The sequence below is a fragment of the Ursus americanus genome, chromosome 24, assembly GCF_024610735.1.
Source record: "Ursus americanus isolate L20-20 chromosome 24, mUrsAme1.1.p, whole genome shotgun sequence".
Lineage (NCBI taxonomy): Eukaryota > Metazoa > Chordata > Mammalia > Carnivora > Ursidae > Ursus > Ursus americanus.
The window spans coordinates 3,264,217-3,552,574 of record NC_142150.1 but is presented as its reverse complement, the minus strand read 5'-3'; the positions used below and the strand labels follow the sequence as shown (position 1 = coordinate 3,552,574).

Sequence of the window (288,358 nt, the reverse complement as noted above, 5' to 3'; positions counted from 1 at the left end):
TTTTAATAATTTCTGTAGGAGATAGACAAGAAGCAGAACAGTACCGTCTTCCTCAGCAATATACCTGAGCTGTTTCGGTTGCCAGGGAGTGAGAATCACTCAAGTAACAGTTATGGGATACCTGGGGTAATGGTAGTCTCAGGAATAAAAAGACCCGAATCTCAGGCACGTGGGGTCTGTGGGAGCTCCTGAAAGGACAAAAGGCCATGTTGCTGGGCAGTGGACAGTTCTTGTTTTGGCATCCCAATATTCATCTTTTCACCTTCGTGCCCCAACTTCCTTTCCCCCCAATTGCCTCTTCCACCTAATTTGATAGAACAACTATGTGGGGCTTGGCTTGTGATGTAAGCTAGGAGGAAAGAGGGCAGGTGCTTGATGCAGCTAAGCTAGGGCATCGCATATTCCCCTCCATCCTGGAATTTGAATCTCTAGCACAGGGGAAAACAGACTGTTTTCCCTGACCAGACCTTTCCTGCCACTGAGACACTGTTGTCTCCAGAGCAGTCTAGGTTCCCACCACTTCTCAGGCATGACTCTGCCACCTCCTGTCAATTTGATGATATCCCTAATGCCTTTTGAATAAATTCCCTTCAGCCTAAGTTAGAGCCTTTTCTGCAGCTTGCTACAGAAAGATTCACTCATGACTGGCAGAAGCCACAGTAGAGCTGGGTTCCATGGGGCTAGGTGGTCATGCAGAATCCAAAAACAGCTCTAGGATCCTCAGCAATAGAAATTCAAGAATTACCTGTCCAATGTGACATGACTGACTACTCTGTGCCTCTGTTTCTCTCTCTACTACCCATTGACCTCCTCACCCTTTCTCTTTTTTCCAGCTTGCATTTTCTGTTTACTCGAACTTTCATTGTTCTCTTCGACATACTCGTGGCCCCCTACAAGGAAAGAAAATCCTTTTATCCACCCTCTTAGGCTCTGTATCTGGACCTAAGAATTAAACTGATATAAGATAGATTAACAGGAGAAAAGTGAAAAGAAATTATTTAGTATTTTTACATGCATTTCCTTTATAGGAAAACTGACGACCTAAAGAAGCAGTTTAGGGCCGAGAGCTTATATACATTTTTAATAACAAACAAAGAATGATGAATTTGTGAAGTGACAAGACAAAGGAGAGTTTAAGCTTTTAGGAGTGGTAAATTGTGAGGAAGTGACTGGGATATACGGGGGAACTAATAGAAGCTAAGGGTTATTTTGGTAGGTTTGTTTGTACAGATCCGTTTTGTCCTTGATCCCCTGTCTCTGATGATGAGACTCCTCTTCCCAGTAGAGTACCTTTCTAATGGGAAATTTTATAATCTGCTTTAGGTAGGAAGGGGGAGGTCGGAAAGCCCTTCCTGAATCTTCCATTTCTCAGGTGCCTTCAGCTCAAAATAATCAATATGCAAAAGTGGCATATTTTGGGTTGGCATGTTCTGATCCCCTCGGAGATCAGAATTCTGAGCATCTGCTCTCATCTTTAACTTGCTGAATCTTCCCATATTCCGCCATTAAACCCCTGTAACTATGAATCTGTTTGCCACAGCTCATTACCTAATAATCCAGAATGCCACATGGAGCCGGGACAAGGGTGAAGCAAGCAAAGTGCCAAGGACATAAAATTTCAAAAGGTACTCAACTCTGTGACATCAGCTACATACTTGCACAACCCTGAGAGGGAACGCCTCCCGAAATGTTGCTCCCTGGTTGCCTTGCTTGCTTCACCCTAGTGCTGGCCCTGGACTGCCTTGGCACAGTGTTTAGAAGCTATGCATTAACCTACCCCCACCTAAGGGCAGCCTAATTCTTGCTAGAGTACCCTTGAATAAATTTCTCCTCCCTAAGATTCCATTCCTCGCATTCCACCCCACCCCCGGCTCACGGAAGTGGGTTGCTTTTATATTTCCCAAAGAGTCCTCATTCTATGCCCCAGAATTTATTTTTTTCCAGAGTGATTGAAGGTAGATGCACAAATTCTCTTCATCCCTCACCTTTGGGGCTGTCTTCCCCTTACTTAGGCTCTCACCAGAAGGATCCTCTGAAGATAATGGGCAGTATACTTTCCAAAATATAACAATTCAGTTTTTAATAATATTACATATAGGCTTATGACCAAACATTAGAGTTCATTTTGATAATTGTGGTTTGTCTCTAGTTCTAATGTATTTTTAATTACTTGAACAAACTAGCATCTATTTCTTCCAAACAGTGATGTTTAGGTATAGGCTTTTCTAATTCCAGGTGAGGGAGAAAATGTCTTTAATATTGTTTTCAGGGACAGGGTTCTGCTAAAAAATGTACCAATTTACTTCTCTAAATAAGACACTCAGTTTTTCTTTTCTTTTTTTTTTAATTTTTCTTTTATTATATTATGTTAGTCACCATACAGTACATCCCTGGTTTCTGATGTTCGATGATTCATTAGTTGCATATAACACCCAGTGCACCATGCAATACGTGCCCTCCCCACTACCCATCACCAGCCTATCCATTCCATCTCCCTCCCCTCTGAAGCCCTCAGTTTGTTTCTCAGAGTCCATAGTGTCTCATGCTTCATTCCCCCTTCTGATTACCCCCCCTTTCTTTATCCCTTTCTTCCCCTACCGATCATCCTAGTTCTTATGTTCCATAGATGAGAGAAATCATATGATAATTGTCTTTCTCTGCTTGACTTATTTCACTTAACATTATCTCCTCCAGTGCCGTCCATGTTGCAGCAAATGTTGAGAACTCATTCTTTCTGATAGCTGAGTAATATTCCATTGTATATATGGACCACAGCTTCTTAATCCAGTCATCTGTTGAAGATCATCTTGGATTCTTCCACGGTTTAGCTATTGTGGACAATGCTGCTATGAACATTGGGGTGCATATGGCCCTTCTCTTCACTACATCTGTATCTTTGGGGTAAATACCCAGTAGTGCAATAGGGTAGCTCAATTTTTAACTTTTTAAGGGACCTCCACACTGTTTTCCAGAGTGGCTGTACCAACTTGCATTCCCACCAACAATGTAGGAGGGATCCCCTTTCTCCACATCCTCTCCAGCAATTGTTGTTTCTTGCCTTGTCGATTTTTGCCATTCTAACTGGCATAAGGTGGTATCTCAATGTGGTTTTGATGTGAATTTCCCTGATGGCTAATGATTTTGAACATTTTTTCATGTGTCTGTTAGCCATTTGTATGTCTTCGTGGGAAAAGTGTCTGTTCATATCTTCTGCCCGTTTTTTTATTTGTTTATTTGTTTCTCACGTATTGAGTTTGAGAAGTTCTTTGTAGATCTTGGATACCAGTCTTTTATCTGTAGCATCATTTGCAAATATATTCTCCCATTCCATGGGCTGCCTCTTAGTTTTTTTGACTGTTTCCTTGGCTGTGCAGAAGCTTTTTATCTTGATGAAGTCCCACAAGTTCATTTTATCTTTTGTTTCTCTTGCCTTTGGGGATGTGTCATGAAAATGTTGTTTTGGCCAATGTCGTAGAGGTTGCTGCCTATGTTCTCCTCTAGGATTTTGATGGATTCCTGTCTCACATCTAGCTCTTTCATCCATTTGGAGTTTATCTTTGTGTATGGTGTGAGAGAGTGATCAAGTTTCATCCTTTTGCATGTAGCTGTCCAATTTTCCCAGCACCATTTATTGAAGACACTGTCTTTTTTTCCACTAGATGTTTTTTCCTGCTTTATCAAAGATTAGTTGCCCAAAGAGCCGAGGGTCCATTTCTGGGCTCTCTATTCTGTTCCATTGGTCTATGTGTCTGTTTTTGTGCCAGTACCATGCTGTCTTTGTGATCACAGCTTTGTAGTACAGCTCGAAATCCGGCATTGTGATGCCCCTAGCTTTTGAATTTTTCTTTCTGGATAAAATCTAAGACACCAATCGATTTGCGAATGTTGAACCACCCTTGCATCCCAGGGATGAATCCCACTTGGTCACGATGGATAATCCTTTTAATGTACTGTTGGATTTTATTAGCCAGGATCTGGTTGAGGATTTTGGCTTCCATGTTCATTAGGGAAATCGGTCTGTAATTCTCCTTTTTGATGGGGTCTTTGCCTGGTTTGGGGATCAAGGTAATATTGGCCTCATAGAATGAGTTTGGTAGCTTTCCTCCTGTTTCTATTTTTTGAAATAGCTTTAGGAGAATAGGTATTATTTCTTCTTTGAATGTTTGGTAGAATTCCCCAGGAAAACCATCCGGGCCTGGAGTTTTGTTTTTTGGAAGGTTGTTTATCACTGACTCAATCTCTTCATAATTAATTGGCCTGTTTAAGAAATCAATTTCTTCCTGTTTCAGTCTTGGTAGTTTATAGGTTTCCAGGAAGGCCTCCATCTCTTCTAGATTGCTTAATTTATTGGCATAAAGCTGTTGATAAAAGTTTCTAATAATCCTTCCAATTTCATTGGTGTTGGTTGTGACCTCTCCTTTTTCATTCCTAATTTTATTAATTTGGGTCCTTTCTCTATTCTTTTGGATAAGTCTTGCCAGTGGTCTGTCAATTTTATTGATTCTCTCAGAGAACCAGCTTCTAGTTCTGTTGATCTGCTCTACTGTACTCCTGGTTTCTAATTCATTGATTTCTGCTCTAATCTTGGTCAACTGCTTCCTCGTGCATGGATTAGGTCTGTCCCTCTGTTGCTGTTCCAGCTTCTTGAGGTGAGAATATAAAAACTGCATTTTAGATTTTTCTATTCTTTTGAGTGAGGCTTGGATGGCTATGTATTTCCCCCTTAGGACTGCCTTTGCAGTATCCCATAGGTTTTGGGCTGTTGTGTTTTCATTCTTGTTGGTCTCCATAAATTGTTTAAATTGATTTTTGATTTCCTGGTTTATCGAATCATTCCTGAGCAGGATGGTTCTTAGTCTCCAAGTGTTTGAGTTTCTTCCAAATTTTTCCTTGTGGTTGAGTTCCAATTTCAGAGTGTTGTGGTCTGAGAATATGCAGGGAATAATTTTAGTCTTTTGATATCGGTTGAGACCTGTTTTGTATCCCAGAACATGGTCTATTCTTGAGAATGTTCCATGGGCATTAGAATAGAATGAGTATTCTTTGGTTCTGGGGTGTAGTGTTCTATATATATCTAAGAGGTCCAACTCGTCGAGTATGGCATTCAAAGCCTTTGATTCTTTGCTTAGTTTTTGCCAGGGTGTTCTGTCTATTTCTGAGAGTGGAGTGTTGAGGTCCCCTACTATTAATGTATTTTTATTTATATGTCTCTTTATTCTGGTTAAGAGTTGGCTTGTGTATCTTGCTGCTCCCCTGGTGGGGGCATATATATTTATAATTATCATATCCACTTGTTGAATACTTCCTTTAAGAATAATATAGTGCCCTTCTGCGTCTCTAACTATAGTCTGTAGTTTAAAATCCAGTTTATCTGATATGAGAATTGCTACCCCAGCTTTCTTTTGAGGTCCATTTGCGTGAAAGATGGTACTCCATCCCCTTACTCTCAGTCTGAATGTATCTTTGGGTTCGAAATGAGTCTCTTGTAGACAGCAAATGGATGGGTCATTTCTTTTTATCCAATCTGCAACCCTGTGGCGTTTTAAGCAAGAATTTAAACCATTAATGTTAAGACTGAGTACTGAGAGATATGCTTTTAATGCTGCCATGTTGTCAGTAAGGTCTTTGTTTGTATTGGCTGTGACTTTCTGTTCTGTATCACTCTTGGGGCCTTTTTACTTTTATAGAACCCCCCGTAATACCTCCTGTAGGGCTGGTTTCGTGGTTACAAAATTGGTTAGTGACTGTCGATTCTGAAATGTCTTTATTTCTCCATCAATTCTGAATGACAGCCTTGCTGGATAAAGGATCCTTGGCTGCATGTTTTTCTCTGAAAGAGCTTTAAAAATGCTCCCCCAACCCTTTCTCTCATTCCAGGTCTGTGTAGACAGGTCTGACGTAATTCTGATGCCTTTGCCTTGGTACGTGAGAAATTTCTTTGCCCTGGCCGCTTTCAATACTGTATCCTTGGATCTAATATTTGCGAAATGCACTATGACGTGACGTGGTGTAGGTTTGTTGTGGTTGAGCTTGGGACGGGTCCTCTCTGCCTCTTGGACACGAATGTTTGTTTCCCTTGCTAGATTAGGGAAGTTTTCAGCTACAATTTGTTCAAATATCTCTTCTAGACCTCTGTTTTCCTCCACCCCCTCGGGGATGTCGATGATTCTGACATTGGAACGTTTCATCGAGTCAGTAATCTCCCGTAACCTACATTCATGAGCGTGGATTTTTTTAAGTCCAGATTCTATTTTAGTTTTCTCTTCTACTAACCCATCCTCCAATTTGCTGATACATTCTTCTGCCTCATTCCCCTGGCCGTCAGAGCCTCTAGTTTTGACTGCATTTGGCTCATAGAATTTTTAATTTCTGCCAGATTCGCTCTCATTTCCACCCTTAGAGATTCTATATTCTCATTAACATTTTCGTTAATACTTTTTTCAAGTCTACACATCATCTTGGCCATTGTTACTCTGAATTCCATTTCTGATAATTTGGTTATATCCATATCCATTAGTTCTGTGGCAGAGGCCACAGACTCATTGTCTTTTCTTTGCTGGGGGGGATTTCTCCTTCTCGTCATTCTGATGAGGAGAGGTTGTGGGGTTGTCCAGAGCCCAAATTATTGACCGGGACCCAGGCAGTGTGCACTTGTTTTATAGGGATCTTAGGGATGTGGGCTTCTTGATTTTTCAGCCTGCCTTCTGGGGGAGGGGCCTGCCATGCTGATACTCAGGCAACCCTGTTTGGGTAGAGTCTCCGTGTCCCCTGCGAGGGGGGATGGGGGTGGGCACACTGTGAGCCGGTCTTTCCAGGCTTTTGTTCTCTGGTGGCTTTCCCTGGTGGTTTGCTGTGCCTCTTCTGAGAGTCAGAGCAGCAGTAGCCAAATCTCAGCCCCTGTCTCAGAACAGAGGGATCACAGACCGTTCTCCACTGATGTTCTGGCCACTTTAGCTCTGTTTCTTTTGGTGCTGCTCAACCCTGCAGCATCCCGGGATGTGCGCCCCACACCCGGCGTCCAAGCCCTCACTTCCAGGGCCCGCGCATCTCTGTCCTTTGTGTTTCCAACACCGCCAGCTGCCAGCCACCAGCCGCCCCCACGCGCTCCCGGAGCTCCTGGTCTCAGTCTGGTTCCAGTGAGCACACCCGAGCTCCGTTTCAGTCTGGTGGTGCCGTTCCCCGGCTCACAGTCTCAGTCTGCTCTCTCGCGGGTGCCGGTCCTCGAGTCCGCCCGCTCCCGGTGCAGGTGGCTACCGCTTCCCAGCGCCCGAACGCAGCGGCTCCCTCCCCCTTCCATTTATCTTCTGATATCTGTGCGCAGTTTCACGGCTCCCTGCTTTGTACCTCAATACTCAGCGCTGGAGATGTTCATTTGTAGAGATCCAGATGTATCTTCCTGCGTCTCAGGCTGATTCCATGGATGTTCAGACTGGTCTGGTACCTATTCAACTCCACTCAGGGGACCGGCTGAAACAGGGGTCCCCTACTCCTCTGCCATCTTAACTCCAACCGACACTCAGTTTTTCAACATACATCCTCCATAGTATTTTCATTGAATTTCCCAAGAAAAGTCAATAGATATTTGACTTCTATCCATAGAACTAAAAAATTATACAAAAATAATACTTCCCAGCACATCAGGGAGGGTCTGCTTCCTAAAGCAAGCTGTTTTCCCATCCTGGATGGCAGGAAATTCTTGCAATATACAAAATAAACATTTTCAGGAAAAAAATTTCCTGCACTTTTATTTTTTGTAAGATTCAGTCTTTAGTAAGCAAACCCTTACTTCAGTTAAGGCAAAGCATTTCATGCCATTTCACTGCACAGGACATGGGCCAGACTATGTGTTGGTTATTTGTCATTCAGGGGCCCAACTGGTCTCAATTAGCTGTGGCCATTAGAGGATAGGGGGAGGTGGACACAGGATACAAAACAGGGTTACTCCATCAGCATGACCCATTGATAGGGCTGGGAATATGGAAAATATCTCAAATACTCTTTCTTGGATTCAACATCATCTCAAGTAAGTCACAACCACGATAAGGAGCTTGGTGGAGCAGACACAGAGGATGACACGGTATTCCAAGAGTTGCTGTAGGACTCCACCCTGTCTCTCCATAAACAGTGGTGCAAGCAGCAATTCAAGTTCCTCTTTGGTGTTTCTACTTCTACAGTGTAGCACTATGTGTTTGCCATAGGCTGCACTGGAGAAGAGTGAGCGTCCGAAGAGCAGAACAGAAGAGGTGAAAGAAAGAGTTCACTAAATAGTGAGGGAGCTGTCAAAGTGTTTGGTCATTTGGTGGAAGTGAGGTGACTGATTTTCTAGCACTAGGAATACAGCCCTTTATTTGATTCTTTGAGTTTCCTTTGTGCAGGAAAAGAAGAAAGTGGGACAAATTGCTGTATGGACACCTCTGGCTTAGAACCACATTCAACAGGACATTATTTTACATTTCATTTTACTTTGCTTTGTTTTGTTTTTAAACTTGAACATATGACAATAGACAAGAGCCAGAGGCTGGATTTTGTAGTCCTTTCCTTTCACCTCTACCTTCAGCAGATTTTTTTTTTTTTTTTGGTTTGGGGGCTTGTTTTTTTCTCTTTCCTCTCTCTGAAATAGTGTCTTCCTTATCTGTCTCCAACTGTGCTGTGGGGGAAAATTCTCACTTTTTAAAAAGACCTTTATAAATTTTCTAATTTTACCTGGAGGGTAGGGAGGAGGGGGCTTGTGCCTTATATTGCCAGAGATATTGTGAGGCCTTGTGAAGACTGTAGTTTTACTAAATCTGGGGATCTCCTCTCCAACTCACTTCACTTCTTTGTATAGAACTTGGTAAACCTGATACTTCTGCTCAACATGTAAGTTCAAAACCAGATCTCCAAGTCGAATGTTATCAAGTTGTCTATAGTCAAGCCCTGCATTCCCATGGGAGCATAGAATGGGAAAACCTACCATTTATTGAGTATATACTCAATATACTCAATTTAGGCAAGTATATGTAATACTTGTCATTCAATCCAAACAACAACTTATTGTTGTAAGTACCATTACTTCTACAGATGAGAAAAAATGAAATTCAGAGAAGTTGAGTAACCTATAGCCTAAGGTCACCTATGGATAGGAGGCAGAGGTAAAATTCAAATTCTGATCCGTTTTGTTCCTAACGATATTTTTCTTTTGCATCACTTCAGATGATGACTAGATAACAGTTATACATTGCTTATACAAAAATTTTTTTGCCTTTATGTTCATACTCTTTTGTTAAAAACTTGAAGAACTCCACTTTCGTGTTAAAGCTCTTTGTAATTCTGTCATTTCACAAATATTTGTCTTTCTTTCCTTAAGAAACGACTTTTTCTTGGATGATACCACTATGCCATTTTTGTACTCATTCAAAATTTGAGTGGCAGATTTAACTCAATATTTCCAGCATTACTATGCCTTTGCTTAGACATCTCACTACAAAAATTTCTGACTGTCTTCCAAGATAACTCATATGGAGTTAGGGCTCCATTGTTGATTCCTCTTTCTCACCATTTATTGAAGTCCACAAAGGCTTAATGCCCTCTTTTCTACCTTCCTTCCCTAGATTATCTCAGCCTCATTAGTTTCAATGGCATCTATATGCTGACGACCCCCCAAATTCTTATCTCTAGCCCTAACCTCTACCCCACTCCCAAGTCAATAACGTTTCCAACCCCTTCTTTGTAACTCCACTTGGAGAATATAATGGTTAATTTCCAATGCTGTCTTTCTTCCCCAAACCTGCTTCTCATACAGTTTTTCTTATTTTAATAAATGGAAACTCCAGGGGTTCCTGGTGTAGTCGGTTAAGCAACCAACTCCTGGTTTTGGCTCAGGTCATGATCTCAGGGTTGTGAAATCAAGCCCTGCATTGGGCTCTGCACTCAGGGTGAAGTCTGCTTAAGACTCTCTCTCTCTCCCAGTCCCTCTGTCCCTCCCCCCTCTAAAATAAATAAATAAAATCATTAAAAAATAAAATAAAATAGATGGAAACTCCATTCTATCAGTTGCTCAGACCAAAATTACTGTAATAGTTCCCTATTGCTGCTTAACAACTTACCACAAACAGTGGCTTAAAGGGGCGCCTGGGTGGCTCTGTCAGTTAAGCATCTGCCTTTGGCTCAGGTCATGATCCCAGCATCCTGGGATCGAGCCCCAGGTCAGGCTCCCCACTCAGCAGGGAGTCTGCTTCCTCCTCTGCCCCTCACCCTGTTTGTGCTCTCTCTCTCTCTAACTCTCTCTCTCAAATAAATAAAATCTTAAAAAAACAATAACAACAACTTAGTGGTTTAAAACAACACTTTAATGGGCAATGCTGTTGGGATCCCTCTCACTCCTGAGAGCTTTTTCTGTATCCTTGCTTAATAAACTTCTGCTGCTTTAATCACACACACACACACAAAAACCCAAAAAACAAAAACAAACAAACAAAAAACCCAACAATTTATTCTCTTATCCTTCTGGAAGTCAAAGAATTCTAAAATCAAAATATCAGCAAAGCTGTGTTCCTTCTGGAGTTTTCAGGGAAGAATTCTTGCTTTTGTAAGCCTCTGAACGCTGTGTACATTTCTTGCCTCATGGTCCATTTCTTGTAACACACTAACCTCCTGCTTCCACTGTCATATTTCCTCCTCCTACTTACTCTGATCTCCTGCCTCCTCCTTAGAAGGGTCTTGTGATTATATCAGACCCATCCAGATAATAACAGATAATCTCCCCATTTCAGATCTTTAATCACATTTGCTAAGTTCCTTTTGCCGTATAAGGTAACATTCACTGGTTTTGGGGGGACCATTATTCAACTGACTACAGTCTTTTTCTCACGTTGTTCACAGAAATAAATTTTGATGGATTACAGTCCCATGTGTTAAACACACACACACACACACACACACACACACACACATTATCTTTCAAAGAATAAAAGAAAATTTAGGAGAAGATATTTATAACTTTGGAAGTAGAAAGTCTTTAAATGAGTTTCCAAAATCAGAGTGAATCAGTAAAATAGAAAAGTACGGAGATCCAAAGTTCTGTCCCTCCAACAAAAGCAGTAAGTGAATTAGTAAAAATTATCAATACCAACTTTATCAGAACACCCAAAACTAATTAAAATTTCACAGCAACCACACAAATGCTTGCTCAAGAAAAAATAAAAAATAAAAAAAACAGCTAAATCTTAGTAAGAGAGCTTTGTGACATTTTAACTTACTTGCTCCCCATCCTCCATCCCCTACTACCTGGTTTAGCAGCACCCTGCGAGACAACAGCTTCCATTCTAGGGATGGGTTTCTAGTACAAGAGGGAGCAGAAGAAATTTTATTCTCAGAGAATTGTGGTGGTTTATTTTGACTTGTCTGATGGTTCCCAAAGGGCTTACCTTTATTTCACGTAACTCAGATCTCTCCTAAGTTTGAGGCTGTTACCTGGAGGGAAGTGTTTATCAAACATATTGAAAGGCAAATGTATTAACTACTGATGCCTGGGGTAAAAGATAACAGTTCTGGAAAGCAATAGAAAAATGAAAAGCCTAGGATGAAAGGATGAGAAATGAGTTGCTTTGGAGAATAAAGCCTTTGAAAAGCTTCCACATATTCCTGAGTCTCTAGAAGGCTGGGTACTTGTCCAGGGCTAGTGTATGCTTGGAAAAGACCTGAGAAGACCCTGACTTTCACCTCTAGCTGCCCTTCAGGTTCTGCTCAAGCAGGGAGGAAGACTAAGGCAGAGTTGTTCACTGAGTGTTGAAGGTGTGTCCCAACATACACGAAGAGAACCTTGGCAAATTGGAAGGTTTTCTGTTATTGTTGTTCCGGGCATTTAAGGAAATCTCTGTCAAATCGTTAGCTGACCACTAAACTAATGGAAAAGAGACTTCAGTGACCCTAAACAACAACAACACGAGTTTACAAAATTAGTTGAGAAAACTCAATAAACAAACAAACAACAACTACAACAAATCCTGGGGAGGGAAAAATACAGTTTCTGGAGTTGCTGCATTGTGATGTTCATGTTAGACGCTACAACATGGATGAACCATGAAGACATTATGCCGAGTACAATAAGCCAATCACAAAAGACAAATATTGCATGATTCCACTTACACAAGATATCTAATCAAATTCATAGAAACAAAGTAGTGTAGTGGCTGCCAGGGGCCAGGAGGAGCAGAAAATGGGGAGTTGGTGTTCAATGAGTATAGAGTTTTAGTCATGCAAGATGAAACAGTTCTAGAGAGCTGTTGTACGACAATGTGCATATAGTTAACAATACTATAATGTACACTTAAAAGTTGTTAAGATGGTAAATTTATGTTATGTGGAATTTTTTGTTTTTGTTTTTGTTTAAGATTTTATTTATTTATTTGAGAGAGGGAGAGACAGAGACAGAGAGCATGAGTGGGAAGGAGAGGGAAAAGCAGGTTCCCCACTGAGCAGGGAGCCCGACGGGGGCTCAATTCCAGGACCCTGGGATCACAACCTGAGCCGAAGGCAGATGCTTAACTGACTGAGCCACCTAGGGGTCCCTGTTAATGTGTTTTTTTACCATACAAAACAAACAAACAAACAAACAACACCAACACCCCCCCCCAAAAGGAGAAATCAAGACTTTCCCAGATAAAAACTGAAAGCTTGTTTCTAGTAGACCTCCCCCCATAAGAAATGCTAGCAGGAGTCCTTCAGGCCAAAATAAAAGGACATTAGACAGTAACTCAAATCCATACAAAGAAATCAAGAACACTGGTAAGGGTAACTACATAACTAAATATAAAAGTCCATCTTAATATATTTTTTATTGTAGCTTCTCTTTTTAGTCTATTTGATTTAAAAGGCAACTACATAAAACAGTAATTATAAATCTATGTTAATGGGCCCAAATGTATAAAAATGTAATTTGAGACAACAATGTAAGAGGTGGAGAAGCTATATAGAAAAAAAGTTTTTATACTATTGAAACTAACTTGATATTATCTGAACTATTTTGTTATAAATTAAGATGTTAATTGTAATCTCCAGGGCAACCACTAAGAAAATAACTTTAAAATATATGGTAAAACACTTGAGAAAGGGGAAAATGGTATTCTAGAAAATATCAATATAACACAAGAGAAGGCAGTAATGGAGTAACTGAGGAACAAAAAAGATATAACACATAGATAACAAATAGATAAATCACAAGAGTAAATCCTTCTCTATCAGTTACTACATTAAATATAAATGGATTAAACTCATATTTAAGGCAGAGATTGCAGAATGGATAAAAAACTTAATCTAAACATATGCTGTCTATAAGAGATTCACTTAATTTTTTAACATTTTTTATTTAAATTCAATTAATGAATATATAATGTATTATTGGTTTCAGAGGTACAGGTCTATGATCCATCAGTCTTATTTAATACCTAGTGCTCATTACATCATGTGCCCTCCTTAATGTCCATCACCCAGTTACCCCATCCCTCCACTCTTCTCCCCTCCAGGAACCCTCAGTTTGTTTCCTATGATTAAGAGTCTCTTATGGTCTTTTTCCCTCTCTGGTTTCATCTTGTTTTATTTTTTCCTCTCTTCCCCTATATTCCTCTGCTTTGTTTCTTAATTTCCACATATGAGTGAGATCATATGATAATTGTCTTTCTCTGATTGACTTATTTCGCTTAGCATAATACTTTGTAGTTCCATCCATGTCATTGCAAATGGCAAGATTTCATTTTTTGATGGCTGCATAATATTCCATTGTAGATATATATATACACCACCTCTTCTTTATCCATTCATCTGTTGATGGGCATCTGGGCTCTTTCCATAGTTTGGCTACTGTGGACATTGCTGCTATAGCATTGGGGTGCAGGTGTCCCTTTGAATCACTACATTTGTATCTTTGGGATAAATACCCAGTAGTGTAATTGCTGGGTTGTAGGGTAGTTCTATTTTCAACTTCTTGAGAAACCTCCATCCTGTTTTCCAGAGTGGCTGCACCAGCTTGCATTCCCACCAACAGTGTGGGAGGGCTCCCCTTTCTCCAAGTCCTTGCCCACATCTGTCATTTCCCAACTTGTTAATCTTAATGATTCTGACTGGTGGAGGTGGTATTGCATTGTGGTTTTGATTTGTATTTCCCTGATGGCAAGTGATAGGGAGCATTTTTTATGTGTCTGTTGGCCATTTGTATGTCTTCTTTGGAGAAATGTCTGTTCATGTCTTCTGCCCATTTCTTGATTGGATTATTTGTTCTTTGGGTGTTGAGTTTGATCAAAGTTCCTTACAGATTTTGGATACTGACCCTTTATCTGATATTTCATTTGCAAATATCTTCTCCCATTCTGTCAGTTGTCTTTCAGTTTTGTCGACTGTTTCCTTTGCTTTGCAAAAGCTTTTTATCTTGATGAAGTCCCAATAGTTCATTTTTGCCTTTGTTTCCCTTGCCTTTGGAGATGTATCTAGCAAGAAGTTGCTGTGGCTGAGGTCGAAGAGGTTGCTTCCTTTGTTCTTCTCTAGGATTTTAATGGATTCCTGTCTCACATTTAGGTCTTTCATCCATTTTGATTCTATTTTTGTGTATGATGTAAGAACATGATCCAGTTTCATTCTTCTGTATGTGGCTGTCCAATTTTCCCAGCACCATTTGTTGAAGATGTTTTCCATTGCGTATTCTTTCCTGCTTTGTTGAAGATTAGTTGACCATAGAGTTGAGGGTCCATTTTTGGGTTTTCTATTCTGTTCCATTGATCTATGTGTCTGTTTCTATGCCAGTGCCATACTCTCTTGATGATGACAGCTTTGTAATAGAGCTTGAAGGAGTCTTACTTTAGATCCAAATCACAAATAGATTGAGAATGAAAGAATGGAAAAAGATATTTCAATAATCAAAAGAGAAAAAAAAACAGTAACCAAAAGAGAACTGGAATGGCTATTCTAATATCAGATAAAATAGACTTTAAGACAAAAGTTGTTACATGAGACAGAGAGAGACATCACATGATGATAAAATGGTTAATTTATCAATAGGATACAAGCAATTACAAAACAATTAGAAATGCAACTAACAGAGCCCTAAAATGTATAAAGCAAAAACAGAATTGAAGGGAGAAATAGTTAAACAAAATGGATAGAACAACTAGACAAAAGATAAACAAGAAATATAAGGCTATGAAACAGCTAGACCAAACAGACATATATTAGAACACTTCAGCCAACAATGTCAGAACACACATTCTTTTCTTTTTTAATTTAAATTCCAGTTAGTTAACATACAATGTAATATTATTTTCAGATATACAATATAGTCATTCTACACTTCCATAAAATTCCCAGTGCTCCTCACAAGAAGTGCATTCGTTAATCCCCTCACTTATTTAACCCATCTCCCACCCACCTCCCCTCTGATAACCATCAGTTTAGAACACACATTATTTTCAAATGTGTATAGAGCATTCTTTAGTGTAGAACACATGTTAGACCACTAAACAAATCTTAATAAAGTTAAAAGTATTGAAATCATACAAACGATCTTCTCTGACAACAATGGAGTGGAATTAGAAATCAATAAAAGGAGAACATCTGGTGAATTCACAAATATGTGGAAATTAAAGAGCACACTCTAAAACAACCAATGGGTCAAAGAAGCAATTACAAGGGAAATTAGAGAATACTTTGAAATGAATTAAAACAAAAACACAACGTGCCAAAACTTATGAGATGCAACAAAAGTATGTTCTGAGGGAAACTTATAGATGTAAAAATTTACATTAAAAAATAGAAGATCTCAAATCAACAACCCAATATTCTGCCTTAAGGAACAGAGGGGGAAAAAAAAAAGCAAACTAAACCCAAAGCAACTAGAAGGAAGGAGACAATAAAGATTAGAGCAGAAATAGATAAAATAGAGAATGCAAAGAAATAGAAAAAATAACACCAAAAGCTGGTCCTTTGAGAAGATCAAGAAAACTCATAGTTAGATTCTGACTAAGCAAAAAAGAGAGAAGACTAAAAGTAATAAAATCAATATGAAAATGGGGACATTACTTTCAATCTTACGTAAATAAGGCTTATGACAGAATATTATGAACAACTGTATGCCAATAAATTAGATAACCCAGATGAAATGGACAAATTTCTAGAAATAGACAAACTACTAAAACTGACTAAAGTATAAATAGAAAATTTGAATAGATCTATAGCAAAGAAAGAAATTGAATCAGTTATCTGAAAACTTCCAACAAAGAAAAGTCCAGAACCAGATGATTCACTACTGAATAAATTAAATAAATTAAATAAAAATGCTCTATATACCAGTAACAGAAGGAAGCTTCCTCAACCTGTTAAAGGGATCTATGAAAAAAAAAAAAAACCCACAGCTAGTATACTTAAAGTTTTTCCGTTATAATTAGGACAGAACATGGATATCTGCTTTCGTGGTTCCTGTTCAACATTGCACAAGACATTCTAGGCTGGGCAATTAGGCAAGAAAAAATGAACAAAAATTATCCAAACTGGAAAGGAAGAAGTAAACCTATTTCTATTCACAGATGACATAATTTTATGTACAGAAAACACTGAAGAATCTATTAAAAACTATTAAAGCTAATAAAATGAATTCAATAAAGTTGCATGACACAAGATCACACAGAAAAATCAGTTGTATTTCTAATACTCTAGCAATGAACAATCTGAAAACAAAATTAAGAAAACAATTCTTTTTATAATATTAAAAATGATTAAATACTTAAGAATAAATTTAACTGAGAAAATGCAAGACTCATACACTGTCTATAAACTATAAAACTATAAACTATAAAACACTACTGAAGGAAATTAAAGAAAACCTGAATAAATGGAAAGCATTTTGTTTTCATGGATTGGAAGACTTAATATTAAGATGGCAATATTCCCCAGATTTACAGATTCATTGCCATCCTTACAAAAATTTCAATTGTCTGCTTTGCAGAAATGGACAGGCTGATTCTAAAATTCATATGGAATAGCAAGAGACCCAGAAGAGACAACACAATCTTGAAAAAGAACAAAGTTGGAGGATTTATCATTCTAAACTTCAGGACTTATTACAAAGCCACAGTAATCAAAATAATGTGGAATTGACAAAAGGATAGACATACAGATCAATGGAATAGAGTTGAGGATCCATAAAGAAACCCTCGCATTTATGGTCAATTGATGTTTAACAAGGGAGCCAACACCATTCAATAGGACAAGAACGGTCTTTTCAACAAATAGTGCTAGGACAACTGGTTATCCGTTTGCAAAAGAATGAAGTTGGGGCACCTGGGTGGCTCAGTTAGTTAGGCGTCTGCCTTCAGCTCAGGTCATGATCCCAGGATCCTGGGATTGAGCCCCACATGGGGCTCCCTGCTCAACGGCGAGCCTGCTTCTCCCTCTCCCTCTGCCTCTCCCCCTACTTGTGCTCTCTCTCTCTCTCTCAAATAAATAAATAAAATCTTTAAAAAAAAAAAGAATGAAGTTGGACCCTTACCTCATATCATATTAAAAAAATTAAAATAAATCAATATCCAAATGTAAGAGCTAAAGATATATAACTATTAGAGGAAAACATAAAAGCAAATTCCATTTCTTGGATTTGGCAATGATTCTTAGATATATCAAAACACAAGCAAAAAATATGTAAGAAATAGAAAAGAAAATAAGTGTTAGACTTCATTAAAATAAAGAACTCTTGTTCACTGAAGGACACTTCAAGAAATCAAGAAAGTTAAAGACAACCCACAAAATGGGAGAAAATGTTTATAATTCATATATCTGATAATGATCTAGTTCCAGAATAAAACAAACAAAAACAGAAACAAACAAAAAAACCTCTTATAACTCAACAACAACAAAAAAACAAACCATAATTTAAAAATGGCCGAAAGATTTGAATTGATATTTCTGCAAAGAAGATATACAAATGACCAATAAGCATATGAAAAGATATTCAACATTAATCATATAGGGAAATGCAATTCAGAACCACAATGAGAGACCACTTTACATTCGTAAGGGTGGGTATAATTTAAAAATAGGAAAATAACAAGTGTTGATAAGGGCATGGAACAATTTGAACGCTCTATAAGTTTCTGATGGGAATGTAAAATGGTACAAGCTGTTTTGGAAAACAGTTTTGCAGTTCCTTGAAATGGTAAAGATAGACTTAGCATAAGACTCGGCAACTTCTGGTATATACACAGAAGAATTGAAAATAGTTGATAAGGCAAAAACTTGTACAGGAATGTTCATAGCAGCATTATTCAGAATAGCCAAAAAATGAAAACAACCCGAAATGGACATTACTTATGAATGAATAAATAAAATGTGATATGGTCATATAATGAAATATTGTTTGGCAAAAAAAAGAAATGCAGTAATGACATATACTACAACACAGATGACTGGTGAAAACATTATGCTAAATGAAAGAAGCCAGATGCAAAAGGCCACATATTATATAATTCCATTTGTATGTAATGTCCAGCACAGGCAAGTCCATAGAGATATAAAGCTGATTAGTGTTTGCCAGGGGCTTGGTGGGGGGCGGGAGGGGGGGAATTGTGGAGTGAATCCCTAATGGGTACAGGGTTCTAGAATTGAAGAGTGGTGATGATTGTACCACATTGTGAGTGTACTAAAATCACTGAATTGTATCCTTTAAAATGGTTAAAATAGTGACTTTTCTGCTATGTGTATTTTACCTTAATTAAAAAAAAATCAGAAGTCACAAATTGACTTCATGAACATGCAAAACTTATTTTCACCGAAAATGATATTAGTGGTGAGAAAAAGACCACCTGTATAGAAAAAGCATAAAGGATATAAACAGACAACTCATAAAAGAAAGAAAAACAGCTATAAAGATATGAGAAGACACTGAACCTCACTAGAAAACAAACAAACAAAAAATGCAAATTTTAATGGTGAGCTAGCTTTTTCACTCAATAGATTTGCAAAATTGAAAGAGTTTGAAAATACCCAGGGTGGCTAAGAGTTGGAGAAAGAGATCATCTCATGCACTGATAAGAGTAGTTTAAATTGCAATTGTTTTGGAAGGCAATTTGGCAATAAGGTATTACAATTTTAAAACATACCCACCCTGTGACTCAGCAATTCTCCTTCTCCATATTTACCGCAAAGAAATATCAGTACAGGTGCACAAGGAAGCAAGGGTATTTGTTGCAGCATGGTTTGTAAATGCAAAAATAAGAAGCCAGTGAGTGTGGAGAAATAAAAAGTTTGGCAAGACAAAAACGAAAAGTGCTATCAGTGGTTACCTATAGTGGAAGGAGACAGATCTAGATTGTTGAAGGCAATAAAAAAAGGATATTTTTCCATGGAGGGATGATATTAATAATAAAACAAGAAAAAAAGTAGACTCGAAGTCCAAGATTTAAGTAGTGAATATATTTTACCTCTGAATAAATATATTTTGAACTCATCAATGTGACTTGGTTGAAAGAAAGCTTTGATTTTGTATCCTTGTCTTCCTAAGGTTAGGGGAGAATATAAGAGGGCAAGGAAAACCTTTAGATTAATTTCTGATTTTACTTTGCCAAAATGAAAGCCAGGTGAATCTTAGATTATATTTTTTAAATGCCTTGAATCAATTGTTTAGTCATACAAAGAAAAGCTTTTTCAAACATCTAAAGCCTGAGAATTCATCAGTAAGGAACCACATCTGCAAATAATCTCTCAAGAAACACTTGAATTGGGTCATCAAGATCTCTTGATAAGACTGACAGGGATACTGAAAAAGGCCTGTTGTTGCCACATGTATTCATTTTAGTGCATTGGACTGTGGGGGGAGGTGGGGGAAGACAGGTGAAAAAGCAAAAAGAAGTGGCAGAAAAAAGGATGGGGAGGTATTCTAGAACACCAATTGTGACCGAATGTAAAGAGCGGTGAATTGGAGACAATAACCTTGGCTAATTTGGACTCTGCCCACTATCTAGTGTGACCATAGGCAAACCACTTAACTGATTTGTAAAATGAGAGTAAGAATACCTACCTGCTTACCTCACTGGGCTGCTGAGAAAGGCATTGTAAAAGGAAAAGTACTAACAAGATCAAAAGCGTTCAAAAGACTTAGGAAGGAGAGACCAACTCAATAATGTGAAATCCTTGGAGAGAAGAGCTGCCGAAAGACTTGGGACAGACTGGCCAGAGAGATTCATTTTTCCCAAGTACATCTTTATTCTTTATCCTGTGCCTGGTAATACACATCTACTTCAGATTATGCCTCTCTTTCCCTCCCCATCATTTCAGGAAAACTACTCTTAAATCACCAGCTAAATAATTTCCATCATTTCTATATCACGGATTTGTTGACTTAACTAAAATATGTATTACTGTCACCTATCCATTCAACCTATGTGTTTTTGAAAATCATGCATTCAAGTGAGGCAGCATTGGAATAACTAAGATGAGGGTTCTGGGGTCGGATTGCCTTGTCTTAAAGCTGAACTCCACACCTTAACAAATACGTGGGCTTGGAAAAATTACTCTATTTCTCTATGTCTCATTAAAATGGATTATGAAAAATACCTAATACATAGAATTGTTACGCAGTAAAATGAAAAAAAAAAGTAAGTTTCTTAGAATAGTGTCTAGCACATGTTAAGCACTCAATATATGACAGGTTTTTACTATTTTTCAGTCTCTTTATCTTCCTGAGTCATGTGGAACATAAATGAGTCCTTCCTGGATCTAGACTAAGGAAATTCCTCATCCCAATTGGATGAAAACACCATACAGGTTTTCAACTCTCTTAAATAAAAGATAAAACCCAAACTCACCATTCTCCCACCCCAGGAGGTCTGATTTTTCAATTTCTATAAATTCACATATTCCATATTCTTAGACCTCCCTCCACCCCCTGCCCTCACTAAAAGTAAGTTGAAACCTAAACAGAATACCCATTTCATCAGCAAAACTACAATCCCAGCACTGATCACACATTCCCAGGCCGTAACTCTGTATTTCCATAAAAATGATGACCATGACTATGATGATAGCCAACATTTATTAAGCACAAATATGTACAGCATCTACTATGTACTGGGCCCAGTTCTCGTACTTTATGTGTATGATTTCATGTGGTCATAAAAACCATCCTATGGGGAAAGTGAGATTAAATAATTTATTCAAGACCACCCTGCTACTAAATGGTAGAGCCTAAACTACTATACCCCAACTCCTTTCCAAAAATCTAAGTTACTTTTGCAATAGTGTGGAGTTCTTTACAAATCAAATAAAAATCAGAAATCACAGAAAATACCAAGTCCTTTAACTAGAGCACTCCATTGCTGATGAGATTATAAATTAGTATAACTACCTTGGAAAACAACCTGACATTATCTACTAAATATAAACCATACTCTATATTAAATATAAATCATACCCTATTGCCAGAAATCCCATGCTATTTTTTTAAAGATTTTATTTATTTATTATAGAGAGAGAACACAAGCAGGAAAGAGGGGTAGAGGGTGAGGGAGAAGCAGACTCACAGCTGAGCAGGGAGCCAGATTCGGGGCTTGATCCCAGGACCCAGGGATCATGACCCGAGCCAAAGGCAGACACTTAACCAACTGACCCACCCACCTATTTCTAGATATGATCCTTAGCACAGTGCTTCTCAAATCTTTTGGTCTCAGGATCCTAGTATTGTCTTAAAAATTGTTAAGGACCCCAAAGAACTTTTGTTGATGAAGGTTGTATCTATTAACATTCCCCATGAAAAACCACTCAGAAAAATCACTTGGGGGTGGGGGTGCCTGGGTTAAGCATCTGCCTTCGGCTCAGGGCGTGATCCTGGCGTTATGGGATCGAGCCGCACATCAGGCTCTTCCACTGGGAGCCTGCTTCTTCCTCTTCTACTCCCCCTGCTTGTGTTCCCTCTCTCTCTGGCTGTCTCTCTCTCTGCCAAATAAATAAATAAAATCTTTAAAAAAAAATCACTTGGACACTTGTCCATATTTCCTATGGACATCTATTAAATGTGTTGAAGATGATAGATACTACTAGAAAGCCCAGGTAGAACTTGTCATAGATTCCATTTCAGGCAGCTGATCATTACCCACGGAGCATGTTTCCCATTTGTGTTTAGTTATATTCAGGGAAAAGTTCACTGAATTCTCAATGTTGGTCATGGAGGACTCTATTGTCCTGGGATTATGGCTGTATTCTTGGGGCCTAAATTCCTATAGGCAGCACAATGTAAAAAACAAAAACAAAAACGTGGTGGTCTTGTTCACTGTAATCTTCTCAAGCTCTGGCATGAAGTAGGTGCTTACAAAATGTTGGTTAACATATGAAAAAATGAATGTTAACATTTCTGCTTAAAGTCAGAGACTCATTCCCTCTGAAACATTATAGATATGAATTTATGCAGGAGCTTATCAGATTCGTAAACAATCCAACTAGGAGAGTTCTGTGCTCTTTAGAAAAATGAAATGTTGTAAGCAACAGTTCTTCCAAGATTGTCAGTCCTGATTGTGGTGATAAAATGACCCAAGGGCCCACTCCCACATATCCCTAAAGTAGCAAACTGACTCAGAGGGGTTCACGTTTTCACAAAGATGGAACTTTAAGGTTCAAAAGCAATATCCAAGTCTGAGAGATCACCAAGAGAAGATGATTTTGCAGACATATTTGGATCCTTCAGTCTATGCCACACCCTAGAAGTTTTCAACAATTCATGATAATTATCTTCTAAGGTGGGGATATAGAATGGATTAGTAGTAATTTAACTGCTAAATGACATCCTGATTTCCTTCCTGCACCTAGCCTCAAAGGAGCAACTGATGCTTGTGTTCCTGGGCTATCTACTGAGAGTCACCCCAGGCCAATTTATATTTTCTTTCTTTTTTTTTTTTTTAAGACTTATTTATTTGAGAGAGGAAGTGGAGAGGCAGGGGAGAAGAAGAGGGAATCTTAAGTGGACTCCACACTGAGCATGGAGTTGAACTCAGGGCTCCATCTCACGACCCTGAGGTTACAACCCTGGAATCATGACCTGAGCCGAAACCAAGAGTCGGAGGCTTAACCAACTGCACCACGAAAGTGCCCCCTGATTGTCTTTAAAAGAAACAAATTTATTGGTTGAGGGTAAGGAGAGGGAAGAGGATATTGGATATGTGAAGAGAGAAGAAAGTGGAAGAAAGATTTCTGGAGGGTGAAGGATGGCGATGACTTAGCATAAATACACAGGATAAAACTGAATGCTGGAAAGTCTTTGTATAACGTATACAATGCTTGAGGCTATCTAAGTTAGTAAAACCAGTCTGGAGTTTGGAAGATAAGAGTAATGAGAAGACAATGGTCTTTTTTTTGTTTTGTTTTTTTTGGACTCAATTTTACTTTGGGAAATTGGCCCAAGGCAGTAATTGAAAAAGAAAGTCATAATGCTTGTCAAATGTTGATGTTAAGTTTTAATAGTGTCATTAATAAAAGTTTTACTCTACATTTCATACAACCTAAGTAACCATTTATGTAGTAGCCTCTGGGGAATCAGTCTGAGGGTCCCATTCCTCAAGCATGAGAGGAGGAGAAATATTGGCTTTCTATCATATACTTGCATTTTTGCAAATCATATGAGCCATTCCTGGCCTGGTTCCTGTGGATCTCTCTAGTCTCATCTACTGGTGCCATCTTGTACTTTATGCCCTGAAAACATTGGATGTCTTGTCGTTTGCTGCATATAAGCATTCGGTTCATTCCTAGAATTGCTGCAGGGACTGTGTGCTTATGTATTCAGGACTGGTGTTGTATTCTTACCAAAAAACAGATCCAAAAGAAAGAGTATGGACTGTCATTTTTGTAGCATCTGAGTTTTACACAATTTTGACTAGTTTTTTTTTTTTTTCTCTATTCACCCCAAGTCAACCACCTAGGATCAGAACAGTGATGCTTTTCAGGCCCCAGATGTGTCTGTTCCTCATTCTGATAACTAATTTAAGGCACATTGTCAAACAAGAAAGGCAGCTTTTGCAGGAGGCTTACAGTAGTGAAGAGAATGCCAGGGATTTGTGTCTTGAGTACGTGGAACGCCCCAACTTCCTCAGGCAACATAATGCTAACATGAGGCTGCCTGGGTTGGGGTCCCAGCTCTGCCACTCACTTATATAATTTTAAGCAAGTTACTAACCCTGAAATTCTCCTTGTTAGAATGGGCATAATAGTAGTAAACACCTTACAGAACGTAAGATTAAATAAGCTTACCTATACAAAATACTTAGAATGGCTCCTATTTCAGTTATACTCATGGGATTTCAATTTATGGAGGTGAGTAAGTGAAGACGTGGAAAGGCTAATGCCATTGAAAGGTTTTTATTACTTATGTATTCCCCAGAGGAGAAGGCACAACACATCACACAGGGCCACATGGGAAACATCAGTGTTGATTAGGAAGCAGAAAGGAGTGAGGGGGAAGCCTGGCCCAGAGCCTTTATTGTTTTCCATGGGAAAGGCAAGGCAGGGCATGGGGAACTGCTTAGGATTGGCTGGTTTGAATAATTTGGTGGGCTCTGAGCTATCGGGGTGGCCACTAGTTGTCTGGTACCTGACCCTGGGTGATTTAGGGCAGGGAGAATATTGGCTTGATGTGGGGGGTTAGATAACTAGGAGATGGCTGGAGTATGGACTTGGGATTGGTTGGTTTGTACATGAAAAGCATGTTTTCAGGCAAGCTGCTTGTTTTTTAAATCTAAATTTTTATTGAAGACTCATTGACATACAATATTGTATTAGTTTCAGGTTACAACATAGTTGATATTTACATACATTATGAAATATATACATAGATTTGGTATTTGTGTACAGTACAAAATGGTCACCACCATAAGTAGTCACCATCTGTCACCATACAAAGTTGCTATAGTATTATTGACTACATTCCCTATGTTGTACATTGAATCCCTGTGTCTTATTTGTTCTATAACTGGAAGATTATGCTTCTTAATCCCTTTCACCTATTTTGACCATCCTCCCACGCTTCTCCCCTCCAGTAACCATCAATCTGTTCTCTATATGAGTCTGTTGCTGTTTTGTTTTTTTGTTCATTTGTTTTGTTTTTTAGATTCCAAATGTAAGTGAAGTCATATGGTATTTGTTTTATCTCTGGGAATTAGCTAGCCCTGGGCGGGGCAGTCTCTCCTCAGCCAGCTAATCCCCACAACATGTCAAAACACCATAAAATATTAAAAATGTGGTTAACAGGGGGCGCCTGGGTGGCACAGCAGTTAAGCGTCTGCCTTCGGCTCAGGGCGTGATCCCGGCGATCTGGGATCGAGCCCCACATCAGGCTCTTCTGCTATGAGCCTGCTTCTTCCTCTCCCACTCCCCCTGCTTGTGTTCCCTCTCTCGCTGGCTGTCTCTATCTCTGTCGAATAAATAAATAAAATCTTTAAAAAAAAAAAATGTGGTTAACACACTACACCATGGAAAGTGTTGTTTAAGTGTTAGCTACTCTTTGGCAAGAGACACTCATCCTTGTTGGAAGTCAAAGACAAGGAGAGTTCAGATAACACTCATTGTGAATATTTGAGTTGCTTTGATTCTACAGGTGGCAGAGAAGTTCAGGAAGCTTAAAAAACTTTTGCCCAGAATTTTTTGTTGGTTTGTGTTTCCCCTGGTTCTGGAAAGCTCCACTTCAATTCCAGTTCCTGACGCTATTCTGTTGACTTAGTGAACAATGTCTTGAGTTAAGGATTATACCTCTTTGTGTCTGCTCATCTTTTGGTTTTCATGGAAAACAACTTAAATATGTTCTTGATCACATTCTTGCTTTAACCATGGTACTAAAGCCTTTCTGACATACATCAGCAACCTTTAAGTGAGATAATACTAAGCTAGTACCACCAGCCCAGACTAGCCAAATAAATAAAAATATAGAGGTGTGTGTGAGCAAATTATGTAAGTAGCACAGAGTATCCAGGAGACATGGTAGGGAGTTATAGCAATACAATCTTAAGATAATAGTTATATCAGTCCTTCCTGATAACATCTGAAAATGACTCTCTATCTTGATCAATGGCTCATTTTATCTGGCCCAGGCCTTAGGGCCGAACTTGCTTTCTAGGTGGGTACAGGCCTTGCAGATTAAAGCTCCCACAGATTGCTCTTGACCTCATGAAGAAGTTTCGTAAATAATTGATCAAGTGGTAGAAAGAAGTAGAATGGAGATGAACCGATTGGTTTGAGAATTCTTTCAAAAAATACCCGTGGGACTCTATGGCAACTGATTAGATGTAAGGAATGAAGGGGTAGGGAACTGACCTTGAGTAATGGTTGTCACCACTAAGAAATGAAGTTGAAAGGAAGTTGATTTGGAGAGTAAAGTGAGTCCATATCCAGACTTACTGTATTTGAAATGACATGATACCTAATTAGATATGCTACATAGGTAAGAGGAAGCATGAACCTAGGTGAGAAGAAATGGTTATAAAATCAGTAAGCAAGGACTAGGGTAGCTGAGAGAATGTCTATTGGCTATAGTGAGAAGACAGGAGAGAATATTGAAAAAGAAAGAAACCAGATGTTCAGAAGTGGGAGATCCAGGATGGCATAATACCTAGACAGAATTCAAGAACAAAGTTCACGAAGCAGAGAGAAGGCAACTGTGTCTAGAGGTTACCTGAGAGGAAAACTGATCACCAAATGTGGCAACACAGGAGTCCTTGGCAGGAACAGTATGAGTGGTGAGGTAAGGAAGCCACCCTTCAACAATTGAACACTTTATCCATGTCAGATTAAAGGGACTGGTATAGGTCACAAAGAAGTTTCACAAGGAAGAGATGGGCTGAACCCACAGATATTACTCAGTATAATCTTTCTCCTTTAAAAGTGTTAGATTTGATTTGAGGTGATTCACAGATATTCTCTTTTGGGAAAGAAAGTCTGTCTACTGTGAGAGTTCTTTAACTGAACTTCAAGATTAATGTCAAAGTAGTTGAGAAATATAGTGAAGTTATTTTAGAGAATATCTTTATTGAACAATCTTACTCAGAACTCTGTGTTTAAGCAAAAAAAAAGAGAAGAATCTGTCTGCCGTGTTGCTAACATTTATCCTCTACAACAAAAATATCACATGAGAAGGATAAAAAGAATCTTATGTTGCATTACTCTTATATGTATATTATTATGCTTCATAGAGATAATATAAAAAATTAATAAGCTTTCACAAAGTTAGAAAGTTCTACTATGATTTTCAGCTGCCACCCTCTGGATGGCAACTTCATGGAACTTTATTGAGCAAACAAACGGTAATAATAAATATGTATATAATTCTCAATAGAGAATTTGTGTTATGAGCATTGGTGAGGTGCATTACAAGTAATCTGCTATTAAGAAAAGTTAAAGTGCCAATATTTAATCACAGCTGACTTCTTTGCAGAAATTGACAAGCTGACCCTAAAATTAATAAAGAAATTCAAGGGACTTAGAATAGCCAAACAATTCAAAACAATCTTGAAAAAGAAGAATAAATTTGGAGGATTCAAACTTCTGATTTTCAAAATTTACTACAAAGCTACATTAATCAAGACAGTGTGGTAGTGGGGCAAGGATAGACATATATATCAGTTGAATAGAAATTGAGACCCAGAAATAAACCCTCTCATTTTTTGGCCAGTTGATTTTCAACAAAGATGCCGAGACAATTCAATTGGAAAGAATAGTTTTTCAACAAGTAGTGCTGAGACAACTGGATATCCATATGCAAGAGTGAATTTGGACCCTATCTCACATCATATACAAAAATTAACTAGGGGCACCTGAGTGTCTCAGTCCGTTAAGCATCTGACTTTGGTTCAGGTCATGATCTCACGGTCCCGGGATCGAGCCCCGTGTCGGGCTCCCCACTCAGGGGGGAGTCTGCTTGTCCCTCTCTCTGCCCTCTCCCCCGCTCATGCTTTCTCTCTCTCAAATAAATAAAGTCTTTTAAAAAAGTTATTTAAAAAAATTAACTAAAAATGAATCAAAGGCTTAAATCAGCACTAAAACTATAAAACTCTTAGAAAAAAAACATAGGTGTAAACCTTGGATTAGGCAATTGTTTGGTATGCAGAAGCAACCAAATAAAATATAAATTAGATTTTCAAGAAATTGAAAATGTGCTTCAAAGGACACCACTGAGAGAGTGGTGGTCACCTAATGGGAGACAATATTTGTAAATCATATGTTGTATAAGAGACTAGAATCCAGAATATATAAAGAACACTTCCAACTCAAACATAAAAGGACCAATAACCCAACTAAAATATGGACAAAGATTCTGAATAGACATTTCTCCATTAGAAGATGAAAATTTCAGCAAAATTCGAGAAGATGGAAAGTGAACAAGTGTTACTAGGTGACATAACAAAGGAACCCACAGCCCAGAATAAGTTCCGAGGGGGCTACTCTGTAGCAAAGAGACAGATCTGCCCGGCAAACGCAGAAATGCTTTGGAGTCTGAATCCTATGACTGAGGGCAGGAATGAGAACTGCTACTAAGAACAGGGAATTTATTTGAGGTTTAAACACATGTGTAAAGGCAGAAGGTCAGGTAATACCCACCCTCGTCCCTGACAACCTGGGATGCAGGGTTTGGGAGAAAGATTCTTTTCTAAAAGGTTAAACATCTTCCATTCACTTTCCTGATACAGTATGTAGCATGTGCTTTTGGTTGCCTACGCCACATGCCCTCAGCCCAGCTTGGGCTATAGTAGCAGCTCCGGTGGACAGTTCCCAGGCACAAGCTCTCCCAGCCTAGGAGAGAGGGAGGTCTGCCACCCCTCCACACCAGTAGTCCAGAAACATTCCTAGAAGCAAGCCACAGTGGAGGATGGGAATCAGCAAGAAAATGCTCTAACCTCTCATTCTCAGAGGGACGGTTCTGAGGCCCATCTCGTATGGCTCTTTAGAGGGTCCTGAGAGGGACTGAACCCCAATTGCCCATGCAGAACTAGCTTAATGACACATCCATTATCAGCAATTACTCTTCACCTGTGTCAATCTCTTCATTCACTCACACCAGCTTTCTGATACTACCTCCTTCCCTGAAGTCCTTATTCCAGACTTTGCTTTGTGAGAAATTTAAACTTAAATAGTTGCTTAGAAGTATGTAAGTACACACACGCATATTCCTACTAAGAAGGAACAGAAGACAATATCACATATTCAGTTAACCAAATTAACTTTCACACATGTGATATAATGTAAAAATCTTTGCGGACCCTGGTAATAGGACTTGTGTTAGAAGGTTGACTCTGCCTTGAAGTACTAACGTAAGGATTCATCTAGGTTGATTCAAGGAAATGGACTCCTCCAGGCCTTCGTATCACCATAGCAGGCACCAGTAATGTGACTTTTTTGTTGGTTTTCTTTGTCAAATTAAATCTTATCCAAGGTGAGTGATATGTTCAATATCAGTCATTCTTCATGGCTCCCTTCTCTTTCTGTGTGTTTTACCAGGATTCCAGAGCTTATTCAGTTCTAGGATAAATAGCGGAGAAACCTCTGGCCTTCAGTCTGTTGTGATCACTACTGAAGATTTGCTCAAGGCCCAGGTTCATTTAGTCCATGAGTTTTGCCACAAGACCATAACTCATTAGACCACATTAGACAGAAGGTAGATGGTTCAGTTGTAACTACTAAGCCACAAGGGCCCTAGCTGCCCATCACTAAAGCATAGCACCCACTACTTTCCCATTTCTCTCCTTGTCTTCTCTCCCTTCTCTTACCAGGCTTTTCATTTCTCCAATCCTTGAAAAATACCCAGGTTTCCTTTCCTACTACTTCTTTAATAAATGGCTTAACAGCTAATTAAGAAGCTCTAGATATTTTAAGCAATGAGAACCCAACCTTAACATCATAAAAGAATACTTTCTGGGTCTTTAGACCCAGGCTTAGTTTAGCTACCAATCTTTAGAAAAGTAGCAGTCAGTCCCTCAGGGATATGCAGCATTCTGCTTCTAAGCAACAGAAAATAAATAATACTGTTAAGTGTTTATATCCAGTCTTGCCCCATTTAATTCTCAATAATTCATCCTGTTGTACACTTGTCTTCGTCGAAGTGGCAATGCTAATGTTTCCTGGTTAATCCAGAGGCTAATTGGCCCTTCTTAGCAGGAGAAAAACAGTACGAAGGGATAATGACCAAATTATCTGAGGATATTTGCATATGTTGTCCTTAGAAGCTTGGTAAGAGAAGCTTAGTGAGACAATCTAGGGAAATTCTCTCACATATATGATAAATGTTTTGGCAGGATAAAATGGCCCCTATTTAGTAGAATGCTTAAGGAAAGATATCATGAATCTGGGCCACACCCTCAGCTTACATGGTAAATTAAGGACAAGGAAAAATTGAACACATCTAGCTTATGGATGATGCTAGGTCGGTTACTCTGGTTAAGTCCCAGCAGAGAGGGTTAAAGTAAGACTACAGATTTATCATGGGACCACACCTCATTAGATGGTCCCCCTTAATAGACAACTGGGACATTGAAGAACTTCTTTACATAAGCTTCAGGAGCATTGCTTTTTTTTTTAAGATTTTATTTTTAAGTAATCTCTACACCCAACATGGGGCTCAAACTCACAACCCCAAGATCATGACCTGAGCTGAAATCAAGAGTCAAACGCTTAACGGACTGAGCCACTCAGGCACCTCAGGAAGATCTTTTCTATTTTCTTGACTTCATCCTGCTGAATCGTTTCATGGCTCTCTATTAATGTGTTCTATAATTAACTGTTTTATATTTTTATTTCATAAGTTTCATGTTCATTGTCAAAAAAAAGAGAAATTATAGATGAGAATATGTAAATACCTTTAACAGTTCCTTGGAGTTAACTACCATTGGTTATATATGCTATCTAAGGTTTTTTGTATGCAGACACAGACATTTTTGTTGGGTGGGGAGAAGGTGGGCTCAAATGGCGTATACTATTTGTGACTTGCTATCCTGAACAACTGGCTAAAAAAACCAAACAAATAAACAAAAATGGCTTACTGTGGTTACAGCAAAGACTCTGCAGCTGTTTGAAATATATCAGAGACCAATTTAGGCTGGATTCCTGAAAAGATCCCAAAGAATTGGGTGGGTCTGGAAATTTGTCAGGTCAGTTCTGAGACTGAAACAGGAGGAAGAGAAGCATCTCTTCTCTCTTTCCACAGTCCCCCTCACCTCCAAGATTTTAAGAGTGTCATAAAATTAAGCTCAGAACACAACTCTAGGGCACCTAGGTGGCTCAATCGGTTAAGTGTCCGCCTTCAGCTCAGGTCATGATTCCAGGGTCCTGAAATTGAGCCCCGCATCGGGCTCCCGGCTCAGCAGAGAGTCTGCTTCTCCTTCTGCCTCTTCCCCTGGCTTGTGCTCTTTCCCTCTCTCACTCACTCACTCTCTCTCACATAAATAAATAAGTAAATCTTAAAAAAAAAATGAACACAACTCTAGAATGACTGTGCCTCCCTCAGAGTCCCAAACTAGAGATTAAGAGAATGACAGAGAACAGAGGAGCCATCAGAAAGGCCAATTCCATTCTTTGGTTTCACCTAGAAAGCTTCCGTGTTGAACTATAGCTTCCTTTAGACTGTTTTGGTTTTGGTGAGTTAAACAGTGTGATTCCAATTTAATTCTTCTTTGCACAGTCCAGGATCGATGTGCTTGAGATTTTCTTTGAGGTGTGGTGGGAAAGCTCCAGAACAACAGTGCAGGGAAACCATATCATGTTCAAGGATTCCCAGGGCTGGCTCTGGATATATTCCACAGAAGGTAGTATAATAGAATAATTAAGGTCATGGCCTCTCGGGTCAAGACTGTCAAGCCTCCATTCTGGCTCTGCTGTTTACTAATTATGTGACACAACCAGGACAAGTTACTTATCCTCCCTGTACCCGTGTCATCATTTGAAAAATAACAGTGAAATCAAAGAGGGAGACAAACCATGAGAGACAGACTGTTAACTCTAGGAAACAAACTGAGGGTTGCTGGAAGGGAGATGGGTGGGGGGATGGGGTAATAGGGTGATGGGAATTAAGGAGGGCACATGATATAATGAGCACTGAGTGTTATATGCAACTGATGAATCACTAAACTCTCCCTCTGAAACTAATAATACACTATATTCTTGTTAATTGAATCTAAATTTTAGAAAAGAAAAACAACAGTGATTATGTCCTACTACCCAAAGCAATCTACACATGTAATGTAATCCCAGCATTACATTTTGTATGGAATCACAAAATTTATATGGAACCACAAAAGATCCCAAATAGCCAAAGCAATATTGAAATAGAAAAGCAATGCTGGAAGCATCACAATTCCAGACTTCAAGTTATGTTACAAAGCTGTAGTCATCAAGACAGTAAGTACTGGCACAAAAACAGACACATAGATCAATGGAACAGAATAGAAAATCCAGAAATGAACCCACGATTATATGGTCAACTAATCTTCAAACAAGGCAGGAAAGAATATCCAATGGAAAAATAGACAGTCTCTTCAACAAATGGTGTTGGGAAAACTGGACAGCAACATGCAAAGAAAGGAACTGAACTACTTTCTTACGCCTACACAAAATGGGTAAAAGACCTAAACATGAGACAGGAAACCATTAAAGTCCTAGAGGAAAGTACAGGCAGTAATTTCTCACACGTCGGCTATAGCAACATTTTTCTAGATATGTCTCCTGAGGCAAGGGAAACAAATGCAAGAATTGAGATTTCATCAAAATAAAAGCCTTCTGCAAAGCGAAGGAAACAATCAACAAAACCGAAAGGCAGACTACGGAATGGGAGAAGATATTTGCAAATGACATACCTGATAAAGGGTTAATACCAAAATATATAAAGAACTACAACTCAACACGCAAAAACAAATAATCCAGTTAAAAAAATGGGCAGAAGACATGAATAGACACTTTTCCAAAGAAGACATACCGATGGCCAACAGACACATGAAAAAATGCTCCACATCACTTGACATCAGGGAAATACAAATCAAAACCACAGATATCACCTCACACCAGTCAGAATTGCTAAGATTAACAGGTTGGGAAACAACAGCTGTTGGCGAGGATGAGGAGAAAAGGGAACCCTCCTACACTGTTGGTAGGAATGCAAACTGGTGCAGCCATGTTGGAAAACAGTATTAAGGTTTCTCAAAAAGTTAAAGATAGAATTACCCTATTCGGCAATTGCACTACTAGGCATTTACCCAAAAAACACAAAAATATTAATCCAAAGGGATACATGCACCCCTATGTTTATAGTGGCATTACTTACAATTGCCAAATTATGGCAACAGCCCAAGTGTCCATTGGCTGATGAATGGGTAAAGAAGATGTGGTGCATAAATATGAATATATTTATATTAGTAATATATTTATTTATAATTAATTATAATATAATTATATTTATTATATATTTATAATATTCTATATTATATAATTTTACAATGGAATATTGCATTGCAATGGAATATTACATTACAAATGGAATATTACACAGCCATCGAAAAGAATGAAATCTTGCCATCTAGAACGATATGGATGGAGCAAGAGAGTATTATGCTAAGCGAAATTAGAGAAAAACAAATAGAGTGAAAAACAAATGATTGCACTCATATGTGTAGTTTAAGAAACAAAACAAACAAGCCTGGAGGAAAAACAAATAGTGAGAAGCAAAACAAGAAACAGACTCTTAACTATAGAGAACAAACTGATGGTCACCAGAGGGGAGGTTGGGTTGGTGGATGGGTTAATAGATGATGGGGATTAAGGAGTATGCTTGTGATGAGCACTGGGTGTTGTAAGGAAGTATTGAATATCTAAATTCTACACCAGAAACTAATTTTACACTGTAGTTAACTAACTGGAATTTAAATAAAAACTTAAAAAAAATAGTGAAGGATTCTAAAGAATGAATAGCTAGTGGTTATGTATAGAGGACAAGGTAGGGATGTGGATTATAAAGAAGTATTAGGGCATATGTGAAATTAAGATTTCTCAATGTATAATTTTTTAAAACCTTTGAACCAAGTGAATGTAGCACTTACTAAAAAAATTACTAAATTGAATTTTTAAATATTTTGCCATCTGATCCAGGTAGCTGCTCCCAATGCTAACCTAGTTTCCTTTTCTCTCCTCATTCAAAAATGTCTAGACTTGTTTCATTGCTGTTTTTATTTTCTTACCTTTCACTCATTGGTCTGGTTTCTGCCCCTATTGTGCAAGCAAATTGCTCTTACCTATTGTCTCCAGTGACCCCCCCATATTGCTAAATCTGATAAACTTTGTTCAGTCTTTCTCTTACGTAACCTCTTGGCGACATTTGACAAACTACCTGACATATGCTTTTCCCTTGAATGTAATGTCTCCACGCAACCTGAGTTTTCCTCCTGTCTCTCTGGATCCCCTTCTCTTTCTTCTCCCCTTCTCCCTCCCCTTCTTTTTCCTCCTTTACCCAAACATTAACTATTGGATTTCCTCAAAACTCTCTTGGAAACCTCTGCTCTATCCCTAAGGGACTTCACTCAGAGCTACAGACTCAGTTGATAATCATGACCTCAGTATTCATATTTCCTGGCAGCTCCCTCTGGCCAAGGGCATTGTCTAGAGGCAGACTCACTTGTTGATCTAACTATTAAACTACTGGCAGCTGTGGAACAGAAGTCTGGAGGGAGCACCATAGTATCCATTGTGGATATATGTATTGTGAATATTTTCTCCCAGTATGTGATTTGTCTTTTCATTTTCTTTTCACTGTCTTAAGGAATGGCTGGTTCAACTTTTTATGAGGTATAATTAATTTCTTTTTTTATATTAAACTCTTTTTTCGATAAAGTTTTTTATTACAGTAAAAAAAACACATAACATGAAATTTACCATCTTAACCGTTTTAAAGTGTATAGCTCAATAGTGCTAAGTAATTCACATTGTTATGAAACAGATCTCCAGAACTTTTTCAAATTGCAAATCTAAAGCCCTATACCCATTAAACAATAACCCCCCATTCCTCTTCCACAGCCCCTGACAACCTCAATTCTACTTTTTATCTCTGTGATTTTGACTACTGTGTATACCTTATATAAGTGAAATCATACAATATTTGCCTTTGTTGACTGGCTTATCTCATTTAGTATAATGTCCCCAAGGTTCATCCATGTTCTAGCATGTGACAGAATTTCTTTCCTTTTTTCATTGTATGTATATACCACACTTTGTTTATCCATTCGTCCATCAATGGACATTTGAATTGCTTCTATCTCTTTTCTATTGTGAATAGTGTTGCTATGAACATGAATGTAGAACTATCTCTTTGAAACCCTGCTTCCAATTTTTATTTGGATATATACCCAGAGGTGGGATTGCTGGATCATTTGGTAGATCTATTTTACAATTTTTGAGGAACCTCCATATTGTTTTCCATAGTGGTTGAACTATTTTTACAATCTTACCAACTGTGTGTAAGGGTTCAAATTCCTCCATATCCTCTCCAACTCTGGATATTTTCTTTCTTTCTTTCTTTCTTTCTTTCTTTCTTTCTTTCTTTCTTTCTTTCTTTCTTTCTTTCCTTCTTTCTTTCCTTCTTTCTTTCTTTCTTTCTTTCTTTCTTTCTTTCTTTCTTTCTTTCTTTCTTTCTTTCTTTCTTTCTTTCTTTCTTTCTTTCTTTCTTTCTTTCTTTCTTTCTTTCTTGATTTTATTTATTTATTTGACAGAGAGACAGCCAGCGAGAGAGGAAACACAAGCAGGGGGAGCGGGAGAGGAAGAAGCAGGCTCCCAGCAGAGCAGGGAGCCCGATGCCACCCGGATCACGCCCTGAGCCGAAGGCAGATGCTTAACGACTGCGCCACCCAGGGGCCCCTCTGGTTATTTTCTGTTATTTTTTTTATAGCAGCCATCTTCGCAGATGTGAAGTTACTTAGTGCTTTTTGTGTCTTCTTTAAGAAATATTTACCTGTTCCAAGGTTAAAAATATATTCTTCCAAACTTAAAATTTTGGCTTTTACATTTAAGTCTATGATACATCTCAAATTAATTTTAGTGTATGGCATGAGGTATGGGTCAAGGTTCATTTTTTTCACTTTGGATATCCAATTGTTCTGACACTATTTGTTGAAAAAAACCTTTCCATTCTACTTTCTTGGCACCTTGACAAGTTTCTTTTGACATTGGTTTTAAGAAACATTCCAACTTCAGACATGTCAAGCTGTGGAGAAACAAGTACATCTTAGAGCTGAGAAAATAGGAGTTTCGTTTGGATTCCTGCAGCACCTTGCACAGTATATATGGGTCACACACAGCCAGTGGCATTGGAGCTTTGGATTCAGACAAATCTGGATTCAGACCCAATTCCTATTCAGGCTTGAATAATTTACCTAACGTCTTTTCGCCTCTGTTTCCGTATATATGAGGTGAGGATCCAACCTTGTGATGAGAAATTAAACTATGCAAAATGCCTGGTGTTGCTATTTGCTAAGTGTTCTTTTCCCCTATATTTTCATTTTTCCGATAAATATTTGTTATCTCCATTGGACTCAGTGGTTTGGAGTATGAAGAAAATTTCGGTCTAAATTCCTTTGTAGTTTTTCAAAAAGACTGATAAATTGATTTCAAGTCTCCTCACCTTTAGCAAGGTGCACCACCTAGTACTAATCTCATTTTTCGCTGATTCCCTTTAGGCAAATTCTTGAGAGAGTGGGTTGGATGTAATTATTTGGAAATTTCATCACGTTAAGGAGAAATTTAGTAATGATATTATGTGATCATCAGAAGTCAGGAATCCTTCCGTTTCAGCTAGACGAAAGCTGAGCCTCTCAACTGTAAGGGCTACACGACTCACCTGAGGATCTTGTTACATTCCAGATTCTGATTCAGGAGGGCTGAAGTGGAGTCTGATATCCCGCATTTCTAGCAGGCTCCAAGGAGATGCCAAAGCTTCTGGTGGAAGGACTACATTTTCAGTAGGTAGGGGCTAGAAGCTTCAATTCTCTAGGGGGGGGGAAGAAATGAAATCCTGAAGTTCATGAATAAATAATGTTTCCCTTGGCTGAGGGTGCTTTGGTTGCAGGGAGAGAGGGAACTGATCGTTGAATTTTTACCATACACCTGCAAGCATTTGTGTAAGGTGAAGCGTAGGTAGACTGAGCACAAGTATTTTCTGTTTTGGGAACTCTGGATTTAAAGTCAGACAGTGTCTAACACCCAGTGCTCATCACAACACTCATGAATTATTGAACACTGCATCAAAGCTAATGATGTTCTATGTGTTGGCTAATTGGACATAATAAATAAATAAATAAAATCAGACAACGTAGCTTCATGTCCCGGCTTCCCCCCACTTACGATCCATTGTGCCCTTTGGCAAGTTGCTAAACCTCTCCCAAGCCTCTCACAGGATAGCTCTCAACTGCATTTCAAGTTCAGTGTATTTTGCATGTACAAGGTTTTTGATGCTAAGTAAACAGAGATTAAAGACCTATGAACAAATTATACCACTGTAACCAAAAAATATATTTTATGTATATATGTCAGTGGGCTAAAATCTTAATATAGATCACCTCCTTTCAATGTAAAAACAATCGAGCCTTAGAAAAGTTAAACAATTTACCCAAAGATCACACAGTTAGCGGGCAGCTATTACTTGAACCAAGGTGGTCTAATTCCTGCTCCCCCTTTGCTAATCATTATACTACATTGCTGTACAGCTCTGTGGAGCTAACTGAGATTCATCCAGTTTCAAGGTCTTCAGTCCACATTATGCGGGGTTAAATTACTGAGAGAATATGAACTAGAGTCCAAGCTACCTGAACAGCTCAGTGTGAGGTCAGATTATGAGCCGGGCAAAGAAGTACTATCTTAACCTAGTAATGATAGCCTCATGCCCATGGGCATGACAAATCTCATTTAAACTTCAAACTACAGGCATATAGAGATTATTTTAGATGAAGAAACTGAGGCTCAAAGAGGATAAGTAATTTATCCACAGGAAGGATTCATAGCATTTGGGGCTACAAGGAATAGGGTACTTCACTTACATGGTCTTAAACAATAATGAAATATATTATCCCATTCATTTAGTCTAGAGGTAGGGTAGACTTTAGGGTCAGCATGTCAGCACGGATTGGGTGGGCGAACAATGATGGGGAGAACGAAGGCAAGAGCAATGTAGCTTAAATTAAATCTCCTTACAACTTGCAGCCCCGCTGATAAGTATCTGGGACATTCACAGCATGACATTTCTTAAGGAACTCATGGCTGCCCTAATGTTGATTTTTTATTAGAGACTAAAAGGAACTTTTTGACAATAACCAGACCACCAACATCCTGAAACCTCACTTTCAGCATAGAAAAATTCCTTAGAAACTTACCTTATCTTCCATCCCCCTTCCCTCCACAAATTTAAGGTATATAATCAGTCACTCCTCACGATCACAAGTGCAGCTCTGTCTGCCCACAGGTCCTGTCCCTGTGCTATAATAACAACACCTTTTTGCATTGAAAACATCTCAAGAATTCTTTCTCAACCATTCACTCTTGGACCTGAACTTCAGATCACATCATTTCACATGCAACATGGGGCTCTAGTCTTCTCATCTGGACTCCGCGCCTCCGTACAAACTTGGTGAGTACTTCCTCTTCTCTCTCTACTTTCATATCAGGGGCTCTTCAAGGAGTACGGTCTTACTGACTCACGTTCATGTCAACTGCTCAGGCTGCAATCCTCTAGCCCATGGCTACTTTATGGAGAGGAGAAAGCCTGCCTTTTGATGGAAGCTAGTACCCTGGCCAGAATGGTAATAAGACCCAGAAACTTGATGCTTTCTTTTGTTCCTGTTCTTATACAACGTAGTTGTCTTTTTGGGCGTGGGACAGCCACCTGTCACTAGGATGGCTGCCAATCTTAAGACTCCCATGTGAGGTTTCCTCCTCATTGGTCTAATGTGATCCTCTTCATATCTCTGGTCCAGCCGCTTCTGGCCATGAGACCTTCACCCAGAGCCAGCCGAAACCAGTACCCGATTGAATTAAAACCTAACCAGGGACTGTTTCCTAGGGAAGTCAGCTGTAAGGACTACAGGTGTTGGACTGTCGCTTAGATCATGGTGGATATCTATCTCTACTGTTTTCTGTCAGTGTTTCCTACTAACTACTTAAATTACAAAATTGGGTAATTTCCCCCTTGTAAAACTATTTTTAGTGTTTTCCATGGATTAAAAACAGTGGGTTATTCATGGCATGATACAGCACAGCCTTTTGGTCCATTCCCTAGCACCCATTTGTAGCCTAGGATGCAGTGGGGAAGGCGGCGGATGCTGGCATCCCTCTTACAAGGTGAGGCATTGTTTGTAGAGACTCCTTAAAGGGGCGCCTGTGGTCACTTTGACACCAAGAACCCCTGACATATACTGCATGGGATGCCACCTGGGAGTTAGGGGGGATTTTTGCTAATGGACCTTCTCTACTTTTCTAGGAACATGGAATCTTATTCTTCAGTTTCCAAGGATTCTTCCTTGGGATACATTTTTACAATAGTTCATTTTTGCCTTTGTTTCCCTTGCCTTTGGAGATGTATCTAGCAAGAAGTTGCTGCGGCTGAGGTCAAAGAGGTTGCTTCCTGTGTTCTTATCTAGGATTTCAATGGATTCCCGTGTCACATTTAGCTCTTTCATCCATTTTGAGCCTATTTTTGTATATGGTGTAGGGATATGGTCTAGTTCCATTCTTCTGCATGTAGCTGTCCAATTTTCCCAGCACCATTTGTTGAAGAAACTGTCTCTTTTCCATTGGGTATTCTTTTCAGCTTTGTTAAAGATTAGTTGATCCTGGAGTTAACGGTCCATTTCTGAGTTCTCTATTCTGTTCCATTGATTTATGTGTCTGTTTTTGTGCCACTACCATACTGTCTTGATGATTATGGCTTTGTAATAGAGCTTGAAGTCCAGAATTGTGATGCCACCAGCTTTGGTTTTCTTTTTCAGCATTCCTTTGGCTATTTGGGGTTTTTTCTGGTTCCATACAAATTTTAGGATTATTTGTTCCAGCTCTGTGAAAAAAAGCTGATGATATTTTGATAGGGATTGCATTGAATGTGTAGATTGCTTTAGGTAGCATAGACATTTTAACAATATTTGTTCTTCCAATCCATAAGCATGGAAACTTTTTCCATTTCTCTGTGTCTCCCTCAATTTCTTTCACGAGTGTTCTATAGTTTTCTGAGTACAGATCCTTTGCCTCTTTGGTTAGGTTTTCCTAGGTATCTTATGGTTTGGGGTGCAATTGTAAATGGGATCGACTCCTTAATTTCTCTTTCTTCTGTCTCATTGTTGGTATATAGAAATGGAACTGATTACTGTGCATTGATTTTATATCTTGCCACTCTGCTGAATTCCTGTATGAGTTCTGGAAATTTTGAGGTGGAGTTTTTTGGGGTTTTCCACATAAAGTATCATATCATCTACAAAGAGTGAGAGTTTGACTACTTCTTTGCTGATTCAGATGCCTTTTATTTCTTTTCGTTGTCTGATTGCTGAGGCTACACATGCATTTTATAAGTCAGTCAGCACCTTGACATCCACCAAAAACTGACTAAAATGGCTCTAGGTCCTCAAACCCCCACCCAGCACCTACTAGAGGTAGCTAGTGGAGTCGTAATAATAGAGATATGGCCTTAAGGTAGAAAAGGACCAAGAGCTAAATTGCAGGGTAAAATATAGGCTCAAATATCGACTGGCACTATTGTGGATTCCCCACAATACCAGACTAACCAGGCACTAAAGAAAATGCCAGTATCAAACAAAGAACCAGGGAAGACCCCATGCAATGGGTGTGGCCAAATTGGACATTGGAGCAAAGAATGTCCAAACAAATCCTCTCCACCACGGCTGTGTCCTGTCTGTAAGGAAAAAGGACATTGGAAGAGAGACTGTCCTCATCTCCAGAGAGAGAGGAAGACAGGAGCTCACTTCCCCACCTGAGAGCAGGAACCAGAGGATCTGACAGGACCCTGAGGCTGGTCCAGTTCCCTTTGACATCAAGATGTCTGAACCGGTTATCCTGAATGTGGAAGGTAGTTTTTTAAATTCTCTTACTGATACAGGAACCACTTACTTTGTTCTTACTTAGCACTCCAGCCCTACTTGTCTTTCTAACCATAAAAATGTTGGCATAGGAGGGGAAGCTAAATCATGTCCCCAGACAAAGCCTTTAACCTGTAAACATAGAAACCAATTGGTTACTCAAGGTTTTCTAGTCCTTCTATCTTGTCCCGCTCCATTACTTGGACAAGACTTAAGGTATAAACTAGGAAGCAATTTTGGTCTTACTAAAGAAGAGGATGGCTTGTTCTCTTTAACATCTGGAGAATTAAAACCTTATCCTGGTATCCTTTCTAATATCTGGAAATAAATCCACAGGTCTGGGATTGCAATGTCCCAGGCCGGACTCTTAAAGCCCAGCCAGTTAAAGTGACCTTAAAGGACCCAACCACTATTCCTCATAAAAAACAATATCCCTTAAAACCTGAGGCAAAAGCTGGGTTACAACCATTTATTGATAAGTTTCTCAAACATAGTTTTTTAAAGCCTTGTCCATCTCCTTATAACTCTCCCATTTTACCAGTAAAAAAGCCAAATGAGACTATCAGGTGGTATAAGATTTAAGAGCTGTAAATGAGGCATAGTGCCTAGTCATCTCATAGTGCCAAATCCATATACTATTCTCACTCAGGTCCCTGGTGATGCCAACTGGTTTAGAGTACTTGATTTAAAAGATGCCTCTTTGCATCCCCTAAGTGAAGGAAACACAGTCACTATTTGCTTTTGAATGAGCCTCACCTTCAAGCTCACAGGTTGCTCAATTAACCTGGACAGTCTTGCTGCAGAGATTTAGAGACCATCCTCACCTGTTCAAGGATGCACTTAGTCAAGACCTCGGTGATATCTCCTTGCCTCAAAGGACTATAATTCAACATGTGGATGATATTTTAATCTGTACTCCCACGAAAGAAACGTCTGATGGTAATTCTATAACTTAACTTCTTGGCAGGCAGAGGCTATGGTGTCTCCCCTACAAGGACATAAATATCTTAACAAAAAGTTCAATATTTGGGGTATGAACTAACACCAGGACACTATACCCTATCTACTGACAGAAAAAAAGCTCTATTAGATCTTGGACCCCCACCTACAACTTTCGTAGGTGTGGCAGGTTTTGCCACCTGTGGATTCCTGGATTTGGGGCTCTTAGCCAAACCACTGCATGATTCGATTAAAATCCCTGATGAAGAAACTTTATTCTGGACTAAAGCCCAACAGACAGCCTTTCAAACATTAAAACCTAAGCTTTCATCAGCCCTAGCTTTGGCTTTACCAAATCTAGGAAAACCTTTCACTTTATATGTAGTAGAGAAACAGGGACATGCTTCGGGTGTTCTTACCCAGAAATTAGGAAATGAAACAAGACCGATGGGCTATTTTTCAAAGTCACTTAATAATGTAGCACAGGGGTGGCCAGCTTGTCCTCGAGCAGTGCCTATAATAGCCCTCCTGGTAGAAAAAGCTTGAAAACTTACAATCCTTGACAGTGGTGACTCCACATGAGGTCCAAAGTGTCCCAGAGACCAAAGGCCACCAATGGATGATGGGAGGACGACTTACTAAATACCAGGCTGTGCTTTTAGACAACCTGAAATAATACTTAAAACCTGTCAAACTTTAAACCCAGCTATCCTCATGCTGTGCCTGACCATCGTACTTCTATGTTAGAACACGAATGCTCATGCTGAGAGATTATCGATCTTGTTTATTCTAGCAGACCAGATTTAAAAGATTCCCCTATTGAAAATGCCTATAGCAGTTGGTTCACTGATGGCACTAGCCTCATGGATTAGGGAGAAAGAAAAGCCGGATATGCTATAGTTAGTTTAACTAATACCACTGAGGCAAAAGCCTTCCAATAAATACTTCTGCTCAAAAGGCTGAATTAATAGCACTTACGCACGCTCTTCAATTGGCAAAAGGCCTAAAAATTAATTTGATACTGACTCCAAATATGCTTTTCTGGTGCTACATGCCTATGGGGCAATTTGGAAGGAAAGGGGATTATTACTGACCCCTACGTCCCCGATCAAATATGGGCCTGAAATAATTACTCCTCTTGAGGCTGTACACCTATCTAAGGAGGTAGATATTTCAACTTAGGGGACATCAAAAGGATATGACCTTAGAATATAAATGAAACAATTTGGCAGACCATGCAGCCAAGCAGGCAGTGCAAAATAAACAAATATTAAGTTTTATACCGGGCTTGACTCTAATCAAGTCTATAACTCCAGTCTATTCAGACCAAGAAATTCACATAGCCCAGGAATGAGGACATTCCAAAAATGCACAGGACAGTCTTGTTAATGAGGAGGGAAAAATCTCTGTTCCCAAAAACAACCAATGGAAGGTAATACTGGGTTTACATCAGGAAACTCATTTGGGCAAAGGTACTTTGGAACATTTAATTAAAAATATATTTAACGGAGTAAATTTAACAACTATAATAAAAACAGGTCTGCCTGTCCCGTATTGTTTGTGCACAAATAAATCCAGAAGGCGCAATCTGCACACCCGCCCCACCCCCCACTTTTAAAACGAGTCCAAAGGCACGGAACTTATCCAGGAAAGGACTGGCAGGTTGATTTCACAAATGCCTTTTTGCAAAAGCTCTAAGTTCCTACTAGTGTTTGTTGATACTTTCACTAGATGGCTGGAGGCCTTTCCCTGTAAGGCTGAAAGAGCCAGGGAAGTAACCAAAGCTTTGTGGCAAGAAACCGTTCCTAGATTTGGCCTTCCACGATTCCTTCTGAGCGACAATCGTCCTTCTTTTCCTGCACAAATAACTCAGAAAATAGCACAAGCTTTAAAAAGTAAAGATTTTCTACATTTCAGCATGGCATCCACAATCCTCTGGAAAAGTAGAAAAAGCTAATCATAGCTTTTTGGCACCTAACTAAACTTAGTTTAGAGACCCAGGAAAATTGGGTTACTCTCTTACCAATAGGACTTTTTTTTTTTTTTAGATTTTATTTATTCATTTAGGAGAGAGAGAGGGAGACAGAGAGAGCACAAGCAGGGGGAGAGGCAGAGGGAGAGGGAGAAGCAGGCTCCCTACTGAGCGGGGAACCCGACGAGCCCCAGCACCTGGAGATCGTGCCCCGAGGCGAAGGCAGACACCCAACCATCTGAGCCACCCCCCACCAATAGGACTTCTCAGACTGAGGACTGCTCCAAAACCACCTCGGGGACTCAGCCCTTTTGAGTTATTATACGGAAAACCGTTTCTTACAGTGGACCTGTTATTGGACGAAGATTATAATACTTTATTAAATTATTCATTCAAGGCAGGTTTAATTCAGAAGTCATTTTATAAATATACTGATCACATGCTCCCAAAACCTGACTTAACTATAACTGAAAGTCCACCCTACGTAAGCCCCAGAGACATGTTTTATTTAAAAGATTGGAAGTCAGGGGTGCCTGGGTGGCTCAGTTGGTTAAGTGTCTGCCTTCAACTCAGGTTATGATCTCAGGGTCCTGGGATCAAGCCCCATGTGGGGCTCTCCGATCAGTGGGGTGTCTGCTTCTCCTTCTCCCTCTGCCCTCCCTACCCCCAGGCGTACTCTCTCTCTCTCAAATGGATAAATAAAATCTTCAAAATAAATAAATAAATAAATAAATAAATAAATAAATAAATAAATAAATAAAATAAAAGATTGGAAATCAAATACAGCAGGGGACTTAAATCCAAAATGGAAAGGTCCATATCAGGTCATATAATGTACTCCCACTGCACTAAAGTCAGAGGGGTGCTCTTCTTGGACCCATATATCTAGAATAAAACCTGTACCTCCTTCACAGGAAACCAATGAACAAACTAGCGTGCCTTCTTACTCTTATGAACCTGCAGATCTCAAACTCTTCTTCAGACGGTGAAGGTTGTATATTTTCTCTTTGTTCTCTGTTCACCAATTATAGCAGACAATTCCTTTCTACAATGGGCACAACATTACGGTGAACTTCAAAATCAAACAGCTTGTCAGATATGTGAAATTTTGCCCGTGTCAAATACATCCCAGTTACCCCTGTGGGTTTCCCCTTTACGAGGCACTGATTGGCATTCTCTGTATACTTGTATTTCAGAAATAATATATAACCCTAAAGACACCATGTTTTGTGATGTATCTACCTATGATCAGTAGGACATGGAATTTACCAGGACATAACCAGATTTTTCATACCCTCAGACTATTAAAATATTAAATGACTTTGCAAGGCCACAAGCAATGCCCATCAATTAGTGCCTAAATCACAAAACCATAGTTATTGTTACACTAAAGATGGTATATATCAAATTTGAGATACATGTTTATGGCTCACGCCTACCACCAGACAGCTCAGTCCAAAGGCAGTTTTATGCTGGGAACAAAGAAATCATACATAAAACACCTTTGCAAATAACACCCAGCATTTCAGATGGCTATGATTAGAAACATGTTCTCAAACCATTATACTCTAGGCAACTGAGTGGTTTGCTCCTGGTTGGATAAGGCAACCTGGAATCAGATGGCTAGCGCCAGACAGAACCCACCGGTTATGCGGAACTAAGCTATGGCCCTGGCTCCCTCCAGGGTGGTAGGTCGTTGCACCTTATGTTTTGCCTGGATTCATGAGCTCATTGTCAAAAGCTTCGCTACCCCAGCTAATCTTCCTAATTGAAAACAAAGATGGACACGATCTGTTTTTCACTGGTATGACCATTTGGCATCCAGTTTTGTACCCACTGTAGGGTTGGAAAGTGTAATTTGGCATATGGAAGCCCTTAATAAATACACTGTAAAGGCACTCGGTGATTCACAAAACAGCATCTTCTCACTTAATGCTGAGGTCACACAAATGTGCAAAGTGGTTCTACATAATAGAATGGCTTTAGATGTCCCAACACAGCACGGAGAAATACATGTGCCATTATTAACACAGAATGCTGTGTATCTATCCCAGATTATCATAAAAATGTCACAGGACTACTAAATGAATATGATATGTGATATGAATACTCAAATCACAGCTCTACAAAATCCTTCCCACTCTTTCGACAATTGGCTAAATTCCTGGTTCAGGAGAAGACTGTGGTCAACTACTAAGGGTCTCTTTGTTGGACTTCTCATTCTTATGGCCATTTTAGTTCTAACATGTTGCTTTTTTCCATGATTTTCCCACTTGGTGCCGAGACTCTGTCACTGTAATAACTTCGCATCAACAGATGGTCCTTCCCACCCACAGAGATGCTTCTTTGCTGTCCAAGTGCCTCTGCCTTTTGTAGCTCCCCTATGCACCCCCTGACTTACATTTAATCCTTACAGGACCTCCATGAGGTAGTTACTAGTACTATCCTCATTTTACCATTGAAACACTAAGGCAGAGAGAGACCAAGATCTGTAACTTTCTTGAGTCATACAGCTAGAAGTGACAGAGTCAGGACACAAACTTAGGCAGTCAGTTTTTACCTTCTATGTATACTGTGTAAAGAATTTTTATTGGAGTAGGAAGAATAAACTAGTAAAAACCCAAAGAATGTAAATTATGTGCTCAGTAAATTAATTGTTAAATTGTGAGTTACCAAACTTTTGCTAATACATTACTACAGACCTGGGGCAAAGCTAAAAAATGATCACTAATCAGACACTGCTAAATGATAGATCTCCAGATCCTATTCTGTAACTTAAAGCAAGTTACAGTTCTATCGAGATCCACCCGTCTTTTAACTTGGAAAAGTTAAAAGAATGTGTATGAGGGGCGCCTGGGTGGCTCAGTCAGTTAAGTGTCTGCCTTCGGCTCAGGTCACGATCCCAGGGTCCTGGGATCAAGCCCCACGTGGGGCTCCCTCCTCAGTGGGAAGCCTGCTTCTCCCTCTCCCACTCCCCATGCTTGTGTTCCCTCTCTCGCTCTCTCTCTGTCAAATAAATAAAATCTTAAAAAAAAAAAGAATGTGAATGAGTGCATAGTCAATTATGTTTTAAAAGCAAATGTATAGGAGCAGAAAGGTGAAGTAAAAGTTTAGGTCGTGGTGGAGGGAACAAGCGTGGAGCCTGAAGGTGACTTGCAGGTTCTTGACTAGAAGGATCAGGTGTATTCTGATGCCATCAACCAGGATGGAAAACAGAGGAGTGGCAGATTGTGGGGAAAATAATGAACCTGATTTTAGGCATTGAGCTATGAGGCATGAGAAGGATGTCTAGGTGGGGCTGGCTGGCTGAGTGTTGGAGATACAGGTCTGGGACTTGCCGTATTTCGGCTGGAAGTGCCGGTGTGGGAGTGGTTAGCATATATACTTCGAGTTGCTGGACTCTGGACAAGTTACTCAGCCTCTCTGGGCCTTAGGGTCCTCATGGATGAGGTAAGGGTCATAATAGTTCCCTCGTGGAGCCATTAGGAGGATCGAAGCAGCACTGTATGTGGAGTGCCTGGTCTAGGGGCCTGCACCGTGCATGGAGTGAACAAGTGGCATTGAGAGGTGCACTACTGACAGATGGTGACGCGTCTAGTGGCCAGGGGACTTCGGTATCATCAGAATGAGCACATCGGAACTGGAGCAAGTCGACTTCTGTGCCATTACACTTACTATATTTAGACTAGATTGTATAGATGCAAGTTTTCTCTATAAGTTGCTTCTCTAGAAGTGGACGGAAACTTAGCAGAGAATTAGTGACAGAGAGGAAATAGCATAAATACATTAGGGCTTTAAAGGGATATATTCTTGAGAAAATATTTTATAACAGAAGAAGCTATACTAATAATTTGGCTATACTGTAGAATTTGTTTCTGTAAGAATTTTAAATTACTTTCATTTATATTTTTCAGCTACCATTGGCATCGCGAGCCTTTTAGACACTGTACGGTAGGTTACAGAAGGTTTGGAGGCAGAAGGCCTGGGATTGAATTCTGGACCCATCATCTACTGGCCCCAAGTTCTGTGTTCTCTGTGTAGATAATAGCAGCAATACCACCCACGCAGTACTTCAAACTTGGAGTAACCTTCCGCTTCTCCTTTTGCTTTAACTCCCCACGTCCAACTGGTCACCCAAGTGTAACTCCGGTATCTCTTCATTCTGCCTGTTTGTCGTCATTTTTGTTTGTCCTCATTGTCTGAGCCTTGGTTGACGGTGTCATCATCTCCTGTCTGACTCCTCGCACAGCCCCCAACTACTCCACCTCCTCCACTATAGCTTCCACGTTGGCTCTGGAGTTATCTTCTTAAAACATGGCTGATTCTGCAAGGAGTGGAAGGAAGCACAGAGACGTTAAAAATCCTAACTCTTTAGAATGGCATAGAGACCCTGTACAATGTAGTTGCAACTTTGTTTCCCAGATTCGACCTGGTGACTTCACCTGCTGCTCTCTCGAGTCGGTGGGATTTCCACCATCCTCTCCCCGCCTGGGTCTTCTCTACTCCTGTAGTTTTGCATATAACGTATTTTCCTTCCTGCAAACCTCGTCCGCCTCTATGTAGCAAATTGATACACACTTTTTGAGATTCGACTCATTGCTCTTAGGAAATATTTCCCAATGCTTTCTCTCACTTCCTCCTCTGGATTATAATTATTTTACATATTTACAATGAACACGGAGGTTCTTAAACTTATGTCTCCTTATATTCCTGGAACCTGGCCAAGGATATGGTACATAATAGAAGGTTTTCAACTTTAAAGTCCTTTCTAAAAAGTCATTGTGGGCAAATCTCTGCTTTTCTGAGCCTCCGTTTCCTCACCTTTGAAGTTAGAATAAAAATACCCACCTCATAGAGCTCTTAATAAATGAAACCCAAAAATTTGCATACAAGCACTTTGTAAGCCATACATCAATGTAACATTTAACTTTTGATTCTAAAGTGATCTGTTTCTGGGCACCTGGGTGGCTCAGTCGGTTCATCGTCTGACTTTTGGTCTCAGCTCAAGTCTTGATGTCAAGGTCATGAGTTCAAGCCCTCCTTGGGCTCCATGCTGGACATGGAGCCTACTTAAAAAAAAGTGATCTGTCTCCAAGTGTCATTCTTTTTGCATCAGTCTGACACCTGGAAAATAACAAACTCTTAATAATGCTTATTGATTTACATCCAATTCGAACACATTCTGCCTTAGCCAGGCTGCTCACTGTGGATGACTGATCACAAAGGATTAGGAGCATCTGAATGAACAAGATGTCAAACCAGGCCTGTTTTTAATTAATTAATTAATTTATTTATTTATTCTATTCTAAGTCCAGTAGAGTTAACATACAGTGTTTTGTTAGTTTCAGGTGTACAATATAGTGATTCAACACTTTTGTACATCACTGGGTGCTCAACGCAAGTGCACTCCTTAATCTCCATCACCTGTTTCACCCAGTCCTGTTCTTGTTTGAGTTACCCCCGCCAGGCAGTTCTTGTCTCTCCACTTGATGGCAGTATCACTCAAGTGCAGTAACGAGAAACTACAGCAGGGGGCTCCCCTGCATTTTCCAAATGAGGTCTGCAAAAACCTCCTTCATCAATACTTCTGAGTTCTCAACTGAAGTATTTGCTTTCTTTTGAAACAAAGCAATAGAGAAATACAAAACAAGTTACAAACCTGGAAATAATACCTTTATTTCTATTGAACTACTGTCTGAGACATTCTTAATTTTCCTTAGTCTGTTAAAAAGCTGACAGGGAATTATTAGTCCCCTTTTACTGACAGGATTTAGAAACTGAGAGACAACTTCTCAGTCAATTGAAGACTCCAATACTATTTATTATCAAAAGGTTTGATCCCAGGTTGAGCTAAATAGAAGACAAACCTGACAATACAAACATTTAATTACTCATTCCCAAGAAGATCCACCAAATAGTGTGGCGGGGCGGGGGCGGGGGGGGGGGGGACCTAAATAAATGAAAGTACATTTGATGCTTTTCTTTCTAAAAAGAAGCTACAAGTTAGAATGCATATGGCCCTAGATAAAGAGTCAATGACTCCTTCCAGTGCTGGATGGATTTCTAACTTCCCCTACTTCCTCATCACTTACCTGTAGAGCTCAACTTTTTCATCTTTAAATGAAGTTTTGGGGTGATGGTCTTTTTTAAAATCAGCTTTAGTGAGATATTATTTCCATATACAATTCACCATTTTTTTTAAAGATTTTATTTATTTATTTCACAGAGAGAGACAGCCAGCGAGAGAGGGAACACAAGCAGGGGGAGTGGGAGAGGAAGAAGCAGGCTCATAGCGCAGAAGCCTGATGTGGGGCTCGATCCCAGAACGCTGGGATCACGCCCTGAGCCAAAGGCAGACGCTAACGACTGCGCCACCCAGGCGCCCCCACAATTCACCATTTTTAAGTGTAATTTGATGAATTCTGAAAAACGTATGCTGCCCTGTATCATGATACCGAACACTTTATTTCCATCACCACAAGAGTTCCCTCCTGTCTCTTTGTAGGCAATCACCTTCCCTTATTCCTGGCCCTTGGAAAACACAGATCTGATTTGTATCACTACAGTTTTTGCCTTTTCAAAAATTTTATGTCTGGCTTCTTTCATTTAGCATAATGTTTTTGAAATTCACCAACATGTGTGTATCGGTAATTTATTTATTGCTGAACAGTATGTCATTGCATGAATATATGACAATTTTTTTCCTGTTAGTTGAACATTTGGGTTGTTCCCAGGTTTATTTTTAAAATGTTTAATTAATAAGTACTATTGTCAGCAAGGCCTCTTGCTCAGCCACTGACACCCACAGTTAAAACCAGAAATAGACAAGACAGCTTAACACATGCTCTAACTAAAACCCGTTGTGCTTATTTCTTATTACATTTTTTTGAGGCATTGATGAAGATGTTTTCAAATGACCAGAACATTCCAACCACTAGAGCAGAAAAGCCCTGATAGTAATGGAATGCTGAGAAGACATCCCACACATCCCCTTCCTTGCCCATGATCCTGGGCTGAACACCTCCTGACCTTCACCCACAATCACATGCTCTCTGCCTGCTCTCTTGCACACCCCACCCCCACTTCACCTGATAAAACTCGAAATGTCCGTCTTGTCCACAGAGAGGCTGGTTGTTAAGGTTTGAGCTTGCCACCTCTCCCCCGGCTGTTGGCACCTGAAATAAATGTCTCCCTTTTTCTTTTCCAAACCCTCCTTCCTTGAGTTATTGGCTTCCCTCGTAATGAATTTGTCTGAGTTTGTTTGGCAACAGTGTTGGCAAACCCAACCAGGAACTATGCTTTCAATTTGTCCTGCTCCCTTGGGATTTCCTGGGACGGAGCAGTTGGCTATGGCAGTGCCAAGGCTTGCTTACCATTGTTTCCTAAGTTAGTGGTTGTGATAGATGAATCAGTGATACTATGAATACTCATCTACAAGTCTTTGAGTGATCGTAGGTTTTCATTCCTCTTGGGTAAATACTTATAAGTGGGATTGTTGGGTTAGATACTAAGTGCATGTTTAATTCTATAAGGTACCACAAACTTCCCTAAAGTGGTGATCCCATTTCTCGCTCCAACTGGCAAAGTAGAGTCCCAATTGTTTCACTTACTTTACAACACCCAGTACTGTCAGTCTTTCATCTCAGCCATTCTAGGGGATATGCAGGAGTACCCGACAGTGCCTTTATCTGCATTTCCCTAACCAAAATGGTGTCGAGCATCTTTTCTTCTCCTTTCTTGCCCTCCGTATATCTTTTTTTAGTCAAAGAAGATATTTTTAAATTTTCACCCATTTCTAAAATTGAGCTGTTTTTCTTCTTGTTAATGAGTACTTGTATATTCTGGAGAAATGTCCCTATCGGATACATTTTTTCAAATAGTTTCTCCCAGCCTGTGGCTTGCTTTTGTAATTTCAAAATAGTGTCAATTGAAGAGGAAACCCCTGGTACATATGTAAACACTCAAATACTTCAGATCTCAATTTCATCCCATTTAAAATGAGATCTTTAGGTAAATGTTCTTTTCTTTTTAAAATGGTTTGATTGAGATCTATACCACATAACACAAAATTCACCCTTTTAAAGTATACAATTCAGTGGTTTTTAGTAGATTCAGAGTTGTGCAACTATCACCACTGTGTAATATTTTCCTCACCCCAAAAAGAAACCCTCTGCTCGCTGGCAGTCATTCCCCCCTTTCCCAGCACCTGGGAACCACTAATCTTAAAGTTCTGTCTCAGTGGATTTACCTATTCTGGACATTTCACATAAAAGGAACCATACAATATTTGGTATTTTATGTCTAGCTTCTTTCACTGAGCGTAATGTTTTCAAGGGTCATCATGTTACAGTATCTGTACTTTGTTCTTTTTTTATTACTGAGTAACATTCTGTTGTATGAATATACCACAGATTCTTTATCCATTCATCAGTTGATGAATATGCAGGTTATTTCCGGTTTTTAGTTTTTATGAATAACACTGCTATGAACATTTGCGTACAAGGTTTCGTGTGGACATAGCTTCAATTCCCGTAGATATATACCTAAAAGTGGAATTGCTCGGTCAGATGGTAACTCTATATTTAAAAATGGAGGAAATATAAAATGGTTTTCCAAAGTGGCTGCTTTCCTTTTACCATCAACAAGGTATGAGATTCCAGTTTCTCCACATCCTCGCTAACCTTTATTTTTTTCATTTTTGCATATATTTTATTAAATAATTTTCTGTATTATGTTATGCAGTCTTTTCCCCCCACTAACCTGTATTAACATCTGTATTTTTAAAACAGCTATCCTAATGAGTATTAAGTGGTATCTGTGGTTTTGATTTGCATTTCCCTGAGGACTAACGATGTTGAGCATATTTTCATGTGATTGTTGGCCATTCGTATATCTCCTTGGAGAAATGACGAATCCTTTGCCCATTTTAAAATTGGGTTGTTTGGGGGCGCCTGGGTGGTGCAGTCGTTAAGCGTCTGCCTTCGGCTCAGAGCGTGATCCCGGCGTTCTGGGATCGAGCCCCACATCAGGCTCTTCTGCTGGGAGCCTGCTTCTTCCTCTCCCACTCCCCCTGCTTGTGTTCCCTCTCTCACTGGCTGTCTCTCTGTCAAATAAATAAATAAATAAAATCTTTAAAAAATAAAAAAATAAAATTGGGTTGTTTGAGTTTTTTGTTACTGAGTTTTATTTAAGACTTCTTTAAATATTCTGGATAGAACCTCCTTATCGAGTATATAATTTGTAAATACTTTCTTCCATTCTCTAAGTTTCCTTTTCACTTTCTTGACTGTCATTTGGCACAAAAGTTTTTAGTTTTGGTGAAGCCCAGTTTATCTTTTCTTCTTTGGTTGCTTGTGCTTTTGGTGTCATATTTAAGAAATCATTGCCTAATACAAGGCCACAAAGATTTATACCTGTGTTGTTTTCTAAGAACCTTGTGGTTTTAGTTGTTACATTTAAGTCTTTGATCCATTTCGAGTTAAATTTTATACATGGTGTGTGTGGGAATGCAATGGCATTCTTTTGTATGTGGATATCCAATTGTCCCAACATCATTTGTCTAAAACATCACTGTCTCTCTACTGGATTGTCTTGGCACCCTCGTCAAAAATCAACTGACTGTAAACAGTGTGGTACTGGCATAAAGACAGACAATTAGACCAATGGAATAAAGCAGAGAGCCCAGAAATAAACTCTTGCTTGTATGGTCAATGATTTTGATAAGGGTACCAAGACAATTCAGTGGGGGAAAGGGCAGTCTTTTCAACAAATGGTGCTGGATAAACTAGATATTCACATGCAAAAGAATGAATGGCTCCTTAACTACCATCATATACAAAAATTAACTCAAAATAGAAAGAAGACTTAAATGTGAGATCTGAAAGTATAAAAGTCTTAGAGGAAAATATACAACAAACACTGCACAGTACTGGATCTGGCTGTGATTTCCTGGTTATGACACCAAAGGCACAGGCAGCAACATAAAAAATAGACAAAGTAGACTTCATGAAAAATTGTTAATGTTGTGCATCAGAGGACATTATCAACAGAGTGAAAAGGCAACCCACAGTATGGAAGAAAAATCTGCAAGTCATACATATGATAAGGGATTCATATCCACAAAATATAGAGAGCTCCTAAAATTCAGCAACAACAAAAGACAAACAACCTGATTAAAAATCAGACAAGACTTAAGCATTTCTCGAAGAAGATGTACAAATGATCAATAAGCAGATGAAAAGTTGCACAGTCTCACTAACCATTTAGGAAATACAAATCAAAACTACAATGAGACACCACCTCACATCTATTAGGATGGCTATTATAAAAAAAAAACCCATAAAATAGCAAGTGTCAGGACCCAGAGAAATTGAAATGCTTGCATAATGTTATTGGGAATGTAAACTGGTACGGCTCCTATGGAAAAGAGATGGTAGTTCCTCAAAAGATCCAGCATTCCACTTCTGGATATATACCCAAAAGAATTGGAAGCAGGGACTCACACATATTTTTACACCCATGTTCTTAGCAATGTTATTCATAATAATTAAAACATGGAAGCAACCCAAGTGTCCATCAGGGGATGAATGGAATAGCAAAATGGGGTATAAACATACAATGGAATATATTATTCAGCCTTAAAAAGAAAGGAGATTCTGATATATGCTACAATATGGATAGACCTTGAGGACATGAAGCCAAGTGAAATGAGTCAGTCACAAGACAAATACTGTATGTTTTTACTTATATGAGATAGGTATTTAGAGTAGTCAAAATTATAGAGACAGAGAGTCGACTTGTGTTTGCCATGAACTGAGGAGGGGGAATGGGGAGTTATTGTTTAATGAGTATAGGGTTTCAGTTTTACAAGATTAAAAGTTATGAAAGCGAATGGTGAGGATGGTTATACAACATTATGAATGCATTTAACATCACTGACTTCACACTGAAAAATTATTCAGATGATAAATTTTGTATTTTATCTCAATATAAAAAAAATCAACTGGCCGAATATGTAATGGTTTATTTCTGAACTCTCAATCCGGTTCTATTTATCTTATGTCTAGTCTTATGCCAGTATAGCAGTGCCCTGATTACTATAGCTTTTCAGCAAATTTTAAAATCATGAAGTGTGAGTCCTTAGATAATTACTATAATTAATAAAATAATTACAGCAAATAATTGCTGCAAAGAAAAGGAAAATGTGCCATAATTCAGAATATCAGAAATCACTACTATTGATAGGGATTTTATGAAAAACCTCCTCGAAAAGTTAAAGTGTGTTAAGTCGTGAAGAATAGGGAGAACTAGCTTCATCAAGAGCATTCCAAGCAGAAGAAGTGTAACAGCAAAGTCCCTGGGGCCGGAAAGAGCTGGGTGTACCTTAGAAAACGACAGAAAGCCAGTGTGACTAGCCTGTACCAAACAGCTACTGGAGAAGTAAGCAGGCAATATATGCACGGCATTGTAGGTTATCTGAGAACCGATTTATCCAAAGGGCAGTTGGAAGCCATTAAATAATTTTAAACCAAAGATTGTTGTTACCTGATTTACATTTTTAAAAGCTCACTCTTGCTGACGTGTGCAGAGTGGATTGAGCGTATAGATTAGAACCAGGAAGTCCAGGGAGGAGCCTACTGCCACTGTCAAAGTGAAAGGAACCTGCCGTAGACTAGGACGGTGCTAGTGGAGATCAACGATACTCGTCCCGTACTAGTGACGGCACGAGTGGATGCCTTAGACTAGGACGGTGCTAGTGGAGATCAACGATACTAGTCCCGTACTAGTGACGGCACGAGTGGATGCCTTAGACTAGGACGGTGCTAGTGGAGATCAACGATACTAGTCACGTACTAGTGACGGCACGAGTGGATGCCTTAGACTAGGACGGTGCTAGTGGAGATAAACAGAGAAGTAAAAAGATTCTAGGTGTAATTTGGAAGTGAAATTAACAGGTTGACACTCAAATTTCTGGCATTCATAACTCATTGGAGGGCTGACATGGGGAAGAGTGGGAGCCAACTGGAGTATATATAAGTTTCCAAAAAATCATCAAGAATTCTGTATTTTAAAAATCTTATTAAGTTTTTAAATTTTAATTCCAGTATCATTAACATACAGTGTTATATTAGTTTCAGCTGTACAAGAAATTCAGTTTTAGACAGGTTAAGTTGGAAATGCCTAGTTGATGTTCAAAAACCATGTAAGATAAGGTCAAGCTCTTCCAGCAACAAAAGCAGCTGAGGAAGAGGGTTTACCGCCCCCCCCCCCACTCCCGGCCCGGGGATGTCTGACTCCCTGGGTACTGGGGAGGTGTCAGACAAAGGCCATTATTCTGAGGAGCACAGAGAAAATCCAAGAACTAACTGTGCTATTTCAGCTCACCTTAGCAAATATTTATTGCGTATCCATAAGGAATCACCTTGAGGCTACTCTTAGGTATTAGAAAGAGGTGTAAACTTGAAGAGAGAAGGCATGGTTTAAAGTCTGGTGACTTTGGCAAAATTTAAACTGTGATCTTTGTTGGATGATTGTGCAGATAACATGGAATAATTCACGTTAAAGCATCTGGCTATATAAATGGAAGTTCATATTAGACGTTGTGAGAGCAGGCATTATTATGAGCAATCAATATGAAATACTACATACTTATTACTATTTATTGCTTTCTGAAAAAAAACCAACAACTTTGATGAGGGTTCAACATGATCAAAATAAATGTATTTATTCTGCTGTAGAGGCCAGCTTTTGCACCACCCAAGTGAAATAAACGAGGACAAAATAACACCAAGGAGACTGATGTGTGTATACTGAGCTCTCAGGTGGGTGAAGAACACACATCAGAATCAATGGGTCTCAGCAGATCTTTACCCTGATTGCACGTGACCATAACTAACAGCCACAGCTTGATTACATTGGCTGCAATCCCTTTGCTGTTACATCCCAAACATATCAGAGTGTTGTTTGTACACCTTGTACCTTCTTCTAGAGCCCACCTGTCAGCATTAGCCCACAGGCTTGGTAATACACACCAGTGATGACCTGCCTTCCCTCCATAGGATCTCATAGACTTGCTGCTTCAACAAAGTAAGCATTTTTTTTCATTCCTTTGCTCCACCCATGTAGGACAAATCTTTTCCCAAACACCCCTTACTTCCACATTGCTTTGTTCTTACAAAGGTTCCTTAGGCCTCGAATGTCTCCACTACTCACCTTCCTGCTGATTTACTATTTGTCTTTATAGGCTCAGATAAATGCAAATTCTCGAAACACTCAATGCAATTTATTGCATCTTTATCTATATTTCCATTTCATGCTATTTATAATTCAATATACTTATTCAACAAATATTTATAGAATGTCTGCTGAATGTCAGGACTTTTTAAAATGCAAATGGAAGAAACCTGATCCAAGTAGCTTAAACAAACTAGCTCACACTGTTTTCATCCTCACCTATACTTCCTATTTTACTCTATTTATAAGTCGATATACTGAGTCAACAAACATTTATAGAATGCTGCTAAATGTCAGGACTCTTTTTAGATGCAACTGACAGAAACTCAAATCCAAATAGCTTAAACGAATCAGCTCACCTAACTAAAAAGTACAAGGAAAAACACAGTAAGATCCAGGCATTCAAACACCATTATTAGTCTTCATCTTTCTTTTACACAGGCTGATTAGGTTGGGTTCCCTAGAAATAGAGTCTGAGATAGGATTCTTGTGAAAGGGAATGGTTTCAGGAAAAGGTACGTGATGGAAGCAGGGGAAGAAAGCTAAGCAAGAACGCAGTCTCAGCTGGAGACTAGCTTCAGCCTTTTCCCATGGGGAGATCTGAAGCTTAAATCACACCAGAGTTTATATCCCACCTTGAGGCAAGGCGGTCTGATTTGGCACCCCCTTGCCAGTCAGTCAAGGACTGTGGGATAAGGAAGGACTGTATGAGTCTCCCTGGTGAAGAGGATTTGAGTGAACCTCCAACAGCATCCTTGTGGCAGGCATGGTGGCTGCCAAGACTCATTTGCAGTTTGGCTAACCCCAGAAGAGAGTCTCCCCCTTGAATCTCATACTGAAAAGCTTCAGGGAGAACTCTGATGTGTGCAACTCTTTTGCAGTACAGATGGGGTCAGAGTCAAGTAAACCATATGGAATGGACGCTTCACAGGAAAGAAGGTTCCTTTATTAAAGAAGAGGGAAGACAATGGGTAGGCAAACACAGGCATCCACTCCAGTAGGTACCAGGCACTGGTAAGGGAGGCAATGGTGAAGAAAAAAATACACATGCCTCTGCTCTCATGGAGCACACGAGCCTTGCTTAGGAGAAGACAGACTAACAAAAAACAGCAATGCGGCGAGACACAGGCTTTGGTAGGGGGAGGATAGATTGCACTCACCCTCCGCGAGGGTCTGTATTTTACGCTACTTTGTATACCCAGTGCCCAGAGGGTACCCTAAGTCTTATTCTAAGTGCTCAAGGAGTGAGCACATGCAGCGTGGGGTGTGGATTCAGGGGTCAGAGGAGGAAGTAGATGCTCTCCGGGAGTTGTCGTTTCAGTTTATGAGCCATGCACGAAGATCACCGACACCTTTATGGCCACATCATGCCGTCAAGTAGAGCGATTCTTATATCTGACTCCTAATGACTTTTGCCTATTCCCAAATTCTGATACTGCTTTCAAAAGGTAAACCTGCTAACCTGAAGTATATTGAATTTTTCTGAGTTTAGTTCAACATATAATTCATTGATCATCAGCTCTGTGTTAGTAGTGTGCTAAGTGATGCAAAAGATACAGATATTCATGTATTCAAACTTCAGTGCCAGCAAACTAAGAACACAGAACCGCTGCCTGGTAGGATCAATGTAATGACCTGGAAGGGATGCAGATTTCACTTCGTGCGTTTTTTGGCTATCTGCCAGGGGAATTGCAGGTTTTTAAGTGTGCTCCTGGTCCTATTCAGTGTCACCGAAGATAAGGGCAAGGGCACACACGCTCAAAGACGGAAGACTTTATTTAAGGACCTCAACACGGGAGCAGCAAATAGTCATCCTTGATTTTTCTGTCTTTCCCACTCGACCACCTCTGTAGGGGACTGCACCTACAGCTCAAATCTCCACGCCACCACCAGTCCGAGTCCCCCTCGTCTCTCCCGGCAAGAGCTCCTCACTGGCCTCTCAGGTCCTGGCCGCTGCATGCTTCCCATCCATTCACCATACAGCAAGCTGAGTAATAGTTTGAAATTGTAAATTTAATCACATCTTCTGCCCAATCCCCATCCCAGCCCTGTTTAAAATCCTGTCTGGCTCCCTCAAGTGCATAAAATCCAGACTCCTTGCAGTGTCCTAATAAGACCTACATAAATTAACACAGCTTTCCCTCTCTCTCTCCCATTGTTAAACCACACCTGAGCCGAAGGCAGATGCTTAGCCAACTGAGCCACTCAGGCGCCCCGAAGTGTTCATTTGTTTATTGCCCGTCTTTTCCACTAGGCTGAAGTTCCAGGAAGGCAAGGCGCACCGTTTTATTTTCCAGTATTGTACTCGTTATCTAGCTAAGTGCTTGCATATAACAGGTTTTCAATAAACATTTAAGTTAGTTCAGTTTAATTCATCTATTTATTCCTTTACTCAAGAATATTTTGAGCCCTAAGACTTTCTAAAAACTCTGCTGAAAAGAAGTCAGTTATGCATAATTTTCAAGTTTTAAGCAGTTCCTTTTTTTTTGCAAAAGTCGAAGACTTGTTTTGCCCTATTTGCCCTTAAGGAAGACCTTATTTGATTTGAGGGAAAGCACTCGAAGTGTTCGATATATACATATATCCCAAATATTCATTCTTTTTTGAAAAAAATGGAAATGATATGAAATCAGATGTTTTGGGTGAAGGAGCCCAATTTTCTTTTTGATTACGTAACTTTGATGTGTGGCAGTGCCACTCGGCAGAATTTGTACTTATTTGGGGAAAATTATTCTTTTCTTTGAATGAATTGAAACAGCTTTATTGTTTCTTATTGTGGAAATAAGAGGTTTTTCCTCCAGGAGATCTGGAAATCCGAAAAAACGTACCAAAATGTGAGGTCCCAAACATTATCTGGAGCTGGAGAAAAGAATAGGAAGGAAGGAACTAGATTGTGCTGGATTGGACTGTGAGTGTCTACAGATAATTTGAAGACTTAACCCAACTGTGCCGATATTGACGTATCTTGATCTAACACGACTGGATTTTTGTGGGCCATGCTGTAGTACACCCCCTTGTGTATAGCAGAAGGGGTTCTTCTGAATTAGGTGGGAATTTCTACACCCACTCTTTCTGCTTCATGGTAGGTGGGACTTCAGCTTCATGGGAGGCAAGATGTTCACGGGCTTCTCTTTCGTGAGAGATAAGATGGCACTGGCCAGAAGGTGGTGGACCAGTAGCTAGGCATGCCACATTTTCAGCAACGGGTATGTGTTGTTTTCTCTGTTCTGCTTTCTGTCCATTATCTATGAAAGGAAGGGTTTGTTTCCTTCTCTTACGGCCCACGCCAGAAGAGTGATGGCAGCATGTGTTCAAGGGCAGATGATAATCCCAAACTGCAGCATGTGATGGGTGGGAAAATGAATGGCCATGCTTGAGGACAGAAAAGCGACGTTCTGAGACCATTAGCTTAACTAGGTAGCATACTCCACCAGGTTGGATTTGCGGAACATGTAGGCTTCTCTGATGTTAAAACCACCAAGGGAAGGGGGCCTTTTAAGTGAGAACACTTTCTTCAGTCAAGTGGGAAGGGGCCACAAAGTCTTCATCATTTCAATATTAAAGAAATCACTTTGTAGGCCCAATCTGGGGAGATGTAGACCTATTAAGTCTGCGACAGCTACTGTGAACAAAGTGAGAAAAGAACTTGGAGCGAGTTATTTCCCCTCTCAGAGCAGCAGTTCATTCGTTAGTATGTTAGTCTGTTTGGGCTGCAGTAACAAGCTACCATAGACTAGATGGCGCGTAAACAACAGAAATGTATTTCCAAACTGGCTTCTGGCTCATAGATGGCTGTCTTCTATGTCCCCACATGTCAGAAAGGGGTAAGAGATAGCTCTGGAGCTTCTTCTAGAAGCCCTAATCTAATTCATGAGGGCTCCACCTTCACGACCTAATTTACCTCCCAGAGGCCCCGCCTCCAAATGCCACCACACTGGGGATTAGGTTTCAATATATGAATTTGGAAGGGATGCAGACATTTAGTCTACAGCAGTACCATGAAGATATTGGTTTAAATAATCTCTAACGATCCTTTCAAATCTGAAACTATGATTCTTTCAGGCTACCTTCCGTGAATTGCTTTTGATCTAGCCGTAGTCACAAAATATACATGTAAAACACTCAAGTAATAATATAATTCCTTGCTCTAAGACCCTAAGAGAAAATTTTCTTTCCACCCTCTCCACCCCTACCCCTAGATGCTTTGGGTGTCATATTTAAGAAATCATTGCTAAATCCAATGTCCTGAAGATTTTCCCTATGTTTTCTTCTAAGAATTCTAGAAGTTTTAGCTTTAATGTTTAGATATTTGATCCATTTTGAGTTAATGTTTATATATGGTGTAAGGTAAGGATCTAGCTTCCAGTTTTTTGCATGTGGATGTCCAGTTTTCCCAACACCGTTTGTTGAAAAGGCTATCCTTTCCCCCACTGAATTGTCTTGGCACCCTTGTGAAAAGTCATTTGCCCATGTATGCAAGGATTTATTTCTGTGTTCTCTATTCCATTCCATTGATCTTCATATCTGTCATTACCCCAGTACCACACAGTGTTGATTACCATACCTCTGTAGTAAGTTTTGAAATCAGAAAGTGTTGTTTTCCAACTGCGTTCTTCTTTTTTTTAAATTATTTTGGCTATCCAAGATCCCTTGAGATTCCATATGAATTTTAGAAGGACTTTTCTTTTTCTGCAAAAAAACATCACTGACCTTTTGGTAGGGACTGCATCGAACCTGTAGATTGCTTTGTGTTGTATTGATATCTTAACAATATTAAGTTTTCCAATCCATGACCATGGGATGTCTTGCTATTTATTGGTGTGTTTAATTTCAGCATTGTTTTGTAGTTATCACCACATAAGTCTTTCACCTTCATGGCTAAGTTTATTCTTATGTATTTTATTCTTTTAATGTTACTGTAAATGAAATTGTTTTCTTGATTTCCTTTTCGGATTGTTCACTGTGAGTGTAAATGAGTGCGACTGTTTTTTGTGTGTTGTGTATCCTTCAGTGTTCATGAATTTATTAGTTCTAACTGTATATGGATGTTTTAGTGTGTGTGTGTGTGTAATCTTTAGGATTTTCTACAGACATGATTATGTTGTCTGTCTTAATTATGCTGCTTTTATTTCTGTTGCTTGCCTAATAATGGCTCTGACTAGGACTTCCAGTACTATGTTGAATAGAAGTGATGAAAGTCAACATCCTTATCTTTTTTCTGATCTTAGAGGAAAAGCTTTCAGTCTTTCATCATTGACTACGATGTCAGCTGTGTGTTTTCATATGTGGCTTTTATTATGTTGAGGTGGTTTCCTTTCTATTTTTTTTAAAGATTTTTATTTATTTGAGAGAGAGAGCATGAGCCAGAGGGGCAGAGGAAGAGGGAGAGAGAATCCCAAGCAGACTCCGCAACCAGCGTGGAGCTGGACACAGGGCTTGATCCCATGACCCCAAGACCACCACCTGAGCCAAAACCAAGAGTCGGATGCCCAATGGACTGCACCATCCAGGCCCCCTGAGGTAGTTTCCTTTCAATACTGGTTTGTTGAGTGTTTTTTATCATGAAAGGGCATCGAATTTTGTTACAAGCTTTTTCTGCACCACTTGAGATCATCATGTGTTTTTTTTTCTTTTTATTCTGTAAATGTGGTGGAGTACACTGATTTTTATATGTTGAACCAACTATGCATTCCAGAAATAAATCCCCCTTGCTGATGGTGCATAATTGAACTCATTTTTAAACTAAATGAAATTGAGAATTTTTATGCCTGTGCTAATTAGCTCTTGGGGAGCTTGGGAAGATCAAAATAAGTTTAGAAATTAGAGGAACTAAATTTCCTCACATATAAATTATGGTATAGTAAACACACTTTAATATACTGTTTCAGTGTGTGTGTGTCTGTGTGTTTCTGTGTGTGTTTGTGGGGTGCGTAGGTGAGTTATAATTATTATAAGATGGGTTATGGGGTCATATTCTTCTGTTCAAATTGTGTCTCTGTCACTATAGTTGGTTAACCCTGGACAAGTCTTAAACTTATTTATGTTTCAAATTTCTCAGTTGAAAAATACAGGTTAAAACAGCCCCACTTTAAGATTGTTGTGAAGATTAAAATAATGTGTATAAAGCCCTTAGAATAGTCCCTGCCATCTAGTAAGTGCTCTGTAGCTATTATTATATCACTGCAATCTAATTAATGAAAGACAGGAGTCTTTTGCTGAATCCAAGCTTAAAATCAGAATGTCAGCTAAACTATGTAGTGGCAAGGAAAGCATTCACAGCTGAAAAACTATAGGCAGAGACCTTTCTACTAGAGAGAAGATTGTCCTCTTTTATCATTTATGTGCATAATCTTATTTACACCCGAAAAGAAACCAAGATGCCTATCCTTCAATGCTCCCTCAGGTAAAAAGAAATAATCTGCTAATCTGCAGTGATTGCAAAGAAGTGTAGGAGTCTGACCTTGAGACTTCCTAGCACCAGCAGGAATAAGTTCGGGTACATGTTAAACAACCGCACCTGCCTCTCCTCTCCACTTCAGCGGACCAAGTATTATCGCAAATCCTATTTTTCTGTCTCCCCAACTAAAGCGTATATTCCTCAAAGTCGGGATCCATGACTGACCTTCTCTATAATCTCATACCTTCCAACACAGGACCTTGACCTCAGCAGATATGTTTTGGGTTGAATTTCCTGCTTTCATTCTTTTTTTTCCTTTTTAAGTTTTTGTTTAAATTCCAGTTAGTTAACATGCAGTGTAATACTAGTTTCAGGTGTACAATTTAGTGATTCATCACTTCTGTACAACACTCAGGGCTCATCACAACAAATGCACTCCTTATTCCCCATCACCTATCGAACCCATCCCCCCATCTCCCTGCTTTCATTCTTTTGACCTTGATTCTCTGTAGTATGACGTTGACGGAACAGCCATGGATGTAGGAGACACAGATGTAAATCTGGCTATGTCTCCTCATTAGCTAAGTAAACTTGAACCAGTAATTTCAAAGTCTAAGCTTCACTTAAAGACAGGAACAATATTTACCTCAAAGATACCGTGAGAACCAAATAAGACAATGTATAGTATAAAGTGCTGTGGAAAGTGACAATAGATGATTTTTAAAAATCTTTCACTCTGAATTTTGCTGCATTAAGTCACCTTTCTAATTCTCAATTCAATTTGTAAGTTGTTTTTTTTTTCCTGACTGTTACACTCATTTATTAATCTTGCCCATTATGTCTCCTGGAATTTTTTTTTAATTGATGGACTTTATTTTTTAGAAGAGTTTTAGATTTACAGAAAATTTAAGCAGATAGCACAGAGAGCTCCAATATTACCCCCCCCACACACACACAAACACACATGGTTCCCCCATTATTAATGTCTTACATTAGTATGGTAACTTGTTATAATTAATGAGCCAACATCAATACATTTTAATTAACTAAAGACCACAGTCTAGTATTATTTTCTTAGTTTTTACCTAATGTCCTTTTTTCTGATCCAGGATCCCATCCAGGACACCACATTACATTTAGTCATCATGTCTCCTTAGGCTATGACAGTTTCCTAGACTTTCCTTGTTTTGACAACTTGACAGTTTTGAGGAGTACTAGTCCGGTATATTGTAGGATGCCCCTCAATTAATTAGAATTTGCCTCATGTTTTTCTCATGATGAAACTGGGGATATGGGTCTTTGGGAACAAAATCACAGAGGTAAAATGCCATTTTCATCACATAATATCAAGGGTGAATTCTATCAACATGACTTACACTGTTGAGTTGACCTTGATCGCAGGTAGTGAGTGTTCTTCAGGTTTCTTTACTATGAAGCTACTCTTCCCACCCCCCTTTCTATACTGTATTCTTTGCAAGAAGTGACTCTACACTTAAGGAGTGGGGAGTTATGCTCCCTCTCCCAAACATTTTTTAAAGCAAATACTTGGATGCATGAGTTGATTCTATAAGATAGAGAAGCATGTTATTGACTGCCTTGCCCAGAGCTCCTTTTAAGGAAAGTTGCCTCTATCCACGCCTCTGCTAAACGGACAGCCAGACCCAGGACAATGACTGGGACAGAGATGACCATCTAACCTTCAGTATTTATTCTGTTCAAACTAAATGATTAAACTATTTTTTAATTCTTTTGGCATTCAGTATTATTTAATTCTCTCACATTTAAAAACCCATTGACTCTATTTAACAAAGAGAATCCTCAGTTAATTTGACGCATTGAAATTATACTTTCTGAAGAAAAGTTTCCCCAAATTCTTGACTTTTTAAATTGTCAATATTTCTTGAACAGTAATATAATGCAAATTGAAAAAAGAGCAAACAGTGTTATTAAAGTGCTCCGTTGTTAAAGGGGACTTATTGAATATATTAAAGAGTTGACGAGACTTATATCCCTTTAAGTACCTGTTCTTAAAAGGAACAAGGTTGTTTATGAACAGGAAAAGAAATTCCCACTCAAAGTGGACAATGATTATGGCACTTGTCATGGCTATTTTTCAAATGGACTCCCCCCTTGAGGAATGTGATTGTTTTACATGGATATTCCTAAATATTCATCCAGCGTGGGGACAAGTGAAATCAGTATATGTAGTGATGAGGAAGGGATTCACAATTGATGACAATGTGGGTTTTTTTTTTTGGTTTTTGCTGTTGTTGTTGTTGTTGTTGTTGTTGTTTTGGTCAGTGGACAACAATTTTAAAAGTCACTGATCAAGAGATGAAATGTAATCCTGAAGAGTGGAAAAGCAGGTCCTGCCAGGAAAGACAGATGGGATTTTATGCTTCAACAAGTCAAATTGAAGAGCAGTTCTCAGAGTTGTTGAGTTTATTTCAGTACATGTGAAGGATACCAGCTCATATGATAATGTTGAGTATGTTTTCTCATTACTGTATGTTCAATGCAGAAAAGAACAAAATAATTTGGATGTAGAAGCCATGTTATAATGTAATTGGAGCATAAACTGTAACTGCAAGAAACCTTATTTAAGAATTCTCCAAAACAGGAAATAGTAAGAAAAAGTCAATATTCAGGGAAATAAAAAGGTATGTACTTTAGATACTTATAATTTATCTTGGAGAAACACAAATAATTTTTTAGTATAAGCATGTCCCATACATTATTTTTCTTTTATCTCAGTGTACATATGCACAGGTAATTAGAAAAAAATTCAAATATAACAAACTAGATGTCCTGTGGCGTTTTTTAATTTTTTTTTAATTGTATAAAGAACATTTAACATGAGATCTATCCTTTTAATAAAACTTTAAGTATACAATATGTTATTATTGACTGGGGTCTTGTGTTTTTATTTGCTGAATCTGGTGACCCTAGTAATGCCAAGATCTGAACTCAGGTCTTTTGAATCCACATCTACTGCTCTTTCCACTGTGATCTTCCCTCTCATAGATTTCATAAACTAACCAACCACACGAGTATGTTTGGAATTAAGTTTCATAGTGATTTTTTAAATACTTTATTGGTGCCCTAGACATCTGGAGAATTTCCCTGCAGGCAAAATACAGAATCTCATCTTCATGCCTCTCTTTGCACCCATTAGAGCATTCTCCTGGAAAGTTTGTTACTGAAGATTCTCTTCATTGTTGGAAGATGAAGCCATTAGCATTCTAGGTGTAGCCTTTAGAGCAGCTCTGTGATGTTTGAAATGCCCTGTATTCAGCTTAGAAAGGACACAGAAAGCTCCAAACTGGAATTACATCACTTTAACAGGATTCACGAAAACAATGTTATTAGTGTTAATTATGGTTTTAATCAAGACTATGTATGCAGTTGACAAAGTTCATGGATATACACTATTCTATTTGATCCCCACAATAATTCTACAGGGAAAATTTATATTTATTTTTGTGTGGAAATTAAGGTTTTGTGATAAAATAACTTATCCTGGGTTGTGCAACTCATAAGTGCCAGAGCTCGGGTCTTTGCCCTCATCTTCCATACTCAGGTCCTGAGCATTTCCACCGCACGGTGCTGCTCAATGGGTGTGAGAAGAACCTACCTTCTGAGAACACCTGTCAGTTTGTTAACTTGAGTAGGAGTCCACTCTGCAATCACATTCAGCACACTTTGTTACCAATAATGCAAATATATGATTAGTCTTAACCTAAACTAATATTAAACTTAATCTTAATCTAAGGTAAATCAATCTTAAACTAAAAATGATTAGTTTAAATTTTACAATTCCTTGTGAAAATAGCAAATTCAGCATGGATTTTATGAACATCCTAGCTGCCCACTGACTCAGAATTCTTTGTACTTCAGGGGCTGCAGATCTTGGAGGCAGAGAGCAGATTGGGCCCAGCTGCTCAATACTCTCCATGTTTATTACTGGGGACTCCTGGAGTGAGGGAGACCCTCAGGGCAGGGAACACTTTCCCTTCAGATTTAGTTTCAATATGCATTTTTTAATGCCAATTATATGCAAAACACTTTTGCATATGACAGCTCATATCTGAAAGCTCATAACTCAAAGGAGGGAAGGTAGTATTCTACTTTGAGATGTGGACATTAGGATCTAAAAATTAAGATGCTGTAACTTAAAAAAAAAAAAAGGCCTAAATGTGAGATCTGAAGCCATAAAACTAAAAGAAAACATGGGTAGTGACCTTAGCAACATATTTCTGGATCTACCTTCTCAGGCAAGGAAAACAAAAGTAGAAATAAACTATTGGAACTGTACCAAAATAAAAAAACTTTTGCATAGCGAAGGAAACCATCAACAAAACAAAAAGGCAACCTACTGAATGGGAGAAGATATTTGCGAATGATATATCTGATAAGGAGTTAATATCCAAAATATATAAAGAACTTATACAGCTGAACACCAGAAAAACCCCCAAATAATCCAATTAAAAATGGGCAAGGGACCTGAATAGACATTTTTCCAAAGAAGACATCCGGATGACCAAGAGACACATGAAAAGATGCTCAACATCACTCAACATCATGCAAATCAAAACCACGACGAGATATCACCTCCCTCCAGTCAGAATGGCTAAAATCAAAACACGAATAGTAACAAGTGTTGGTGAGGATATGGAGAAAAGGGAACCCTCTTACACTGTTGGTGGGAGCGTAAATTGGTGCAACCATTGTGGAAAACAGTATGGCAGTTCCTCAAAAAATTAAAAACAGAATTACCACATGATCCTGTAATTCCACTACTGGGTATTTAAAGAAATGAAAACAGTAATTCAAAAAGATATTTGCACCCCTATGTTTACTGCAGCATTATTTACAACAGCCATGATATGGAAACAGCCTAATTGTCCATTGATAGATGAATGGATAAAGAAGATGTGGTGTACACACACACACACACACACACACACACACACACACACATGCCTACATATACACAATGGAATATTATTTGGCCATAAAAGAGAATGATATTTTGCTGTTTAGCACAAAATTAAGAGGACAGTATACTAATTGAAATAAGTCAGAGACAAATACCATATGATTTCACTTATGTATGGAATCTGAAAAACAGAACAAATGAATAAACAAACATAAATTGACTCATAAATACAGAGAACAAACTAGTTGTTGCCAGAGGAAATGGGTAAAATAGGTGAAATTGGATTAAGAAATACAAACTTCTGGGGCGCCTGGGTAGCACGGTCAGTTAAGCGTCCAGCTCTTGGTTTCAGCTCAGGGTCATGAGATTGAGCCCCGTGTCAGACTCAGTGCTCTGTGTGCAGTCTGCTTGAGATTGTCACCCCCCCTCTCCCTCTGCCCCTCCCCCCTGCACTCGCACTCTCTCTCTCTCAATAAATAAATCTTTAAGAAAAAATACAAACTTCCAATTCTAAAATGAATAGGTCATGTAGATGAAAAGTAAAGCATAGAGAATATAGTCAATAATATTCTAATAATGGTGTATGGTGGCTGTACTTACTGTGGTGAGCATTGCATAATGAATGGAATCATCAAATCTCTATTTTGGGCACCTGAAACTAATATAACCCTGTATGTCCACTTCAATAATAAAAAAATGTTAAAAAGAACTCAGTAGCTCAATATCCCTAGAGGAGCTTAAAGCAAAAGAGTAAGTCAACTGTTTAGATACCATCTAATCTGTCTGGAATCAGGAGAACTATAGCTGGATTTCCTAGCCCTGGAAGTTTCTTCTTGATACTAAGTCCCCCAAACCATACTAATTCCTATGGCACAAACCGAAGGAAAAGGTATCAGTCTAAAATTAAACCTCCCATAATGCAAGAGGAAACACATGGCCCTTTTATCTTTCCCAAATGTGAGGAATACAGTAGGTGGTCTGATCCTGGCTTCAGAGAACTTGAGAGCGCTAAGAAAGGCTGAGCTTTTCAAACCAAAAAGCTGTGTTCAGCTTTTCTGTCAATATGACATCAGCCTCCTGTGCCCACATAGCCCCTAGCCTTCTTATTTCTTAAATGATGTCCTTTTATCTAATGACTGCAGTCCCAGACCCTGATGGTTCAGATAAACAATGTGCCAAGTCTTGGCAGCTTTATCTCTTCTTGGTGGGAAGGTCAGAAAGTCCTTTAAGAAATCTGAGAGACACAAAGATATTACTAACATGCATGAATTTAGAAAGGAGTACAAGATAAAACTTGTCCTCATACACACGAATGCTTTCCACAGCTCGCACCGAAGGACCTTCTATGGGATCATCGCTCATCTCCCCTCTTCTTCTACTAGCGTAGTCTTCACTGCTGCCATGCCTCTGCGCATGCTGTTTCCTCTGCTCTTTTTCACCTCTGGTGGAAAACTCAATCATCCTGGAGAACATTTCAGCTTCTCAGTAAAATAGCTTCCAACGAGTCTGGAAATTTAGTCAGTTCCTCATCTGTGCTTGTAGAAGCCTTTCTTCATATTTCTATTATAAGATCTATCACATAGTGTAATTATGTGTTAAGCTTGAGAGCAGAGATCATGTCTCAATCATCTAGTGCTTAACGTAGCTCTTAGCTGATCGTAGATACTCAATGCATTTTTTTAACAAGTGAACATTGTTTGAATTGTTTGCTTTATTTGTCTGAAAAACTAGTATAATCCCGTGGTTGTATTTAATAGGACAATTATTCTTATTTACTTGCAGTAGGAGGAACACAGTAAAAGCACTAATTGCATTACTCCTGGAAGGCTGTCAATTATGTCAAACTTACTCAAAGAAGTGGGAAAAACCTACAAATTAAAATGTTAAACATGGCACTATAATAACAATGAAAATGTGTTTATAAAATCATTTGCATTTCCAATTCTTCTTCCTCTCAACGGTATATAACCAAAAAATGGTACACAAACATCACGTGTAGACTCTGCATCAGAAGAGGTCTTCAAAAAGACCAAAATAATAGGTTAGTTACAGTGGAAAGGGATCTCTTGGTTTCCTAGTTCAGCCCTGTGCTATGTATGAATCTCTATACTGGCAAATGCTCATGTAGCTTCTCCTTGAACCCTTGCAGTGCTGGGGAACTCACTACTTACGAAGGTGTTTGATTCTTTCTTTTCTTTTCTTTTCTTTTCTTTTCTTTTCTTTTCTTTTCTTTTCTTTTCTTAAGTAGGTGCCACACCCAGCGTGGAGCTCAATGCGGGGCTTGAACTCATGACCCTGAGATCAAGACCTGAACCGAGATCAAGAGTCAGATGCTTAACCGATTGAGCCAGCTAGGCACCCCTTGATTCCTTATTTTAATCATTAAAATGTCCGAGTTCACCTCAAATCTGCCTTCTTGTAATCTTTAACCATTAAACTCAGTCCTTCCTTCCTTAAACCTCAGTAAATACTCCTTCCTTGCGATAGCACCATCAAAAATTAAAAGCAGCTATCTATGGTCACCCCAAGTCTTCTCCAGTCTTTTCCAGTTTCATTCAACTGCTTCTCATATGCCAGGTCTTCCAACATTTTCAGCAACCTGGCACATCTCCTCTAGTCACGTTGCAGGTTGTCGGTAGCACTTCTAAAATGGAGTCTGGACATACGCTCCAGGTAAGGTTTGCCCAGCGAAGAGGATTAATACAGAACGCTCATTCTAGACTCTGTACAGGTACTGTCCAAACTTGGACTGGCTTGTGCTCGATGTAGAGTCGAACCTTGGCAATGGTTAGCAGGAAAGGGGATAACATGCAGCCTGGTAGGACTGGAACTAAGAAAACGAATCCAATTCTGGGACTTTAGTCGGAAGGCAAGGTGCCTAAATGAACCCTGGATACACCCAGGGGTGCATTCAAGGGGTTTTGAACTGACAGCTGGGGCTCCAGCTGTAGCAATATTGGAAGTCAGAAAGCTGACAGCACTATGCCTTCGTTAGATTTTGAAGCAGGTCTGTAATCATAACAGCAAAACCTGAGAGTCAAGACCCAATCCCTGGGCAAAGAGGCTGCAAAAGGCTAGGCCAATTAAAGACTGAAATGCAAAGAAGAGCTACGTTTCTAGGGGGAAACTGAGATAGTAAGAATCAGAATGGCTCTAGAGTCACAAAGACCTTTGTTGAATCCCATCTTCTCCACTTTCCAATCCTTAGTTTCCTCATGTGAAAGTTGGGCTAATAAGAGTATTTACTTTAAAGGATGGCTGTGAAGACTTCCCGGGGTAATACATATGAAGTCTGGCAGATAGTTAGTGCTTAGCAAGTGTTTTCCTTGCAACTTAAAATGCATAAATGAAATTTAAGTTAAGTGAATTTTAAAGTAATTTCACGTTTAAAGATTTAAAATTAATTACATACAAAGCATTTTCTCAAAATATTTTTAACGCTTCCTTTAAGAAAAGCACTAGGTCTATTTTTTTTTAATGATGCCCAGGAATAATCTGGATTGCTGAAAAATGGCTTATAAAGTAAGAATAACACAATGTGATTCTTTATAATCCTCACAATAATTATACCAATAGTGTGGTTATAACCAATACACTTATTTTCAGATTTTACTTGCAACCAATAACTTTACCATAAATCTTTGAAATTAGTCTTCCTTATAATATAAATTCATTAATTCAGTCAGAATTATAATTTGATATTTTTTAGAAATCTTTGCATAAACCCTTCTTCCAGGCCCACACTGTTTTCCTTGTAATACCCAGTTATTTAAAATTTAAGAGGAATAGGCACCGCCCAGTGGGGGGGGGGGGTGTGTGATTCTGAACCTATAGTTACAATCCAGAGAATCGGGAGTGACGTCATCTCTGACAATAAAAAAGCTTCTCTTGGTGAGAGGAAGACCTGTATATTAAAGTCACACCTGAGGGTCTATAGTTCAATTCATCAGCTTTCACAAGTTGATTCAACTTCGAGAAAGCCTCAGCTGCCGATACACCTGAAAGATTTGTCACAAGACATAGTGTGGTGAGTAATCTTTAGTTTCTCTTTTAAATTTCATTTGAGATTTTTTTCATAATTGAGCAATTATATAACGTGTACTGTTTTCTATAAATATGCTGTTTGTTCAAGGTAAATTCTTAAGGGAGAGTTTGAATTCTGTTCAATTTAAAGTACCACAACACAAAATAAATTTATGCTGCTAAAATGCTCTTAAATCAGTGATTTTTACAATTCAAGTCTTTCTAGATGCCTTGTTTTTTCTAAATCCATCTGATATCACACAAAAAATAATTAAAATCTGGCATGATATGCGCTAATGGTATCTTACTGAAATTTTGAAATAAAACAGCCTAGTGAGGAATGAGTAATTCTGATTCAAATAACCAATACAAATTTATTAAGTTGTGTTAAAATTCATTTTTCCTGCCAAATATCCTTATCTAGACTGTTTGTTATATGACTCATAGAAAGCTCAAATCTGTGTATTAGAGTTGGAGAAATTCAGTTTTACTGCTGGATAATCCCTTTACATAAAACCTTTCCAAATTTGCTATCTTGAAAACCGTACATGAATTTTAACGGTGTTTTACAACTGCTCTTTTCCTTTTAATGGCATTCTTATGCAAGGCTCTTCTCTCTATGAAGAACTAGGAAGCCAAGGAGAGATGTCTGAAGTTACTAGGTGAATGTGACAAAGGCAGGACTAGATACCAACGCTCCTTGCCTCTAGCTACCGCGCCTCTTCCTAGCATAAACCAACATTGAAGCATCTTCACTTGTTGCTCCGTCAGTAGCTTTCTCTGGCAGAGTGAAAATAAATGCAATAGATTACAATGTTTCTTATGCGACTTCTAAATGGTGCTCCGTCGCTTTAAAACGAGCACACAGACATCCCGTGTATGTTAAAATGGAGAACATTAAGCATTAAGAGAAAGCACTTCTGTAATAATAGGCTTCGCAATTACTGAAATGCGGATTAAGGTAAGATATTCTATTTTGAGATGAAAAGCTTTATGAGCAAAAGAGGAAAGTGCTAAAAATTATACCCCAACAAGACTGTTAATAAAATAAGCCGAATTAGATAGATGAGCATTCCATATGGAGCCAAGCCTCTAAATCCATAAACAAGTAATTAATTAGGTGATTTAAAAATACTTCGACACATTCTTTTTAATGATAGAAGTGTGCATTAATTCATTAAAAATCTCTACATCAGAGCCTATTAAGTTGGTATTTATGGTTATTACTGTAGTGCCTGAAATGAAGTTGATTTATGAAAAAGGAAATTTGCGAAATAAATTTGTAAATAAACAGTGTTAGCAATTTACCTGGTTAAGAGAATTAGACATTTTCATGAAGCCTGGGTGGCTCAGTCTGTTAAGTGTCTGCCTTCGGCTCAGGTCATGGTCTCAGGGTCCTGGGATCCAGCCCTGCGTCGGACTCTCTGCTCAGCCGGGAGCCTGCTTCTCCCTCTCCCTCTGCAGCTCCCCCTACTTGTACTCTTTCTGTGTCAAATAAATAAATAAATAAATAAATAAATAAATAAATAAATAAAATCTTCAAAAAAGAGAGAGAGCCATTTTCAAGCAGATTATAAGCACTTAATCATAACAACATAAAATGTGGGAGGAAATTCTAAAAAGGAAGATTTTTCATTCCTCATATGGCTTAAAATTCATATATTAAAACTTGCACAAAACTCTCAAAAAGATACTTAAGAAAGTAAAACTAATCTATTGAATTTCATGTATATTACATGAAATTACATGTATATATAATATATACTACATGTATCTGTAAAATAAAAGAGGCTGATTCTAAAGTCTTTCATGAAAACCAATCCAATTAGCTGTTGTAACACTCTCTGTGCAGTTGTGTGGTTGTAATGGTAACTACTATAAATTTAATTGTATAGTTTGGCATATTAAAAATATTTTTAAATACTTCCATTTTGCTTTTCCTTTTAGTGAAGATGATGTCTGCAAAAGACATGGTTAAAGTAATGATTGTCATGTTTGCAATTTGTTTTCTTGCAAAATCGGATGGGAAACCTGTTAAGTAAGTATTGTAACCTGTTCTGCACGGTGAGGGCATGGGAATTGGATTTCTAAGGCTGGCTTTATGATGGGGAAGAGGAAAACTAATGGAGTGGTCCTCCCTTTTTCTGTTCCCTCCAGGAAGAGATCTGTGAGCGAGATACAGTTTATGCATAACCTGGGCAAACATCTGAGCTCCATGGAGAGGGTGGAATGGCTGCGGAAGAAGCTGCAGGACGTGCACAACTTTGTTGCCCTTGGAGCTCCAACAGCGCACAGAGATGGTGGTTCCCAGAGGCCCCAGAAAAAGGAAGACAATGTGCTGGTTGAGAACCATCAAAAAAGTCTCGGAGAAGCAGACAAAGCTGATGTGGATGTATTAACTAAAGCTAAATCCCAGTGACGACAGAGATATCAGAGCGCTGCTCTGATACCAGCACAGGGCAACAATATTACATGCTGCTAACACTTTCAAGCTCTTAAGATTAATAAACACCAAAATTTACGTCTAATCCACTGCTAGCCATGATAGCTGAAATTTTAATTGATTATTTTGATTCTACTTTAATTCATTTAAGAGCTCTTTTAATCTATTTCTATTGTTTATTCTTTTTAAAGTATGTTTTTGCATAATTTATAAAAGAATAAAATTGCACTTTTTAACCTCTCTCCCATCTTATGATGCAAAATAAAAATTTAACGATCATAATTTTAAATAAATGAAGTTAAATGTTTCTCATTTGTTATAAGAATGTTTTCCGGGGATATGAGAAATACCAAAATGTTTAAATTGATCTTGAATAGAAAGAATAGTGCAAGATTTTTTTTAATAATGTGTGTCACATTCCCATATTTCGAACATCATCCTTTTAATATTACCAAAGTACTATGTCCCCAAATCCCCACTACCTAGATAGCATTGTTCTCTTCATCTCGGGAAAGGAAAGGAAATGCTCAGCAAGGAAAGGCAGAAAATGGTCTGAAACTTGAAAAAGCATTTGTCTGTACGCTAGTCTGGATCCCAAATTGCAAAGGACAGAATTTTTGTATTTATTAGAATATAATTTCATTCACTTGTCATTTAACAAATATTGATTTGTGTCCATTATTTGTCATGTACTGTATTAGACACTAGACACACTGGTAAGCAAAAGGGACACAATTCCTACTTTAATGGGTCCTACAATTTAGTAGGAAAGATGGGCATTAATTCATTATTAAGCACTTTGAAAGAAAAGCACAAGATACTCCAGAAGGGCACAATACAGAGCCCTGTTCTATTGGGACCAACGCCGTCCAACAGAACTTTCTGTGATGATGGGAATGTTCTATATTCTGTCCTGTCCAATACAGTGTCTCCATGTGCAATTAAAACGTGCCTTGTGTGGGCCCCTGGCTGTGCCAGTCAGTAGTGACTCTTGACCTCGGGGTTGTGCGTTTGAGCACCACATTGGGTGTACAAATTACTAATAAAAATAAATGAACATACCTTAAAAAGTGTTTTTAAAAAAAAAATGTGCCTTGTGTCACTGAGGACTAAAACCCACCCTGGCCTCAAAGTGTTCATGTTCGAATGAAGACAGAGATGTAAGCAAGTATTTACAATATTACATGTGAAATGCAAAACGCAATGATACACGGAGAAGGGGACAGATCTTCTCGACGTAGGGAATAATTGAGATGGGACTGAAATGGCAAGCAAATTTTGCAAAATGTAGAATATTAACAAATGTCAGGCATCCTGGTGGAATTGATAAGACTTTGGTTTAAATGCAGAGTACAAAATCTACTTTAGTTAGTTTAAATAGAAAGAGATTCATTACAAAATCATTGAGAATGCTGACGAAAATTGGCTCTTTGTTAAACTTGGAGGAAAAACTCGCAAAGTCACCAAGAGAGTTGTTCTCTGCTAATATCAGCAGTTGACTGATGCTATCAGAGACTGCCCTGATCAGAAGGCAGCTGCTTCCTACTGCTATTCCAGAAACAAACTGTACCTGCAGAAAGAGATGGCAAGCACTTCCCTTCTTTTTTTTTTTTTAAAGATTTTATTTATTTATTTGACAGAGAGAGACAGCCAGCAGAGAGGGAACACAAGCAGGGGGAGTGGGAGAGGAAGAAGCAGGCTCCTAGCGGAGGAGCCTGATGTGGGGCTCGATCCCATAACGCCGGGATCACGCCCTGAGCCGAAGGCAGACGCTTAACCGCTGTGCCACCCAGGCGCCCCAAGCACTTCCCTTCTTGACGTCTAGTGTGCTTTGTTGCTGGAACCTGCTAGCACTAGCACAACAAAATCAAGCCCCCCCCCACCCCCCCCCGCCACCCTCCACAAGGGTACTTGCCAGCAGAAAGGGAGAAGTCACAGAATCACCTTACTTAGGCCTGCCCAATCTCACAGGAGTGCATACGATTGGCTGAAACTACATCTCTTCTAGAACCTTAGCTGCAGAGGTGTCTGGGAAATGTATTTTTTAGCTTTCCAGCCTACTACCTAACACAAGAATAAGCACTAGAAGGTGGTGTGGACAGTGCCTCCAGCTCCTTGGTGGTATCAAGCCTCATCGAATATTCTTTTTTTTTTTTTAAGTAGGCTCCATGCTGAGTGTAGAGCCCAAAGTGGGGCTCCAACTCACAACCCTGAGATCAAGACCTGAGCTGAGATCAAGAGTCATCACTTAACCAACTGAGCTACCCAGGCGCCCCCTCAATGAGTATTCTTGAATTTGTCCCCTGATGGAACTGTGTGAGATTTTCCTTGGGATATTTACCCAGGGGCGGAATCTTGATACATGAGCTTCTCAAGACTGCTTGTGAATCACATGTACAGTTTCTATTCCCACCAGAAGAACGAGGCATTTCTGCCTATTTCCACCTACAATTGGAAGTATGTGCATTTATAAGGAGTTCTGTCACATTGACGGTAAGTGGTAACTCGTTGTTTTAATTTGCCTACCTCTGAATACTAGTGAGATTCAACTCTCTACATGTTGGCCGCTTGTGCCCTCCTGTCTGTGAACTTTTTTTTTATATCTTTTGCCAATTTTTAATTCATTTTCTGGCCCTGTTAATTTTGAGTTCTTTGCATATTCTTTTTTTTTTTTTTAAGATTTCATTTATTTATTCGACAGAGATAGAGACAGCCAGCGAGAGAGGGAACACAAGCAGGGGGAGTGGGAGAGGAAGAAGCAGACTCATAGCGGAGGAGCCTGATGTGGGGCTCGATCCCATAACGCCGGGATCACGCCCTGAGCCGAAGGCAGATGCTTAACCGCTGTGCCACCCAGGCGCCCCTCTTTGCATATTCTAATACAAATGCCTTGTTGGTTTTCAATGTCACAAATATTTTCTTCCAGCGTATCAAGTATTTACTAACTCTGCTTAATTTTGATGGACACAAATACATCAATTTTTCACCTTACTGTTTGTGTCTTGGAGTCTTACCGAAGAAGTCTTTCCCCTGTCCTAGGTCACAAAGTTCTCTCTTACATCTGCTTTAGAGTTTCCCTTTTCACTTTTAAGTATTTACTATTCTGGAGTCTAATTTTGTTTATGACAAAATGTTATGTTGGAACTTAATTATTTTTAAATATGGACAGTCAGTGTCCCAAATACCATCTATCAAACAATTTTTAAAAAGATTTTATGTATTTATTTGAGAAAGAGAGAGAGCACAAGTGGGCAGAGGGGCAGAGGGAGAAGGAGAAGCGGGCTCCCTGCTGAGGAAACTGATGTGGGACTCAATCGCAGGACCATGGGACCAGGACCTGAGCTGAAGGCAGACACTTAACCGACTGAGCCACCCAGGTGCCCCTATCAAACAATTTTTTATTTCCCCATAGCTTTGTAGATAATTTTAAAAATCATATTTTAAGTTCCCATGTAAACATAGGTTGGTTGGTTGGTTTATTTATTAATTACTTTTAGGGAGTGAAAAATTGCTTTACTGTGCTCTTTGAATCAACTTTCAGTCCCTGAAAGGTCAGTCTCAGATGGGGGCCCACAAGTCACTCTTCCATAACTTTCTCTCATCGTTTAACTTAATCCTTGGATATTGTGTCCTTCTGAATATCTCTAGCCCTATCATTCTCCTCCCCATGTGGCCCACACATAGGAAACCTTCCTTCCCAAGTCTTCAAGGATTGGGCCTGTGAGTATCCAACCCAGACTATACAGAATTCTACAGAAACAAGGGTTCTATTTTGAAGCAGCAGTTCACGGAGGTGGCCCCTCCAAGGACATGCTGGAGGAATAAACAACCTGCCCTTAAACTGGGCCTGTTGGGTCTAGTTCAACTTCACCCCAAGCAAAGCCCAGGATTTAGAATAGTCAGGTTTTAAAATCAGTGATTAATTTTTGCATTTCTTATCCTTCAGCTCAGGTCTTGGTCCCAGGGTCCCGGGATCAAGCCCCACATTAAGTGATTCCTGTCTCACATTTAGGTCTTTCATCCATTTTGAGTATATTTTTGTATATAGTGTAAGGAAATGGTCCAGTTTCATTCTTCTGCACGTGGCTGTCCAATTTTCCCAACACCATTTGTTGAAGAGACTTTTTTCCGTTGGGTAGTCTTTCCTACTTTGTTAAAGATTAGTTGACCATAGAGTTGAGGGTCCATTTATAGGTTCTCTATTCTGTTCCATTGATCAATGGGTCTGCTATTGTGCCAATACCATACTGTCTTGATGATCATAGCTTTGTTATAGATCTTGAAGTCCGGAATTGTGATGCTACCAGTTTTGGTTTTATCTTTCAACATTCCTTTGGCTATTTGGGGTCTTTTCTGGTTCCATAAGCATTATTTGTTCCAGCTCTGTGAAATAAGTTGATGGTATTTTGATAGGGATTGCGTTGAATATGTAGATTGCTTTAGGTAGCATAGACATTTTAACAATATTTCATCTTCCAATCCATGTGCATGGAACATTTTTCATTTCTTTGTGTCTTCCTCAATTTCTTTCACGAGTGTTCTATAGTTTTCTGAGTACAGATCCTTTGCCTCTTTGGTTAGGTTTATTCCTAGGTATCCTATGGTTTTGGGTGCAATTGTAAATGGGATAGATTCCTTAATTTCTCTTTCTTCTGTCTCATTGTTGGTGTAGAGAAATGCAACTGATTTCTGTGCACTGATTTTATATCCTGCCACTTTACTGAATTCCCGTGGGTTCTAGCGATTTTGGGATGGGGTATTTTGGGTTTTCCACATAGAGTATCATGTCATCTGCAAAGAGTGAGAGTTTGACTTCTTCTTTGCCAATTCAGATGCCTTGTATTTCTTTTTGTTGTCTGATTGCTGAGGCTAGGACTTCTAGTACTATGTTGAACAACAGTGGTGATGGTGGACATCCCTGCCGTGTTCCCAACCTTAGGGGAAAAGCTCTCAGTTTTTCCCCACTGAGAGTGATATTTGCTGTGGGCTTTTCATAGATCGCTTTTATGATATTGAGGTATGTTCCCTCAATCCTTACACCATGAAGAGTTTTAATCAAGAAAGGATGCTGTACTTCGTCAAATGCTTTTTCTGCAGCTATTGAGAGGATCACATGGTTCTTGTGCTTTCTTTTATTTATGTAGCGTATCACGTTGGTTGATTTGTGGATGTTGAACCACCCTTGCAGCTTAGAAATAAATCCCACTTGGTTGTGGCGAATAATCCTTTTAATATACTGTTAGATCCTATTGGCTAGTATTTTGGTGAGAATTTCGGCATCCATGTTCATCAGGGATAGTGGTCTTTAATTCTTTTTGGTGGTGACTTTGTCTGATTTTGGGATCAAGGTAACGCTGGCCTCATAGAAAGAGTTTGGAAGTTTACTTTCCATTTCGATTTTTTGAAACAGCTTCAGAAGAATAGGCATTAATTCTTCTTTAAATGTTTGGTAGAATTCTCCTGGGAAGCCATCTGGCTCTGGGCTCTTGTTTGTTGGGAGATTTTTTATTACTATTTCAATTTCCTTGCTGGTTATAGTCTTTTCAGGTTCTGTATTTCTTCCTGGTTCAGTTTTGGTAGTTTATACATCTCTAGGAATGCACCCATTTCTTCCAGATTGCCTAATTTGTTGGCATTACGGTTGCTCATAATATGTTCTTATGATTGTTTGTATTTCTTCAGTGTTGGTTGTGATCTCTCCTCTTTCATTCATGATTTTATTTATTTGGGTCCTTTCTCTTTTCTTTTTGATAAGTCTGGCCCGGGGTTTATCAATCTTTTTAATTCTTTCAAAGAACAAACTCCTAGTTTCATTGATCTGTTCTGCTGTTCTTTTGGTTTCTATTTCATTGATTTCTGCTCTAATCTTTATTATTTCTCTTCTCCTGCTGGGTTTAGGCTGTATTTGTTGTTCTTTCTCCAGCTCCTTTAGGTGTAAGGTTAGGTTGTGTATTTGAGACCTTTCTTGTTTCTTGAAAAAGGCTTGTATTGCTATATACTCCCCTCTTAAGACTGCCTTTGCTGCATCCCAAAGATTTTGAACAGTTGTGTTTTCATTTTCATTTGTTTCCATGAATTTTTAAAATCCTTCTTTAATTTCCTGGTTGACACATTCATTCTTTAGTAGGATGCTCTTTAACTTCCATGTATTTGAGGTCTTTTCAAATTTCCTCTTGTGATTGAGTTCTAGTTTCAAAGCATTGTGGTCTGAAAATATGCAGGGAATAATCCCAATCTTTTGGTACCAGTTGAGACATGATTTATGACCCAGGATGTGATATATTCTGGAGAATGTTCCATCTGCACTAGAGAAGAATGTGTATTCTGTTGCCTTGGGATGGAATGTTCTGAATATATCTGTGAAGTCCATCCGGTCCAGTGTGACACGCAAAGCCCTTATTTCCTTGTTGATCTTCTGCTTAGATGATCTGTGCATTGCAGTGAGGGGGGTGTTAAATTTCCCTACTATTATTGTATTATTGCCAATGTGTTTCTGTGATTTTGTTATTAATTGGCTTATATAATTGGCTGCTCCCATGTTAGGAGCATAAATATTTACAATTGTTAGATCTTCTTGTCAGATAGACCCTTTGATTATGATATAGTGTCCTTCCTCATTTCTTATTACAGTCTTTGGTTTAAAATCTAATTTGTCTGATACAATGATTGCCACCCCAGCTTTCTTTGGATGTCCATTAGCATGATAAGTGGTTTTCTACCCCCTCACTTTAAATCTGGAGGTGTCTTTGGGTCTAAAATGAGTCTCTTGCAGGCAGCATATTGATGGGTCTTGCTTTTTTATCCAATCTGATATCCTGCGTCTTTTGGTTGGGGATTTAGCTCATTTACATTCAGAGTAACTAATGAAAGACATGAATTGAGTGCCATTGTATTACCTGTAAAGTGACTGTTATGGTATATCGTCTCTGTTCCTTTCTGGTCTACGTTACTTTTGGACTCTCTTTGCTTAGAGGATTCCTTTTAATATTTCTTGTAGGGCTGGCTTAGTAATCACAAATTCTTTTAGTTTCTGTTTGTCCCGGAAGCTTTTTATCACTCCTTCTATTTTGAATGACATTCTAGCTGGATAAAGTATTCTTGGCTGCATATTTTTCTCATTTAGCACCCTGAATATATCATGCCAGTCCTGCCAGGTCTCTGTGATAGGTTTGCTACCAATCTAATGTCTCTACCCTTGTAGGTCACAGACTTCTTGTCCCAAGCAGCTTTCATGATTTTCTTTGACTCTGAGATTTGTAAGTTGTACTATTAGATGTTGGGATGGTGACCTATTTTTATTGATTGGGGGGGGGGGGTTTCTGTGCTTCCTGAATTTTGATGCCTGTTTCCTTCCCCAGATTAGGGAAGTTCTCCATTATAATTTGCTCCGATATACCTTCTCCCCCTCTTTTTCCTCTTCTTCTGGGATCCCAATTATTCTAATATTGTTTTGTTTTATGGTATTACTTATCTCTCAAATTCTCCCCTCATGATCCAGTAGTTGTTAATCTCTCTTTTCCTCCCCTTCTTTATTCTTCATCGTTTGGTCTTCTCTATCACTAATTCTCTCTTCTGCCTCATTTAGCCTAGCAGTTAGAGCCTCCATTTTTTATTGCACCTCATTAATAGCCTTTTTGATTTCAACTTGGTTACATTTTAGTTATTTTATTTCTCAGAAAAGGATTCTCTAGTGTCTTCTATGGTTTTTTTCAAGCCCACCTAGTACGTATATAATAGTTATTCTGAACTCTAATTCTGACATCTTACTTATGTCCGTACTGATTAGGTCCCTGGCTATCCATACTGCCTCTTGTTCTCTTTTCTGAGGTGAGTTTTTCCATCTTGTTATTATGTCCAGAGAAAAATAGATGAACAAGAGAACAAAACACTAAAATGGCAACAATGACCCTAGAGAAATATACACAAATCAGAAGAGATCCAGAACTGGGGGAAAAAGGAAAAAAAAAAAAGAGAGATTATACTCAGGTGAGCAGAATAGAACAATACAGTGGATTCTGTGTGTATTTCGGTCTGTTTTTTTGAAAACTAGATCCCAAAAGTGTAAAGAAATAAAACTTACATATGTATAAAAATAAAATGAAATATAATGAAAGGATAGAATGTAACTGTAAAAATGGAAATTAAAAGACAAGAAAAAACAAAAGTGAAAAAAATTTAAAAAAATAAAAAAAAAGGAAGGGATATAAACAGACAGGTGAACAGAACAGAGCAATACACTATCTCCTGAGTGCATTTTGGTCAGTTTGTTAGAAGAAACTACATCTCAAAATTGTAAAGAAAGAAAAACAAAAATAAAGTTAAATACATTGAAAGGATAGAATGTAACTGTAAAGATGAAAATTAAGAAAGACTTTAACAAAACAGAAAAAACCCCAAAAAACAAAAAAGAAGAGGAAAAAAAGAGAGAGAATATGATCAGACAGGTAACTAAAACAGAGCCATACACTAGACTTTAGGTGCAGTTTGGTCTGTTAGAAGAAACTGCATTCCAAAATTGTAAAGAAAGAAAAACTTATATAAATACAAAAATAAGATTAAATACAATGAAAGGATAGAATGTAACTGTAAAAATGAAAATTAAAAAAGATTTTAAAAAGGAGTTGATAAAATTAGAAATTGGTTGAAAAAGGAGAAAGAAAAATTAAAAACAAAAGTTAAAGTTGAGGGCGCCTGGGTGGCTCAGTCGGTTAAGCGGCTGCCTTTGGCTCAGGTCATGATCCCGGGGTCCTGGGATCTAGTCCTGCATCAGGCTCCCTGCTCAGCATGGAGTCTGCTTGTCCCTCTCCCTCTGTCCCTCCCCCCGCTCGAGCTCTCTCTCTCAAATAAATAAAATCATTAAAAAAAAAAGTTAAAGTTGAAAGGCTGAGGAATCATGGGGGAAACGCCATGAATTCTATGCGCTCTATCCCCCTAGTGCTGGAGTTTTGCAGTTCTCATTGATCAGTAAACTTGGTCTTGGCGGGATGTTCCTGCGGATCTTCTGGGGGAGGGGCCTGTTGCTTGATTCTCAAACGTCTTTGCTCCAGGCGGAACTGCACCGCCCTCGCCAGGGGCCAGGCTAAATCATCTGCTCCCTTTCGCTCTCTGCGCCTTTTGTTCCCCAAAGGCTTTCCGTTCACCTTTAGAGAATGGGAATGAAAATGGCGGCCTCCCAATCTCTGGCCCCCCGGAGTGGAAAGCTTGGTGCCCCACTCCTCAGGGAGCCCTCAGAGAAGAGCAGTCAGTCACTCCTGTCTCCCTGGTCTCTGGCTGCACTCCGTGCTCACCTGGCCCTCCACCGAGGGTTTCTATCTCAGGCACACAACCCCGTTTGGAGCCTCCAAACCCCGCAGACTCTGGCGGTGGGCTCCAGCGCTGCTCCTCCCGGTGGAAGAAGGGGGGTCTCCCCGGGTCTGCAGTTTGTTGAAGAGCAGGGGCCCGACTGTGCCACGGATCACAGTTTACGGCAACCCCAAGCTGGGAGGCCACTCCTGGGCTCACTCTTTGCAGCCAGCTCCCCGCTCTGCTGGGAGCTCTGCCGCACTCAGGCACCTGGGTCTTCCTGTGACCCCGAGGCTCCTGAGACCACACTGTCCCAGCGAGGGTTACCCCCCCCCCCCCCACGCTTAGCCACCAGAGTGACATCCCTCACTGGAGCAGACTTCTACAAGTTCCAATTCTGCACTTTGAGGCTCTATCACTTGCCCGCAGCTGGCTGACCTACACTGCCTCCCCTCTGCCGTCTGTCTTCCCACGTATCCCCTCAGATTCACTTCTCCACACCTCCTACCTTGCAGAAAGTGGTCTCTTTTCTATTTGTAGAGTTGCAGCTATTCTTTTCTTTGATCTCTAGTTGAGTTCGCAGGTGTTCAGAATGATTTGATAGCTATCTAGCTGAATTCCTTGACGTGACACAATTAAGGTCTACTCCTCTGCCATCTTGGACTCCTATCTATTTCTTATTCATAGAACATTACTGGAATGTTATATTACTAGGCAGGTTAACAGGTCAACAGAGTGGCTAGGGCCTCTATTTCTACCATATGTCCATATAGATACAGATACATAGCCATACAGATATATCCATGTTGTCACAATGACAGGATTTCCTTCTTTTTAAAGGCTGTATAATATTCCATCATATGTATATGTGTATGTAATATATAACACTTTCTTTTTCTTTTAAGATTTTATTTGACAGAGAGAGACAGCCAGCGAGAGAGGGAACACAAGCAGGGGGAGTGGGAGAGGAAGAAGCAGGCTCCCAGCAGAGGAGCCTGATGTGGGGCTTGATCCCAGAACGCCGGGATCATGCCCTGAGCCGAAGGCAGACGCTTAACGACTGAGCCACCCAGGCACCCCGATACTTTATCTATTATCTGTTGATGGATATTTAGGTTGTTTCTGTATCTTGGCTATTATGAAAATGCTGCACCTAACATGGGAGTGCAGATATCTCTTCAAGATCCCGACTTCGTTTGTTTTGAACATATACCTAGCAGTGGGGATTGTTCTATCATATGGTAGTTCTATTTTTAATTTTTTGAGGAACCTTCGTACCGTTTTCCACAGTGGCTGTACCAGTTTACATTCCTACCAGCAGTGTTCAAGAGTTCCCTTTTCTCCATATCCTCACCAACACTTGTTACCTTTTGCCTTTTTGGTAATAGCCATTCTAACAGGTGTGAGGTGACATCTCGTTGCGGTTTCGATTTTCATTCACTCCCCTGATGATTAATGATGTTGAGCACCTTTTCATATACCTGTGAGCTTATATATACTAAGGTAGGTCACCTTTTTTTTTTTTAAGATTTATTTATTTGAGAGAGTGAGAGAGTGCAAGCAGGGAGAGGGGCAGAGGGAGAGGGAGAGAGAATATCAAGCAGACTCTGCGCTGAGTGTGAAATCTAACGTAGGACTCAATCTCACTACCCTGAGATCACGACCTCAGCCAAAACCAAGAGTCGGATGCTTAACCAACTGTGCCACCCAGGTACCCCAGGTAGGTTTCCTTTTGTGAAATGCCTGTTCAGGTCCTTTGCCCATTTTTAAATTGGGTTATATATTTTTTGCCATTAAATTGTATGAGTTTCAGAAGTCTTTTTTAAAGCAAACTAAAACAGGGTGATTACCAAAAAAATGGGATCCAAGGAATTAACTAAGGTATCCAATCCAATAGCATTAAAGTCTTTTTCTTTTTACAGCTTTATTGAGGTATATCCTACATAAAATTTGCCTACTGTATGCAGTGATATTTAGTATTTATAGAATTGTGCAACTATCACCCATCCCATTCTAGAAGATTACCATCACTTCAGTAGGTTTCCTTGAGCCCACTTGCAGTCAATCCTTGCTCTCACTCCTAATCCCCACAATCATGGATCTGCTTTCTGTCTTTTGTAAATTTGTCTTTTCTAGACATTTCATCCAAATGAAAATATGTAATATGTAGCCTTTTGCATCTGACTTTTCACTTGGCGTACTGTTTTTGAGATTTATCTATGTTGTAGTACATATTGGTACGTCATTCCTTTTTATTGCTGAAGGGTACTCCATTGTATGAATATACCACATTTATCTATTCACCAATTGATTATTTTTAGTTTTTGGCTACTATGGGTAATGCTATGAACAGCACACATAAGTTTTTGTGTGTACAGACTTTTTCATTTCACTTGGGTAGATTCCTAGGAATGAAGATGCTGGATACCATGGTAAGTTTATATTTAATTTTTAAAAACTACTGTTTTCCAAAATGGTTGTAATATTTTATGTTCATATTGGCAATGTATGAAGGTTCAAGTTTATCTCTATCTTTGTCTACATTTGTCATTGTCTGATTTTTTATTATAGCCATTCTCGTGGGTATGTGGTGATATCTTGAATCACTATGGTTTTAATTTACATTTACTTAATGACTAATGACACTGAGCACCTTTTCCTGTGTGTATTAGCCATTTGTATATCTTCATAGAAATGTCTATGCAAGTCTTTTGCTGTTTTTTAATTGGATTGTCTTATTGAGTTGTAAGAATTCTTTATATATTATGGATACAAGTCCTTTCTATGATTTCAAACATTGCCTTTCAATCTGTGGTTTGTCTTTTTCTTTTAATGCTGCTTTTTGAAGCTCAAGAATTTTTAATTTTACTGATTAAATTTATCACTTTAAATTTAATAATTAAATTTGTCAATTTTTTAGTGACTTCTCTTTTGGTATCATGTCTAGGGCTTTTTTTTTTTCTTTGACGTATTTATTTAGTTAGTAAATAAATACAAGCATGCTCGTATTCATATTCTGAGACTTTTGCATTTCTATGTAAATTTTTAGATCACCCAGTCTCTAAAAAAAAAGCTTAATAGGATTTGCCAAAAGCTGTGAAAATTCTAAGATTTTACCCTATTGCAAGCTAATTAGCTACAGAAAGTTTGCAGACCCCTACTTTAACCTAACATCCCTGGCCCTTATGTCCCAATTCCATTCTACTTTTCTTACATTACTTCCTACAATGGCACTTCCAGTCACCCGGCCTTATACATATAAATAACGGAGCATACGGTGAGTACAGCTAGCTGATAAATACAGTTTTTCTCCCCTCTTCCCAAAATGGTAAATCTGATCATCTTCACATAGAACTTAAAATACGGAAAATGTTAAGGGAGCAAATGGTTTGTAACTTTGTAAGTACTTATAATATGGTGTATCTTTTTGCTCATGAATATTGTGTACTATAATCATTGTTTCTGTAGTCTAAAACATTTTCTTGGTGTTAAAAAACAAACAAAAAACAAAAAACAAACTTCCTATTCATTCTTTTGAATGGCTCATTGTTGCCCCTACAAGATACACAGTTTAGCCATTTATATGCCTTTGTTGATCTCTCCATAAGAATGTCCTTTCTTGGGGTACCTGGCTGGCTCAGTAGGTAGAGCATGGGACTCAATCTCTGGGTTATGAATTTGAGCCCCAGGTTGGACAACGAGTTTACTTAAAAAAAAAAAAAAAAAGTCCTTTCCTACTATCTCTTCATGCATGGATCCTATCTATTCTTCAAGGCCGCAGATCAAACATCCATCCTCCCCCTTTCCTGCACCTTCTTCATCTCTTCAGTTAGAAGTAATCTTTCCTATCTCTTTCCCACAGCCCATTATCTCTATCTCCTTATGACCTGGCTTGCTTTCCCTTTGTTACTTACACATCTCATTAAAGTCAGTAGAACCTGCATATTAATAATGCCCGTACTTCCCCTAGTATCCTTACACAGGGTCTTAACCTATAAATACGTTCGCTGCATAGGGATAGAATTCTTTTGGAGTTAAAATGAGTTTCCTGTTCCTGCCATTAGGTGACAGTGCTCAAACCTTATAGTACAAAGAAATCCCAGGCTTTAAAGTTAGATAGGGTTCTGGGTCTGTGGCTTATCATTAATTTATTGAGCAAGTATTCAACTAGAAGCTTATCTTCTTTGCTGTGAAACAATCTTGTTTTAGCGTGTTACAAGGTGCAGTAATACAGACAACTACAGGAACTTATTTGTTCATTACTTCTGTATAAAACTTCTCTTTAGGGGCACCTGGGTGGCTCAGTGGTTAAGTGTCTGCCTTCCGCTCAGGTCATGATCTCAGGGTCCTGAGATCAAGCCCTGCATTGGGCTCCCTGCTCCTCAAGGGGTCTGCTTGTCCTTCTCCCTCTGCAGCACCTCCCCCACCCTGCTCAGCCTCTCTCTCTCCTCTCAAATAAACAAAATCTTTAAAAATAAATAAAACTTCTCTTTATTTGTAATCTCTTTGTGCGTATTGTGATTGAGATTGTAGAAGATTTTCATTAGGGGTCTGAACCTTACCTCATTCAGTCAGCTAACATTTACAAATGATTTTGCAGACAGTTTGTGACGATCTGAATCAATGGCATTACCTATTAGACATATAGATGCTACTGATGCTCCCCAAAATAATATTTGATAGGTTAACTTAACTTTTTTAAAGCAAACGATGCTCCTCAAAGTAATATTTGATAGGTTAACTTTTTTAAAGCAAATGATGGTGATAGCTTTATTAGATTTTTAGACTTCCTTGCTTCTTTGCTTGCTTGCTTCCTTCCTTCCAAAAACAGAATATAATGAACTATAGGCCTCTCAAAACAATGTAAAATGTTTTGATTCCAGAATGGAACAAAGTTTCCATATTTCATCTAAAATCTTTGCTGACAGCAGATTTTCTGGAACTAGGACTAGAACTTGCGAATTATGCTAAGCAGAGCACCTGATTGGCCCACAGCAAGATCAGAACTACTTTTTGTTTTCCTATTAAGAGTTGCCCTTATTTGTAGGGAGGATAGAGCGAGCCAAATGAAACTATTGTATATATAAATATATGTGATAAATATGAAAATAATGTGTCTAAAGGGAGATTGGTGGAAACTATAGACTACCAGAGCCTTTCTGTAGGAAATCATAGATTCTGTTTTGATATAGGGAAATGATTCCTGTTTGACAGACCTCTCTACACCTAAATTTGGACTGTAGAATTACCTCCTTTGATCTTAGCTTACAGAAGAAAATCTTGACGATAAATGAAGATTGGTGAAGTTTTTGTTGTTGTTTCGTTGCCTGAGGATTCTTCTGAAGTTTCTCCCTGAGAGTTCTTGTATTACAAAAGTTCTGTTAGATCGCTCTTAGAAATCCTCAAAGATTATTGGGAATTTCCAATTTAGCAGAATGTTGGCAATAATTTGGCATAGTCTGATAAAAACCTCTGTTTCCCTTACGTCTCTGATACGTGAGTGTACTTAGACGAGGAAGAGGATAGTCACTATCCTGTTTGTGCAGCAAAACTCACCTCCTTAGCATAAACCTGGGTTTGGAAAACACTTCGGTGATCACACGTGAGAGACTAGGAGTTTCCTTCTCTTCCGAAATAAACAATGATTACAAGTTTTTCAACAAAGTTCTTTCCGCAAGATCTGTTTTCATACCATATTACTCAAACCAGGTCCTCTTCCTCTTTGCGTCCTCTGCTTGCAACGCCCCTCCTACTCTTCTCAAACTGGGGAACTCTTACTCATCCTTCAAGATTCAGCTCCAATGTCACTCCCTGGTGGAGGCTTTCCTCAACATGGCAGGCAGAGCTCCCTCTCTGCTCCCGCAGCTCACTGCGAGCAACCCGGTTTTCATCACAGTACAGTGGGTTTACATTTTCGGGCTGGTCTTGCCCCCGCGGCGTGAGCTTGGAGAGCGGACACCGCCTCTTTTATTACCGCCCCGCCCCCCGCCCGGTGTGGATCGTCCAGCGTTTGACACGCGGTAGGCTCAGTGAAGTTGGATGACTGAAACTCTGTCAATTGGCGACCTTCTGCCCACAGGAGCAACATGCGACCCAGGTTCCTCTCGACGTGGGATAGGCGGCCCAACTGCAGGAGTTTCAGCTGGCACCCCGGTTCCCGCCAAGCCAGCTTTTAAAAACAAACAGCCGCGGACACCGGGCCTCCGGACGACCGCCTTTCACGGGCCCAGGTGGGTTAATATCCGCCAGCTGAGCCCGCAGTGGCTATTTCGGAGTTTGCTCAATTGAGGGAAACGTTTTTCCGAAGCATTCGGGGTCCCAGAGCTATTTCTCTAACTCTGGGCAGGAGACGCGGTCCGTTTTTTTATAACGGTGACAGGAAGTCGAAGGAAAACGTGGGACTCAAAGGTGTGGGGGTAACTATGCTCGCAGCCTCTCAGACTTGAGGCTCACCTTCAACCCCAGGCTAACGTCTCTGAGGGCAGGCGCCCGGCACTCTGCGACCCCAGCCCCCAGGCACAAAGCCCACCCCAAACTGCCGCTCCCTCAATTGCCCACACCCTCGGCGCCCCGCCCACTCCCGGGCGTTGAGCCGCCATTCTCGCGAGAACACAGCTAGCCTCGCCTCTTCGGACTCCGGGCTCTCGCGAGAAGAGGCTTAAGAGCCGGCCTGTAACCTGCCGGGGCGGCTCTGCTAGCTGCAGCCGCCTGAGTGGCCGCCGCCGCAGACACCTCCGGAGGGATCCAATTGAGGAGGAAGCGGAGGTGTCCCTGGCCCCCGCCTTTGCCTAGGCCCTCCGTGGACACTCAAGAGGGACTGCAGGTTCGAGGGTGACTGGACTCAGCTGGGGAACTCGGTTGGGGGCGGCGCCGGAGGCTGGGCTTGGCTGGGTGAAGGAGGAAGGGGGCGGAGGGCGAATCTGGGCTTGAGCGCCCGGCTGCTGTGGCGGTGGTCTGGGCGTCCCAGACCCTGCTAGGAGACTGTGGGTGGGGCTCTGGGCTCCGGCAGCTGGCACCCTATTCGGAGAGGCAAGGATGGGACTTGGGTTTTCGGGGTGCTGTTTTTGGGTTGGGAGTCCCGAGGCCTTTCCCCGGGGAAGAAGGCGATACCCTCCTCATCCCTCCTTCTCAGGGCTGAGCAACCCCGTGCCCCGCCCCTTTTTCTGTCACCGCTGGGCTAACGTAGCGACATCCTCAGGAGGGCGCATCACAATAGGGGATAGAGTAGCAGGTAGTCTCCCTTTGGGTGAAGAGGAGTGAGAGTCCAGCAATGTGCTGCGTGGTTTTATGCTGTTAACAGTATCACGTATGGTAAAGCTTTGTTTTCCCAAAACCTGCATAGAGAAGCTGCCTGTTTTTTTCTTCTTCAGATGCAAGTCCACTAACACCCTTCTTCCTCGTTAACGGGGTGCAGGGAGACCTCATTTGGTAATTTGTTAGTGTGGGGGCAAGGAGACCATCCCTGGGTCTCGTACGTTTGGTACAGTAGTTGTTAGTATTTAGAGTCCATGATGAAAAGTCCCTAGTCCACACTTGCTAAAGCTAGAGCCTCACTTGTCTCTTTGTGCATTTAGCATATAAAAATTATTTTAAAATTTCTTAATCTTTAAGAGTCTTCATGCTTTTTATTTAAATTAATCTCAATGAAGCAGCCCAGTATATTGATTTCATTTGGACAATTAGGCATCCCCCATTCTCCACACACAGATTTGACCAAGAATTTGTAGAGAGGGGATAAATTAGGATAAATTTTGAATGGAATAGACTGTAGAGATTGGAATAAGAGGTCTAATGAGGAATGCAACTGTAAGGGCCAAAAAAGTTTCTGTGCTGGAGAGACCTAGGACTGAAGTCCCCGTCTTGAAAATGAGGACTGCAATTGTCACTTGAATGTGAAGTGGAAAGCAGTAGAAAATACTTGGGATAGGATTTGATGTGATTAAGACTTAAAAACTGCGTGAGAATTATTTTTGAAGGTGTAAATGTTTGATAAATTTCTCAAAATTTCTCAGAGTTTATGACCTATCTGCTGCTGTTATATATAAAGAAAGTTAAGAGGGGAGAATCTGAAGCATGGAGCGGGGAACCATGGAGTTAACATAGTGCTCAATCAGGAAGGGTTTTAGTGTCTCAGTGTTTTTGAGTTCTTTCACCTTTTTTTTTTTTCTCCCAGAATAGCTTTCAGATGGGCTTTTTACCTTTATGTCACTCTTCACCAGTCTGAATTTTTTTCTTTCTTACCCTTTCTTCTAAGCCTTGTGAAAAATTTTTCTTAACTATTAAGTTGCAAACCAGCAAGATCTGCTTTGTGGTTTTTTTACGTTTAGGTGACTTGGTGAAGTGTGTGAGTGAGCTGGAAAATACGCACCTTTCATAGGAATATGCTTCATCTTAGAGGGACATCCAGTTATCAGATCCACCTATTAGTGCCATACATGAATGTGGGCCCAGTTTTCAGCCTTCTTAATAGAACACAGGAAATCTAGATTTTTACTTTCAGTCTCTTGATTGTTAAAAATATTGACAACTACTTAAAGCAATTAAGAATAACTTAATGTGGCCCAGTCAAACCCACGCCTGTCAGTAGTTGTATCCTGCTTTCCAGTTTTGGACCTCTGTTATAGGTCAGAATGAATAAATTTTACAACTGAAAAAAAAAGATTTAAAGCAAATATGCCAATTAGTTTGGAATTTCAAACCTAGGAAGATTTGAGAAAAATGCCAAATTGAAAACAGTAGATAAGTTTAATAGCCAAATTTAATAGCCTTGAAGTACAGTACGGCAAATGGAATTGGTACTTTTTAAATGTTTTAACTTTGGAAACAATGGAAGAAGAAACTTTTCAGATTTATGGTTTAATAACTAAGGGTTCTGAGCAAAGCTAATTTATAGGTATCTTGTAAGGAAATTGATTCACCGAGAGGCCCTTTACTATACTTGCAATTAATACATGAAATTAAATTCAGGAGACCCTCTATAACTCATCTATATTTCTGAATGTTTATTGGTTGCTCTGCCATCCCACATTGTCTTCCCAGTCATTGACTTTTACTGGAAGCAGTATTAGTTTCTTGGGTTTTGTTCCTGGCAGATGGGGTGAGGGGAAGGTGTATAGGGATAGAAAGAAATGGGGTGGGGAGAGTGTGATGTGAAGCAGGCACTTATGCTCCTCTTCTTTACATTGTATGTTAAAAAATTGATTTAACTAGTTTTTCTTGTAAGAATAGTTACTTTGACTAAACACAGTGCATTACACATAGCAGAGCTTAGTGATATTTGTAGACTTGAACTCCATGGATTAAAGCACATTTACCCATTAGTGGGAAATACTTTAATCACATAATCTGATTCATATTTAGTTTGAGGGGAATGGAAGTTTAGAGGTCAGACCAAGAAAGAAGTGGACCTTAGGCATATTGAAGGCAAGGTGGGGAGTCTTTGCAGGGGATGAGGGTAAGAGAGGAGGCTAGGTGAGGGAGAGAGTTTTGAAAAGGATGATAAAATGGTGAAGTACCCTTTCATCTACTGTGCAATTTTACAAAGAGCTCTACCTCTTACAGCTAAATTTACCATGACTCCTACAAAGACTACAGAGATTATTGGTTTTTCAGTAGTTTGCAGACTTGATTTTCTCCCTTTTAACCCAGTCTTCTCAGGTCAAACTAGTCTGTTATCTCTTCATCCAATCCCTCCTCTTCTCTCTAGTATAGGAAGTGAAACATACGCATTATGTTTGTGAGAGTTTTAAAAACATTCTGAAGAATCTGTTGTATACTTGTGGAGATTGTTTGTTGAAGGGGGAAACATTTTTCCCTCCCGATGTTTCTACCATGACTTGTAAAGTAACTCTTTGAAGTAGCTTTCCCCCTTTTTTTACCCCCTAAATTGCCTTCCCAAGAAAGCATTAGGTGAAGTGAGGAAAAGGGATTCAGTGTGTTTTTGCTCAGTGCCTTCTTGTTCTGTTTTTGGAAATCTCAGTTCTTAGGATATACATTCTCTATTTGTCTGTAAGGTAGATTTATCTGAGCAGGCTGGGCTCTATGAGGGAAGAGGAAATGGAATATCTACAAATCTAAGTAAGTTTAATTTACGTTCGAAGTAATAGGAAGCTTTTTTGGGCCCTGGTTTTAGCTGTATTTTTATCTTTATTTGACTCCTGTATTTTGTTTCTTTGTTGGTTATGAACCCACAGTAAAGGAGGAAGGGGTAATTATAGGTGTTCGTTAATGGAGGAAGAATTATTTTAAGATTTTTTTTTCTCCTTTTGGATAGAATGTTTGTTAGGGTTCAGGCTCACGTTGCATTTTTCCTCCTATGGCTTGGTCTGGTTTACTTTCCTTGAAACACACTTCCTTGCTAAGCAGGTAGCAATCTAGAGCACGGAGATGGAAGGCAATCAGAATTCAGAGATCTTCCCTGGGAGAGGATTAAGAGGTTAGTAAATGTTAGTCATAGGTAATGGCAATATAGTGAGCTGAGTACTTGAAATAGTATGAACTTGATCATAAAAGAAGAAAGATTTTATGTGGAATACGTGACCTTACGTCACAGTAGATTGCTAAAGATCAGTAAGATGCTGAAAGATATCTTTGCCAATCAATGCATCTTTCTTTGCCCTTAATTACTAGTTTATATTTTCTGTTTGAAAATGTAAAATATCTGGCACTTGCTATGATTTTTGTCTTTATAGTTGAAATGAATTATCTATTAATATTTTTGGTCACAAATTGAAATTAACATTTAGTATTTGGTTGGGGATGAGAGTCAGTGAATCAGTGATTGAAGTATTTGATTAGAAAGTATGAATAACACTTTTCTGAGTTTATTTTGAATTGTAAACATACTTCTCTGCTTGTAATACCTTATTTGGGATCATTTAGATCTGTATTTAAAGCCAGGTGTTAGCTCTATGAGATTACTTAACATCTACGAGCCTTTGTTTCCTTACATGAAAAGTGGAGAGAGCACAATTGTCATGAGTTTGAGAATGAAATAAAATAAAATATGTAAACGTGCTCTGTAAATAGTAAATTGAATATCACTTATTAGCACTTTGTTCTGTGTTTATGCTCAGAAAATAGCCTATGATCTTGAAATACATTCTTTAGGTAAATTGACTTTTACATCCAGTTATCTCTTTTGGAGGGGAAACAAGTTCAAATGGCTATTTACAGCCTTGCCATATGACTCTTCCACTAGGAATTAAAAAGTTTTTTTTCTTTTTCTTTTTCTTTATTCTAGTCAACATTGAACAATAGAAAGCTTTCTTTTTCTGCTTTTCATGTTGAAATCCATTGACTGATAGCTGGTATTCTATGTAATTTGAATGCCAGGTAGAGTAGTAGCAAAAAGGGAAGGGAGAATACATTGGAGAGATGGTTTCACATTTTAAAAATCACCTATTGGGATACTGTTATTTACTTCTAAATATAAAATTATTTTTATTAATTTGGATTGTTTTCCTTTTGTTTTTTGACTGTTACTGCTATAGCAGGTGAGTAGAAAATTATCCTATGTTTTCTATTTGTAGACTACATTAAATCTCACCTTAAAAATAAGCTTTAAAGTTCAGATACCTCAGAATGTGAATCTGAGAGCTCAGGTGCAAAATTGTGCAACAAAGTATTTTTATAATTTTCTTATTCTTGAATGATCATACAAATAGTGCTGTAGTATTTTAAAGGTAATTATTTCATTCAGGGCAGTGTGCTTTATGCAATGCAAGATTGAATTTGATTTTTTTCACATCTAGAGAGCAAACAACACAGTCTGCTCTGTCCTTTTGGTTCCTCATTTGTTAATTTAGAGTTTTCTTAAAGAAGTTCCTGTAAGATGGTAACTGTGGGGCACTGTTGTTTTCCTTCTTATTGAGTATTCCAAATTGCCTGAATTTCTCTTTTGAGAAAGAATGTCGAGTCATTAGAAAGTAGTGGAATTATAAAACCATAATACGCAAAGTACTTTAAATCATTAATACTCTAATTTTTTGAAGAGCAGATTAAACCCCCTTACCTGATTTTTGATAGAAGTTATTGGCTGGTAGTGGGGAAGCTGAGCATAGAATACAGATCTGCAAGTCTCCTGATTCTGAGTCGTTTATTTCAGTTATCTCCCTAGTGGACTGTATGTAGTTCTGGGAGTGTGTGGAAAACTTATTTGTTTTGCTATTTGAAGGAATAAATAGAACTTCCATTTTATATAAATATATATATATATATAATTTATATATATTTAAAGTAATCCCTTTTTCATTTCCATTTTTTGTGTATTTGTGTAGTATATATCTAATACTGGTATGACAGTATATATACATTATTTATATACATGTATATATATGCAGCTGTTAGTTGAACACAACGTTAAGGGAGAAAGTATCATATCTTAGAAGAAAAGTGGTGTGACATCTTTCATCATTGCTTTCAAATATCAGTGAATGAAATTTAACAGCAGTCTTGAACACTTGTTGGTTTTGAAATTGTTTTACAATGAGTACTTTGAAAATTACTAATAAAAGTATATTTTTTGGAGTAATTTCTTTTTGACTATAAAAGTATAATGCATTGCATGCAATTTGGGACATTTAGCAAAGAGTAAGGAAGAAAATGGCATTGTAATCCCATGGCCCAATGATAATTGCTTCCACCCCCTCCTCCCTCCCTTCCCCCCCCCCCAAATTGGGATCATTCTGTATATAGTGACCTCAATTTTATTTTGAGAAATTAAAAGAAAATTTGAATGATAGATACATAGATTTAAAATTAACATTTCTTTCCTCTTTTCCCTCCCCTTCTATCATCATAAATGCTTTGATGAACATACTTGTTAGGATAAAGTTAAAAGTAGGGGTTCTTGTGCCAAAGTGTATGATACCCTGCAAGTTTTATGATTTATGTTCCCACAAACATGAGTAGCCATTTTCTCTATACTTTAGCCATCATTGGTTGTCATTAAAACTAACCAACCAACCAGCCAACCTTTGTGCAATTTGATAGGTTAAACATCTCAGATTTAACTTGGGTTTCTTATATTACTACTGAGGTTGAATATTTCTGCTTTTCCCCTTTTTTGGCCACTCATATTTTTTTTGTAAATTGGTAGTTCATGAACTTTGCCCATAGTGTTGAGGTATTTTAATGTGGATATATAAATATTCTTAAATATTTAAGATTTTAATTCTTTATTTTGTATTGTAAAACTTCTTCTAGTTTTTCATTTATATTTTATTTGAATTTTTATGTAGTCTAACCTAATGCTTCTTGAAGCCTGTGTACAGCCCTAATTCTGATCTCTAATGAAGTTTTCACCAGTTTTTGTTGAGAATGTTAGCGTAAATTGTCTGGCAGCACATTCCTTTTTCTCAAGACTAGCAGTCTTTGTCTTGATGGTGTTTTTCTTTGATTTGAGGCTTAGAAATTCTTTCCTTATTTTGAGAGTTAGGTAATTATTCACTTGTATTTTCTCCTTGATTTTTTTTTTTTAATGGTTTTATGTTGTACTGTGAAATTTTTAGTGTGGAATTTGGGAGAGATAAAACATGAAGGAAAGGATCTGCTCAAATAGTTAGAAGCAGTTAATTTTTTTTAGAACCTATCTAACCTTGAATCTCTCTATAATCCAGCTATCTTTCTCTTAGTGATTTGAAATGCTACCACTAATAGTTTTATTTTCCGGGTATAGCATTTTGATTTGTTATGTATTAAATTTGAGAGACTGTATAGTATGGTGGAAAAAACACTGATTTTGAATACGGAGATGTGTATTGGTGTCTTGGCTTGTTTATTTGCTATATGATGTTAGGCAAATAACATAATCCCTTTAAGCCTAAACCAATTTCTCAATTTTTTTAAAAAGGCACCTCTTATGTCTTACAGGATTGATATGTGGATTAACATAGGTAATATATATGAGAATCCAACTTATTATCCAAGTTTCCCTGAATTAGTTACATCTAGAAGACCTTGTGCCTCAATCCTACTCGAAAAATCTCACTAAATATTTTGCTGGAGTTCACTTAATGCTGAAACATATTTAATCTACCACCGATCTGATAAACTTCCCCAAGGAGGATGGCTTCATCTTTTTCTTCCAAGAACCCATTTTGATCTGTCTTGGTTATTACTTACTATTCTAGACAGAGGTATTTAATAAGAGGTGAATGAATTTGAGTGACATGGCAATCCTTTTTATTGCTACTAAATCTGCAATTACATTTATAATGGACATCTACCGTTTATTTAAATAAAACCAAAGAAGCATTAAATGGTGCATTTTAGAACATGGTAGTAGTAGGCCTTTTAGTTATTTATTTAAAATATATAAATACGTGGTTCAAATATCAAAACTATGTAGAAAGAACACTCAAAAGTTTTGCTTACATCTGTATGCTTTCACCCCATTCCCATCTTGCCCCTTTAGGTAACCATTTCTAGTAGTGTCTTGTTTATCTTTGTAGAATTCTTCTTGCAAAAATAAATATATGTATATTTCTATTTATGACTGTATGTATATTTATATTTATTCAGAAAGGTAACAAACTGTGTACTACTTGTTCTTCACTCGTTTTTTCCCCCCACCTAACAATATATCTTGGATATTAATCCATAATTGTACGTGGGGATCTCCCTTATTCTGTGTTTGTTTTGTTTTGTTAGAGAGAGCGTGCACCAGTAAGGGGGGATGGCCGTGGCAGGGGGAGAGGGGGAGAGAAAGAATCTTACTGAGCAGGCTCCATGCCCAGCTTGGAGCCTGAGGCAGGGCTCACTTTGATGACCCTGAGACCATGACCTAAACTGAAATCAAGAGCCAAATGCTTAGTGGACTGAGCCACCCAGACGCCCCTCCCTTATTCTTTTTTATAGATGCTTAGTGTTTCATTGTGTAGATGTACCACATTTTATTCAGTTAGCCTTTGCTGATACACATTCAGATTGTTTTTAGTCTTTTGCCCTTACAGATAAGGCCACAGTGAATATATTTTGAATATTTTGAATAGTATTTGTGGAGTTGTATCTTCAGGATAGATTCTTACAAGTGGGGCTGGTAAACATTTGTATAATTTAGATATTGCAAAATTACTCTCCTTGGAGGTTATATCATTGTTTTTCATTAGCAGTGTATGAGAATGCAGAGAATATCTGTTTCTCCAGTCTCACCAACAGAGTATGTGGTCAAAATTGGAAGTGTTACCTTGCATTTCTCTTATGAGTTAGGTTAAACGTACTTTTCATAGGTTTAAGGCCATTTGCCTTTATTTTTCTGAGAATTTCCCATGTCTTTTGTGTATCCTCAGTTTTGGAGGGTGGGCGCTATCTTTTTTTTTTTCTCTTTTAAGAGTTCTTTATATAGAAAAAGTATTTAAGTTTTGTTATTTCTGCTGCTTTTTGTAATATTGTGTGATTTCAATTTTTACATTTAGATAGCTGATTTTTTTGGAGCTTATCCTAGTATTTGTGAGGTATGGATTCAATTTTATGTTTTCACAAATGTTTGTTTATCCATTTGTCCCGATACCACTTATTAGTGTCTGTCTTTTCCTCAAGTGATTCAAGAAACTACTTCTTTATGGTATATCAAATTTTCTTATGTTTTAGGGATCTATTTCTGGACCTTTTATTCTCTTCTGTTGGTTTGTCTATTTATATACCAGTACAACTGACTTTTAGTTTTTGAAATAAGCCTTAATTATCTCTGAATATAAGAAAATAATTTTTATATTAAGTTGAACACTACCTGTAATATTAAGACACAAAGATAAATAGTGTGTGTATATGTGTGTGTGCAAGTATTTTGTCTCAGGGCAAATTTCACATTCCTTAAAAATGAAGCATTTAGAGGAAATAACTTTTGGTGGGGGGAGGCGCTGATTTTCTGCCTCTAACTGTGCTGGCATATAAAGTAGTTAACTAGCCACACACTGCTCTTTAAATTTAGATCACGTAAAATGGAAACTTAAAATCAGTTGTGGTACATTCCAAGTGCTTAATAGCCACGTATGGCTAATGGCTACTTTTCCGACAGTGCAAAAATAAAACACTTTCATTGTAACACAAAGTTCTGTTGGATAGCACTGTAGTCTAGAACTTGAATCATACTTAGGGTCTTTTCTAGACTGTTGAATTGATGGCAGATAAGCAAAAATCTGAAAGGAATAGAAGGTTATGGGAATAATGAACAAAGCAAAATGGAACAACATGATAAATGTTATATGAAGAAAATATGTAACATTTTAAAAGCCTCAGAGAAAAAAAAAGAAAACATTGTTTAAAATTCTGTGTAAGGGGTCATGGAGGAAAAAAGAAAACATTGTTTAAGAGTCTGACTTTGTTTAGATGCTGGTTCTTAGGAGTTGAATGTAATCTCCTTTGATTTAGGCACTTCATCAGCTTATTGGAGATTTGCCTATATTAAATTTTATGTCAAGGTGATTTATTTCAATTAAGATGCTTCCAGTTTTGAAGGCAAAATTTGGTCATAAAAGAAAAGGAAAAAGGGACGTATGCACAGAAAACAAAACTTAAGATTTTTTAGGATATCAAAAAATGATGTCTTTTAGTGAGTTTTAAGAATTCAGTGCATAAACAGCATCTAATTCTTTACAATGCTATCCATGTAATGCAGGTAATTAGAAAATGGGTAAGATAATGGAAAGATTTTCAGACATTTATTGATCTAAATGGGATAAAACAAATAAATGAAACATTTCTTGAAGTGTTAATGCCTTGAATAAGAAGTCAGCAAAGTTTGAATAGAACTTATATAAAGTTAGTTACCTCAGAGATTTTTATCTCCGGGTCACCTCTGGAAGATCAAGAGCTGAATGTGAGTTGACTTTGGAAGTCTTAGATTTTGGTAGGACTAGATAAGGAAGCCCTTTAAATAGACAAAGTTCCCTGCTATTAATGGGAATTCCATGCAATTTTATTAAATCCGTGAGTATCTCTAGCAGTTAGCAAAATGCCTGAAGAGGTGCTAAGTACTTAATAGATTTTGAGTGAAAACGTAAATCAATTAAATTTGATATCATGGAACTAGTTACACAGAATTTAGTCAGATATAATGTAGTATAAAAGTATCCTGAATGAAGTTCTCAACTTTATTTACTTGCCTTACTTTAACCTCCCCTAGTCAGAAAAGGACAAGCCCTGACACTTGAAAGGGCTTCTGTGAAATTGACAGGCAGTTTTGAGGAATATTTTGGGGAAACTTACGGGTCATTTGATAATATTATTTAAAATGTTTTCAAGGATGTTTCTTATACTTTCCCTCCTTTAACCCCACTTTCTTAGTGTGTATTTCCTAAGAGCAAGTATTGGCATTCGAAATTGAATTGTTAGAATTTTTGCACTTTTGAGGGTGGGATTCACATGATTGGTGCTCTTTACCATAATTGAAACATGGATATAATTATATACTATTCTTTTTTTTTAAGACAAGCAACTAAGTTAAAGACTGTCCAAAAATCGTAATCTGTATTTTCCCTCTACTAGTGGAGTGTGTTAAATGCCCTTCTGTTTCTTTCATCTTAATTAAAACATTTTGTAAAACAAATTGTACTAAGCTGTGGGAACACAAATATGAATTATACTTTGTTCTTGTCCTCAAGGATCTTACAGTTTAATGCGAAACATGTAGCAGAAACATTCTACCACTGCATAATGATGGGGTTTAGGACACGCTACCTGAAAATATGGAACCTTGGCATATATGGAATACTTTAAGCTGAAGGAATTTGAGAAACAGCATGGACAGGATGGACTTTCTGACCTGCCCCCAAAGCAGGTCAGAAAACCCTCATGAGAGGTAGCCTCCCTTTACCCTGAGGAAAGGAGCATCCTTAGCTCTGAAGATGAAGAGACAGAGAGGAGTATGAGGAACAGGACTTGCTAGTAAGTTTCCCCCAGTTTGCTGCACTTAGCTGGTACTCTTTGTCCTGTTCCATCTTTCCACAGCTTTCTACTCATCAAATAAAAACAAAAAAGAACACTCAAATTTAATCATTTCTTTGGGTTTTCATTTCCTTATAAAGGCTCCCATGTCTTGTAAAACTTACATTAAATAAATTGTGTGCTTTTCTTCTGTTAATCTGTCTTTTGTTACAAGGGTCCCAGTTGAGAACTTATTTTTCCTCTTCTACAATATGTATTGACCACATTTAAGCAGTAAGAAACAAACAAAACTACGCTTAGTCAGTCAAATTAAACAGGGAAGAAATTTCTGTAACAGTGCTTCCTCCAAATATTTTATTGTAGCTCTCCCCTCCATATTATCATTATGCAAACAGCATGTGTTATATCCAAATAGTATAAGGGATACAATGAAAAGTCTCATTCCAGTCTTTCTGTAGAGGCAACTAGTCATAAGTTTTATGTGGTATTTGTAGCCATTTTAAAAACATGTACACACATGGGTGTTTGCATATCTATTTTAGTTTATTTATTTTTAAAGTAAGTTCTATGCCCAAAATGGGACTTGAACTCACAACCTCAAGATCAAGAGTTGCATGCTTTACCGACTGAGCCAGCCAGGTGTCCCGTTTGTGTATATATTTTTAAAAATATTGGAATACGGGGCGCCTGGGTGGCTTAGTCGTTAAGCATCTGCCTTCAGCTCAGGGCGTGATCCCGGCGTTCTGGGATCGAGCCCCACATCAGGCTCCTCCACTGGAAGCCTGCTTCTTCCTCTCCTACTACCCCTGCTTGTGTTCCCTCTCTCGCTGGCTGTCTCTATCTCTGTCAAATAAATAAATAATCTTTAAAAAAAAAATATTGGAACACATAATGCACATTTGTACCTTGCCCCTCAGTGTAACAATATATCTTGGAATGTTGTCTTTATTAGTGTACGTACTATCTCATTTTTACTGGTTGCATGATATTGTGCAGATTTTTAACGAATTTTTTTTAAGGAGTTTTTTTTTTTTTTTTTGAGAGAGAGTGTGGAAAGGGGCAAAGGGAGAGAATCTTCAAGCAGACTCCCCTCTGAGTGTAGGGCTCGATCTCACCACCCATGAGATCATGACCTGAGCCTAAACCAAGAATTGGACTCTTAACTGATGAGCCACCCAGGTGTCCCTAACCAATTTGTTTTTGATGAACATTTAGATTGATTCTAGGTTTTTGCTGTGACAAATCTGTGAAGTCAAGGAGAGAAAAGAGATGTATGCATCTTGCGTGTATGTGTGTGTTAGTATAGTGGTATGTATAATTAGAACAAGGGCTGAGCAGAATCTTAAGGTTTTAGTGTAATACATGGATAGAATGTATTGGACAATATGGCAGACAGACCCTAAGGTAGTTCCTGTCATCCCTGCCTGCTGGAGTTCATGCCTTTGTGTAATCCCCTGCTCCTGAGCCTGAGCAGAATTTGTGATTTCCTTTTAACTAAAAGAATATATTAAAGGTAATGATATGCTTCCTAATTACATTGCATCAAACTCCATTTTGCTAGCATGTTCACTATCTCTCCATCATTAGTTTTGAATCTTACAACCATGAGGACATGAATTGTGACAATCTCAGTAAGCTTGGAAGTACATCCTTCTCTAGTTGAGCCTCCATATGAAGATCTAGTCATGGTTGGCACCTTCATTGTGGCCTTGCAGAGGACTGAGCTAAACTATGCGAGATTCCTGACCAACAGAAACAGAAAATATGTGTGTTGTTGTAAGCCGTTGGGTTTGTGGTAATTCGTTATGTACCAGGGAGGCTTTTCTCTTCAAAAGAGTAAAATTTAAAAATTTTAAGCTTGGATACAGCAGGAATATTATGATAAAAAATAACTGAAGGAATTTTCGTAGAGGTTAGAAACTAGGATGATTGGTTCTTCCATAAATTAAAATTTACTTTTAAGCTAACAACGAAATAATTGTTTTCATTTAAGGAATTATAGGAATGACATGAGGTTTCGATTTAGCTCTTAAAACTGTTATCAGCAATTGTGTCCAAAGTACATAGCTCTTTGATGACCCTGAATAGTCTAAGGTTTTCTTTTTGTTTGTTTTTTGTTTTTGTTTCGGAGGGAGGGAGGGCAGAGGGAGAGGGAGAGACAGAATCTTTTTTTTTTTTTTTTTAAGATTTTATTTATTTGACAGAGAGACAGCCAGCGAGAGAGGGAACACAAGCAGAGTGAGTGGGAGAGGAAGAAGCAGGCTTCCCAGTGGAGCAGGGAGCCTGATGTGGGGCTGGATCCCAGGACTCTGGGATCACACCCTGACCCGAAGGCAGACGCTTAACAACTGAGCCACCCAGATGCCCCGGAGAGACAGAATCTTAAGTAGGCTTCACGCCCAGCCTGGAGCCCTACCTGGGGCTCTATCTCATGACCCCGAGATCGTGACCTAAGCTGAAACCAGTAGTTGGATGCTGGACTGACTGTACCACTGAGGTGCCCCTGTCTAAGGTATTTTTGATGTTAAGTAGAACAGGGAGGGTCATTTCCCTGGAGAAATTAAGAAAATAAAAAATGAGTAGAAGTACTGTCCCTAGTCATTCATCCCCTGCTCCTGTGTTGTGATTATTTTGAGCTTGCTTGTTTTTTTGGAACCAGGAAATGGATGATACCATATTCATCTTTTTTATTCCAACCATCTAACACATTATAGGTGCTCAGTAAATGTTGAGCAACTATCTAGGAATTCTCATTGTCTTCTGTGATCTCAAAAGGCAAATAGAAAGTTATGAATGAGCTAATGAAATATTATGCAAATTTTGCATTCAGTAGTCTACTAGAGAAAATCAGCAATATGCCCAGCCCTATGTTATTATATAAGGTTTCCTGACTCATCTATTTTTAAAAACAATTTGATTGGCAGTTATAGGTACAGATAAAATAATGGTAATGAGAATTGTGTTGTTTTCTTCACATTTAAGGAAATTGAGGGCTTGAAAGTTAAGCTTATACAGAGTCATACAACTAGTTGTATCTGATTCCAAAACCTTTTTATCTTAATCACTTAGTATTGTGGCAGAAGTAGAAAAGTTCCCACCAGTTTTCATTATCAAAAGTTTATGTGTATCTTATGGCAGTGGGAAGATAGCTATTGATTAAGTCTCCTTGGGATGGTAATGGAGACCATGTGATTTTCATTTTTTGATTAAAAATTGGTTCAAATATGTTGTGTTAGTATGTTTGATAATTATAAGTATTAACCATCTCTACTGATTTTTTTCTTTTTAAATTTCTTTGTAAATTTACATCCAATAAAATTCTCTGATGTATAGGTCTTACAATTTTTTTTTTTTTTAAACTCACAGCCCTGAGATCAAGACCTGAGTTGGTATCAAGAGTTGACCACTGACTGAGCCCCCAGATCTTACAAATTTTGACAAAGGCATACAGTTGGCATAACTACCATCACCACAATCCAGATATAGAACAGTTCCATCAACCCCGCCACCCCAAAATTAAACTGTGCTGTCCTTGGCTGTTCTATTCTATATCCCCATCTTTCTGAGAATGTTACAGAAATGGAATCATCTGTATGCAGCCTTTGAGTCTGGCTTCTTTAGCTTACATTAACGCTTTTGAAATTCCATTTTGTGGAGTATATCAGTAGTAATTCCAATTACTTAAATGTTGTATCATTAGATGCTGTCCTACCTATGTCTACAGATAAGTTCATTTTTTTTCTCAGTCTTTCTGTATTTTATGGATTGGATAATTTCTAATCTGTTGTTAAGTTCCCTTATTTTTTTTCCTCATCTTGTCTGATGTTGTGCCCATCTAATTGAAATTTTCATTTTAGTTATTGCTCTTTTCAGCTAGAGCTGAATTTTTCAGTTTTTGATAGTTTTCACTTCTCTATTGAGATTCCCTGTCTGCCACTCATTAAGACCACCTTCTTTTTTTAGTTCTTTGAATATATTCCTTTAATTGTTTATATATAAGGTTTGAAGTCATCATTTGTTAAATCCTAAATCTGGGCCTACTTGGAGTCACTTTCTGTTGATTGCCCTTTTACTTTATTATTTCTTTGCATCGCATACTGTTTGGCTGAAACCAGGGCATTGTAATGTTCTCATGAGCATTGGTTTTTTTTTTTTTGTTTTTTTTTTGTTTTTTTTTTGTTCTAGTGGTCCATTAACTTGCCTGGATTCAATCTGCAAACATTCTTTCCCAAGCAGTGTATACTAGCTGATATCTGTGCTCAGTTCTTAGTTCTTCCAGCTACTTGTTTTTCAATTTGGTGTCTTGGACAGTGGGTGGAGGAAAGTTCTCTTCCACCTGTGTAATTTGGTTGTTAGCCAAAAATTTGAGCTGAGATTACATTCAGATTTTGGAGCTTGCCCTCTCTGTGGTTCCTCTACTTCTGGGTATTCCCTCTTAATTTCTAGCTCCTCTGCCCCTGATGATTTCTGTCCTCTAACATCCTAAGCCAGTAAGGGCTTCAGCGTTCTGCTGCTTGGGCTGTAAGGTTGGGGAATGCACTCAGTTTAAAAAGCATAAAACTCATAGATGCTATGCTCTGTAGCTTTCAAGGGTAGATTCCTCTGTAGTCTACTGCAGAGGCTACCTGGAGTCTCCTTTTCATACATGTGTAATTTAGCTGAGCAGAGCTTATGCTCAGATTTTGGGTCAATACCTTTGTATGGTTCTTTCATTCCCAGTATGTCTGACTTACATTTCCAGCTGCACTTCCAGCTCTGAAGTGTTTTCTCTACTACTTTGAGCTGTATGGCTGTCTGGTTTCCTTCACCATATTTGTAGGGGGTGGGAAGGGCACTCAGCATAAAAACTTCCATCTGAAAAAAAAAAAAAAAAAAAAAAAACTTCCATCTGGGGGCATCTGGGTGGCTCAGTCATTAAGCGGCTGCCTTCGGCTCAGGGCGTGATCCCAGAGTCCTGGGATCGAGTCCCGCATCAGGCTCCCTGCTCCGCTGGGAGCCTGCTGCTTCCCCTCCCACTCCCCCTGCTTGTGCTCTCTCTCTCGCTGGCTGTCTCTCTCTCTGTGTCAAATAAATGAAATTTTTAAAACAGAAAACTTCCACCTGAACTCAAAATTCTGTTCCCTTTCAGAATACGCTCTTCTTTCACTATTTGTGCTTTGGGACATTTGCCAGTGCTTTTAAACTGTAGTTTAAAAAAATTATCCAGGGGCGCCTGGGTGGCACAGCGGTTAAGCGTCTGCCTTCGGCTCAGGGTGTGATCCTGGCGTGATGGGATCGAGCCCCACATCAGGCTCCTCTGCTGTGAGCCTGCTTCTTCCTCTCCCACTCCCCCTGCTTGTGTTCCCTCTCTCACTGGCTGTCTCTATCTCTGTCGAATAAATAAATAAAATCTTTAAAAAAAAATAAAAAAAATATTTTATCCAGATATAAATCATTGTTATCTGCAAGGGGCTCACATGATCACTTCACTTGACTGCCTTTTCAGGAGTTTTCTTTTCACCCCTCTGGTTTACTTTTATTTATTTATTTATTTTTTATTTTATTTATTTATTTGACAGAGAAAGACAGCCAGCAAGAGAGGGAACACAAGCAGGGGGAGTGGGAGAGGAAGAAGCAGGCTCTTAGTGGAGGAGCCTGATGTGGGGCTCGATCCCAGAACACTGGGATCACGCCCTGAGCCGAAGGCAGATGCTTAACCACTGCACTACCCAGGCGCCCCTCTGGTTTACTTTTAAAAGTTGCTTCCACCTCTGCTTTTTCTTTCACAGTTATCTGTAGCAGTATTCACTCTCTCCAGCCTCTCCACTTCTTGATGTAGTTGAAATATCTTCTGTATATTTGGCTTTCTGTGCAGCTGAAGGCAGTCCTTGGCTCCTAGCCCTGGCATCACTATGTGATTTTGTTCTCTTCATTGTTTTCCCTCTTAACTGTCAGGTCTTTCTCTCCAGTAGCCACCACACTTGAATTACTTTGTTTGCAAAGTTTGAGAGAGAAAAACAATTTCATGTTAATAGGGAAGTTCTCGTATAATGACACTATTTAGAGTGAGATCTCAATAGGATGGACAGAGTCAAAGATGGCTTAAATGAGTTCCAAAAAAAAGTTAAAAAAATCTGGCAGTAGGAGCAAACATATGAATTCTGTCTACCTGGCTTGGTACATTGGAAAGAACATGGGCCTTCTGTTAGACTGGGATTCTAATCTTAGCTCTAAAATCTTCTCATCTATGAAACAGGATTATAATATTAGGTTGTTGTAAGCTTTAAATAGGAGAAAATTAAACTTCCTAGCTCATTGATAAATAGTAAAGACAATAAATAATTTCTATATACTATCCTTTAAAAAAAATCCTTTTATGGATCATTGTTGTTAATTAATACTACCTGGAAATAGTATCCCAAAACCACTTATTTATTTATTGTAGTCCTGAAGATTCTGTTCCCTCACTGCCGATTTTTAGATGATAATATCCAAGAGAAGAGAAGTAATCAATTGCCTTTTTCCTAGCTGACTTTTGGCAGTCTTCTGAATGCATGTCCCTAAGCTAGTAGGCCCAGTTGTTCCAGCCTCTGTACAGATTATTTCTAAATTATTTAGAATTTAGATTTCTGTCATGCCTAAAAATAGCAATGAACTTTGACATGTTTTCTAAGAACTTTGTTTCTAGTAGTCCAGTAATAATTTTTTTGATGATTACAAGATCCATACAATAATAAACTTTAGTTTGCCTTATATGAAGTAGACATTGGGGAGCCAAGAGTCATATTTTTTTTTTAAAGATTTATTTATTTATTTGAGAGAGAGTGCTCAAGCACAAGTTGGGGGAAGGTCAGAGGGAGAAGGAGAAGCAGACTCCCCACTGAGCAGGGAGCCTGACACGGGGCTTGATTCCAGGACCCTGGGATCATAACACGAGCTGAAGGTAGATGCCTAACCAGCTGAGCCACCCAGGCACCCCAAGAGTCATATTTTAAAGGAACTTTTTATGGTAAGGAGTTTATCAAAGAACAGAGAACCATTAAACTTTTTTAGAAAGAGAATTTTGATTACAGTGGAGAAAGTATGGACTGAATGGTGATAAAGAGGTCAACCAGGAGCCTTATTGATAGATGTTAAGGTTTTGATGAAGGCAGCAGCCTTATGAATGAAAAGGGAGAGGGGTGCCTGGGTGGCTGTCAGTTAAGCATCTGCCTTCCGCTCAGGCCGTGATCCCAGGACCCTGGGATCGAGCCCTGCATCCGGCTCCCTGTTTGGTAAGGAGCCTGCTCCTCTTGCTTCCCCTGCTTGTGCTCTGTCAAATGGGTAAATAAAATCTTAAAAAAAAAAAAAAGAAAGAAAGAAAAGAAAGAAAAGGGGGAGAAGGAATCAAAACAGTTTTGAAGTAGACTTGATGTTGGGAAATAAGGCAAGGATGACTTCAGGATTCTTGGCTTAATAGAGATGACACTAGCTGATGTGGGAGGCCAAGATAGAGCTTGGCATTGTTGAATTTGGGGTGCTTATTGAAGAATTCAGGTAGAGATAATGAAAACAGAGTGTAGATATTGTATAAAACTTGGTGTTCTCAAGGGTTTGTTCCTCGCGGTTTTTGTCTGCTGTCTCCCTGGACCCAGCAAATGATGATGGACTCTTAAAGAACACCCAAAGTTTAGCGGGCACGAAGAGTTGGGGGAATAGTGCAACACTGTGCAGGTAGGAGAGAGACACAGGAGTAAATGGTATATGGAGCCTTTAACTGAGGCTTTTTGCCTTACTGGGGTGAGTTTTGGAGCACAGGAACATTGTCCAACTTATTGGAGCATCTTAAAATAGATTAATATATTGTATTTGGTGTTCTATGAATGAATGTGTATGTATATGGTGTTCTTGAATGAATGAATGAATGAAATAAAATATGTCACCAACTATGGTGCAGAGATTGGTTAAGATAGATTATTACATTTCAGCAGCAGCTCTTTCTACCTATGGGTCCTGTCCCCATGCTTTAATAAAGTGAAGAGTTGGGGGAATAGTGCAACACTGTGCAGGTAGGAGAGAGACACAGGAGTAAATGGTATATGGAGCCTTTAACTGAGGCTTTTTGCCTTACTGGGGTGAGTTTTGGAGCACAGGAACATTGTCCAACTTATTGGAGCATCTTAAAATAGATTAATATATTGTATTTGGTGTTCTATGAATGAATGAATATGTATATGGTGTTCTTGAATGAATGAATGAAATAAAATATGTCACCAACTATGGTGCAGAGATTGGTTAAGATAGATTATTACATTTCAGCAGCAGCTCTTTCTACCTATGGGTCCTGTCCCCATGCTTTAATAAAACCCCCATTTTGCACCAAAAAAAAAAATTATTAGACATTTCAAAATAGTATATAATGTGTGTCATTTGCCTTTTTCTATTTGTAGTTTTATCTGTAGCTTATTGATAACATTGAAAATACAGGAGTACATGTAGACAAACACAGGCCTGTTTTTTCCAGATGTCTCAACTTGGAATTTCTCCTGTTTTTAGCATGTTTGTAGCCGTGATTATTGGGAGTAAGCTTTGGGGAGAAATCTTTCACATGGTGATACTCATTTTAATGACAAATGAAATGTAAATATGATTTTCCAGGTGACCTTTTTGATAGTTTTCATCTGAAATTCTTTCTTGTGTCTAGCTGTAAAACACATGCTTATTAATTTTAATAGGATTGATTAGTAAGACATACTGGTATTTCCTTTCTGCTGGATACATGCTACCCACTGTAAAATGCTGGAAAATGTGGATCTGAATTTACCTTATGAATTCTTTGTGGTTATAGTTTTTAGTCACATCCTGCTATGGTTTAGGATCTGTCTTCTCTCAGTGGACATCTTTGGGTATCCATAGGGGGGGTGTCTTATAGAAGGGTTAGGAGGAGATAAAATGCTCTTGTAAAGAAATGCTAATGCCTAAAATAGCTTACTGGTGGAAGACCTAAAGTAAGGAAAAAATGTTCTAAATCTCATTCTACACCTGCTAAGCCTCTCTACATTTTTTTTAATCTTTTTTATCAATTTTTCTTAATACTCTTTTTACCTTTTGTGTCAAGCTTGCTCTGTGACCACTTTTTTCTGACTTTCTTCCTTGTCTCCTATTTGTTCATTCTCACCCTTCTCTTCTGCCTCATCTCTTCAGTACGCATAACTAGATACAATGTCAAATTGAAGTTTTAAGGAGTTTTTTTAAAACTTTATTAGAGAGAAAGAGAGAGAGCGTACACGAGCACGGGGGGAGGGGGAGAGGGAGAGGGAGAAGCAGACTCCCAGCTGAGCAGGGAGCCTCATGTGGAACTCCATCCCAGGACCCTGAGATCATGATTTGAGCTGAAGGCAGATGCTTAACCGACTGAGCCACCCACGTGCCTCCACTTGGACGTCTAAAGAGTTTCTTTTTTAGTAAATACATTTTAATTTTTATATTAAAAACGGAAGTGAGATTGAGATTTTTTGTTTTCAAAATATTTTTATAGTTTTTATGTTCATCTGATATCTGATTGATTTTTAATTACTCAGTGATTCTTAAACAGGTCTCGTTTTCCAGGAGCATTCGCCAAATAAACTGTGTGGCATTTGCTCAGCAATTTGAGTTAGCCATTGTACAATTATCCCCCTTCCCCTTTTCTGTTATTTTTTTAAAAGTTTATTTATTTAAGTTATTTCTGTACCCGGTGTGGGGCTCGAACTCATGACCCCAAGATCAAGAGTCTTATGCTCTTCCAGTTGAGCCAGCCAGGCGCCCCCCTCTTCTATTATTTTGTTAGATCATTGATCTACTTATATATTTACATATTTATGATATTAAAGTGTTCACTGATTGTAAGACTTTTAATTGTTTTGCAAAGAGTACTAATTATGAAAGAAAAGAATTATAAAATAGCAAAACAGTTTCTCTAAAGCAGAAATATTTATTTTTTATGTTATTCTTTATGGAAGTATTTCTTTTTTATGAACTCTGAGATAAGCTGACAATTTTAATAAGTTTACCTTTGGCATTTTTTGTGAGATTGTACTGGAATTTTTTATGAAACTCAGTAAGGTATAGTGTTTTCCCAGTTCTGGATTCCTTTTGACTTTTATGCATAACTCCCCCTCCCTTCCTTTTATCAAATCCATCTTGGAAAAGTGTATAGAAAGCATACGGGAGTGGGTGTCAGGAAACCTGGGCTCTGGTTCAAATTATAGAACTTTGTTCTAATTGTTTCACCTCATTTGGTTTTTCTTTTGGTGTTTACAGTCTCTAAACATCAACTTTAATCTGTTTCCAAACAGAATATTCCAGCCTGAGCATTTTTCAAGATCAAGACTTCATTTTGTACAAATTCTTATTGTTCTTTATAACCCTGCCATTTACCAACATTGCGATCTTTGGCAAAGTTACTAAACTACTGAGACTGTTTTCTGTTTGTGGGGATTATAAGGTGATTGTGAAGATTAAATTGGATAGTGAAATACACTTCAAAATACTTAGTTCAGGTATTCTGTAAAGCTGTTGTTAGTTTTCTTATAATTTTATGACTAATAGAAGTAACAGTCACAAGTTTCACATATGAAAAGGCATGAAGTATATGAATCATATTAATACAATATTTTTGTGGTAATTACAATGTAAGGAAATATCGAGATGTTACATTCTTTTATTTTTGAGCCCACCCTAAGTTTCTATTTAGGTTCTTTTAACTTGATTAAAGAAATAACAACTTTGGTTTTACTAGATGCTTTGTTAAGCATCTTAAAACTTTCAGTAATTAAATGTATTCCAGGTGAAATTTTGTCTGATAGAATCATTCTTCGGAATTGTTTTGCCTGTTTTTGGTTCGATATTAATGTTTGGAGACATGAGATACCCAGATGACAGTTAAGGATATTTACTAAATATAAATAGCACTCTTATTAAACTGTTGCCAGGGGGAGCAGATATAATAGAAAAATCGAATGAAAAGTACCTAAAAAGACTTCTGGTGTTTATTTTAATCTCATTTGTGGCATTTTGTATGTCTAGTATTTTATAATACTGTTCATTACTTTAAAAATATGTCACAGTAATATCAGAAAGTATGTAAAATTCTTGATTATTTTATTCTGCGTGGAATAGATTTAAAGGTCAACACTACTCTTTTATGTAGGTTATGGGTGCTACATATGTGCTTTCAGAGCAGTAGTGTGAGGAAGCTTGAAGTGGGATGGCAGGACGGCCTCATCCTTATGACAGTAACTCCAGTGACCCAGAGAATTGGGATCGGAAATTGCATAGTAGACCTCGTAAACTTTATAAACATTCAAGGTAGGTAGAAAATATGTATTTCACGTATCAAAGCTCTGATAAAATTGACTTTTATGAAGAATCAAACTGCATTTGGTTGTGGCAAGTCCTGTCAGAGGATGGGGGCTGGTTTACAATTAATAATGACTGTTTGCATTTCTCCTTAAAAAACTTTCACAGAAACATTTCTTTCTTTTTAATCTTCTTATATTCGTATGTATTTGAATTTTTGTTTCTGTTTCTAAATAATGTTAAAATCTCCTTAGTTGACCCCATGAATAATGCTGTAATTAACTTGACTGTGAACTCTGGCAAGACAGGTTAGTTCTTTGTATGTAAAACTCTCTAATCGGAATGTATTTTGTGTTCTAAATACATTGTGTGTGTAGAATATACATAATAATTTATAGGCAGTGTCATATTGTGTCGTTATCCTGATACTCATGGGAAAATCAGTCTTTCTGCAGTGACTCTACTGGTTCATTTAAAGTTTGATGCATTAAATGAAATTCATCTCAAAAATTTCTGCCCATTTGTATATTATATCTAAAGCTTTCATTTTGTACTGCGTGACTTACTGAGGAATACCTCATTTAGAATACTTTATGATTTGATATTTTAAGGTGTTAATTGGCAGCTCATAAACCTCACACATTACAGGTATGTAAGCATGTTTTCATAGAGTATTGTGCTTTGTAAATATTTACTTAGGGGATATTATCAAACATTTAACCTGTTTGAATATAAAATTATCCTAATCACTGACACTGTTACCAGTTTTCTTAAAAAAATTAAAATAAAAACATGCTGTGATACTGAAATCATTTTTGTAATTTTAAAGAAATAATTTAGGTACTTTTAAATTATATACTACAGCTAGAAAGTATGAGTAACTGGTACTTAATTTTCCTGACAAGATGTCTATCTTTATTGTGGACTTTTAATGTGGTGAGGTCTAGAGTGAAAAGGTTAAGTTGACTTACTAATTTATAAGTGGACACCAGTGATAGTGTTTTTGGTTTATTTGTTCATTTTTTGGGTGTGTGTGTGTGTGTGCTTCAGCTGGTGCTCTAGTACTTTTTCTCCATCCTGCTTATTATATGGATAATTATTTTGTCTTTGAGATTAAAGAGGTATTAGTTTGATCTCACTAAGTGTGGGATATTTTTATCTGCTGTGTTGTATACATTTTTCGAGGTGAATTCTCTGTTATCCTTCCTAGTTCTTAATATTTTTTTGCTAATGTGCAGAACTGCATTATATATGAAGAGATGAAAAGTGAAAATAAGCTGTTGTTTGCTTTATAAAAGGTAAATCATCAATGAGGAAAACTAATAGTACTTTTTCATTCCTGTTGTTTCATTTCAGAAATAACAAACGTCATAGCTCTTCTTGATATCTATACCATTAGTAACTTTTTGGTGCTCTTCTTAGGTAGACCACAGCAATATTGGTTGTCTAAGTGAAAAATATTAAAGAGAAATAGAAAATAAATACCAATATATTATTTGTTTTTAATGGAAAGAAATCCTTTGAACTTATTTTTTTTTTTTAAGATTTTATTTATTTGACAGAGAAAGCACAAGCAGGGGGAGCGGAAGGCAGAGGGAGAGGGAGAAGCAGGCTCCCCACTGAACAAAGAGCCTGACGTGGGGCCTCATCATTGTCAGGACCCTGGGATCATGACCTGAGCTGAAGGCAGATGCTTAACTGACTGAGCCACCCAGGCGCCCCCTTTGAGCTTATTTTAACCTCAGTCATGGAAATTCTGCCCAAGGGAAAACAACTTATTTTTAGGGACCTCTTGTTCTTATGCACTGAGGATACTTCAAAAATATACGCAATTTGACTTTTTAAAAATGGTATTCTTTGAGTCAGTATTAAAATAATTGGGAAGTTTTAAAAGCTAACAACCAACAAGTATTTGTTGAGATACTACAGTCAGTTCAGGAAAGATTCAGAAGTTTGTCAGGGTACCGTCATGGAATGCTTAAAATCCACATAAGGAACAATTTGAGGACAACAGGGCACCAAAATGTGGTAGTGAGCTGTAGTAAAATTAGAGTTCAAAGAAGGAATCAGTATAAACTGAGTGATAATGAGACTTGAGCTAATCCTTGAATGATTAGGTAGATTGATGGACATTCCTGCCTGGGACTTTCTGGAGATAACCTTGACTAGGTTTGAAGGTGGAGCTCTATGAGTAGTATTACTTTCCCCAATTGACAGATGAAAAGAAAAAAACAAAACACCTTAATAAACTTGTCCAAGACCATCCAATCTCAATGGCAAACTTAAAATTTATAAACAAGTTTCTCATTCTGAATTTTTAACATTTTCAGTAACTTATTGTACATTTTAAGTACATATAAGGTAGAGAAAACAGGAATAATAAACCCTTCTGTACCCATCTCTCAGCTTTAGGTTCTGTCAACTCATGGCTAGTTGTGTTTCATCTGTGCTTCTACCTACTCTCATCCTTTTTTTGGATCTTGTGTATTTTATTTAGGGATATTTGAGCAAAAGAAAGCCAGACTAAACACTGGCTTAAGTTAGAGGTTTCTTTTTCCTACATGTAAGTTCACAGATAGGCAATGCCTGATGTGAATTTATTGGCTTAAAGTTGTTAGGATCAAGAATTTGATTTTCTTGGCTTTTTCTCATGGTCACAAGATGGCTTACTGTAGCTCCAGCCATCATGTCCACCTTCCAGACAAGAATGAGGGAGAAGGGAACAGAGGGAAAGGGGTTTCATTTACATTAGGGAATTAAATTTCCCAGAAATTTCCAGCAGGTATCTGCTTATAAATCATTGGCTAGAACTATGTCATATGGTCTTCTCTGGGTCATAAAGACTAAGAAATATAGGTGGGCACATTGCCACCTCAAACAGAATTGGGGGTTTAAATTTGTAAAAGCAAATGTCTCAATCTGTTTAGGCTGCTATAATAGAATACCATAGATTGGGTGGCTGATAAATTTATTTCACCTGGCTCTGGAGGCTAGAGAGTCCAAGTTCAGGGTGCTGGCACATTTGATATCTGGTAAGGGCTCGCTTCCTCGTTCAGACAACTGTATTTCTTCTGTGTCTTCACATAGTGGAAGGGGCTAGGATCTCTCTGGGGTCTTTTTTATAAAGTAGTAATCCAGTTCATGAGGGCTTTACCCTCAAGACCTAATTACCTCCTTACCTCCAAATACCATCACATCGGGGGAATACATTTCAGTGTATGAATTTTGGGAGGACACAGACATTTCGTCTTTAGCAGTAAAGAAATAAGCACATTTTATTGGTTCAGTTTTTTTTTTTTTAAGATTTTATTTATTTGACACAGAGAGAGGCAGCAAGAGAGGGAACACAAGCAGGGGGAGTGGGAGAGGGAGAAGCTGGGATCACTCCCTGAGCTGAAGGCAGATGCTTGACGACTAAGCCACCCAGGTGCCCCTATTGGTTCAGTTTTTGTGCATAATTTTAAAAAGTTGTCTTGTGTAAATTTGTGTTTTGTTCTGTTCACATTTTGGAATTCTGCATTTTCAGGTTTTTTCTTTCATTTTATTTCTTCCACTTTTCCTTACTGGATTTATTTATCCTTATAAAAATAAATTTCTTGAATTCTAAAAGTGATAATTTCTATATATGCGTGCTTACCATTGAGGTTTGAGGATTTGGTGGGCATTGCCTTATGGTTTCATTTCCATCTAATAAACTTGAAGGTAATTTCTTCTCTGAATTTTCTTTTGAACGTAAATTTGGTATGTATAGCACTGTTGGTATAAAGAACAAGACAAGGAAGCTAATCTCAACATGGATGGACTTCAGGCTGCCTATGTTCCCTGTGGCTTAAGCAAGTGCATACAAATTAATTAGTTAAAAAATTACTGAACTTTGTTTCTTTCTGAGTAGTTGTATAGTTAATACTTGTATAGAGGAGTTTGTAGCTTGCTGAGAGGTTAAATATCATTTCATTTGAAGTGTGTTTGGCCTGAATTGCAACAGCTTTCTTTAAATTATAAATTATAAGAGTTTTTGCTACTTAAAAAGGGAAAAAGAAAGCACGTTTTCTGTACAACTAACATTAAAATGGCTAGGTTGACAATATGCTTAAAAGCCCCTGAATATTTGAATTGGGTTGAATACAACTATTTAAAACTCAGATCTGCAGTCTGCTCAGGTTGCTAAAGATAAACACATCATACGTTCAATATCAGACTTTGCCGCAAGGTTTCATTCCCACATACAAGTACGCATGCTCCTTTCTTCTGAGACTGCGTGAAGATCGAGCTTTACAGTTTCCTTTTTAAGTCACTTCATAGTCCCAGCAGTAGTTTAGAAATAGAAAAGTTTGGTTGCTTCAAAGAATAGTTTTTGAGTGGATTCTTTAAGTACAATATTTTTTCTTTGATTTTAAAGAGAAGCTTTACTGCCCAGAATGGGTACACAATAAAATATCGAAAGGAAAAAAGAAAGTTAGCTGCATCCTAGTTTTCTAAAGCCTGGCAAGCTGGCACAGCTAGAATTAGCATTACAGATGGCATTTGGCAACATAGCTACATATCACTAAGCCCTCATCTCCTGAGTTTTCTTCAGCCTGTCTATCAATTACAATATCCAATCGCTGCACAGAGATGGAGAAATGGGATGATCACAGCTCACACGATGCTGTTCGGTTAGAAACGTCAGTGCTGCACAACCCACGGCTGAGTCAGTGTCTGTGAGAAAATGAACTGAATTAATATATAGAGGGGGTTGTATCTCTGAACATTTACAGCCTAAATAACCGCAATAGCATTATTACACAGTGGAGGGAGGAAAGCTAGAAGTCGTCTATAGACAGGGGAGGTAGGGGGAGACTGGGAAATTTTCTGATTGTTCAGAGGAATCTTGGAAGATGATGGAAATATCAGATGTGCTAAAGTTTCCTAGTAATGCCCAAGGATGGTGACCTGGCTTTCAGTGCTGCATTGTTTGAAAAAGCAGAGTCCCTTTATACTCTGATTTCAGAATTTTTTTCTTGCTTTTGTGTGTCTACCTTGGCATATACTAAAGTAAGGTGTGTATTCATTTATTACATGATATCACTGGGTTATAATTCTATACATCTATGATTATGAGAGAGATTGAGAAAGATATGTTTGGCCTTTGTTTCATTATGATCATTTACTTTTCTGAATGAAAAAGATCATATGTCTTGATTGTCAGCTTAATGGCAAGTTATTTAAAATAAATGGAGTGTATTTTTATTGCTTTCATGGGTTTGATGCTTTGTTTTTTATTTCATTTAAAGTCTTAGAATCTTCATGTAACTTGAGAATGTATTATGTTTGGTATTGTTTTTTATGAATATCATAAACAGTTCAAGGAAAGACTAATTTAAAATATTTTTAATATATTTGAAAATTAAATTCAAGGTAGACAAATGAAATAGTTGAAATAATTTTCTAAAGAAGAGGGTAAATGTATTTATTTTTGGATGAATGAATGATTAGTTGAACCACTTATATGCAGTAGTATTTTACAGAACTGAATGTATTTGAATGATGAATTTTAACTGGTTAAAATGACTTTTTTTCTAGTCTCTTAGAACCTAGACTCTGAATAGATGATCTAGATGCTGCCACTGAACTAGAGAGTAAATTAGATAAGTTTTTGGATTATTGCAAAATGATTTTCAACCAGAGAGAATTTCTAAATAAAGATAATTGTTCTTGCTATGAGATTTTAAATCTTAGCAGGTGACATTGCTTACTTTATTTGGAAATTTTAGCTTAATATTAAGCACTTCAACTAATTTTTTTCTTTTGTCTTCATTATTCCTGTCCTACTGACCCTTCATTTTGTAGGGATTTGGGGGGGAATATTCATTTTAAAATTATTTCATTTTTAATGTTTTTAAATAGTTCATAAGAGCCTTTCCTTGAAATAACAGGAAGTTCTTGTGGTTTCCCCCCATTTAATTTCTAGAAGTTCGAATGGTCATCTTCTTGGTTGTCACAACTTATTTATATGTTTAGGCTAGCTGGTGGTATCTTGTATTGGCTTTTTTTGTGGTTTGGTATCCAGAAATGTTTTTCTAAGCTTATTTTAGTAATAGAGTTATAAAAGAAATCTCAAGCTAGATCTTATACTTGATAGAGTATTTTTCTCTGGTTTTGATGGTTCTTTTAAAATAATATTGCCTGTTTTATTGTAAAAGTGATACATATTCATTACATGAATTTGATAAATACAGAAAGCACGTAGAAGAAAACAAATATGTTAAAATATTTTTCTTTTGATCATAGCTTATTTTTGCATATAACCTATTTTTTGTGTATGTATAAAAATATAAAATCACACATATTTAAAAGTGGTTTTGAAATATTACTACTGTATGTAGTTATATAACCCATTTTTTATACTTAATCATGAACAACCCTTATGTCATGAAATAATCTTCTGTAACATAATTCTTAAGAACTGTGTAGTGTTTTATATGTATATATTTTGTAATTTGCCAATTTGAGTTTTTCTGATTTTTGATTAGAGAAAAGATCAGCATGATTCCACAGGATAAATTTCTCTAAAAAAGGAAGAATGGCTCAGGGAGTTAAGTAAAAATTGTAATTTTGATATTTTTTGGACAGAGAAAGATCGTTAGTGTGACTACACAATAAACTCTTTAAAGATTTGCACTACTTTTAAAACAAAGCAAATAGCTAAGATTGCCATAATAAAATATAGAAAATAAATCTTTATAACAATTAGGAAAACAATGAGCTGAGACTTTTTAAAAAATGCTAAGACCAACCAAAAGGGTATATAAGATATACATTTAAAAGGTTATAAGGTTACAAGATTACATTTAAAAAGGTAATCAAGGGAAGTGTAATAATAATGCCTGTAATAATAATGAAGGAAGAAAAAAAATCCCTTAGCTCTTATTTAGAAGCTTCTTTGTTAAAGAGAAAGAGCAAACCACCACCACCACCAATAATAACAACAAAGCAAGGCATTGCTACAAGGACATAAAAATCAACAGGGGTATAGTGATGAAGAATGCATCTAGTTAAATGAGTTATCTTCTGGGTCAGTTGAAACCTCTTACGTTTATAAAAGGAACTGCCTGTAAAATTTTAAACTTATTGGTATTATTTGTGATTTCTAAGGATTTTAGGAGAATACCAGAAGTACTAAAAGATGGGAGCATTCTAGGTCTGATTTTGAGAAAAGTAAATTTTAGAACAAAAAACGAAAAGGAAGAAACTTGAAGAAAAATAGGTTAAACTTGATCCAGAATGGGTTTGCTAAAAATAGACTGTCAGAGCAATTTTCTGATGCAGTTGGTAGACTAGTAGCAATATAATGTATTTGGACTTAAGCTTAGTTTTTGGTAAAGTCTTTTTTTTATATTCTTGGGTATATGGTGAAGGAAAAAATTAGCTAACTGTAAGTTGTTTCTGTTAATCAACACAGTTTTGATTTTGAATGACCCTACCCAAAAATACTGATCTTGGAAGGTGGCTTTGTTCTTTGTTTTGTCTCATTGCATGTCTGGGGAAGGCAAATTATCAAATTATAGGGGGCAGTGAAGAAAGAAGGATAGGAAATGATAAACTAAATGATTCAAAACGACTTCTGAGTTTGTATTGTTGGACTAAGTTTAAATGAATTTTTTTTGGAGTATACATAAGGCCTGAAAAACATTCATATAAAGTTAGCATGGCTTTGCAACATCACACATGGAAAAGACCTGGGGGTGTTTTTTGGCAGTAAATTTGATATAAAACAAAAGTACAATATGGCTGCCATCATTCCATTTTTCTCACCCACCCTCCCTGCTTAAAAAAGAAAAAATCACAATTAGTGGAAAAGAAGGCTAGAGCCACTCTACTGTACAGCAAAGTATTATTGTCTTTAGTTCTGTGTATATTCAAAGGAAGGATGTGAAGAAGGTGGAAACCTTGTAAGCTTAAGGAACTGAATGGGAGGTCCTGGGAGCAGTTCTGATTGATATTAAGGAATCTCATTGTAAGAGGCATCTTCAAATTGTGAAGAGTTACCCTTTGGAAATGACACTAGACTTGGTTTGAGTCAGACTCGTTTGAGGTGGAAAGCATGAGCTCTGAAATTGAACTGCTTAGTTCACATCTCAGACCTGCCATTTAATTTGCTATCAGATTTTAGGCGAGTTCCTTAGCCTCTAAGCTTCCCTTTTTCTCAACTGGGGATGGTTTTGAGGATTAAATTAAAATATATGTAAAGTGCTCAGAATTGTGCCTGGCATGTATTAAATGCTCAGATCTTAGTGTTGTTAATATAGTTATTTGGCCCTAGCAGTTAGAACTGGGGCAGTGGTTCTCAAGTAGAGGCGTGATTTTGCCCTTCATTGGGCTTTGGCAACGTCTGAGGACATTTTTGGTTAACGACTGGGAGGAGAGAGTACTACTAGTATCTAGTGGGTGGAGGCCAGGGGTGCTACTAAACATCCTACAATGCACAGGACAGCTTCCCACAACAAATAATTAACTGGTCCAAAACCCTGAACTAGGGGCAGAGGACAAGATTTAATTAAGCTTTAATGTTAAGAAGAATTGTCTAAGAGTCAGAGCTTTCCAAAGATTGAACAGAACTGTTAAAAAGAAAAAACCAAGTTACTCTTCCCTGTCATAAACAGCAGTAGGTCAGCCAATTCATGGGGACTTGATAGATGAGATTCAGAAATTAGATAGGTGTTTGGATTACGTGTTCTAAAAGGGTTTTCCTAAACTTTGATTCTGTGTTTCTATGAGTACTTCTCAGGATACTTAGGTATATTGAATGACCAGTATCAAAGGGCTTCTGATGCAAATGCTTTCATTCTTTACTTTTATCAATCTAATTTAGTTTAGCAGAGTAGTTTAGATTTTTAATTGTTTTATTGCTTAAAATTTTGGAATGAGGATATAAGAGGGAATTTAATGGAATAAGTCAGTTTGTGTTTTCAAAAGGCCATTTGGAAATACAAGTGACTGTTGGATTGCTATTTCTCTCTAGAAACATGTTTTGTGAAACTAATTCATTAAAATATTGACTATTTGTTATGTATTTCTAAAACTAAATCTTGTAGCTCATATCTTTTTTTCCACTGGCTTATTCCCCCCCCCCTTTAATAAGTAATAAGTAGGATAGATGCTCCAAAAGTTTTTTAAAAGTAATTAAAAATTTTTGAATCACCTTTAAATGTACGTGATTATGTGTGCATTATATTATTCTCAATCATGAACAGCAACTTGCACAAAGTACTTAGTAAATATTTGTTGAATAAATGACTAATCAGTAGATGCAAAATGTATCTGACCATTAATTTAGATCTGTGGAGCTTTTAATAGTAGTTAGCTATATATATATGATCTGTTCATTATTTTAGAGAGAGAGTGCACATGTTGGGGGGTAGAGGGGGAGGGAGAGAGAGAATCCCAAGCAGACTCTGCTGAATGCAGAGCCTGATGTGGGGCTTGATTCCATGACCAACAAGATCATGACCCAAGCCTAAATCAAGAGTCCCAACGCTCAACAGACTGAGCCACCCAGGTGCCCCTGGTGGTTAGCTATATTTTAAAACTACTTTATAATTTTCTATGGTAGGGAGTTGCTTGAGACCGTTAAGTATATAGTGATTTCCAGTTCCCAAATTTTTATCTCTAACCTGGACCTTTCCCCTGAACTTTAGACTTATGCGTCTGACTCCTTATTTGACATCTGCATTTGGATGTTGAATAAACCTCTCACTCTTTACAAATCTCCAGTATACCTACACTTTCCAAACCTAATCTTTCCACTCTCATTCTCATGCAGTAAATGGAACTTCCATTTTTATAGTTGCTAAGACCAAAATAATAGAGTCATCTTTGACTCCTCTCTCTCACCTCCTACATTTAATCTCTGAAATTTCAAAGTCTTATTCTCCAAAATGTATAGTCTAGTCCACTCTGCCACGTGCACTGCTACGACTCTGGTCCAAGTCACTTTTAGCTGTCACCTGAATTATTTGCAGTAGTCCCTGAATTGGTCATTTGATTCTGCATTTGCATCCTTCCTTCCATTGTCCACTTGATCTAATGTAAGGTAGATTATGTAACTTACACTTCAGTGGTACCCATATCACTCAGATCAAAAGCAAAACCCCTTTATTTATTTATTTAGGTTTTTAAAAAAGACTTTATTTGAGAGAGAGAGGACACACGAGTGAGGGGAAGGGGCAAAAGGAGAGGGTGTAGACTCCCCACTGAGCAAGGAGCCCAACGTGGGGCTCCATCCCAGAACCCCAAGAACATGACCTGGGCTGAAGGCAGATACTTAATTAACTGAGCCACCCAGGAGCCCTGCAAAAACCCTTAAGCATTCTTTTAAGGCCCTTCATAATCTGGTCCTAGTCTTGTTTTTCTGACCTTTTTTTTTTTTTTTTTTTTTTTTTAAGGTTTGTTTGAGAGGGCTGTGAGCAGGGGGCAGGGGCAAAGGGAGATGGACAAGCAGACTCCACACTGAACACAGAGCCTGATGTGGGGCTCGATCCCATGACCCGAGATCACAACCTGAGCTGAAACTAAGTTGTATGCTTAACTGATAGCACCACCCAGGTGCCCCTGAGCTCATCTTTTAACATTGTCTTGCTTTCTGTGCTTCAGCTATCCTGGCCTTCTTGAATGCCATGAAAAGTCCAAAGATTACTCTTACCGCAGGGTCTTTGTATCCTCACGTATTCTCATAGTTCTATTTCTCCCTTCCTTAGATCTTTGCTCAGACATCTTCTCAGATAGTCCCACCTTCACCATTCTATATAAGATAGAACCTCATACCTCAAAATGAGTGTCTGTCCTCTTTACCCTGCTTCATTTTTCCTCATAGCATCTATTACCATATAATATTTAATGTATTTATTTGTATATATTCTGTGTTTTTTTCCCCCCTTGATTGTATTAATTTTGAGGGCACAGACTTTCTTGGTTATATCCATCAGAACTAGAATAGTAAATGGCATATGATTTGTGTTCAGTGATTTTTTTTGTAGATTGAATGCATGTTAAAACAAATTTTTAGGATAAAGGATAGGAGAGTAAGGGTAATTTTAGTTATTATAGGGTTTAGTTGTCACTGTATGTTGTAAGCACCTGATACCTACTGATGAATTTTAACTATGCTTTTTTTTTTAGAACTGAAAAAATTAGCAGTATAACATTTAGATATTATAACTTCAATTCAGAGACTCCTCAGTTTGGAGAGATGCTTGCCTAGCAACATCTTCCTTTATTAAAAAAGGCCAAAAGCTAGAAGCAAAGGAATAGACATTTTGATAGTTAAAGAAACCTTTAGGTCCTTTGCTGTTTGCATGAAATTAGTTTTTATTAGTTGAGAAAACTTTACCCTGGTAATAAAACATTAAATCTTTGCCCTTAAGGGGTACTTTTCTGTCAGAATTTTTAGGATCTAGGTCTTCATTTGACTTCACAGAAAAGATGCTCTTAGAGTGGTCATGCAACAGTATATGAAACTTTTTTTAATTCAGGTATAATTAACATACAGTGTTATATTAGTTTCAGGTTTACAATCTAATGGTTGAACGATTCTGTATATTTCTCACTGCTCATCAAGATCTTCTCCTTTATCTATTTCTCCTATTCCCCCTCCCCACCTTCCCTCTGGCAACCACCAGTTTGTTCTCTGTATTTAAGAGTGGGTTTTTTTGGTCTCTTTTTTGTTTTTGTTTGCTTTGTTTCTTAAATTCCACACATGAGTGAAATCATATGGTATTTGTCTTTTCTGAATAACTTATTTCACTTAGCCTTATACCCTCTAGGTCCATCCATGTTGTTGCAAGTGGCAAAGTGGCAAGGTTTCATTCTTTTTTTAGGGCTGAGTAATAGTCCATTTTTTGTATGTGTATACCATATATATACACCACATCTTTACCCTTTCACCTATCAGTGGACACTTGAATTGCTTCCATATCTTGGCTGTTGTAAATAATACTGCAGTCAACATAGTATTGCATATATCCTTTTAATTAGTGTTTTCATTTTCTTTGGGTAAATACCCAGCAGTGGAATTACTGGATCATAGGGTAATTCTATTTTTAATTTTTTGAGGAACCTTCATACTGTTTTCCACAGTGGCTGCACCAGTTTACATTCCCACCAACAGTGTACAAGGGTTCTTTTTTCCATGGAACTTTCTTGCTGCTGCGACTGCTTCTGCCTTACTTCAGTTGCTGACATATCTGACGATGGGATTTTTAAGGAGAAGAGAAAGATGTTAGGGTTTAGGACTAGTATTAAGACTATTCTTGGGCTATATTTCTTGCTGTAGTTGTCTTTAGTGGGAAAATCTGGGATTTAAGTATCATTTAAAATATTTCTATGGAAAAAAATTGATCAAACCACATACTTACAGTTGACTTTTGAGAGCATAGCTCAGTCCTCAGTTGAGAACTGCCCTTTTCAGTAATTAGCCTTTGTTCCTTGGAGAACTGATCATGTATTAAGCAGAACAAAAAGCTTGTAGAAAGGCTAGTTGACAAAAAAGGGAAAAGATGAGAGAAATTTCTGTTAAATCTGTCGGAAATAGATTTAGAAGTTTGATAGCATTTCTTAAATCATCATGACACTTAACATAAGAATAGGAAACATTTTCTGTAAAGGGTTGAATAGTAAATATTTTTGGCTCTGTGGACTACACAGTCTGTTGCAGCCACTCAGTTTTGCCATTATAAAGTGAAAACAGCCATAAATAATGTATAAATGAATGGCCATAGTTATGTTTTAATAAAGCTTTATTTACAAAATCAAGTAATGGGTTGCATTTGGTCCTCAAGCCATGGTTTTGCATCTCTTAAAACCTTAAAAATGCTTATAAAAAGCATATGCAAATTAAGTGCTTAACAATATATTAATATGAAATCATTTAAAAGTGTTAAAAAAGCTAAAACATAAGATATGATACTTTTTTTTTTTTAAAGATTTTATTTATTTATTTGACAGAGATAGAGACAGCCAGCGAGAGAGGGAACACAAGCAGGGGGAGCGGGAGAGGAAGAAGCAGGCTCATAGCTGAAGAGCCTGATGTGGGGCTCGATCCCATAACGCCGGGATCACGCCCTGAGCCGAAGGCAGGCGCTTAACTGCTGTGCCACCCAGGCGCCCCTGATACTTCTTATACTAATAAAAACAGCTTAATTTTCCCCAAAATAAAAATAGGAATTTAAAATACTGCTTTTTAAAGGACTAATGGATAGGAACATCTAACACAAAATTTACAAGGATACTCATCTCATTTTTAAGAAAAAGTAGGTTATGGGGCACCTGGGTGGCTCTGTTGGTTAAGTGTTTGCCTTCAGCTCAGGTCATGATCCCAGAGTCCTGGGATCAAGCTCCGTGTCAGGCTTCCTGCTCGGTGGAGTCTGCTTCTCCCTCTCCCTCTGTGATCTCTTTCGCTTTTATTCTCTCAAATAAATAATAAAACCTTTAAAAAAAAAGTAGGTCTTAAAACATTGATTAAATGTTTAAAACAACTAGTAAATTTGTAAAGCTCCATATCTCTCTGTGTGTGCGCACACACACACAGAGTAATGTTTGACAAGGAATAAACAACCAATGAAGGGAAAATGCTTAGATATTATATATACCCTGAAACTTCAGCTAAATTCAACAAATATTAATAAGGTGCACCAGTTATGATGTTAGTTGCTGGAAGTGTTTAAAGATAAGTAATATAATTCCTCAAACTAGGAAAGTGCTACCACGTAAGGTTGTATCATGTGTATTCTACATAAGGGTGTCATATATAAGTGAATATGATTCACTTGGTAGATATTTTGCTTTTGTGTATTTGTTACAACTAGTGTCTGTTTGATAGTAGCAGTGCTTCCTAATATCAGTTACTTCTGGAAATTTTTCATGTATAATTTCTCTCCATTTTCTCTGTTCTCTCTGAACATATGTTGTTTGAATGTTGACCTGATTCATTATTTTTCTAATTTTCTCATTTCTCTTTTACTTTCTGTTCTTTTGTCTTTTATTCCCAATTTTATCTTTCAGTCCTTCTAGTAACTTTAAAAGCTTCTGCTGTTGTGTGTTGAATTTCTAAGAACTCTCAGTCTCTCTCTTTTTTTAAACCGTATCCCTCCTCTTATGGGAATAATATCTTTTCAAATCACTGAGTTTATTAAATATAGTTTTGCTTTTTTTGTCTCTGCATTGTCTTGCCTTTTCTATGTTTATTAAACTTCCTTTTGTGAAATAGTTTTAGATTTTACAAGAAATTGCAAAAATGTGCAGTGAGTTCCTGGGTACTCTTCACCCAGCTTTCCTTAATAATAACATCACATAAGTGTAGTACATTAGCAAAGAAGGAGATTGACATCGGTACAATATACAATACTATAACTAAACTGTAGAAATCAGTTTTTATATGAACTTTTTTCTGGCATATATTCTGTGATATTTTATCAAATATATAGATTTGTGTAACTACCTCCACAATCAGGTGCTGTTGCCATCACCACAAGCAAACTCCCTCATGCTGTCTCTTTAGAGCCACACCCTTTTCCCCCACTTTTAACCTCTGGCAACCCTTGATTTGTTCTCCGTCAATCACTATAATTTTGTCGTTTTGAGACTGTTACGTAAATGTAATCAGATAGTGTATAAATTTTTGGGTTTGGGTTTTTATATCATATAATGCCCTCATATCCGTTCACATTGTTGTGCATATCAGTAGTTCTTATTTCTGAGTACTGCTCCATTCTGTGGATGTACCACCGTTTATTTATCCTTTCAGAGAATGGCATGGCTTTTGTTACATATTTTGCAGTACTGTTGGACTTTTAAAGTTCTGTACATATTACTTTACTATTTTTCTTCCCTGCAGGAGTTTTTTAGTTTCACTGAACAAAATGAAAGAGACCCTTAAATTTCTCTTCAGTCCTTAGGAGCTTGCCTGCCATTGGAATCTGTTGCCATAATCGGAAATTTTAAACAAATTAGGTGGCAAGGTCATAAGCAAAAATTCATACAAAATGAATATTCTGAAGTTTGATATAAATACATGTTTGCTTTTGAGAGTGAACATTTTAGTAAGATTTAAGTATTTTTGGTCAATCAACTGCCTCTTGATTGACCGCATGCTTCAAAGCATGATTTTGAAGTTAAGTGAAAAGTTGGTGTAAGATAAATCAGAAGCATTATTAGGTTATGAAGTTCCAAGATTTAAAAATGGAAATGTTTTGTTTTGGCAGGATTTGTGTTTAAGGTTGGTTTATTTATGTAACTAGAGGTGCTGTGAGTGATATTTCTTATTGATGAAAATTGTGATTTTAGAGGAGTCATGATTAAGGATTCTGATCTTGGGTTTCTGCAGTAACTTGGGTAATACTGATCCGTGAGGTTTTCACGTGGTGTTCAGGTGGAGATGGTAGTTGTTTTTAATCTTATTGTAGAAAGGCTTTTGGTTTCATGAGAACGTGAACCATGTTATAAGAGGGAATGCAAAAATCTATGTTGGCTAGTGAAAGAGAATTTAGGATTTATTAGGAGAAGATGGCATGACTTTTATTAAGTGTAATTGAAATGACTGACTAGAAACTTCCTGGGAGGATAGCCTTAACTTAAGCAAACCATGTTTTAGCCAAGAGGCCAGTTCTGGTGTAGAGTTTGATAAGTTTTGATGTAGGTACGCACTCATGAAACTTCACTGAAATCAGGAGGTGTACATACTCATCACACCCAAAAGTTTCATTGAAGTCCCCCCCTTTTTTTTAATGTTGAAGTGTAATTAACATAAAATGTTATGTTAGTTTCAAGTGTAAACATATTGATTCAACAATTCTATACATTACTCAGCGCTCACCAGGAAAAGTGTAGTCACCAAACATTAATACTACGATATTATTGACTATAATCCTTATGATGTACTTTCCATCTCTATGACTTATTTTATAATTGGAAATTTGTACTTAACGTAATCCCCATTATCTATTCCATTCATCCCCCTTACCCACATCCCCTCTGGCAACCACCGGTTCTTCGTATTTCAGAATCCGTTTTTTTTTTCTTCATTTTTTTTGTTTATTAGATTCTGCATATAAGTGGAATCATATGGTATTTGTCTTTTTCTTTCTGACTTATTTCACTTAGCATTGTACCCCCTAGGTTCATTCATGCTGTTGCAAATGATAAGATCTCATCCTTTTCTATAGCTATATTCTATTATAATATGTATACTACATTTTCTTTTTTCATTCATCTGTCAATGGATACTTGGGGTGCTTCCATATCTTGGCTATTGTAAATAGTGCTGCAATAAACATAGGTGTGTATATTTTGGAATTAGTGTTTTTGTTTTCTTCGGGTAAATATGAGTAGTGAGATTACTGGATCATATGTTGTTTGTATTTTTAATTTTTTTGATGAACTTCCACCACTGTTTTCCACAGTGGCTGCACCAGTTTATATTCCCATCAATTGTGCAGGAGGATTCCTTTTTCTCCACATTTTCACCAACACTTGTTATTTCTTATCTTTTTGGTTTTAACCATTCTGACTGGTGTAAGGTGATACCTCATCATGGTTTTGATTTGCATTTCCCTGATGATTAGTGATTTGAGCATCTTTTCATGTGTCTGTTTACCATCTGTAGTCCTCTCTGGAAAAATGTCTGTTCAGGTCCTCTGCCTATTTTTTAATCAGATTAGTTGGTGCTTTTTGGTATTGAGTTGTCTTCATACATTTTGGATATTAATGCCTTATCAGATATATCATTCACAAATATATTTTCCCATTCAGTAGGTTGCCTTTTGTTTTATTGATGGTTTCCTTTGCTGTACAAAAGGTTTTTATTTTGTTGTAGTTTCAGTAGTTTAATTCTGCTTTTGTTTCCCTTTCCTGAGGAGACATATTCATAAATCTGTTGCTAAGGTCGGTGTCCAAGAGATTATTGCCAATGTTTTCTTTTAGGAGTTCTAATCCATCTCACATTTAGGTCTTTAATCCATTTTGAGTTTACTTTTGTGTATGATGTAAGAAAATGGTTCAGTTTTATTCTTCTGCATGTAGCTGTCCAGTTTTCCCAGCACCATTTATTGAAGAGGCTGTCTTTTCCCCATTGTATATTCTTTGTTGTAGGTTAATTGATCACGTAAGCATGAATTTGTTTCTGAACTCTCAGTTCTGTTCCATTGGTCTGTGTGTCTGTCTTTGTGCCAGTACCATACGGTTTTGATTAATATAGCTTTGTAGTATATATCTTGAAGTCTGGGATTGTGATACCTCCACCTTTGTTACTCTTTTTCAAGATTGCTTTGGCTATTCTCAGTCTTTTGTGGTTCCAAACAAATTTTAGTATTATTTGTTCTGGTTCTATGAAAAGTGGTGTTGGTATTTTGATAGGGATTATACTGAATTCATAGATTGTTTTTGGTAGTATGGACATTTTAACGATACTAATTCTTCCAATCCATGAGGATGGAATATCTTTCCATTTGTTTGTGTTGCTTTCAATTTCTCTCATCAGTGTTTTATAGTTCTCAGAGTATAGGTCTTTCACCTCCTTGGTTAAATTTATTCCTAGGTATTTTATTCTTTTTTGTGCAATTGTAAATGGGATTGTTTTCTTAATTTCTCTTTCTGCTACTTTGTTATTAGTGTATAGAAATGGAACAGATTTCTATATATTGATTTTGTGTCCTGCAAGTTTACTGAATTCATTTATTGGTTCTAAGAGTTTTTTGGTGGAGTCTTTAGGGTTTTCTGTATGTAGTATCATGTCATCTACAAATGATGAGTTATACTTCTTCTTTACCAATTTGGATGCCTTTTATATCTTTTTCTTGTCTGACTGTTGCATCTAGGATTTCCAGTACTATGTTGAATAAAAGTGGTAAGAATGGATATCCTTGTTCCTGATCTTAGTGGACAGGCTCTCAGTTTTTTGATCATTGAATATGATGTTAGCTGTGGGTTTTTCACATATGGCTTTTATTATGTTGAAGTTTGTTCCCTCTAAGCCTGCTTTGTTGAGAGCTTGTATCCTGAATGGATGTTGTATTTTGTCAAATTCTTTTTCTGAGATGATCATATGATTTTTATCCCTTCTTTTTTTTTTTTTTTAAGATTTTATTTATTTGACGGAGCGAGAGACAGCCAGAGAGAGAGGGAACACAAGCAGGGGGAGTGGGAGAGGAAGAAGCAGGCTCCCAGCAGAGGAGCCTGATGCGGGGCTCGATCCCAGAGACCTGGGATCACGCCCTGAGCCGAAGGCAGACGCTCAACAGCTGAGCCACCCAGGCGCCCCTATCCCTTCTTTTTTTAATGTAATGTGTCACATTGATTTGCGAATTTCGAAAGACCCTTCCATCCCTGGAATAAACTATACTTGATTGTGGTGAATTACTTTTTTAATGTTTTGTTGAATTCAGTTTGTTAATATTTTGTTGAAGATTTTTTTCATCTGTGTTTATCAGAGAAAACCTATAGATTTCTTTTTCTGCAGTGTTTTTGCCTGGTTTTGGTATCAGGGTAATGCTGGTCTCGTAGAATGAATTTGGCAGTTTTTCTTTCTCTTCTATTTTTTGGAATAGTTTGAGAAGAATATATATTAGCTCTTCATGTTTGGTAGAATTCACCTTGGAAGCCATCTGGTCTTGGACTGTTGTTTGTTGGGGGGTTTTTGATTACTGATTCAATTTCATTACTAGTAGTTGATCTGCTTAAGTTTTCTGTTTCTTCCTGGTCTTGGAAGATAATATGTTTCTAGGAATTTATCCATTTCTCTTATGTTGTCCAATTTGTTGGCACACAGTTTTTCATAATATTCTTTTATAATTCTTTATATTTCTGTGGTGTTGTTATTCTTTCATTTCTGATTTTATTTCAGCCTTTCTCTTTTTTTCTTGAGTCTGGCTAAAGGCTTATCATCAACGTTGTTTATCTTTTTGGGGAATCAGCTCCTGGTTTCATTGCTCTTCCCTATTTTTCAGTCCTCTATTTTATTTGTTTTTGTTCTAATCTATATTATTTCCTTCCCTCTGCTAGCTTGGGGCTTTGGTTGTTCTTTTTCTAGCTCTTTTAGTTGTAAGGTTGAGTTGTTTATTTGAGATTTTTCTTGTTTCTTGAAGTAGGCCTGTGTTGCTATAAACTTCTCCCTTAGAACTGCTTTTCCTGTGTCCCAAAGATTGTGGACCATTATGTTTTCATTTTCATTTGTCTCCATGTATTTTTTTTTATTTCTTCTTTGTTTTCTTGGTTGACCCATTCATTGTTTAGTAGCATGTGGTTTAGCCTCCATGTATTTGTGTCCTTTTCAGATTCTTTCTTGTGATTGATTTCTAGTTTCATACCATTGTGGTCAGAAAAGATGCTTGATATGATTTCAGTCTTCTTAAATTTATTGTGACTTGTTTTGTGGACTAACATGATCTGCCTTATAGAATGTTCCATGTGTTCTTGAAAAGAATGTGTATGTTGCTGTTTTTGGATGGAATGTTCTGTATATAACTATTATGTCCATCTCCATCTGGTCTAATATGTCATTCAGTCACTGTTTCCTTGTTGATTTTCTGTCTGATCTATTATTGATATAAGTGGGGTGTTAAAGTCCCCTATTATTATTGTATTACTTTCAATTTCTCCCTTTATATCTGTTAATAATTGCTTTATGCATTTAGGTGATCCTATGTTGGGTGCATAGATATTATAATTGTTATACCCTCCTGTTGTACTGATCTCTTTATTATTTTGTAGTACCCTTCTTTTTCTCTTGCTACAGTCTGTTTATTTCTTATTATTTTTTGCTACAGTCTGTTTTAAAGTTTTTTTTGTTTGGTGTAAGTATTGCCACCCTGGCTTTTTTTTGTACTTCCATTTGCAGGGTTTATGTTTTTCCAGCCCTTCACTTTTAATCTGTACATGTGTTTGAAGTGAGTCTCTTGTAGGCAGCATATAATAGGTCTTGTTTTTTTATCCATACAGTTATTGGATTGGAACTGTTAGTCCATTTATATTTAAAGTAATTATTGATAGGTATGTACTTCCATTTTGTTCATTGTTTTCTGGTTGTTCTGTACTTCTCTGTTCCTTTCTTCTTCTCTTATTCTCTTCCTTCATGATTTGGTGGTTTTCTTTAGTGTTATGCTTAGATTCCTTTCTCTTTATTTTTTGTGCATCTATTATAGTTTTTTGGTTTGTGGTTACCATTAGGTTCATATTATAACATCTTATGTATTTAGGTGTTTATATTAAGTTGATGGTCACTTAAGTTCGAACATACTCTAAAAGCACTACATTTTTACTCTTCCCTCCACATTTTAGGAATGTGATGTCATATTTACATCTTTGTATTTTGCGTATCCCTTGACTGATATTTGTGGATATAATTGATTTTACTACTTTTGTGTTTCAGCCTCCTTACTGATTTTATTATATGTTTGCTTTTACCTATGAAATTTTCTCCTTTCATCATTTTCTTGTAGTTACGGCCTTTTGAAAGAATTCTCCTTGGGGTCCTTTGTAACTCTTTGCTTCTGCCTCTTTCAGCCCCCATATCCCATGCCCATACAAGCACCAGTGTTTTTTCTGACACTGTACATTAGTTTGTGTTTCCTAGAACCTGATATTACTGTGTTCTTTTTTGGGTGGTATAGGGATCTAGCTTCTTTCACTCAGCATAATTTTGAACTTTATCCATGTTGTAATTTGTGTTAATAGTTCGTTTCTCTTTTTTTGTTGAGTAGTATTCCATTGTATTTGTTCACCACAAATTGTTTATCCAGTTACCTGTTCATAGACATTTAGGTTGTTTCTAGTTTGGAGCTGTTACAAATAAAGCAACTAACAATGTTTGTATCTTTTTATAAACATATACTTTTATTTCTTGGGTAAACAGATAAGATGGAATGGCTGGATCATATGGGTAGCATATATTTAACTTCCTAAGAAACTTTCTTTTTTCTTTTTCTTTTTTTTTTTTTTTTTTAAGATTTTATTTATTTGACAGAGAGAGACAGCCAGTGAGAGAGGGAACACAAGCAGAGGGAGTGGGAGAGGAAGAAGCAGGCTCCCAGCGGAAGAGCCCGACATGGGGCTCGATCCCAGAACTCCGGGATCACACCCTCAGCCAAAGGCAGACGCTTAACGACTGAGCCACCCAGGCGCCCCCCTAAGAAACTTTCCAACTGTTTTCCAAAACAGTTTTTAAAGTGGTGGTACCATTTTACATTACCATCAGGAGTATGTGACAGTTTCATTTCATACACATATTCATCAACACTTGATACAGCCATTCTTTTTAGTCATTCAGATAGATGTGAGATGGTGTTACATTGTGGTTTTGATTTGCATTTCCTTAATGAGTGATGATGTTCAGCATCTTTTCATGTACTTATTTTTCTCATCTTTTATATCTCAAATTTTTTGCACATTGAGAGTTCTTTATATTCTAAATACACGTTCTTTATTGGCTATGTGATTTCATTCTCCTAACAATGTCTTTTGAAGAGCAAAAGTTTTTAATTTTTTTAAAGATTTTATTTATTTATTTATTTGACAGAGAGAGAGAGAGCGAGCATACGCACGAACACAAGCAGGGAGAGCCGCAGGTAGAGGAAGCAGATCTCCCTGCTGAGCAGGGAGCCTGATGTGGGGCTCAATCCCAGGACTCTGGGATCATGACCTGAACCAAAGGCAGACACTTAACAAACTGAGCTACCCAGGCACCCCAAAAAGTTTTTAATTTTGATGTAGCCCCAGTTCATCAGTTTATTTATTTACTTATTTAGTTTTGGAGAAGGGGGGCGGGAGAGAGAGAGAGAATATGACTCTTAAGCATGCTCCACACCCAATGTGGGGCTCAGTTTCACAACCCTGAGATCATGACATGAGCCAAAATCAAGTTGGATGCTTAACTGACTGAGCCACCCAGGTACACCTCATCAATTTATTTTTTAATGAATTCTGCGTTTTTTTCTCCTCAAACTTTATAATTTTAGGTTTTAGATTTCAGGTTGTGATCCATTTTGAGTTCACTTTTGTGCATGACACAAACTCTCCTCCCCTCACCTGCAAATTCCCCTTCCCCAGGTGTTGGAGGTGGAGTGTACATTGTATATCTGTTTGTTTCAGCACTCTTTGATGAGAAGACTCTTGAATTGACTTTGAGTCCTTACTGAAAATGACTTGTATATATGTGTGTGGGCCCTTTTCTGATTCATTGATCTAGTTGTCTGTCATTATGCCAGTAGCACACTGTGTTCTTTCCTATATCTTTATAATAAGCCTTGAAATTAGGTTGTGTTAGTGTTCCATATCTGTTCTTTTTAAAAAGTTATTTAGGCTATTCTAGGTCCTTTGCACTTCTATATGAATTTTAGAATCAGTTTGAGTAAGAAACCTGCTAAGTTTTTTGGAATTATATTGTGGTTTTTTAAAAGATTTTATTTATTTATGAGAGAGAACCAGAGCATGGGCAGGGGGAAGGGCAGAAGATAAGCCGACTCCACACTGATCGTGGAGCCCCAGGCAGGGCCAACTCCAGAACCCTGAGATCATGACCTGAGCCGAAGTCAGACACTCAACTGACTGAGCCACCCAGGCGCCCCTGGAGTTATATTGTATCTGTAGATCAACTTGGAGAGAATTGCTATTTTAATAATATTGAGTCATTTCACTTGTGAACATGGTAAATTTTTCCATTTATTTAGGTCTTTTTAAATTACTATCAGCAATGTTTTGTAGTTTTTAGCATACCGATCTTCCACATCTTTTGTCAGGTTTATCCTTTCAGTTTTTTGATGCTATTGTAAGTGGTCTTTTAAATTTTTAATTTCTGATTTTTTCTGTTGTTGCTAGTATAGTTGACCCTTAAGCAACATGGGTCTGTACTGCATAGGACTACTTATATGTGGATTTTTTCAATAAATATACATAAATAGTACTGTAGATGTATTTTCTGTTCCTTACGATTTTCTTAACGTTTTCTTTTCTCTAGCTTACTTCATTGTCAGAATACAGTATATAATATAACACATAAAATATGTATTAACTGTTTATAGGTAAGGCTTCTGGTGAACAGTAAGCTATTATAGTTAAGTTTTGGGGGAGTCAAAAGCTATGTGCAGATTTTCAGCTGTGCAGGGGTTGGTTCCTCAACTCTTCCATTATTCAAGGATCAACATATGTATATGGAAATACAGTTGACTTTGAATACTGATCTTGTATTCTGTAACCATGTTAAACTCATTAGTTCTAGTAACTTTTTGTACTAGAGTCTACAATCAATGATTGTATTGTCTGCAGATAAGGATGGTTTTACTTCTTTTCCAATCTGGATGCCTTCTAGATCTTTTTCTTGACATATTGTTCTGGCTAGAATCTATAGTACATTGGTGAATAAAAGTGGTGAGAGTGGACATCCTTGTATTGTTCTTGCTGTTAGCTGGAGAGTGTTTGGTCTTTAACCACTAAGTACGATGCCGGCTGTAGGTTTTCCATAGATATCTTTCATCCAGTTGGTGAAATTTCATTGTATTCCCTCTTTGGTAAGGATTTTTTTTTTTTTAATCAGGAATGGATTTTGTATTTTGCCAAATGTATTTTGTATGTATACTGAGATGCAGGTTTTTTTGCATATTTTAAACAAAATTTTAATTAGTCAAATAGATATGCATATTCTGAGGGATGTCTATTTGTGGTTATCGTATAAAGTCTTTGGTTTTGGTACGCATAGAATGAGTTAGGAAATATGTATGTTGTCTTCAGTTTTCTGAAGGAGTTTATGTGGAATTGATATTATATCCCTCTGAAGTGTAGAGTTCATCAGTGAAGCCATCTGGGCCTGGAGTTTTCTTAGAGGGGAGGTTCTTAACCACAAATTCAATTTCTTTAATAGAAATAGAGATATTCAGGGGCACCTGGGTGGCTCAGTCAGTTAAGCATCTGACTTCACTTCCAGTCATGATCTCAGGGTCCTGAAATGGAGCCCCAAATTGGACTCCGAGCTCAGCGGGGAGTCTCCTTGTCCCTTTCCTTCTCCCTCTGCATGTGTTCTCTCTCTCTCTCTCTAATAAATAAATAAAAATCTTAAAAAAAAATAGAGCTATTCACCTTTTCTGTTTCTTCTTGAGTGAGTTTTGGTAGCTTGGAATTTGTCTAGTTTTTCTAAGTTGATGAACTTGTTTGCATAAAGTTACTTATAATACTCTTTTATTACTCTTTTAATATAGGCGACCTTTGTAGTGGTGTCAGCTTTCTCATTTCTAATATTGGAATTGGTATCTTCTCAATTTTTTCCCCCCAGTCTGGTTAGAGGTTTATAAATTTAATTGGTTTTTTCAAAGGATCTAGGTCTTGTTTTCATTGATTTTTTTTTTTCCCTATTTTTTTTCCTGTTTTCTATTATTTTGATTTCCATTCTGATCTTTGTTAGTGATTTTTCCATTTTGGATTTAATTTCGTCTTTGCTTAGTTTCTTAAAGTGGAAACTGAAGTTATTTATCTATTTTTTTTAGAACTTTCTTTTTTTTCTAACATAGGCACTTAATGCTATAAATTTCCTCCCTAACTACTGCTGTAATGTCATGCCATCCTACAAATTTTGATTAATTGGGTTTTTTTACTTGAAAATTTTCCATTTTCCCTTTTGCTTGCTTCTTTGCTCCATGTGTTATTTAAAAGGTGTTAATTTCCAAATATTTGGGAAATTTCCATATATCTTTCTGTTACTGAATCTTAATCTAATTCCATTGTAATCAGAGGACAAATTTTGTATGTTCGAATTCTTTTAAATTCATGGAGACTTGTTGCCAGAATATTGTCTGTTTTGGTAAATGTTTTGCGTGGATGTGAAACAAATGAGTTGGTTGCCCTTACTGGGTTAAATGTTTTATAAATGTCAGGTAAGGCAGTTGATAGTGTTGTTCAAATTTTATTCATCTTTCCTGATTTTCTGTCTATTTGCTCAATTAAGTATTACAAGTATTGAAATCTCAGGATGATTATGGAGTTCTTGTAATTTTATCAGTTTTTGTTTCATGTGTCTCGAAGCTCTGTTATAAAGCAGAAGAACTTTTGGGACACGCTTTTAATGAATATATCCCTTTTTTTCTTATGAAATACCTTGGTAATATTCTTTGCTCTGTGGTCTATTTTGATATCGATATTGCTACTTTTGCTTTCTCTTGACTAGTGTTAGCATAGTTGATCTTTCATTATCTTTTTATATTGAATCTCTTTGTACTTTTATATTTGAAGTGTGTTTCACGTAGGCAACATATATAGTTGGGTCTGACTTTTGTATCTAGTCTGATAATCTCTACCTTTTATGGGTTAGGCCACTTACATTTAATGTGATTATAGATACGGTTAAGGTTAAGTCTGTCATCTTGCTGTTTATTTTCTATTTGTCCCATTTGTTTTTGTTTCCCCATCCTCTCCCTTTTTCCTTTGCCCTCTTGGATTAATTGTATCTTCTTCTTCTTCTTCTTTTTAATGATTTCCTTTTCCCTTCTTTGTTGGCTTTTTCCCTGTAATTCTTTGTTTCCTTAGTTTAGTGATTGCTTTAGGGCTTATAATACACATCTTTATCAGTCTACCTTCAAGTGATATTGACACAAGAAATGATTTAAGAGCCACAATAGTGTACTTTTATGTCTCTAATCCCAAACTATGCTATTATAGTTATATGTGTATAAGTCCCATACTGCATTGTTATAATTATTGTTTAAATCTTTTAAAGAGATTTTTTAAATATTTTAAACAGATTTTTAAAAAATTTTTAAGATCTGTTTAAATCTTTTAATGAGATTTAAACAATTAAAAAAAAACATAGATCTTCCCACATAATTACTATTTCCAGTGTTCTTCATCCCTTTGTGTAGATTCATATTTTCATCTGGCATTACTTTGTCTTCTCACTAAAGGGCTTCCTATAACTCTTCTTATAATGCTGGTCTGCTCCTGATGAATTTGTTCATTCATCTTTGTGTGTGTGTGTGTGTGTGTGTGTGTGTGTGTGTGTGTGTCTGAAAATGCATTTCCCTCTTTATTTTTGAAGGGTGTTTCACCTAGATAAAACATAGGTCACAGGGTTTTTTGTTTTGTGTTTTGATTTTTCTTAAAATGTGGAATTTGTGTGTGTTACATGTAGTTTTTATTATATTTCAAGACATGATTCAAATATTTTTTCTTTTCCTTTATAGACTCCATTTAAACTTGTATTAGGGCATTTGAAATTGACCTGCCCCTCACTCATACTCCATTTATTTTTTTGATAATGAATACTGTATTTATTTTGGATATTTCCTCTTGCTGTGTCTTCAGATTCACAGATCTTTTCTTCTGTTAATGTATAATCTTCCATTAATTCCATTCAGTCTATTTTTTCATCTCAGATAGCATTTTTATCTTTGGAAGTTTGATCTGCATCTTTTTTATCTTCTATATTTCTATATAACCTTTTGGAGGAATATGATTATAATGACTGTTTTAATGCCTTTGTTTCTAATTCTGAGACATGCCAGTTCCAAGTTGATTTTGATTTTTTTCTCTTACTTGTGTATTTTACCTTGTTTGGATGCTGGATATTTTTGTTTTCCTATAAATATTCTTGAGCTTTGTTTTAGGATTCAGTTTAGTTACTTGGAAACAATTAGATTCTTTTCAGGTCTTGCTGTTAAGATTTGTTAGATGTGACTAGCACAGTGCCCCATCTAGGTCTGATTTCCATTTCAGAGCCACGACCCTGTAGATTCTTTCTCCAATGCCCTATGAATTATGAGGTTTTCCAGCCTGCTGGGGGGGAATAAGTCCTATATGAGTCCTGGTCACCATATCTTCTAGTCCTTTGAGTTGGTTCTTTCTCCAGCCTTATGTAGTTTCCTCAAATGTATTTGCTGATTGGCACTCAGCTCCATATTCTAAGAAGACTCTGCAGATCTCTGAAGTTTTCTCTGTGCTGCTTTCTCCTCTCTGGTACTCTTTCCTGAGAACTCTAGGCACCTACTATTCCCAAGCTCTCCAATTCGGTATCCTTACCTGAGTCTATACCAGGTTCTGCCTGGGTTTCACCTCCCTTTTTACTCTGGAAACTCTCTTAAGATAGTGATTTGGAGGAAAAAAAAAAAGTAATTTGGAGCAGTTGTTGGGCTTATCTCATTTGGTTTTCATCTTTCAGGGATCACTTTCTTTGCTGATGTACTGTGTCTTGGAAACCATGTTTCCATTTATAATGTTTTATAAATTTTGTCCATTTTGGGTGTTTTGTTTTCAGATAGGAAAGTAAATTTAGTTCTTGCCATTCTGTCTTGACTAGAAGTAGATGTTGGGGTTGATGTAATCTTCATCTCCTTACCTGTCCTCAGTTCACGGATCTCTGACTCTTTTAAATGTAACATGAAGCAGACTTAGCCCCTCTGAACTTGCATGTCCTCATTTTCTTTTACAAGTATTAATTATTTTTGCCCTTAGAGTGCTTTTCTGGTCTAAAATTATTTAATTAAATAAAGTAGGACATAATTAGTCTTCCATGACATCTGATTTTGAAGGTCTGATTCAGAGTACATTCCATTTGGGAATGAAAAGAAAGAATGGAAGATGACACTTTTTGCATTTATTTAAAATCTAAACAGCTTAGAGGTGAAGCCAGTATTTTAGCAGGATGAATGCTTAGTAGCATTTAATGTTTCAGTTACAGAGGTGTCTGGTAGAATAACGCCATTTCAATTAATCAGTCTCCTTGGCCCTTACTCATACTGAACACTTGTCCTACATTTGCCTTAGTTGTGGTTGTGTTTATACCTTGTCCGTTAGATTAACAGTTAGATTCATATTTAAGCACATTTAAAACTTAACAGCTAGAATAATTTGAGGAGTTACTTTTTCAGTATATAATCCTTTTTCTGTTTGTGTAGATTGCTTTCTTTTTCCTACTTTAGGACACAAACCAGAAATTCCATTGTTTCTACTCTGAGGTTTTTAACATAAATGCAGTAGGATCTTTCCTATAAGAAAAAAATTACATTCCAAGGATGCAATCCTGTTCTGATCTTTTTCACTAGAAAGAAGGTGGGAGTAGAATTTTTTTTTTCTCTGTAAATTTATGAAAGACAAAGAACTGATAAAGGTTAATAGGTTCCCTTTATTTCCCTAGAAGTAATTCTTAGGGTAAATACAAAGTTAGCCGTATCTTTTATCTTTGTAGTCTGTTATAATGAGGGTGATGACTGATTTTCATAATGAAAGAAAACATTAAAATAACAAAGAATTGTAGATAATAAGGCAACAGAGGAGATGTCCCAGAAGCACTATGGGATTTAAAATTGAATCAAGAAGATTTAAATTTTAACTAGTGTGGTTTCAGTGGTGGAGTGCAGGATAATATTATGGAGGGGGTACTGGAATTAATCAAAAGGCTTCGGTTACAGCATATCCACTAAATACTGTGTGACTCTGAGCAGTCTTGTAATTGAACTTTAATGTCTTTGTCATAACTAAATAAACTAGTATTTAATGGGTGATTCTCTTGTGCTAGGTACATTGTTGGTTAGCGTACTTACATTTCTTCATTTAATCCTCATATTAACGTTACAAAGTAAATAGAACCTATATTTTACAGATGAGGAAACTAAGGTTCCAAAATGTTAAGTAATACTCAACATGTTGAGCAACTAAGTATTAAAATACAATTTGTATTGTATTTCTGTATTTCTCTAAAGCTGTGAAGTTTCTTCTGTTTCTACTTATAAAAAAAACTAATATTTTTAAACCATGCACCATGGTATATGATAAGATGGTAAATTTCCAGACATATTAGGTCTAGCTCTCATTATTGTTCCTGTCAGTTTTCCTACCTACAATGTACTTTGATTATTAAAATCTTATCTGGTTGCCAGCACCTGGTTCACCAGTGATTAACTCAAGTCTACAATGATTTCTTCTTCCCCTGAGATATTAAAGCATTTATTATCTATCTCTCACTTATTAGTTATATATTTGAGATATATTTAACAGTTTTGTATTTGGGATAACTCTTGAATTGTTTAAATTTCTACATCTTCATGTAGTACTGATACATATCTGTTACTGATACTGATACACCTAAGTTCCTTGAGGGAGCTTCTCTACAGCATTGTACACATAGTACATATAACTTTATAAATAATTGCGTGACTTAATTCTATCAGCTAGACTAGATAATCATCATTCTCAGTTACTCACTTCTCATGAGCAAATTTACATAAGATGTTTAAAAATTTTAAATTCTGTAACTTTACACAGCACAATTAAGCTTTTTAGAGAAATGCTTTTCAAAAAAAATTTTTTTTCAAAAATTTTGAAAGGAGTTCAATGAAAGTCAAGTTGATTAAAGTAAGCATGTAGACTTATTTTATACGGCAAGGAGACCATACTTGCCATATAGCCCCATAGCTCATTTTTTAAGAGTTCTGGAAGCTGGTGTTCTCTCTGCCAACCCCCCCCCCCCAATCAAAGAGAGCAAAATATTTGAGCAATATTTAGGAAATCTGAGTGGTCTCTAGTACTAATACTATTACTACTACTACTAACTCAAAAGTTAATTAACATTCCTGGGCTTTAGTTTTCTCATTCTTAAAAAAAACTGAGTTGGATTATGTGATCTTTAAAGATACTGTGTTCCAGCATTTACAAAACCTACAAGTTTAAGGTAATTACGTTTCAGAATTGTAAAGTAGCATTTGATTCTTAAACTTCATAATAGTTTTATGTTACTTGCTTTTTTCTTTAAAAGCATTTGTGATCTCATGTTCCACTTTTATGGTTAATTTTCTTTTCTGACTTACCAGTACTCCCTCACGTGTTGCTAAAGGAGTTGTTGACCACACCAAAATGAGTCTACACGGTGCTAGCGGGGGACATGAACGATCAAGAGACAGACGAAGATCAAGTGACAGATCACGAGATTCATCTCACGAAAGAACAGAATCTCAACTCACTCCTTGTATTAGAAATGTTACTTCTCCAACACGACAGCACCATGCTGGTATGTTAAAATCAACTAATCTTCCTGACAGTTTTTAAAAGCATGCAGTTACCTTTATAAAACAATAATGACAGTGAACTGTGCCTAGTACTAAAGAGTAAAATTAACTCCTTAGTTCCGTTCAGTTGCTTCTATTTTAGCTTAGCTTCATTCTTGCTATAAAAAGTGAACTTATTAAATGAAACTTAAAAGTGAATTTTTTTGAGTCTAGGACAGTTTCATAGAAGAAGTAATTTCAAAAGCCTTTAAAACTGTGATATGAGGTTTTTTAATCTTTTATTTTTTAATTTTTAAAAATATTTTATTTATTTGAGAGAGCCCGCCCGCCCCAATGAATGGCAAATTGGGGGGGGAGGCAGAGGGAGAGAGAGGAGCAGGCTCCCCACTGAGCAGAGGCCCGATGTGGGGCTGGATCCTAGAAGCCAGGGGTCATGCATGACCTGAGCTGAAGGCAGACACTTAAATATTTGACTGAGCCACCCAGGTGCCCCTTAATCTTTCAAATTGATATTTAATTTATGTGATATATAAGCAGTGGTTTATTTTTAAAATCTGTAGTAAACTATTGATAGGAATTCTTGGTTAATCATGCTAGAAAAGGAAATGAGAGCTAGAATAACCGTGTAGTAATTTATTTTGAGTTTTGACAATATTTTAAGTTTAATTTAAAAAATAGAAGATGAAAAGGTGTGAAGTGTTTTGTTTTCTTGGCAAAGAAGCAGCTTTCTTGTAGCTTAGGTCTTTTTCTTCTTCCTGCTCATTACTATAAATGAACATTATTACATTTCAGGTAAATAAATAGTGTGATTAAGGAGAGGTGCATTAGCAATGTGAGCTTGCTGATTTTCATTTTCCCTTGGAGAAGGGGCACATTTAATACCTTGACTATTTGACATTGTTTTTGATTGTTATAAATCAAAGTCATTTATCTTAGGGCTTAATTAGGTTGTCAGTATCTAAGTAGGTCCTCAAAGTCAAACTAGTGCTAATAAGTCAAAAATCCATGCAAGTGTAAATAGGAGCTGACCGTTTGTTAATATGCTAAGTTCAGTTCCTGGGAAGAGAATAGGAAGATGTAATAAATGATTTTATTAATTCAGCTAATTTTGCTTTGGGGATGCTACCAGCATTCTGGAAACAGGCAATAAAATGGAGGTGTCAGAATATCTCTGGAGATATAGCAAACCTAATTATATAATCAGTAAAGCTGTACAGAGTGTTCTGAGTAGCCTGAGTCATAGAGGAATTTGGCAGAAGCTGATGAATCTGATGAGATGGAGGCACATTTTTAGGTCACCTTTAAAGTGTAGTTATCGAGGCTCTAAAGGGAACTTATCACAGAATCTTAGTTTTAATTTTCCCTTTATAGGATATTGGAATAGCGAAAGGAAAATCTTCTGAATTTTAACAATATTTCCTACCTAGTTAAAATTATGGATAGTAATTATATGATCCTCTAGAATTTGTGGCATTGCTTTTATTCCAACAAAAGTGAGATTGAAAAAAAGCACTGATCATCAGCTATTGAAGCCATTTTATTTGGTAGACGCTGAAAGTCATTTGAAAGAATAAATACTCTTGTGCCCTTAGTGACCCTTTTTCTTCCTTTGGGACCTTGCTTTTGTGAGATAAATTACTAGTTTGGAGATGGCCTAATTAACATAATGAGAATTCAAACTTTGTACTTTGTGTTCTTAGAGTAGTACTAATACTTTTAGTATTTAGGACAGTTAAAGTTCATATTTTTATTAATCTTTTACTTACTTTCAGTGCTTATTTGACTTGTAAGACTATTCTGTTCCTTGAGTTTCATATATATTTAAAGAGTGTAATAGCATAAAATTTACCTTAATTTTGATCTTAGTCTGGCTGAGCATTATCAGCTATACATCCTTTTAATAAAAATCTATGAAAATTAATTTAGAAAACACTTTGATGCTTTAGGTTTTATTCCTGGGAAATAATATTTAATGGTGTTCTGTGAAAATGTTACTTGAAATCAAAAAGCAGAAATGCTTTGATTTGATTTGATTTGATTTTTTTTTTTTTTTTTTTTGAGAGAGTGCATGTGCGTGCACAAGCAGGGGTGGTGGGGAAGGGCAGAGGGAGAGGGAGAAGCAGACTCTGCTGATCAGGGAGCCCAACTTGGGGCTTGATCCCAGGACCCTGAGATCATGACCTGAGCCGAAGGCAGACACTTAACCATCTACGCCGCCCAGGCACCCAGAAATGCTGTGATTTAAAACAACTTTCTTACATCAGAATTTTAAAAAGATGTATGTGGATCTTGAATTTTTTAAAGGAAAATTTACATAACTTTAACATCTTTATTTCAGAACGAGAAAAAGATCACAGTTCCTCTCGTCCAAGCAGTCCTCGTCCTCAAAAGGCATCTCCAAATGGTTCCAGTAGCAGTGCTGGGAACAGCAGCAGAAACAGTAGTCAGTCAAGTTCAGATGGGAGCTGTAAGACATCTGGGGAGATGGTGTTTGTATATGAAAATGCAAAAGAAGGAGCTCGGAATGTAAGAACGTCAGAACGAGTAACGCTAATAGTGGATAACACTAGATTTGTTGTAGACCCGTCCATTTTTACTGCACAGCCAAATACAATGTTGGGCAGGTTTGTATTATTCCAGTTCTTTGTATTATTTTAAAGCGCTTTCATATTATTTAAGTTTTACAGTAATTCTCTGTTGGAATGTAGTATTCCTCCTGTTTTACAGATGAACTGAGCTTTGGAGGTTAAATATAACTTGCTCAAGTTAATACAACCAGAACATGGTAGAGCCAGATCTTGAACTTGGTTTTATTTCTAACAATCTTTGCTGTATCAGCAGGAAAAACAAACCTATTTAATGAAGATAGGGTCCTAAACGATCTCCACAGGTTGAAACCTTAAATTATATCTAACAAAGTGAATTTAACAGTAATATATGCTTTTTTCACTTGAGGAATCCCAAATTCAACCACCAAACATAGCAGGTATCAGCATTGTTTAAAGAAAAAAAAAAAAAGTTTGGTTAGCTGAAAAGTCAGCAGGAATTGTCAGTTTCATATAGATAGTTAAAAAAAATGTTATTAACAAGTAGTTAGTAGAATGAAGGAGAGATACTTGTAGTCGTCTTCTAATCTGTGCTGGTCTAGAGTAAAGGTTAATGTGAAGTGTGTAGTTGTGGGAACTCCAGTGTTAAAAATGATACAGGCAATATAGACTTGATTTTTCAGTGTGTCCAAAACTAGGATCAAATACCTTCTCATTGTAAAATTAGTATCTTTTTCTGTTCACTCTAATATAAAATGGAGGAGCATAGAAATGAAATAGAAGTTTATATGATTTAAAAAACTTGTGGTTTTTCCTAGGTTGCTTATGAGTAACTATTTAGGATGCCTTTGTGTGTGTACATGTGTTTTCTCAGTTATCTCTGCATACAGAATAAAAGCTAACATATGACATTACACATTTTAAATAGTTAAATATTCCTTTTAACAAAATTGGCAGTTAGACTTTACACCTCTGAGGCAAAAAAACCAAGTATGGCTTTTATGTATTTTTAGTAGCACAAAAGAAGATTATTGATGGAAGGTGTCAGGAGGATGACTTGACACTATTAATACTTTTAATTTTTACCTAAATTTTAAAGAAACACAGTTAAAAAGTAGGTATTGGAAATTTGCTTCATTTGTTAGGTTACATTTTCTTAAAAAAAAAAAAAAAAAAAAAACAAAGCCCAAAATACGTGTGTGTGTGTGTAGCCATATTGATCTGAAAAGCTTAGCATTCTCCTTTTGTAAAAAAAAAAAAAAAAAAAAAATTCAGGTATTTGAGAAAATTGCATGACATTTGATTCCTGAAAGACTGTCCTTGCTTGCTTGCTTGCTTTTTTTTTTTTTTTTTTTAATCAGTGAAGTCATCTTTTCATGCCAGTTGAGTAAAGCATATCTTTGGGGATGAAAATTAATATTCATGGGAACTGTAAAAAGCAGTTGGCATTCTTTTGGAAACTTTGAAATAAAAAAGCTTTGTTCTTTATAGATTTCTGTGTTATAACAAAAGAAGAAACCATTGAAATTGGGAAATTGTTGAGTAGAATACTTAGGAATGATGGTATTTAATTTGGAGGTTCAAATTCCTTTAACCACAGTTTTTAAATTTTCTTGGGAATAATGCATTAAAGTTTTGATTTTGAAGAACATACTTTGCAAGTCTCCTCTTTTTCAAAATAGTTACTATTAAAGGGCCAAGAACATTACTTGAAAAAATAGAAATCTGTATTTTCTTATGTAAAAATTAATATTAAGAGCTTTTTACTAATTTGTTTAATTTTTTATTCACCACTTAACTTCCTCATTCCTCTTTACCCGAGCATTTGATTGCTTATTTTTCAGTTCTAGGATGCAGGTGTAAGAATTTTGAGTGATATTTCTTACGTTTATAGTTACCGTTGTGAAAAGTGGAGCAGCCTCCTCTGTCTCTTCCTGCTCTGTTGTAGGTGCTGCACTATAGCGTTAACTTTGCAGTGAGGGCAGCAGTTTAAGAAAAAGGCACATTTAACATGGTTTCCCTTTTCCTTTTTTTTTCTTTCTGGTAAGATTAGTATAAAAATCACCTTTTCCTTAGATTGGTTGATTGATCCCCCCCCCCCCCCAGAAGAAGGGGCTGAAAAGTTCTTTAGCTTCTGAGTTTTATCAGCTGATTTTGTTTGCTGATACGGAATCTATATTATTATCCCCTCCCATCAGAAAGGAAATATTTTTAATAATCCTTCGTTTATTACATTTATCAGAATAAAGTGCTGATAAGAATTTTTTAACTAATTTACTAATAGATTATAATTCCTTTTTACTTTTGTACATGAAATTTTCCCTTTGAAGGAAGTATCCTATTGTTATATTTCTCAATTATTTACTAATATCATAGGATGTTTGGATCTGGCAGAGAACATAACTTTACACGTCCCAATGAGAAGGGAGAGTATGAAGTGGCAGAGGGAATTGGCTCTACCGTGTTTCGAGCTATTCTGGTGAGTGCTTATTTCTTACGTGTATTGACTTAATCATAGAACTCCTTTTGGGTAGGTACTTGTATTGGAAGCAGAGTTCTATTTGGATATCTCTATGTAGAATATTGTCTTTTTAAAAGAAAAAACATTTTTATTTTAGTACATAAAGATAATATGATACAAATATAGGTTGGGGGATGAGTCATTTCTTAAATATAAATAGGTGATTCTTTCAAAGAGTTTAGTGGTAATACTTCCAGAGTCATGTTACTCTTCCATCCCTAATTCTCTTAAATACAATAAGTTGATCATTTTTGCTACCTGAGAATAAATGTTATTACTTGAATTCTAATATTTTATTGCATGTAACTGGCAATGTGGACAGTTAACATTTAAAAGTCATCTGAAATGTAGTAGTTAGCATTTTAGTTTTAAACCTTTTTTTTGAGGTTTTAGCCTTTTATTTTGAGGAATATTTGAATTAGTATTACAGAGTCCCTACTTGTAATTTCAAATCCGTGATAAAGCTTTGATTTACAGTGTGTGATAGTTTATACCACAGTCTGAAAATATGGTTTCCTCAGAGAATTTTGGGGTAAGTGGGCAGAGGGGATCCTGGGGGTACAAGACAGGAATAGAAGTTGATCTTGATTGGGTTGTCAGTACTTGGGCAAGTACCAGAAGACCTCTGCTTGCACTGGTGTAGCAACTTTATTGTGTTATTGTGGCTCTGAACCTTAAGAAGCTTGAGGCAGATCTTAATTTGGCGGGGGGCGGGTAATTTTCAGCTGGCCGTACTTCCTTTAGCCCCCAGTGGAGTTGACAAGTAAAAAAAATATTTACGACTCAGCTGTAATTTGGGGACTAGCCCTTAACAATTTTTTTTTTAAAGATTTTATTTATTTATTCGACAGGGATAGAGACAGCCAGTGAGAGAGGGAACACAAGCAGGGGGAGTGGGAGAGGAAGAAGCAGGCTCATAGCGGAGGAGCCTGATGTGGGGCTCGATCCCATAACGCCGGGATCACACCCTGAGCCGAAGGCAGATGCTTAACCGCTGTGCCACCCAGGCGCCCCTAGCCCTTAACAATTTTTGAAGTAGATTTTGGAATAGTACTATTTAATGTTCATAATATGAGACATACCAAAGAATACTATTTGGAAGAAGAATATCTAATTGTGCATTCTTTTTACATATATTAATACTTGGATATGACTTTGAAGTTCTTTACTAAGAACGATAAACTTTTTTTTTTTTTTTAAAGATTTTATTTATTTATTTGACAGAGATAGAGACAGCTAGCGAGAGAGGGAACACAAGCAGGGGGAGTGGGAGAGGAAGAAGCAGGCTCATAGCGGAGGAGCCTGATGTGGGGCTCGATCCCATAACGCCGGGATCACGCCCTGAGCTGAAGGCAGACACTTAACCGCTGTGCCACCCAGGCGCCCCCTAAGAATGATAAATTTTACTCAATTATTTAAGGTACCTTAAAATATATCACTTAGCTTTCCTTTTTAAAAAATAGTTGTAAAATTTGATGGTAGTTATATAGAAAAATAACTTGTAGAGGGGAAAATATATATGAATTGTCATGATACAGTAGAGAGAAGAAACACATCAGTAACAGGGAGACCTGGGTTCTAATCTTTCCTCTGCTAATAAATAATTGTTTAGGTGAGTCAGTGAACCCATCTGGGCCAACGTTTTCTTATTGGTAAAATGAAAAAGTGGTTAGGTGAGCTGAGGTCGCACCTCACTTTAAAATTCCACAGTTCAGAAATCTCAGAGCTCCACTGTTTTTGAAAACGCTACCAGCTTAACCTTAATAGTAAGGTTTTGGCCACTTTGTGCTCCAGATGTTTTATGCATTCTTTACTTTTTTTTTTTTTTAGGATTACTACAAAACAGGAATAATCCGTTGTCCTGATGGCATATCTATTCCTGAACTGAGAGAAGCATGCGACTACCTTTGTATTTCTTTTGAATATAGTACTATTAAATGTAGAGATCTCAGTAAGTATGATGTTTTGTGTGTGAGTGGTTTGTAGAGTTACAACATATTGGAATGAAAAGCCTGAAACAGTGCTATTTATGTGGACATCAAATATTTGTTTAATTGGATTATAGAGCATTGTTGATACCATGAGGATGATTTATGGAAGTCTTGAGATTTTTATAAGTTCCTTATGCAATTTTCCAAAACTTTAAAAATTAAATTTTATATATATGTATGTTTGTATGTATGCATATATGTATTTTTGATAGACTCTCCTTAATTTCTTCCTTGATGCCATCTCTGTCATTAGTTGCCAGTCTTTATCTCCCAGCTTGGGAGCCCTGGCTTTGGTCAAGTATGGTATTTGGCTTCACTCCTGAAATCACCAAAAATTTATAATTCTTTTGTACTCTCCATGTAAGATAATATCCTAAGCTGCTGTGGAAGATACAAATCTCAAAACAGTATTTGTTATTAAAGATCTTAGATTGAGTACCTAACCCTCATTTACATGAAGGGTTAAGTGACTTTGTCTTCAGAACAGCAAACAGCCTCAGAGCAGAGTCTAGAACTTCGGAAATCCTAACTTTTTAATCAGTATTTTCCCCTCACCACCTCACCAGCACCCTTCCGTCTCACTGTTTTGCCAAGCCTGAGGGGGGGTGGGGAGTGATTATACACAGAAAAGTCAGAATAGGAGAATTTTCAGATGTTGAATTGGATGCTAAGTGGTTGGAGAAGTTCAGAAGGAGAGGTCATTGTGGGTTAGAGGGATTGGGGAAGAGTTCAGAGGACGCAGGTAGTAAAGAATAAATAGGAGTGATTAGAAAGAGTAGAATAAGGAGGTGATTGTAACAGCTGAGATTTTTGGAATAAAGATGCAAAAGATATACTTCGGAAAGAATCTAGTTGGGGCAGAGACTTTATGTCAGGACCAGAAGGAGATGAGAATAAATAAATGGGCCACATTATGGAAGGTCTTTGATCCAAACTCATGTTCTTATATTTTATCTTCTATATGGTGGGAAGTCATTTTAAAAGCTTCCTACACGTGGTTATAGCCTTATGTTAATCCCGGACTTATGGTTATCTTTACTTCATTAACCTGAACTCACCGGTAGCTTGGCATACCTTCTCAAAGATTGGTGTGTTAGAAACTGTGAATGGGAAATTTTAAATGATTTTTTAAAAAGATTTTATTTATTTATTTGAGAAGGGACAGCAGGAGGAGTGGCAGAGGGAGAGGGAGAAGAAGGCTTCCCACTGAGCAGGGAGCCTGATGTGGGGCTCTGTCTCAGGACCCCAGGATCATGACCTGAGCTGAAGGCAGACGCTTAACCGCTAAGCCACCCAAGTGCACCGTGACTGGGAAATTTTATTTAAAGTTTTAAGGCACCTACTGTATACTTAAATATAGCTGTTTTCTTCATGCTTGTTTAAGAGCTAATTCATTGAAAATGTGTGGTCTTATTAAGTCTTCCCCTAAGTACCACTTTATTATTGCCAAACATTCTTGAAAGTCTTCATGAAAACATCAGTAGGTAGGATAAAGTGGCTGGTCCACCTCTGAGTCTGTTTCTCTATAGATGATATTTAAAAGTTTAAAGTGAAATAGTTAGAGCATAAATGTGTAAACTTGAACAAAGTTTCCGTTTTTTCACATCTTAAAAAATGTTTTTACTAAACCATGGCATTAATTATTCTAATTGTAGATCCTTGAGTTCAAGTTTTATGTTTTTTTAATTCATGGGACCATTTTAATTTCATTTCATATAAACAGATAGTTTTGGGGACTGTCAGATAAAAAAAACAACAACATGGATTTGGTTTTTTAATCCTTTGGACATAGACCCTGTCATCACTGTTAAGTCTCATTTGTTTGTTATGGAATTAAAGGTAAGAGGCTTTATGTAAAATATGTATAATGTTTTTCTAGACTTTTGACTTTTAAATAATTGTAACTGTTTCTAGAATACTTGTACATATTTTTAAAAATACAGAGATTCTCATAGACTTTATTAAAGCACTGTGTAGAATTTGAAGAGACAAAATGGCCTTGTAAAAACATAAAAGGATACTGTAGGTGTAGACTGGAGTCCAAAACTGAATTGTTTCCTGTTAATATGTGCCTTTACTGAATATTGGAATGGCACATTACACTAAGCTGTCTGTGTCTTAAAATTATACAAGGAACTATCTATACCTTTTCAACTTTGTGTCCATAGTGCCTGCCTGCCACATAGTAAGGACTCAGTAAACATTTGCTGAATGAATAAATTATTTTATTCCCTCATGAATTTTTTAGGACCCTATTCTAATTGTTGTCTTCTTCTCTAGTATCATTAGTCTTTTCCTCTTTATATAAAGTAATCCTCCGCCTCACACAGACTCAAATCTGACCTATGTCTGTTGTAGATAGTAAAAAAATTATTTAAAATATTTTAAAGCTTTCATTGGAATTCTTTGAAGTTAATGTTTTAGAAAAATTAACATATTTTCTGTCTCCTCCAACTGCTGTCTTCCCATTTACTAAGTTTTCTTTTATGTCTTTTATTTCTGCTCTGATCTTGTTTATTTTTTGATACTATGTATTTTTGTTATGTGTAGAGTATGTTTAAATTTTCTAACTACTAACATATAAGAAAATTTTTGAATTTTGTACATTTGTATTTAGCCACCTAACAGAACTCTCTTTATTTCTAATAGTTTTTTAGTTGGTTCTCCTATATTCTTTGTGGGTAACTGGCTCTGTTGTAAATAACACTTCATATATATATTTTTTTTTTGTCTTAGTGAATTGGCTAGAATATTTTGAACAATGTTTAAAAATTTAGGGGCACCTGGGTAGCGCAGTCGTTAAAGCGTCTGCCTTCGGCTCAGGGCGTGATCCTGGCGTTCCGGGATCGGGTCCCACATCGGGCTCCTCTGCTGGGAGCCTGCTTCTTCCTCTCTCACTCGCCTGCTCTGTTCCCTCTCTCGCTGGCTGTCTCTCTTTCACATAAATAAATAAAATCTTTAAAAAAAAAAAATGTTTAAAAATTTAGTGGTAATTCTGGCATCCCTGTCTTTGAAGGCATTTTCTTTAGATGTCACTGTTAAGTCACTCCTTTCTTCTTGACTCTTTCTTCCTTTGGCTCTTTAACATCCTTCTTTTAGGCCTTCTGTTTATCCTTCTCTCACTTGCTCTCTGATCTTGATCTCTTGAATATGCTCATTCCTAAGTGTTTTGTCTTAAGCTCCCTTCTCTCTCACAGAATCTATGCATTTATTCTAAGTGATGCCATTCATCATTATGGCTTCAAACACTCCCTATACACTGTGGATTTCCAATACTTTATCTCTAATTCTTACGTATCAGCTATGTGTTTCTAGTTTACTACTTAACTTGTAATCCCCCCTCCCCCGCCTCTTACTCATGCTTTTTGTGAGTTCCATGTAAATGTAGTGATGAACAAGACAGACCTTGTCCCTGCCTTTATGGAGTTTATAGTCTAGTGGGGAAGATAGGCATTTGACAAGTAATGAAAAGCTGTGAAAAAAATATGGTGAAGAAATGAGATGCTATGAGAAGTGTATGGTAAAGAGGTTGTGGGAAGTTATTATCTAAATGACATTAAAGTTGAGACCTAAAGGAGTGGCAAATGGATAAGATGCTGACTGTACCAGATAGCAGAAAATGTATTTGCGGAGGTTGGAGGGAATATGACATGCTTAAGGAACTGAAAGAAGGGGGAAGTATGGCTAGAGAAGAGGGATGGAGTGTGAGTGCTGAGAAGTAAGGCTAGAGAAGTAGGGAGAAAACAAAATTTATTAACTGAATAAACATCTGATGACTGTTCATTCTCTACCAGTCTGTTGTAAGTTCTGGGGATGCAGCATGAACAGACGAGGCAAAACTTCCTTTTTAGTGGAATTTACACTCTTTTGGGGAAGACAGACAAACCAGGTGAACAAATAACATACAGTATGTTAGTGATCAGTGCTGAGGAGGGGGGAAAGTAAGGAAGGGACATAGAGCAGCCAGAGAAGCCTTAACTGGAGAGGAAAACGTAATTTCAATAGAGGTTAACAGTGAGTGCAAGGGTTGAGGCAGCTTGCCTGACATGTCTGAAAGCAGCAAAGAGTTGGAGAGAAGTAAGTGAGAGTGTCCGCAGTAGGAGATGAGGGTAGGAGGGGACTTAGGTCATGTAGGACTTTTATCTTTTGGCTTTTACTCTGAGTGACGTGGGAAGCCGTTGGAGTGTTTTGAACAGAGGAGTGGTATGATCCACGAGGTTGTACCATTTCGTGGGAGCACTGTTCACACAGAATTCAGTATAGAGTTGTGCAGTGCTGTAGTCCTGATCTGACTGCGGTTTAAAAGAATTACTCTAGACTGTTATGTTGGAAATGGATTGCGAGGGGAATTAAGATAAAAAGTAAAGCTATCTTTAGGAAGCTATTGCCATAATTCAAGTAAGAGATGGTGGTGGCTTAAATCAGGGTGGAAGCAGTGGGAGGTGTCAAATTCTGGATATATTGGTCAGGATTTGCTTGTTGATTGAGTTATGAGATGGGGAAGAGAGAAGAGGACTTTAATTGGAAATGTGGAGTTGCCATTAAGTGAGATGGGGGAAGACTTCATGGGGAGCAGAAATTTAGAAGCTTGATTTGGGACATGTTAAATTTGAAATACTTATTAGACATCCAAGTGGAAATGGTTTGTTGGGCATTGGGTATACATGTTCAAAGTGTAGGAGAGAAATATGGGCCAGGCTAAATTTAGGTGCGAGATACATACACACACATACACATATATAGGATTTATGTAGGATATATATCTATATGTAGTGTTTAAAGAAAATATTTTTTAAATGACTCTACACACTGGTCTGTAATCTCCATTTTTATGTAATAGGTCTTTATGGACCAAGTTGAGGATTTGGGACTTTTATTCTAAGGATACTATAACCCATGAAAGATTTAAAGTAGAGGAGATGCATAATTTGACTGCTGGGGGAAAGATAAATTACACAGGGGCAAAAGTAGATGTTGGGGAAATGTAATTAGGTTTTATTGTAGTTTGGGTGAGAGTTAAAGATGACTTGGACTTGGTGGGGGCATTGGGGATGGAGTGTGTTCTGGTTAAGTATTGCTATGTAACAAACCATTAGCATAGAGTATAATTTTTATTCTGTGGGTCAAGAATTCAGACAAGGTACAGCAGAGGTGGTTTGTGTCTGCTTCACTCTGTCTGAGGTCTCATTTTATGAATAATTGAAGGGCTGAGGTGACGCAGAAGGCTGCAGGCTTCTTCACTCACAAGTCTGCTGCTTGCACTGGGATGACTCAAAGGCCGGGTTCAGCTAGGACTGTCAAACAGAGAACCTGCATGTGGCCTCTGCGTGCATCTTGGGCTTCTCCAAGTCTGAGACTGGGCTCAGCAGGGAAGCACTCGGAGAGTGAGCATTACCCAGGGCCAAGGCAAAACCGCAAGTCATGCGCTGTCACCTCTGCCATGCTGCTCTGGTTACAAGCAAGTCAGTATGACCAGCCTAGGTTAAAGGGGAGGGGAATTAGACTCCCCCTCCAGGAAGGAGATGTCAAGGTCCCATTGCAGAACAGCATGTGGCATAAGAGATTCTACAGTTATCTTTGGTTAGCGTCTTCCCAGAAAAGAAAATGACACAATTCAAGGTGCATTTAAGAGGCGGACTTGATAGGGATTGGGAAATGGTTGAATTAAGAGATGAAAGAGGAATCAAGGGTTCGTTTATTTATTCTACAAGTATTTAAGTTCCTCCTATATGCCTGGCATTCTTCTGAGATGATTCTGAGAAATGATTGGAGGATGATGCCATTTACTGATTTGGAAAACACTGCAGGGAGAGGCAGATATGATTAAATTCACTTTTGAATATATTGAGTTTGAGGTACCTGTGAAGTAGCATCCCAGTGGAGATTTCCAGAAGGTAGTTGAGTATAATACATCTAGAATATAGAAGACAAGAATTAGTCAAATAAATTTGGGAATTACCAGCATAAGGTAAGAGAGGAAAGGAAAATTGTTTTGAGAAACATCAGTATTTAATGAACAGCTAGAGGAGAAAGGGTTGGCAAAGATGATCAAAGAAGAACATCCAGAGGAGAAAGAAAACCAGGGATAATGGCATCAGAGATTCTTAGGGGAAGAGGGTGTTTTAAAAAGAGGGTGGTGGTCCCTTTAAGAGATTCAACCGTGAAGTCAGATAAGAACAGGATCAAAACGTGTTCATTATTTTTAACAATCTAAAGGTCATTTGGAGACTATATTGAGAGCTGTTTTGAGGAATACTGAGTGTGGAAGCCAGATTGGAATTGGTTCAAAAGTTAAAGGAAAACGAATGTGTTGATTTATCTAGGAGTTTGGCAATCGAGGGAATTTAAAAAGAAGTCATAATGGAAAGTAGCCGGCCTAGAGAGAGGCATGGCTAAATAATAACACATGTTATTTATTCACTTATTATATCACTGTATATTATTAATAATTATTATGTAATTAGCAACCTGTTCTAGGGGGAAAAGCTCTACCCTGGGAGACTGTAGATTAGATGGAATTCTAGTTCCTGCTCTGACCCTCCCGGTAGTTCCTGAACTAGTAGTACCTTAAATAGGAGATAGGACACTGCCAATGTCATAGGGGGGAAAAAATTAGGTCAATGCAGGTGATTTTGTGGCCATGTATTTGGGAAATTGAAGTTATTCATTATGTCCATACTTAATGAGGGTGAAGTGAAATTATCTTTTACCCCTCTGACTTCTAGGGTCAGGTCTGCTACGTAAGTCCTGTACTATGCTGCATTCTGCTTGACATTTTGCCTTCCTTATCCCAAAGCCAGTTTACTTCTTTTCCTACGCCAAAATATCAATGTTGTTTGCAAATAATTTTCTGAGAAAGCAAGCATGGGAGATGGAATTATGGGAGCTATTTTAGTTCATAGGGACAATCTGAAAACATCCTTAAGATATACTTTTAAGATATAATTGCATATATTGATGGAAGACAACACGATACAGTAAAAAACTCCCTGGGCTAGGGTGAGGTTGGGGAATTTAATTTTGATTTTGTAAATTAGTTTTACAACCTTAGGTAGATCATTTCCTGAAGTATGAAATGAAGGCACTTGTGTTAGATGCTTTTAATTGGTCCTTCTTGCTGTAGGCTCTACAGTTTGTAAAATCTCTTCTTAGGAGAGGTTTTGTTGACTAAAGAATAACCACTGTATTTTGTCTCTAGGGTTGCACAGTAGATGCTGAAATAACCTGATGTTTTCTGTGTGTGTTGATTCTGCTCTTTTACTGATCAGTCATCAAAAAGAAATGAAGGTATTTTTGTGGGTTTCATTTCAGGTGCCCTAATGCATGAGTTATCAAATGATGGTGCTCGTAGACAGTTTGAATTTTATCTGGAAGAAATGATCCTGCCTCTCATGGTAGCTAGTGCCCAGAGTGGGGAAAGAGAATGCCACATAGTAGTCCTTACAGATGACGATGTGGTTGACTGGGATGAAGAGTACCCACCGCAGATGGGAGAGGAGTACTCACAAAGTAAGTGCTGTGGCGCGTTTTCTGTCTTAAATCATCACAGATTGTGTCTTCTAGAATACTGATCAAAGGACAGTTTTTATAAAGAAATTGAACGCTTACCTGTGTCAGGAGTCAGCAAACTATGGCCTGTGGGTCAAAATCCAGCCTATTGCCTGTTTTTAGAAATAAACTTTTATGTCTCGTCTATGGCTGCTTTTGCGCTACAATGGCAGAGTTGAGTAGTTGCAACACAGACCGCATGGCTCGCAAAGCCCGAAGTATTTACTCTCTGGCACTTCACAGAAGAACTATGCCCACCCCTGTCATGCACAGAAATGGTTTGTGCTTTGTTGAGGGTCTGGATCTTGATGGATTTTTTTTTTTCTTTGCATTTAGAAAGAAGCCTTCTAGGGAAGTAGATCCGGGAGTAAATAGATTATAAAAAATCAGCTGGTTTTTTAGATGAATTGTTATTAGTATATAAAATGAGAAGCTTCAACGCATTGATTTCTAGGGTGACTTTAAGTTCTAAGATATTCCCTTTTTAGTATCCTATGCGTTCTTGGAGGATATAGGGACCCTTCAGAAAGCTTTGTGGAACTATAGTTAGGTATTTCTGACCAAAACAGCTTATCTTGAGCAACAATGACTTTTTCCTTACTACACTTTCAAACCTTTTCTGATTAGAGCCTTTTGATCTTTTGGTTGTCAGAAAATTTATATTTTTTTCTTGATGAACCCAGTATAGTATTTTTGAGCTGTTTTATAGATTCGAGAAGATAAAGTTAAAAGAATGATTTGAGGAAGTAGGTAAAATAGCCCAGTGTCTTGTTCTGTAGTCCAGTCTGTGTTGACTTGATAAAGATTAGGGATTAAGTAAAAAATACAGAAATGTAGAAAGTTACCAGAATACTTTAATCTCTCATTTTTTCATTTTACTTATCCTTGTCTAAAATCAAAACAAAGCAGACTCCGAGGGGTATCCTTGTCTAAAATCAAAGCAGACTCTGAGGGTTTTCTTTTTGACTTCTAAAGAGTTTTGAAAGATTATTTTAACATAAGTTATGTTCGCACTTTTCAGAATTTACATCCACATGTTCCCTTTGCATGATATACTTAATGAGCGTTGTGATTCTTCTCTGGACAGTTGTAGTAATGGGCATTTTTGTTGTATTTCTTCATTCCTAGCTTCTTTGCTGATAGTAGTTTTCTGTAACAATATGTGGAATAAAAAGTTGAAACAAAACACAGGAAAAATGAAAGGCTAACAAAAATTAAAAATAAATATACTAAATTATTTTCCATTAAGAAAGAGGAATGAACAAATCAAAATAAATTGTATTTTAGTTTTCAAAAAGTTTGCCTCCAGGAGAGGAGAACCAGCTGTACAACACAGCAGTGACATTATAGTGATAGAGGGATTATGGTAAACCTGGCTTTTCCTTTTCAGTTGTTGCACTTCCCATGTCCGTGTTCTTTGGTTTGTTTTGTTTTTCATCTTAAGCTTTGAAGCTTAAAAAGGACTGAAAACATTTTTACTTAATTTGTCTAAATATATTTCATTTCGTGCCAAGATGTTTCAACCTAAAGAAGATCATTTAAGGAAACACAGCCTCTTCAGCCTGATTTTCCTAATTGTGACATTATGACAGCATCCATTCTGAGATGTCAGCAAATCTCTATCTTAAAATATCAGTAATCTTAAGGATGTAAATCACAAATTTACCCCATGAGTAGCATCTGTATTCGTATTTTCCTTTTATTGGCTCTTAAACCAGCATGTTTGGTTTGTGAGTGTGTTTTTCTTTTTTTGAAAAAACCTTTGCAGTTCACCTTTTAAGGGAGATAACTCCACCTGAAAGAGAGAAGGCGAGGAGGGTCCATCAGTCTAACTCCCTGAAGTTCCCAGCACATTTGGAAGACTCAACATGTTGTCAGTGGAATGTCTGTCCTTTGCAAAGCCAGTTTGCTCTAAACAGACTAACCGAGGCAGAACATGCTCGAATCTGCCATTTTTAACATCAGTATTAAATGGGGCTGTTCGCCTGAATTGAAAACAGTTTGTGGGGAGGGTCTTTGTCTTTTGGGGGAATTATTAATAGTTGCTCAATCCATGAAATATAAGGTGTATCCATTTTATCCTCTCTGACAAGGCAGTTGTTTCCCTTCCAGACGAGGCCTTGTAGGCATCACGGCAAAGTCCTTTACTTTGCCTGCTTGATAATGATGTGATATTGCCATCGTCTTTTGGTTCTCTTATTTGAAGAAAGTGGGGCGGATCCTATTGCAATAAGTTTGTATATGATATATCTTTCAGAAGGAGATTCTTCCTATGGATTGGGTTACCTGATTGATTATTAAAGCTTTTTTTGGTTTCAACTTAAGTAGACATTTGCTTATACATTAACTGTACTGAATTATCCTGTCATGTTGGCTAGTCATCCTTTCGCATCACTGCATCCATTATTTGGGCTTTTAGGGCTGTCAGGCCCCTTTGATGATCAAGATAATTTTAAGTTCATCTCCAAGTACTTTGATTTTAATAAGAAAATATTTCTGTCTTTTTGTTTCCAGTTATTTATAGCACAAAATTATATAGATTTTTCAAGTACATTGAAAACAGAGATGTGGCCAAATCGGTTTTGAAGGAGAGGGGTCTTAAGAAGATTAGATTGGGAATAGAAGGTAAGACATTTTCATTATTTTCTATTCATTTTCTTTTGAAAAAAAGAAAAGTTAAAAATCCCATTTAGAATATAATTTGAGAAATACATACTTTGTGAAAACTCAAATGATGACTGAATGAATTCTCATGCAGTAGACCTATAAATAACAAAAAATTAGCTTCTTTAATCTGAAAAGATAGAAAGCCATTAGAAATTATTTATTCCATAAGATCCCCTAACAATAGGGAGAGGTTCTATGCCCATTAGTGATCATTGGTGTTCCTTAAAGCCCAACAGAGCTAAAAAGGACGATCTGAAAATGCATGTGAAAGCATGTTAGTAGCTTACAGGTTCTTAAAGATACAATAATAGTTAACTTATTTTCAGATTAAATACAGATTTCAAACTTAATTTCATCTTATTAAATGCATACATTTTTAAATTGCTTTTACTTTGTGACTTAAATGAATTTTTCCAGATGCTATGTCAGATACTTCTTTTATTTTAAAGTGCCCTTACTAAGAACAAAGTATCTTCCTTGGCATAACGTGGCATAGTGTAAAGATTAAAGGTTCTGGGGCCACATTGCTTGTGTTCAAATCCTATGTATGACTGAATAATTATGTGACCTTGGCCAGGGCACTTAACTTCTCTGTGCCTCAGTTTCATCTAAAATGGGAGCATTAATAAGTACTTTATAGGGTTATTTTGATGACAGAATGAACTAATCCATGAAAAACACTTAAAACAGGGCCTGGCACATAGTGATTTATCAGTATATGTTTGTGATGCTGCTGATGAAGATAATGGTGTTGATCAGTGACCAGTTGAGGTGTTGGAGATCACAGTGGTGGGCTGCTGAGACATAGGAGGAAGAATGACCAGAAATAGGATCTTGACAGAAAGGGGAGGAGACTTCGGGCTTAAAAACATAGTGAAATTGCTGACACGTTAGCTTCACCAGTGTGTGTTGTCTTCTGTCATTTTGTAAATAGTGGGATTTAGCTGTTTGATTTCAGAGCTAGAGGGAAGGCTCCTGGAAGCTACTGCAGATTCGGAGGATGAGGAAGGCCTCTCTCAGGCAGAGATACTTGAATTGAAGCTTGATGACAAGTAGGTTGGAACCAGGTTGTAAAAAAGCCTTATATACTTCGTGAAGAACTTTGGACTTTCCCTTGAAGCATGAGGAAATCATTGGTAGTTTTTAAGCAAGGATGTAATATGATTGATTACACTTGTATCAGAGTGGTGATTCTATGTGGAGGACAAATTGTACTATGATGAGATGGGAATTTTAAAGACTAATAGTCCAAGAGGAATCAAGGACAAGGGAATAGAGCTGGAGACCTTTCTGAATTCTGGTGCTGCCCTGCACATGGTAATTGACTGGAAGTGTGAAACAAGACATTCTACAGAGGGTCTTTAAAATGTGAGCCCCCTTATCTGAGCCACATACATACAGGCTTTTACTTTGTGATTTAAATGAATTTTTCCAGATGCTATGTCAGATACTTCTTTTATTTTAAAGTGCCCTTACTAAGAACAAAGTATCTTCCTTGGCATAACGTGGCATAGTGTAAAGATTAAAGGTTCTGGGGCCACATTGCTTGTGTTCAAATCCTATGTATGACTGAATAATTAAGTGACCTTGGCCTTTTTTTCTGATTCTAATACAGTCTGTGGCCCATGAGCCAAATCTAGCCCATTGCCTATTTCTGACCCCCCACATTGCCTGTTTTTTATAAATAGGTTTATCGGAACATAGACATGCTCATTCATTTACATATTTCTGTGGCTGGTTTCACTTTACAGTGGCATAGTTGAGTAGTTGCAAGAGAAGCTGAAAATGAGCCTGAAATATTTACTGTCTGGCCCTTTACAGAAAATGTTTGCCAATCCCTGGTCTAAACTAGCAATTCTTGGTAGTAGGAGGGAGGGAAGGGACTTATAATAGTTTCTAAGGGGTATCTGTCTTTGGAAAAATTGCCTTACTGGTAAATGACTGAAACTTTTTCCAAACTAGAATTGTCTTCACTAATTGTTACTTTTCAGTATTTATGCAAGAAGAGGAAGATATAATTAATCGGAAGAAGCAGCTTTGGAATCACCAACCTGGATGAACTGCTTGGTTGTTGGGAGTACTGTTAAAATGATAAGGGGCTTAAAATATTGGCTTTGCTGACCTAGGTGCAGAAGTACGCCTAGAGGGGCGCCTGGGTGGCACAGCGGTTGAGCGTCTGCCTTCGGCTCAGGGCGTGATCCTGGCGTTATGGGATCGAGCCCCACATCAGGCTCCTCCGCTGTGAGCCTGCTTCTTCCTCTCCCACTCCCCCTGCTTGTGTTCCCTCTCTCGCTGGCTGTCTCTATCTCTGTCGAATAAATAAATAAAATCTTTAACAAACAAACAAAAAAAAAAGTACGCCTAGAACCGGTGAAGCTGGAGAACTCTATAGCTCTTTATCTTTTAACAAAAAAAAAAAAGAAAGAAAAAACCCAAGGCAATGTAAAGATGAGATTTAGGTTTAAGGAAATTAGAAGGCTAATGTGGCAATAACTTGCAGGCCTCGAGGCCAGATAACCCTGTGAAGGGAAGGGTTCAGGGATCGTAAGGATACACAGGTAGAGCCCAAGATGCACCAAACTACATACCACCATATTCAGGACCTATCCCCTCCATGTTTTTACTTCAAGAATATTTTTCTGGTGGTTAGTGTATTGAGTGGCTGAGAGGATGGTGGAAACTTGTGTGAATTGCATCAGCAGGATTTCTGTTTCTGGCTGTTGAACTGATGACTAAGGAGATGGAATACTGGTTTCCTTTCTTTGTTTTAATTTGTTCAGGAACTACAGCAGAAAAGCCCTCTTTAGACTAACTTGGGTGAGAAGTGTGTGGGACCGTGTGTGCACGCTTGTGTATGTGTGTATCCACAGTTTTTTTAAAACTTTTCTCTCCTCCAGGTTATCCTACCTACAAAGAAAAAGTAAAGAAAAGGCCTGGGGGCCGCCCGGAAGTGATTTACAACTATGTCCAAAGACCCTTTATTCGAATGTCTTGGGAGAAGGAAGAAGGAAAGAGTCGGCATGTAGACTTTCAGTGTGTAAAGAGTAAATCTATCACCAATCTTGCAGCAGCTGCCGCAGACATTCCCCAGGACCAGCTGGTAGTCATGCACCCAACCCCGCAAGTGGATGAGCTGGATATTCTCCCTATCCACCCCCCTTCTGGCAACAACGACCTCGATCCTGATGCACAGAATCCGATGCTGTGATGCTGATGTTCCTTGAAACCATAGCATGCTACTCTTCACGGTGACGCTGCGCTCTCCTCACTCTGCACTGCAAGGCCGCTCTCTTCATCGTGAGATGCACATGACAATGTTTAGGATATTGCAGTGTAGGCTTTTTTAAAGACCAAAGGTAGCTGAATGGTTTTTTAAATGAGTACAACTCTAGCATCCTGAGGTTCCAGTTATATAAATGTATTTGTTTACCAGTAGGTTTGTGAAATTGGTTCTTTGTGTGGGGGACAGTCCTTTTTCACACATCTAGATATTTTCAGAAGTGGTGAAAATTGGCAGCTGGGGTATTTTGGAGCTTAGGTTGATATTCATCACACCCCGGATAAAATGTAGAATATTATATAGTTGCACTTTATAAATGGTGGTTAAATGGAACTGTTCAAGCCATTTTTATAGTTGTGATGCACAATATAACTGAAATAAGTGCTTCTATCAAAGTATTCCTTCAGTAAAATGTGTATAGCTTGCGGCCCATGATGGGCAAAAGAGTATTTATCATTGGGCTTATCGGAGTGATTTGGAGGAGATCCAATGCCCATATCTTATTTCTCTCCAGTGCCGTTTTCGCCCTTTTAGAGTGAGTCACATGCGGGAAGTGTGAACATCAGAGGTGGTTTATTATCCAGTCTGCCTTACCCTTAATCTGTTCAGATATTTATTTACTAATTTTTTTTCTTAAGAGTTATGGGATAGGAAGATGAAGTGTTGGCTCTTCATTTACTAAATGATTGTAAACTCAAGTTTTTCATCAAAATAAAATTCCATTGTTTTAATGTTTCTGATTAACTTTATAACCATCTTGACCAGATGCTTTGTCTCATAATTAGCAGATTTCCTGTCTTGTTGGTATTAACATAACTAGAAACTACCTAGTAGCTCATGGAACTCCTGATTTGTGTGTGAGGAAGCACTTAGATTGATTCCCTACGAATCCACAGTAGTGTTTGACTGAAAAAACATTTTCTAGTCAAACCTAAGAAGATGGGTGAAATAACTTTATGAGATTATCCTATAACCTCAAGTTTCAGTGTTTTGTCCATTATACTGTGTTGCTCTTCTTAGCAAACTATTTGTGCAAGTGCTTTTTAAAAAGATACTCTGGAAGGAAGTGGAAGTACTTAATGTGTGAAGCCACACCGTGAGCAGAGAGGAGACGAGTTGTAGGAAAGAAGCCCATTGAATTTGTATTCACAGGATTTGAAATTTGTGTTTAAGCAGTAACATCACCATACTAACATAAAATTGCAGTAATTGGGAGATTATTTTAACAGTACGGCTAGGCTACTAACAGGAAAATTATGTAAGTCCTGGAGCTGTTACTGAAGGCCAGAAAGGCACTGTAAATGTTATTGGCATGGATTGTCCTGAAACAGCCACAGTAGAAAACTGATCCAGCCCTGCAGCACATAGGATTTTTTTCTATTATTTGAAATGTGAACAGTATTTATAGAACAAGGGAAACATTTATTAAAAATATTTAACTGTCTAATACATTATACTTTAACCCATATTTATAGTAAAGGATTCTTACAAGGAAGAATAAACGGCTTTATGATACAATTAGTATAAGAAATATCCACATGGGGGACTTCTCTGTAGTGTAAAAACACCATACATCTGAAATGACCATTTGCATATAAAAGCTACCAATGATGCTTCTGTGCACGATGATTAAAAAATTCAACACAAACAGAATCCAAAATATACAATTAATGCAAGCTATCCACAGCTAGCCCAATAATCGATGATGAGGAAACACTGGAGCAGGCTTATTTCCACTTTGTCTGAAGTTACACATAGTAAGATTGACTTGTATCAATGGCTCTGAGATGGCTTTTATGAAGACAGTACATAAAAGCTGTTCTCTCCTTATCCAGTAAGCTTCACAGACTGTAAAACTCCACCAGTAATGCACTTTGATACTGCAGCTGTTGCCAAAGCAACATGTAGTGTTTACAGCGGCCAAGGCAAGTCGCTAAAGTCAACAGGACCACCCAGTCCAGCATCTGCTTCCAAGAGACTCATTATGACGGCCATTGCTGCTTCATCATTACTGGGACTACTTGAGCCTTGGTCGTTTTCTATCATGTCTATGCCTATGTGAGGGTTCTCACCTGTAGGAGGAGATAAAGACCGGTCATAATACCAAAACATGTTAAACTTGAGTAAGCAGTTCCTAAACACACTTTTGTTAAGAAATGTACTTAACAAGAAGGTGGGAAGGGCGGAGGAGACTGCTTTTGGGGCTGCATTGCCATAATTTATTTTCTTAACTTTAGTGTGTTTCAGAGAGAAGAACCAACTTTCTAGAAACAAAGCACTTAAAATGCAATAACGATTAAAGCATTTGAGTTTACCTCATTTTAATATTCTGACATAACCAGTTACAAGGAGGAGCATACAGAAGGAAAGACAAACAGGAAGGTAGGGATTAGGGGAAAAAAAAATCCAGAAAGACAAATAGAGAAAAAGATGGCTGAGATGGGAGAAGCAAACTCTTTACCACTTTTAATACCCACTGAAATACTTATTGATCATCCTTCCAGGCTTAATATCTGAACCTTCATTAGCTCTCCCAATGAAGGGCTGATGGCCCACACGGGAAAAGCCTGTAGCCAGGCTGCTGGAGTCTCCTTTCGAGTTCCAGGGACAAATCTGGAGGCCCCCCCACCAGAACTCAACCATTAAATTCAACTTTGAGGTAAAGTTTTAAACACATTTTAAACAAATTTTAAACCTTTAAACTTAGTTCTTAAAAAATTTATCTGGAACTAGCTTGTTTTATTCATTCAGTTCTTAAAACAGACTTTATGCCCGATGTTACACAAGCCCATTGTAGTGGAAAGGGGTAATAATGCTACTTACCGAGAATAGAGGAGCTCTCAGAGTATGGATAACCTGGGTTTTCCTGAGCCTGCCCCGGTAGTAGGCCACTGGAAGGAATGTCAGGAGTCCCTCCATTTAAAATCTACAAACAGAGGAAGTTTTTCATACCATCAACAGTTCCAGCCAGTACTGTACTCAAGATCATCAAGAAAACGAGGCACGTTGAAAAGAGAAAGATAGGTGGAAAGTGTTCAGTTTCCCGTTGGATGATTTCAAACAAGAAACTGTTACAAATGGTCACAGTAAGAAAAACCTCTTCCCAAAATATTTTCTCTGTATGATTCAGCCCACACGGGCACTTTAAAGTCTGTGGATCACCTTATTCGCAGGACTGAGGCCAAGGACTCAATTACCTTGGTGACTGGTTAGAGTTTAGGAGAGGCAGTGATTCAGGTCTTGCCAGGAGGTGGCATTACAAATTTATTTCCGCACGCCAGCTTTTTGGTAGGGAAACCTTTAAGAATTGAGAACTCCAAAGAATTTTTGTTTATATATACTATATCAATAGTCACTATATTTGAAGTTAAAATAAATTTTTTAAATCTAATAAACCTATTAGATGTTCATGAATAGCATTTTAATGAAAAATAGCTTTTCTAAAAAAGCAAAAAGAAATGTCATCATTTTACCTTTTTTTTTTTTCCAAATCAAATGTCTGCCTTAATAGAATTTAACAGGATTATCATTTTCTTCAGTCTGTTTAGATGTTTGATTGACGTATATGAAGGAAATCAGGTATGTAGCTGGGAAAGGGAGGTTCCTTTTAACAGCCTTTTCAAACAACTCTGGTATTCTTTGATATTACATCAAAACTCAATAAGTGGAAGTTTCTTAAACATTAGGTGCAGTGTGGAATCTGAAACCATATCAATGAAATTCTATACTCGGTTATATAAAAATCCACTGGTATACCTTTGCATGATTTTGAAGTATCTTGCATTGGTCATTTGGAAAACACTGGCTGATTTAGGCAGATCTAAATGTTGACCCATTTCATTACACCTCAGAACATTTCATTATACCTCACTGTTGAAAGGTATTTCTGATGATGAGGTAATAGTAAGTTTTGGGAAGCTGTTGAGTTCAAAGCAGCAGATACAAGTTTTCCAAAAATTTTAATTTTTGCTTGAAAGCTAAAGTTTTATCATGGGCAACAATTACTGTCACCTGTCCTCCTTGAACTCACCAGTTCATTTGTTTTCAAGAAAAGGTATGCTAAATACCCAAGTCTGAACAACCACAGTTTGCAATAGTAAAAATGGTGTCCTTTGACAGAAGCAGTTCATTGAGCTCCTAACTTGGCTCTGTGAGTGCTTTTCCTTGAGACAGCCATTGTACTTCGGTGTGCGGCACAAGTGCTTTACGCATAATTTCCGTTTTGTGACAGTGTTAAAAAGATTTACTCAACGGTTTTATAAACTATTTTTACTGCTTATTAAGGACATCCTTAAATGAAACTGGCCTGAATTTTTGTTTTTTTTATCGTGAGTATACAGTGGTGAAGAACACACTGACTACTAGGGCAGGTTGGTACCACTGCCATGATTTTTGCAAAAGCACCAGCGCTTTTGCTCAGCGCTACTTTTAGCACTCTCAGTTCATGTATCAACACAGTGAGGAAAAAAATGCTTTAGATTATGAAAATAATTTTGCCCTTGCAGATCCCTGAAAGGATCTCGACCCCTCAACACCAGGTAACTGCTGCTTTAACTGAACCTACCTTAGTGCCTCTGGTTGTCCAGACTCCCAGAACCTAGGAGGTTCATTTAGAGCCTCGCTTTTTTAGCTTGACGCTGAATGAACTGCCCACTTTAAAAGTGACTGGAAAGGGCTGGAAGCATGGGGCCACCTTTACTGTCGTGGCTTTGGTACAATGCTGCCGTCATTTCTAACTCCCATCTTGTTTAAGCTACTCTTACAAGTCCTGTGGCTGAAGTCAGAATGTATTCAGAATTCCTTCCCTCAGACCCGTTTTTATAAGCCCAAAGAAGAAAATTTTTTCCTTAAATGCCTCAAAAATACTTGGGGCTTTGTGATGTAGAGTATAGTATTAGATCTCTGAAGCTGTTGGCGTAGAAAGAATCAAAAGTCAAGGGACCTAAGTTTGGGGCTATACTTGTTGAATGATTGGCCCAGCATTTAATATTTGGGACCTTAGATTTTTGTCACCTATAAAGTTGGGAGGCTGAGAAAATGTATATAGAAGTTCCCTGAGTAATATTTAAGCACCATACTGGAGTGATAACCTTTCAAAACAGTGGTGGGATTCTTGGTAATACCAGGAAGTCAAGTGTCTAAAAGCTGAACTGTGAAGCAGCGAAGGGGGAACCACCCCAAGGAGATGATGGATCCAATATGGAGGAAGGACCTAGGGATGTAACAAGAGAACAGGCCTAAGAGAAAAACCTGTAAACGGACTGGGGATGTACCAAGCCTAGGCTTTAACTGTTGATGCTATCTTCTGAGTCATTACCAAAAGCCAGGCACTTTCACATATATCACCTCATAACAGGACTTAATATACAAAGATGCTGAGCGTCCTAACCTACAGTAGCCCTGTTATAAAACAAAACTAGGGCTAAATAATTATATAGGGTCGCAGCTAGCACATGGCAAGGCCAGGCTTCAAGCCCAGGTCTATCTTTCATTGATCACTCTTACCCATTAATTTATTGACTTTGAAACCTTTGGTGGGGGGTAGAGTCAAAACGTATTTTCAAATAGAAATTTTTACAGAAGATTCATATATAAAATAGAGCCACCCTGGTAGAAGCAGGAGTCCTGACCTTACCCTCTTTACTCACCAACCACCATTGCCCCATCCTACCTGGCAGCACCACAGTCCTGGTAACCTGAGCCTCAGAAAAATGCAGTTCTGAAAACCCGTATCCTGCTTTTGATACACTCTGTGTTCTAGGAGTCCTGTTTATGTAAATTACAATATTCTTTCCCTCTGTATGTTTTGGGAGGTAGGGGAAGGAAGACCATGTCCAAAGATGCTGGGTCATCCTAACCTGTATTAACATCAGGCACTACAATTTGCGATTTACAATTAACATGGCACTACCCTTGTAAATTCTCTGGCAAAGATGAACACAGATGAGTGGTTTCTAAGCTTACAGATGGTGTAATCTTCTAGCCAACTCTTCATGAGGGCTGGCGACTGATACAGTACTTGTACCCAGTGCTGTCCTAGCTCAGGAGACCCAGGCAGCAGACCCCCCATGTATTCTGCAGCTGCAAAGGCATGGCTTGCTTTCCAAAGCACCAAAGTGCTCCTGCCAGTATTACTGTTTCCCATTCCTGCACTAGAGACTAATGATATTTTCTCCCTTGAAATTTCTTGGCAGAGAACTAGATAGTTTTTTTGTGTGAGGTACTCACTAACCCTTCCTTCATGGGAGCTCTTGAATTGCTCCCTCAATGCAATGGCCTCCCCATTCCTTAGAACATGCTTTCTGCCTTGCCCTATTCACATGAAATAAATCCAATAAGGATATCAGCAAGCCTCTCTAGCCCCACCCGTATGCTTTATACCTAAACTCACACAGATGCATTTACTTAAAAGAGGGTCCAACTTGTTTCAGCAACCACAATGGTAATTACATACTCCCATCCCCAACATTTTAGAACTTGGGCAAGAGGCTCTCCGGATTAAGAAGTCTTAGAGTCTTCAGCCTTACCTTCTTGCCTCCTGGAGAAGAGGCATCAGGGGGAGGTGTACTTGTGATATTTAATGGGCTGGAGCCACAACTGGAAGGGGATGACCCTCTTATTCTGTCAGAGAAAAGAGGAGTTAGTTATATTGTGTTTCCTTTTCTTCAGTGGGATGTGAGGGGTGGGGACTAAGGAGGAGGAAGAACTAGAAGAGGGATCGGCAAACTTTTTCTGTAAAGGGCCAAACAGTAAAACTACCCAGGCTCTGCAGGCCATATGGTCTTGATCCCAACTACTCAAGTCTGCCGTTGTAGCTTGAAAGCAGCCACAGACCATATGGAAATGAACAGGTGTAGTTGTAGTCCAATCAAATTATGTTTATAAAAACAGGCGAGAAGCTGTATTTCTCCCACAGGCGCCTGATCTAGAATGTAGTCCCTGGAGTCCAGCATCTCACTGACAAAGCCCTTGGTTTAGGGTTTGGATTTCGTGTTGCTGCGTTTCAAGTAAGTGGCCAGCTTCATTTCTTATAGAACCCAGATCACAGAGCTGGAAATTCAGAAGTTCAGCCTCTATCTAGAACTAGAAACCACAGCAAGTGAGATTTATCCTCTTCCCTACAAATACTTTTTAGCTAGTGAATACTCTTAGGAAACGGAAGGTGCTGGGGTGACTCAGCTACACCTAGGAAGTAGCCTTGCACTAGTAGTAGTAATAGGAGTAGTAGGGCAGCTGTTCCCGCGGTCTTCGAAAGCAACAGGTGACGAAAAATGGGTTCAGACCCTCTCAGCTAGTAGGTTTCTCAGTATAGGAGATGAAAGGAGAGAAAGCCTTAGAACACTCGTCAGGCTGAAGGAGCTCAGGAAACGAAGCCACAGCCTGGTGATGAAGCCGGAGTAAGGTGGCAGCTGTGTGACCCCCAGGCCCGTAGCTTCTACAGGGATGAATGCGGCTGCTGGGTTACCCAGGCAGCCCGCTCAACCACTCAGCAGTCCTCTGGCCATTGGCCTGTGTTACCTAGTTCTGTAGACTTGGGAGTGAATAAGCTTTCTCTCTCCTGGATCATAAGCTCCTCCAAGGCCGGGTGCAACTGTATTCCATGCACTCAGCATACACGGTTGGGTACTAATCACTTACTAAAAAAATTGCTGAATGTATCCCATCTTCCTTTACTTATGTCTATGAAATGACTATTGTCCCAGGTTCCCCATCTTGGGATTGCCTTTTCCTTGTTATTTCATCTTCTAGTCCTTAAATTACTGATTTTTCTTTGGAACAGTATCATCACTGAGGGATGGGCCTCGTTCCTGGGTTAGTAAGCACACTCACCTTCATCTCTTCCTATTCCAATCCAACTTCCATAATGCTTATTAGCACAACATTTTGGACATCTGCTCAGCATCCTACAATGAATGGGGTCTTATTTTTTTTTTTCTTGTCTAAACTTTTCAGCATTATTTATTAGGATTCTTAGCAATCTCCCTTCCTTGCTTCAGCTCACGCATGCTCCCTTTCTTCTATTATCGTAAAGAAAATAGACTTCTCACAGATTGTAAGGTCCTTGAGGTCAACACTGTTCTTGGATGGTTTCAAGCAAAGCACAGCACGTGTAGTGGCCGGTAAGAATCTGATTATCACTGCACACTGCCCTGACGTCGTCCTGAAGTAGACCCGAGGGGTCATATTTATCATTCCCATAGTGTTGGAACAGAACTGTCCTGCCCACTGGGATAAGAGCCCCTCTATGGCCGACTAGAAAATAAGACCACCTTTCAATTCTCCTGAGAGAATCCAGTGGCGGCAGGGAATAATTTTTCCCTTTTCTTATTAAGTTCCATGAAGTATGCATTCCTAAGGACCCAGTTACTACCCTCTCCATTCCCCAAATTCAGATGAGCGTGTAACTGCTTCCCTTAGTCACTACTCTTAAAGACTCAGATGTAATAATTTTTGAGCACTTACCATATGTCAGTTTCTGTTCTAGGAACATTCCTAAGACTTCTTACACTCCTAAAGCAATCTTTGGGAGATAGCTATCACCCGCCTTTTATGGCTTAATTAACAGAGACCAGGAAGTTAAGTGAACCCTTAAGCACAGCCAAGTAGAGGCCCAGAACTCAAACCCAAGTAAGCTACTTCCCCTCTTTCGTATGGGAAAGCAGCCCTCTCAGGAGGGCTTCTGCTTGGTTTCTATTACTAAAGCTAGGCAGCTATTCGACTAGAAGCAGCTAATGTTTTGTCAAGGCCCAGATCACGGACTGTCGCCACTCCTGTAGTCCTATAATGTTAGTGTTCATCCATCCTCATTAGCCCCTTGTCATAATACAAAGTAATAAGAAAGTTGAGTCTCCCAAAGAATTCCCTTTAACTCTGGCCTGTTTGGGTTTCACTCTTTCTTTCAGGCAAGATTCCTCAATCTTGGCATCACTGGCATTTTGGACTGGAAAATTCTTTGTTGGGGGTGGGGGGAGATGGGAGGGAGGCTGCCCTGGGTACTACAGGATGATTATCAAGCAGCGTCCCTGGTCTCTATCCACTGGGTTTTTAGCAGCAACATCCTACCCAGTATGGCAACCAAAAATGTCTCTAGGATTACAAAACACCCCTTGGGGGGCAAAATGCCCTGGGTGGAGAACCACTGGGTTAAGGGAGCAACTGGAAGGTGTTACTTGCCTGTGGATCTCCATGATTTCTTCAGCAATCATTCGACCTATTTTGCCTGCCCCAGCCCTGGTTCCCCCTGGAATCCCTGGAACAGTGGGGTGGGTCCTCTTTGGGCCACCTACAACAAAGGAATCTGAGAGTGGGAAAGGGGAACCGAGGAAGAAACGCTATTATGAGTTAAAACCAGTTCATCTTGTGGTCCATTTGAAGTTCAGCCTCAGGGTTATGCCCTAAGGGACAGCAGAGCCGCCGCTTGTCAGGAAAAGGCATTTCAGCAGAAGGCTCAAGTCTGCGTCCAGGATCAGAGACCAAAGCAAAGCATCTAATTCCCCTCCCGCACGCCATGTCTGTTTACTGACGACCACGGTACTGCAAGCCAGGGCCACAGAGGCAAGTCAGCAGCTCTGCCCTCAAGGAGCTCACAGTCTAACAGGGAGACAAAAAGACGAACAATGGCTGGAACGAAGTGTGGCAAGTTTGACAGATAAGCACAAGGCACCGAACTCCTCCAGGGCCAGGTGCAGCTTCCTGGGAAAGTTTAACTCAGAGCTGAGTCTTGAGAGAGGAGGAGAAATTAGCTTCGCAGAGATCAGGTGAGGAGGGGAAGACATTCCACGCACAGCCACCAATATACGCAAGAGCACTGAGGGAGGACGAAGCTTGGGAGACTACTCCGAGAAATTCCTCATGAATGACGATGGAGGAATGACAGATGAAACTGGAGGAGCTACCAATCAGATCATGAAAGGTCTTGGATGCCACATTAACGGATCTGGACGGGATCCAGAGGATACGGAGTGCCAAAGCACTTCCCACAGAAAAGGCACTTAGACTGGGTTACTGGAAAGTCCACTGCATGGAGAATGAACAACAGTGGAGGAAGGGGGTTGGGTGGGGGAGTGACAATGGCGTTAGAAAATTCTCTGCAATGATCCACGTAACAGAGGGGAGGGAGATGGAGAAGTCTAAGAGGTAGAAGGGACAGGATTTCGTGTTCGGATAGAACGGGTGAGAAGGAAGAGTCAAGGTTTCTGCAACCAGAGGAGGGAATGCAGAAAATCGGTTTGGAGATGCTGAATTTCAGGTGCTTTTGAGACTCCCGGTGCCTCTGTCCAGGAGGCAGTTGGAGAGACAGACCTAGAGCTCCAGAGACAGACCAGATGTAGCAGTCACTGGTGGAGAGGTGGGGACTGAAGGAAGCCATGCAAGCATTGGTAGTCCCATGGAAGGATAAGTCAAGTGCAGAGAGCAGGGGCTGGAGCCAAACCCGGGAGGGAGCCCCGCTTGGTATGGCACATACCCTGGTGCTGACAGACACCCTCCTCCCACTACAGGAGCCAGTGACAGTCACCAAAAGGCACCATATCCCAGTCACTGGGCAACATGGAGGAAAGCCCAAAAGGAGCAGGGAGTTTGCTGTTTCAAGGGCTTCCAGGGTCCAGGCAGCCTCAGGAAAAGCAAAAATGAGCTCCCAGTATCCAGGCTCAACAGAGAATGTGAGAGGACAACGTCCTTACTGCTCATCCCTTATAAGGCCTCCTTTCTTCCATAAGAGATGGGGGTGGAGAACACCAGCTACTTGGGGAGAGGGTACACTGGCCACAAGCAGCTTCTCACGGGCAAGCCCCGATGCCCCTGCAGTCCATAGTTACCTTCTCCAGAGGGCAGCATGCTGTCCATGCTGTGGGGGGACGCTGTGAGCTGCGGGAAGGTTGGGTCCCCGCCTTCCAGGACGTTGGCTCTGTGAACATCCCAGCAATAAGGAAACATGAGTCAGGCCTGCTCAGAACCACGCACCTTTCACCTTGGCCAAGGTGTCCGGTGTCCACTCTGGACCTGGACAGGCCAGGAAAGGAAGTGTCTGTCTGAGTGGCTCAGCAGGTCTCCTCGCTGCTTGAGAACATGACGGACAGCATCCCGGCCTGTGGCCTCACTGCCTGCCCGGGCCTTCCTGGTCTGTACGGGACACAGTCCAGCAGAGAAGGTGACTGTGGCCGCCCATGATCATCGCTACGAGGCCTCCTCTCCCGCCAGTCTGCAGGGGCACCTCGCCCCAGCCCCTCGGCTCTAGCCACAGGTGGGGGTCTGGACACCATGGGGAAGGAGACGTGCGGAGCAGTTCTTGCCAAAGAGCAGGTCCTTCCCTTCTCACCTAGCAGGTGGCAGCCTCTGAGGCAGGCTTCCGGCTGACAGCACTGGGGCTGCCAGCCTGGTGGGCACGGACACCCGGCCATCCTTGGCCAAGGCTAGTCTGAATGGGCACCTGCGTGAGCCTTGCACGACGGTCAACCCTTCCCTGCACGGCAGTACCAGGGGCGCCCAGGGTGCAGGCCCCCAGAATTCAAAAGCTAACTGCTGCATTGGGAAGGGAACGGTGCTGTCTCCTGGAGCAATGCCACAAGCCGGGGCCTGCACGGGATACGTATGGAAACATGTTCTTTGTTAGCAGCCCCTTTGGCCTCTGCCAGTCCTGAGGCTTCACAGGGTATTAGCAAGGTAGCATTAAAGGCTGTGATACTGGCTGCTGCCTGTACCCGCCTTCCCAGGTCAAGAGCCCCAGGCGTTTCTCTTTGAAGCAAGGGAGCTTCTGATACAGGGAAAACACTTACAAAACAACGGTGTTGGTTGAGACAATGTATTCTACTTCCTTGGTCCAAGGGTTCATGAAACTGAACCACCGACTCCGCAGTGTGATGAAAGAACCATCTTTGATTTTAAACTTATAGCAATTAGTCGTAATCTTTTCTCTTGTCTGTAAAACTGAAAATGCAAAGAAGCCATGAGTAGGATTCCCACAGACCAACATACTAAACTAACCAAATCCTGCCTCGTGCTCGGGCCCGGGGCCATCACCGTGTAGTAAGCCAGGGGAGCGGGCACTCGGAGAACACACAGTGTCTGAGGGTTTGATTCGGGGCCTTTGAACTCAGACTCTCCTGCTATTGTTCCCTGCATGAAATGAAGGCTCCAGGGAATAAATGACTGCATTATCGACCTCTGACTGGGATCAGCTTTGAAGGGAGCAACAAACCTCCCAAGGGCCCAGGTTCTTTTCCCATCACAAAGCCTGACGGCGAACAGCACTTTTAGGACATCTGAATCCAGGGAGGCCACTCACCTATTCAAACTTCATTCTTTTATGTCACAAACACCTAACAAGCACCTTTCACGTGCCAGGCACTGGAGATAGAGGGGAGACAGCATGGGACCCCTGCCCTCAGGAAAGGAATGAGAGGCAGCTACGCAGGGGAAGAGATCAGAGCCTCGAGGAAGGAGGGAAGAACCCAGCAGTGCCCGGCGAGTGGCAGGGCCTGGTGGGGGCAGGAAATGAGAGGTCTCTGATGCCCCTGCAGGCAGGGATGGGGTGGGGGTGAAGCTGAAGAAGTGGGTTAGGGTCACGAGGTGGAAGGTCTTGAATGCTGGTCAAAGGTATTTGGCCTTGAGTCTAAAGGCAGGAGGTGTAAGCAAGGATGTGACATTATCAAGCTTCATCTGTTGGGGCATAGACAGGACAATGCTGGAATGTGGAAGGTGGGGCAGAAGGGAGCAAGGAGCCTGACAGGAGTCTCCCACAACTACAGGCTGGGCACAAGGGCCTGAGCTAGGGCTGGAGTAGCGGAGGTGCAGAAAGGGGCCTCTTTGGAAACGCACGTCTGAGGGCAATGAACAGGACAATGAGGGAAGGAGTCAATACTGGCTCCTCTCTCGAGAGGCTGGTATGTTCCGGTGCCATAAGTCAAGAGGAAAATACAGGAAACACAGCAGGATTTTATGGAAAAGAGAATCAGCTCTGTTTGAGCCAGACTAAATCTGTATAGGGTCCGTGTAACAAGAACAAGAGATGCTTTCCAGAAACTGCACTGTCCTATGTACAGGAAAGTGCTAGGCAGTCCAAGGTGGGTTCACTGTAAGGGGATAAACAGGGCCCGGGAACATCAGCCTCTTCTCCTCAGACATGTTTTGGCCTGAAGAGTCCTGGGCTGGCTGACTCCCACATCACTGGGGGCAGATTTCTCGGGAACCTTTATGTGGACTAGTCTCGAAGCTGGGGGACACTTAATCTTAAGACCTTTTGTACAGCCTAGCTTACCTTGCCTGTGACATTCTGCAAGATGTCCTATGTCATCTTGGTGAAAATATTCGTAACATGATGTGCCTAGAAGTTCTTGTGGTAAATATGCCAAAATAGCTGTTGCCCTAGAATTTTTTAAAAAAAGAAACAGTTATTCAGACAATTAACAGCATCTCTGCCGTGGATGAACCCCGCTGCGCTGACGAGGACAAGGTCCAAGCTGGGTGGATGTATTTTTTTCATGCAATTGAACTTACCACCACCATAAAAACAGAGGGAAGAGAGAAAAGAAGCCTTTCAAAGGGGCCGTTATCCCAAGAAAGGAAACTTAAAAATGGTAACTCTATTAGTCAGATAAAAATGTGATAGAAACCCAAACCCCAGGGCGAAGCTTCTCCATTTTACTACATTTTTTTTAAAAGATTTTATTTATTTATTCGACAAAGATAGAGACAGCCAGCAAGAGAGGGAACACAGCAGGGGAGTGGGAGAGGAAGAAGCAGGCTCATAGCGGAGGAGCCTGATGTGGGGCTCGATCCCATAACGCCAGGATCACGCCCTGAGCCGAAGGCAGCCGCTTAACCGCTGTGCCACCCAGGCACCCCCATTTTTTTTTTTTTAATCAGAATGACCAAATATTAGAATCTCCAGTGGCAGGGGCTACAAGGGCCTTGAAAAGTGGCGGTGTCCTTTTCCTGCATGTAGTGACTGGTTCTAACAGCCAGAAAACTTCTCAGCCTGTGAATATTCTCAAGGAGGCCGCAGAGGGCAGCGGGGAACTGGGCACATCTGGGTGCTCAGCTCAGGCCAACTACCACTCAGCTGTGAAGGGGAGGCGGCCAGTCCTCAGGCGGGGCCCCAGTTCCCCACCCAGAAGAAGGAGACTGGACTAGATGAGTGTTGCCGCAGATCTTTCTGCAGTGGCGTCGCTCTCGGCCTTGGCCGTCAGCCTCACGCAGCTCCCGAGCACCTACAGTACGGCTAGTGAGCCCGAGGAACTTTTAACAGTTTTAATCAAAACTTCAACAGCCTTATGAGATTACCATAGCCGACGACCCCTGCATCCAAGAGCTCAGGACTAGATCATTTTTTCCAAGTCCTACGTTCCAGAATTCCAATCACAGCCGTGGTCCTGAACATTCCACACGTGTTCAGACAACATCCTATGCCTACCATTTCTCTCCTGGCCACGGACACTGAACCCTGGCGTCGTCTACTTAACTGTCTCTACATTCCGAAGAGTGTTAAGGAGAAAATCTCTGTATTTATAATGATATTCTAAAGGGTCTCTCTCTCTTTTTTTTTTTTTTTTTTTAGCAGAAATCCTCATCACTTCCTTCTTTCTTTACTCTGAGGAAAGCCAGCTGAGGGCCCAGGCTGCTCTGCTGTACTCAGAGGTGAAAATCTTGTACCATTATTGTTTGAGGGTCATACGAAGACTCTTACCTCTGGTCTACAAAAACAAACTTCCCGTCTATTGCGTGCCGAGACACGTACTCCATAGATTTCACCCTGATTTCCCCGTTCACCGGCTGCGGAACCACGTGAGAATGCAGGCGTCCGATGGCGACAAGGCAGCTGAGGTTACAGCCCTCGTTGTCTGGCTCGCTGTCCTCGTCCAGCCCCATCTTTGTGGGCGGCCAGCTCTTCAGGTACCCTGTGCTATGGATGGTGCAGAAGCTCTTTCGATCTGCTAGAAAGCAAAGTCCGCGGTCAGTGTCAGGACGGCTCTGGGCAAGCAGGCACGGCCGCCTGTGGAGGGCTGGGATGCGGGAAGGGAAGCAAACAATAAACACAGCTTTACTCTCCGGAACGGAGAATCCAGGGAGCGAGGAAGACACAGAAGTGGACGGCTATCATCCAGCATCATCCGTGCGGAGCAGGGCTGGTTATGCCCAGGGCACCACATACACCAAGGAAGGAGTATCTCTACCCGGGGAGAGGAGGGCTGCCCAGGAAAAGTGGGTAGGAGGTGGATCAAGAAGGAGGAGAGCTGGCTCAGGGACTAGAACATGAGAACGTCGAGAAGGTACAAAGCGCAGAGGCTTGTCCCGCACAAGAAACAACCGAGAGCCCCGCGTGGTGGAAGTGGAAAGGGAGAGGCGGGAGGGGCTGGAGACAGAGCTGGAAAGGCAAGTCGGGGCAGATTACTGGGGTCTTAGACTGCTTGCTAACAAATGTGTGTTTATCAGACAGGGAATGGAGAGCTTCTAAAGGTATTTAAGTGGGGAAACAGCAAAAGCAAATCGGGGTTTGGACACTCCAGGAGCAGAGCGATAGGGAAACTGGAAGAGTAAGGAGCAGGAGGAAAGACAAGCAGGAGCTGAGACAGCAGGACAGGAGGAGGGCTGGCCTCTGTACCGCAGGGAGGGTGACGAGGCGGGGAAGCACCCAGGAGAAGTTCCTGGGAACTCTTGAGATTCAGTACGAACATCAAAACATTTGGTGTGAAAGAAAGACAATGGAGGGGACTCCAACTTTTTTGGATTGAATATTTGCTGCTGCTCACGGACTCAGGGAAGGGAGAACAGAGAGCATGCTGTAGAGAAGAGGGAGAAGGATTTCGCCTCGGGGCACGCTCAGTGTAGACCGCCTGTGGATCTCAACAACAAACATATCCTTAGGGAGTGTTGACGAAGCCGCAGGGCGTACTCGTTACTGGGAAACTGCAGAACCCATGCGACGCGCCCACAGGGAGTCTCCAGTCCGTGGGGGAGACAGACGTCAAACAAGTGACCGCACGAGTAAGGCACAGGCAACTGCGGGAACGCGCTGGCGCAGTGAGCGCGGACACGGACGCCCAGCTCTCGAGGACCAGGCCAGCGAGCCGGCTGCAGGGAGCCGGGGGGGCCGGCGTTCCGTCACTGGGCAGCGTGGCCCAGCTCTCGAGGACCAGGCCAGCGAGCCGGCTGCAGGGAGCCGGGGGGGCCGGCGTTCCGTCACTGGGCAGCGTGGACGGAGACCTGGGGCGGAAAGGGGCCGAGGCATCGACGGGAAGTCGGCCCAGCTGAGCACACGGACTGGCAGGGGGTGGAGGGTGCACGGTCACGGACTCTCAGCTTCTCTCCGAGAGCCACGGGGAACACTGCAGGGTTTTCAACAGGCAACCGACAGAAGGATGTGCTTCAAAAAGATCATTGTGGCTGTCGTGTGGAGAGATGGCAAGTGTGAGGAGCGTACTTCACCAGGGGGTGAGCGCGGAGGGGAGCCTGGATCCGAGGGATACGGTCAACAGGGCGGTGGATACACGCAGTGAGGTGACTTCATGGTGGCAGGACTTTGTCACCGACCGTATGGGGAGAGGGGGTGAACTGGGCCCCAGGCGCCTCCCCAGCTTCCAGTACGTGCAACTAGATGCCGGCGGGGCCACTGACGCGGGGAGAAGCTCGGTGGTCGCGCTTACACAGATCATGTTTGAGATGCCCTTGGGAAGAGCGGAGCGGGCAGATTTAGGAAGAAGTGGGTTTAAGGATCCAGAGTGTGAAAGAAAAGTCTGTGCTAGAAATACAGACTTGGACGTAATTGGCATACACGTGGCACGGCAAGCTAAGGGAGTAGATGACATTACCCGTGGGTCAAGTGTAGACAAAGGTGGCTCAGGACAGACGAGGAGCCAGCAAAAGGAAGTCGGAAGAGGGCCTAGCACGGCAGAGGATGGGGGAGACGAGAAGAAGGAGGTTTCGTGGAATCCTAGGGGAAAGAATACTTGAAGATGGAAGAAAAATGAAGTGGCCATTGTGTCCAGCAAGAAGAAAGTCCTTGGTGAATTGAGCAAGAGTCCTGTCGGTGGACCGGCGGGATGCTCAGGGAGCAGGTGGCATCTTTCTCAACCACATTAAAACGAACCGACTTTACATGGAGGAAGCTTTCCCATGAATCTGCCGTCACTGTGACACCACCAGCGCTTTCCTGTCTCTCCTCCCTTGCGGCCCTACCCTCTGGGGGAGAATGGCACTGGCTGCAGTCCTGCGATCTGCAAGCGACTGTGGAACCAATGCCCTGCTGAGCACCCCAGTGCACAAAGCCAGCCTCCCTGGATTAGGATATTATTATTATTATTATTAAGATTTTATTTATTGGAGAGAGAAAGCACAGGAAGGGCAGGGAGAGAGAATCTGAAGCAGACTCCACGCTGAGTGCCAGAGGCCAGCATGGGACTCGATCCCACGACCTTGAGATCATGACCTCGGCCGAAACCAAGAGTCAGACGCTTCACCGACTGCGCCCCCCAGGCACCCCCCTGCCTCACTGTATTAAGATTTGAAAGAAGTGACATGGTTACCTTTTTTCTTTGAGCAGGTAGAGGGGAAATCCTTGTCTTCCACCTTTACTGAAGGCCTGTTACACTTCATCCTACAGAAGAAAGAACGTCGTGCTCCAGAACATAATCGAGATGGCCCAGGGGTTATATCTGTTTTAACTGGAAGTCCAGCTGCAAATCAACACACAAAATGTGATAAACTGAGAGTAGTATTATCTGTCAGGAGGGGGAGTGTGACCTTGAAGAAAGCCTCTTCTTTCCTGCCTCACTGTTTTACAATGGCCACACCATTCCTCCTCAGTTTAGGCTGTAAAAGGTGCCATGTGGGGAAATGGGTCGTCAATCTGGAAATGTTTCCAGATCACCTAAACGCGGCTACCGGGAGCAGGAGCAGGACCACGATCCCGCTAGGAGCACGGGCTACTGGTCTACAGACCGTGTCAGGGACAACGCGCGCCCACCATGGGGGCGACCATCAGAGGAGGGGACCCTGCCCCGGGCTCCTGCTTGGTGTCACCCCTCCAGCCTCCCCCCCCCATCTTCTCCGGAATGCTCACGGCCCCGCCCCGCCCTGCCCCGCCCCTGCTCGGCTTCCTCCAGCCGCACAGCGGGCTGTATGCACCCAGAAATCGTTTTCACTGCTCGGTCACACAGTAATTCATCCCTTCAAACCCACCTCAGCTGTCAGCTACTCGCTGATGCCTGTCGGCGCGCCCACATGAGAACGACTCCCCTGTTCTCTACACCTGGTACTATTTCTACGGTGGTACCTAGTACGCAGGGTGCTGTCTCCTTGACTATATGGTGAGAGCCTTAAAGGCAAGGACCAAACATCACCTTTTTTTCCTCACGCCACTACCAAAAATCGCCAGGGCCAGACTATAAAAGGTAACAGTCACCAGGGGCCGCGCTGAACTTTTAGGACGAGGGGTGCCTTGAACTATCAGGACACTGACCCTGTGCCTACTGTGTGCCAGGAACTGCCCCACGGGCTTCATGTATGTCAATACATGTCATCCTCACAACAGCCCCATGAAAGAGGTACTATTTTGCAGATAAGGAAACGGAGGCACAGAGAGGTTAAGTAACTTGCTCAAGGTCACAGAGCTGGAAAATGGTGGAAGCAAGACACGGGCCTGGCAATCTGAGTCCAGACTCCACCGCATTCTTTTTTTTTTTTTTTTTAAAGATTTTATGTATTTATTCAACAGAGATAGAGACAGCCAGCGAGAGAGGGAACACAGCAGGGGGAGTGGGAGATAAAGAAGCAGGCTCATAGCGGAGGAGCCTGATGTGGGGCTCGATCCCAGAACGCTGGGATCACGCCCTGAGCCGAAGGCAGACGCTTAACCGCTGTGCCACCCAGGCGCCCCAAGACTCCACCGCATTCTTAACTGCTGGAGGCCACAGCTGCCACAGGACTGACGGGAGGAGGGCTACAGGGCCTCGCGCAGGAGGCAGAGGAGCGGACCGACAGCAGGAAGCGGAAGGATGTGAACGGTGGTTCCACGGCTAAAGGAGGAAGCCAGGAGGGGGAGCGACTAACGAGGAACCACTTTGTCCAAAGAAACGTGTACATTTCACGTTTTCTTACTTTTATCTTAGGAAGCCTCCGGTGTGTAACTCACGTAAATTGAAGGGATTTTTTTTCGGGGGGAACAAATCAAACTGGTTTGAGCCCCCGAAATGCAGGAGCATCCAACTGGGAATTTCTAGATTCTGGGGGGAAAACAAACACTAAAAACCAGAAAGAATCAAAGTAGCTGTTTTTCCTCTCAGTAGATTTGGACACTGAGTTGTTGCTTCTTATGTGAAACAAAACAAAGACGAAGGAAGGTGGATGACTGCCGCGACCCAGATGAAGGGCAGAGGGGAGGGGCGAGGGGCCGGAGGCTGAGCGCGGGGCACGAGGGGCTGTCTCCGCTCAGCGGTCTGAGCCGGCCCGAGGTAGAAGCCGCAGCTTCTCCTGGACTCACTTTTTGCATCTATGAGCCGCTCCCGGGGCGCCGTGTCCGAGGAGGAGAGCTGCTCCTTCACTTTGGCGATATCTTTAGGGTGCAGGTAGTCGAACAAACTCTGACCGATCAGATCGTTCTGCAGGGATGAAGCATGGACACGAGTCAACAGCACGTGGAACAGAACTCACCCCGCAGGTGCTTAGACTTTGTCTTCCTAAGCATGAGAATTTCAGAGCTGTCCAATGAGAACATACACCGTCCAATCACTCTGCCTAGATAGAGACACGGGGAACGAGGCATCGGGAGTTTGGTTTTGGTAACATGTGAGGGGAAAAGGGCTTAACTATACGGCTACTACTATAAACAGTCCACGCTCCTCGAAGGCCAGAATCTTTCAGCTGTACATGTTCCCTTTGATTGATTTCCGATGCCCACGAATGCCCTTCTAGGGACACGGGGCGTGGGTGCAGACTCTAGCCCGAGTCTTCAAGCTCTTCGGCCACGACTGCCTTCATAACTTTGCTCGAAGACCAAGAAGAACAAGACACTCGGGACACATCCAACTTACATCCCTTTGAATGTGTACGTACACGTGTTCTTTTGAGTCTTCAGTTCTGCTACCTTACCAACTTCCCATGCAAACACCGGCAGGTGAAGGAGTGAGTGAATGAATGAGTGGGTGAGTAAAAACGTTAGGGAGTAAGTGAAAAACTCTGCTCTAGAAGCTTTTGGGAATGTTTATCTTACTTGATCCTATGAACAATCACAAAAGGTAGGGGTTATTAGGATTTTTTTTTAAGAGGAAGCCAAGGTTCAACAGAATTAAAAAGGGATACGTCATCGCAAACACAGTATCGGTGGATCCCCAATTGTTTTATCCTCTGGTATTCTATTATCTGCCCTTCCTTGTCAGATAGCCCCTTGCCTCCCACCCCCCCGTCAGCTGTGGGATATTCATTGTGTAGTAATAAAAGCATAAAGCTGCTACTGAGATCACAGTCAACCCTTCCAGGAAGGGAAGCATGGAACACATCAAAACATTTTTTTCTAGGTGCGCCTTCGCGGCTTAGTCGGTTGAGCGTCCGACTCTCGATTTCAGCTCAGGTCATGATCTCAGGGTTGTGGGATTGAACCCTGCGTCGGGCTCCGCATTGAGTGCAGAATCTGCTTAGATTCTCTTTCCCTCTTTCCCTGCCCCCACCACTCTCTCTCTCTTTCTCTCTCTCTAAAAAATAAATGAATCTTAAAAAAAAAAAAAGATTTTTTTTTAGGTTTAAATTCATTTCTCTGTTAAGAAATGACGAATTTTCTGGAAGAAGCACTGGGTGTGTGTGGGAGGACCATACGAGCGTTTTACATGTGACTTGTATATTATAATTATTCTAAAAAGTGGGGTGACCTTTCTGGCGGCTGGAAGGCTGCCCACCACCAACGGAAACAGGAGCGATACCTGGCTGTAGTTGAGGATCTTGAAGACAGACTCGGAGACAAAGAGTATCTTCCCTCGGTCACATCCTACGACAAACAAAAATCCATCTGCTGCCTAATCAGGAGAAATGGATAGTCAATTTATCACACTTTAGGAAACACAATTTGTAATCACTCTGATAGCAAATAAGGACATGTCTGCTAAGCAGCCAAAGCACAGAACTGTAGTCCTGACAATCACAGGGTGCTCACGGCTAATGCCTCAGGAGAGGAGGAAGATGCTCTCCAAGGCAGGTCCGGACACACAGATCATCCCATGGCTACAGGGGACGGTCCAAGTGAAGTCATTTTTGTTACAACATTGAGTTCACTTTAAGACTTTTCCACTGAGTGTATCAAGGTCTGGAGAAGTCTTATTTTATTGCTTTAACTATACAGAATCATAGAATCTGAGATTGAAGGAAGCTGTAAGATCAAAACTCCCTCTCCTGTCTCCTGACCACCGTCTGTCCTCCATCCGAACACTTCCATTTACAGAGCCCGCTCTTGAACGGTGCGTCTCTCCGTGGGGAGCGGTGTGTGTTGTTTTTGTGCTGATGGCCTGGGGTGGGGCTGATGACGAGTACTGTTCTCACCCCTACCCCAAACGATTCTCACGTACAAGGACTGAGGACTACTGTTCTTGAATAGCATTTCTTGATCCAGGGATGGGCTGCTTATACCCTAAGTGACACAAGAAGACCAAAGCAAAGATTTCCCCTATATTCTTTTCCCCTCCTCTTCACCTTAGGTACAGGTAAAATCTAAAGTCCCAAGACAGGCAGCTACGGAGACAGGACGCTATTCGGGAGGCGGAAGCAGACGAATACCGCAGCTATGGGGTCTGAGAGCTTGGGCTCCGCGGTCTCTGTGTGAGTCCCACCCACAGCTCTGCGGACGGACGAGCACTGGGCTCCTGCCGGGGGCCTCCCAGCAACGGCGAGGGGCCTCCATGCTCAGTCGAACTTGCCTTTATGCTCCACTCCCACGGTTCTAATTCAACATCTTGCTTTATTCACGAGTCCTCAGTCTGTTCTTGGGAAAAATCTAGAGAAACTCTATTTCCCTTCCCACAAAAGGGCCTTTGGGGACGTAATTTAATTCACAGGACTAGGAAATGAATTCGTGTGCTGGAGGCATGATAATGGCGCCGGCACCGGTGCGGCCACGAAAGCAGGAGGACGGGACCCCACCACGGCCAAGGCACGGCGCCAGGCCCCTCGGCCGGCAGGGAGCTGGGGCTGAGCTCGCCCGGCGCTGGCACGGGGCAGGGGAGGGCAGGGGAGAGGAAGAGGCTTTGCAAGCACCATCTGGAAGCCTCGATCGGTCAAAAACTGGGGTATTAATAACCTCCGCACTGCCTTGCGGACAATCTCACGTCTCCCCAGAGAAGGGTGTCGAGGCTTTTCACGGGTTTAGTGAAGTGGCACAGACGGTGCCTCGAAGAAGGTGCCTGTGACATCCTGGAGGGAACGACAGGCAGAGTCAGGCCTGAACTCGTGACACGAACAAAGTGGGTCTCAACACACCCAGGGAGAGCGAGAGGGCTCCAAAGGCCAGGGACTCGTCAGTGAGGAGAGGCTCAACACACTCGGACTCTGTTTCCCTCGGGCAGATAAACGCCACCGGGCGCCCAGGGGACAGCGGATGAGCAGAGGCGAGGAGAACGCCCCCAGGACTACGGGGCCACAGGGAGACAGGGCAGCCTCCCTCTCGCGGTAGGACAGGCTGAGTTAGTAAGGGACACAGAAACCCTGGCGGGGTCTGCCCCCTTTTCAGAAGGGGGGGACGTGGAGCATCCGGACATCACACACGATCAGGCTGCCTGCTCCCTGACACGCCACCTATGGACGCCATTTTGAAAGCTCCCAGTGGTGAAAGCAGTCCGTCAGATGTGCACCGGGAAGGAAAAGCAGAAGTCCGGTTCCCGCGGCCGAACCGTCCAAGCACCATCTGAGCGGACCCTGCCTTCCGCTGAAGCAAATTCCCGGGAACTGGGCACCGGGAAGTGGCGAGGGACTGGATGGTGCTTCGTCACCACGGACATGCACCAGGGAGGGCAGAAGAGTTTCATCAGGGAGACATGTCACCACGGTGTCCTACAGATGCTGGAGGACACGGAAGTGCAGGAAAGGCAAGCCCAAGATGAAGTATTTGGCTTCAGTGGCATGAAAATCCTTGTTCCATCCCCTGACAAGTGTGGGCATCGGACAGGAAATTTAGAAGAGGAGAAAGTTATTGAGCATTTGCCCTTACAAAAGGAGTTTATATATATGTAAATATATACAGACATATAAATCTATGTTTGTACATTTAAACCTATATATGTAACAGGAACTTCATATACTTCATATATAGGTGTTCAAAATAAAACACATTTGTATCTATACACACATATTTTCCTTAAAAACATCAAATTAGCAGTAGGGCAATCAGGACCAGCCACACGACTTGTGGGACCCAGGACAGAATGGAAACGTAGGGACCCTTGTTCAAACATTATGCCCTTCCAGATGGCAAGAGCAGAGTGTTAAACCGAGCGCCAGGCCCCGTGTGGCTGCAGAGGCTGCAGCCCGTGAAGCCAGCTCTGGTGGTTTCTCCAGAGACGCTGCACAGTTTGTATCTTAACTGCAGCAAGTCCTCCCTGAGCACGGGGACTGCTTTACGAGGAAGGATGGAGAGAGGAGTGCAGAGCTGCGTCTGAGGAACTGTGCCCCGAGGGAGGGAGCCAAAGGACCATCACAAACTTGCCGGGATGCCTGGCCCCCCCACAACGTGCTTACTGTTGACCTGGATTTACTTCGAACAGTGCCACGCACATAGAACTAAGTCTCAGAAATATTCGTGGTATTAGTGAACGAAAGACAAGAAGGCATGCTTATCAGATCTACCAGTCGCAAGAAGCTTTGAAGGATCGCTAACGACAAACTGGAATGTAGGACCATCCAATAAACAGATTTTGACAGAAACAGAAGTTCAAAAAAACTAACCACACCTATTATAGGATGGAAAAAACTTGGCCTAACAATAATCCCTAAGAGAGTGGGAGGAACAGTATTTCAGCGGCCCAAAACATGGCACTAATATGATGGCTTCTGCGGCAAGGAAGGCACCTGGCCCTTTCAACCCCAAGCCAATCAGACCACAGCTGAAGCCCCGTACTGGGTCATGAGAGCCACTTCCGGAGGAAAATCTAGCTAACGGACATGGCTCTGGAGTGTGTGTGGCCAGCGCTGATGGGGGACTCTTGCCTGCCTCTACTGTGGTGGCTGGAAAAATCTAAATCTTTGCTGTGAGGCTAGGGGTCATCAAGTAATATCTTCTGGAGAAGCTGACGTCTACTACAGGGCTTTCAGGAAGGCATATTCTTTCTTGAGGAAAGGGACAGCTGGTCTAGACACTCCCCTGGCCCCTTGTTTCTGGCTGGTGTGGCTACACTGAGGCAGCAGGCTGCACACCAGCTCAGCATGACTGTTTGTGAAGACAGCCAGAGACTGGCTCCACCCTCGCTGAGCCAGTACACCAACCCCTCCTGGCCTACCGCGGGACCGGCTATATTTGGGAAACAAAACCCTATCTGTTCATCAGGTCATCTGTTCCTTGCAGCCAAAAGCTTTCCAATTGAGAGAACATGTCAGGAGGGGATGGAGAGAGAACGCTGCAGTAAGCACACGGGCCAGACTTACAGAGGACTAGAAGCCAGGCAGAATGGAAAGTCAGGGTGATGACGGAGTACACCCTGGAGCCCAAGGCCCGGCAACCGTCTGCCCAAAGAAAGGTGCCCAGACGCTGTAGGCGCTTAGCAGGCGAGGTCCACCCTGGCTGTGGGGGGATGGAGGTGGGTTATATTTTTCTCTTTTTCTGTTTACAATCTGCAAGAGGACAGGCTTCTGAATCCGGTTTCTTTCCCTTCAGTTTCGAAGTTGCTCTCGCTCTACCCAGAGGCAGACCTGACTCCACATGGAAGCCAAGTTCACGTGGCGTCACCTCTACCGGGCCTCTCTGCAGAGACGAGCAAGACAAGCGAGTGCCTCACCTTCCCCATTTCTTTTCGTCCTTGGGCAGGGAGTCTTTGGAAGCTTTCTTGCTTTGATGGGATCTTGGTGTCAAGATGTACACGGATGTTTTTCTGCTAGCGGTCAGGTGAGGGACAAGATAAATTCTCAGTTGTTATCAGTGTCTGTCGCTTTCTAAAAACGTCATGCAGGAATGGGGTTCTTAGCTACCTAGTGTAACAAAATCTTGCCTCCTTCGATTTAAAAAATCACAGCAGCCTGGGCCTTCAATTTTTGTCTAAGCAAGGGTGGAAGGGGAGGAGGACAACCTCCGGGAAGGACTATGGAGACTGTCCAGACAGACAGACAGACATGGAGACCCGAAAAGACAAAGTTGGGCTCAAAAGGTCCAATGTTTAGACACCAAATTCCCACACTCTGGTACCTCACTCTGAAAGTTTAAGTGTGTATAAAACAAGCTCATAATTGTGACATACCCTGAGAATGAGGTGTTTCAATTCATCATCTGACAGAAAAGTCGGTTTGTAGTTTGCTTCTGTGTATGGATTGCTGGCACCTTAGGGAGGGAAGGAAAGAAGACAGTTGGTACACTTTCTATTCGGGGAATGGCTCATTCCACTCCACCGCCTCCCGCCTTCCAGATGCGGCCTAGTCCCTACCACCCTGGACTCCAATGTTCTCTTCTTTTTCCTTAACAGACACAGGGCTAGATGGCGCTTCGGACAGAACCCACTGAAAACACACCACCGCTGCCCTCAGGGGACCTAACAGGCTCGCTCTGGTCACTGTAGGGGAGCCACAGGGTAATAGACGGAAGTAAAAATCTGCTTCAAAGAGAGAAGGCAGCTTTGGAAGCCAACCACAGAGGCTCCCGGGAGGGTTCCGTCCTCCCAGGACCGACATTAAATGCGTTGTCTAGCAGTCCCTCAAATGACCACGCCGGGCCTTCCTGGGAGATCACCCCGTCTGCGAGGCCCTGAGTAAATAAATACACCGTAGATGGCGCTCGGGGTGTCTCTTCATCGGGGTGAGGTAAATGAGCTTGGCAACTGGAGAAGTGCGTTACTTCAGTGAATACAACTCTGGCTCCTTGGGCTGAAAGGGGACAAGATGCCTCAAAGGCCATCACTGTGGCATCGTATATGGGAACATCACATAGGCATCATATAGGAGGAATCGTAGAGTAACAGACAAAAATGCCAGCAGCAAATGACCTGGAATCTGCAAAAATGGTTAGAACAGTGAAGAAATAAAATGGGGGGGGGGTGCTTGGGTGCCTCAGTCGGTTAACTGTCTGCCTTCGGCCCAGGTCATGATCCCAGGATCACGGGATCGAGCACCGAGTCAGGCTCCCTGCTCAGCGGGGAGTCTGCTTCTTCCTCTGCACCCTCACACTTGTGCTCGCAATCTCATTTTCTTAAGATTTTATTTATTTGACAGAGAGAGACAGCCAGCGAGAGAGGGAACACAAGCAGGGGGAGTGGGAGAGGAAGAAGCAGGCTCACAGCGGAGAAGCCTGATGTGGGGCTCGATCCCAGGACCCTGGGATCACGCTGTGAGCCGAAGGCAGACGCTTAACAACTGAGCCACCCAGGCGCTCCTCAATCTCACTTTCAAATAAACCAATAAAATCTAAGAAAGGAAAGGAGAAAGGAAAGGAAGAAGAAAGGAAGAAGAGAGGAAAGGAAGTAGAAAAGATCTGTAACAATCCCCAGTGCCACGGTGAAGGAGATGGACAGAACATGTCCGGGACTTTTATATCAACTAACAAGGCACACACTGAGCCACATCCCTGCTTTTTGTAACTCGAGATTTGTCCCTTATTTCCTTCCAATTTAGTAAAAACGAGCTCACGACAATCTCTCTGACCTTCCCTAACAGGAATGTTTAGGTGCCACGCTCACAGCACAGGACGCGACGCTGACAGGTCTGAGTAGTGATCAAAGGTCAGACGAAACCGGCTACTTGTTCCTGGTGGCTTTGTGGAAACAAAGACGCAATTCTTCTACCACGCAGGTCAGAGTTCTGACTGAGCGCCACTTTCCAGTTTCCTCACAGGTCCAAGACGGGCCACGGAACACGCCGGGCACAGTGTCACTAAGGTGCCTGTGACACTGCAGATTTCTCCTGCGGTTTGGAGAAGTCACTTCCACGTTTCTGCCTCTGTGTTCTCACCCACCCCGCGCTCAGAAAAGACGGAAACTACTGCCTCCCTCGTGCAGAGTCTATCTGGTTTGGGAAAATTCCAGGAACATGAAAATATCATCAGTGTTCATCCCTGACAGGAAAATGCGGCAAGAACCATCAACCAGTGACTCACTCTTTAAAGGAGCCGTGGGCGAATTTTCCTCCTATAAAGAGCCACGGCCTTCCCTGCGTCACCAAGGGCACCTGTATTTCTGACGGGGATCACTGGGCGGGTGGGGCCCAGGCGCACGCACACCTGCAAGATGTGGGGCCTCTCTGATATGCACGTAGCCTGCTTATCACAGCCGCGTGCACACACGTGCCCAGACCACAGCCTCTACCCCCGGGCTGCACGATGGCAAAATCCCAACTGGTTACCCACGTAAGCTCAGTAATCACTTCATCTGGCATCAGGTCTAGTGCTGGCAAGGTCAGGCCTGTCACTCAAGGCTACACACCGGCTAATGACAAACACGGTCTTGGGGACCCAGGCGCACCCCAGGCAAGGGAGGGAACATCTGCGGGCAAGGGCATCGAGGACAGCGGAGCCCGAGGTCTTACCTCGCAGTGTTTTCATGTGCTGAACGGCCATCCTCAGCACAGTAAGTTTGTCTAATTTCCTGGACATGGCGTTGCACGTGGGCACCAAAGAAGCCAGTTCGTCGATGAAACTGTTCATTTTATCCCGACGCCTCTTTTCAATCTGACTGTGAGCCTCCCTGCACAACAGGAGAAATGATTTCTAGAAAATGAAGCCAAGCCTCAAGGACACAATGATAAAAATAAGTCATCACTGTCTCGGACCTTCCCCGACAGGGCACATTGAGAATTTGCACAAGGCTTTGAGCTTGACTTTTCTACTCACGTCACCAAAAAAGTGGCCTCACTACCCAGGATCGGTGTTACTTGTTTGTATGCTTATCTCATGCTTAGAATTAAGAAGAAATATTACAAAAATTGTCTGCTCAGAGTAAACTGGATTGTTAAGGTCTCGTTTCTTTTCCTCTCAGCCCCTGTAAAGTCGGATTTTAAGATGGGTGTGGAAGGAAAGAGAAGGGAGGTGGAGTGATCTCTGAGGTTTGTGAGGAGCCCGCTGTGTGGCCTGTCAGAGCCTCACTGACTGAGTCACTCGGTAACTAGCGCTGCCATCTTTGGATCAACCGCAACTCCACCGAGATACGGCAGATGCTACATCTGACCCAAGGGCTTCCTGTCCCTCCCAGGAGTGGCCGCCCGTCAAGGCAGGAGGATGCCTCCTCAGGTGCACACGCTCTCCCTGACTGGTTGGTACCTGCCATTTGTAACTGTCCCCTATGGAGGCGCATTGCCAGTGGAAATGTAGTTTGCTGCCATAGCAACAAAGCCACCAAGAGGGACCTCCCACCAAGGCTAGGCTGTGCGGGGGAAGCTACAAGTCTTGGGCCAGTTGAATTCTGCAGCCCTGGTTCTGTGGCATGACAGCCTCAGATGGCCCCGGAGCCACAGGCAGGAGAGCAGAAGACCCACGTGGATGGAGTCAGCAAGTGTGGCTGGAGGCAGGAGGGACCAAGTTAGACAATCTACTCAAGGGAGCAGGCAGCCCCATGTCTGGTCTTGCGGTGCAAGAAGGGCCGCTTTGAGAGGCAAGGCCCAGCCCAAGAATGGAGTCACGGAGCCAGGTCACCTCTGGAGGGCCCTCGAGTCAGGAAGGGGCAACCTGCTGGAGACGGCCAGGGAAGAGCTTCAGCCTTGAAGGGCTTTCTGCTCCTTCCAAAGTCCCCTTCAGGTTAAATGTGCTTAGATAGCCAAGAGTGAAGGCCAGCTCAGTGTGGAGAGGACACGCGGCCCACGGCCACATCAAGCCAAGGCTCCCACCCCCACCCCCGAAAGGACGCTTAGACTGACAGGAACCAGACCCATGGGGCTGCCTCAGCTGCACCCTGAGCACCCAGAACCAGGACCGTTTATAGACAGGTCCATGCTTACCTTGCATTTTTGATCCTTCCTGGGTGCTCTGTGTATTCTAACCTGGAAGGGAAGGGGGTAAATAAAGCATAAAGATCAAACACAATCCCTGGGAGACTAACGGCAAAGTTACACATCTCTCTTTTCTTCCCAGCTTCACTCATTTCCCTACTTAATCCCTGTCATCTCCCTCGATACACATAAGCGCTCTCGTTAGCCACACTGGGGGCCGGGGGCCGGGCAGAGCATTTTGAGCCCCAGGCTCATAGCCTCCTTGCTTATCCCCAGTCAAGGGCACAGGCGGGACCTGCACCAAGTACCAGAACACGTAACTACGCAAGGCAAATAGCTAGCAGGGTGAAGGTCATGACTAGGTTCGTGGTACCTTCCATGAGGGTCGTCTTTGTCTGTGTCCATGCTTTCTCTGAAAAAACAAGACAGAATGTGAGTATTTGTTACTAAAGACATACAAAGCAGCTTCTTACAACATGGAAGGCTCTCATTTATCCAGAAAGCAAATAATCAGGAAGTTCAAATATCCACAGTATTGATGATTGACGTAGACTAGTCAAACACACACAGCTTGCCCCTACTGTGCAACTAGGACCGGTTTTCCAGATGATCGAACAAAAGTTACATATGGTCACCAATAGAGTTTGCTGTTAACATATTTTATGCCGTATTTTGAAAACTGGAAATACACAGCATTTATGGAAATTCTTAATCAGAGGATCCAAATAACTATAATACCTGATTCCCCTCATCATTCTGGATAAATGGAGCCTATTCTTTTGCAAAACATACCAAGCCTCAAATATACATGTACATACATATATATTTGGTGTGGGGGATGAAGTGAGGAGGGGAGACCAAAGAACCCACAAAGCAGCTTTGAGCAGAGTCCCGAGGCAGCTTTTCAAAGACACAGATACACAGTGTGCCGGTTCTCAGCCAGGTGGGAACACCCGAGGCCCGAGGAACTGGGGGAGAGGGCATGAGCGGGGCTGAGGGGCATGGAGCCTTGTTTGGCCACAGAAGGTCCTGGGGTCACAGCAGGGAACTACCTCCCTTTTACAGACTCCAGAGACTCGAGTTTCACAGCACCTCATGGTTCAGTAGAAAACAGACTAAAATCCTCCAAGGAAGGAGTTCCAAATCCCCCTGGGGTCAGCTCACACCCTTCTCCAGCCCCTAAGTTTATCACCAGGAGGACACGGCCTGGCACCTGGACCTCTCTTTCTCTTTTATCCTGTAAGAACAGAGGAGTATGGCCCTTCACACAATGTAGTCTCAAGGGCAAAAACAACCTTCCTCAGGAGCACTGAATCATAGCGTGGGCATTCTAGAATAGTGGTTCCCAACTGGAAGCCCTTGGTTGCCTCCCCGGAAGAGAGTTTCTCTAGTTAGTCCTAAAGAGCAGAAGGCAGGACTCAGGCCACGGGGGAAAACCAAAACTCTCTCCCCCCTTTTGTCTTGGCTTGTATCTGGTCACGGAGGCCAGGATGGTCATCCCAGGGGAAGAGAGCTCCGCCTGACTGATCAGACACATTTAGCATATTGAAATGACAGGGAAAGGGATGAGGGGTGTGTAACAGGGTCTCCACGAATCACAGAAGATTTGTAAATGGGGTCCATGAGGGAAACCTGGAGGTCTTGGGTGGGGACAAGATTGGAAACCACAGGTTTAGATAGCAAAGGTCTTAGAAGGCACCAGTGAATCCGTCCACCCAAGACAAGTGGTACGTGGAAAACATCTCCTGGCCTCCCTACTGGGGAGGGACTGCTCCAGAAGAACCCGCTCGGTCCTCACACCCACTCTCCATCCCCTGGGCGTTGGCTTGCTCAACCATCTGGGATCACTTACACATGAATCATAGCACCCCCTAGTGGGCATCGGGCCTTCAGCCCTTGTGCTCCCCAAATTTGACCTGTGAACTTCAGCAGAAAGGACATCTGCTGTGGGGGAGGTTGTTCCTTGGAGATTTTTCCCTCATTAAACAAAAGAAAACCTCTTAAGTGGACATCGGGATAAGATTCCACGCAGTTGCCTCAACAAAACAAACGTGCCTTTGAATGTTCTAGGCGGCAGTCTATTCCCTGGGCGTTTGTACAGATATACAAGAGTTGACTGTAAGTGTGAAAATTTCTTACTCAAAAGAAAAGTCATCACGTCTAAAAAGAAACAAAAATACTATTTAATAAAACAGGTACAGACTAATTTGAATAATGTTTCAGGGCAATACCCATGTTCCTACAATACTCTCCGAGACGGCCTGCACGCGCTCCTTCCACAAGCAACTGAGGGCGTCCTCAGAGCCTCAGGCCAATCACGGAGACTGCATCCAGAGCCTTAGCCATCTTGCTCAAAGGAACCGAGGAGGCCAAAGGAAAAGGGTGAAAGGTAGACCCTGGCTTTAAGGCTCTTCCTTTTCCCTTGACGTGGAACAATTTGGGGACAGGAGGGGGGATGGGAGGGTCTCAGCAGTGCTGGAGGCTTCCTCCTGCTCACAATCCGGGGGGGAGAGAAAAGCAAAACAGAACAAAACAAAAACAAAACCCACTGTGGGGCCACCTATTGTTGGATCTGTCGGTTCCATCCCTTTCCACAAAGAGGACCCCTTCTTCCAGGAGGAGCAGCAGTTGGCCCCTCGATGTGCCGGGAATGGACACCAAGGTTAGCCAGAGGAAGAGGAGCCCAGAAGGCCTTACTGGTAGTCGGTAGAGCTGCCTTTCCGTTTGCGGTTGCAGTCCATGGCACTGGTGCCGAGGGGGCTGGACAGCAGGTCGGTGGGGCCCGGGGACATGAAGTCACTGATTGTCGAAGAAATGTCCATTCTCTGGTCAGCCATTGGAGGTCTGGAACTGGTACAAGGAGGCACAAAGGTGAATTCTACAGGCTCTTCTACTGTGGTGGGGGGCCAGGGTGGTTCCACGGAGGGTCGGGGTACTGCTCTACTGCACTAATACACCCCCCCCCCCGGCCAACTGGAATAGGGACCTGGAGGGATGGAGAGAGGAGCGAACATGTTTTTCTTTTTCTTTCTTTTTTTTTTTTTTGACTTCATTTTTCTGAGAGAGAGAGCGCGCACAAGTAGGGGGAGCAGTAGAGGGAGAGGGAGAAACAGGCTCCCCGCTGAGAAGGGAACCCAACATGGGGCTCGATCCCAGGACCCGGAGATCATGACCTGAGCTGAAGGCAGACGCTAAACTGACTGAGCCGCCCAGGCACCCCCCCCCCCGGCTCATCTTTCTGATGAAGACCCAAGTTCAGAGCAACTGGGTAGCTTCTCCTGGGTCCCCTTGCCAGGGCATGCAAGAATAATTCCAGAACCCAAGGGTCTAGGAGTTAGAGCCCAGTGCCCCTCCCACGGAGGGGACCAGATATTCTCTGACAGTTCTAATTTTATTTTCTTACTGTCCATAAAATAAATAGGATTTACTGCTTATCTTTGTGTTTTTGTTACGACTTTTGTAAAAGTCATAGGAAAGCAGAAAAGATCCTTTCTCAGACTGTGAGCCCCTCTCCAGAGCCAGGAAAATATGGTCCCTGTCTGTCACCAGACCAGGCAAAGTCTGTCCTGTCTTCCCTGACTAGCCTTTGTGCCCAGCATCCCCTGCCAGGAAAACCTGCATCAGGACATAAAGACACCGTAGACCAATTTGCAGCACATTCTGAGAATTCACGTTGTATAAGCGTGGCGTCAGCCGGCCCAAAAAAGGGGCTGCCGAGTACCTTGCAAGGGACTCCGACTCCAAACCAAGTTGAAGAGGGCCACTCACTGCCCACAGACGGGGTCCCAGCTCCACACCACGGGACTGGGACGGTCACTCCCGCTCTCTGGGCTCAAGTTCCTTCATCTGCAAAGCAAGGGGGGACGGTGAGCTCAGTTCCCCGACTGCGGTGCCGCCCACGGATGGGTGCACCAGGGCTAGGTATGGGCCCACTTTCCACTTTCACCACTCCTGCCGGAGGGGGCATCTTTGTGCTCTAACCACAGGCACTAGAGCTATTATCTCTCACTCTAAACGTCTAAAAGCAGGACAAAAGGGAACACACATGGTATGTCTCCGTACATTCTGGAACACGGCTGCCAAAAAGCTCCGATAATTTATACTCCCAACAAGAGCTCCTGTCAATCTGAAGGAAAGCACAAAACCCCATTGGTTTTTACTTGCATTTTTAATTGATTACGGATGGTGTCCCTATGTTTATAGGCATTGCTCTGGTTTCCTTTGTGCCCACTCACGTCCTGTTTTTCTACCATATTTTCTTCAGTACGGATGGGCCTCCTAACTCATGTTCACCTGCGCACCTGAACCTGGGGGGAGAAAAGCACACAATGAACTGGCTGCTCTCACTTTCTACCCACGACCTCTCACACCTCCGATGCCAGCGCTGCCCCGTGATCCTCGACTCCCCTGCTCCGTTTATTCCCCCCTCTGCGACCAAGAACGTCATACCCTCTCTTTTCCCCTCAAGCCTCCAACAGCTCCCCATCCTTACTCTCAGCAGCTACTTGGCTTTCTACTCCACTGAGAAAAGGGAGCGTGTCCATTGGCGCACCTAGTGCTGCTGGTTAGAACAGCCCCCCACCCCCATGGTGGGGACCCCATCGTCTCTCACCCCTGAAAACCATCACCCTGGAGTCCTCTCCGTGCCACTCATCGTGCACCCTCCACCTTCTCCACCCTACTGGATTACTCTCGTTTAGATACAAACAGCTCTCGTTTGGGGGAAAAACCACACACTTTTTTGAACTCCATTCCCTTCTAGTCAGTACCCCAGTTCTCTGTTTCTAATTCTTTCCCTCTTACTCACTATAAACCAACTCAAATTGGGCTTTTGTCCTCATCATTCCGACAGAACAGCCCCCGTTATGCTCCCCGGTGAGCTCGTCGTTGCTAAATCCAGTGACTGGTTCTCCACTCCCTCCCTACTTGCCCCATCCCGACATCTGCTAGAGCTGATCTCTCCCTCCTTGTGGTCTCTTGGCTTTGAAGAGGCCACCTCCTCATTGTCCCCTTCTATCTCAGTGGCCACCCATTCCCTGACAGTCTCTTTAGCAGGTTCCTCCCCTGCCCCCACTGCTACACGAGAGTCCTGCAGATGTCCTCAGACCTCCTGTCTATACCTACTCCCTAAGAGATCAGTCTAGATTCGCTGCTTCCAATATGACCTAGGCTCTGAGAACTCCCAAACTTATACCTCTAGCCTGACTGCTCTTGAATTCCAAACTTAAAGGACCATTTCCCTGATGCCTCCCTTTGAATATACAACAGAGACCTCCAACTGAAACATCCAAACCAAACCCCTGGTTCTCAAGCCAAGTGCCTTCGTGATGCTCATATCAGTAAGTGGGACTTCTGAACGCTCAGGCCCCAAACCTAGAAGTGATCCTCCTTGCTTCCTTTTACAACCTGTACCCAATCATCAGAAAATCCCATCAGCTCAACATTTACAAAGACATCCAAGTTTAACCACTCCTCTCCTTTCTCCTCCATATTCTGCTCAAAAGTCACTTTGGCAGTGAAGCTTACCTACAACCCCTCCCCCAATCCTCCCTAACTATCCCCACCCTGCTTAATTTTTTTCCCATGGCCCCTATCAATAATCGACTGCTTTATTTACTAGCTTCCTCTCCATTAGACTATGAGCATCAGAAGAGCAGGGATTTTGTTTAGTTCACGACTCGCACCCTAGTAGCCTGGAACACTTTCTAGCATGTAGTAAGTACTCATTAAATAGATGTTGAATGAATAAGTTTGTACATTAGGAATATTCATTCCTTGTCACAGGTCATAAATATCCTCCCCCTTTTTGCCTTTTAACTTGGCTTACAGTATTTGTATGAGATACTAAAAGTGACATGTTTAAAAAAAAAAAAGCCCTTTTCTCACCCCAAATATAAATACCCTCTTTACTCATATTTTGTAATTTATTTAGCTCTTAATCCCTTTGGAAATTACTTTTGGTATACTACCTAAGGTTGGAGACTTCTTTCCCTCCAGTGGATAGGTGACAGTGCCACCATTTACTAGACCGGACATTCTGTTACCCACCATTTGAAACGCCACCTTTACTGGTTTATTGTCTATTTCTGGACTTCCTACTCTGTTCCTTTGATCTAGTTACTTCCAATCCAGGACTACACTATTTATTATTGTGGCCTCATAATATATTTTACTATTAGGTAGAACAAACCTTTTTCCTCTTATGACTTTTCATTTTCAGAAATTTCCTGGTTATTCCAATTTATTCTTTGAGAAGCATTTTATAATCATTTAGTCACATCAAAGGCCCTAACGGGCGGCTGCTAGAAGTTATCATTATCACGGACGGGAAGAGAAGTAGGTCAGGGAGGAGTGCAGAGTCCTCCCCTCAGGCTCTCAGGAGGCTTTGGGCCACCTGTCAGACACGGGATGCCACCTCAGGCCCCCACGCCCTCTGCAGGAGGTAGGCTGGAACAGCCAGACTGCTGCAGGAGGTAGGCTCTCCCGAGTCTCAGGGCCGTGGGCAGAAGCCACACTTCCTTAAAGGACTACCGTGGAAGCCGTCAATGATAGCAGGTGGGGGCTGGGGGTGCGATTTTGTTACCTGAAGCGACAGTTCTCAGAGCTCAGATCCACCTTGGGAGGAGTAAGGGGCCACTGGACGTATGGGTCACCTCAAAGCGATTTTCATGTTTTGTAGTTTCCTTTCAGGCAGTCAGCTTCTTCCAGAAACCTACAGTGGGGCCCACAAGAGAAGAAAACCCACACAGGTCACTTGGGGGAGAAACACGGAACCACCCCCCGTCCCAGCCTCCAGCCGCCTGCTCAACTGCACTGCGAGCACGAGCAAGGAGTCCGGCAGGAGAGCCTTGCTATGAAAACAGCGCCTCTGCAATGATTAAACATGGATTCTCGGACGCGGCCTTAAGAGAAAGAAGGTAATCGGACTTTTCATTTCTCCGACCGGTCGAGCAATAGAATAGCGAACATTTCTAGAGTGCGCGCTTGGCGTCAGGCACCGTAGATCCGCTGGTTTTCTTCACTGTCTGGATGAGAAGACGGAGGCAGAGAGACTCAAGGAGGACGCTCGGGAGGTCCCACGGTAGGAGGGCGCAGGGGCTCCGCAAGCCGCACCACGGTCAAGGCCAGCCGCACGCTCTCCCAGGCGAGCCGCCTGAACGCAGACAACAAGCAACCACGGAAAACGGGCCCCAGGACACGTGAAGTCAAGCCCCACGTGCCCGGGCCCACGTCCGAGGGCGCTGGGAGCAAGGTAAGACGCCCGAGCACCGTGCGGGCGCACAGTCAGGGCACAGTCAGGGGCGAGGGGACGCCAGGTAGCAGAATGGCCTGCCGCCCTGCCTCCTGCCGCGGGCGGGACGGGGCTCTCTGCGTGGCCCTGTGGCCGCTGCGTCCGGAAGAACTGGCTCTACGGGAAGAGGGCAGTGCCGCCCTCCTACTCCCTCCCGGCGCTGCCTTGAGGAGGCAACACTCAGGCTGTGAATGGGCCTTTCCTGACTTTTCTGCAGCAGAAGTCCTAGGGTGACACCTTCCACTGGCTACGTCTTACAGCCCTTGGGCTACCTGGGGCTTGTGTCCAGGACTAGGGCTGCTCTTGTCCTCCCAACTCACTCCTCTCCACAGTCCGATTCAGACACCCTCGCTGCCTCGGGAGCCAGCCAGTCTGCACACGTGCAAACCGCGTGACAGGATCTTGGCCTTCCAGTCCCAGGGAGCAGCCTACGGACCCCAAGTCCCCAGGGCAGTGGGGCCCAAGCACTTGCCATATGCCCCCCCCTCCCCCGCCTCGGTCTGATGCCCCACACAGGTCCCACGCTCTTCTCCAGCCCCCAGATGAGCACTCTAGGACCCACGTGGGCGCCCTCTCCTTCCCTCACCCCACTAGCCCTCTGACAAATGGACCCAGCCGCTCCCCTCTGTCCCCTGGCCACTGCCTCCATCCAGGCTGCTCTCCTCCCTACACTTGCCCCTCTATGCTCTGGTCCCAGATAGGACACCCCCTTGTTTAAAACACTTCAGTGGCTTTACTGCGCTTCCAGAAGTGCCCTACCAGGAAACAGCAAACCTCCACAATGTGCTTGCTCGCTTGCGTCCTGTCCCGTCTTGCCCTGGCCTGCCCATCTGACACCCAAAGCGCTCGGCCGCCAGAACACTTAAGTTCTCAAGAGCACGTGGCCTCAACTGCGCTCACTGCAGGCGTGGCTCCCTTGACCCACTGGTCACCTGGTGAACTGCTGCTTTCCATTCAATTGCCCTCAGGTGGCACCTCCTCAGAGAGGCCTCCTGGCTCTGCCTGTGCTGCTCTGACCCTTCTCGTCACACCTGTGGCCTCTCCGCCTCCGCCCCATGATCTCACTGTTAGGGGGCTCCCAATACCACACCCGCTCTTTCCCCCACTTCTCCGAAACGTAGATGAAGGTTCTCAGTACCAAACTCCATGTGAAATTTCTGCTTCGGACCAATTGTTCCAAGACTTAAAATTTACTTTATAGAAATAATGAACGCTAACATAAATTTTGGCACTATATTTTGCAAAACCAAAATCAGAAGGCCTTGCCTGGCTTTGGGCTCCCTGCTCGTGGGGAGTCTGCTTGCCCTCTTCCCCTCCCCCCACTTGTGCTCTCTCTCTTGTTCACTTTCTCTCAAATAAATAAATAAAATCTTAAAAAAAAATCAGCAGGCCTTTCTTATATGCTTGGACCAAGTAAGGAAGCTGAATCGGCTGTGACAAGTATTTCTGGAAAACTGTTTTCTCTCCAAGAAGGTGTTCTTTGATGTAAGACAATGAATGAAACAACACAAGGAAAAAAACCTCTGTGCTATTTCCAAAAGAGAACTGAGCCCAGGGAGGGGGCTCCAAGAGACCACAGGTAACCGGGAAAGAGGTCCTTGCCACGAGGAGCTCAGGGCCAGCCCTGGTGCTGCCATCCAAGTGACACATAGGGAAGACACTCTCGGGAGAGCCTGGCCTGTGGTCCCGGAATCGGGAGCCACGTGTGTGCCCACTTCTCAGCTGGAGACTTCCAAACAAGGGGGGCTCACCAGATGTCAGAGGAAGCAAGGCACCAAGGGACTTGTGCAGTGTGCTTGGGGATAACTTGCTGGTGCCTCTGGTCCCCCCTCTGTCCCCTCATTCTCCTTGGAGCTCAGGGAGAAGACTCTCGGGGGCCCCACACAGAGGAGCAAGGGGGCTAGAAGAGAAGCCCCAGCCCCAGCTGCCCCTGCAGAGACATCTCGGCAGCTGAGCAGCGTGAGGCCACTATTAGGCACCAAAAGCAGACCGAGCTACTCCTCTGAGCAGAGCAGGGTGAGGCTGAGCATCCCCTGAGAAAGCCATGTCATCTACAGCTGACGTATGTCATCTACAGCAGGGTGACCGCAGTGAAGACCAGCGATGGCAGCCGGGCATCTCTCTCTCTTTCCCTCCTCCCTGACCCAGCACCCCAAAGTGCACAAGAAGGGGTGGGGGCGTGTAGACTGCGTTACGGTTCACACTGTTAGCTGCCCCTCCCCGCACGGACGGTCTGCAGGACACCCCAGTGTCAGGCCCGGCCACGGGACTGGCTTTGGCTGATGAATGTGAGCAGAAGGGACAGCCTTGACTTTCGAACAGAACTTTTACCATGAGTTCCTTTGTGCCGAGACTGGCAATTTCCTGGAGAGAGGCTCCTCCTTTTGGCGAGGTCCCGGATAGACAGCAGCACGAGGAAGAAATAAACCTTTGCTCCTCTCAGCCACTGAGATGGCGACGGTGTGTGTTCTAGGGTGACCGACTCTTCTGTGTGCCTCAGACCTTCCCACTTTAGCACTGGAAGTCCTGCCTCCCAGAAAACCCCTTTGTCCCAGACAAACCAGGACAGGCGGTCACCTAGTTCCTCTGCTGTGTCTATCCCTCAGCCTAAGGGGACCGACAGACACAGGCAGGACAAAGGAAGCACAGACGGAGCCCCTGATCTGGGAGGAGGGAAAGGGTCCAGAGGTGCTCCCGCTGGACTCGTTTTAGCTTCACAATAACCTATTACGCTCATCATCCCGACTTTCCAGGTAAGGACTGAGGAGGCGAAGCTCTCTTGCTCAAGATGGCCCAGCTAGCAAGTGGGGACGGCAACCCACCTGCATCTGGCCCCATGCTGGCTCTTCTGACGACCGCACCACTGCCAGGCCTGCCTCCAGGACCACCCCCACGAAGTACAATACCCCCCCCCCCCAAAACAAGCATTCCTGGGGAAGGCCTGCGGGGAAATACGAAAAAGCAGTCCTAAGTTCCGGAGAGCCACAGAACCTGAACCAACACGCAGTCTCTGGGCTTCCTGGCAGGCGGGGCGGAGAAGGAAACGTTCAGCCCTCACACTGGCTGGGAAGCACTTCCTGTCAGTTCACGGGGACAGACCAAGTAGGCAGGGCTGTCGTGTCGGTCGGGGAGGCTCTCTCAATGGGACCAGAGCCATGCGCTGCCGAATGGCTCTGAGGAAACCAGCCCTGTGAAAGAATAGAGTGCTTCCCCTTTTAACGGGACCTCAGTGAAAGGCTGCCCCCCTCTTGCCCCTTCCCTCAGGTGTGAGAGTTGATGGTGTTCTGTTACCACCACCTGTGAAGCCCCAGGCTGTCACTGGGGCAGTGGCTTTTGATGATGTGGCTTAATAAGAGGGCACGGCTTGGAAAATACGGAGGCTCGTGAGTGGGCACCCTTGGTGACCCTGTCTACTAGCTGTCTGCTTCCTGATCTGCTTCCCCTCAACCCCACACTTGCCCGTAAGGGCTCCTGCGTGGCCATTCCTGCATCCTACAGCCTTCACGGGCTGGCCCTGGGCACAGACGTGTTCCAGAAGTCCTTTCCCTCCCCGGCCCCGAGAGCCATGGCAGGTGGCCCTTGGCCCCCTCCGCCACATTCTCCGCTGTGTGCTGCTGGTGCCCAGCTCCAGGTTTACTGAGGGGATGCATGAGGAGTTGCTCTGGTCCATTCAGTGGTGGTGGTCTTTGAGCAGGGGCGAGAGGCTAGAGGGGCTCTGTCTCCACCGCAAGTCCCCCCGGGCCCTCCATGGTTACCCTGACTGCCTGTGCGGATTCAGCTGCCTTGCTTCGCTACAGATGCACTTAGAGAATGTTCACCAGGGAGACCAGATACCCTGCGCCTAAGGTAACAGGTGTTTGCCTCGGGATCATTCAGCAAGCGTTTCTCTAGCCTCTGGGGCCTTGGGGACACAGAGAGGAATCCACAGTCCTAATCCACAGTCTAATCAAGAGTCCCTCAACCTAGTTGGAGAAACAGGGTCTAGATAAAGATGTGACAGCATGCTCAGCGCGCGAGGCAAGGCCATGCTTAGAGCTGCTCGAGCCGCCTTGCACGAGTGGGGGGGGGGGGCGCCTCTGCTCTTGCCCAAGGGGCAGAGATTTGTGGAGCCATTCTGACAAATTCCCAGCAGGTGGCAGTCAAGTGTCTCGAGGAAGGAGAGCCCTCCTTGGCTGTGAAGCATAGGAAAGGCACAGGAGCTGAGTGGGAGAGAAAATAATTAGCTTATCGGTAAACTGGTGTGTGCGTGGTGGGGTAAGGGGAGGAGAAAGAACGAGGGAGGCGGTGAGGCTTGAACCAGGTGCTGCAGAAGTGTGCCTGGGGGCCTGGGGGGTGGGAAGTCCGTTCTGAGCCAGGGAGAGCAGCTGTGCCGTGGCTGGCAGGGGCCCGGGGAGCCCTGTTTGTGGTACTTGTGTACCAGTCCTCCTGGCAGCTCTAGAGGCTTGGGAATCTTGAAATCAAACACGAAGCAAGGAGGATGCATTTGGAAGCACGCGGCTTGGAGGGCCAGCTCAGACGGTCTCGTGGGGGCAGGATCGGTAAATCCTGTGATATTTCGTGGATGAAACCAAGGCTGGTTCTCGTGGAAAAGATCTCCAATACCATCGATGGGAGGAGAGCCTACAGCGTTCTGGTCTCCTGAGGGGCTGCTGAGGGCGGTGAGAGGGATTCAGAGACATCTGTAGACGTCACGGCACAGAGCATGCACCTAGCCCAGCGCGGTGCTTAGTAAATGTTTGTGGAACGAACGTAAAAGAGACGCCATCTTAGCCCTCTGCCAAGTCTATCACTGAAGTATAGGAAGGAGAACCTTTCTTCTTCTTTTTTAAATGTAGAGAATAAGAGAGCCTGGCCCTAAAGACTTAAGGGAAGAACACTGGCCACCAAGAAACTTACTGCCTGAAGTTGAAGAAAGATCTGGAAAACATCTGCATCTTGTTCTAAAGGAAACGAAAGGATGCACTGCTGTTATTTCATAGTCAAACCCCCTCTGTGAGGGAGAGCAGAGTCAAAGATGGGGTGCCCTAGAAGGAGCTTTGAGTCTCAGGTTAGGGCTGTGTGGATGGAAGCAGGCTAGGACAGGCAGCAGGGGTGGCCCCAAGGAGGGCTAAGACTCAGAGAAGAAAAGGGATATATGCCTTCTTTGAGAATGGGGGCAAGGCTGAGAGACCATGGGAAGAAGATCGAGCGGGCGCTTATCCAGAGTCGGTGGACCAGGCTGTGAGGGCCCCAGGACCTCCATCAGCAGGAGCAGGGCAAGGGCTGCTGTTCTCCCCCTGGCAAGGGGCAGGCAGGGTGTGGACGAAAGGGTGAGATGATGGGCACATGGAAAGGGAGGACAGGGCACTGGTGAGTATAGTGCCTCTGGAGCCAGACAACCTGGGTTCAAATCCCAGTTGTGCCACCTACGAGCTGTGTGTCGTGGGCCAGTTCCCTGACCTCTGGGAGCTGCAGCTTCTCACCTGTAAGAGGAGGACGGGGCCCCCTCACAGACTGAATGAGCTCCGTATCTGAAAAACACTGAGAATGCTCATCAGGTTAACTGTGCTCATTGAGAGGGATGCCTCACGCTGGTGGGAAGAGGAGGGGTAGAAGGCTGTGGAAAGGTAAGCTTTGAGATCAAAGAAAACAAACTCAGAAGAGAAATTTTGAAATGAAGGAGCTCAGAAATGGTAAGAGCCGAGGATGTGGGCTTGGCAGAGGAGTGCTGGCAGTGGGACATAAAGGCACTGAACACCGAAGGGATCCAGGACGGCGGGCTCTGGGGACCTCGAGGGAGTCCACGAGGGGCCTGGGGAAAGGCTGGAGAAAGGGACCTGGGGCTGGGGCGGGGAGGGGGGCCGGAGAACAGCCCAGAGGCCGGCGTTTTGCAGCAGGAAGCACTGAGGACTCCTAACAAGTGGAAGGCTGAGCAGTATTTTGAGTCCAACCCCTTCGTTTTACTTGAATGAAACCAAAATACAGAGAAATAGCTCCTCCTACAGAAAGCTGGGAATAGGATCATGAGAAACGGAAGTCACTGGGATAATAACAGAACCTTGAAGCTGCCCAGGAAGTTGAGACGGAGAGGGCACAGTCCAGTGATTTCCCTACAGAGATGGGCACCACAGCTGACAGCTGCCGCCCCGGGGGCTCTGGGGTGAGACAGCGACACCCCAGAGGTGTTGGGGTACAGGGAGGTCGATGTCCCCCTTACGGCCCACCTACCGTAGGTTTGGCTGACAGGGACGGAGGCCTCAGATGGCTACCACGGGCCCAAGGCCCTAAAGCAATCCATCCAAGGCCGTTTCCTGAGTACCCACATATGCCAGGTCATTTGTACGGGGAGAGAGTAGAGAATTTGGGTAAATTTCCACCGCAAATTGCATGTGGCAGTCAAATTTCAATTGAGGACAATGTTGTAATAATGAAGACACTGTTAGTGTGTGCGTCCACATTCATTCATTACTCTTTCAACAAATATTTGCTGAGGGCATCCAAGTGCCAGGTACCGGTCCCCACAACAGGACTGCGGGTGAAGACACAAAGATCCTTGTCCTCATCTGGTATACGTTCTGGTGAGGGAGGCAAGCAAAGGAGACGAGTAAGTAAACGACGCTGGGAGGTGGTGAGTGCTAGGGAGAGAGGTCAGAGTCAGGGCAGGAGGAGCTCCGGAGATGGAGGCAGTCAGGATCTGAGGAGGTGAGGCGTGGAGGGAGGAGCACCCCAGGCCAGGAAGAGCCGGCACAGAGGCAGAGAGGGAGCCGCGGGGCGTCAGGGGACCAGCCCCGGACCAGGGTGGGCCCAGACCACATGGTACCTCGCAGCCCCCTGTAATGGCCTTGGCTTTGACTCTGAGCGCAATGGGGGGTGACAGGCTCCCACTTGGGGTTGAGCCTGGCTGCAGGGTTGAGAAGAGATTGTGGGGAGGGGGACCTGTGTGTGGACGCACATGTGGGGGCAGTGGGGCTGTGTGTGTGTGCAGAGGCCCGTGTTGAGTGTGCATACCTGCCTGCATGTGAGCTTGCACATGCATGTGTGGGAGTGAGTGTGCGCACGCGTGCGTGAGAGCGTGCACATATATGCATGTGAGCTGCTGGCAACTCCTGGCATATTCTGGGGGAACAGTGAACCGGGCTTCCTGATTTTTTCTGGCATGAGGGGCAACAGCTGGTCCATGAACTGCACAAAGGCCCCTGGATATGGGGGCCGCAGGGGGTGGAAGTCCAATCTGAGCTCCACCTGCCAGGCTGCATGCCCGGTGTGATAACTCTTGCTGCCCACCTAGCAGCCAGCAGCTGCTGTTGGGGAGCTGCTAAGTGAGCGGCCCGCGAGACGTCTAGGTTACAGCACAGACTGCACGGCCACCCGCCCATCTGGAGCGGAGACCACCTCCCAGTTACTGAGTGTCAGTCATGCTGAGGATGGTGCTAGCCCGGAGGGGGCTGATTCGGTCTTTATCCCGACCTTTCAGGAAAGGTGTTATTGTCAACATCCTGTATAAGACGGCACTGAGGCTCAGAGAGGTACAACCATTTGTCTGAGATCACACAGCCAGGAGGGGGAACAGGGAAGCAACCCTGATGCACCCAACTCGAGAGCTGGGCCCCCACACATGCTCTGTGTCTTCAGGGACTCCACGGAGAAAAGCAAAAGCTCTGTTCCAAGTAGGAGAAGTAGGGCAGGGCCAGGGTGTGGCCCTCCCACCTCCCTCCTACAAGGCCAGGACGTCCAAACACGCAGCAACGACCCAAATCGACCAGAGCACTGGGGGAATGGCCTGTGTGTTTAACAGATGGTCCTTTCTGTTTCAACTCGCAACAACTGGAAACCTTTCTGAAGTGCACTTGCCTGTCCTGGCGAGCACAGTTTGAGGAAGACGATTTAATCTTGCAATGAAGCGCAAGGCCTTCCTCCAGTGCCCCAGATCTCAGATGTTGTTCTGAGCGTGTCCTGACCCCAGGAATGACCCAGCAAGTTCCTCTTTTAGGTCAGACGGAATCAACTTGTTTTCTTTCATTCCTACGCGAGGAATTAAACAATTATTTCAGTGATTTCAGTTTCATTTCTCTGATCTTTGCTTACAGCAAGGGAGTGTTACGTGTCCAAGGATGTGAAAAAGCGTGAGTTCTGGAGGTAGTTTTTTTGAGAAAATATTCAGTGCAAGGATCACAAGAAAAGTAACAATGCAAAAGCTGTGGCAGCAGAAACTGCACACTGGGCTGGGATTTTGTGCCAGTGTTGTTTCATGTAGTTTTCAAAGCAGTAACTCATTCTCAGAGACTTAAGTAAATTGCCTGAAATTCTTAGCCCATGAGCCAAAAAGCCAGGATTCAAACCCAGGTCAGTCTGACTCAAAAGCTCTGTACAGGGGAAGGACTATTATCCTTTCCTAATTAAACAAAACACCAAAAATAAAACCTCCTATGAATCAATAAAAAGACAATACCTCAGTGGAAAACTAAAGAATAGGAAGAGGTAATTCACAAAATTCACACAATTAATTCGTGCAGGCTGAGGCCACAGAACATGGTAAAGACCAGGGAGGCTGGCTGGTTCTCCTTTCTCTAAAAATCTACACATGGATGTTAAAAGAAAAAAAAGTATGTGCAGGTGGGAGTGGTAGAAAAAAACCCAGGAATGGCAAGATGAAGAGAGATGATGAAAATCATGTTTCAGACTCTTTAAGATGACATATTTTCTAAAAGGGACAGGGGAAACATCAAAACACCTTATTTCTCTGACAAAGGATGCTATTAAAAATTCTGACTTCCATTACATATTCTTATGTAAAAGGACATTTTAAGAAAAATGAAACCATATTTTTAAATTTAATTTTTATTTTTTATTAAAGTTTTCCCCCCCTAGGGCCTGGTTTAAAGACTCATAAAGTTCTACAAGGCTATTGGAAAAATATCTGTCCCCAGGTTCTCCTGCCCGTTCCCCGCTCATTTCCAGAGGTAACATGTTACAGGAAGCACCTCCACATTTCCGAACAACAGCTTATGGTATCACTCCATGATATTCCAGTTTCAACCAGGATCTACTCACTTCTCACCATGGAAGAGGAAAAGGCACCTCTTTTCCATTATGTCTGTCATTATAGGCACACAGAGGAACCTACCCTCCCATTCAGCCAACAAAGTTACATAATTATTTGGGGTAGATGAATATTGGCTTTTATATTTACTATGATCACATAAATCCTAGGCTCAGTGGAGCCACGGAGGATATTCTGACCCCGTTCCTTTGTTGCATACCTCTCTGGTTCCTTTTAGTTGTTAGTCCTTTCCAAAAATTAAAAAAATATATATGTATGTATATATATATTTAAGCAATCTTCCTACATTTGTCTAAGTCTCCCTTCAACTTGTTCAAAGAACCCATTTCTTTTCATTTCAGGTCTATTCTAAGGTTTCTCCAGCTAATTTCTAAGCTAACTCACACACATGCATGTGGGCACACATACTCCCTCTCTCATACTTTCAAAGATTCAATACAAATATTTTTAACATTCTTTTCACCCTCTTGAAACCTGTAAATAATATAACCTACCCACACTTATCATTTCAAAAACAATCAACATAACATCCATAACTATAATACAGAGAAGGAAAGGTAGATAAAATCAGATACTGCATACAGAGACAATAGGCAAATATTGGGTACAGCTACTCTAAAAGACATGATGAGAGATACGATGAGGTGCTTGGGCCTATTTATAACGAACAGGTAAACCTCCTATGCTTGGTAGTTGTGTTCCTGGAAAATTCAGTATATATTTAAAACACGCAAAAATTGCACGTGTTTATGTTTAAAGTGGAGTCAGATTCCAGGCTCGGATAATTGTAAACAGAGTTCCACCTACATGAATGCCCACTGAACTTCAGGAGGTGTGTAGGAAGTTGGACAATTCTTTGTTCTCCATGGGTTACATCTAGCAAATCTGCTTCTCCCCAGACAGCCCTGTCCTCCGTCACTGTTGACAGCCAAATCACTCTGCTCATTCCCAAGATGTCCTATAGGGGGCGCTACGTACCTATTCAGAAACTGCAGTTGGTTCAACTCTTATCTTTTCTATAAAGGGGCAAAGAGAGGTTAAGATATTTACCCAAAGCCATATAGGAAACCAATAGCAGTCAGGACTAGAAAAGGAGAAGGGGTAGAGAGGGGAGGAGAAAGGAAATTATTCTAATATTCATATTTATTAATTGCTAGACATGGTGCCAGCTGCCTTTTGTTAGGTTCCCACAGTATCTCGTCTAATCCTCCTAACCTCAGGGATTAGTTCTATTACCATCCCCAATTTTCAGATACAGACACCACATTTCAGGGAGGTTAGGTCCTTGCTCAAGGCCCCATTTTTGGTAACAACAGAATTAGATTTTATCCAGTCCTTTCTCTATTGCTTTAAGCTGCTCTCCCTCCAGGTCTCTGGGCCCACACCTCGGGGACCAGGTCCCTCATTTTGCTACTTAAATCTCTAGGAAATAGAACTGGGGTGCAGGCTGTCTGAAAAGCAATGAGCAAAAAGAAAGATGGTCTAATCCCAGCTTCTCGGCCCTTCGGGTTCAGCCAGTGTGTGGCCTGTGCCCAGGGGTTCCTGGGCACAGGAAGCAGAGTCTTGATGAAGTCATAGACTCCTGCGGGAGCCCAGCCTGACCTGCCAGGGGTCAGGCCGGGACAACCAACGTGACCGCAGGGACTTTTCCTGCCCCGGAAGGCCCATGCCTCCACAGTCCACACTCCACAAGGTGGCAGGCAGCCAAGGGGCTGGAGCCCACACCACAAATGCAGAAAAGGCCAGACAGTGAGCGAGGGCTTGGTCACCAAACCTTGAGGTGTCAGGTGTGGGGAACATTCCAAAACAGTCACTACAGCTTCATGGCATGTCTGCCTCTGCTTAATTAACCTCCAGATCATTCCTCTGAGAAGACAGTGTTATTTCCACCTTCCAGAAAAGGAAACCGAGACCACAAGTGACCGGCTGCTCGTTACACAGCTGGTGAGGGGCAGGGCCAGCCCTCCAGCCCAGGCCAGACAGGCCCCGACCTCCTACCTCTCCTGCACCTCTAAAAACTCTTCCTGATTTATGCATTTCAGGAAAATGTGGATGTGGCACTTACCATCCAGCCTTGCCGGGCAGGTGGGCATCACCCCATAGGTGGGCCCTCCACCCCACAACTGCCGGGGCTGTCCTGCGAGACCGAACACTGGGCCAGGTGCTCGAAGAAGGGGTTCCGTCGGACAGTCCTTAGGCACCTTTCTCCCTCTGCTTTCTGGCCACAAAACCGTGACTAAGCACTTTCAAAAAGGAACCCATTGCATCAGACTTCATGTTCAGGAAAAGAAAATACACATAGCTCGTATTTGTCACCCTGATCTAAATGGACCCCACGGAGCCTGGCAGAGCCCAGATGAACCCATTTGTTGATGACAGTGCTCAGGTCTCTGCCCCGCAGTCCGCTGTGTGCAAGCAATCTCTGAGGAGTGTCCACAGAAAAGGGTTGGACTCGGGCTCCGCTCAAACGATTTCTCGCAAACTAAGTCAAAGTAGGGCCAGCCCCAGCCTCAGGCACCACGAGCTTACTGTGAGCGCTCGGGGTGCGAGACAGAACAGCCCTGCAGCTAAGAGCGCAAGCCAGACCACCTGGGTCCGCAGCTGTGCCCTGCTGCGTACGGGTGTGGCTCTGGACAAGAGCGCACCTCCGTTCCTCAGTTTCCCCATGAGTAAAATGAGGACATTGACAGTACCCACAGAGTGGCTGCAGGCAGTAACAGAGACACTCACGTAAGAGCTCAGAACCGCGCCCGACACAAGGTAAGCACTCAGTGTTGCCTGTCGCTAAAATGAGTATTGACTGTCCTGTCACAGAAGGAATGGCTGACAGCCCTGGAGAACAGAAACCCTAGCAAGGGAGATCAAGGGGGTAAGGAAGGGGAGGGGAAGGGGTCCATGAGCACTACTTCTAGACTTCAAAAGCGGAAGCTTGCCACACCCGCGGACCTTTGTTCTGTATTGCTACAAAGGGCTGGCCTAGGTCAACGAGGAAACCGAGCCAAAGGCAGATTTCGATTAGAATAAAGTAGGATTTTCAAACAGGCAGACACGTCCACAAAGAGGGAGCAGGACACCTGGTGTGCCAGTTCCTGAGGGGGCTAGGGGCCTGCCTGCCTATCATGAACAGCCCATGGGGTTTACCTGCACAGGAGAGCGTGGCCAGGGGCAGTGACCTCGGGGCCCCTTCCCACAGGACCACTCTATCGCTCTGATAACGAGCAAGTGAGTGCTGATAGCCAGGGCGCGGCCGATCGCCCGAAGGAAGCAGGAGGGACTTTGGACTGTCTTAATGTACACAGTCTTCAGGACTTACACTTCATTGTCTCAGAACGCCATGGGGGGGGGGTGGCAGGGGTGGTTATGAACAGCAAAGGCTCCCCGAAACTCTGAAGTGTTTCCTGAACACCTGCTGGGTGCCTAGCAAAGTAATTTCGAGAAAGCGTGAGATGAGAGAGCTGTGGCAACAAACTAGCAACATTTTCTTACTTGGGAGAATTTAAAGACAGCATCAATTACTAAAGCCACCGATATATGGGGCACATGATACGAAGCCGTCAGGTTGGCCAGCTCCACAGGCAGTGCCTTGGGGAGTGGTGTCGGTCCAGTTCACAGGCCGCTTCCCAGCCATCTCTCTGGCAAGGTTTCCATGTTCTTTACCTCCGAAACTTCTACTGACACAACCCCCTGACCCAGTCCTTGGTGTCCTGGGCTGAGCCACACACGGGAGGAGATGCTGGGACACAGGGAGATGGCCTGGAGCTGGGAACGAGAGAGAGGAAGGGGCTAATCTGCTCCCTGAAAACTGATTTGGGAAGTATCTTCCATCATGAAATACTATCTTATAAACTACAAAAACGGAAAATATTTTAAAAAGTAGAAAACACTTTGTCAATGAAAAATGATCCGACTGTATAAAAACTATGACACAAATCCAAGAAAAAATATAAGATTCCGAGACTAAGGCTCATCAGCTATTTCCCAGGTTTTCCTGTACAATCATTCCTGCTAATGCCTCTGTTCCCAGCTCCGAGGACTCAAGAGCAGATCAGCAGCTGTAGGTACCAAAAGATTAAGGGAAAACAATTTATGGAGATGACACCAAGAGACCCTATGTACTGACTTCCGATTTTTTGCGCCTCCTGGAAACGCCTGCGAGTATTTTTGAGAACCACTGTCTGGAGTGGTTAGGCCCTTACTCGGCAGGAACACAGAACATGTCCTCTTAGAGGAAGGTGCTCAATACTCCACAGGCCCCAGCCCGAGCACATTGGGGCCCCAAGCTGCTGGGTCTGCCAGAGCAGCCTCATTCCTCTCTGCCCACCGCGGACCTCCTCTGCCTAGGGGTTCCCGTCCCAGCCCGGCGCTGTCCTTCAACCTCTGGTTGGGGGGCTGCAGCTAACCCCACTGCTGCTTCCTCCCTGCAAGTGCTCCTCACCACTTGACCCTCTCTGTGCTGACTGCTACGGCCTTAATTAGGCCACGGGCACCCCCCCTTCCTGGCCTACTCACATCCTCTAAAACCACTGGCCTGCAGCACTGCCAAGAGGTGACTCTTCCAGAAGCTTCCACAGTCAGGTTTCTCTCACTCCCTCTGCCTCCTCCCAGCCGCAGGAGGAGACCTAACCCCCAGAGCGCACTCTGGCCAGGCACCCTGCGGGGCCATTAGCCCAGGGCAAGACAGAGACAGGGCGCAGCTCCCAGGCCAGCTCTAGCCCCAGGATCCTGGCTGCCCAGAGCGCGCCGCACTAAGGATTCCGAGGGTCGGAAAGAAGCCCCCGTGAGGAGTAGCTGGGAGCCTGAGGGGGACTGGGAACGGCCATGCCGGCACCACCCGCACGCCATCCCAGCGCGGGCCAGCACGCCGCAGCACCCGGCCCATCTGTCCCCGGCCCCTGCTCCAGCCTTGCGCTCCCTCCGGTACTCCCACGAGATCTCCACGATCCGCTTTCAGGGCTCCTCCCAAAGCGCCATATCCGCCTTCCCCGGCACCGCCACGCCGCCGTACTTTACCTCCCCCAACACTCAGCAAACTCGCGGCTCCTTCTGCCTGTAGAAACTTCCCGGCATCCATAGAGCTTTTCCAAGTGGGTCAGAGAGCCGCTGACTTCACCTCTGCCTCAGTGTCCGAAGACACAGCTTCCCAAGTCCCCCTCTCCTCATCTCCCCCACTCGTCTAGCCAGCTGTTGGACTCACACAGCCCTGTGGACTTAAGCAGATGGTGACTACTGGACTGTCCTGACGTCTGAGACTGCGAACCCTGCAGGACGGAAATCAGACCTGTTTAGTTCACTGGCTCCGAGCTTGGCACGGGAGGGCTCCGTTAGGGAAGAGCCCAGAGCCCAGAGCCCAGAGCCCGGCCTCGCTCTGCCCCGACTCGCTGGAGGGCCCTGGGAAAGCCACTCTCCTCTCTGGGCCTCAACTTCCCCACGTACACTAAGATGTACTTGACCTCGGGGCCCCTGAAGTCTGGTCCAGCTCTCAGACACTACGAGAACGCAGGCCACAAAGCACTGGGTTCGTGTCTTTTATGCTTATGTGGGTAATCATCACTCAGCGAGCACAGGACAGCTCCTTTGAGCGGCGCAGATCCGCCATTGCGACGAGTGGACTCCCTCACGCGGGTATCGAGTGCTATGGGATGTGTGCTTGTATAGCTAAATATAATGGACAATGAGGAGTGGTTTTATCTGCCTTTGAGAACATAAGTACACTCTTCTATATTTATACATTCCATCTCCTAATTTAGACAGTGTAGAACTTTTTCTGATCAGCACTCACTTGCCAATAATTTCGCTCTACATCTAAATGAAGAATAGGAGTCATATAAGTTCGCAGATTGAATGGATGGCTGATTTACAAAGCCCTTAAAATGTGGCTGCAGGCCGACGCTGGCAACCCCAGAATTAGATATGGCATGCTCTGCGATGATGTATTTTTTACTGTTTTTTAATAACTCAGTTCTCCTTCTGGGATGAGGGGGAAAATGGAATTTGTTAAAAATAAATCGAGATTTAGTGGCTTTTCAGCCTTCTGCTGCTTGTTGCTCACAATATTCTATAAATAAAAGAAGCCCTGCCCTATAGTGCACTGTAAACACCCACAGACACTCAGAGCCAAATTCTTCCAATTATGACCCTGTGCCAGTTGCCAAGCTACTGCAAGGACCCACTTGAAAGGCGGCCATCTAGGCCATCTCCTGATTAAGCCGCTCGGCAGCGAGGAGGAAGGCCTGCTGCTTTGGCATTGTATCTAGTCTGAAATAATTGTTCCATTTTCTTGAAATTAAGCCCTTTCCTTGTGATCGAATTACAATTCCGAGGTAAATGAGAAACGAACCACCTGTCCATCCGTCCATCTGCCTGGGTCATGTGCGCGCAGGAGATCCTGGGCCGTCACATGCTGGGCTTAAATCAAGCGGCAGAAGGGCGTTCACGACAGCGTCTCTAACTGCACTGAGCAAATCAAGGTCAAATAAAAGTAGGTCAGCTGGGAACATGACAGGTGAGTCACAGGCAGCCTGCCCTTCTGCTCAGCACCTTTCCTCACTAATCAGTTTGGGTCCCTCGTGTTCAATGCAGCAGACTGAGCCGGTCACTTAAAAATCCATATTCTAACCCGGGAGGGACAGTATCGCGTGTCAGGCTGACGGCTCTGTGGTTCAAATGCCAAGGCGTGAGCTGGGACGGCGCGGCTGCCCGGCTTCCCTGGGGCCCCGACCAGCCTTACACCTCGGCAGGCAGAGAAGCAGGAGACTGCAGTGTGCCACGGGCTCACTGAGACAGAAATTACTTTCAGTTCCTTAGAAACCGGAATGCTCGAAGCAGCACTGGAGCAAAATGGGCTCCAGCGAGAAACTCAGCACCCGCCCTCCTCCCTTCAGTGTCAGCTCACTGGGTGAGCACTCCTCTCAGAGCAAGAGGCCCTGAGCTGCAGTTCCAGCCCCAGACGCTCACACTCTGAATGCCGAGCCAGTGAGTGAACAAAGGCCACCCCAAAGGGAACGGATGTGTGCTCTGTGGTCAGATTTTCCAAACTCAAAACTGGGACCTATACTTCAAGGGTTAGAGCCGTTCGAAGCCAGAAAGCCTGGGACTTGGGGGGTCACAAAGCATGCAGCCTCGTCAGACAGGTCTCCTCTGGCTGTGCAGCCCAAAGTGGTCTTTCCTGGGGCTCCTGGGTGGCTCAGTCGGTTAAGCGTCTGACTCGATTTCGGTTCAGGTCATGATCTCTGGGTTGTGAGAACGAGTCCCCGCGGTGGGCTCTGTAATCAGTGGGGAGCCTGCTCAAGATTCTCTCGCTCCCTCTCCCTCTGCCTCTCCCCCCTACTCTAAAATAAATAAATAAATCTTTAAAACTAAAAATAAATAAAAATAAAAATAAAGTAGCCCTTCCTGTGACTCACCCACCGCCTGTGGGTTTTCATTTCTTAATTTCTGAAATGGTCTCATTTCTTTGCGTCTCCTCAGATTAGAATGTGAGCATCATGAGAGCAGAGACCCCCCCCCCCCCGCCTGTTCTCGAGGATTTCCAGAGCAGCTAGAATGGTGACTGGCTCATAGGTGCTCAACAGATAATCACTGAGGAAAGGAATCCATGCCAAAGCTCCAGAAGAGCATTCTGTGGACCAGTCTCCCTCAGCGCTCACGGCAACGTGATGAGGTGAAATCATTACCTCTTCCGGAACAATGAGAAAACCAAGGCCCAGAGAGGGTATGTGTTTTTCCCAGGGCCGCACATCTAACGAGTTCACGGAGCTGGAATGCCAAACCAGGCGTGAGAAGTTCTAATCCTGGCTTCGAAGTGAGCGTCTGTTGCTTTTATAATTTAGAAAAAGCAAAGGAGAAAAACTTCAGAGGAAAAACTACGTCTCAGAAAGAGCTTCACATCGAATGATCTAATACATGACAGATTTGGTTCCTGTGTCCCCAAACCTCAGCCCCACCTCTAGCTGCAGAGGGCATCAGCACCACAGCCCCCCAGCCAGAGTGGAGGAAGCCCCCAAGGTTCATTCCTGCCTTTCTGGGGAGCTCTGAAGACCAGGCAGGGAGGGGAGAAGCCACTGGCAGTGACACCCATGGCTCCTATCGCTGTTAGAAACAGGAGGCTTGTTCCATAATCTGCTGGAAAGGTTCCAAGGAGAGGGCTATGAGCAAGTTGGAAGACTGTAAAGTGCTTGGCATGTGCCTTCCCCCATACCATACCTTGAAAACTAGAATAAAAACAACAACAAAAAAAATGGAAGCTTACTTTTTAAGATTGAAATACCAAAAATCTTAAAATTGAAAGTAGGGATTTTCATTTACCCGAATTTAGAACACCGAACCCACTGGAGCTAAGCATATGCACCTTTATAAGCTGTACATCACAGTAAAATTCCTATTAGTCTGATATTTTGGGCCAAAACTGCTCCCCGGGCTGTCTGATAGATGCAGGCTATGGCTTGAATTGATGTGCAAGTCAGCAGGTCAGTCTCATCAAAACGGCCAGCCGTTCCAGTGTGTAGATACACTTCTCAAATACGGGAAGAAATGAAAATGGCAAATAGCAACAATAAAACAGGTTTTTCCAAATGCTACCAGGATGGCCTAACCACCTCTGAATACAGACATCCTACAGACACAGAGAGCCCTTCCTGATTGTGAATGAGAGGGGGTAAGATGACAGACGAGCACGTAAGCTAACCTTTTGATTCCGAATTTCTGAGCTAGAATTCCTGGGTGGGCTTCAGGGCAAATGTCTCATGAACAATGTGGGTCTTATGAAAATCTGTCATGTGCATTTTTTGGAGAAAGCCTCCATAAATGTCACCGGATTCACAAAGTGATCTGTGACCCCGAAAGGCAGGGACACCCACCAGCCCTTTCTGCTGCCACTGCTGTTTTCTTTGGACAATCCTGTGACATAAACAATGACATCGGGAGCCCCCCTGGCTGGCAGAGTAGACAAGATGACATTGACCTTCAGGGAAAATTGTCCAAGCTCTTGCCTGAACAGCCCAGCCACTGGGACTGCTCAGGTCAATGACTGAAATGAGGTCACTGGCTGGAAGGGACCGAGGGCCCAGGCACAATCAGAAAAGACCAAGAGAGCAACCTCAGAGACAGAAAGTCTTAGGCAACATGAACTTGGGAGCAACAGCCTGGGACAGGAGACAGAACAAGGGCTCGGCAGCCAGGTAGGGCTACATTCGATCCTGACTCCACCCACGCACTAGTCATGTTGCCTTGAGACTTGGGCCTTGAGGGATGATGACGATAACGATGACAATGATGGCGATGATGACGACAATGGCGATGACCGTGACCATGAGACAATAATATCTACGATGAGCTATTACTTACTGACAGCGCAAAGTCTGGTGTGTAGCAGGCAAGTGCTTCTATGCTTATGCAATACCGTATGTTGTTTATTTTCCACAGTGACACATGACCCCTCTCTAGATTCTCTCTATCTTCTGGAGTGGAAAAAGAAGGTTAAAGAGATTCAGTAGCATGCCCAAGGTCCACAGTTAGTGGAGATTCAAACCTGGGTCTGTTGGACTCTAAGCCCTGCTCTTAACTACTAAGCCCCGCTGCACTGCCAAGTCTCAGTTTCCTCATCTGTAAAAAGGTTAACCACACTCACCCTGGCAGGGTGGGAAGGGGAGACAGAATGCATGTGAAGCGTTTAACACAGTACCTGGCAGCCAGGAGCTCTCCGGCGTAGCCTGTAATGTAATGTAATATAATGTAATGTAATGGCATCTGGACCTTCGGAAGAGAGAAGGAGGGTGGGAGGTGGGCAGCTGGCTGTACAGACGGTGTGGCATTTCACTTCACGGGGCTCGACAAGCAGGACGAGGAACTTTGGACCGAGGCTTAAGAGTCTGGGCTGGCATAGACTCAGTGAGGAACAGAGAGGGGACACCTCAGCAGGATGGGTGGGAATGTATTTACTCAGAGACGAAAGGCTTTTCACTGCGAGTTGGAGAGGATCGGGGACTTCTGGAAGAAGGAATAATTCAAGCTCCAAAGGAAAGTGCACAAGAGCCAGTACCAAACAGCATGGCTCTTCCTGGGCTACGAATATATGCCCACCGACAACCTAACTCGGGTGGCACCCGAGCAGGAAGAGTCCCTGTGTCTGTTTGTGGTGAGGGAGATGCCAAACCCCCATGTTCCTGGCAAACCCCGTCCGGAACATGGGCAGAGCAGAGGCATTCTAAACAAGAAGAGAATTTGTTAGGGCAAGTCCCCTTGGGAGTGAAATATGAGGAAAAGTACCCATTGCAAGAAAGAACCAAAGACTTAGTGTGGCTTGTAGTGTGGACGAGCAAAGGGCCCGTCTGCAGGTCTCCCCGATACCGCCATCTTGACTATACTCTGACTGAATGTCGGAACGGGGGAGTCGCCCAGGGTCGCTCCTCAGAGAGCCAACGGCACTGCAGAGAACGTGCCTCCTAGAGCTGACATTTGCTTGGGGAGGAAAAAACCTCACAGAGGATTGCCAGCCTCTCCCCCGACCAGCGTATCCCCTGTATTTCAGATAGAGGAATTACTAGACCAAGTTATCCCAACAGGAACCAAAGATCCTCAAAGGCCTTCACGCCCTGTCATCAGTCCCCTCTCCTCCATGCCCACAGCCCAACACAGGACTCAGCATCAATTTCCTGGACCATTTTAACTGCCTCTAACTAGTTCTGCCGCCTCCTCCTACAGTCCAGCCCCCACAGTGCCACCAGCTGGCTTTCTAAAATAAAAGTGCTGACCACGTCACTCACCTCCTGAAAGATGTCTACTAGATTTGCACTGCCTACAGAATAAACGCCAGAGTCTTAACTTGCATTAATTCATTCATTTTTTTCCTCGCCAGTCTAATGTGTGATGCTCACTTCCCGGGTGCCTGGCTCTGTTTTATGTCCTGGAGATGGAGTGGTGAATGAGACAGGTGCGACAAGCACCCAGCCTCACGGATTTACATTCCAGTAGGGTAAGACAAACAGTAAAGAAGACAAATAAATCTATCATATAAAGGCAGGTAGCGATGAGTGCTAATGACGAGAAATAAAGCAAGGTAAGAGGGCCAAGGGTTGGGGTCCAGGGCGGGGTAGGACAATGCATTTTTAGTCCTTGAACTCAGTGCCTGTAAGTCTATTTCTCTCTGCCCCCCACCTCACTTGAACAGAGCCCAGAATGGAATGAAGGTCAGCCATGCAGGGCTGTTGGGGAAGACTGATTCAGGCGGAGAAAAGTAAGTGCAAAGGCCCTGAGGCAAGAAAGAGGAACAGCGAAGGCGACACAGTGGCTGGGATGGAGTGAGCAGAGCAAAGAATGCTACGAGATGAGACCAGAGAAGCAGGAGGGGCTGGCCGGCCATGGCAAGGAGTTCAGATTCTATTCCAGGGATGCCAGGAAGCCACTGGAGAGTTCTGACAGGGAAATGACATGATCCGATTTACTTTTGGAAAGGTCACTCTGTCTGATTCTGTGGGAGACTGATAGCAGCGGGGCCAGAGCAGAAATAGGGAGACTGGTTGTGCGATGGGGGACATGTGGAAGAGGGTAGGGAGATGTGGTGGCCTTGAGGGTACTCTGACGGAGCAGGTGTCAAGCCCCGCAAGCAGGGAGGCACCAGGGAAGAAGCAGGAGCCACAGCAATGCCGACATGCCAGGCCTGTGTAACCAGGGAGATGTCCTGCCTGCAAGATGACGAAGACGATATAGCTTTGCCTTTTTTTTTTCTTTTTAAGAAAAAAATATCAAGCCTTGTATTTAGCGATGTTGGGTCTGGGATGCCCATTAAACCTCAAAGTGTGGATGCTGAGTAGGCAGCGGGTGTGTGGGTTGGGGCTCAGGACAAAGGTCCGAGGTCATCACTGAAGGGATGACCAGCAGGTCCTCCACCTCTTGGCCTCAGCTCCAGACACGCAGCCAGGCGTCGCCTCCTCCAGGCTCTGGCCTCTGCCCTGCAGCTGCTCCTGCCTGGAATGCGCTGTCTGCACTTCTGCACGGTAGCTTTCTACTCATCTGTTAAGACTTGCTCAAAAGTCACCTCTGGTCTAAAGGCCCCTCCTGACTGCCCAGGAGAGAGCCCCTCAGCCCTCCCTTCTCCTGCGGTGCCCCGTCGCATGCCTCGATGGCCTTGGGTCACCCCTATTTGCACCTTTCCTCTTTGTGAGCTCCTTGAGGGCAGTGACCATGAGACTATTCCTCTCTGCACCCCACCTCCTAACGTAAGGCCCGGGCATGGCAAACATTTGCTACACGAACGCAGTTCTCCTCTCTGGCAAGGGGCGCCCAAGAAGCCACACGCATGCGCAGTGACGCCCACTGCGGCCCGGTCTGCAAGGGGAAAGGGGGAAGAAGCAGGCGCTGCCCCAGCAGCACCAGCACAGCTCAGTGGGGTAGAACGGTGCCTGCCTTCCAGCAGTTTCTTAACAGCACAAAAGAGCCTCAAGAAATCGAAGAGCTGAGCATCTCAGGGTGCTGCGAGGTGTAAAGAACACTGCACCTGAGAAGCGGGTCTCGGGTCTCACTGCAGAAACCCCCAGCGCGTCCAGCGAAGCCCTCAGAAGTCAGACAGAGGGAAGGAAACTGCCCTTGTTTGCATGGCCTCCCGTACTCATGAAAGGGAGCCTCAAAGCAGGTCCGACTTGTGCTCTTTTACTGACAGAAACAGTGACTATCAGAGGTTAGGTGATTTGCCCAAGGTCACACGGCTGGAAAGTACCTGAGTCAGGATTCACAGTCATGTTCCCGAAACCACAGCCTGCGTTCCTTCCAGCACACTCCACAGCCTCTCCCATCACACCAGCTCACAGAGCAGCCAGGAGCCTCAGGGACCCACGAAGCCCCAGAGTGTGCCGAGGAAGTGGAACTCCGGAGAGGGCTGTGATGTGCCCGCTGTTGCTGGGGAGTCACCAGAGAACGGAAGCTGGAATCCAAGCCCCCAACTCCCGGGCTGGGCTCTGGGGCGCTGCACCTGCACTCTGCCAGATATCTCTTACAGGGCAGACACAAAGCCAAACACAAAGCTTTAACAGTCTAACCTATCTGCTTCCAAGTGCCCTAGACACAGGGGCAAGGGGAATGATGACTGCTGCGTGATTCTGGGACCCCACTCATAGGTGGGGCGCTGTCACCACCCCAGGAGGGTTACAGGACCAGCTGCGTGAAATGAACTGACCGGCGTGGGTAGCAGCTCTCTCATTCCTTTGGACGAATGTTTGCTGCCCACCTACTGTGTGCCAGACGCTGAACAAGGCGGCGGAGGCCAGGGGAAAGAAGCCCAGGGAGGAACTGTGGCTCCACGACTTGTGTAATAATCGGTATATTAGCCTCTCTAAGCCTCCGTTTCTTCATCTGTAAAGAAGAGTCCCTGTTTGACAAAGTTGTTTGGCCGCTCAATGGATGACACATGCCCCTGGTATATGGGACCGACGCAGCGAGCATCAAATGGCTGGTAGTTTGTTCACTGCTGAGAAAGCAAAAGAGCTTACTCATACTGTAGAAAAAAGGGGGATGGAAAGCAGGTAGCTACACCAGCACTCTTGTAAAAATTCAGCAGAGTAAAGGAGCATTGATCCTCTGAGAATTTACTGAAGCATAAAGACATTCTTCGAGAAATTCTGAGTGGCTGAGTATCTTAAGCAGGGTGGGGAGAAGGTGAGGCAGAATGAGAGGAAAAAGGAAAAGAGAGAGGATGAATTTGAATATATCAGTGTATTGGTAAGAGTCAATGGAGTTAAGATATATAGTACAAAATAATGTAACTTGATTGCTAATGAATGGAGTTGGCTACTCGTTATCTGCAGCCTTATCTTCTCCATCAAGCTCCTATTCAATCTTCAACACCCTACTTGCTTGACAACTTCTTCTACCTCAATCCAGGTTGGTTAAACTCTGCTCTATCAATTGATTCTTACCAATGTACACATCACATCGTCTCTGCGTATTGGGTTCCCCTACCTAACAGTGAGTTCCTGAGTGTACACACTGCATATGAGTCATCTTGGTGGCCCTCCTCTGGCTGGAGGATCCCCAGCCAGCAGCCAGCAGTTTGGAGCATCCCCAGAGGAGAACCTTCTCTCTATAGCAGGAAAATGAGCCAGGACTCACATTTATAAGTATCCATTCTGCGCTGAACATTTGAGAGGCGCCTTTTAAATCTTAATTTGTGTATTCCTCAAAATATCCCATGAGAGAATTATTATCCCTATTTTGTAGAAGGGGACACTGAGGCTCAGGGAGGTGAGGTCAACAGCCAAAGTTTCATAATGCTAGTAAAAGTGATGAGACCAGGATTTGATCCTGGGTCGATCGGACTCCAGATCCCTGTTTTCACTAGACCAGCCCCCCTGCCTGGGTAAGCTGAGGGCATCCTGGAAGGATGGAATGTTCTGGGCATCAAATGTCCCTGCAGGCTCCTCAGTGAGGCGAGTGCTAAGGAGCTTTGGCCAACCCACGGTAATCTGTTAGCAAAAGCCAGACACCGGGTCAGAGAGTCAGAGAGGAGGCCTCTGGAGAAGACCGAAATCAAAGTTTCACATGCAGTTAGCACGCGGTAAGTCGACCATCTCCCCAGACCCATCCTGTCTAAGGAGAAGAAGATACATTCTGGGTCAGCAGCTCTCAACCACGTGTGATCAGCTAAGTCCCCTGGCTGAAAATTTACAGAGCTTTCCCAATTGCTGGGGAAGCATTCAAGAACATGCCCGTGAGTGTTAGCACTGCTAGGAGAAAGCTGTGGACATAAGGGACCCCGGGAAGGCTGGGGATGTCCCTTCCTTTTCCTTTCTCCAGCTCAGTAAAGGAAACGTCCATGATGTGCTGCAGGCAAAAAGCTACATACGTCTCGACCTCGCAGGGGTCTCGCTCCACCACATCTGGAGTCAGAAGACCTGTGCCTACGGCATTGCTCCTGACCAGCTGTGCGACACTCCATATGGCAGATCTTCTTTGGGCCCGAGTGTCCCCAGATATAAAGACGGGGAAGAGGGGAGCATCTGCTTCCCAGAGAGGTCACAGGGAGGGACGCTATGAGATAATACATGTGGGAAGAATCGGTCCATGCAAAGGGTGTTGAGATGTAAAGAAGGGGTGCTGGGAGCCTCAGGTACCTCACCTGCTGCCTTCCCCTCCTCAAGTCTCCTGGGCCGAAGGCCTGGCACTCCCTGCTGCAGCCCGTGTAAATGCCGACCCAGCCTCTGTCCTGCGGGCTCCAGGGAGAGCCCAAGCTGCCCTGGGAGAGCCCTGGAAAAGGAAGCTATGATCTGGCTGTTACTCTCCCAAAGGCTACCTGGCACAACTACAATCCTTAAATATAGATTTATTATTTTTTGAAGATTATTTATTTATTTGAGAGAAAAAGAGAGAGAGAGAATGAGTAGGGGGAGGGGCAGAGGGAGAGGGAGAGGGAGAAGCAGACTCCCCCGCTGAGCAGGGAGTCTGATGTGAGGCTCCATCCCAGGACCCTGAGATCACAACCTGAGCAGAAGGCAGCCGCTTAACCAACTGAGCCCCCCAGGTCCCTCCTTAAGTAAGTATTTAATAATTAACTTGGCTACAACGGTTCAGGAACATTTTTGTCAGCATGTAGGATAACCGTCACCAAAATCAAAATATGAAACTCATTTCATTAAACTACAGATGAAGACAAATGTGTCATTTTGATGGCATATGTGTGACTTTTTAAAGTTTACTTTTCTTATATGTGTTCAAGCAAAAAAAGCTAGATTATTAAAGCCATAACTGGATACTCCTGGGAGGGGCATGAATGGAAGGGCAATGAGGGCAATATTAGTTCAAACTTTAAATGCAAACTATTTAAGCCAGAAGTTCCCCTTCTTGGGATCTACACCACAGACAATCTCAGGCAGAAGTTCACAAGAGGGCGCAGTCGACACAACGGCCAAAGATCGGAACCTGGGTGCCCGCCAGTACAGGAGTGATGATATCAACTTGAAATGTATCCATACCATGGAGGACAGCTGTCAGAATGAGTACGGTATATTTACCTGTACATACCGACTTCAAAAGATGACCATAATAATCGGCAGTTGGCCACTGAAAGAACAGTCACAGAAAAGTACGAATAGAAAAAGTCAATTTTTACAAAAGTAAAAATGCGTACTGGGGATAAGGGCAAAGGAGGGAGGCAGAACACCAAGCAAATGAAAAACTCCACGACTATACCCGGCAAAGTCTCAAAAGTACCTATTTTTGGAGAAGGTTGGGGGTGAGGAAGTCGTGAAGACCTTCTTCCTTTACGTGAATGCATGTCAGTGTTGTCTGAATTGGTTACATCTTTCATGATGACAGACACAAACACTAGATCTACAAGGTCATAGAATAATAATAATTTTGAAAATTTCAGTGTTTGCAAGGAGTCCCCTAAAGTAACCACCACGGGATGCAGCACTTCCTCTCCCGTCTCCGCCTGCGGCCACCAGTCCCATGCACACTCCTGCGCTTGCGCAAGAAAAGACCGCAGGTGGGGACAGCCTCCAGGACTGAGAATCTCAAACCCCTCCCCTATTTCAATAAGAATTCTGCCAAATTACAACTATTTCAACAAGATGGCTAATAAAAAGGATTAAGTGTCTTGTTCAAATTTACAACATCATAAATTACGGAACTAAAGTTCACTTGTTTTCAACCTCTCTTAAACAGGGGTAATCAAAATTAATATCCTGCATTATCCAATATTTTATGCTGACCTATTAAGTCTTGCTGAAGAGTTCTTAAAAACTGCTAACAAGGAAATCCCACGGGGAGGAGAGAAGGTGACTCTCTTAAATCCAAAAGGGCCTCAATGAAACTTGGGTTCTCATAAAAATGTCAACTTATGGGGTGAAATAACCTTCCTACCTATGGGCAAAGTTGCTCATGAAAATAACTCTAAATTGATGCAGTGTCCAAGAGGGTTGGTTCGTTTAGCAGAGACCGCCAGCTCAATGACCTGCAGGCCCCGTAAGGATGCAGGGCGGGACCAACTGGAGAGACAAGTCCCTGGAGGAGGGACCACCACTCCGAGCACTGCCATGAAGGAGGGTGGACCGCATACTGTCAGACCTGCAGGTTTTCATGCAGAACTAGAAACCCAGATTTCTAGACAACATCTACCAAGTTTCAAGTGCTAGTCTCTAATTGTAAGGTTTTAAAATAGTGTGAGCACTGAACCAAATACACTTGCAGGCCAGATATGGCCCACGAGTCGAGTTTCCAACCTCTGCCCGAAAGTATCTACATTTTTGTTAAGGGGTAATTTTTGTTCCATTTTATTTTCAGAAGGATGGGAGGAGGCAGGGAAATAATACGGAATGAGAGTCAAGCAGTTGATACTAGGAATATATTTCTAACGTACTTGAGAAAACAAGGGTAGCTGTCCACACCAAATTGCGAAAAAACTGTTTAAATTTATTTGACTATCTTACGCATAAAACACTTAAGAGTGAGAACTTCCCAGGTCCAGAGCACACGTCCACAGTTTGCCGTCAGTGAATCTACAAGAACTTACTCTACTACTATGCATCGGCTGTTTGTCCTAAGACATCTCAAATAACAACAGCGAGCACGGAAACGCTCCCGGTGCCAGGTGCTACTCAGGCGTTTGGCACCCGGGAGCAAAAGTGTGGGTCACACAGCCTCCAGGCAAGATTCCAGGAAAGGCCTAACAAATCTTCCTCCAAAATGAAAACCAAAAACAACCAAGAATTTAGACTTAACATCATCAAATTATGCTCAGTCATTTTTTCAAAGGCCAGACAGTAAGTTATATTTCTGCTAATAACAATATCTGCGTGTAATTTGCAATTCACAGAGTGCCTTTCCTATACCTTATCTCACTCCTCAGGGCCTTAGCTGCATTTTAGACTTTGTACCTTATCTGAAGTTGTCCTACAGTTGTTATTAACGATACGACTTTTAAAGAACACCAGTAACAGATCCTTGGCATTTTCGACATGCCGGGGCTCAGCAATTGTCATCTCACCCTCACAAGAACCTCATCACGATGATTACTATTATCACCATCCAATTTTACAGGTGAGGAAACTGAGGCCTACAGAACTTGGGTGGGTCGTCCGAATCACATCACTCGCAAGCATGGAGCTGACATTCCAGGGCCAGAGCCTGAGACCAGCATGTGGGTCCCCTTTAAAGGTGGAGTCTGTGCTTTAAGCCAATCTCGGTTTGCTGCTGGCAAACGTACCCAAGGCGTGGCCAACGTCCTCCTGCCGCTCCTCCCCCATGCCCACTTTCCCCATTTGGTCAGAAGCCACTTTTTTTATTTTTATTTTTCCCACTCAAAACCAGGGTGAGTCACGCAGAGCTCAGCCAGCCTGGCCCCAGAGGGCCCTGGAGGCCCGGTGAGTGCCCCCCGGGGGACCAGCTTCCCTGCCTCCAGCCTAAGCAGGGTAGCCCAGCCTGCTGGGGTCCAGACGGGGCTTTTGCGGCACTGCTATCTGAAGGGGGTCTGGGAAGTGGGTGCTGACAGTCACAACAACCCTGTGAAATGGTCACTGAGGTACCGAAGAGGGGGGTTGGGGGGAAGGGGAGGCTCCTGCAGCTTGGGAGAGGAGAAAATACTTAGCCCGTGGCTATGAAATATCTCTTCCTCAAGGCCCCGCATCAGACCCGGGAGAGAGGGAGACACAGTCTTTAATGTGCTCCAGGATAAATTATGCAAAGACAAACACGGAGCGAGAAGCACGCACACCCCTTCACTCACACACACTCACCGACACAGGCACACTCACACACAAGCCGCACCAGCAGCTGCTCGTAAGGTAGTGAGTTCTGTCCCCCTCACCGGCTTCTGCAGATCGCCCCCCCCCGACCCTACAAGGTGCTGCCCGGCTGCACACACCACACCACGGCTGGCCCCTGGGGCTCTAGAAGGATGAGGAGCGCAGGCACACAGGTCATGATGACCCTCGGTGGTCAGAGCCATCCCCACAGTGTGTGCGGGCCCAGAGGAGCAGAGGAAGGTGCTGGCTCCATCCTAGGGGGACAATGGGGTCCACTTCCTCAGGAGGACGAGGGGCTCACAAGTTGGAGAAAAGGACAAAGGGAGTGGGCCTAAGGGTCTGAGAGGAAGGGACTCTGCCGAGGCACAGACGATTCCCCAGCAGAGCGGCTCTGACGTGGAAACAGGTGAGGGTACAGGCTCACACGTGCGGGGCCCCCCAGGGATCCCCTCTTCGGTCCCCGGGCCAGATGCCTGTGGCACGGGCGGCACAGAGAAAGAGCGGGCGTCAGGCAGGCTGCGGGTCAAGTGTGTGCGGTGCACCTACCTAGAGGGCAGGCCGCTGCAGTCCTGGGCTCGCCGGGCTGCCCAGGGTTGGGGGGCAGGGGAGCAAACATTCGCTCACCTACAACCACACAAATAAACGGAGACCGGCCTCTGTGGCGAGCACTGCAAACGAGCAGGAGGGCAGGCTGCGCACATGCGTGGCCGAGGGACGGTGGCACAGGAAGAACAGCTCAGAGCCCAGCCCAGCCAGGCACCTGCAGCAAACCCGCGCTCGCCTGTCCTGTGTTATCTGGGCCTCAGTGCCTTCTAAAGGGGTCTGTGGGATGATAAGTGACCCTGACCGCAGCCAACACCTACCAAGGCCCTGGTACCAAGTGCTTGCCCACCAAGCACTCTGCCAGCACTTGGCCCATGGCCAGCAATCAACAGGCAGTATACAACGGTAACGGTGATGGTGACGACAGGACCCAGGTCTCTTAGCAGGGAGGTCAGGGGAGGCTTCCTAGGAGGAGGCGAATCAGGGAGAATGGGCACGGACAAGGCAAGCCAGAAGGAAAATGCATCCATGCAGTGGAAACAGCTTCTGGAAAGTTCCTGAAAGGGAAAGCAGCATCCTAAGTCTTTCCAGGAGAGGACAGCCGCTCCAAGTGCCTGCTGAAGCACCCTGGTCAGCAGGACACCTCTGTGGTAAGAATGGCTCCTTCCTCTAGGAAACCTTCCCAGATTACTGTGAGTCCCCACGCAAAAGCCGCATTTCTCGGTACAATTTCCCAGTTCTGCAGCGGAACTAGGAAATGGAGAAGGTGTAATGAGCTTCTTAAAGAGGGAACAGGAGCACATATGCTGGCGACTGGCCAGGTGTATGGTGCCAGCTCCCATGGGGGATAGAGACCCTGCCCTGCATCTCAGGTCAGAGCCCCTGGCTGTTCGCAGCTCCTCAGTGCTCACCCAGGACTTGACGAGGTTCCAAATGCAGATGAAGAAGCCCTGGGATATCGCCACAAAGGACCACTAGCTGTCCCTCATCCCCTAGCCAGAAAAGCGTTCTCAGCTAGACAATGGGGAGGAAAGCTGTCGGTGGTTAGCAAGAATCATTATTTTGGCTAATTTAGGAAGTGTGGGACTTACCCAGCTGAAGCTGGGTAGACCTCATTCCTGAGCTTTCCTTGGCGGATTCTTTTCCATTCTGAATTGCTATTACTATTCCATCAACAACAGGAGTTTTTTTTTAAAAGTCCGGGGCAAAGATTATAGAGAATTTATATCCCTCAGGCCTCAGGATGCCGGGAGACACAACAGGAAGCCCCGACCCCAAACCCAGAGCAATGCCTCCTGTACTCAAAGCTGAGGGGAGGGGTGGCCCCGCCCAATGCAATGGCCCATGAACCTCGAATTCCAAATACATTCGATCCCATTATAAATCTGTTGTTTGGCTGCACAAACAGACTTTGCTATCCCTGCTCCTTCAACAAACACTTCCCGAGCCAGGCGTACTGTGCTGTGGCACCGAGAACCCAGAGATAGTGTGTATGCACATGTGCATACGTGTGTGTGTGTGTGTGTGTGCACGCATGTGTCGTCCCCGTCCTTAAGGAGCGCAGTTTACTGAGCATGATGAATAGGAAATAAACAGTTATGCTGGTAAGTGCTTTGGGAGAGAAAAAGGCAGTGTTCTGGGAGCCAGAAGGAAGGTCATGTCCAGGTCACAGAGAGGGGCAGGGTGGGAAGGAAGGTGTCCGAAAGAGTAGAAGCCTGTCCGAGCTGCTGAAATGGGGAGCAGGGGGAGGGCATTCCCAGGAGGGCCCAGTGGGGATGGCTGGCGAGAGGCTGGGCTGAGGTTAGAAATCCGGGGTAGGGAAGGAGTGAAATGAGGAACGTGGCCAAAGACCCGATCAGGAAAGACCACAGGCCCACCGAAGGGGCCCCCGTGTTATTCCATGAGCAATGAGGAGCCCTCGGAGAGTCTGCAGCAGGAGAAAGCCATGAGCAGATGAGTGAGTTAGAAACATCAGCCTGATAAGGAGTGTGGGGGTGGGACGAGGGAGAACAAACATGGACACAGGAAGACCAGTTAGGAGGCTGCTGAAAGAAATCCAAATGATGAGTCCTGAGTGAAGGAGCAGGGAAGGAGGAGAAGGGAGTGGACCGATCAGAAGGTGCCCTCTTCAGCAGGCCACAGTAACAAATAGAGCATGACCGCTGAGGAAAGGCCAAAGCTAGGGACAGCCCGTGCAGGAGACACACATTGGGGCTGCCGCCGAAGGCCAGGCCGGCAGCACAGGGAGACGGCCGCACCGGCAGCAAGGGCCGGAGTGAGCTCCAGGTACCTGCGGGCAGCAGTCAGTGGTGCGGCCTGGGAGGAGGTTCTGGGCTGGCTCTGCAGTCCTGGGGGACTGCAGGGTGGAGGTGAGCAGCACAGGGCCTCACCCGGGGACCATCCCTGTGGCAATGAGAAAGGGACCAAGCAGAGCCTTATGAAGAGTAAGGACAAAGGAAAGAGAAGTGGCAAAGCAGGCTTGCGGAGGCAAGGTCTCTGAGGCTGGAGGAGAACCAGGAGAGGCAGGCCAGGTGAACAGACTGGGCACCTACCACGGAGGGGAAGGGAGCACTCAGCGGGCCACAGACATGGGGCCCCAACAGGGGGTCCACATTGCTGGGAGCAGCTGGTTAGCTGTTAGCCACTGTGGTCCAGCAAAAGAATTAAGAAGTGTTGACAGTTCAGCTGACGTCTGTAGAACCCTCAAAGAGAATCATTATGACTTTGCCCCCAAAAGCCACTCTGTGTTGCTTCATTTCTTGGTCTCGGGGCCTTCCTGATGACCCTGACTAAACTAGTGGCCCCATCACCCTCCACCCCCTCCTCTCACTTTATTTTACTTCAGAGCATTATCATGCCATTACACATCTCACACGTTTATTCTGTCTCCCCTACTAGAAACATTCTCATGAGTAGCCTCACGAGGACAGAGAACTTGTCCTTTGTCACCTCCAGAACCACAGTGCCAAGAGCAGTGCCAGGCACACAGAGGTTAAACACCATGTCCCAAGCCTCCTCACTCTTTAGAAACAACAAATATTTACTGAGTTCATCCTACATGACAAAACCATGCTAGATGCTGGGGGAGTTGGGGTAAATAAGACAAACAGGACCCTGCTCTCAGAGCTGAAAGTCGGAGGTGAGCAGAGAGAAATACCAAATATTTAAATAAAAAGTAGATGACAATTGCCATTGAGCGAGGCCTGGGTTCTGACTGTCATGCCTTCCAGTGCTATTTCCTTTCCAAACCCAAGACTGTCGCCTTCTCCAACTAAAGGAAAATTTTACCTGGGGAAACAGTTAAAGTATCTGAGGTTAGGTCTTGGTTTCTTTCAGAGATCCCACGCTTCCTCCACCCTCTCCACAGACCCCTAAGAGGGGGAAACACCCACTCTAGGCTCTGAATAGCGAACCTGTACGGCTCGATCTGTCTCTAGTCCTTCTACGTAAGTAGGAGGAGAAATCCCAGACTCAGGCGAGAGAAAACAGGGAGCAGCGTAGACCAGGGGTCAGATATGAGTTCAAATCTCTTGTGACTTTGGGTAGGTACTCAACCCCTTTATGATCTGATCTCCTCACTGCTGAAGTGTCAATCCTCATTCCCCTTGTTGGGGGCCGTTGCAGAGATGACATAAAATGACGAGTACAGAGCCCCCGGCACCGAGCCCGGTACGTGGTGGGAGTTCAATAAATGGTGGCTCTAAGCCAGTCACACTTGTTGCTGTTATGACCAGATCTGCAACTGCTATATTCACACCAACCCAGCTCGAAACACCCAGAGCACAAGTTGACATCTGGGGTTGGATGGCTTGAGCAATTATCTCTAAGTCCCCCACGTGGGCAGACTCGGCAGTAAGAAGTCTCGTTTCGGTTCCTTGGTCCACCCTCTTTTCTCCCTCAATTGAGGCAAATGCCACGATCTCCCTACAGATCACATCTTGTCTTATGGCAACCGTCCAGACGTGGGCTGGATTCCATGGTGCAAGTTGTGGCAGAGCCATGAGTGCCACACCTCAAAGGGAGCAGAAGAACACAATCACAAAGCCCAATGTACACACAACCCCCCACACAAAGCTTGGCTCCAGAGAAGGAAATGAGAACTGGTTGCGGCATGCTGTGCCTGCCCAGAGCTAAAGAAAAGCCGGCTGGGACATGCAAGTGTCCAAATCGTACGTGTGTCTCCCTTCTTTCACCAGACTCCCTCTGAGTGGCCTCTTCCGCTAATCTCTCTGAGTCTTTGCCCTGCATTTACGTGAGGCCCTGGGCAGTCTGGAGCCCTCGGCCCCCACTCTCCTCCGTGGCACCGTGTTCCGCAAGGCCATCTGTAACCGACTTGTCACGAACTCAGCAGCCTTGCTTCAAGTCCTTCTCCAGAGTCTCTGCTACCCCCTCCTCCTCCCTTCATGGGACTCTCTCCTCCTCAGCCTCTGGTTCTCTTCCACCACCATCCGGAGTTCCGCACACTCCCCCAGGCTCGGCTCTCTGCTCGCCACGGGGGGATCTCACTTAATCCCACAGCTTCCCTCCTCCATCTCTGGACCAAGCCTCGGTCCAGCTTCAGCCCCGCATCTCCAATTGTCTACTGGACATTTCCTGTGGATGAAGCACTGTCGTCGCAAGCTCAGTGTATCTGAAACCAGGTACATCAGGCACCCCTGTCCGTCTCCAGGCTCTACATTTGTCAATGGTACCCCTGTGAACTACCACACCTCATTCTCTTCGGCTCCTGTGTTTAAAGCCTAAGAAGACTGTAACTCCTCCAGTTCTCCCTTTGCAATCTGTCTTCTATGGGTACTTTGCTCCCATTTGAACCACTGTTAACCACACGATGTCACATGTGGATTACTGCTGCCCCTTGGAACAGGTCGCACGCCTCTGATCCAGCTATCAGATGAAAGGTCTTAGCATGTCACTTCTGCCATTTCACTTCTTTGCCCCAAATAACCTCAATGGCTGCCCAGTGCCTCCAGGACAAAGTCCAAGTGCCTCAGCCTGGCATTCAGGGTCTAGAGAAGGAGACTGTGAACTGGAGCCCACAGGCAAATCCTACCTACCATCTATTCTTGTAAGCAGAGCTTTCCTGGGACCCAGCCACACCCATTCACTCGGGGATTAGCTGTGGCTGCTGTCATTTTCCACCAGCGGGGCTGGGTCTCTGTGACAGAGACCCCATGGCCTGCAAAGCCAAAAATATCTACCATCTGACCCTTTGCAGAACACGTTTGCTGACCTTGGTCTGGAGTGATCGTATCCTGCCCAAATTCTTGCCCGTGACCCCTCTGGATGAGGGTCTCCTGTGATGAGTGTGCTGCTGTGAGCCCACTTTCTTTATATCTTACACCAACTTCTCAAACCCAAAAAGCTTATTTCACTCCTTTCTCGATTTTTCCTTCAAAACACAGCTAAAATCCCACCCCTCCATGAGGCCAGCTGTGTCCATCCCCTTCTCCCTGGATGCCCCTCCTCTGGATCCCCTCTCTGCATCTATCACAGAAGCAGTGAAATTTCGCTTCTCCTGTGGGCCTCCTTTCTGCCCGTACTACAGGCTTCTCTCGAGTCCAGGCTCGGTAACCTCCACAGAGCCGCCTCAATGATAACTGCCTTGCCCTTGATTCCAAATACCGACCCTCAATAGCATAATTCGGTAAGAAGGCATCAGACAAACTTACCGGTGAAGGCCCAGGATTCCACATTTGAAAACTGAAGTGTGGGTCTGAAAGTGTGCGCTCTAGCCAGCACCACCTACAAGCCAACGAGAGAAGAGTTTAGCCTTAAGAGAGAATACTGACACATTGTCTTTAAATTTCCAGCCCCCAATAAGTTTTGATTTACCATCCTCTCAGGATGCCCATTTCTGTTACTTTGACTAGAAAACCCCGCTCATCTTTCCAATCCACTGGACAGGCTTTCCCCCAGCAAGCCAGGCACCTCCTCCTCTCAGTTCCCATGGAACTCTGGTGAGACATTTATGGTAACACATGACATATGGGAGCATAATTTCTTATTTAGGAATGGGGGTCTCTAGAGTACAGGCTTTTCAAGAGAAGAGACCTATTAAATGTACGCCTTCTCTCACCCCACTGCCTAGGATGCCATGGGCATTTAGGTAGTCCTCAAGAAGTGTCTGTAAAGCGGGTGGAAAAATAACTCACTCAACACATGAACACGTACCTGGGTGCTGAAAATTCTGCTAGGCCACAATTTTCCCTAGAGAAATGCATGCCTCAATCCCACTGCTTTTAATAAGCAATGGTTTAACAGGAAGGATTAATGACATTAATCTTCTAAATGCACACCTTCGGAATGGCACTCCCCTGGGCAGAGAGCCTTCAGAGGCTCCCAGAATCTAAGAAGGCAAGCCCAGCTCCGCAAGCAGCCTGCCAGGCCTGCACCGACCGGCCCGGCCTGAGTCCCCAGCCTCCGCTCACACGGCCTCCGCTCCTGACCCCACAATCCAGACAAACACAGCTGACAGCAGGTCCCGTCCCTCTCTGTACTCCCTCCGGCTGGATGTGTTTCTCCCCTTCTCTCCATATCATCTCCTATTGAAATGCCATCCATTCCCAACATTATATCCCAGACCAAGGTCATGATGGGGCCAATATGCTTTTTTTCTTCTCTGATGTGTGTGTGTGTGTGGTAAAGTACGCATGACATAAAATTTATAATTGTAACCATTTTCGGGTGTACAGCTCGGTGGTATTAAGTACATTCATGCTGTTGTATAACCATCACCACCATCCATCTCCAGAACTCTTTTCCCACAAAACTGAAACTCTATACCCATTAAACAATTAACTCCACTTTCTCCCTTCCCCACCATAAGTCTCTGAAACCCAATAAAATTTTTTGTGGAATGAATAAATGATGAATGAAGACATGAATGAATCTGACCCCAACCCTCCCCACCAAAGCCGGAAATACTGTCCCCTTCTACTAGACTCCCAGGGCACTGTCTTCTTTCTTGGATTTATTTCAATCAATCTTATATGATCTGTTTTGCACCACTGTATTCTTCTTCAATGGGGAAACTGTGACTTATTTGAAAGGTTAAGCTGGGGTCTAAAAGCAGGCATTGGGCCTGTCCTCCATGTTGCTGGATCCAGTGAGCAAGTCTCAGACCTTGTCTTATGGCTTTGGATACCATTAAACCATTCTCTCTTGTTGGATGACCCTTTGCACTTGGCTTCCAGGATAGTACCCTTGGTTTTCCACCCACCTCACTAGCTACTCTTTCCCTTGCTGGGTCTTCCTTATCTCCCCACCTCTTAATGTTGGAGTGCCCTAGGGCTCAGGCCTTGTTCTCATATCTTCTCTGTAATACCTTCCTGTTACACCCCCACCCAAGTTGGTCTCACCTAGTGTCTGGGATTCAGACATCATTTGTATGCTAAGGATGCCCAGATTCCTCTCCAAGCCTAGACCTCTCCTCTCAACTCCTGGCTAGTAGGATATATCCGACTGCCTACCTCCAGTAAGATATCACATAGATAGGAGCTCTGTGTAAGTCACGTTCAATGTGTCAAACTTAACATATCCAATGCAGAACCCTGGCCTTCCTGCAGGCCTGCTCCTCCAAGCCTTCCCCATCTCAATTTAAGACAACATTCTTCCAGTTGCCCTGGCCAAAAGGTTTAGAGCCATTCTTGTCTCCTTTCTCTTACGTCATAGTCCAGTCCTCACCAACATTGGTTTGTATTTCAAAATATATTCAGAATATGACCATTTCCCACTCCTTCCACCATTACCAAGGCAGATGATGGCGAGAGCCTCTCAACAGGTGTGCCTGCTTCCCTGCTTTAGCTCTTGGTGTCACTCCTCCCTCCATCCACAGTCAATTCCCAGTTCAGGAGGGAACTGGTCACAACATCAGTCAGATCAGGTCGTTTCTTTGCTTAAAATCCTGAAAAGCCTTGGTAGCAGGACAATGCCAAAGGGATGAACGTTTCTAAAGTAGACCTGCAGGCCCAGGGACAGGCTTGGGGGGACCAAGAGTCTTCAGGCCAGGGTCCTCCTCCCATCTATCTCTCAACTGGCAGTCCCAGCTGCAGCTCCTACTATCTGAGTTCATAAAGAAAGGAAACTTTTTAAAGGGAAAAAAGTACAATCAATCAGTTTTCTTTTCCAGTTAAGGCACCACAAAACGCCAACAACATTCACATTTCTCAAGGAGCGAATAAGATATATCAAGTCTGCCACCACTTAATAACTAGTTTCCAAAGATAAATCCAGCCTTCCGGAGAATAGTTATTACCCCCTTGGTGGCGGTGTTGGGGGGGGTGATCCTCCTTAAGCCCCTCTTCCTCCTGCATCCTCTAGCTGGTCACCAAGTCCCGGTTGCCTGATTGTCTCTAGACTTTATCCTACTCCTCCTCTTCACCGGTGCTGTGGCTGGAGGTGAGGTCCAAATGAAACAACTAAGGACTTTAATTAGTTCAGGTCTCGTCAGCTCTCCTTGGAGCTCTAGCAACAACCTCCTACCCAGTCTCCCCACCTCTAGTCACTTATTCCCGACTGCAACCCCAGACACAGTGTCTGAAATGATTTTAATAAAACCTAAATTTGATCAAGTCCCCCGCTTAAAATTCTCCAAAGAGTTCCTACACTGATGTACTATAAGTTCTTCAAAACACATTACGGGAAGCCATGGTAAATATTCTTTCTTTATCTTCCATAGACACTTTTCTTCCACCTTCCTAAAAAGACCATGAATACCCCAGTAAGGGTGGGCAAGTGATCCAGCCCACATTGGAGTACTCCACTCCCTGGCAATAGCGATTGGCTCCAAGGGATAAGCACACCCCCGACCTAAGCCAATCAGAGACTTGGTCTAGATTTGAGCTACAGATGCAGCCACTTCCCCGCAGCCGCTAAACCGGGGCTGTCAGCAGTGGTGCCCCCACAAGGAGGGTGGTCTGTCTGCAGGAGGAAAGACGGATGCCAACATACAAAGAACAGAAGACAAGTGGCCAGACGGACCCCTGGCGGCACCGACTCCCTTTCTGGAACCTCTTTCTTTTGTGAACTCCTAGAGCATCCCGCCCAGTTATGGAACCAGTAACTGCCCACTTACGTGTCAGCCAGCGGGGGGTCCCAACAGGCCCACCATGCCACTACCCGTACCAGCGTCCTTTCCCACAGCGTTTCCTCTGCCCAGAACGCAGGCTCCTTGCATTCTTACATAGCAGCCAGACTTGTAGCTCTATGGAGCCTTCGCTGAAGGGCAGCACCGTTAGTCCGGTTTCCCAGATGTGCTCTCAAATGCCTGGCGTATTTCCGCTCTACTGCACTCGGGCGCCTCATGATTGTCCCAATCTTAGCTGGTTCCCCAAGCTAGAAACCTCATCCATAACCTATCACCTGGCACTTCCTTGTTGCCATGTGCACTTTCCTCTCCTTCCTTTCTGAGCCATGTCTGCTGTGACAGCACGGACCCCATTATCTACTACCTGGACCCTGGCAACAGCCTCCCGGTCTCTCTGCCCCTCCCTCACCCACCCATCCCTCCTCACCGCTCTATAGCTCTCAGAATCAACCACCGACAGAATCAAGCCCCTGGGACCTTAAGCCGCCCCACAAACTGGCCCCAACCTATACTCTCTGGCTGCTCCCAACCACTGCCACTTCCAGGAACACGGAGTGCAAAGAAAACTCCTGGACAGTACAGGAAATGTCTGAAAGCCAGAGTGAAGAAGGCAGACCAGTTAGTGATCTCAGGACCTCAGGAATGAATGACACCATGGTGAGTTCCCTGCATTTTCTTTCTTTCTTTTTACATTGTGTGTGTGTGTGTGTGTGTGTGTGTGTGTGTGTGTGCGCGCGCGCGCGCCTCATATATCCCAGACTTGGAATTAAAGAAGCCAGCAATCTAGAAATGCAGAAGGCATGTGTGCGTGCACATACACACACACACACACACACACACAAAATGCCTGAACAAAAGCGTGCGCCCCCTAGCAAGACAGAAAACTTTTAGATGGTAACCACTCTGTTGCAACCAAGCACCACAGAAAACCCTATTCGACCCCCAACCATACCAGCAAAGGGCAAAGGACATCTGCAAAAATCCCTACAGTTAACAATCTACCTGATGTTGGAAGACTGCCTTCCCCCCAAGACTAGGGACAGACAATCACGTCCACTCTTCCCAATCTTATTCAGCATGGTACTAGAGGTCCTAGTCAGCACAAAGGACAGCAAAGAGAAATAAAAAACATACAGATGGGCACAGAAGAAATAAAACAAATCTCCATTTGCAGGCGATATGATTGCCTATGTACAAAATCCTGAGGAATACACAAAAGACATTCCTAGAACTAATTAGTGAGTTTAGCAAGGATGCAGGATATAAGATAAAACAATTTTTAAAAATCAGTTTTATTTCTATACACTAGCAATGAACACATGGACACCAAAATTAAAAATACAATGCCATTCACAATTGCTAAAAATAAATACTTAGGCGTAAATAAAATGTCTTCCAACGAATCATTCTACGGTCTATCCACATGGGTTTACCTCTGCCACGAGGACAGAAACAGTATTGTGTTGCTCTCCGGTGAAAACAAAATACTTACCTAGCCAGTGCCCAGCACCTAGTTGGCATGCCACGTTTGTTGCCATGACTCACGCCCTGCTCTGTTTGAGATGGACTTTCTCCCCCTTTATGCTCCCACTGAGATCACTGCCTATTAAAGAGTTCCACTTCTAGTTTCTGCCTGGACAGGTCATGATGGCCAAGGAAGGACCAGGGAAGCTGTTTCCATTCCCATTCCCAAACACACATGTGCTCTTACATTACAGACAGCAGGGATTGGAAGTGGTTTCTAGAGGCATCTCTCAGCCCCCCACAGGGAACATCAGGCCCTTCCACATCCGGGGGCCCCAAGGCTTGGCCCAAAGATTCCAGATGATGATGTGGGACCACTGCTTACATTGTCTCATCCACACCCTGTGCTGGGAGGAGCCGCGGGTGCTGTCCCTCTGTCTGAAAGCTCCGTTAGAATGTGGGTGGGGGCGCCTGGGTGGCTCGGTCCGTTAAGCAGTGAACTCAGTTTCGGCTCAGGTCATGATCTCAGGGTGGTGGGATCGAGCTGCGTGTTGGGCTCTGTGCTCACTGAGGAATCTGCTGGAGATTCTCTCTCTCCCTCTCCTTCTGTCCCTCCCCCATGCTTGTGTGCACTCTCTCTCTAAAATAAATAAATAAATCTTAAAAAAAAAAAGACTATGAATTGCTTGGCTGTGCTAGAGAAAGTACTGTGCAGGAAGAGAGCCTACTGTGAGATAGGTCAGGGCCCAGAGGGCATTCAAATATCTTCTCCTCAAAACATTCCCCTCTTCTGCAGGGAGAAAGTGAGGCTAACAGTCATTAGGCGAAAGCCAAAACCTCAGAACAAGCCCGACTCCTCTCTCTGTCTCACACCCCCCACCAAGCCCACAGCAAGCCCTGTGGTTCCACCTCCAGGACAGATCTCAAATCCCGCCCCCACCACCATCCGTCGGGAGCTGGCTACTCTCGTCACTCAGCGGGGCTACTCCAATGGACTCGAACTTCTCTTCCCTCAGTCAATCAACACATCAGGCAGAGTGATCTTTTCAAGATGTAACTCAAACCATGTCAGTCCTCTTTCAAAAACCCTGCCATGTTCCTGGCCCGCCTGGTCATTCCCAGTGCAACCAAGTCCAGACAATGACCCAATGGCTCCGCCCCCATGACGTCCCTGCCCTCACTTTCTGCCACTCTCCTCCCCGTCCCCCAGCCACGCTGGCCACCTTGACCCTGCGGTTCCCACTCCCTGATGCTCTTTCCCGAGTGACACGTATGACTCACTTCACTTCATTCGCTATGGCATGCACTCCAAGTTCACAAAAACCCATTTCCTTTTTCTTGGGGGCACATGGCTCAACCCTAGTTCCCAACAGCCTCCTTTGCAGGTAGGAGCAAACATATGACTGAGTTCTGACCAACGGGTGGGAGAGACGCAAGCTTCTTCCAGACGGGCCCATAAAAACTCCCCCACAAGACCTCTCTTTTTACTCATCGTCCAGCTGAATGGGAAGCACCGGAAGGCCTTGAAGAAGGCAGAGCCATAAGATATAAGGGGGGGTCCCCTCAATAACCACAAGAAAGGAGCAGCCACACTGGAATCTTTCTGTACGAAGAAATACAGTTTTATTGTAAACCAAGAAAATTTCCTTGAGCTGATGCACTGAGATGTGGGCCTTTTTTGCTACTTCTCCTAACAGTTTGGTCTCCTTCCCCATGAGACCTACGTTGACTACTCTAAAATTCTCCCAACGCTTCTTAGCCAACCTCCTCGCCATAGTCCTCATTATCATACTGGATAACGGACTTTCTTTTCCCCTCCGTGTCCCCGATGTTGCATGTGAGCCGAAGGCAGGAAATTTTTGCTTTTTCCCCTTGGCTGGACCCCCTGGGCCTAGCACAGTGCTTGCCACGCTGTAGACAATCACTTGTTGTTGAATGAATGAATACATGAATGTATGAATGCAATACCTGGGCTCCAAGGTCAGAAAGGCCTCCAGTGAGGCCTAGATCTGCCATTTATTAGCTGTGGGACCTGAGGCAAGCTATTCTACCTCTTTAATATGCATTTTCTTCATCTGTAAAATGGGGGAAGTAATAGTACTTTCTTTATAGAGACTGGGAATAATTGAGATCATGAACATAAATCCCTTAGTACAGGGCCTGCTAACAGCTCAGGTTCCACAAATGCTAATTGCTATTGTTATCAACTCAAGAGGACAGGATGGGGTGTCAGGCCTCAGCAAGGTCATTGGTAGGAGTTGAATGGATATGTACACGCACAAACTCTCCTGGGAGAAATCGTGACAAACACCTAAGCAGTGCGATTTAAAAGCTGCCTAAAAGTTCTCAGTAAATTGCCAACGATCAGAAAAATATGACAACTGGTGTCAGGGGTGATGAAAAGTGTGTGCAGTGTCTGCAGAAAAGTGCTACTATGGAAAGAACACCACCCAAATGATGAGAGATCGCTTTGTGCCTTTTAAGAAACAATTTTCACAGCAAAGCTCGAGAAAAGAGAGGCCTCTTGCATCATGGGGACAAGGTAATAAGGTTATAAAAATGGAACTCAAATAAACCACACACAGGGCCCACATGGGCCCAATTTTCCAGGAAAAACAGCGATTGCTACAGCATTCAGATAAGGGAATCACACTTGGGCCTCAGCATTGCCAACAGCTTTCAAAAATCATTAGGCTGCAGAAAAGCCACTGGGTTTGCCAAATTAGCAGTGCCAGCTCTCACCTGCCCCTCTCTGTCATGCTCCCCTCTTTCTACTGAGACGAGGACACAGACAATGATACCCAATACCTGTGCCTGCTTCCCCACCTTCAAAACACAGAATCATCCAGAATGAACAGCACTGCACCATCTGCAGCCTGGCTGCCTTCTCCAGAGGCCCGCCCGGCTCTCTCCTTGGCTCAGAACTGCTCTTAAATCTCACCTCCTGGAACTCTGCTGGCCCTTGTGCTGGGCCTTATTGACAAACCCCTCCCTGAAACTCTTTCTTCCTGTGGCCCCTCTTGGCTCTCAGCAAACTCCCCCACCCCCACCCCTGCAATCCCTCTCATCCCCACCTTGACCCCTCTTCCACCTACATACCCCGAATCACCGGTACTCCAAGCCTCTGGTTCTAGTGCCTGCTCTTCCCCGACATCACAGGCAGGACAGCTTTGTGCTTAGAAGCAGAGATGCTGGCGCCAGACCACCTGGGTCTGATCTTCGCTCTACGGCAGGATGCTCTTGGGCAGCTAATGAATTCCTTTATGTCTATTTCTTCATCTGCAAAATGGGGGCAGTGATAGCGCCTCCCTCGGGTCACTGTAGAGATGAGATGAGCTACTATAGAGGAAGTGCTTCGAACCGTGCCTGCCATCTGACACACACCCAAAAACACAGCCAAACCCCAAACATATCCCCATGTCCTCCCATCTCCATCTCCCCTATCAGCGTGTCAGCTCTGCTGGCAACGTCCAGTCCCCATCTCAGCCAGTCCTTTAAGGTGCTGACCAAAGCAATTCCTCCATAACATCTTCCTTGACCACCCCCCATCCCCGCCCTAGCCTCCCAGGGAAATGGAATTCGGCCCTTCTCTAACAGGGTGGGGCTCACTGCCCCCGCCCCTCTTCTTAGTCGCCCTTGAAGGAGCATCGGTTTTAGACTTGTTGTATCCTTCCCACTCCCAGTTCATGAGCTCCTCAGAAACAAGGGTGGTGCCTTAGGTTTTTTCTTTCCCAATTTTTCTTCCCCGCAACCTTATGCACTGTGAAGACTCAGCTGACATTTGCTCGATTAGGTTGAAACGGTCCACGTACTCATCAACCAGAGACTGAAACGGCAACAACAGATCAGCGGGGCACCCGAAGCCGTCCCCACTACCCCAAAGCCACGTGGGTTCCAGGCTAAAAAGAGCACTGGGAACCCCATCAGTGACGCTCGTTTGTCAGTTTCATTCTGGTTGTTTCCTTACGACCAACAAAAAGCCAAACCCTTTCAGCAACTTCGCAACCTGCTTTCACGGCTGAAAGCCTTCCTGACAGGCTCACTCTGGCTTAAGGAGACATGTTTGTTTCTAAAAAAATCCCATTTACTTTCTCTTGTTTTAGGGCCTTTCTTAAAAACATCGTTAAGAAGGGATCACTGTTTATTTTATTCTATTGTTTTAACACAGCATCAAAGCTATAGGGATACCGAATTCCTCAATTTGAGCAGAGAAATTATTCCTTAAGAGAACGTACTGGCTCGCCTCCACACTGAAGAACAAACGAGTCACGTATTGCTTGTAAATATCCAGCCTTTCACGTACGTCTCATTTCATGTTGCTGTTACCCTGTTCTTTGTTCAATGGAAAATCCAACAAAAACATTCCTAGCATTTAAAGTAAATTTTAAATATATCTTCACGACGTTTTTCTTGAAAAAAGAAATTCTGATTCTCTGTCTGATCTTGGGCCATTGCCATTAGCTAGATAAATGCCAACCTAATAAAATGATTCTGGAATACGCCAAGATGGCTAATGTAGCATTAGCTGAAAGAACAAAAATTAAAAGCAATCTAAACGCCCCATAACAAACTCATGGCTTATTGAAGGCACTCCCCTGATAGAATATTATGCAGCCATCTTAAATGAGCATGATAAAAATGACAGAGCCCCATGGAACAGGCTGAGGATTAATCTTCAGAGTAAAGGGAGTGCAAACATGTAGGCATATATGTTCATGCCATCAAGGTTGCCCCAGCGGGGCAGATCAAGCCCAGAGCTTGAAGTCAGATGCAAAGGAAGACAGGAAAGAGGTAAGAGGAAATCTCACGCAATAAGGTCAGAGAGAAAGGTGGTAGCCGTATGAGAATGAGGCCCTGGGCATAGGGCAGGGGCCATGTTTAGGAGAGCAGAACAGGAAATGGGAAAAGCCAAGGTCATTTCAGGAATTCCGTCCCAAAGCAGGCAAGGGGAATGGGAAGAGAACCCTCCCTCATTTTGCAGAATGAATCAATCCCTGGGTGAGAGAACAATGTTCAAACCCTTAAGACGATGTCAAGCCTAGTCCCCTCCACAGTGTGGCCACCAGGACTCCCACCTGAAGGCTGAGCCCCGCCCAGGCCTCCAGGGCTAATGCTGACCCAAGGCAGGCGGGATTTAAGAGGTTCCAGCTTAGCACGCAGGGATTTAGCGTGGTGCTAACCTGGCAGATAAAGAAGGCGAACCCCCAAGAGAATGAGCATCTTGCCCAAGGCCCCCCAGAGAGTTATGGGCTGTGCTGACACTTGAACCTGAGTTCGCCAGTGTCCAGGTTTAAGGCTGTTCTGAAGAGCGCGCTGGTCCAAAGCTGATGGATGAGCCGGGCTGACCGGCCCAGCACGACCTGTACACGCCAGTGCTTAGGAATTGGTGAGTCCACGCAGAGCAGGGCAGGAAAATGCCAGTGACCCGGGGATACCAACAGGTCCGCTGAAGGACAACACCCCGTGCATGCTGAACCCCCATGTCTAACTCCTCAGTCGCCTGCCCTTTGTGGCTTCCACTCAAGCTCTGCCACCCTGCGGGTCCAGTGCTTGTCTCTGATGGCACTCGCAGGCCGCCTGTGCCTCTCACGAGACACCTCTCTCTGGACACGAGCCAAATGACTCCAAAGCTCTTCCCCACCTCCCCTGACCCCCTTCATTCTTACACCTAGCCCCTCAGAATCCTGCATCTGGACCCCTCCTGCCAAGTACAAGAGGCCAAACTCATTGCCCTGGCATTTACCGCCCTCCCTCATAGGGCCCAAATCACCTACCTGCTCATGCCTCCCAGGGCACCCACCCTTGTCCCCGGACTGGCCAGGGGCTACGCTCCAGAAGCATGATCTCCTCTCCCACCCCAAATTCCCTAGGGGCCAGCTCAAGCTCTCTCTGCTTCTCCCCTGCCTCCTCCAAAGCCTCCGGTGTTGCTCACATGGTCCCCACTGAAGGAGCGTAAATGGAATCACACTGTCTCCTTGAGGCCGGAACAGCCAAAGGGCCAGACTCTCACATGTGGAACTGGCAAGTCACCCAGACACCGTCATCCAAAGGGCTAGGCACAGGAGGCCCTCTGCTCCCCCAACTTTGTTCTAAACATACTATTAGAGATTTCATCATGTAAGTGGTGGTCAAACTCTCTCTTGGCGCCCCTTGCGGGGGGGGGGGTGCACACAGGAGGCAGTGATGTTGCAGCCAGGCCCACCAGTTAGGGACTGCAGAGCCCCTTCCGCCTGTCATGGCTGCCAGCAATAGACACTGCCTGAGCGCCTACTCCACGTTGCCCCACAGGTGCAGGGTCCTAAGGATACAAATCCCAACAAGCCTGTCTTTGCCCCACAGGACTTTGGGCTCATACAGGGAAAAGAGTGAGGCAAGTCCCACTAATGTAGTGTGATAAATGCCAGAGAGGGAAGGGCAGCGAGGAGCAGAGGTGGCCATGATGCAATTCAACCTGTGGACGAGCTGGTCCCGGAAGGATAATCGACACCAACCATGAAAACAAAGGTGGTCGGCACTCTCTGGGTGCTTCCTACGTGCTAAGCAAACACACCAAACCCTTCACTTGCTTTAGTGCAAACTCAGTCATGCATTCATTAGCGAGCCCCTGCTACCTGCCAGGCACCGTTTGAGGCACTGGGGAGACAGCAGTGAATGAGCTAAACACTAGTCTCTGCTCTCGCAGCTTATCTTCTATCGAGAAAAGAGACAATAAACCAAATAAGTAAGTCAAATGTAGACTATGTTAGATGATAGTAAGAGCCAAGATGAAAAATAAATCAAAGTGGAAAGAGGGAAACATCTGGGAGGCAGTGGGCTGAATGGTACACGTTAAACAGGGTGACATTTAAGAAAGGACCTGAAGAAGGTGAGTGATCATGCCACACGGATAATCTGGAGGAAGAAAATTCAAGGCAGAGGGAGCCGTCAGAGGAAAGAGCCTGAGCCCAAAACAGGCCTGGCATGTTTGCAGAACAGCGAGGTCCCTGATGTGGCCAGAGTGGAACAAGAGAGGGGCAGCCGGGATCCATGCATCCGGCCACATGAGTCGTGCACTGCATAACTCAGGGGGGTGCCACCCCCCAGGCACCATAGCGAGTTCGGCCCGACTCTGCCTGCTCGGCTACCCGCCAGGCCCCGGGATAGGAGATGAGGTCAGGGGAGCACCAGGCAGCCTTGCGTACCATGCTGAGGATTTAGTTTTTACTTTGAGCAAGACGGGAAGCTACTGTCGAGAGGGTTCTGAGCGAGGGTACAACTTGAGTGGACCCCACCTCACTGGGTCACTGGACAGAGAGCACACAGAGCAGGGCAAGGTGGGAAGCAGGAGACCAAGGCAGAGGCCTGCAGTGATCACACTCAAGTGCATATCGTGTTTCCCTCCCAATCCCATGAGGTGGCTCTATGATCACCTTTCAGAGATGAAGAAATTGAGGCTCAAGAGAGATCTGGTAACTTTTCCAAGGTCACTGGGTGAGGCAGTGGCAGAACCACCAAGATTGGGAAGCAGGGGAAAAGAATATTCCAGGTGGACCGAACATCACCAGCCACGAAGCAGGAGCTCTGCAGGGCCTGGCACACTTAGGGCAGGCAGGCTGATGGTGCGGGGAATCTAGAGCCCGAGGGCAAATGGCAAGGGCAGCCAGTGAGGGCCTGCCTGTGCCCCGTCTGCTCACACAGGTGCCTCCTAGCAGCGTGCGAGCCAGCCTGGCTGCCTGGACTGGAACCAGCTCCTAACCCATGCCTCTGCTCCATGCTTATCCTTCCCACTTCAGCCCACAGGCAGCCAGGAGAACCTTTAAAACATGTAAATCATGGATTACTTTCTTGCTCTCAAGCCTCCAGTGGCTTCCCATATACCAGACACACAGGAGACCCTCAATTAACAGTGATGAAGAGACAGCCTCCTCATCCCTGCAGCCTCGCGCAGCCTGGTCCTGTTTCAGACCAAGGGAAAGCACCCCTTCTCCGCGCCCTCCTTACAGGGGGAGGCAAAGCCATGTGGAGGGGCCCGAGGGGGGTGCCTGCCAGCCACAAGTTGCCAGGCAGACGAAGCCAGGCTGCTGAATTACCCAGCTGAAACACACGAGCAGAGGGGATTGCCATTCAGACCACCTCAGAGGCAACTTTTGGATTAAACTTGTTTTAAATAAAACTGCTTATTTCAAAGCAACCTGGGTGCTCTCCACCACGCTAGGGCCAAGTAAAGGAGGTCTGCCGACGGCCCGGGCCATCCTGACTGTAACAGGCGCACTCCAAACAGGAGCCTTGGCCCTGAGGCCTCAAAGCTCCGGACGACGTCCTCAGACACCGGAGGTCTGAAAGCCACAGGCACGAGGCAGGCAACGGAAGGCTCTCCTCCCAGAGCCTGTGTCTTTAAGGGAAGGATCCAATGACTGCATTCTTCTCTGGATGCTGCAAACAGTGAACCCCAAAGCTGTTCCAGAAACTGGGGGAAACTATGAAATGAAGATTGAAACAAAACTGTACAAATTTCAGCCAGTAGATATTTGGGACAAGAGGATATTTTGCCCAAAGGATCACGAGTGCTCCCAGGGCTTAAATCCAGGCCCTGTGAGGGCCCCCTCATTCCAAAGCCCTTTGCTATATGTAGAACTGTCTAAACACACACACACACACACACACACACACACACACACACACACGCATTTACGCAGATATATTTTTAAAGGAATGGTAACAACATCAAAAGGATGAGAATAGTAACAAGCTACCCCACTCCCCAAGAAAATTAATTTAGTAACAAAAGCCTTCCTGTGGGCCCTGGTAGGAGTGTTAAATGAACACAGCATGAATGACTTCTTCTCTGGTTAAACATCACGGCTCATGGGTGGGAGAGCAGTGAGAGCAAGGAGGGGAGCTCTGGAAGCCAAGTGAGTCCCAGACCCCTTTGGGAGGCAGGTAACTGGAAGTTCCCCACACGGCATCAAACCAGGGTGAGGCAAGCTTCAAAAGCGTTGTTCTTTGAAGAGGAAGATGGAAGGAGAAGGGTCAGAAAACACAGTCTCTAAGGCCTGTAGGAGGAAGGGTACTGCTGAGTTTCCACAGGAGCGAGGGTCCTGTTTGTCCTGGTTTTTCAGAAAGATGGGGCACAAAGAGCAGGACAAATGGCCCATCTGACAGTGAAGTATAATAGAAAAGAAGACTCCACAAGGAAGCTCAGGAAAATCACTCACAACTACCCAACTCCCAGCTTTTCTGGGCAGTCGAAAGCCAAGCAGACAGTGATGCCCAAAGGTCCTGGAAGCGCGGGTGATCAAGAGCTCACAGCAAAACGGCCCAAGTCCACACAAGGCCAGACTCTGGCCACCAGGAAAAGGACCAGCGGTGGGCGAAGGATGGGGCAGCAGGGAGGAGCGCATTAAAACTAAAACAACCACCACCACCACAAAACAGAAAATCCTGTCCCGTAAAGGAACAGCGGTCCAGTGTCCTGTCGGAGGGACACGGAGAGGCTGGTCCTCATCAGAAGTTGCAAATCAGGGAGAAAACTCGGGCTCGGGCTTGGCCTCAGCCAGAGCTGCAACATGGACAGACTGGGACTCTGTGCAGACTGGCTCATTGCTCTGCAGAAAAGAAGGATGTGTGCCTGCAGCCCAGAGATGGGCAAGTGGAATGACCAAGAGGGCCCGTCCCGGGCTCATGCGTCAGCTTTCGCTCTCTCTGCAAGTCTGCCAGCCCAGACATGGCCCCGGCAGACTGAATGGGAGAAGCTGCTCAGCTTTCCCGGGAGACCTTCCCGATCTCGTCCCTCCCCACCAGAAAGCACCAGGGGCATAGAAGGAGCCAGGCCTTGGAATCATCCCAACCCGGCCCTTCTGCTCCACTACGGAAGGGCCCACGTAACCAACTCTGATGCCATTCTTGCAATCCATGATGAGCTTCATTTGCTTCCCTGCTAACCATTTCTCTCTCCCACGAGAATGAAAGCTCCGTGACAGCAGAGGGCAGGTCTGCCTTGCTCATCACTGTGCCCCCTGACAGCATCTAGAACAGTGACGGCCACATCACAGGACAGCAACAGATCAGTGCATGGCTTCAAACACCAAGCAGCCATCTGCAGGAGCTGTGCCAGAGAGGGCCCTGCCAGGCACGGGCCAAGCGCTTGGTGGATGGCCCCGTGGCTTCTCCAAGGTTCCGCAGCCAGCTCGGTATCCCCACCCTTTCCCTACAGTCCTGAACCCTCCTCTTCATTCTGTCCCAGGAGCACAGCTCAGGCTACTCACCTGAGCAATGACAAGGGTAAGGGACAGCTGTAACAGAGAAGAGAACAACAACTATTTCTCTTCAGTCTACAAACACGGCGGTGGGAAGAAACCACGACCAAATCTACAGTCACAAACAGATGGAGGGTCACATGCACAGAGGGCACTGGAAGTGGCAGGACCTGAGAGAACAAAGGACAGGGTCCTCCAGTCCCAGGAAGATGGCAGCGGGGGTCCCTAAGGAACACACGAGTGTAAGAGAAAGGAAAACGAGCTCATGGCAAGTGTGAAAGCTGCAAAGTACATTTCCGTAAGGGACTGTAATACAGGCTGGTCAAATTCCAGGAGCAGAGTTCCTCAGGACCTCTTTCCTGACATATTACAAAACAATTGCATTCTGTGTTGACTTCCACAAGGAAAACATCTTCCTTCTAACAAATCCCTTAACTTGTCTGAAAATAACCTGGCTAGGTCTGAGTTAACATGAGAGCTTATAGCCCAGGCCAGGTTGCCAAAAATAAAAATTCTTGATTTGGCTGGAGAGTATTAATTCGTAAGACTCATTTTCTTTTAATATTTTGTTTATTTACTTGACACAGAGAGAGAGAGACAGCCAGCAAGAGAGGGAACACAAACAGGGGGAGTGGGAGAGGAAGAAGCAGGCTTCCAGCAGAGAAGCCTGATGCGGGGCTCGATCCCACAACGCCAGGATCACGCCCTGAGCCGAAAGCAGACGCTTAACGACTGAGCCACCCAGGCACCCCTGTAAGACTCATTTTTAACTAGCCGTTTATGATATAAAAGTAACACATGCTCACTGCTGAAAAATAGAAAACCACAGAGAAGGAGATGAGAATAAAAATCACCTTGAATTTATAAGATGAGAACCACTGTTAACATTTTGGTGCTTTTCCCTCCTTCCATGCATAAGCCTTTAACAGAGTCAGGAGCATACTGTGAATGTAAGTTCAACTCCTGCTTTTTTCCAATAAAGTCCATTTAAAAATACTCCACTGTGTTCCAAGAAAGAAGGTCACCCTTAGTGAATAAACAAATTAAATAACAAAATGAATGAAAGTTAAAAATTTTTGTTGATTATCCACTGAGCCCCCATTTCTCCAGCAAGAGAAAGAAAAAATCACTCTGGCCAGGACAGAAATGCCCATAGGATAGAAATCATAAGCTTATCTTTGTAATCTCTTATCTCTATCATATTTTCAGTAAACATTTATTATTTTGAACAAGCCACATAATTTTTTTTTCAAATTGACAAGGGAATTTTATAACCACATCTTAGTTTTTGAAGCAAGAAGTCCTTCCTTAGGAAGGCTTCATCTTCCAATCTGCAGGTAGAAGAGACCATTTAAAAATGATCAGTTCACATTCATGGACCATGATATCCAACTGGAAGTCCTAGCTCCTCTTTTGTTGGATTCTGTCACCTACTCAATGGAATAAGCAAATGGCCTTGACAAAGACATATTATGTGTCCTGCGCTACCTGGTTGAGAGCTGCCCTGCCATCTGGTCACGTCCGGGTGGGGTACCTGGTTATACACGTAGGCTCAAGACCGTGGCCAGTAGGGAGCAGAAGAACCACTCTGCCCAGCAGAGAAGACCTTCCAGGATCAAGATCTCTGCACAATGCATTTTCTTTCCCACCTCTCACATTTCACACTCCATTCAATGAATATGTCCATGCCAGCCCTTATAGCAGGTGCTGGGGACACAGGTGAGTAACACAGACGCTATGCCAGTTCCCATGGAGCTGCATTTTGCAGAGCACTTCCCCTTCCATTACTCTCACACTAAGCCTGGGAGACAGGAAAGGCCATCACTGTTATTCCCATATTGTAGATGATAAAGCAAACATTCTTCAAAGTATTCTGCCCATGTTATGAAGCAGAAGGAGCTGGACTCAAACCTAGGTCTTCTGACTCCTAGCTCAGTGCTCTTTTTACTGTACCACTTACACTGATGAATTTCCTCTAATAGACAACTGAAGTCTTTTGGATTATTCATATTCCCCCTGGCACCTTGGTTCTACCTGGCTGCCTACTTTCTGAGCCCTGAGTCGCCCTGACTTCCAGATGGCTGCATATTCCCTGATTTTTGTGTGCCTGCCTAGATTCTGGCCCTGTGCTCACACATCTTCGCAGCTCTCAGGAGAGCTTCATAACTCTATTGAAGCCTTCCCATTGGTACCACGACTCAGCACACTGAAAGCTTCTCCTAATGTTCGATCTCTTCTCCACTCTTAAAAACAGATTTTGCTGGACTCATGACCTCCCACCTAAAGATATTTCTCAGCCTCTTTTGCAGTTAAATGTAGCCATATAACTTAAGTTCTGGCCCCTAGGATAAAAGAACGTGCTTCTGCCAGATCTTGACCTTAAAATGACTACATGTGACTGCCCCGCACCCCAACCCTTTCCCCCAGGAGATGGTAAAATTAGAAGCTTCCCCCTTCAACCATCAAGCAGAAGCCACATGATGAAGACAGAAGGCCTGGACCACTACCTACTATGGACTAGTTTCAGCCATTGTGATGGTGGATCTCTTTAGTACAGGAACTTGCCTGGTGTCCCAACCAAAAAGGCTTGAGTGACAACAGTTCTACATTCTCTGAGTAAAGCCCCTTGCTGCCAATTAAACACTTTAAAGAGGAGGTTCAAAACTATATAAGAAAGTGTTCCATTCAGGTTTATTTCAGGGAAAACTGCCCCCCCAAAAAAACAAAACAAAACAAAAACCAATCACGAGGACCTCAAAGATGATTTATGTTCAGATCACAGGACAAACTGAGAGAGCCCAGAAAAGCAAATCAGCCCCCTTCAATAACAGGAGGGGAGAGAGCTCTAAGTGACAAGCACGACCAGTCCTCTCTCCTGTAGCGGCTCACTCCATTCCTGGAAAAGGCACCAAGAGCTGAAATGATGTGAGCCAAGGCTAATTTCTCCATGGAAACAATGTGATAACAGGAGCTTGTGTTCCTAACCAAGATCTTGATGGTCAACTTTTAAAAGACATTACATAAACTCCATGTTTGATCATCTATTAAAGCCTTTGGACTTCTTTTTTTTTTTTTTAAGATTTTATTTATCCATTTGACAGAGAGAGAGACAGCCAGAGAGAGAGGGAACACAAGCAGGGCGAGTAGGAGAGGAAGAGGCAGGCTCCCAGCATAGAAGCCTGATGTGGGGCTCGATCCCAGAACGCTGGGATCACTCCCTGAGCCGAAGGCAGACGCTTAACGACTGAGCCACCCGGGCGCCCCTGGACTTCTTTTTTTTAAAGATTTTATTTGTTTATTTGAGAGAGAGACAGCTTATGGGCGGGGGGGGGGGAGGAGGCAGAGGGAGAGGGAGAAGCTGACTTCCTACTGAGCAGGGAGCCTGACATGGGGCTCGATTCCAGGACCTTGAGATCATGACCTGAGCCGAAGGCAGATGCTTAATCAACTGAGTCAGCCTGGCGCCCCGAAGCCTTGGGGCTTTTAAAGCTAGAAGGGCTTTTGGTCCAATAATATGCCACAAAAGATATAGGTGTATTCTCTGCCATACAAAGCAGGTGCAAATCAATTAAACCTAACACAACAACCAATTACATGACCTTTTATTTATTCTGATTCGCTAACAGTGTGTAGCACAAAACACCTCACTTTAATAATTCCTGTTGACTTCTGAATACAGTAAGTCAGATCACTTAATGACATCCTTAATAGAGAAAGCAAAGAGAAACTTGGGAACAGAGTAAAAGTTAAAGTCAGGAAAGCAGTGTGTAGGTCCTGGCTGTGCCACCGACTAGCTTTGGGGCCTGGGGCAATAGCTGAAACTCTCCAGGTACTTCATAGCTTGCAAAATGAGTCTTTGTAACTCTCCTCTCCTCACGGGGCCAGGGCTGTGGTGAAGACTAAACAAGACAATGCATGTAAAAACTACTTTGTAAATCATACACAGAGGTAAATGGTATTATCAGAATCATGACATTTGCAAAGACTTTTGTGGGGAGATTTTGACAAGCATCATCATGAATGCTGAGCAGACTACAAGCTACATGGCCACTTTTTGAAAAACTGACCCAGAGCAATCCCTTTCCCTGTCTTCTGCTCTCCTTAAAATTCCCACATGCATTAGTTGGCAAGAGTTAGTCAATCTGATGCATACAGTGCTGGCATCCATTTGCTCATGAGCTGTAAGCAGCCAGGGAGAGCTGCTCGATGTCAGCCATGGGCTATGAAGAAGAGAGAGACACAGTGAGCTGAGGCCACTGTGTGATGTGTCATTTATCAACCAAAAATGCCTTCTGAAGATCTGTGCTGTCAGAAACTTCAAAACCAGGGGCAGGAAGCATGTGGAGTGCCAGGTGAAGGGAGAAAGAAGATGGTAGCGGTTGAGAGTGTAGGCTCAGGAGACTGTCCTGGGTTTGAATCACAGCTTTTCCACCCACTGTGTGTTATCTGAAGCATCTCTGGGTCTCAGTCTCCCTAATTACAAAGTGAAACTGACAGTATCCACCCCACAGGGCTACTGTATTAAATGGGAAAAGGCAAATAAGCACTTTGCACAGTTCTTGGCAGACGGTAAATGCTCAAAGGTTAGGTATTAATAATTAATAATAATAATAATAATAAATAAACCATGCAAAACTAACAAAAATTAAGATTTGACACATCTCCAATCAAGACTTTGTTACAGGCTTTAGAATCAGGTATTACCTGGACAGCATGCTGGCTCACCCCTTAGCTCCTGGGTTAATCAAGGTTCTTCTGGATTTCTGCCTCATGCCCTAGGATAGGCGAAACATCCAAGCATACCCAACTGGCTGGCCAGCTAGATCCTGACACTTGTTTTTCTGGTTCACAGCTGCCCATCACTGTACTGAGAGGTGTGTGCAGAGAAGAACAGATTAACTTGAGTATCTGTGCCTACCCTTTCCAGCCATGCCCAGGCTGTGGCTTCCCATCTCTAAGGGTGAAATATGTCATCACCTTTCAAATACGGCCCTACCCAGCAAAGTGAGGCCCGTCAGCACCCACGCAGTGGACAGCGCCGCATCTCTAAACATGCCCCAGAGGCGGGAGAACTTCCTTCATTGCCCTCCAGGCTATCCCTGCAAGGCCTGTACACCTTCACTATGAAAACTACAACTGCGGCTCCCTCCAACCCGGGAGCAATTTTACAGCTTTCAAAACCCTTATTCTTTCCTTATCTCATTCCAGCATCAGAACCACACTGTAAGTTGGGGCTGGGCAAGAATTGTTACACCTGTTCCACAGATAAGAAATCAGCCACAGTTTGAGACATTTAAGTAATTTGGCTCAGGCTATCTGGTGCTTAAGTAGCAGAAGCAGCCCAGAATGCAAGTTATCTGGTTCCTCATCTGGTTCTTTTTCCAGAAAATGTGGGTATTTGTTTTTAAACATTCAACTTTCATAATGGTGCTTTGCTTCTGGAGAATTCATTAACCAAGGCAGCTCGGTCACAGTACAGTGCAGATTCACATACTTGAAAGACACTCACACAGGCAGATGTTCTCTGCACTCTAGAAATCTAAAGGGTGACGGAAAACAGCCTTGCCAATTAACATAATTGACAATTCCCAGCTCCGGCTCCCTCTAAGTCTCTGTCTGGATTCAGCTAGCAGCCTCCTATTAGGTCTCTACTGCAGCTCGTCCCTCTCTGCTCCGATATGACTGAAACATTCACACTGGACTGATGCTTTAGGGATAATTATTTCACATCACTGAAATAGTAATCATAACCACAGTAAAACCAACTTTAGCGGTTCTCCCTCCACTGCTGTCCAGTCTCTACCTCACCAGGTAAACTGTGACCCGCCACTTAACCTCACAGAGTTTCCTAATATACAGAATGAAGGAGTGGGCTAAATAGAGCCTTGTTTACTTCTAGCTCATGACTCTAACACCCCAACCAAATCCAAATCCTGCATGTGGAGGACACTGGGAGACAGGAGAGTCCAATGGCCAAGAGCTTCCATCGCCTGGTTTTAAAGCTTGGATCCTTTGCTTCTTAGCTATATTGACCTTAGGGAGGTCACTGGATCACTCTGTGCTTCAAGATCCTCATCTCTAAAACGATGCTAATAATAATACCCCTTCATGGGGTTTCATTGGCATTAAATCAGATAATACATGTGAAATGCTGGGGACATCATAAGAACTCTCCATATACTAGTAATTACTAACATCTGAAATGATGTGCTTCATGTTTAGGCACTGACTGATCTTCTAAACTTAAATTCCCACCACTATCTGAGAACCCGCCATTCTAGGCAAGTCTCTGTTCCTGAATACAGGTTGGTCATTCCTACCTCTGTGCTTTTAATTGTGCTATGTTCCCACCCATCCACTCCCTGGAAACACCTGCGCTACCCCTTGTCTGTGAATCTAAATCCTACCCATTCTTAAAGGTCTGGATTAAACCTGATCATTTCCATGAGGCCTCCTCCCTGCCATGACAACTCACAAAGATCTCTCTGGTCTCTGAATTCCTTCAGTACCTACAAACAGTCTAGACCACTTTGTTGGCATTATACATGGCCTTGGATTATCTTCCATCAACAGATGAAACTGCAGGCTCCTTGGCTACAACAACTCTCTCTTTTTTTAAAAGATTTTATTTTGTAAGTAATCTCTACATCCAACATAGGGCTCGAACCTGCAACCCTGAGATCAAGAGTCACATGCTCCACCACTGAGCCAGCCAGGCGCCCCTACATTGACTCTTTCTGCCCTCCCTCTGGGTCTAGCCTGAGTGCCTGGCTCAGATATGTGTTGACTGAATAAATCAATGTGTAGTACTTCTGCCCAAAGAAACACAGTCAGTTTTCTTCCAGTTGATGAGGCTCAGCTACTGATTTGCTGTACTTTGAGGCCAATTAAAAAGAACATAAAGATGAACCATCAGCCAGGCAGGGACAACCATGGCCAGTTAAGTCCTGATTATCAATAAAAGATACTGATACCTGACCAGCCTGAAGAATAAGATAAACACAGACCTCAAAAGGAAGTGGTCACCTTGAGAGACCAAGCTCATGAGGCTTAGAAAGGGAAGGAAAGCTGGGCTTTCCGAGGCTGAATTCATTCATTTGATAAGTATTTATTAAGTGACTACTCTGTGCAGACACTGTCTTAGTTGCTGGGGATACAGCCAAGAACAAAACAGACACAATTCCTGTTCAGAGTCTGGCATCTAAGGAGGAAGGCTAGGTATCATGCCACCTTCCAGCTCCAAAGTGAAATCCAGCAGAAGCTTCTTGCCCCAACTCCTTGCTGTGCCTTTATGTAAGGAAAAAAGGAAAATCTCATTCACAACTGACCACACCGAGGCCATGCTGAAAGTGCCGTTTAAATCCCAAGGAGGCGCCCCTTGCTCGAATCTGGTGGGGAAGTCTGCAGCAAAGCACCCTGCGCCCTGGGCCATGTGAGCTCTAACTCCCTAACACCCTGTGTCCCACAGTCCTTTAAACAGCAAACTTGTCAAATGGCAAATGTGGCTCATGACGCCAAAGCAGAACAGAGGGGAAACGAGGAAGGGAGGGGTGGTCGTTTGCTAGTCTGCACCACTGAAAACCTGAGGCTCCTTTCTCCTTTGGAGCAGAAACCTCTTCTATCATCGAAAGCCTTAAAAAAAATTTTTTTTTCCTCCAGCAGGATACTGAAAATAGCTTTGCATTTAACATTTAAAATTGTTTTTGATCCCACACTCTTTCAGCTCTGCTCTCTCCTGCAAATTCATTCCATTCCCTAAGGGCACTTAGAAGTATAATTCATAAGTAACAAACCATAGTCACCATTTTTATCCCTAAGAGTTAAAAAGAAAAACCAGTTTACATAATTATATGGAAGATAAGTTGGCCAAGAACACAGGAATCTTATCGGGACCAAAAGTTCTAGGACGAAATTTCTTTCCACTCATTAAGAAAGATAGCAGGTCGAGATGAGGATGCCAACAGAGCGCCTACCTGGTGAGCACCACACACGGGAACTTCTTGAGTTGCTCGTTATTTGAGTACATCTACTTCTTCAAGAAGAAACTGGAGGCAGCCATTTGAGGGTAGGCTGGAACAATGAAATATATATATGTTTTCCCACTGTGGTGAGAAAACAAGCTTTTATATCCAAGAAGGACCTGAGAAATCAAAGCTCAGTGAAGGCAGCTTACTCGAAGTTTTTCAGCAAGTCAGTAGCAGGGCCAAGACCGGGCCCCAGGCTCTCCCAGCTCCCAGTGCAGGGCTCTCCCCACTCGGCACACCACGGGCCCGTTTATAACATGGGGAGCTAAATCTTAAAGGCACTAGGGCAAGAATTCCTTTCATAAAACTTTTTGGCAGACTGGAAAAATAGGAGGAGATGGGGTCCCATTGATGCTAACAGTAAATGACCTAGAATGCCATCTAGGGGTCCAGCGGCAAAAGGCTTAATTGATGCTGAGGATACTTTAGCACTAAACAGTGTGGCTTCAACCACAGTCAGCCCGAAATGACGTTTGTGGGCTCGCCTGGGAACTAAACCACCAGTTGGTTCATCTTTTTCTATAGGAAAATCCATCCCAGGTTTCAAGTGCCTTACAAATGAGCTTTTGGAACGGACCTGCTTTTAAGCTGGCCGCACATGTAAAACAGAATTCTGAGGACTGAAACTCTGCACTAAACAACAATGAACACAGCAATAGCTGATGATACATGCTAGGTGTACATTTATGAGAAAACTCTTTGAACCATCAACTTCCGTGCAATATAAAGTTTTATTAAAAGCCTTCTGTGCAGAGTCTTGTTAACTGTTATTTATACAATGTATCACTAAGGGCCAATGCTCCAGTCCTGTATGCGAGTATTTAACGGGCTTTCTGGCACTGAGCTAGGTTATAGGGAGGATAAATATCTGCACACAAGGAGTGCATAATCCAGTTACCAGGCCTTCACCTTCCTCAAAAACAAGTTACTTCCAACCTCAGGGCCTTTGCACTTGTTGTTTCTACTTCCTGGGACACTTTCCCCCGGATCTTCCTGCAGCTAAGCTTAAATGTCACCTCTTCAGAAAGGCCTCCCCAAGGGACCCATCTAAAGCAACCTCCCTGCCACCATTCATCGTCACTATTGCTTTACTCTATGCCATTGCCTTCCTCACATCTATCACTACCGGAAGTGAACGTCTTCAACTGTTCACGACCTGTGTCTGGCTGGGACTCTGCTTTGTTCACTGCTGTATCTCCAGTGCCTGTAATAGTGCTGTGCACACAGTAGGCATCCAGTCCACTGCACTGGAGGGGTAAATGAGTAGAGCTGGAGAATAGGAAGTGAGGACAAGGTATTTACTAGCGAAATGATTAAAGAATGAGAGAACTGGCCATCCCGATTACCTACAAGGTGATAACTTGCTAATCATGAAGTACCACTGCTTCTGAATGCACGGCTGGCAATCAAAAGTCACAAAGAGAGACAGAGTGTGTATGTAAAGGAGGCAAATGTCACCAGAGGAGGTTTCACAAAGAAGTGCTAAGACAAAGAGGACAGGCCCCTCAGGTCAAGGGGGAGAGGGGGAGTCAGACAGACAGCAGGGAGGAGTACGGCCTGGGGGCGGTCCAGGCAGGGGAGGGCAAAGCCGAGCAGCACCCAACCTGGGGCGCCCGGCTCAGTCTGGGAATGGGGGTTTGGGTGGAGAGGCAGGGCCACCGAGGGGGAACAGGGTCTGACTCTGGACAGCCTGAAGCACTGAACACAGGAGTGTGAACCATAGGCCACCGGCAACAGGGTTGTTTCTGGAAGGCAAAGTTGGCTGAAGGAAGGAGAGGGTAGAACACAAAACTGGTTAGAAGATGACCCCACTGGTCTAAGTATGAGGGACAAAAAGAGCTTCTTCCCTCTGCTTGGATATGAGAAAAACGTAAGTAAGTAAGATGTCAAGGAATTTCGCCCCCCCTGAAAAAGACAATTTCCAGAGTATTTCACAGTAGCATTCCATGGCAGATTCAGGTCAACTTCCCATACATCCTATACTTGGAGCACTCGAGGAGGATAACAGAGGTTCCAAACAATAGCTCTGAGGGCAGAGCATGTCTTTCCATGCTTTCCAAATCCAAGATTAATTACATTCACTATAGCCTGTGTTTATTATCTGTCTATTCTTTGGGGGAAAAAAAGTGGTATCTAATTCCACTGTGCAGTATATATTTGAACATTATATAACACATTTTTATGTAACAGGTTCCTGACATAAGACAATGTTTCTCTTACTATCTAAATGTATTCGGGAAACAACTGGCATTAAAAATATATATATATATACACCAAGGCTGTTGATGCCTGTCTTTGGGTTAAGAAGCTGGGGAGAGGAGGAAGATGGTGAGAGACTCTTAAAAAGGTCTCCTCCCCAGTGAGGAGCTCTGCAGACGGCTACAGGGGGGCAAGGGGTACCGAGCTCCATTCAGAGGTTCACCTGATGCCTGGAGCTACCTGGGGAGGGGCTGGCTGAGCCACGCCAGGCCCCTGTCAGAACAATGCTGCAGAAAGGCATGAGGAAGCAAGAGAGACAGAAGTGCACAACAGGATGTGAGAAGAATGCTCATGAGCCCTTGGAAGTGCTACTCGGGTGAGATCTAAATGGGCATGGTGTCCTGCCGCAGATCAGTCCCGCTGAAGAGAAGGTGCACGACCACATCTGTCAACAGCAAGACTGGTTAGCCATCACCGCAGGCCTGCCTGCCTCCCAGCACGGTGCTGGGCACTGCGCACACAGCATTTCGGGTGGTGGCTCCCCCCGCAGCAGGCCCGGACAACCATGCTTTGAGAACAGACTCTGGAATCCTCTGGCCATAAATCCTGCCCTGCCCCACACCAGCTGAGTGACCTTGGGCAGTTTCCAAAACTGCTTCACTTGAGAAAAAAAAAAAGGATAATCACGGTGCCTACCTCACGGGGTTGTGATGAAGGTTAAACATGTTAATAAACATAAGGTGACTAACCTCTTTGCTGACACATAGAAAGTGTCCAATAAATGTTAGCCACTAATGCCATCAGTACTATTATTTCTGTTTTGCAAATGAGGTAAGTCAGACTCAGAGAAGCTAACTAATTGGCCCAAGTCACACATTTCAAACAGCAGTCGAAGGCATAAATATATGTAAATGTTTTACTTGGTATACGTACAAAATCCAATGGGTAGAGTATTAACCAGAATAGGAAATCAGGCAGACCTCCATCACCTTCTTTAACCAGGCTGGAGGAACATGAGTTTATACTATTTAAAAGGACAGCACGTACTAACGTAAAAATCATTTCTCATCCTATGCCGGCACTCAACGTTTCCCTAAAGCAAAGATGACTAAAGCTTGTTCAATCTCATCCTCCCTACCACGTTAAGTCCCAAACTCAAACCTCTCTTCCCTGTAGACCTAGCTACTCACAGCCATGTCCCACGTGTGTCCCTGATGCATCCCATCCCATCTCCTCCTCCTCAAAGATCACTACGTGAGTTTGGATGAGCACATCAAGTCTCCCTATGCCTGGGATTTGGGAAAACCAAGATGAATTCCCCCCAAAATGCTTGGCGTGAGCAAGCAGGGACATAGTCCCAGAGATAGCCCAACACAATTCAGATGCAGCAGTACCTATGAATTCAAGCTAAACCAAGGGCTGGGGGACACTGCTGCCAGGTGTGGGGAGGAAAAAAAATACACAATGAAGGAACAGCTCCTGGAGGACCAAGCAGTTGAGCTGGGTCTTAGAGAGGAGTAAGATTTTGACATGAGAAAGTTGGAACATGGAATGGGCCAAGGGCTGGCCCAGGCAACAGACAGCCCTTCAGTTTGACTAGACAGTCCCGTGCACATAGACAGGCAGGCGGGATGTGGAGGGGCAAGGCGGAGCAGAAGTACCAAGAGCTGACATTCACAGAACGCTCACGATGTGCCATGAACAGCTTCATGTATATTTTAATAGTTTTAACTCATTTAATCTACACCACAACTCTTTGAGGTAAGGACTCCAGAGATCCCAGTCTTATAATTGAGGATACCAAGACATAGCGAGCAAAGCGACTTGACCACAAATCATAAAGCTGGGAAGGAACAGTTAGGATGCACGATCTGCCCCAAAGTCTGTACTTTTAGCCACTCAAACAAACTGCCTCTCAGCTTGGCTTGGTGGTGAAGGGGTACAGGCACCCGTGTGTTACAAGGATGAAATAAGAGTGCTTGCAAGCAGTTTACAACCTATAACTCCAAGGTCATGAATGCTAGCTCCAGCCTGTCACTAATGTCTCCAATGAACCCACTGGCAGCTGAAGCAGGAGAGACCGATCAGGACTGAAAATGGGCCAAGACCAAAACCTACCATTAGGGGGTGCAGGAAGAGAACCAAGAGAGCACTGTGACCCAAAGGCTGAAGAAGGAGGGAATTCCAAGAAGGTTGGAAAGAAAGGCAGGGGAACAGCTGGACAGGGGCCAAGAACAACAACTCTGGACTAAGGACAGGCCCCTGGAATTCAAGACTTAAAGTTTTTGGAGATCTTTGAGAACTATAGAGAAGGGTGGTAGAGAGAGCACCAGAGGGTGGGAGCTAGGGACAGCACACAGGAGAGCGTCGAAAAGGGGGAACAGTCATAGCCCTGTGAGAGGCTGCCCTGCAGGAAGGGGAGAGAGACATTCAAGTTCAGGGGTACCACGTACAGACAAGGGAAAGCTGGCTGCGGCATCGCAGGCCCACAGAAGGGCTCTGTCTTCCCCTTCCATCCTTCCTCTACTAGATTAAGATGAAGGCTTTTCTGGGGTTGGTGAGGAGGCCAAGGACAAAGAGCTCAGAGGATATTCAGGGGGCAGGACCCTGGCAGCACTGGGAGGGAGTGGCAGCAGGCACTGAGGGAGGGCTTTCTGTGTGCCAGGCATTTTACATGCACCATCTCCCTGGATTCCCACACAGACTCTGTGAGGCAGGCACTACAGCGCAGAGAAAGAGCCTGCGGTCAGAGGGATCTAACACTTGTCTAACCAGAACCCAAGTTCCAGGTCCTGCCACCAGAGTCCAGGCTCCCGCCCAAAGTGGACGTCCAAGGAAAAGAAACAGAGGAGAGATCCAGTTGCTTTTTCTGAACTGGAAAGAGAAGAGGAGACATAGGGGTGTTGGTGGAGGGGTTGGGGGGAGAAGACAGGACATTCTGAGCAGGAAGGAAGAGGTGCTGAGGGGGCTCCAGTCCGAGCAGGTCTTGTTTTGAGAGAGAAAGAGGAGAAAAGCCAGGGCGGGTGTCTGGGGTAAGTCCGGGTGTTGTGACAAAGTGGCGCAGTGGCAATGAGGAGAGAAAAGACTGCAGAAGGGTGACATGCCTGTGTTTCTGGGCTCCTCACTAAGCCTCAAGGTCTAGAGAGGATTTTTTACTTCCCTGCAAGCATCTACCAAGCTGCTAACTAAAATCACTCTGTAACTGTAACCTGGTAAGAGGCAGAAATGGTTTCTTTGATACTGACTTTCTCTCACCGCCCTCAGAGCTGATGTTGCAATCACACACAGAAAAGAGCTCACAGAAGGAAAGCAACTCTACACCGAAGAGACATATGAAATATTTAGTTGTTATAGATTCTCATGCAGTTTTGTTAACATAGCCAAGTCTTTCCACAGTGCTTGTTCACTGTTTGGTATATAAATTGCACAGAGATGGTTGGCGTGGAAGGCAAAAATCTGAAAACACGGCCACTTCCTTTTCTCCTGTGTGGTATGCAAACCTCTTCGGCAGAAGGCGGACACTCCTGAGTCGTCGTCATTTTATAATCATTTGAAATGGAGTCTTTAAAGCCCCATCTGTCGTTCTGTTTAAGTTTCCTATGAAAATAGGACTTCAGCTCAGATGTTCTGGAGGTAAATACCAACCTGAACTCAAAGTATTAAATATTTAGAGATGCAGAGAACTCTAGGGCACCTAGTTCAACTGCTTTACTTTCCATCTGAGGCAAATAGAAGCCAGAGAGGCTCAGTGACTCACCCCAGGTGGCACAGCCATGAATACCCAAGTCTGGGCCAGAACCAGTGAGTTCTAACTCTCAGACTAATACTCTTCCACCACCTGTTCCTTTCCCTCCCCCTTTTTAAACTTTAGGGGTTGGAATACGGCACAAATTTAACTATCGTTTAAATTATTATTATTACTCACTGGCTACATCCACCGTCAAAACCAAAATACCGCCACAGATTCCAGCTTCAGGCAATACAGGCAATTTCAAAGCCTTCTAAATAGGTTCCACAAGCTGCTTTAAAGACATATCGGTAAAGTGAACTCAGTAACAGATCATGGACCAAAAGATTCAATTTTGTGTTTTAAAAAATATTTTGGAGTTTCATTGATATGGAAATTTAATTTAACAGCAGTGACTCCCCCCCCCTTGCAAGCACGAAGAGCATGAGATTATTCAAAACTGCTCAGGAGCAGCGATGATTATTTTAAGCTCATGATTCAACCAGTACATTAATTAAAAACTCCACCAACCCAGATTGACAGATCCTGATATCAATGGGACCAGAAGAATTCAAATAATAGTTGTCATGTAAAACTAGATTAAAGCGGGAACTGCAGCAGAGGTCAGAAGGACAAGCGCTGTGGGAAATGAGATGCATCTAATGGCCAGCTTCTGTGCATTTTTGTTTTTTAACAAAGACCCTGGAAACACAGGTACACTCAAGAAATGCTTCCTCACAAAAACCGAATCTTATTTCTGGAAGCTGGGTGAGAAAACTTGGCTAATAATCCCATGCTGAGGAGTAGCTCTGTAAGCAAGGAGAAGAGACTAGCAAGAGCCAAAGTGCCCAGACAACGCTATTGGACCGGGAAAGGGCCAGGGGGCTGAAGCGGAGGAGGGAAAAGGGGATAGGGAATGTGGGCTGAGGAGTGTCAGCCTGGTCCCTCATCGCCCAGCACCGACAGTGACAACCGACGACGCCAATGTCCAGTGCAACACGTCCTTCCCCTGCGCCTACCCTCCAACACCTGCCTGCGCTCCGCAGCCGACTCTCGAGACCCCTCGGGGGTCGTTGACTCAAGCCCCACAAGGTCGGCATTAATTTCTGCTCTTCCACTTCTATCTCCGAGCAAACGAGAGTTCTCTTGGCTGTCAACGCCCGGCAATCGCGAGCGGGAACCCTTCTTTTCTGACATCTGTCAAACCCGGTGCTAGAGCCAGCCTCGCTGCGCCCTCCGCGGGGCTCCAGGGCTTCTAGGGCGGGCGGCGGGCCCACACCTGGACGCCGGGCGACAACCCCGTGCCGTCGGGCACCTGCTCAAAGACCCACGGGGGATGCTCCCGGGGCCGCCGGGACCCAGACGGCGCAGGCCGGACGAAAGTTCGCAGGCTGAGGTCTGCCCCATTATGGTCCCCGGATTCCCGGGTGCAGCGCCAAGGCCCCGCGACAGGGCCGAAGGGGCGAGCAGACTCGCACTCCGCAAGCCCGACGGAGACGCCCTCCCTCCTCCTCCCAGCCCCGTAGGCTCCCGAAAGGGAAGTGGAGGAGATGGGAGAGGAAGGGCAGAAGAGGCATTCCTTGCCCAATGCCCTTGGGGTGCAGCCGTCAAGAATGGTCCTCTCGAGGGTCCCCCCCATCTCCCAGGGATACATCCTACGACTCGCCCTGAGCCGGATCGTTGCTCCCAAAGGGCGGAGCTGTCCCTTTAAGAGGCAGCTGGCTCCTTCCTCACCCCCGCCAGGTAGCGATACCCGCGGAGGGGAGGTGGGTACTCCCGCGGACACTTTCCCGGTCCCTTTAAGGGCGCCTGCGGCACCTCTGCCCGCCCTACCCTGCAGCGCCAGCCCCCGCGAGAGAGGATGGGGGCGGCCGGGCGCGGCGCCTTTAAGGGGCGCAGCCTCCCCGAGGCTCGGGTGGGGGCAGGGAGCGGGCACGGGCCCTTTAAGGCCGGCAGCGGGCACGTCGGGCAGGGTTCCCCGGCGGCCGGGCTGCGCCCCGGGCGGCGGCAGGGGCGCCGCGCCTGCCAGGGTGCTAACGGCCCCCGACGGGGTGCCCGGGGCCGTGCCGCTGGCCGCGGCCAGCCCGACACTCACCGTGGCTCGCGGGAGCGCCCGCGTCCGCGCCCCCACTCGGATCCCGCGGCGGCGGCGGCGGTGAGTCCGGCGCGGGTAAACAGGCACCTCCGTCCCTGACCTACTTTCTGCCTTCCCTAAATGTCGCACCACTAACCTACTTTCCGACCAATCCGCTCCCCGCCGGCCCAGGCCCGGCCCCCCGCCCACCAATCGCTGTGCCCAACCCCCCTTCCCCGCCCACCAATGGAGGAGCCCCAGAGCCCGGATACCTGCCTCTTTCCGCCAGCCAATCCGAGCGCCCGAAGGGAGCCGGTCTCGGCGGTCGTCCCCGACCAATCCGCGCGCGGCTCGCCGGCCCGCTGGCCAGTGGTGTAGCAGCTAGAGAGGCTGCTAACCAATGGTGGGGCGGCGGGGGCCGGTTAACCAGCTACTTTCCCGCCACCAATCGCTGGGCGTACAGAAGCACACGCCCCGAGGAGAGGACCAATCGGCGCGCTTTCCCTGGATTTCCTCTCCCCTGCCCTCTCCCTTCCCCTCAGGTCTCCCGTTTGCGTTGGCCCCTGCGGGTGCAGACGCCGCACTCCTTGCAGTCGCCTGGGATGTCCCTCTTCTCCAGGTCCCTGGCTTGCTTCTGGCTCACCGGTCTCACCCCTCCTCCTTCCCCTTCTTGCCTCGGGCACCCTGACAAAAAGCAGCGTTTCCACGCTCGCCTCCCTCCAACTCCATCTAGGAAACCAATTTTAGGAACACAGAGTGCCAGACCCTTCCTAAAACAGCCTGGCTTGCCAAAGTCCAAACGGGAGAACGAATACTTAGTATTTCTAGAAGGCTTCCCCATTCAAGTTTCTTACGTTCCTTTCGTTCGTCTTGACCTCCAAGCGTCCGGTTGCAGCTGTCATTCTCGCTGTTCAGGAGACAGAACTCAAGCCCGCAGCGATTCCATTGCATTTCCTTCCAGCGGCCGGGTTTTGACCACCTACTGTGTGAAAGACACCCTCCCCACCCCCGGCGGCCGCGGTCTCTGCCTCGAAAAGCTGCTGGGCGAGTGAGACGGAAGGAAACAAATCGTTACAAAAAATAAATATGTCATAACAGAACACATCTTAAGTACTGAGAAGACAACGAATCTGTCTTATTTTTGCATCCCAAGCACTAAGCAGAGGGCCTTTAGCACAAAGATCTCTCAACCTTCTAGACGTTAAACTCCCTGAATACGAGGGCGGTGTCTTCTTTTTTCTCATACTCACCCCGCTACCCTCGGTCGCCTAATGGGAATGAGATGGAGGGGTGGGGACAGGAGCCTGACACCTAGCAAGTGCTCGATAAGTGTTTGTTGACTGGATATATGAACAAATGGAATGAAATCACTTCACTCAATTCTGTGAACAAGACTAGCCCCTAAGATTCTAGAATTCTAGTCTCTTTCCTTGAACACAGACACTGCATTTTAATCGTGGTAAAGCCCTTGCTGTCCCCAACTCATTGCCAGGCACAGAGCAGTTGCCCAATATGCGCTTCTGGCCTGAGTATTGACTGTTCTCAAGGTCGACGAACTTCATTTATAGCTTACTATTTTTCTGAAATTTATATGCCAGTGGAATCATTGCTGTTTACTTTGTCTCTGCCCTGATTTCATAAGGAAACCACCCTATATAAGTGGCATTTTAGCAATGCCCTTCACAAGATATTGTGGATAAGATAAAGAAATCTAGGCCTGGGTTCCAGTATAATTCATTGGACCAATAACTGATTAACAAACCATAACCTACAGATGCTGATTAATGAATTTATGTAGACCTGAAGAAACGGTAGGGGGGGATCAATATTTGTGCTTCATCATTAATGTGCTAAATGCTTTCTCTGCATCTTCTCCCTTAATCCTCACAACCCCATGTTACAGATGAGGAAAGTGAAACTCAAAAGTTTAACCAGCTAGTCCAATGTCATAAAGTAGGTGGCAGAGCCATAATTCAAACCAGGTTTATTTGACTTCAAAACCTTCATACCATACTAGTTATCATCAGAATGATAGATGGCTCTCTCCAGGGCTTAGACTTCAAGACTTTTATCAGTGCTCTGAATGAAAACCCAGAGGATTTGCATCACATTTCTAGATGACACAAAACCAGGAGCGGAAGACGTGCCATTATACAACATAAGCCAAATGCAATGTGGGAGCAGTGGGCTAGCTCTTACAGGGATAAAGGTGGGGGTCCCACCCTGGGAAACTAACTGCTGATAAGTATCTTAACAGATGCAGATAAGAGCAAACCTAAACTTGGCCCTCAGTATGGCTGCCCAAATAAATGAATGCTGTCTTAGGCTGCATCGATAAAAGTCTGACATATAAAGCAAGTTGTGTGTTACAGTACCACCCAGTGTTGGTCATTACACACAGAGTATTGTCCCCAATTAAGGCTTGGCAAAAGCAAAGTAAACACATGCACAAGGAGAGGGACCAGGATATCAAGAGGCTTGGAACTACGTCATATGAGGAACGATTAAAGGAGGCAGAAGGTTTGGCCCTAGGAGGTACAAGGTAACTGTCTCCATATATTTGAAAGGCTGTCAGATAGAAGAGAAATTAGACTTGTGCTTCAGGGCCCTAAACAGTGGAAGGGGACCTGCGGGTAGAACATCTAGACTGAAACAATATGAAGAGTTTTCTAACAACTAGAACCTCTTCTGACTTGCTAAGTTGAATTTCCTGTCACAGAAAGTGTCTACATAACAATTAGATGACCAGGGGCTCTGGGGTGGCTCAGTCAGTTAAGTGTCTGCCTTCAGCACAGGTCATGATCCCTGGGTCCTGGGATCGAGCCCCTCATTGGGCTCCCTGCTTAGCAAGGAGCCTGCTTCTCCCTTTCCCTGCCCCCTGCTTGTGCTCTCTCTAAAATAAATAAATAAATAAATAAATAAATAAATAAATAAATAAATAAATAAATAAAATTTTGAAAAAAAAAATTGGATGACCATGTGGTGGGAAGGAGCCTGGAACAGGTGTCCTTTTAGGAATCTACCTCTGAGATGATGTGGTTTTACCTTCATACCTTGGTTCTCCTCTTTTAAAGTTCATCACCCTGACTTTTCCTACCCTCAGTGGCCAAGATACTGTTTCTCCTCATGTGAGCCTGGTCTTCCATATGCAATTATACTTGTGTTTCTCTCTATTGGTGATCCCAAGCAACCTCCATCTTCCACTGGTATCCACCACCCTTTTATGTTTTATCTTCCAGAATACTGGTTTTTAATTCTCTGGGCACTGTTAAGGTCAAAGTATTGTCCTCAATCCAAGATTCACTGGGCATGAATAAAATCACATAGATAAAAGGAAAGGAAGGGGGACATTTATTGAACACCTACTGTGTACCAGAGGCTTTAAATACATTAGCTAATATACTACTCTCATTCACTCCAGCAGTTGATATACTCACTCTCCACACTTGGTAGCTGAATGACTTTTATCAAGCAAAACTACAGTTTCCTCATCTGCAATATGGGGTTAATCTAGTATTTACTTCACAAGATTGCTGTGAGAGTTAAGTGAGACAAGAGCTAGAAAGCCTTTGGCACAGTCCCTGGCACATGGTAAAGATACACACTAGGTTAGCAATTCTATGAAAGAGGTATTCACTGCACTGACTTTACAGATAAAGTCAGTGAGGATAAAGTAGTGTAATCCACAGTAGTTCCCCAAACTCTGATCCAATGGTCAGGTCCATTAGAATTCACTGAGGAGTTTTTTTGTCTTATTTTGTTTTAATACAGATTCCCAAGTCCTAATTTGGAAGATTCTGATTAAAAATCTTTGGTATCTGAGAGGCAGTTCAATTTGGGAACTGCTAGTCTAATGGAATCGGCCTAGGCCCCAAAGTCAAACAGATATGAAGTCAAAGGACTGCTGGATTGAATGGAGGAGCCAATGACAGGACCTGGAAGTTAGGTAGTTGTGTTCTCTTTGGAGGGAAGCTGGGAGGTCCTGGGACGGACATGTTGAAGTTCTTGCAGAAAGCCAGTGGGAATGTATTGCTATAGATAACAGCAATAACAACAATATTTACTACAGGTTTACAATGTGTCAGGTGCTATTCTAAGAGCTTTATTTGCATCAACTCTTCAATTCTCACAAATCCCTAGAAGGTAGACACTTCTATTATTCCAATTTTATAGATGGGAAAATGGAGGCAGAGAGGTCCTGAGATCTCAAGCTAATTAGGCAATCTGAACCCAGTGCTCACACTCTTCACTACTTCAGTAAATCGCCTCTTCCTTCAGACAATTCCTTTGGAAAACGAAGAAACTTCACATTTTAGGGAGACAGATTTAAGCTCGGGGGCATCACCTCACATTTAGGGAATGCAAGAAACAGAAGCCTCTTCAACAAACCTAAGCCCAGAGAGGGAGGTTTATTGGGAGGGGACAAGAATATTTCATGGTAAGAAGCACAGCTAGCCCTCTGAAAGGACCAGAACTGAGGTGCCATTGGCACAAAGCAGTTCCCATCTCCTCCTCTCTCCAGGGTCATGTGTCCTCTGGACTTGTCATCCCTCTGCCATGTGCTTTATGATTCTCTTTCTCTGGAGCTTTCCACCCGCCACGCCATTTGTACATGGCCCTTCCTGAATGCTTTCAACCACGAGGTGAGAAAGAGACAACAGGAGAGGCTCAGACAGGTCATTCTTGAAGTGGGGTGAGGGGCATGGGCTGAGCAAGATTCCCCAAAGTACCTACTACTTTGAACAAAGAAGCAGAACAGGAGAATAGTAAAAAGAGCAAAAGAAGTGAGAAGTGAACAGCTGGGTTTGGGAGACTTCAGATGAAAATCTCAGCACACAAGTTTAGAAGGGAAACTGACACTTGGGACAAAGGTTTTGGTTAGAACACCAAAGAGGTTGACTGTAAGAAAGCTGTTTTACTAAAACTGCTTCTAGAGCCAGAAGATCTGCCATAAGAAATTAGGGAAATCATGGACAGAAACGAGTGAAGACAACATCGTGCCAGAGAGTACAGATCACTTTTTGAAGACGTTTGTTATTTAAAGGGAAATTAGAAAAAAAAAATCATAGCTATCTCTTAGGGGCTGACCCAGCTAAAAGTGGTTTATGTTTATATGTGTATGTGTAGTTTTATTTATTTATTTATTTATTTTACCAAGGTTGACTCTCTGGGCATACAAAAATGGAACTTCTAAAAGTCAGGCATCAGTTGGCTGTCCTGTGTTTATAACTCTTTCAGTAGCTTTTGAAATGACCTTCCCTGGCTCTTTTTTTTAATGGAATGGTCATAGCAGCCCGGAACGGGAGAGCAATAATATTTGGAATGTGTCCTAAACCGTGTAATTAGGCTTTAGGCTAGATCTTGCTTGCGGACACGGACAAGATTCTGGAGATCTTGGTGCTCAAATGTCAAAGGAGCTTTTCCATCTGGCTGAGGAAATGTGACCATATCACTTCTCAACAGAAACCCTGAAGAACAAATAGACACTGTCTTAAAAAAAAAAACTGGTATAATTTTTGCCCTGCTTTGCTAGAATGAGCAGCACTAAAATTCAATTTCTGGATAATATATATGCACGTATATTCTATATTATTGTTATTAAATAATATATATATGCGTGTATATATGAATGTCTATGTGTATGTATATGTATCTCCATTTGCATTAGTAAAGCAAAGTGAAGTGTTAAGTCATTTAAGAAACGCATTTAAAAAAATTACAATATGCTTTTGAAAAAGAAAATGAGATGGATTGGGGGATTTGACCTAACATATTATCAAAGCACACTACAAGACTGTGGTAATTAAAATAGTCTGGTATTGGTTTAGAAATAGATCAAGAGGGGCGCCTGGGTGGCTCAGTTGGTTAAGCGGCTGCCGTAGGCTCAGGGCACAATCTCAGGGTGTCGGGACTCCCTGCTCAGTGGGGAGTCTGTCTTTCCCTCTCCCGCTGCCCCTCCCCCCCCTTATGCACTGGGGGGGGGGTGTGTGCTCGCTCCCTCTCCCTTTCTCAAATAAATAAACAAAATCTTAAAAAAAAAGAAGAAACAGATCAAGAGATGAATAAAAAAGCATAGCATCTAGAAACAGACACAAAAGTCAGAAAAATTGAGTGTAATATAAAGGTGACTCAAATTATTGAGAAAAAAACATGGAGTTTTCCATAAATGCTATTAAAACAACCAGCTAGCCATATGGAAACACATAAAGGTTGCTCTCTACCCTAATCCTTACACTAAAATGTCACCCACCATTATTTAGGATTTAAATGTAAAGAGTGAAATCTATAAAAACACTGGAAGAAAATATGTATAAATTTTTACAAACTTGAAAGGTCTTTCTCAGCATAACACAAAATTCAGAGACGGCAAGAGGAAAGGTGGCTTGCACAAATACACACACACTCACCACAAACAAAAGACAGGGGCAGCCAGCAAGCTGGTCCACAGCACACCATTCAAGAGTGCGCCATGCACATCTCCGTTAAAAGGTCAGAAGTTGGGTAATGAGATACAACGATGCAGCTAAGGGCATTATTTAAACCTGTCATTTGTAGTAGAACTATTCTCTCTCTCTCTCTCTCTCTTTTTAGAGAGGAAGGGTGTTTCTGGAGAGACAGAGAGAGAGGGAGAGAGAGAATCTTAAGCAGACTCCACACCCAGTGTGGAGCCCTACTCGGGGCTCAGTCTCAAAACCCTGAGATCATGACCTGAGCCGAAAATCAAGAGTCAGTCGCTTAACTGACTTAGCCACCCAGGCACCCAAGAATTACTCTTTTTAAAGCATTACTCCTTGTGAAGTTTTATTTCCTTGGCCCTCTCCTTGGTTTTTTGGTTGTTGTTGTTGGCTTTTTTTTTTTTTTAATAAAAGCCAGTAATCCCCCAGCACTATCCCAAGCAACAAAGCCTGTTTCTGAGTCCTTTACTTCACTTATGTAAAAGCTACTGATTCAAAACCTACCTGAGGATAACTCCCATTTGTACAAGGATGTATGTACATTATAAGGATGATTATTACTTAAATCCTTCCTTTCTCTTTGCAATTAAAAAAGGAAAGACAAAGCATGCATTGCTTTTTTTTTCAGATTATAAAACTAATACACGTTTGTGACAAAAAATTTGGAAAATGCATGAAGAAAAAAACGTGAAGAAAATAATCTCTAATCTCATTAAGCAGATGTAACTCCTATTAAAATATTGATATATTTTCTTTGCCACATGTTCTTTGTAATTATATTGTGACCTAATTTTTATCACATGGTAATTTTTGTTGTCATCCTGCTTTCTAAAATTGATCTATTGTGAACATTCCCCCATGCTATTCGGACTTCCACAACATGATGTCCTAACGGCTATGGTATATTCCATTGAATGGAGGAATCATACGCCATTATACAAAACTCTCATTTCTAATTGTTCTTCATCATTAACAGTTTCGGGTAGATTATAGGCTTATGAGATGGGTACACAGCTTTCCTACCCTACATCATTATCATACTGGATTTCAAAGAATCAAACAGTATAGAAAACGAAAAAAAACTTACCTATTTTTTCTTGATGGTTTTCGTGTTTTCTCCTTCTGCTGCTGCTTCTTTCTCTCTCTGCCATAAATCTAACGTTAAAGACACAAGAAAATTTATATGCAGCCAATTAAAAACAAAACTGGAAATGACTATAGCTTGATAAGTGGTCTTTGTGAAATTTATTACTCCAATTCTGCGTTTCAAAGGGCACTCCAGCTATCAAAAAGATTGATTTGCAATAAAACTTACTATAAATAAAGATATCCAAATCTTGGGTACAAATAGAGTCATTGAGTTTTGATTGTATGATTATTTTTTCCCTTGTGCTGTGTCTTTCCCCTTACTCCTCTACTGCTAAATAATTTCCCTGTGCATTTGTACATCAGCCAGAGAGGCAAGGAAATATAATCAAGTGCTGTTTCTTCTTAGCCCTTGGGAAATGGGATAGGTGGCAAAGTTGAAAGTCATCAGCAAAACAAAGTTGTACAGTGACCCTGTGCTTATAAATCTCCCTCGCTCTCAATGCCTTTGTCCACATTAAGCTGGCTTACACCTGCTTCTCTGCTTAAAGGTCACTTCCTCAGGGAAGCCTTCCCTGACCTCCCAGCCATAAAAAGCACCCTGTATTTCCTCTTTCAAAGCACCATCACACTTGTGATAATTTCTTGTCTTCCCATAGACTCTGTAAGCCAGTTGCCATGCCTCTATAGTTCACTCATCTCTCCCACAGCTATCAAAGTAGCAGCACATTCACAAAAAATGAATACTGTTCGGATGAATGAATAAACAACAATGAAGAGATGTAAAAGTGAGCCATATTTTTGCCACGTGTACACACGTGTCCTTTCACAGACAAATATAGACGTAGGAATCACTCTCTCCGATGACCACCCCCACATCAAAGAAAACTTCCAGACCACCCTTTCTGAAATAGCAGCCTCCTTCCAGTTCTGGCATGAAGAAGTTGCAGGGAGGAAAGGCACAGCATAGGGAACATAGTCAATGGTATTGGAATAGCATTGTATGGTGACAGATGGCACCTGCCCTGTGGTGAGCCTAGCATAAGGGATAAACATGTCCAATCACTCTGTCATACACCTGAAAAGAATGTAACTGTGTGTGTCAACTAGCCTTCCATACAAAAATACATAAAAAATAGCAGCCACCGCATTTAACCCCAGCCCTGCCCTTCTCTTCCCCCTTACCTTCTTGACCTTTTTTTTTTTTAAATAATACTTTTATGTACTTAATTATGGTATGTTCTCTGCAGTGAGGTTTGTGAATGAAGGGGCACTTTTGCTACTCTCTCTTCCATACCTACTAATAAATGTTGTCGGAATGATTGAATGAATAAATGAGTGGGTGAGATTCCACAGTGTAGCCTTATTGGGCCATTGTGGCCTCTAAGTGACCATGGACTTCAGTGAAATTCATTACATTATAATGCAGGGACAGAAGAATAAACTTTTTTTTTCATTTTTTCCCCTTTAATCAGTTGCTCTGTTCCTGCCATGGATTAGCCATTTTTACAGTTGTCGCTACCAAAATTTTTATTCTATCACCTAATAGTGAATTGACAATACGTTCAAATAAAGCATTTCATGGAGTATAAAAAGAAACAACAACATGGGGGGCCTGGGTGGTTCAGTAGGTTGAGCGCCGGACTCTTGATTTCGTCTCAGGTCATGATCTCAGGGTCGTGGGATTGAACCCTGTGTAGGGCTCTATACTCAGTGGGGAGACTGCTTGGGATTCTCTCTCTCTGCCCACCCCCCCCCACTCTTCCTGCACTCTCTCTCTACTCTCCCTCTCAAATGAATAAATAAGTCTTTAAAAAAAAGAAACAACAAACTTTTCTGAAAGTTATAGGGGGAATGTTTTTTCTTTGTATTGTGTCATTTTCATTTTGTCAGTCGAGCAAGAAGAGGTAAGAAGTTGATTCACTTTGAGAAAATATATTGTTTTATCACATGGATAAGCTATCGTGCCCTTTAAAATGTTAAGTACAAAGTTAGAACATAAATACAGAGGAAAAAGTCAAAGAAAATAATGTTATAAATAACGCCACATGAAAAGTAAGACCCCATCACATACAGAGCAACTAAAATTTTGCAAGTAAGATGTATACATATGGACAAATTTGCAAGTGTTCATAGAGATAAGCCAATAATTTCATTAAAGAGTTTATGGGACAAACTTTCTGCAAAGTTGTTTATAATAATAAAAATGATTTTTAAAGGAAACCAGGAGAGCCAAGTGTTCCAGAACACTCCGTGTGTTCTCTGGCACTGTTTCATGTTATTCTGGTTTTCTCTCCTTAAACTCCCCAGTTATCCAAATTGTACAGCCTTTGAGATAACTTGCCCTGGCTGAGCTGGGATCCCTGGAAAATTCCAACATGAGCTGCTCTTAGGTCTTGGAGCCCCCCTTTTGTCTCGATAAACTAATTGGGAAATACCAAGAGTCACATTTTGAATTTCCAGTTCCAAGATGAAATTGAAAATAACTTACGGCATATTCGTGGTGCTTCGCATTATTTTTACCTGCAGATATTCTCCAGCCTGAAGCCCTGCTTCTAGGGAATACACTCTGCTGTGCAGGAACTAAGGGACCTGCTAAAGAGCTAAGGGACCTCCACACTATAAGACCACAACTCCACACCCCACACTAAGTCATTGCCTTGTCCAAGGTTCCCAGTCTGGGCCCAAAAGAAGAAGTTATATTTTTTCTCAGAGGCCGTGGTCTCAGAGACTTCATGCTTCCTACGGACAGCAGGTTTTAGAAAAGGAAGGTGACTAGCTCTACTCATGTAATCTGAACCTCGTTTACTCCTCCGCTCTCTTCCCCTATCATGGGTGCCATATTGGCGTCTTGGAGGATTGGCCATAACTCCTGGCTCATTGCAATGTTTAGGATTTAACCTTTCCAGGTAGGTGAAGCTAAAAGAGTTGGCAACCTCCCTGTTAAAATCACATTTCCTCCCCCACCCCTGCCTAATCCTAGGACTTAATGATATATCTGATAAACAACAACTTCATTGTAACCAGGGGAAAAGAATACATTAAGACTCTCAGTCTATTTAATACTTCAAACCAGGTTTTAAGCATCCAGCTGTGTTCATTTGCAAGGCATTAAATATTTTCATATTCCACAAATAGGGCTCTTTGACAATGATGAATGAACGAAGTACAATGCAACTATTTTTAGCATGGTAATTGTAATTAAAAGGCAGTGGTATGATAATCTTGCCCAAGCATGTCTGAGATCTCCCTTCCATTTTCTCAAAACAATACTTGCTATATCTGGTTGCAGAGACTTGTTGCTTGTTTTCCTTCTGGTGAAGAATAGGTAACTCTTGACATTCTTCTAAAACAAAGTGAATGGTGTATCTGAAATTGTGGTTTTGGCCAGACACAATCCTCCTTTTCTCTATTTCTTCATTTGCTCTTTCTGGGGAATGAAATTTCTTTCCCACTTATAGCGGTAAATTACCACAAACAAAATCAATTTCTTAGGAAAGTAATTCTAATATATATATATATATATACACATATACATTTTTAAAGAATAGGCAGGAAACATACCTAGTAACAACAGTAACTAACACTTCTGCAGAGCTTTCTAAATAGTTTCTATATACTGACTTAAGCCATCACAATTGACACAACAATGCTAGAGCTATGTTCTATTTCATCTTCATTTTATAGGTGAAGTAATTGATGAATAGAGAGGTTAAGTAACTTGTCCAAGGTTCTTAGCAAGCAAAAGCAGAGCCAGAATTAAAAACTGAGGGTCTGGCTCCAGCCTCTGACCTCAGTCTACATGCTATCCTCACAGAAGCATCCCTGGCATCTGAGCCTTACCCCCATTTGATGGGGGAGGCCACTGAGGCTTGGAGAGGTTAAGTTATTTGCCCACCATTGCAAGACTGGTGAGCAGCTAACTTAGATTTCAACCCAGGCTTCACGTCTCTTTGGCTCTGTCTGTGTTCTCTCCATCCCCAAAATAACCCTGCCCTGATACTTTTTACTCCTATTGTCCTTTCATGTATATCATGGCCTCACTAGAATTGTGTGGGCTGCTGTGAAAATCCAGTCATCTCAAAGAACTTTTTTTTTTCCTATTAGAAATGTTTTCAAACTTCCAAAGGATCATCTTAAAAAGGTCTAGTTGCCATTCATTCCATCTGCAAGTTAGGGATTAATCAAGATTAGAAAATAAGATCCAACTCTAAAATGTTAGGAACCACAGTCTTTTCGAAAGGTAAACAAATATTCCACTTGGTTTCTTATTCTGCTAAGGGCCTACCAGGTTGGTTGAACTAGCAAAATACATTTTCTCTAAAATGAAATAAAGACTATAAAAACAAAATACATAAATAATGCTCTAATTCTTTTCTTGATCAGTTACTAACCATGCTTCTTTTTTTTATATAATATTTTTTTTATTATATTATGTTAGTCACCATACAGTACATCCCTGATTTCTGATATAAAGTTCGATGATTCATTAGTTGCATATAAACCCAGTGCACCATGCAATACGTGCCCTCCTTACTACCCATCACCAGTCTATCCCATTCCCCCACCCCCCTCCCCTCTGAGGCCCTCAGTTTGTTTCTCATAGTCCATAGTCTCTCATGTTTCATTCCCCCTTCTGATTACCCCCCTTTCTTTATCCCTTTCTTCTCCTACCGATCTTCCTAGTTCTTATGTTCCATAGATGAGAGAAATCATATGATAGTTGTCTTTCTCTGCTTGACTTATCTCACTTAGCATTATCTCCTCCAGTGCCGTCCATGTTGCAGCAAATGTTGAGAAATCGTTCTTTCTGATAGCTGAGTCTAACCATGCTTCTAACCTGTGCTTATCCTCTGCAAAGCAGGCTGTAAAAGCCCATTAACTGCAATGCAGAAAGCCCCCTTCTCTCCTTTCTTTTTTCTTTCTTTCTTTCTTTCTTTCTTTCTTTCTTTCTTTCTTTCTTTCTTTCTTTCTTTCTTTCTTTCTTTCTTTCTTTCTTTCTTTCCTCTCCAAGTTTTTGTTTGCAGGAAAGTCCTTGGTGCCCACTTGAATGCACTGGGGAGACTGCACTAGACAAGCTTGCCTCAAGAATGAATCTAAAGATAAAAGCTCCTTGAAAAACAAGCAGTCAAACCTGATTATCATAGAACCCCATAGAATAACACATCACTGATATTTTCTGTACACATGAAGACCCAAAGGGCCTCGTATATGTTTTTATTTCTGTTTTAGCAAATTTTAAGTTGAAGTGCAACTTCCCTGTTCAGCATTAATGAGGCTTTTGCTGTGCTTTGAAATTTGCTGTCATTCACTTCCTGTGCTTACTGGTTTTGAGACCAATTCAGCCAACGACAAGCAAGTCCTGCTTGCTCTCTCCCCTGCCCAGGTCATTAGAACCTGATTTACTGAACAGTGGCCTTCCTCTCACAAGGTGCTGTGCAGTAAAATGGCCTACCTTTTAAAACAGCTACAAATCTTAAAATAGAAACTTCGAAGTGCTGGTTAAATGAGGATGCTTGGGAATCCCTTGGTAGAGGAATCTCTCTTGTAATGAAACATTAAAATGAGCTATACGTGTAGTTGAATATTTATTTCACAGAATGTAGAGAAAAAAATTGTTGGACTTCAGATTTAAGAATGCCTGGTACTTTGTGTTAAAGCCATTTCATATATATATATGAAATACAGATTGAATATGAAATTTATAATTGAATATGAAATATACATATTCAATATATATGAAATGGTTTTAACACAAAGTATATATGTATACATATATATATACACACACACATATGTATGTATGATTACACATACACACACAGATGTCAATGGAAACATTTACTTTCTGTAGATACATTGTTCAACAGAAAATTGCTGTTCTCTCTCTTCCTCATTATTGCTGACACACTTCTTGAAAGAAGTTGCCTCTATTTGTGGCCTCCTCTTCTTCACTTCAAAATCCTTATCTTTCTACAGACCCATTTTTCTGAATGACATCCTAAAGTCAAATGGCTTTTCCTCCATCTTCAGTCTCCTTGACTAGAGAACAACACAAATGAACAAGGTTTAATGTTGGAAAAATAATTATCAAAGTTGATTTGACATATATTAAGTGATAGACAACATAGTATTTTGCTGCTTTTGTAATTAGAAATATTAGGCAAACACTGTCAAGAGCTTTAACTGACAGTGTTACCCTTCCCCAGCCCAAATCAGTTTTTATTTTTCAGTTGTTCTTTTTGCTTTATTTGATCAACTATTGAATTTTATCTTATTTAATATTGTCCAGGCACCAAGCACCATGCTAAACACTTGGTACATATTCTTTCATTCAGTCCTCCCATACGTGCCTGCTAAGATTATCGTCCTTATTTATCAGTGATGAAACAGAGGCCCAGAATGATTAAGGAACTTATCCAAGATTACATGGCTAATGGTGGAACAAAGATCTGAACCCATCTTTGTTAGACAAGAAAGTCCTTGCTCCCGGTTCTCAATATCTACATACACTATCAATCGTGATCGCCTTTTTTCTGGAAGCTCATACATTTAAATACTCATTGCACATACGCGTGTATCCAGTCAGTTGGCCTGGCACTCAATAAACATTTAAGTGTTAAGATTCCAAGATAAACAGAATGGGGAATGAACCATGAGAGACTACGGACTCTGGGAAACAAACTGAGGGCCTCAGAGGGGAGGGGGGGTGGGGGATTGAGATAGGCCAGTGATGAGTATTAAGGAGGGCACGTATTGCATGATGCACTGCGTGTTATACGCAAATAATGAATCATGGAACACTACATCAAAAGCTAAGGATGTACTGTATGGTGACTAACATAACATAATAAGAATTATTAAAAAAAAGATTCCAAGATAAAGAAAATATTCCAAGATAAAGACACAGCCCCATCTCTCAAGACATGCATGGTATAGTGGGGAATATAGGGTAATAACAATGGCGCAGGGCAATGGGAGAGTCATTGTAATAGAGATGGATGAAGTACCACGAGAGTGGGAGCGCCAAAATCTGCCTGGGGAAGTGAGGACAGTTGTCGGAAAAGGGCTTTGATTTTAAGAGAGACTTGAAGGGCGCAGAGCAGTTTGCAGGCAGGGAAGAGACAGACTACGCTCAAGGGCCTCCGGGCTCCAGTATCTGGGAGGTGACATTCCTATGCCTTCAGGCTCCTCTGTCCCTCTGAAATCTCTGGACTCGGTGAGCTTAACTGGAATATCTCTCAGCCTGTCCTCAGCAAGAACAGCTTGTTGTAGAGGTAAAAGGTACCGAATTCTTCTGGCTTAATACTCCTTCAATGCTCTATCCCCGTTCCTCCTTAATACTCTATTCCAGTTATTCTCAAAGTGGGGTTCCTGGACCAGCAGTAGCACCTGGAAATTTGTTAAAAATGCAAATTCCTAAGAAACAAAAATGAGCAAAGGGACAAAAAGAGAGAGAGAGAGAGAAATCAAGAAACAGATTCTTAATATAAGGTACAAACTGATGGTGACGAGAGGGGAGGGTGGTGGGCAGATGGATGAAATGGGTGATGGGCATTAAAGAGGGCACTTGGGACGAGCACCTGATGTTGTACATAAGCGATGAATCACTATATTTTATACCTGAAACTGATATTACACTATATGTTAACTAACTGGAATTTAAATAAAAACTTAAAAAATGCAAATTCTTAGCCCCCACTCCAGATTTATCACATCAGAAACTCTGCGAGTGGGCCCAGCAATCTGGTTTCACAAGCCCTCCGGGTCATTCCGGTACGCGCTGGAGTTTGGGAACCACGGCTCTGCACGTACTGTCCTCTCTCGACTTTAGAACAATAGAGCTGAGTTCCCTAATGAGCTGGGGAGTGTGGTGCGTCCTTTCCGTTCACCCTCGGATGCCCAGTACTTAGGCCAACATTGGACATGTAGTAGGTGTTCAAGAAAATATTTGTGGAAAGAAAGAAAGAATGAATAATTACAAAATGAATTCCACCAACATATAGAAAGCTTCAAGGGCTGATACCCTTAGAAGAGCTCATGTAATCCCACTGAATTTTAAATGTCTGGTCAGAATGGGGGGGGGAAGCAGAATGTGGGAGATCTTGGGAGGGAAAGAGAATTAACATTTGCTCAGCACTGTCTATGTGCTGGGGGCTTTTCAGAGGCTTTGGAGTAACTCCCGGCAACCCCAGGAAGGAGCTGTTATTGTCTTCACCTGCAAGCCTAGAAACTGATGTTCAGAGAGGCAGTGTTCCCAGAGGCGCCGAGCTGGCAGTGGGTGGTCAGCACCCAGCGCCATGACTCTTTCTCCTCCCCCAGCCCCTTTGTAGACCAGCAGTGGCAGCCAAGGAGCAGACAAATGGAAGCAGAAAGCCCCGGTGGGAAAGACAAACTCCATGAACCACTTTGCCTGGCATCATCGCTATCACTCTACACATTTGTCCAGGATGCCGAGCTAAGCAGAGGCTTCAAGCTGTTCGGGATGGGTTCTTAGGCATTCTGTGCCATTTGGTCATCTTCAGAACCCTCTTTCCCTCCACTGGCTGCGACATCATACCATCTCTCATCTTCTGGCTGAATGTGCCTTTTCAGCCACCTTCCTGACCGTGAATGGAGACGTCGGTTTGTCAGGCCTGTCCGTGTGTCTGTGTCTGGGCTAGAGGATGCCTCCCTTCTGGGTCCCACTCAGTGCAGGCTCCTCTCCTGATGTTGCCCTATGTGAATCAGCTGCAGCTTTGCTATCAGATTCTGCCTGGAACCCAGAGACTCTGGTTCCCACAAGCAGCTTGTCCTTTTCCTTCCTTCCTTACCTGTTAGGGATTTCTTCCTTTCAGAGAGCTCCAGTGACATTTTCATGACTCTCCAGCCCTGGCCCGGCCCTGGGCTCCACTACTGCATCTATGTATCTGCTGGAAGTTTTGCTTGGCTGTTCACTTTATTTATTTATTTACTTTTAAAGATTTTATTTATTTATTGGACAGAGAGAGACACACAGTGAGAGAGGGAACACCAGCAGGGGGAGTGGGAGAGGGAGAAGCAGGCTTCCAGCTAAGCAGGGAGCCTAATGTGGGGCTCGATCCCAGGACTCTGGGATCATGACCTGAGCCAAAGGCAGACGCTTAACAACTGAGCCACCCAGGCACCCCTGGCTGTTTGCTTTAATGCAGTGTTGGAACGGAACTCATCAATTTATTCTCTAACTCTGTGCTTCCTCCCAAACTCCTGCTGTTTCAGTCATTGACACCACATCCTACCACTCATCAGGCTTTTCTACTGACCCACTTGAGTACTTAACCTCTCCCTTCCTTTGTAGTGTCTCTTTTCCTCCCTCCCTCCCTTTGTCCCTTCCTTCCCCTTCTCTCCTCTTCCTCTTTCCACAAGTAAGTATTGAGCACTTGCTATGTACCAGCCCGGGCCTTATTTTTCCCTTCTTGGCATCTACATTCTAGGAGAGAGAGAAAGGTGACAAGCAAGCAAATAAACTAACTGTAGCTTGTGGTAAGTACAGCAAAGTAAATGAATAGGGCACTATGTACAGCATGGTGAAGGGGGAGGCCAGGAAAGGCTTCTTGGGGAGGCGACACCTAAGCCAAGACCTTTGAGGAGCAGTGAGCATGGGAGGTGGCGTGAGGCAGCTGTTGGGACCGGAGTTCAATGAGCTGGTGGGGGAGGGGAGCAGCCAGGAGTGGGCAGGGGCAGACCACGTGGGGCCAGGAGGGCAAGTAGGAATTCAACTTCACTCAAGTGCCATGGAAGCCTTCAGGAAGATTCATGGAGGGGTGGCCCACACTAACGGACACTTAGAGGAGGTATGGAGTGGACAGTGATCTTTCCAGCTGCTCTCCGGAGAAAGGACTGGAGAAGTGGGGAGGCCTGTGGATTTACTTTTACCTTTCAGTGTCTTCCTGATAGAATGTCCTTCTAAATTAGGACCAATACTCTTCCTCCCATCAAAATGGCGTGCCATTCAACGGCTACGTTTCAGAGAGAGAGGGTTTTGGGCATTGGTAATGAGCAACACCATCATCATCAACAACAACATTAGTAAAGCTTACTGACGGTCCCTTTGTGCGCTCAATTTGAGCCCTTGCATATACCGTACGTTTTAATGCTCAACAGTACTACAAGGGCTATATAATTACCTTCAATTCACAGGTAAGGACAGAGAGGTTCATTAACTTGCCCAGAGTCACATAGCTGTTAAGACAAAAAAGAATAAAGAGACCATTTTTGAGCAAATATGGTTAAGGCTTTGACTGTTTTCTTCTTACTGTTTTCCATACTCCTTGCGGAAAACTCAAATTGTACAAAGCGGTACAAAGTAGGAAGTTAAAGCCCCCCATAATCCTGCCCCTAAGGTGTGACTTGGAACTTTCCTTGTGGTTTTGCTCCAGAAATGCTGAAATACTTCATATTGGCAGTGCTGAAAAGCTCTCAAATACCATGTCCTATGAAGGGCCTGGTCCTCCCGGAAGCTGGTGTAGAGACAAAGCGATACGGAGCCACTTTCTGACCATCTCTGCTACAGGAAGTGGACACCAAACTGTTCTGGCTCCAAAAGGAGCCGCACCCACTGGGGGGTCAAAGAACTTTAGCCAGTTTATATCACTGCTTCGAAGGACAGGCCAAAAACAGCAGGAAGAGGACAATGAGAGGTTACCTACACCCACAACCGGACAAGAATTCAGAGGCCAAATCTGGTTGTTCATTTCGAATTTTCATGTCTCATTAAGAGAGATCATGTGGATTTCCTCTGTCATAAAAACTACAACTTCAGCAGGAAAACTAATCACCACAGAATAATATTCTGGTGTCATTTTTATAATTCTGAGTAAAAGCTGGAGGTTTTCAAATTTCTAAACCCTGCTGGACAGAAGGCAGTTTTCCAAGCAGGGTTCGGCCATGCTAACTGTTGAATAGGAAAACTAATTAGCATCCTGTGTGAATTATCTTGTCTTTTTTTTTTTTTTTGGGACCGGAAATCAAATGGGAAGGGTTCCCTCCTGTTCCAAGTGAGTTCCAGAAGAATTACTCATGCTCCTTAACCTATGAGTCAGACAGGAGTCTAGGAGAGTGTTTCCAAAACAGGCCGACAATAAGATAAACAAAGCAATTGATATGTGACAGTGTGGAGAAGCAGGGTTGCAATTGGCCAAAGCAAGTGATGGGGTCTAGAGCAAGATGACAGCAAGCAAACCCAGGATGGCGGCACGGCCCCAGAGACACTCTGGAGGACCAGAGCTCTGCACACCAGCTTAGAGCATTTCCTGAAAGTGAGTATCCACCAGGGATTTGTCTTCAGGTCCTTTATTCGATTTCATTGACTTAGTGTATGGAATTATAGCATCCTCCCCTCAAACGACTCTAGAGGCTGACTGCTATCACACGGCGCCTCCTGGCGCTCTAGAGGCTTTGGCTAGCCATGCGTTTTGACATTTCACAACACAGGATATTAATCATTTTGGGACCCTGGGCCTGTTCCCAGTGTCCATGTTTGCCATTGTTGGTCTGCAGCCAGAAAAATAGCTCCTAAATGAACAGAGGCTTCCCCGAATCGAAATATAAATTAATCGAGAAAGCTCGGTTTAGGAAATAACCCAGCACCAAGCTGGATTCTCTCCTGGGAATGGAAAAAATAAGCCTCCTCTCTGCTCCCTCGAGGAGGGGGTCTGAAGCCAGGTCTTGGCCCTGCCTGAGCCTGCCAAGGGCCTACAGGCATCTCCGTAGCAGAGGCGGGTGGTATGCGTGCGGCCTCCTGAGGACCCTGCCCCTCACCCAAGTCCTGTTCTCTGCAGAGAAAACAGCAGGGTGGGTGTGTAGGAGGAAGAGCAAGGACTGACAGGTGTTTTTCTTCACCCCTGGTTAAACCCACAGAGGCCAGGCTGGGGTGTGGGGTGGGGGAGGCATCCATCTTACACAAGCAGTCAGTGATCTTCCCAAACACTGCCCAGATCACCTCCCACTTCCTAGAAACCTCTGAGAGAACCCTTCCCACACGCACAGCTACAGGAGAAATCCCACAGTTCTTTACAGCCATTCATGGCCCTTCACTCCCTGACTCCCCGTCTAAACCGGCTTCATCTGCGCTCCCTCCCGGGCCCTCCCACACTGGCCTACTAGTGAGTTCTAAACCCACGGTGTTGTCCTTCCACCATCCTTCTGCTGACCACTTCCTGCACAGCCCCCCAGCATCCCCTCTGCTTGCAGGAAGCCTCCCATCCCTGAGTTCATTGCTCCCAGTCTGTGTTTCTGTCACACTACAGGTAGGCTCTCCTCTGAGGGGTTTTAGCTGGTGGGGGATTGTGCCATGTGTGTGTCTTCCCTGTTAGACTTAGACTGTGAGCTCCCTGAGGACAGGCACTGTGTCTGCTCCCTTCATCTTGGGCTCTTGAAAAATCATCCGTGTCTCATCGAAGCAAGATGAGTTTTACGTATCAGTTATTATACTCTTTGCTTTTCAGAGAATGGCCAGAAGTTTAAAGGGAGCCGTGCCCAACAATGGTGAGGCTCCATGCTTTCCTTCCTTATAGGTTTTTGCAATTTCAATTTGACTTTCAGTAACATTTGGCTTGCACCCCAAGACTTATGGTATTCAGTTTTCGAGGGTAATGGCTTCAGGGAGCACTGATTTCTGTGTTTAATTGTTTAAGATAGGGACAGACGGCAAACCTATATCGTACTCCAAATCCCCCCTCCGTCTCCCCCTCTCACACACATACACAGCCCACAGAGATAGACATTCCTAACAGTGTGTGAAGGAGGCTGATGGTACAGAATTCAGCGTATAATAAAAATTTTAAATGCCACTTAATACGGAAAGCTGATTAGTTCATAGGTGTTTAGAGGGAGGCACAGCAGGTCCTCGGCAGGGCTAGGTGCCATAAAGGGATACCGAAGGGCGAATGCATGGTGGTGTTGTGGAAACTCTCCCCGGCTTGTCTTTCGTGGTTAAACAAGCTTTTTCTCTCCTCAGTGTTTGTACGTGCTGCTTTCTCTGCCTAGAAAGCCTTTGCCCTTCACCCCTAGCCCCTTCATTAAGTAAGTGCCTTCATCCCTCTGGTGTCAACTTAAACAGAACTGCCTCAGAGGGGCCTAGACTCAATGTCTTTGTACTCTCCCTTTCCCCATCGTTGGTATTTTCCTCAAAGCCCCTGCCGATGATGATGATGATGATGATGATGATGATGATGATGATGATGATGATTTTATGTCTGCTTCTTCTGCTAGACTGAAAGCAACCTGATAGGGAGAGGATTCGTGTGGTTTCCTCATTAATGTATCCACAACACAGAGTAGGGGTTCAACGTTCCACTTGAGCTAGAGGGAGCTGGTTAGTTTCCTGGACGGGCGCCTTTCCCTGCCCACTCAGCTCCCTGCCCTCCTCCCTCCATTTCCCCCAACTTGCTTCCCAGAAGCCCACCTCCCTCATCACTGTCTCCACTTAACACACTCCTGCTCACTTCCTAACACCTTCCCATATGCCCTCTCCATTGTGACACTCTCTCTCAGCTGTTAGTGACTCCTGCTGCTGGGCTCCCCCAACTTTGACTTTCTTCCACAGTTTCCCATGATTGTTTCTTTTTTAGTACAGAAACTTGAAGGTGCTTTTAGAAAACCTTGAACAAACATCACAGAGGTGTGTAAAGTCAAAAGCGAAATTCTTCCTTCCCCTTCTCATGTTTCTCATGGTACCATGAAGTTCTTTTCTCTGCATTTATAATCATACATTAAATCTTTTCTTTTAAATAAATTTTAAAAGGGGGACCATTGTATACTTTTAGGAAGTGAAAAACAGATCATATAATAATATCCTGTCGTGACATTTTTCAATGACCAGGTCTTATTTTTCTTTCCACATGAGAATAGAGAGAGCCGCCTTGATTTTTCAATGGCTGATTGTTGGCCCATGTGTGCTTGTACCATCATTTAAAAAATCAGTCTTTTCACAACAATTTAGGTGCTTCCTATTTTTGTGAATTACAAGCAGTCCTGAGCTAAATCCCCTTAACACATCTGAGTGGCTATTTCTCTGGAATATATTCCTAAGAGTGGAGTCGTTGTATCGAATGGCCTCCCATTTTGTGTTTTGATAGCTATAGCCCAATTGTCTGCTAGAGTAGCAGTGCCCCATGTGTGAGAATATCTGAATCTTCACAGCCATGCTTGGTATTGTCACTGTGCTTTATCTTTCTTGTCTTACTGGTCAAACTTTTCCTGTCCTCAACTATTGAAGTTGAATAGATTTTAATCACCACAGTGTTGTTCACCTGTACACTACTGTTTATATCCATTGCTCATTTGCCAATTAGACTGTTCAGTTTCATTTTTTTACTCATTTCTAGTGTTTTTTTTTAATTATAGCAAAATACACACAGCATAAAATCTGCCATCTTAACCAGTTTTAAGGGTCCAGCTCAGTGGCATTAAGTGCATGGGCTTCCTTGTGCAGCCATCCCCACCATCCAGCTCCAGGGCTCTTTTAAGATGAAAACATCTTGCAAAACTGAATTCTCCCTTTCCCCCAACCCCCAGCCCTGGGCAATCATCCTTCTCTTTTCTGTCTCTATGAATTTGATGACTACTTGGTTTTTTAAATAGTAAGCATATAGGGGCACCTGGGTGGCTCAGTCAGTTAAGCTTCCAACTCTTGGTTTCAGCTCAGGTCATGATCTCATGGGTTGTGAGATCGAGTCCCACATCAGGCTCCACACTCAGTGGGGAGTCTGTGACATTCTCCCTCCCCCTCTGCCCTCACTGTGCTCTCACTCTCTCTCTCTTCCCCCACCAAATAAATAAATAAACAAATAAATAGCATGCATATAAACTTTTGTTATGGAGGTTCAACATATTTCTTCAAAATTTTTAGCTTGCCTTTAACTATAATGTCTCTTATCATGTGGAAGGTGCTCATTTTTTTAAGGTTTGCATTTTTATGTCTGTAAATATGATCACCTTCTGCTTTATGGCTTGTAAGTTTTATGTCTTGCTTTGCAGAACCTCCTCAGCCTAAAATAATAAAGTATTTTCCTGATTTCTTCCGGTAATAAACTTAGCACCATCACTGCCTCCTTCACCCTTTACTGTTAGGTCTCACCCCTTCTTGTCCCTCCCTCATCGCCATATTTAAATTGAATTCTTAAAGCCGTGCTAATCTAGGCCCTTGATTCTTGGCGCTCCTTGGTCTCAGCCTGCCACACTCAGCCGCAGCCCTGGACAGTGCCAATGTCCTGCTTCTGCTTGAAAACACCACCTTCATGCCATGCCACCCTAT

At 42.5% G+C, this 288,358-nt stretch overlaps 3 protein-coding genes across 13 annotated transcripts; 2 read left to right on the top strand and 1 right to left on the bottom strand.

The window, feature by feature from the left end:
- Positions 1–74,539: 74,539 nt before the first annotated feature.
- Positions 74,540–75,114, top strand: PTH (parathyroid hormone). Its single transcript, XM_045796478.2, has 2 exons — positions 74,540–74,625; positions 74,745–75,114. Exons 1-2 carry the CDS (start codon positions 74,540–74,542, stop codon positions 75,004–75,006), a joined length of 348 nt encoding a protein of 115 aa, XP_045652434.1. The 3' UTR covers positions 75,007–75,114.
- Positions 75,115–90,290: 15,176 nt separating this feature from the next.
- On the top strand, positions 90,291–164,795 carry BTBD10 (BTB domain containing 10). Of its 6 annotated transcripts, XM_087855290.1 has the most exons (10): positions 90,566–91,135; positions 113,348–113,505; positions 143,304–143,500; positions 145,837–146,122; positions 148,421–148,523; positions 150,396–150,516; positions 157,868–158,065; positions 159,873–159,977; positions 160,619–160,729; positions 163,669–164,795. In XM_087855290.1, the coding sequence occupies exons 2-10, from the start codon at positions 113,405–113,407 to the stop codon at positions 163,977–163,979; spliced, it is 1,533 nt and encodes a 510-aa protein (XP_087711416.1). In that variant the 5' UTR covers positions 90,566–91,135; positions 113,348–113,404; the 3' UTR covers positions 163,980–164,795. The 6 variants fall into 6 exon arrangements, with proteins under 6 accessions (XP_087711415.1, XP_045652482.1, XP_087711416.1 ...); XM_087855289.1 differs by lacking the exons at positions 90,566–91,135; positions 113,348–113,505 and adding an exon at positions 90,291–90,542; XM_087855291.1 differs by lacking the exon at positions 113,348–113,505 and having other exon boundaries at positions 90,569–91,135.
- Positions 164,796–164,906: 111 nt separating this feature from the next.
- BMAL1 (basic helix-loop-helix ARNT like 1) lies at positions 164,907–265,706 on the bottom strand. Of its 6 annotated transcripts, none has more exons than XM_087855287.1 (21): positions 265,565–265,706; positions 234,405–234,477; positions 199,717–199,845; positions 197,298–197,440; positions 196,855–196,979; positions 195,831–195,983; positions 193,507–193,545; positions 193,143–193,184; positions 191,739–191,896; positions 189,467–189,546; positions 184,958–185,050; positions 183,526–183,643; positions 181,571–181,720; positions 178,735–178,981; positions 177,307–177,413; positions 175,826–175,976; positions 174,869–174,957; positions 173,226–173,334; positions 170,579–170,672; positions 166,875–166,977; positions 164,907–166,123 (listed from the first exon to the last, which is right to left on the bottom strand). In XM_087855287.1, the coding sequence occupies exons 6-21, from the start codon at positions 195,968–195,970 to the stop codon at positions 165,963–165,965; spliced, it is 1,881 nt and encodes a 626-aa protein (XP_087711413.1). In that variant the 5' UTR covers positions 195,971–195,983; positions 196,855–196,979; positions 197,298–197,440; positions 199,717–199,845; positions 234,405–234,477; positions 265,565–265,706; the 3' UTR covers positions 164,907–165,962. The 6 variants fall into 6 exon arrangements, with proteins under 6 accessions (XP_087711413.1, XP_087711414.1, XP_045652478.1 ...); XM_087855288.1 differs by lacking the exon at positions 197,298–197,440 and adding an exon at positions 174,255–174,359; XM_045796522.2 differs by lacking the exon at positions 197,298–197,440.
- Between the last annotated feature and the right edge of the window lie 22,652 nt (positions 265,707–288,358).

Bases quoted from the DNA above. Each gene is read 5' to 3' on its own strand.
- PTH (XM_045796478.2), top strand. From the start codon at position 74,540: ATGATGTCTGCAAAAGACATGGTTAAAGTAATGATTGTCATGTTTGCA. The intron at 74,626-74,744 runs GTAAGTATTGTA...TGTTCCCTCCAG, and splicing joins TCGGATGGGAAACCTGTTAA to GAAGAGATCTGTGAGCGAGA.
- BTBD10 (XM_087855289.1), top strand. From the start codon at position 90,352: ATGACTGAAACTCTGTCAATTGGCGACCTTCTGCCCACAGGAGCAACA. The intron at 143,501-145,836 runs GTATGTTAAAAT...TCTTTATTTCAG, and splicing joins AACACGACAGCACCATGCTG to AACGAGAAAAAGATCACAGT. The intron at 146,123-148,420 runs GTTTGTATTATT...CTAATATCATAG, and splicing joins CCAAATACAATGTTGGGCAG to GATGTTTGGATCTGGCAGAG.
- BMAL1 (XM_087855288.1), bottom strand. From the start codon at position 195,970: ATGGCTGACCAGAGAATGGACATTTCTTCGACAATCAGTGACTTCATG. The intron at 191,897-193,142 runs GTAAGCATGGAC...CCTGTTGTGCAG, and splicing joins GGAAGGATCAAAAATGCAAG to GGAGGCTCACAGTCAGATTG. The intron at 183,644-184,957 runs GTATCGCTCCTG...TCATCCCTGCAG, and splicing joins AGATCCTCAACTACAGCCAG to AACGATCTGATCGGTCAGAG.